We start from the raw sequence: 260,774 nt of genomic DNA on the forward strand, positions 1-260,774 counted from the left end.
GAACTAAAAAAATTAAAAGGAGGGAAACACGGGATCCAATAACTTGAGAAAGGAGTCGAAAGAACATATAACCGAAATTATAACGAGCAGAATATCAAAGGCCAGTAGTTAGGGCCGCAGGAAACTATAAATCCATTGCAAAATCTGAGATCTGTAAATCCAATGTCATAGCTTTAGATTTATTGTGGAGATAGAGGGGGGCATGAGTAGTCTAAAGAAACAATTTTACTAGCCTGATGTGGAATATTTTATTTGATTAGTGCTTAAATTGGAACATTAAATAAGGGGTACGGAGAAAAGGTTATGAATGAATTGGATAACTTATTACAGGATGGTGTCTAGTGACTCATCGATGCTATAGTGCAACAGGTAATTAATTAAGTCATTTTATTCAGAAATGATAGTTCTTGGTTAAGAGAAGGGTTAAAATTGGCATCACTTTTGACGGCTTTTGAAATGTATCCATAATTCGAGGAAAGGCCTCTGAGGGATAATAAAGTTTGTAGACAATTTAGCTTGAACAGGCAGTTAAAGAAACCTTATTAATAACAAAACGGTGCAACGTTTTGGCAAATGTATGTCGTCACAAGGTCTGAAGGTGTTCTTTGGTTTGGTTTGTGTTGAATTTCGCGCAAAGCTACACGAGAGCTATCTGCGCTAACCGTCCCTAATTTAGCAGTGTAAGACGAGAGAGAAGGCAGCTAGTCATCACCATCCACCTGCCAACTCTTGGGCTACTCTTTTACCAACGAATAGTGGGATTGACTGTAACTTTATAACGCTCCCACGGCTGAAAGGGCGAGCATATTTGATGTGACGGGGATTCGAACCCGCGACCCTCGGACTACGAATCGAGGGCCTAACCACCTGGCCATGCCAGGCTGAAGGAGTTCGCAAAGAAAATGCTGGTCGAAAGATTATTCTATAATCTATTTGTTACATTGTTTGTTTTTTTGTTTTTTGGAATTTCGCACAAAGCTACTCGAGGGCTATCTGTGCTAGCCGTCCCTAATTTAGCAGTGTAAGACTAGAGGGAAGGCAGCTAGTCATCACCACCTACCGCCAACTCTTGGGCTACTCTTTTACCAACGAATAGTGGGATTGACCGTCACATTATACGCCCCCCACGGCTGAAAGGGCGAGCATGTTTGATGTGACGGGGATTCGAACCCGCGACCCTCGGATTATGAGTCGCACGCCTTACGCGCTTGGCCATGCCAGGCCGCTATTTGTTATAATAATTATTGTTGTAAAAAGGCGGTGAAGCATGACTATAGTTATTATATGTTAATATCAGTATTAGACCTATTATGTTATTTAACAATGCAATCTTTATATAGTCTCTTGAATGTTCAAGAATTAAAGAGCCCTATATTTGTCTGTTTTTGTTTATGACATATAAGAATTTGACGGGGGTTAATATATATATGTTAGCACGTATATTAACGTTTTTATTTCACATTTTGTTTTTCTTACTCCTGAAATTTTAGTGGTCGAAACAGTAAATGCAACTAAGTTCAGCCCCTGATTTATAAAGTATCGATGTTTGTTTTTGGGTATCGGTTTTTATAATATTTAACACTACTTGTTAGAAGCTTTACAGTGATAGTAGGTTTAGTACTGAGACTTGAATACTTAAAGGCCAATGAAGAATTTGAAGTTAATACATCTAAAACAGGTAGAATGTAAAACATTAAAATATGATGAGGCAAGCAAAGTTTGTGTCAATTCTGAGAGTCATGTTGTGTACGTTATTAGTGAGGAAAAACTTTATGCTGTATCAGCAGAAGTTGATGAGGTAAATAAATTTAACTTATTTTTAAGTAATAAATGCTGTTGTAATCTTATCATTTATGGAATTAAATTATATGATAGATTACGTTTACATCTGATGCTTATTCATAAAATATTAAAGGAATAAAAAGGAACGTCTTAGCTCATCAAGAATGTCATTTTCTTTCCAGCTCCGAACTATAACCATCCCTTATTGTATTCATCCAATATTTTCTGCCTTCACCACCCTTGAAGGTAGCTCATTCCAAAAGCCAACCACCCTGTTTAAAATGTAATACTGTCTAAAATCCAAGTAACTCCTCAGCTGCCAAATATTGAATTTATGACCCCCTGTTTTTCACTGTTAAACACAAAAAAGTTTGATGGGTCTATATTATCATTACCCTTACTAATCTTAAACACCTTATTCAAATTCCCTCTAACCCTCCTCCTCCAGAGAAAAGAAGTTTTGGAGATTTAAGTCTCTCCTCGTAGTGACATAGTATGATCCCACCATCTAAGGTGTCCTCCTAGTAGCTCTTGTCTAAACCTTCTCCCACAATTCAATGCCCTTCCTCAGGAAGGGAGCACAAAACTTTACATGTTATTCTGATTGAGGCCTTCTATATAGTGAAACAATAATCCATGTTTTTTATCCAATATTTCTATAAATGGTACTCAAAGTCCTGTCAGCCCTATTGCTACTTACGATATAGTGTTTTGATGATTTAAGTGATATTTCAATCACAACACCAATATCTTTTTCTTCAACCATAGTACTTAATGTTTTCCTATTTAAATTGTGACACTAGTTTGAATTGCAAGAACATGTGCATCACCTTACATTTTGGATAGTTAAACATTTTCTGCCACCTATTGATCTAATGAACGTGTGTGAGGAACAGCATCAGAACATGATTTAAAAATAATTTGGGCTAACAAACTATTAGTACGAGTACTAAAATTAAGTAAAAGTGATTGAGTAACTGCTAAAGCTGTTTGATAAAACAAATACATATGTGTAGCGACACACAAATTAATACTAATAGCTTAAGAAAAATTATAAGAAAATGTGATTCACAGGTTGACATATGAATAACTTTAAAACTACAACTAGGAACTTGCTGTCAAATTACAAGTGTGGGCATGTGAAATGCCAGTAGACAAACAGTACTGGGATACTAGGATAATTACTGTAGATCAAATGAAGAAACTTTTTAGATCAAAGAGTGAGTGAGTGTGTGTGTGTGTATATATATATATTTATATAACTTTTTTAACTAAGCCTGAATATAATCTGTTTTTCAGCTTAAGTTAAAGTTATTTCTAGGTAACTCGTTGAATAGGAAGGTAGCTGGATTGGAAAAAGCAAAGGGATATTATTGTTATAAGTAAAGTTCAGTTAAACTGGATTAATGTCACAAGTGCACAGGGATTGATGTTGAGACTTTTGTTCTATTTAATTTATATAAGATTAAGGAATGAGCAATAAATTAAATTTACTGATGGTATCTAGATCTTTTGTGTTTCTGACTAGGAGGAGGAGGGTACTGCTTTACAAAAGTGTTTGGATAATTTGTTGAGTTAGTGCAAATTAAGGAAAGATGGCTTTCAGTTATAATAAATGCAAGGACATGCATGTTTATCATATGTTGAATTAGAAGTATAATTTTGACTGGGCTAATTGAAGCAGCATTATATTAGAAAAGGATCTTGGTGTTATGGTTGATAATACTTAATCTATGTAGATAATGTACTGTTGCTAGTAATATAGCAATAGGATTTTAGGTTGTATATACATAAATATTGAAAAAAGCATTAAAAATATTATAATTTCAATAAATTGGTTACTGGTTAGGCAACACTTTGGTATTGTGTTCAGCCTTGGTCTTCTTATGCTAGGAAAGGCATTAAATAATTAGAAAGGGTTAATAGGAGGGCTAATAAGATCAGATAATACTTGAAATGGAAAGATTTTTCATAAAAGGACAGGCTAACATCTTTGAAATGTGATGGAGGTGTTTAAGATTAAGGGGATTTCATTGATGAATTTTTTATATATATATATATATAATGAGCATTCATTTTTCAGGATTCAGTTTTGATGGGTCAGTATATATAAATGTGGGCATGGCAGGTACATACTTTATCAATAACAGCTACTTAAAATATTCATATTATATTATCATTTTTAACACTTGCAGATGTTGGTTCTTCAACATTCATGCTTATTTTTCATATAATAACAATTTGTATAACACTGATGAAATAAGGAAATTCTGCCACAGTTAGTAGACTTTCTAGTTTTTTATTTGTCTGCTAGTTTTTTTTTATATTCTGTAATGATACAAGTGTTGTTATATCATGAATTGTGTACTAATACATCGATGATAGAAGGATGGAAAGAAACTGATGTAGTGATAACAGTTGCAGACATAATTAAATTCTAGCATGTTATTTACAAGTCCAGAGCAGTTTCATTGTTTTGTACTTTATTATATCATTAATACTGATGCATAATGAAAGCAAATAAATCAAGTTGGTCTGATACATTTTCTTTGAAATATTATCTGATGGCTTGAGACCATAACAAAAGAACTGTGTGGGGAATGTATCTTCAGTTATGACTTGCTTAATGAAAACTTGCATTTTATTTGTTCAGAAATTAAATCTGGTAGACTTGTATAAAACTGTGAAAGATAAGTAAAAATTTACCATTCTAGCATACAAGGTATTCCTTGCTTGCCAAGCATAGCATTAAAAGCTTAATACTAATGAGCATTGAGCTACACATTAAATCTTGCTTAAGAAATGGAACATCACTGGGTCATTGATTAACAGCATGCTAATTTATGATATGTGTAAACATCATTAATTATGCATCTACAAGAAAGAGAAAACCGATACATTTACAAATGGTTAAATCCTAGAATTTATTTAAAATTAGACAAAAAGGGGCAAATGGTGGACATTGTGTCCTCATTACTGGGTTCGGGAGAAGGGAGCTTTATATTCACATTTGACTACAGTGAGGCTTTCTTCAGAAACACTGCCATCAAGCCATTCACTCTGCAGAAATTCTATTTCTGTTTGAGGTTTTGATTGCATTTTGAGAAGTGAATCCTCAAGTGTGGTCTGCATTATGTACTGGAGCCTTGAGGGCAAGGTTTGCAAGCTTCACCATGTTTGGAAATTTTTTTCTGTTGTACTTGCTGATGACAGGAACCTATATCAAACATTTTGACCGTGTGGTCATCATATCCTTCTGTTCTTCTGGTTTATTTCAGTTGGATCATTTATGGTTTGGGTAGTTACCATCCCATCAATGGTATTTTATTGTGGGGCATAGTATTTGGCTATAAGAGTGTCTGTGTTTTCTCTGCCCCACTTTGATATGTCTTTTGATGATAAGAGATATATTGGTGGTTGAAATAATTCAAAATTTTTACTTCATATTTCCAAACTGCATATTTTCTTTTTTCCAGCCACCATTATATCATGTCATGAGTTTTAACTTCAACTACACATTTACAGTACAGTACACTTTAACTATACCAAAACGTATTATATGGAAATTCATGATAACAGAACTGAAAAAGTGGGGAACCTGCTCATTTTTCTGGAAACGTGTGTATGCATATCTATCTTGAAAGTATGTTTAAAGAAGGTTTACAAAGATTGTACATCTTGTCAGTTTTATTGGCTACCCATACTATATTTATTTAATCATGATTGAAGCAATGATATTTTTTCATTTTAATAGAAAAGTAACTTTGACACATCTGGCATCATTATTAGTTGATTAAACCATTTATATTAGATATGCACTTTAAACTTTGTAATTAGTTTTTATTCACATACTTATCCATTTATTTGAAGTATTCAAATAATCTGTCTGAACTCTACTTGAAAGTAAGTTTTTTTTAGATCTACTTTCCTATGTGCCAAGCTTACTGTTATCAAAGAGTTTGGTTGCCTGATGAGCAAATCAAGCTGCAGAATGTAAATTAAAAATTTATTAAATATAAAGTAGTGTTATTGTGTAGTCACTATTCTGAAGAAAGCATCTTTTTCCGACAAGCAGAGAAAGATATTTCCTGTATAAATTACAATGAAGACATTAAATACAAAATCAGCACTTGTCAAAACTCTGATTTTCATGTGAATTTTATACAGGATGATGCTTATATATATATGTTTAAGAGCATTCTCACATCCTTTATTCAAATTTGTTTTCTTTCTATGCTGTCAGTCTATCTTTGGTCACAATCTTGTAGTGATCATGATGGATAGTAACAGGTATAAGTGTATTATTGTTCTTATCCTTACCTTTTCATGTGTACTTACACCAAAATTTATCCAAACTCTTCTGACATCTCTTACTTGCCATTCTGTTAGACAAATCTGCAGGATCCAGTGTTTTGACAGCTGGAGAAAGAACAATGTCCACTATTGGCTGAGAATTGCACTTTGATAAAATGGGCAAATCACTAGCCTTGAACAATCATGTAATGATTCTGGATGAAGTTTTAACAACTGAAGAAAGTCATGGCAGTGTGTGTTTGAAAGTCATATGTTGCTAAGTGCTAAATGATTAACTTAAAAATTTATTTTTTTAATTCATGAAATATATGTGCTATCAAGATTCACACAGAGTTATGGTGGCGTTTGGAATATTTATGCATCATTGGCACAAAGGAATGGCCTAATAGGAACACTGTTTCAATGGTAGGATACAAGTCATCATTACCTAAGGCTTTAATTTTTTAAACAGGATTGTTTGCTTTTTGGAATGGATTGTCTTCAGATGTTGTGGAAAACTTATTTCCCATTTTATAATTCCATCACTCGTATATATATAATATCTTGGAAGACTGATCATAGTGTTGTACCTAATTAAATATATAGTTGAACATGAATAGACTTTTTGAATAGGGATTGGCTTTATATTTTCCAACCTATTCACTTTTCTTAGCACCTTTATCGACTAAATTTGATGCTTTTAATTCTTAATAGTTTCTAATTTCAGCTTTTTGCTTTGCAATTTTGAAATGTTTATATATTAAAATAAAAATTTTAGCTAAAAATTCATGTTTTTCTTTTTAACTCATCCATTCATTCTAATCAGGACTAAAGTTTGTAAGAAATGTAGTATACTTGAAAGACTTTCAATATTAAGTAGCTACTAACTGAAAACAAATTTATTTATTTGAGATAATATAACACACACACACACTAGAAAAAGTTTTGTAAGAGAAGGCAATAAGAATAGGATCTATTGTATCTGTATTTTGAGTTTGAAAGCTGAATTCTGATGTTTAAATGTTATTTTGCTACATACAGAGGGACAAAGAAAATTGCTTTTTTAATGGAAAGTTATTCTTTTATTATATTGTATCCCAAAAAGTGAACAGGCTTGAAAAAATAAACTTGAAACTGAAATTCAAAATGTGACAACATACGATCAGCATGTACAATAATGGACCTACAAAGAAGTAGCTTACTACAGTAGAATAACAACTGCATTTAATACACTTTAAGTATATTACAATGTAGCACAACATTAAAACAGTAATTTGAAACTTTACTGAACATTAAAGATTATAGTTGCATATATGTAAATTAGGAAGATAATACAATGTAAAAGGAAAAGGAAATTTACACTATTTAGCAGTAAAGTAGTCTGGCCTGGCAGTGGATGCTTCTGGCTGTTTTCTTTCCTTTTGGTTGACAGTTCAAAAACAGGGACAGTGGCAAGTAGCCTTAGATGCTTTACCATAATTATAAAACAGAGAAGTAAATATTAACCCATATGGCTGAAAAGACAACTATGTTTGATGACAATGGGAATTAATATTGAGATTAAGTCACAAAGCATTTTCCCTAAATTGCCAGGCTGTGCTGGTTCACAGATGAACAAACTTGAATTAATAAGAAAATAATGAATAACTGTACTGGCAATATTATGTTTACAGGGAGAGTTTGAATAATCAAACACTGTAATAAATGGAGGCCATCATTTTTATTAGTTAATTATTTTTATGGATGGTGAAATTGATTATTCTAAACCTTGTTAATTGAAAATAAATGATAATGACAATATTTTAATAATTTGGATTATTATCAAACTGGGTATTTAGGTTAGTTGAAAACAATAATTACCAGGAGCACTTATTTTGATTAGTTCATTATATTTGTAACATTAATTGATTTAATCATAACTTTGATTAATTTATTATTTTATGTGACAGTAATTGATATAATTGGTGCTCATTGGAAATTGAATAATTAGGTTAATTGACTATCTCTGTTTTGGAGTATTGCCAAATTGTTAGTCTATTTCTCAAGTTGTGAACTTATGATAATAGACTTGTTTTATTCCATCTCTAGAAGGGAACATTATAGAATTAAAGATAATTTTGGTATAATCTCTGAAAAACCTTGAATTCATCAGTTGAGTGTTTAGTTGTACAGAAAAATTTAATAGTTATTCTGGAATTTGTGCATGGAAATAAAATTCATTATTGGTAGATGAGTGTAGTGATGGCACTAGGGATTTCAACAAGTTGTAGGAAAAGAGAAACATAGTTAGTAGATATTAATATATGAATGATCTTATATTGATGATATACATTTCTTTCCTAAAAGTTTCAGTTTTTAACATCACTGGAACCTGGAGTAATTGTTGCTTTTACATACTTATATGAAAAACAGTCTCTTTGCATTGCTATGGAAAATGGAAATTTATTTCTTGTGGACATATTCACAAAGACAGTAAGTATTTGACATTATTGTATTTTTTTTTCTGCTTCATATTTGCAGTTCTTGTTCTCTTGCATTAATGCTGTGTGACTGAAGTTTTGGTGAGTAACTGTATATAAGTAATAAATTTTTTTTGTTAAAAATCTAGTAACTACGTTTGTTATAAGGGGTAAATTATGTCATATTCATTTAAATATTAAGTCTTAAAAGTAGATTTTGATATATGTTCATTACAAGGGGCTATTTTGGTCTCACCAGAATTGTATTTTGTGATTTTTTTACTTTTCTTGGTGATAAAATATAACAATTGTCAGTTTTGTTTCATAAACATTTGATACCAGTAGAATTTGAAAATCAGTGTTTCATTCACATTGTACTTGTATGACATCTGTTTACTGTACAGATACAGTTGCAGGTAATTAATTAAATCTACTTACATATGCCATACAAGTGTTAGTTGAACAGGCTATAAAATAATTAAGATTGTGGAATAGTTAACAAAGGATATTGAATCAAATTGTGTAAAAATTAATCAGTCATTAGATGCCATAGTATGTTCAGTGAATCTGTTCCTGACATATCTAAAACTTTGAAGAATTTTGTTGTTTATCAGCAACTTTTTAGTGTGACAGCTCATGCATCATAGTTGGCAAGTTGATTGCAAGTTCTCATGCATTGGACATTTAGACATCTATCTATGACTGAGATAGGATAGCAGAATAAAAGCTATGCTTTCTGACATTTATATCAAAAAAACAAATGGCTAGTTCATTTTCAATTGAATGTGATACGCATTGGAAAAGAAATTGTAACCAACCACAAATATAAAAGAGGAATGCGATATGTTCATTTTTTCTTTAATTTTTATGTCAATAAATGTTTGAAGTCAAAAAGTAAACAGCCTTAAACCCAAGTGCTAAATGTTTCTTTTAATCAGAGATGTAGAATACTTTTTAAATTATCTGTAATGTGTTTGTTAAAGCCATTAATATCTTTTCATCAGTTTTCAAAGTTGTTTTTTCTATACTCTGTAGTTTTCAGTAAAATAAATATTCATCTTTAATCATCAGTTAGATAGTTATCTATTTTTCAGTGCCTTTAAGCCATATCATTTGCTGTTTTAAGAATATAGGTACAATGTTTTCACTTAATTGAAAAAGGATATAATATTCATTCTGTATTTAGATGACCATTTTAGCTTATTCATGAAAGATATCCTGAAAACCAAATGGATTTTGAAACTGATTCAAGTCAAACAAGAATTAACTGAGTTTAGAAATGTAAATGTAAATTAATGTACAATGAATAAACTAAACATTCTATCATACACAACATTAATATGATTAGTGTAGATGATAACAATGAAAAAAAAACCTCCTTTAACTAACTTTTCCATAAGTATGCTTCTGTAAAAGCCAGATGCATATTGATGTAGTAACAATTGTAGCTGCAAATGAAAATGTTTTCAAGAAATATGTAATACTATTTTGTATCATCTATTACATTGATAATGGATAATACTTGTAAAAAATATACTGATATAGAAGAAGCACAACATATTGCATGATATTAGTGTTAAATATATCTTTAATTTGCTTTGTATGGTTCATAAATTTGATCTTGTTCACAGTGACGAATTCATTGTTTAAAAGTTGGCTCCTGATTTTTGAAACTTCAAACAAATTTTTGAGACTGTCAGTTATTATTGGCTCCAACTTTTTATAATCTAGAGCAGCCCTTGCTACATTTATTGAAATTTGTGGTTAATATGAATTATCACAAGTAAATATTGTTTATTCTAATGTAATTCAATGAAACTTTTTTGATTACATGGATACAGGTTGAATGTGTTGGTTTTGTGCAAGGTGGGCTGCTTGCAACAAGTTGGAGTCCTGACCAGGAAATTATTCTTTTTTTAACAGGTAATGCTATTAACATTCTGTTGAAGTGTGAGTTATAGTTTGGGTTGTTTGCTGATGAAAATACAACAGTGTTTGCAGTTAATAGATATAGAAAGATATAGATGGACGTATTTTTACCTTTATTTTATAAAATGCGTTTTACTCAATACTAAAATAAACTTATGTTTACTTGATTTTGGAGACTGACTTGCTATAAATTCTGAAGCTCGGCAATTTTTGGAAGTCTTTTTGAAAATAAATTTTTGTTTATTTTGCAGAAATATTTTGCAAGAAATAGTTTTAAGATGAAATGAGAAGTGTTCTGAAGCTCACTTTGGATAAACAGTTGACTTGAAAGATGAAATAATTGAAATAATGAATACTATAATTTTTTAATCTCCTAATTCCTGTATCATACTTAACCTTCTTTCATATAAATAGCTATTTTTTTTCATTGCTAACTTCTGCACAAAGATTGTTTTACATGCCACAAGTCTTGATCCTCCCCCGTGTGCCTCATAATCAGTGTGGTTCACCTGGTTCTTGGATACCAATAACTATGGGACATCTCTCCACCAATAGGAGTGTGATACATCTTCCTGATGCACACTTCTTCCTCTATTCAATTCTACTAAACTGTCACTCTTTGTTTGGAAGTGCTATAGCAATACTTTTTTGTGTGCTTTTTTCACACCTTTTTCTTTGACATTTCATATGAAATGGTGGATTTTTGTTCCTGTTTTACTTCACTCGACTTATGTTCTACTTCAAAAATGTTATTTACATCCAGCACAGTTATCGAGGTTTTAGGCAGCACTACTTGACTGAGAAATTCTCAGCTTTAATACATTAGGTGATTGAACATTATATAACATGATCTTCCTTGGGGTCCCACACATTTGGAATGTGGTCTGCTGACTTTGGACAGATAATCTGTAATGCTGTTATCAAGTTTTGTATAATTTTCTTATTAATATCATTGTTATTTGTAGTTATGTTGTTTCAGTACCATACTTTTGGTTAAATTTGTACCTTGTAAGGTTAGGAATTTTTATATAATGTTTCATAACATCCTTTTTTTTACAATATTAGATTAGGCTTAACTTGTACCTTTGTGAGTTGAAGCTTGCCTGTCATTCATCTTACTGAAAAATCATAAATTAGGGTAATTTTTTTGTGATGGGTCATGGGTGAAAGGCCATGTCATCAAGTTTATTGACTTCCATCCAAAATTTTATTCAACTACTATTTTACAAATTTATTTCAGGAAGTTTGGAATCAAACTCTATATTATAATTCAAATTTTAATACTATTTAATATTAGTTAATTTTATAATTTAAAACTAAATATTAAAAGAACACACCTAAATATAGATTTTAATGAATCATGTGGTATGTTGAATGTAGCACTGTCTAAAATTAGATTTTTGTGATGCCAAAATACTAAGTCTACTGTTTCATACAGATTAGGAAGTCAGATTACTAATATTATCCAGCTAGATTATAAAATAAAGACCTTAATGTTTTTAATTTGCTGAGATATGTCTTATGTAGTGAATCAAACACAATGGGTCCAATTCACCTCTTTCCATTTTTGAAACAGTACACTTTTTTAAAACTTGACATGTAAATAATCAATTAACAGCTTAGAATGTTCCCCTAGCTGTTTTTTTTTTTCCATTTTAATCTGTGAAAATACCACTATATTCTTTTGAAGCAAGATTTCATGGAGGTAGGTTGTCTTTAGTCTGCTGTAATTTTCATATTTTTTAAGACCTAAATACAGCTACTAGTTACTAAGCTTAATAAATTGTAGTGGAATCCTGTGGTATCAGTATAGTTATTTATGATTCTTTGGTTATTCAACTGTATATATACATAAAACCAAAAAAAAAAAAAAGGTTTGATATCTTCCACTTGCAAAATTTTAAAAGGCTTGGCAACCTATGTTCAGCAGCAACCAAGTTCAAAGGTAAGAAGAGATAATTGTTTATTTAACTTCTTTAGTTATTCTTGTATATTTTAAGAAAAATAAGTTTCATAACTTATTTTTAAATAGTAATAATATATAATGTTTCTTAATTGAAATTTATCTGTATTTTACAAAGTACTAGTCCACTAAAGTACAACTAAGTGATATGCATGAATGGAATAATGAGATTCCCACTGTCCATATCTACTATCTAGTGAAACCACATTCAAGCAACAGGCTTTGAGAAATCAGCATGGAAAGAAGACCATGTTGAACTTGTAAAGACTAAAGGTCAATTTCATATTGGATGCTCATGAGTTCCTTTGCATTACATCAGTACAACTTATGTAATGTTTGTTAGGTGCAACTGGAAGGTCTACATAATAAAAAATGTAATAAATATATAGTGTTTTGTGACATAACCTACTTAGACTAAACATTTGTAATTTCATGTTATAATATATAGTCACTTTAACATCAAAGGAAACAATTTATATTTATTTCTTAAATTTTTTATGATGGTTATGAGGTCGGTCAATTGATAGACCCCACAGAGTTAGGGTATGGAAAATAAAATGTAAAGTCTTAATCAGAACAAACATTTGAAATGTGTTTTGGAGGTTTTAGAGATTACACAAATAATACTTGAGAATTTGGGGACAAAGAATACTTTTTTTAATCATAACATGAAGTCACTTTGTACTCAGACTAGTAAGAAACAGACTTGATATTTTAACAAACAAATCTTTTGTAAAAATATTTCATTAAAAAGTTTAATTTTTTGTTTACATAAAATTTTGTAGTCTTTGCTAAAAGTCTACCGAATTTTGTGAAGATATACAAAATTTTTCAAAAGTCATAGTGTAAATACTTAACATGTGCAAATGTGTAGACAAACTTGTTTTTTATACTAAGTCTGTGGCAAAAGGGTTAAATAAGTTGTTTCTTCAACAGATAATATCTTTTAAATTTTTATCATTAATATACCCTTATTTAATTTTAAAATAGTCAGTCTTTTTTATTTTTATAGTTTATTATATTTTATGCAGCACTCTTGCAGAACAGCCTTTTCATATTCTTAATCAGGATATTAAGGTAGTATTACATGACTTGTCTTGACAGTGATTCCAGTGGTACCACGTAACACCTTTTTCTTAATGGGTATTTTTTTGCTTATGGCATGCTTATGTAATAGGTTGGAGTTGTTAGCATGTTTATAGAACCCTTTATCTCACCTGTTAGGTTCTACTAAGGGGAGGAGAGGATCCTGGTGGTTGAGAGGTCTAACCTTAACACACCACTTTGGCCTTGAATTCTCGTAGATGGGCGGCTCAAAATTCCCTCAAACAACTGTCCAATTGCTTTGATGAGCTGTCTCTGTAAGACCTTAGAGAGGATGGTTAATGCTTGTCTTGTTTGGTTCATTGAATCAAATGACCTCCTCTCACCTACCTAGTGTGGGTTCCAATGATAACACTCCACCAACAACCACCTGATTTGACTTGAAACATCAATTAGAGAAGCCTTTCTCAAACAACAACATCTTGTATCAATATTCTTTGACATTGAGAAGGCTTATGATACAACATGGAGGTATGGCATTTTGTGAGACCTCCATATATATGGGTTATGTGGCCATTTGCCCATTTTTATTAAAATTTTTTTAATGGACAGGAAATTCCCGTTCTTTTCTACAGGAACTTGGAGTCCCTCAGGGCTGTTTTCTGAGTGTCACACTTTTCAGTATAAAGATTAATGCCATCACTGAACAACTCCCTCCTACAGTTGCAAATGGGCTTTATGTCGACAACTTCTTTCTCACTAAAACTGTTGGCAGCAAAAGTGCATGCAAGCTCCTTGATGTGTGGTATAAAGATCAGATTATAGTCAAAGATAAGACCCAAGAACTTTGTCTCAGGGACCACAGGCAGCAAACTTCACTGATACTGGTTAAATGTACAAGAGCACTGAACATCCTCTGTGTCCTCTCTTCCACCACTTGGGGAGCATATTGATGTTCTATGCTAAAGATATATCGTGCTCTTATTCGTTTGAAACTCAACTATGGATCACTGGTCTATGGCTATGACAGACCATTTGCTTTAAAGATGCTAGACCCTATTCATCATTAAGGACTTCGGCTCTGCACTGGGGCTTTTTGCATTTCCCCAGTTCAGAGCTTATACATAGTTTCATGAACCTTTTTTGCACCTCTGTTGTTTGCAACTGTCTTTACTGTATGCTTCAAAACTTTGTTTTTTACCAAAGCATCCCACCTGGGGTTGCATTTTCCTTCCTTGGTGGGCCATACTTTTTCAGAATAGATGGTCTGCCATTGCTCCTTTTGGTCTTCAGATCCAGGTGCAGTTGGATGAATTGGGTCTGTCCTTGGATAACATTGCTGTATCCACTGTTCAGTCCATCCCACCATGGCTTCTTACAGTCCCCAGTTGTGACTTATCATTAAGTCATCTGAGAAAAGTAGACACTCCTGATTGGAAATACCATCTGCTATTTGCTGAACATCTTTCGAACCATCCTTCCATTCTTATTTACACATATGGTTTGAAATCAGGATACTGTGTGGGCTCTGCCATGGTTTGTTGTGGTTTGGTGGTTGCACGCAGAATCCCCTCTACAGCTTCTGCATTCACTGCTGAACTGTACGCCATTTCCCCTGGATCACATAGAAGCTAAGCGGTACTCAAACTGCACTATTTATTCTGATTCACTTAGTTCTCTAGTGGCCCTGGAATCGCTTCACGTTGGTTCATAACCTGTTCTCGCAGATATTCAAAACCGACTGGCCCATTTCTCTTTAACATCTACTTCTGTCCAGTTTTTCTGGATACTGGGCCACGTTGGTATTCACAGGAATGAGCTCGCTGACACTGCAGGTATGTATCTGGTCTGGCACTATCACTGCTGTGCTTGTTCCATACATGGACTATGGTCCTGTATTCAAGGCTCATATCTGTGTCAGCTGGCAGTCAACTTGGAGTGAGCAATGCAAAAACAAGCTTTTCCAAATAAAACCCTATATAGGAATTTGGCCATCTTGCTTCCATAAGGATTGGAAAGAGGAAATTTTTCTAACTAGACTACACATTGGTCACAGTTTTTTAAATCATCATTTACTTTTATCTGGAACTGATGCACCAGTGTGTAGTTTGTGTAACACTTAGATCACAATAAGCCACAATTTATTCTCTTGTTGTCGTTAGGTCTCTCAACAGCGGCACCATTTTAAACATGTTTTATCCTAAGGTTTGTCCATAATGTTAGCCAGTGTTATTGGTGATGGTGACACTGTCAACCTTGGTAATGTTTTTAGTTTTTTAAAGGCCATTAATCTTTTTAATGCCATTGAAATTTTTTAATTTATACATTACACCTTTTTTAAAGTGGCTCCCTTCTGAAAATCACAATTCATCTAGTTCAATTTGAAATTGGAAACTGGCTGTAACATTATATAACTCAAAACTGGAAAGGCCAGCTTCAGTTGATTAACGCTGATGTTTGAACTATCCGTAAGTCATCCTGGTGAGTTATTATTACAATTTTGCTACACGTCTTTTAAAACCTTTTTTATTACTTTCTTTTTTGAAAATGGCCATAATATCAAATAACTCAGAACAAGGACTGGAATGGCCAACTTCAGGTGACTAACGGTAGTTTTTGTACTTACCTGTTAGTTTTCCTGGTGAATTAGGATAATTGCAATTATGCTACAGAAAATCCTTCAGAACTTGAATTACTGTAGTTTTTCTTAACGTTATAGACTGGATGTAAAATTGGTTTTATGTTATTTGTGTTTTTTATTAAACTTTGTTTTGTTTTACCTTAATTTCCTTTTATGAATTTTACTAAATTTACCTTTAACTTTTACCGGATGTTTGGCACAGATAGCCTAGCTGCTTTGTGCCATAAAACACTAAATCAACCAACCAACCAACCATATATTCTTAATCAACTAAATCATAAGCCTTAATGGCCAGTTTTGATGTAATTTTCCTCTTCACAAAAGTCCCAGAAACTGAAGCCTTCAAGATAGCTTTAGAACTTTACATCCAAGACCCCAACCCATTGGTACACATCCCCAGAAACCAATTAGCAACCCTTACAGAATTCACTACCACCAAAACTAACTTTATATTGGATAACCAAAACTATCTACAAATAAATAACCTAAGTATGGGGAATCCCACGTCAAGAGTTCTAGGCAACATTTTTATGACACAGAATGAATCTCAAGCACTCTGTTCAGCCTTACACCCACCACTATACTGGTACAGGTATGGTATGTTGATGATAGAACTGCTGGATTCACATTTACAGAACACACATTTATTTTTTTTCGATCATGTTAACTTGACACACCCCAACATTAAGTTCACTTGTGAACAGGAAAAACTAACCAAATAGCATTTTTTAACCTCAAAATCACTAAAACTGATACACAATTCAAAATAGAAATGCACAGAAGAATCATCCATACTGGACTATACTTTCCTTGGGACTCGGCACATGAAATAAAACAAAAACTCGACATATTAAGAAACCAAATAAACACAGACACAAAACTATGCTCACCTGATACAATTAACAATGAAATCAACAAAATAAAACAACACTTTATCAGCATCAACAAATTTCCTAAAAAAAACCATGGAAAAAATTATACACATACACACCTAGACAATCAACAAACAAACAACAATAAATCTCTAGATACAACAAACTACAAAACCATATGTTCCCAACATCAGCAAAAAAATAATCAAAATTTTGAAAAAACTTGTAACAAAATGCAACATTCCAGAAAACACCAAATTTATTCAAAAACCAGGTACGAAACTAAAGTCCACACTATGTAAGAACTATACTGACAAACACAGCACCAACATAATTTATAAAATACAATGCGACAACTGCCATGACTTCTATGTTGGAGAAACAAGCAGAAAAATGGGAACTGGATTCAAAGAACAAAAGAAAACACCACATGTTTTTGAACATTGCATATCAAACACAACCATAGAAAATACCCACCTACTAAGTTGGGAAAGAAATATGAACAAATGCATGATCAAAGAAGCTCTACTTGCACAGGAACTAAAACCAAAATTAAACCAATATAAAGAAACACCTTTATACCTATAGTAATTAATCACCTAACATCCAACTGCAATGCCCCCTACATTCCTGCATCTGTTTATACTCTCATTCTTAAGATGTGTCCATCAACAGTCACATTCAAGCTCTCTCTTTCTTAATGTGAAAATGACCTAGAAAGGTTGAAACGTTGTTCTTTCCTTATCAGTAAAAGTGTAAATACCCATACCAGCCATTCTGAGATACATTTTTATTTTGAGTGGGTTCCTTGTCATCAAGAATACACTTTTTAGTTCATTTTTTCTCTATTTTTTAACTCTTAATTATAAGATTTTGATAATTTTGAGCAGTTCACTTTTGTTTTATTTTTCTAGTTGTTTAAGGTAGGATGATTCTGGAAAACCTTGATAATCAGACATGATCAAATGTTTTTGGCACTGATAAATATAGATGGAGTTATGATTTGAATTTAGAATGAGTTTTGTTTTTGATTTAGATTTCATATGAGCCCCTGGTTTATTATGTTATGCATTATAATTTATCCTGGATGAGTCTGATTTAGTTACTTACATTACATATTGTGATTTCAAGTAGCATGAAATTTTAATTTTAATCTAAAAGTTAATTCATTGTTGATATGTATTAAATTTATGATATTGTGCAAACAGCACTGATACAGTTTTCGTTTTTAACAATAAATATATTTTTATGTAGAAACAATATAATTTGTAATATTTATATACACAAGTTTTACAAACTCACAAACAATACTGAGTCTTCTATCTGGTCTGGAACTGAATATTTTTTCCATGGTCTAAGTTTACAATGAGTAAATTAATTTTATGTTGATACACAAATAAAGTTAATTGGATGGGATAGCTAATTAGCTTTGTTTTTGTTTGGTCTAATGTGGTTTTCAAGCTTACTTTTTACAGAGGACAATAGAAATCTAGTATCCTCATAGAAATACTAACATCCAGAGTTAATTTTCAGAAGTTAGATGGTTCTTAATGTTTGAAATTGTGGTCAAATATCTGTAATTTTCCAATTAATAAGTATTTATCACAGTTATATCTTCTGATGCTTTTAGTAGACTAATTGTAGCTAACCAACAGTATTCTATTACTGTCTCTTCACATGTTGTGATGGCTAGCTTTTATACTCATTAAGCAAGATTCTTGAAAATTTATTTGGCAACAATATTCTAAGATATACTAGTGTTTTGTAAGATGTATATTGTTGATTTTTACTCTTGAGAACCTTCTACAAATTCAGAGAACAGGTGGGACTTGCACAATACACATTTAACAATGTATATTACATTAAGCTGAAACAAATGTAGATATTAAAATAATTGTAGAACAGTAAATCCATTACAGTGTTAAGTACATATACTGTTGTTTGTGAATTAAATATAGAATGTTTGATTGTATTTTTGCATTTACATTAACTTTTTCTCTCCCTTGCAAAAAACAAACAGTATGAATCAGGAAAGTTAATTTACCTCACAGTTAATATTGTTTTGAATTTTCTGTTAGTCTGAAAAACTGTCTTAGTCATTGTTGGGAGAAGTCAGTTTTATTTGACAATACGACTATGCATTAAGAATGTGCAAAATTCTTGGGATTTTGTAATATCAAAATCTTTTGTATTAAGTGAGTAATTCTATCATTATATTGATAGATAAGTTTTTATCATTGTGCTGATACTGGTTTTTTATTTTTTTTGGTCTGTAAAGAATGAAAAAGAACCTGTAAAAGGTTTTACTTATGTTTTGTGTATCTTCAGTATTGTTAATTATTATTTTTAGTTTTTTTTTTAAGACAAAGTATTTTCATATTTTTGTCAGAATAGTTGAGAAAATAAATCTGTTTTCAGCTAAAGGTACTTTGGTTCTGATGACAAAAGATTTTGATCCAGTTCTGGAAAAAAGCCTGCATTCAGTGGAGTTGGGTGAAGGTAGGCGTACCTATGTTTTGTACTTTAGAAACTTCGTTATGATTCAAAATGATTAAAATGCTCTATTTACTAGAGGAAGAGGAACACTCCTAATTTCACAGTTGTTTTTGTCACCATGGTTAAATTTTAAAAATACTATATTTACCAAGGCCCTGTGATTTCACATTTTATTGGGATTTTATTTGTGTCTATTACTACAAAAACAGATTAAAACCAGTACAAAAAACATATAATAATTTACTGATTAAATAGTGTGATTTATGTTTATGGTTAAAACTACAGGAAATATTATTCAATAGATTAATGCTTTGATGAGTGGAATTCATTGTGTCTTGCTGCAGGTTTAAAACAACTCAAAATGTAAGGCCATCTCCGAGTTTAAGAAAACTATATATCTAATCCCCAAATATCTGCTTAGGAAGTACATGCTTTAGTTTATAGAGAGTTAGAGTTCTATGTTCAACCAGCTTTTTCTTCTTTTTAATGTGATGCTGTTTTTTGAGAATGAAAACACTCATTGCTTTGTCACTTTGGTCTCCTCTTTATGTGCCTTCCTCCAATTGTTGGACATGAAGTTTCAGTTGGGGGAGGCTTGTTCTTGTTTTTTATTCTGGCTTCATGCTCTCTCAGGGAACTGTGGTAAGTTTTTCAATAAGTACACTTCACATAAGGTTGATATACTCATGGTAGGCCTATTTCTGATGAGCCTTGTGTGACTTTGCTTTTCTTCAATGACATAAGACTTGTGAATTTCAAGTCATCAGTGCTGAGACTTTGGTAAGTTAGATACTTAGGTGTATTTTGCTATCTCCATTAGTTTAATAATGTGCTAACTATTGATTAATACTTTGGAATATTGGTGTGTTTAATTAGTATGCATGTTTTTAACAAGTACCCTTCCTTCTATATTCTTCACCTGGTATTTTGTGAGTCTTGTCCACTTTATCTGTGTATGTCCTTGTCAGTATTCTTCCATTACTTATGGGTTTTGTGTCCTGTCTTTTCTATTCCTTTCCTTTTCTTATTGGGATTTCAATGCATACCTTAATGCTTTTCCCCATCTCACATTTCAGCCTTTGTCTTAATGTTCCATGTACCTTCCTTCCCTCACAGCCTCCTTTGGTGTGGATTTCTGTATGTGATAAGGGGACCTCCCAGAGAAGGTTCTGTTCTTTCAATTTACCTCCTCTAGGACCTAAACATCCACTCACGTGTTTACCGTGCATAGTGACCCATGATTGGGAGGATAGGATCCTGGTGGGTTAGAGGTCCAACCTTAGTACTCCACTTTGGTCTTGAATTCCTGTAGATGGGTGGCCTTGGGGTGGCTCCCTTTGGGTCAGTTGGCTGGTCCACTTGGGCTGGGGTCAACCAAGACTAATACTGGATGTTCTCAACAGGTGTTGTGGACATCGTATGTGATGCTTGTGTTTGGGTATAGTGCTCTCAAAACCCTGGCGTTGCTGCAGTCTCTCTCATAGGGCTCCATGGTAGGTGGGATCAGTGGGCACCAAAGTATTCTTTTTTTTTCTCTTTTGGATACTCCAAATAAAAACCTAAATAAAATAAGATTTTGAGCAGCAATCTTCAACATCTGTAATGCCTTAACATTATTTTCGTGTACTACATTTTCTTTCAGACGTACCTTTACGGCAGATGTCTCTCCTTTTCATTCAGGGACTAGAGGGACTTGCTGGCTCTCCAGAGTCAGTAAAGAAGCTTTGCTCTGGTGACATATTGGTGGAAACATCCACATCTCAACACAGTAAACTCCTCTTGCATTCAAAGGTGATTGGGGATATACCTATTGAGGTAGTGCCTCAAGCTACTTTGAATTCCTCTTGAGGAGTTATTGTTGAGAGGGATGTGAAGAACATCCCCGAGTCAAAGATTCTCACTGGTTTCTGCAGTGAGCGCTTCACCAAGGGCCACCTGGTTTGACTTGAAACGTCAATCAGAGAATCCTTTCTCAAACGACAACATCTTGTATCAATATTCTTTGATATTGAGAAGGCTTATTACACAACATGGAGGTATGGCATTTTGTGAGACCTCCATATATATGGATTATGAGGCCATTTGCCCATTTTTATTAAAAAAATTTTAATGGATAGGAGATTCTAAGCTTGTGTGGGTTCAAAACTTTCCTGTTATTTTCTACAGGAACTTGGAGTCCTTCAGGGCTGTGTTTTGAGTGTGACTCTTTTCAGTATAAAGATTAATGCCATCACTGACAACTCCCTCTTACTGTTGGAAACAGGTTCTTTGTCAACGACTTTTACATCTCATGTCAGTTGTCGAACATGAGGTATATCGAGTAGGAGCGACTGCCCTTAATCATTTACTGAAGTGGATTACAGCAAAAGGTTCTGAGTTCTTTCTCTCTAAAACCATTTGCATGTACTTTTGCTGTGTTCTCAAGGACAAAGTTCTTGGGGCTTATCTTTGCCATCTGGGGAGCTGATCGATGTTCTGTGCTAAAGATATATTATGCTCTTATTCAATCAAAACTAGACTATGGATCCTGGAACCTGTTCACCATCAAGGACTTTGGCTCTGTGCTGGGGCTTTCCACACTTTTGTAATTCAGAATTTATACACAGATTCTAATGAAATGTCTTTGCAACCCCTGCCATTTGTAACTGTTTTTACTGTATGCTTCAAAACTTCATTCCTTACCAAAACATCCTACCTGGGGTTGTGTTTTCCTTCCTCAGTGGGCCATTCTTTCTCAGAACAGACAATTTGCTATTGCTCCTTTTGGCCTTCATATTTAGGAGCAGTTTGATGAATTGGGGTCTGTCTTTGGATAATGTTGCTGCATCGACTGTAAGAACCATGGCTTATTATAGTCCTCAAATGTGACCTATGTTTAAGAAAAGCAGACCCTCCTGATTGGAATTACTGTCTTATTTGTTGAATATCTTTTGAACCATTTTTCCATTCCTATTTATACATATGGTTCGAAATCAGGTGACTCTGTGGGCTCTGCCATGGTTTGTTGAGGTTCAGTGGTTGTGTGCAGAGCTGCCTCTGCAGCTTCTGTATTCACTGTTGAACTGTATGCCATTTCCCTTGCCCTGGATCACATAGAAGCTAATCAGTACTTAAATTGCACTACTTATACTGACTTGCTTAGTTCTCTACTAGCCCTGGAATTGCTTCATGTTAGTTCTCACAGTGTTCTTGCTGATAATCAAAACCGACTGGCCCATTTCTCTTTAACATCTACCTCTATGCAGTTTTTCTGGATACTAGGCTACATTGGTATTTGCAGGAATGAGCTCACCGACACTGCAGCTAAGTCTATCTGCTCTGGCACTATCACTGCTGTACTTGTCCCATACATGGACTTATGGTCCTGTATTCAAGGCTCGCTCTGTGCCAATTGGCAGTCGACTTGGAGTGAGCAACGTGAAAACAAACTTTTCCAAATAAAACCCTCTATTGGACATAGACCGCCTTGCTTTCGTAAGGACTGGAAAGAAGAATTAGTCACAGTTTTTTAACTCGTCGTTTTCTTTCATCTGGCACTGATGCACCAGTGTGTTGTCTGTGTAATACTCAGGTCACAATGAGCCACATTTTACTGTCGTGCCATCGTTAAGACTCTCAATGATGGCTCTATTTTGAACATGTTTTGTCTACTCTAACATTAGAGAGTTATTGGCAATAGTGACATTGTCCACCTTGGAAATCTTGTTAGTTTTTTAAAGGCTATTAATCTTATTAATGCTATTTAAATTTTTTAATTTATACATTAGACATTTTTTTAATGTGATTCCCTTTTAAAAATCAAAGTACATCTAGTTTGATTTGAAATTGGTAAATGGACATAACGTCAAATAACTCAAAACCAAGACTGGAAATGCCAACTTCATGTGATTAATGCTGTTGTTTGAACTATCTGCTAGTTATTCTGGCAAGTTATAATTTAAATTTTGTGACACCTCTTTTAAAACTTTTATTGCTTTACTTTCTGAATATAGCTATAATTTCAAATAACTCAAAACCAGGACTGGAAAGGCCAACTTTAGGTGACTGAGGGTGGTTTTTGAACTTACCTATTAGTCTTCCTGTAATTTATGATAATTACAATCATGCTACAGAAAGCCCTTTACAACTTGTATTACTGTAGTTTTTCTCTTACCACTGTTGACAAGATGTAAAAATTGGATTTAATGCTATTTCTGTTTTTAATTAAAAATTTAACTTTGTTTTGTTTTTCCTTAATTTCCTTTAATGAATTTTACTAATTTTTACTTTAATTTTAGCTTTCTACTGGATGATTGGTGCAGATAGCCTGGTTGCTCTGTGTTATAAAACTTCAAACCAACCAACCCTCACAGCCTAATTACTTCTCTTTCTGGACTAGTATGACAATGTGGTTAGAGCACTTAACTCATTTGGCTGATGGTTGTGGGTTTGAATCTCCATCCCACCAAGCATGTTCACCCTTTTAACTGTGGGGGCATTATAATTTGATGGTAAATCCCTCTGTTTATTGGTAGAAAAGTAGTCCAAATGTTGGTAGTAGGTGGTGGTGACTACCTACCTTCCCTCTGGTCTCTCATTGCTAAATTGGGGACAGCTGGTGCAGATATCCCTCATTTATCTGTGTGCAAGCTTCAAAACTAAACAAAAAATCTTTTCCTTACTTTTTATTGTTGTCTCTCAGATTTTTATACCATCTATGCTATCCACATCCTTTTGACCATTGATTTTTCCCTCCACAGAGCCTCTGGCAGTTATACACCCATTTCCTACATGTACTTCCATTCCAATCCAGATAGGCTTCATTGTCTGGTTTGTTCTTTCAGGTGTTATGCAGCACATTCTATGTCCCTTTTGGGGTTTGCATTCTTGACTTTTTTTTCTCTGGATCCCTTCAGTTTTATTCAACCTGTTAAATCTCGTTGGTTGGGTCCCTCAACTTAAACTCAGTGTGGCAAATTCAGACTTGTCCTTCACAACACATCCTGATATCAAATTTTTCACATTACTATGTCTTTTACTGCTTGTCTCTACTCTCTTTTGAATGTGAACTACTTCCAATATCTTCGTTGCTCATTACCTGCTAGTTCTGGTTGTTTCTTCCTCTAGCGGATATCATCTTCCTTCCATGGCAATTTTATACATATCCATTTGCCTTTATGTGCTTTCTTTTATTTATGTTTTTTTTTCAGCTTCTCTAATCTTTACGTCTTTACAGCTTCCACCTTGTGGCAGGTGTTGCTTGGTCAGATATGCTTTGTTTCAACCCTGCACTAAATGCAGTAACTATATAATGTTCACAGTTAAGGTATCCCACAGGGCACTTTACTGGTGGTATATGTGTATATACAATACATGGCTTAAAGTATGTGGACACCACTTCTAATTAGTGGGTTCAGCTATTTCAGCCACACCCATTGCTAACAGATGCATAAAACCATGCAATCTCTATAGACAAATATTGTTGATAGAATGGGTCATACTGAAGAGCTCAGTGACTTTCAGTGTGACACTGTCATAGGATGCTACCTTTCCAATGAGTAAGTTTGTCAAGTTTCTGCCCTGCTAGAGCTGACCTGGTCAACTGTAAGTGTTGTTAGTGTGAAGTGGAAATGTCTAGGAGCAACAACAGCTCAGCCACGAAGTGGTAGGCCACATAAGCTTGCAGAACAGGACAGCCGAGTGCTGAATTACATAGTGCATGAAAATTGTCTGTCCATAGTTCTACCACTCACTACTGAGTTCTAAACTGCCTCAGGAAGCAACGTCAGCACAAGAACTGTTCGTCTGGAGCTTCATGAAATGGGTTTCCATGGCTGTACACTGCCATTTCGATCTGGAGCAGTGGAAATGTGTTCTCTGGAGTGATGAATCATGCTTCACTATCTGGCAGTCTGACGGATGAACTGGGTTAAGTGGACACCAGGAGAACAATATCAAGTGTAAAGTTTTGTGGAGGAAGAATAATGGTTTGGGGCTGTTTTTTATGGTTTGGGCTAGGCTCTTTAGTTTCAGAGAAGGAAAATCTTAATACTATAGTATACAGTGATTATCTAGAGAATTATGTGCTTCCAACCTTGTTGCAACAGTTTGGGGAAGGCCCTTTTTTGTTTCAGCATGTCAGTTCCCCTGTGGACAGAGCGAGGCCCATAAAGACATGGTTTGCCGAGGTTGATGTGGAAGAACTTGACTTGCCTGCACAGGGACCTGACCTCAAACCCATTGAACACCTTTACGATGGATTGGAACACCAACTGCAAGCCAGGCCTTCTTGCTCGACATTAGTGCCCAACCTCACTAATGCTCTTGTAGCTAAATAGGAGCAAATCCCTGTAGCCATGTTCCAAACTCTATTGAAAAGCCTTCCCCAAAGAGTGGAGGCTGTTATAGCAACAAAGGGGGGGACCAACTCCATATTAATGCTCATGATTTTGGAATGAGATGTTCAACAAGCACATGTGGATGTTATGGACAGGTGTCTACATACTTTTGGCCATAAGTATCTATGTACATTATTCTCTCTTTGAAATTGACCTAGCTGTCATGATAAAAAACTTGCACCTGACAAGAACTCATTATTCAAAGGATCAGTAATCATATAACAAATAACTAAGTTCAAGCCAGTTGCTATTTCCAGGGGTTGAGCTTAACAGTTTATACTTTATAGGTACTCTGATAGCAGAGCAGACTGTTACACTGTATAATAATAGTTATGATGGATAGTAGTTCAATAAAGATTACTTAAAATTGATTTGTTTGTGATTTATGTAAAGTAATTTATTCACTGATCATATTTATTTCATAAACATTCATGTATCACATTTTTATTCCATACATTTAAAATGTTACAAGCTAACATGAAACTTATTTCATACAAAATTGTCCATTTTTATTTATTTTACACATTTCATGGAGTCACTGTGAGGTTCACTTGTATGGCAGTTATATTAAGAAGCATTTTGTTAGTTTTCAGCACATGATTTTAGTATCAGTTTTTAAGTGATGTGCAGTAAGTATATAGAATTTTACACAAGAGAAACTATAAGAAAATTGGAAACTAGATTCACTGAACATAAAAAAAAAAAAAATCCCATATTTACCACTATGGTAAGTCATGAAATCTATGGTATATCTACACAAAACAATGTAATTTTAAACAAATAACCAAAGGTCAGAAGTTGCATATCTCAATTGAAACAAATAGTCGTACCATAAACAAATATTTCACCTTGAATTTTGGTTCATTTTATCCCAACTCTTGAAGAGGGACCATTCTGTGTGTTTGAAACAATTGGTAAAGAAATAAGAATAAATAACTAAATTATTCCTAGACTGTAGCCAATACTTAATAAAGTAATTTTCTTTGAATAAAAATGCTACATAAAATGTAATATGTTAAATTTAAAGAATTTCAAGTTGATTTAAAATTTTCTAATTTCTGTCTTTTTTTTGTTTTGTTGCTTTTGTCACAGCTTCTTTCAGCTTGAGACATTTATAGCTTTCCTAGATGTCTTGAGGGTATTTTTAGGTTTTAATGTATAAAACTTGCAGCAAAATTTAGACATAGCCTGGGGCTATTTTTAAGATATACGTTAAAATAGTAGGTGATGTGTAGTGAATCCCACACAGGAATTAAACTGAATTACCAAATATTTCTTTTGATTCACTAGACTATTAATAACTTAATATATTTGAAACTGCTATATCAAAGAAGAACTTTCAAAATAACGATGTTAAAATTTAAATTTCTCAGTAATATTATATATAAAGTACAAAGCAACATTTCATTTGATTAATAAATAATTCATGTTATTTTTAACATAGGAAACAATAACAGTGATTCTGTGGTACTTACTATGCATTAGTCTTTCCCTTCAGTATGTAAATTTTCCAAATTTTTGTATTTTATTTCATTTCAGGTTGGATTTAGCAAATCACTAAAATAAATAACTTAAAAATAGGTAGATATACAATACCATGTAAAGTAATTCACAATGAAGCTTAAACCCATTCTAATGGAACAATACCAAATTTAAATGGAAGCTAGTTTTAACATTTGACATGTCCTCATGAACCCAATGTGTAATGTAAACAAAAGCATAGTTGGACAGTTTAAAAGGTGTCTAAGGGTTTAGCACTCCAGACTAGAGCTTTAGACACTGCGAAGTTCCATTGAATGAGAAGAGCAGATTTGTAACTACCTTAAGTTACAACATGGTTTGTCTGAGTTTTGAATTGTACAATTTGGGTTATGTAATGACAATTAGAGCTTATGCTTAAAGGATTGTAGTGAAAAATGCCTAATATATGTGATGGATGATGTCTCAGTATTTGCCCAGGTATTTGAGTTTGCTGTTACAGACTAGTACATGGCTTTACAAGGAATGTGAACAGGATTAAAGTTAAAATTCAAGATGTGTTTGCTCGTGAACAAAATTAAAAGATGTCTCAAGTAACCCTATGAAGATTGTGATGATTCAAAACTACCTCCAACTATGAAAGATACAAGAAGTGTGAAGTTTTCTGATGGTGAAACATGCAACACTGAAATGTCTGTAAAGCAAGAAACACCCTGATGACCTTTAGATTTTTCATTATGCATAGTAAGGATAATTTGCCAATGAGCAGTCTGGGGACCAATTGATACAATACAGAATATGATCCACATCAAGGTGTTGAAGTCTTTGGTAAACTTACTTGTGATATGACTTTGCATTGGTATAGCTGAAATGACTTTTACCTTAACTTGGTATTTTGGATCAAACCATGGAACAAATGGATGTAGTTTTATCTTGCAGATGGGTAATGTCAAATTTATTTTTTGAACTTCTGGATGATGTTGTCATACTCATAAATTTCATTGGTTGATTATTTTTACAGCATTAATTGCAACTTAGATTAACTTATTTCTTTATGTGACATTAATCAGGATAGTAAGTTAATTACTGTAATTTATTACCAATGATATATATATATATCCAGTCTCCATAGGTTTTTTAAAAAGATGCCTTGCAATATAGATGATTTCTAATGAATTTAACAGTAATTGGACTTAAATCCAAACCTCTTATTGAGACATGTGAATAGTAGGTGGCAGACTCCAGTACCATCACTGGAGTTTATTGAGAAGTGTTCCCTAACAGTTCTCTCAGAAAAGGCCAGGAAGAAAAAGAAGAAGAAAAAGAGTACTAGAACAGTTGTTTGGCTGTTAAAGATGATACCATGTTGGTTGAGTTGAAAGTTGTTGCATCTGTGGGCAGTCTGTTAAAAGAATTAATTTTTTTTTGAAAGTATTTATGTAAATTATTTCATCAAAATCCTAATTGGGAGACCCTGGACAAGTGGATAATACATAAGCTTTTCTTCCAAGAAGACTGAGGATTGAATCCTGGCCTTTTTTTTTTTTTATCGGAAACATGCAGAAGTCTGTTATAGAAGTATGACAGAGGATTAGCAGCCAAAACATGGATTATAGAATAGCTAGCAAGTTGTAAAGCTGGAAAGTTAGTAGTGCTTGCTCATCAGTTCATTCACATTGCAATTAATCATCTACATAGTGTTAATCATTTAGTACAGTTCCACCCAGTTATGGTAGTAGTAGGTGCAAGCAAAGAAAAAGAAAGGTTGGTAGCAGGTACTGTCAGTCAGTTTTTTTTTCTTTTGTCAGCAGAGTTCACCATCACCAACACAAAAAAAGTTGCTAGTGGATTATGTTGGAGAATAGTCTTTCTTCTAGTCAGCAGTTCACAAACAACAGCCTTAAACTAACTAAAGGAACAGACCTTTTAAAACATTGTGCCTACAACCTGTGGTGGTGGGAAATGCCAGTGTTATTCATCAAAAATACTAACACTAATTCTAGTATCACGTTAATCAGTACTATTGTAATACCACCAGAAAAGAAACACTGAAAAAGAGGAAAAATAAAAATAGGAGCTTTTGTTACTTGTGATACTTTTATTCAAAGAAATCTTTTCTCCATATTCTTTTGTAACAAATCAGAAAATGCAGATTACTTGTAATTAAGTACTCATTCATTGCTGTAAGGTATGTTAGCAACTTCTTCATGATTGCACCTAGGGCACTTAAATGTTAATGATCTTATGCAATAAACACAGTCTTGTATATTTTTTGGTTTCAACTAAGTTCAAGGGCTACTGAAAAATATTGTAAGTAATAAATAAACACCAGAAGCATTAAAATAGATTTATAGTATATGTGTGTGAGTGTGAGAATTGTCTGAATATGTTACTGGGTTCTAAAGGAACAAAACAAAAAAGAAAAGGAAAATGAAATCTACATGTAGTTGGTGTGAGAGAAAAGGGCAGTTGTATGTAAGACTCCTCTGTGTTTCCTGAAGCCAGACAGTGCTGTTTGTTCTGTTATTGTTTAAGCCTTTTAGTCTGGTCAGAAATGCTGTTTGTCTCCTGAAATACCTTATTATCAAAACCTGCAAGTACCATAGTTCTTGTGCCCTTAAAGTCACTGAAAATAATCCTTTGGTTCATATCATTATTTAAATAAAGAGTTGTATTTATTCATTTTACAAACATGCCTTCATAGGTCTGTAAAGGAAGCTGGATATTGATCAGAAAAGTGATTAAAATTTGAGGTATTGCCTCCTTTTGCCAGAGTTTTTTTTTTTTTTTTTTAATATCTGCAACACTTTAACTTTTCATGATCAGTAGCTCATTTCTTGTAAATAAATATTTTAACATTGGCCACAATTAACTGTTTGTGAAACTACACAATGGAATTCACACAGAGGTCATGTTTGTAATGTATGAAATGTTAATAACACATAAAAAATAACAGTTCATTCTAAAATGTAACAAGGTACTGGATCAGAGCAACTTGTGGTTTTGTAGATTGTTCTCCACTAGGGTTATAAAGTACTGACTTAATATATTGTTGAAGTTTTTAACTGTGCATTGGATTAATATTATGACACTATAAATAGTTAGCCATCAGGATTATAACCTGTTGATCCAGTGCATTGATTGAATCATTGTTGTGGCTCTTTAGGTTATAGCCAAAAGGGCCATAATGTGATAGCAAAACATTAGCAGTGCATTGAATCAGTATGGTTTGGTCCTGTTGACTAACATCTGCAAAACCAAGGTTGCATGGATACATGTAGTTAGCTTTCCGATAATGTTGAACCAGTATATATTATGGCTCTTTGGCTTGCCATAGGCCATGACTTTCAACAGAGGATTTAGAGTATTGCTATTTTAGTAAAACTAATGTTACCTGATTCTATTCTTGGTTTTATTATTTCTTATTCTCTATCGGGTATAAACTTTGTAAAAGAGAGCTATAATGATTAAAACTTTTATATGACAGAATATAATAACAATATTTTAACTTTGTTTGATTTATGTAGGCTTCTTTAAGACTATAATGTCAATATTGATTAATCCAAAATATTTTATTATTTAGCGAAAGTCTCTTCTGTAATGCAAAAAATACTAAAATTTTGGATACATTGTTAGATAGCTAACTTTAAGAATTGATGAGTATCATACCATAATTGCAAAAATGAAACATTACTTCAACCTGTATTGGAGAAGTTAAAAAGTGTTTTTGGCCTACTAATAATTTATTTTCTGAATAGACTTAGATATTTATATTTATTCATTCGTTAATGGTTTTAAAACTTTGCAAGATAAAATTATTACTATCAAAGTTTTAGTTTGTAAAATAAGTTGATACTATTTTGTTTTGTGTTGTTTGGCTTTAAATTTAAACTATTTGAAGAATATTCAGAGTATAAGGTTTTAACTGGGCTAAATATGCTCTTGCCTAATAAAGTGAGTTTCGTTCATTTTTTTTTCTTGGCTACAAAATGTATATCATATATTTATAAATGAAACACTTACGACTACAGCATGTCTTCCTGAATGAAATGTCTAGAAAAGTGTACCTAGTGATTTAGAAGTGAATAAATCTTTCTCTCTAAACTTTCAACAATGCACAAGCTGAACATTTAAGATAGCCAGTATCTCATAAACCACTGTACATGTGCACAGTGTTTGGGTTGTAAAGCAGTCGGCACTGAACATGGTACATTACTGTTTGCATGTTTACTAAGTTAATTTTGAATAATGTTAACATAGAGAAGTGACAATTTTGATACAACATGTAAAAAGTAGGTATTAAAGTTGAAAACTCTGAACTTTGGTAAATGTTATCAAAAATAATTATTAAATACTGGAATGGCCTCTGATAATAGCAATACTATCAGCCTGGTTGTACCTTGACTTTTGGACTTATATAAAGCTAAAAAACATCAATAATATTCACTTGTAGGTACAAATAAGAAAACACTAGAATATCAAAGATCTTTTTTCTCCTTTACTCATTTTTTCTATCAGTCTTGTGACTTCAAAAGTCACTCTTCAGAAAACAGTTTTATTGAGGATATGCAATAAAAACGTGTATGTATATGTTAAAATAATAAACACAATGTTTAATATTGAATTTAGTACAATTGAGAACATAATATTTCATAACTTTTTTTAATTAATTAGATTATTTGTTTTCTGACTATGGTTGCTGTGAATTCTGGTATAATCTCATTCACAGTATTTGAGAGAATGGTAAGAAATATACCAGTTTTTTCTACCTTATAGTAGAATGAAAAATCGTTCTTGATAAGTTTTGTTTTTGAGGAGGACTTTTGACAAACTTGTTGGTAAGCTACCATAAATAATAATCAATTATATATATTACTAATGTTCAGTTTTCATTCAAATTGTGAAAAATATAAGAAGGTTAATTTAAAAATAATTTCATGTGACTTGCTGTCAATCTAAATAATTATTGTTCAGGGTAAAATATGATTAAATAAAAACTTGTTTGAAAATTTATTTAAAAATTTTTGAGTTGTATGGGTGGCCCTGGAGCACATGCTTCAAATGTCATATTGTTAATCCAGCACTGAACAACACCAACAAACATATGTACAGTTATTTTAAACAACCAGCTACAAATAAAGCCAAACTTGTACACCATTCATGAACTGGGATTCTTTCCAACTTGCACTAAATATCACAGGTGGCTTGTAAACCTCATAATTAACAAGTCAAAGATTATTTCAGATTGAGGTCAGTCTTGTAGAGTTGCAAACTGTTCTACTTCTGGTAAGACACCCCTATTTAGAGATAATTTGTGTTACTACCAACTGTTTTCAAAGTGCTCATTTACTTCAGTTAGTAGCTAATTCTTTTTCATAGGGTGTTATTTCAAAGTTGATTAAATGGCATTATAATGACTAATTTGCACATTTATAACTTCAATTTTAATGTTTATTCCTGGCTATGTAATGTTGTATAGCTCTGATTACACTATTTTGCTTTATTGTGCAATATAATTCTAAGTTACTGTAAGTATTTATCTCATGTTTTAAAATTAAGAACAGGAAATAAACCTTTATTTCTTATTAATTTTTAGAAACACTGGGAGAGCTGTAATATAAGGAAGTAATAATATGTATACTGTATGTACTATTGATTTTAATGTTGACATGAAACCATTATACAAATAGTACATTTATAAAAAAATTAGTAATGAAGTTTATGCTATGTACATTTACCTTTGTTAGTTCAACATGTAAGAGTTGGTTGGGGGTCAAAAGGGACTCAGTTCCATGGATCAGAAGGAAAAGAAGCAGCAAAACTTCAAGAAAAGGTTTTTATTCCTCATTTCTATGTGTATTATTTTGTATATAGTGTTATATATTTTAACATTTTCTGAATCTTATAAAAGAGTTTTAAACTACTTGAATATTGCTTCTACTAATTGAAATAAGGTTATTTCAGTACTAATCTAGTAAAGATTGGAAAAATACATTTTAGATGTGAAAAATGTTTTTTTTTTCTTTATATTAGACTATACAGCATAAGCTCACTTGGGATGATGGGCAAACTCGTATCTGTTGGAGAGGGGATGGACAGTTTTTTTGTACTTCTTTTATTGATCCAGAAAGAGGTTTGCTTACAACTTGTTGGTAAAGGATTACATTTAGAGACTTAGTATCACACAAACACCAATGTAACTTTAATAGCTTAAATGAAATATTTATATATCAAAAGAATAATTGTAGGATAAAAACAAGTTGTATTTTTTTCTTTTTTACAACAATTGTATGAGTTATTTTCTTTACGTTTTCACAATATTGTAGGATGGAAAATGTGCACACTTTTTCCACATAAAAATTTCATAGGTACAAACAAATATTCATAGTTTATTTTTTACATTTAATGTGCCAGTCACTATCCAAAAGGTTTCTCTTTCTTCCAATGTTTTAGACCTGTTTATGAAAATTATCCTACAGTTGCATATTCTGCAATGAAAGGATGACATTCAAGATGGTGACTGATAACAAACATACATAAAATCAAATATCTCTTGACATTGGGTTATGCCTCTATATTCTTACCTGATTTTTGATATCTGTTATTAAGTCTTAATTTATACAATTTTATGTACTTTTTTTTTTGTAAGGTTTGACTTGCAACTCTTTATGTTTGAGGTTTTTGTAGAGTAATTTTTAAGGTTGATTGTCTGGAAGGTAGCGGAGGGTAATATAAAATTAAACTTATTACAAATGTTGAGCACATTATATTAAACTCATTTTGGGGTCTTATCACATAGTTAAAGTCCATGCTGTCATGTGTGGTAAAACTATATCTGATGACTGTTCATCTTAATAGTAGCTTTGCAACTTAGTTTCCATTGCAAAATACTTTGTTGTTAGTATGCTTCGTCCAAAGCACAGAACATCTCTTTGCAAGTTTTCCTAATCTATCAAATATATGAAGACAGTGGTTACCAAGTGTTTGTTTTAACAGTCTTATCACATACAAATCCAAAGATGCTGTTTCTGGCAACTTTCTTTCAGAAAAACTTTATTTTATTTCTTATTTTCCATACTATAACTCTGTAAGGGGTTGGTCAATTTGACCAACATCATAACCACGATAAAAAATTAGGAAATAGTTTTAGATTACCCTTTTTTTTTTGTCTAGAATGACTGCATCCTATAATAGGGTAGTGGCAAACAAAAAATTTCACATAGAGAGGGTAGGAGTAAGTTAGGAATGCTAGATATGAGAGGAGGTTTCTATTAGAAATAAATTTTCAGTGTTGGAAAAAGTTAACATTCACTGATCATTCTAGCAGTAAATAACATGAATATTTAGTGACCTAAGTTGGTCTAGAATAAACCAAAGAGCGTGTAGGGCACTTGAGACTCTAGGAGGCAACTCTCAGTCTTTGTGGGCTGGGGTACATTTGTTCCTATCATCTCTGCATACAACATCTACTGCCTCAGGTCTACTAGCTAAATTTATGTTAGGTGCTAATTTTTTGTGGTTCATAGCATTTAATATAAGTGTCAATTTTTTTGTACATTTTCACTGCATTCAGCAGTATTAGAAGCTCATTATTGATCTTGATACACAACAAGTAATGCCTAAGCTATAGCTTGTCTTTCACTTATTTTTGTAAAAGCTATTGATTGGCCACTTGTAAAGTTTATCTATGTATAAGATAATCATTGCATATATTACTTATTGATGCTGCTGCCATAGGTTTTACAGCTACATGCTACTTATAATATAGTAGTATTTTCCATCTCATTGATGTTCCTCAAAACAAATAGTTATTCTTATAGAGATTCTTGGATATCAGTTATTAGAACTTGTTTCCCTTCAAGTACCAACTGTTTTAAGGATTACTTAAGGAAAGAGGTAAGACATCATATCCAAAATACAAATAACAAATATTTAATCACATAAGAACAAGTTACAACATGATAATATACAAGTGCAAAATAATTGCATGAGACCAACAAGGGTTACAGTTAAGACTAGTTAGAGAACTACTCTTGTTTGTCTGTGTGTCCTCCCATATTAAATTTAACTAAACCTTGAATAAAACATTAAATGGAGAATAATATCTTAAGTTACATAAAAGCCACTGTTAATTAAAATATTAATTACTTGTTAAATAAAAAATGCCCACTTATTTAACTTGTTGTTTCATGCCCTCTTAGAAATGAGAACCAGTTGGATTTACTGTAGTTCAAAAACTTTGTTAACTTACAGCAAACATAACCAATGAAAATAAAAGTAAGAACTTTACTCATATTCTGTCAAGTAAAAGTTAGACAAATATTATAATACCCTTTGTGAGAGTTATACTAGTTTTCTTGGAAACTGAAAGATGAAAGATATACTGAATACTATATTTGTTCTGTATGTGACATGCTGAAGATCTCTCACTGAAAGTTAAATGCATGTGAAATTACATATTTAACATCACACTGATGCGAGAGATATAGGAGTTCCTGGGTAAAGTTAAAGAAAACAGAATTTCTATGTGTATCTAAATATGAGCTCCAAAGTATAACCATAAATTTCGGATTGTGAATAATACAAGGAAGACCACAATCTGCACTTTTAGCATGCAGACAAATGTATGGCTGCCTACAGCTTTTATCTGATTCACTGATAATAATAGTGTCAAAAAGAGTAGTTGTAGAAAAAACATAGTGTAGAAATTTTACTTATTGACTAAGTGGGTGGAAAGTATGTTCCTGTAATATTATCTAAACAATCAGCAAGTGAACAAGATTTTACCATTTAGCAGGCCAGTCCATCTGTGTTATGTTGCTGCTGTGGATAAAACTGAATAACAGCTAACAACAATGTCAGTTACACCTTTCTTGTTCTAAAAGCTCATATGCCATTTAATTGTTGAAGGGTTTACATGAATAAAGAACTTATTAACACACAAGTAGTGTCCACAATTGCAAACTAGCACCAGCCTAAATCAGTAATATAACTGTTAGAGCGAGTATAGTATAACTTGATTTGTAGACAGATAACAATTGTTATGTTAATTAATTCATTATATATCACAGTGTAAACAAGAAGACTGAGTTACTAGTAAATGATGAAATATTTGTATATTTGGTGATGATGTTTACCTTTTTTGGGGGCTTGAAAGACTAGTATTAGATAGTTTTACCACATAGCTTCAGAAGAAACGTTTTACATTTTTATATATTTGAACTTTCAAATAATGTTTTTACAGTATTACCTTATGCAAAAATGTTCTTGCATGAAACAGCCAAGTTGTTGGACTTCTTTATTAATTGTTAAAGAAATTTAAACATAATGGTGGGGATATTGAGGCATGAGGCAGAAACAGTGTGCACATAAACTCTTGAAGACCATAATGTTTTACGAGATTATTTTTAGTGTTTTTGTGAAAAATATTATCTGGCTTGTAAACAATTCTTAATGTATGGCAATATTTACTAATATTTTGTCCTGAAATATTGTCATCCACTCTACATTAGTACACCAATTAATATTCTGTATGCTACTTTTTTGTCATCTAATACCTCCCAAAAGGAAGAAAATAATGCATTTTTTTATTTAAGAGTGTGGACATTTTTTGTATTTTTTTGTAAAGGATGTAGGATATTAAAAATATGGAACAGAGAAGCTGCACTTCAGTACGTTGCTGAGGAAGTTGATGGCTTAGAGCATCCACTGGATTGGAGGTAAGGAATGTTGATAAGATTTGGTAAATCATGTGATACAACATGTGTGTAGGACTGCACCAGTTAAGATTTTCTTGACTGACACTGATAGATGATGATTACCAAACTATATCACCCAACACTAATATTTACATGTACTGCAGGTGAGGTACTTTAAACTACTGAAATAAATAAAAATTTCATCTGTAGGTGATTTTTTTTTTCTTTTCAGGTTGACATTGTAACAAAGATTTACAAAGTTTTTCTTGGTGTATTTCTACAGAAAAATATGAGTCATAAAAATGCTTTAAAATATTGCATTATAGTTTATGGAAACACTTGGTAAAATAAATTGCATACATATGTAACTTCACTGTTAGTGTACTATTGTAAAAGCTTGGTATTGTGTTGATCATGTTTGAGATATTGACAACATTAATAAAACTAATGACCATCATGTAACATTACATGGCCATGATGAGAATTGTAATGATTACCACTGGGGCTATTGTATGAAAAAAATTCAAAATTCAAATGGTAAGTGTTAGTATTCCCCACAACAACGAGTAGAAACATTGTTTTGTATTATCAGTTGCAACAACAACGGAAATTACATTTTTCGTTGGTCTCAGGTGTGGGCACCCAATGATGGATTTATCTGCTGGCATGCATTGGGAGGTCAAATTTTACAAAGTCTAACCTTCCTCCTCAGACTTTGCCATGGTAATGAAACTGCTAAGCCTTTGTTCATCTTTTTTCTCCTTTCAAGTTTGCAGATCGTTCCTATTTGTGACCTTGGGATTTTCCTAGGCCTAATTCGATCTTATTGGTGTTTCTGTTTCAGGTGCATTCTTTTATTTCTGTCATCTGTTTCTTTTTTACATTGTTCTCAATTATTACATGTCCCATTCTCCACTTTTTGTTTTCCACTGATATACAGGTTATTACTGTTTCTTTAACCTTGTATTCACTTGGAGAAATGAAGTTGTCATGTTCCAGTGACCTCACCAGTTCATTATTTTTTACCATCAGATAGTCTATACAGGGATGGGGGGAGCAGATTTTGAATCTACTGTTAGTCTTCCACTTAATATTCTATCGTATCTTTCCTCTTTATATTGGCTCTTAGAGGATTTCTACAGATATCATGAGGGATTTTTGCAGATACACTTTAGCCCTTACTTTGTCAACCAACTACACTCATCACCTCTTTTCTGTAGCATCTCTAGTGGGCTAGTTGTTTCAGCTAGGGGTCCTACCTTTGATCCACCCTATCCCTGTGCATTTGGGGGTCTGTTATGATATCATCATCTGTTGCACTCTAACTTCTCCCTTACATTTCCATTCCATAGACCTTTTCGTTCAATGTGCCCTTTTGGTTTAACCACTTTTCACTTGCAAGATTCTGTTACTATTGGAAATGTGATCCTTCTCAGCTGTGTTCGTTTAAGATTCCAGCAGTAAATACTTCACATATGATTGAACCCTATGCAGGATCCTCTTTTGACTCCATGTACCTTCCTCTTTCTCTGAGTGATAATCTGCAGTGGTGGCTGGGCTAAACTAATATGGTAGCAGGCATGCCTGTTCTTCCCCTGGTGTGGTGGACCATTGGTCTACAGTAGATGCTGTCCTACTTATCAAATTTCTCAACCTTTTTGCAGTTTGTGGGATGTTACACCACTTCCTTTCTCTTGCTTCTCACTATTTGGTGATGGTTCATTCAAACAACTCTACAAGAGTGGCTTGTATTGACTACAAAAGGGGTTGAGAGATCCCTGTTTTTGGACTTTGGATCTTCTATACTGTGCTCCTGCACATCACTTTCTTCTTATCACATGTTAGATGCCAGATGCTTTTAGTCCAGTCAAAGATTGTCTTTCACACCCTGAGCCACATCTTTCCCACTGAGTAGTCATTCAATCTTCTTAGCCTGGCATGGCCAGGTGGTTAAGGCACCGAATTCGTAATTCAAAGGTCGTGGGTTTGAATCCCTGTCACACCAAACATGCTTGCCCTTTCAGTTGTTGGGGTATTATAATGTGACGGTCAGACCCACTATTTGTTGGTCCTTGGAATGAAGGTCTGGAACACATTAAGTCACCTTTAGCTACTTCCATTTGCCCATCGTCAACAAAAGTGTTCTGTTCAGAGTTAAGGTCTTCCATGTTGGTTAGCTGTCAGAGGATTTCCTGCTGACTAGCCAACCTTCTGTGGCTTGGCTGGCAAAATTTCTCACCTGTCTTTTTTTACTGTGGATCTGTGGTTTCTTCACTTATGGACATTGCTGGTCTGTTTATTTTGCCATTGATGTTTTATGTATTCCTTATCATCCTACCTATCTTCTCATTTCTCCTCAGCAACATGGCAGCTTGGGAAGGTTACTTCTTTTCCTACTCTCTGTTTCCAGACTGTACCCTTGACCAGACCCTGGTAGATTGCTGTTTCCAGTCTAGGCCCTGTAATGCTCTGTGGGAAGTGTTGCCTGGGCAGGTATTCTTTAACAGCAAAATCCACACAGTATGCCATGTTGACCATCTTCTCTTATCTATGGCTTTGCACAGTCACTGTAAAGATGGGGTTGTCCCACAAGATTGCTGAAAGGTTACCTACTTTGCAGTAGTTGTATCATAAATATGTTCATTTGAGTCTCTACCTGCAATGGACTGCATGGGTAAAGCAGAACAGAATAGTTGCCCATCTGTGCTGTGCCTTAAGAGAAAAAATTGGTATAGACTGCTTTTCAAAATAGGGTATTGTGGTCACCCATTGCACTGTCTCCAGTGACAACAGTCCTCTGGGTTCTACAGCTTATTTTATTTTCTTTCTTCAAGTGTAGCATGGGAGTTCTTACTGCTTTTGAGTTCTGAGTTGCTGGAGTGGTGGGCCATGGAGGCTTCCTCCTGAATGATTTCCACTATACTATTAGATATAATTATTCAGTTAAAAGTAGAGTGGTGGCATTCTTCTGATGTAGATGAGACGTAGCCTTCAGAGGAGTTGATCCGTCCACTTGCTAGTGGACATGACCTACTGACCACAATGCATGAGTTGATCCATCTCCAGACCAGATGATGTGGCCTACTGAAGCATTTGTGCAATCACAGGAGTTGATTAATATCTTTCTGGCTGTTGTGGCTTCCTGACTATATATGCAGTTACAAAAGTTGATTTATTGCCTTCCTGGAAGACATGGCCTCTTGGCATTATACATACTATCACAGGAATTGCTCCATCACCTTTCTGGATGATATAGCTTCCTAATACTATTTATACTATCATAGGAGTTGATCTAATTCCTTCCTTGATGACATGGCTTCTTGATACTCTGTATGATACCATAGGAGCTGATCCATCACCTGTTTGAATGATGTGGCCTCCTTTACTATTTACATGTTTCACAATACCTACAGTACCTATATACATTACTATGGAGTTTATCCATTAGCCAGACTGATTGATATAGCCTCCTACTGTCCAAGATACAGTGAGTTGATTTGCCAATTTAAGGTTGATGTGGCCTCCTATTACACATTCTGTACCATCTGGAATTGATCTGTTAGGCATGCAGTTCACCTCTTTTGACTGGGAGCCCTCATCCTACATTTACAAGAATGTTGGTTCCAAGCATTGAGGTGTAACATTTGAGTGAACAATCAGTGTAAGACCTTGCACAAATTAAATCCATTCTCTTGATGCCAGATGACCAGTTCTGGTTTGCTCTTGGATGTTGATCTTTGTTTTACACCCAGGAATTGGGGCAGATCTTAATCTCCATTTCTAGAGCTGGAGGTGAAGACACCATGATTCTCATGTGGAAGTCAGTACCATGTAGAGGAGGTTTTTGATGTAGTTGACTTGCTGAATATTGTCCGATACACCCTAGCCACTCTACAGTTTTTGCCATTTTGTTTTACAGAATTTTACATACAGGTTAAGAGTATACCTGGCTCAGAAGTGGTGTAGTTCCTCTACTCTGATCTTTAGAGATCTTTTTTTCTTTTGTGGTCAGGGGTATCCTTTGGATTCTTTCAGGGGTGCATTTGTTTTTCCTTGCATTGGTCCCCCCTCCTTTGAGTGTGAGATACTAACTAACATTGTGAGAGGAGGTGTGTACTGTGTTAGAAGTTATAATTTTACTGTACTGAAAATGTATTTCTACTTGGTACATGTTTATCTCACACTCTTCCCACTCTTTCTTCTAACTTTTCTGGTGCTCATATCTGTTAAACTTTGAAGTGAAGGTTCCATAAAGGAGTTTTGAGTTATTCACATGCATCATGTTTGCATATTATGCCACTGTTGGTTAACAGGTGACACATGATATACTATTCCAACAAGGGGAGAGTGCAAGGCTTTTGCATGCATAAAGAAAAATGTTTTCATATAGAGGAAAGCACTGATTGAGAACAGCTAAACTTGTGAGAGATGGGTTTCATATGAAAAGAGATGGTTTTATCTGTTAAATTTTCTTTTTCAGCAGTAAACCAATATTTGTATATAAAATTACATGATTGAAAGTTGATTTTTCACAAAGAAATTGTGTAAAAAATTATTTACATGTAAAGTCATAAGTTTTTACTTTTTTTATTTTGTAGGTCATCTGGTAACCTCATAACTTCTTCACAGACAAAGCTAACCAAACACGACATTGTCTTTTTTGAAAAGAATGGTCTTCGACATGGAGAATTCACTCTTCCATTTCTTCCAGGATCTTTCAAGGTGGGAAGAGAACTTATATATATAAAATACACACACACAAATTCTTTGAAGTAAAATCACTTTAAAAGTCTTGAGATGTAATCCACTGAATTCTTAAAATCATAGATAATTATTTGAAGCTCATGAGGTAATGCTCACAAAAAAAAATTCTGCTTTTTATGTTTAAAATTACAACTATACAGAAAAAAAAGCAAAATATGTTTAATTTTCTGCAAAGATTAACACTGTGACATGTGTCTGAAGTTTAAAAAAGTTAACTGGTAAGAAAATTCTAGAGCAGTATTATTAGTAAATAACACTGACATGATGTAAAATAATTGGGAAGATTGTAACTTATTATAGAAGTGCTCATTTGTTTGAATGAGTTATGGTGAATTTAATTTTAAAAATTTACAGTGATCTAAAACATAATTTACAAGACATTTGAGGTTTCTGTTGTGTCCTACTGGAAAAAAAACAAAATCTACCATGTTCTTAAGTGTTGTTAAACTGCTATGGATGTGGCACTTGAAAATTACAAAGTGCTAATTGTGTAGACTTATGAAACATCTTGAACACTATTCCAAATAGTGCAAAAACCATTAAGATGTAAATCACTTGTTCAAGCTAAAATAGTACTTTAATTAATTTCCTAAAAGAATTTGAATTTGAGATCTTAATGTTGTCCTCAGTTGCCTTTCTATATCTTCATTTGAGCTCATAGCTTCCTGTTCTGTATATTATCTATCCATATAAAACCTTTTTCTTCTCTTGTTGGCTTGTAGACATTGAAAGTTGGATTTATTTTCCACTGATGTCTCTTGCACCTTTTACCATCTGACCCATGTTCACTTTTATCCTGATAGTACCTTCCTGTCAAAAACCTCCTCTGAATGTGAGGGTAATGTTGCTTTCACTTTGACATCTATTACTTTTCTGTGTCTCCACTCATTAGATTAGTCCCCTCAAAATATTTTTGGCTGCTCATCTTTGTTGTCCTTTGGAGGAGATTATTCCAGTTCAGCATTTTCTATGATGATTCATTTCTCCATGCTCTTCAACACATTTTTTCCCAAAGTTTATGGTCAACACATGCATTTTCTCTTGTGATACATTTCTCCAGATTCAACACATTTTTTTCCCACTTCACTAGTGGAGGTTGATAGCCCTTACTATTTAACAACTTTTAGTTGATTAGGTGCTGTACTAAGGAGTCTTCTTCTTGAGTGTATTCAATTCTACTTGAGAATAAGGTGATTGTGTTCTGTCAGTGTAGTTAACATGACTGTCTTCCCATAAAGGATATGATATAAGATTCCCGATGCTGTACAGTTTGACCTGGATTTTTCTATGAGATTTCTAATTGTAGCTCATCCCTCCACTGGGAACCTTCCTTCCTAACACCCCCTCGGTGTGGATTCCTGTACGTGGTGAGGGGACCTCCCAGGGAAGGTTATGTTTTGTCTGGTTACCTTCTCTGGGATCTAAACATCTACCCACGTGTTTGCTGTGCGTGGTGACCCGTTAAGGGGAGGAGAGGATCATGGTGGTTGAGGGGTCCAACCCTAAAACACCACTTTGGCCTTGAATTCCTGTAGATGGGCAGCCTTTGGGTGGCCCCCTTGGGTCAATCGGCTAGAGTCAACCAAGTGCCAGTGTTGGAAGTTCTCAATGGGTGTTGTGGACATTGTGCCTGATATTGGTGTTTGGGTATAGTGCTCATGAAACCCTGGCATTGCTGCATTGTTCTTGCATGACATTGTAGTGTGTTCCCTCATAGGGCTCCATGGTGGGTGGGGTCAGTGGGTACCGAAATTTTTCTTTTTCCCTATGGATCCTCCTTCAAAAATTTTAAATAAAATAGTGAAAAAACAGTCAATAGGTAAACGACCACGTCTTGAAGACTCTGAGCAGCAATCTTCAACATCTGTAACACATGTACCCCATTTTCTTAAATTACATTCTCTTTCAGAAAAACCTTTAGGGCAAATGTCACCCTTTTTTTATTCAGAAGGGACTAGAAGGTCTTTCTGGCTCTCCAAAGTCAGTAAAGAAGCTTCGATCTGGAGACATATTAGTTGAAACATCCACAACCCAACACAGTGAACTCCTCTTGAATTCAATGGCAATTGGGGATATACTTATTGAGGTTACCCCTCATGCTACCTCATGAATTCATCACGAGGAGTTATTGTTGAGAGGGATTTGAAGAACGTCCCTGAGTCAAAGATTCTCGCTGGTCTCTCCACTCAAGGAGTTTCTGTAGTGAAGTGCATGTCCACTTGCAAAGATGGAGTTACACTGCCAACAAATACCCTGGTTTTAACATTAACTTCACCACGTGCACCTGCCACCATCAAGGCAGGTTATCTAATTTACAGGGTACGGCCATACATTTCAAACCCTCTCCAATGTTTTTAGTGTCAGAGGTTTGGCCACTCAAAGACATCATGTTGTGGTTCCCTGACATGTGCTCCTTGTGGTGGCAAGGACCACGATGCCTATGAATGTGACCTAAACCCACATTGCGTCAACTGCAATGGTTCTCACCCTTCCTACTTTTGTTCTTGCCCAAAATGGTTGGAGGAAGAAGAGGTGCAGCGTTTGAGAACGACACATAACATTAGTTATCCTGAGGCTCGGAAATTGCTGCCCACCACACCATCTCGGACATATGCTGCTGCAGTGGGAGTGCAGACAGATCTCTCTGTGCCTTTTAAGAGAATTGTTTTCTAAACATATGGAAAGCCTTTTGACCTCCATGGTTAAAAAGGTTGATAAATCGACTTCCACACACATCTCTGTTCCTCCCATGCATTCCAACAAATCTCAAGATCCACATCCTTCAGTTTCAAATACAGGCATTTCTTCTGATACATTTTTTTTCTCACCCCAAGAGGCAAAACAATAATTCGTTCTCGTCCTCAGTCACTGGAATCCCCTTACAATAACAAAGACCTGCCCAATCTACCAAGGGCATGGAGGTTGATAGACCTCCTCTGACTAAGGACAGTAAGGAAAAAAGACTTGGTCATAAACAGAAAGGTTCTCCAATTACTTCGCCTACCCGTCATTAAAAATGGCCACCTTGATACAATGGCACTGTCGAGGTTTACATTCTAATCTGGATGATATCAAAATACTGATTGCTTCCTACCATCTTGTATGTCTTTCCTTACAAGAAACATTTCTAAAACCTGCTCACCATTTGGCAGTTTTCTCTGTACAGAAATGACAGGCTGTGTGATGGACGAGTGCATGGAGGGGTGGCACTATTGGTTGATCAGCATGTGCCCACCCTATCTTTGTCACTCAACACACCCTTGGAGGCCGTCGCCATACGTGTTTCCTTGGGTCATACCATCACTGTTTGTTCCCTCTACCTGTCCCCTGGTGAGACACATGATCAATCAGACCTTGATGCTCTCATTGAACAGTTGCCGTCTCCCTTTCTACTCCTGGGGGACTTTAATGGACATCATCCCCTCTGGGGAAGTGCTGTTATTGATGGGAGGGGTCGCTCTGTAGAGTGTATGCTCTCTGATCACAACCTTTCTCTTTTGATCTCTCAGTTTGCTCTCCTTCATCATTCTTCTATTTCTCATGAAGGATTGACAATAATCCACTAGGTAGTGATCAATTTCCTATACTTTTGAGAGAGACTGGCCATGGTTGATGTCACCATACCTGCATGCTCCGGTGGAAGCTGGATCAGGCAGACTGGTCCACTTTCACTGCTCTCGCAGAACTTGATCCTGCCATCATGAATCAGCCATCAATAGACGACTGTGTGGCAGTGGTAACTGGCTGTATTATACAAGCAGCTGCTCAGTGTATTCCTAAAACCTCGACTTGTTTTCCATGATATCCTCGTTCGTGGTGGAATCCTGCTTGCCACTTAGCACGGAAGGCTCAAAAACGGACCTGGGATACTTTTTGTAGATATCCCACACCTCTTTTCTTTTGAACTGACTGTCTTTTTGACTATAATTGTCCCTTTACACTGGTGGAACTGAAAATGGCCTTTCATCAGTCTGGCAGTACATCTGTTGGACCTGATGATGTACACTATGACATGCTGTGCCATCTATCTCCTGCTTCTCTTGATGTCCTGATTGTTTTCAACCGGATCTGGCAGGAGAATGATTTCCTGATGCCTGGTGCCAAGCTATTATTTTACCTTTCTCTAAGCCAGGGAAAGATCCCAAGATTCCTTCAAACTACCGTCCAATTGCTGTGTCGAGCTGTCTCTGTGAGACCTTAGAAAGGATGGTTAATGCTTGTTTTGTTTGTTTCCTCGAATCAAACGACCTCCTTTCACCCACCCAGTGTGAGTTCCGATGACAGCACTCCACCACAGACCACCTAATTCTACTTGAAACATCAATCAGAGAAGCCTTTCTCAAACGCCAACATCTTGTATCAATATTCTTTGACATTGAGAAGACTTATGACACAACTTGGAGTTATGGCGTTTTGCGAGATCTCTTTATATATGGGTTACGTGGCCATTTACCCATGTTTGTTAAAAATTTTTTAATGGACAGAAGATTCCAAGTTCGTGTGGGTTCGACACTTTCCCATTCTTTTCTACAGGAACTTGGAGTCTTTCAGGGCTGTGTTTTGAGTGTCACACTTTTCAGTATAAAGATAAATGTCATCACTGAACAACTCCCTCTCAATGTTTCGAATGGGCTTTATGTCGACGACTTTCGCATCTCGTGTCAGTTGTCGAACGTGAGATATATTGAGCGGCAACTATAAACTGCCCTCAATCGACTACTGAAGTGGACTATGGTTAACGGCTTTAATTTCTCTCTCTCTAAAACCGTTTGCATGCCAACGGGGTATTTACCCTGATCCTGAACTTCATATCGGTGAAGTTTCGCTGCCAGTGGTCCCTGAGACCAAGTTCTTGGGGCTTATCTTTGACCGTAAGCTGACCTTTATACCACACTTAAAGCAGGTACGGGTCAAATGCACAAGAGCACTGAACATCTTCCATGTCCTCTCTACTGCCAGTTGGGGGGCAGATCGATGTTCTATGTATATCGTGCTCTTATTCGATCAAAACTTGATTATGGATCAATGGTCTATGACTCTGCCAGACCCTCGGCCTTAAAGATGCTGGACCCCATTCTTCATCGAGGACTTCAACTCTGCACTGGGGCTTTCCGCACCTCTCCAGTTCAAAGCTTATACGTTGAATCTCATGAACCTTCTCTTCACCTTTGCCGTTTGCAACTATCTTTACTATATTCTTGGAAACTTAGTTCCTTACCAAAGCATCCCACCTGGGAATATGTTTTCCTTCCTCAGTGGGTCGTACTTTTTCAGAACAGACAGTCTGCCATTGCTCCTTTTGGCCTATGCATCCAGGCACAATTGGATGAATTGGGTCTGTCCTTGGATAACATTGCAGAATTCACAGGTCAGCCCATCCCACCATGACTTATTACAGCTCCCAAATGTGACCTTTCTTTCAGTCATCTGAAAAAGGCTGATATTCCAGATTGGAAGTATCGTCTTTTATTTAATGAACATATTTCAAACAATCATTCCGTTCCAATTTATACAGATGGTTCCAAATCAGGTAATTCAGTGGGCTCTGCCATGATTTGCTGCGGTTCGGTGATTGCACGCAGAATCCCCTCTACAGCTTCTGTGTTCACTGCTGAACTGTACGCCATATCTCTTGCCCTGGATCATATTGAAGCTGAGCAGTACTCCAACTGTACAATTTATACTGACTCGCTTAGTTCTCTACTGGCCCTGGAATCACTACACGTTGGCTCACACTCTGTTCTCGCTGATATTCAAAACTGACTGGCCCATTTCTCATTAACTGCTACTTCTATCCAGTTTTTCTGGATACCAGGCCATGTTGGTATTTGCGGGAACGGCAGCTAAATATCTGCTCAGGCACTATTACCACTGTGCCTAATCTGTACATGGACTATGGTCCTGTATTCAAGGCTTGGCTCCGTGCCAGGTGGCAGTCCACATGGAGTGAGCAACTCGACCACAAGCTTTTTCAAATAAAACCCTATATTGGGCTTTGGCCATCTAGCTTCCATAAGGTTTGGAAGGAGGAAGTTGTTCTAATTAGACTACGCATTGGTCACAGTTTTTTAACTCATTGTTTTCTTTTATCTGGAACTGTTACACCAGTGTGTAGTTTGTGTAACACTCAAATCACTGTAAGCCACATTTTACTTTCTTGCCATCGTTACGCCTCTCAACGACGGCACTATTTTAAACATGTTTTTTCCAGGGTTTATCTGTAACATTGGACAGTGTTATTGGTGATGGTGACACTGTCCACCTTGATAAAGTTTTTAGTTTTTTAATGGCCATTAATCTTTTTTTTAATCTCATTTAAGTGTTGGATATTTATTCATTACACCTTTTTATTTGTGGTGCCCTTTTCAAAGTTTCAATCTCTCTTGTTCAATTTGAAATTGGAAAATGGCCAGACCATTAAATAACCCGGAACCGGGACTGGAAAGACCAACTTCAGATGACTGACGGTGGTTCTTGTACTTGCCTGTTAGTCTTCCTGGCGGGTTATGATCATTACCATTCTGCTACATGAAGTCCTTTACATCTTTATAGACTGGATGTGAACATTGGGTTTATGCCATTTTATGTTTTTAATTGCTCTTTTGTTTATGCCTTTGTTTCCTTTTACGAATTTTACTACATTTACTTTACTTTTACCTTTTTAATGGACATTTGGCTACTCATTATTACGATTTTGCTATATGTCTTTTAAAACTTCTATTATTTTACATTTTGATAATGGATGCTCTGACACATAACGCGGAACCAGGACTGGAAAGACCAACTTCAGGTGACTGATGGTGGTTCTTGAACTTACATGTTAGTCTTCCTGGTGGGTTATGATCATTACCATTTTGTTAGAGAAAGTACTTTACAACTTCTTTTACTCTGCTTTCTCTCTTACCATTGTAAACTAGGTGTCAACTTTGATTTTATGCTTTTTCTGTTTTTCAATGATGTTTTGTTTTACCTTCATTTCCTTTACTGTATTTTACTACATTTAATTTGTTTTTACCTTTTTACCAGACGTTTGGTGCAAATAGCCAACCTTTTTTGTGCCACAAAACATTAAATCAATCAATCAATTAACCTTCCTAACACTTTCTGGATGTTGTATCCTGAGCAGAGCAAGTGGTGTTGATTGGAATTGGACATTCAACACAAGTTTTGAACTGGAGTTGACCCTCAATGTTGCATTTCCATTTTCCTACTGTTGTCTGAATGTTGTTTCCCAGGAGTATTGGTGTTGGTCATATTGGGTTTGTGGAATGTAAGTACTTTTTCCACTCTAGTTTCTGGGTCTGAGATAAATGGTGGAGAACCTTCTTCCTACCATTGACCAGTTGATCCATTCTAAGTGCTGCTGGATTTGGACTGGAATTGACCTCTCACTTAAGTTCCTATGTCACCTAGCCATTCTACATCAGTGACAGTTTTTTGGTTGTACCTGTCTTGTGACACATTCCTTCATCTTGGGTAAAGAGTACGTTTGGTTCATATGTGATGTGGTCTCCCACGTGTGCGTTTCCTCTTCCTTGAGATGTTGCATTTCTTTAGTTTTTTTCTCAATGCTTTCTGGAGAGGCTAGTGTAAGTAACTGTTACACTGAGTTAATGTGAGGTTTTGTTAGCATATCAGAAAGTAATAGTTTTATACACTGGAAATATAATTTCTATAGGTTCTAATCTCCTCTCACACTTCACATTCATCCTCTCCACTTCCAGTATGCTTTTATTATGCCTAATCTCAAATTGAAGATTGAGTTCTATTGTACAGAAAGAGTCATCTGTGCTAGGAGGGTGTGTTTTACTTGTTTTGATGGAAAGTTGTTGCATTTACATGCAATGATGCAGCTATACTGTATGACAAAAACGTGGAGATGAGTGGGAATATAAAGGCTAACAATAGACAAAAATTTTGTAAATAGAGAAACATTGTTTTGTGAGAGAGGTAAGTATCTTTTGCAGATATTTTTCAATGGAAAATAATAAAAATGCATGAAATCTTTTGAACACTTCTAAATAACCAGTAAGTAAGATGTACAACACCTGAACCAGTAAAGACACCAAAAGAATTTTAAATATGACTGTTGCTATATATGTATGTTGAGAAAAACAACAAATGTCACATTGTTAACATCTGATGTTCATGAGTTTCGTATCCTACAGTGTCTTCATATTCCAAATGGATCTTGTTTTTAAATATACAATGATATCTTCAGGAACTTGTTTTATTGATGTTTTGACTAACTTTTTCCATTGGCCATATGTGTGTGTCATCATATTAGGTATCTCACTAATGGGAAATTTATTTACTGAATAGACTCCTGAAATGTCTGTTTCTATTTTCCTAGATAAACTATGCATCCTTTATAGGGTTGTAATTTATTTCTTTTTCATGTTTATTTTAGTTTTTTCATTATTTTTATCCTGTGGATACATGCTTTGTATAATACATGTTGTGATATTTTTTTTCAGTTCTCATTGTACTAACATTTCTATCATTAATTTTACCATCTAGGCCTTAATAAATTTAGTGTTTATATATCTGACTTTTTAGTTTTTCCATGGGCATCTATTCATATTTTTTAAACAACTTTCCTTTAAAGGCAAACTCTGTTATAAGTCCTGTTGAATATGGAGTTCATTGATTTGGTTTTTTTTTTTGCTTTGGGCCCCTTGATGTGGATTCATGTAGAGAAGGTTCTGTACTTTCAGTTTACCTCCTCTGGGATCTAAACATCCACCTGTGTGTTTGTTGTGTGTGGTGACCCATGAAGGTGAGGAGAGGATCCCAGTGGTTGAGGGGTTCAACTCCAACACACCACTTTGGCCTTGAATTCCTGTAGACGGGCAGTCCTGGGGTGGTCCCCCAAGAACAATCGGCTAGTCCATTTAGGCTGGGGTCAACTGAGTGTCAGCGTAGGATGTTTTGAACAGGTGTAGTGGACATTATGTTTGATACTGGTGTTTGGGTATATTGCTCATGAAACTCTAGGATCGCTGCAGTGACCTTATATGGCACTAAAGTGCGTCCCCTTGTAGGGCTCCATGGTGGGTGGGGTCAGTAGGCACTGAAATATTCTTTTTTTATTATGGATACCCTTCAAATAAATAATAAACAAGCATGACAGCATAGAGAAAAATCCAATTACTGGCAAACGACTGTGCATTGATGACTCTGTACAGTCACATACACAATTTGAATCTGTCCTTCGATTTTTAGTTATACATTCTTTAACTGAAAAACCCTTAGGGCAGATGTCTCCATGAGGTATAGTGAGCGGCAGCTACAGACCACTCTCAATCGTTTACTGAAATGTACCACAGCAAATGTTTCTAGCCCCTCCCTCTCTCTAAAATCATTTGCATGTACTTTTGCTGGTTCAAAATCAGGTTACTGTATGGGCTCTGCCATGGTTTGTTGTGGTTCAGTGGTTCATGCAGAATACCATCTACAGCTTCTGTGTTCACTGCTGAACATGTACACTATTTCTCTTGTTCTGGATCACATAGAAGCTAAGCAGTACTCAAATTGTACTATTTATACTGGCTCACTTAGTTCTGTACTGGCCCTGGAATTGCTTTATGTTAGTTCTCACTGATATTCAAAATGAATGGTCCATTTCTTTTTAACATCTACTTTTATCCAGTTTTTCTGGATATGAGGTCACGTTGGTATTTACGGGAATAAGTTCGCTGACATAACAGCTAAGTCTATCTGCTCTGGCACTATCACTGTTGTGCTTGTTCCATACATTGACTATGTTCCTGTATTCAAGGCTTGGTCTGTGCCTGTTGGCAGCCGACTTGGAGTGAGCATTGTGAAAACAAACATTTCCAAATAAAACTCTCTATTGGACTTAGACCATCTTGTTTCTGTAAGGATCGGAAAGAGGAAGTTGTTCTAACTAGACTATACTACAGTCACAGTTTTTTAATTCATTGTTATCTTTTATCTGTTACTGATGCACCAATGTGTTGTCTGTGTAACACTTAGGTCACAATAAGCTACATTTTACAGTCTTGCTGTCTTTAGACTGTCAACAAGGGCACCATTTTAAACATGTTCTGTCTCAAGATTTATTTGTAACGTAAGACAGTGTTATTGGCAATGATAACAGTGTTCACTGTAGAAATATTTTTATTTTTTTAAAGCCATTAATTTTTTAATATTAATTAATTTTTTTAATTTATACATTAGCCCTTTTTTATGTGATTCCCTTTTGAGAATCATGGTACATCTAGTTCAATTTGAAATTAGAAGATGGCCCTAACATCAAATAACTTGAAACTAGGACTGGAAAGGTCAACTTCAGGTGACTAATGCTGATTTTTTAACTTTCCTGTTTATTTTCCTGGTGAGTTATGATAATTACAGTTGTGCTACAGAACATTCTTTACAACTTGTATTACTGTAGTGTTTCTCTTACTCCTATAGACTGGATGCAAAAATTGGATTTTATGCTATTTATGTTTTTAATTGAAAAATTAAACTTCGTTTTGTTTTATCTTAATTTCTTTTTGTGAATTTTACTAATTTTACTTTAATTTTATCTTTTTACCAGATGTTTGGTGCAGATAGCCTAGTTGCTTTGTGCCATAAAACACAAAACCAACTAATGTGGTCTTTGAAGATTTTCATTGCACTCACACAAAATATTTTATTTCTGTATTTATTTCCTCTGTTTTTGCCACCTTGATCTCATTTCTGAGTCTGTCTGTACATTTTACCTAGATGCATCTTGTGTTTTATATTCTGTTTTCTGCTTTTTATTTACAATATTTTAAGGACCATGTGTGATAACTGTATTTTGTATCCTCTTCTGATGTTTTTTTTTTTTTTATCAGATACAGCATTTGGTGTACTGTGAGACTTTGCTTTGTTTTTCTGTCAGACTTGGTGTTCCCTGTCAACTGTGTTTGTCGGTTTTTAATTTTTGAACATCCATTATTCATCATGTGCTGTCATTTGGTGTATGAAATATTTCTCTTTTTGACAGATACCTTTTGTGGTGATTTTTCCTTTATTCTTTAATTCTTATGATAATTGCCCTTGGATATTGAGTTAATCTATTTTTCTATGTTTTTAGGCTTACTAGGACGTTTTTTTTTCCTTTTCATATGAACTTACTCTGTATTTTTAATGCCAAATTGTGAACTCCTGTTTTTGTATTTGTTTTTTATAATTCTCCTTTACTTGGAACCATTGTTTTTCTTCTTGTAAATTTTATTTATAACTTGAATGATTATTTTGTGTTTTTTTCCTTGATGTTGATTTGTTTGACATGTTAAATTGTTAGATGCAGTAAGTGTTCTGATAATACTAAATTTTTTTGCTTTTCTATCTGGCTAAGGAATTGAAAAGGATTGAATTAAGTTTTTTTATGTACCTGTAAACCTTATTTTCTGAGATCTTTAGATTGTTTAAGGTCTCTGGTGTAAGGTGTTACTATGTATCTGAGGATGGCTGGTATGGGTATTAACACTTTTACTAAAATATAGCAGAGAACAGTGTTTCAACCTCCTTAAAGTTAAGATTAACTACAATACTAAATATGTTCTGAATTTGTGTATGTGTAAACAGTGAATGGTGAATTATTAGCATTATTGTACATGTGAATGTTTGATAAGCTTAGTCTTCAGTGCATACTTAATAACATATAACTAACATTCTGTTGCTTATTTGGATAATTCAAACTAAAGTTGTGTTTTGAGATTTGAAATTGTAGAATAATTATAAGAACTTACAGAAGTAAGAAAGAAAAATAATAGTATGTCAACCACACTATATATGCTATATCCAGTGTCAATGAGACCTTTTATCCAATACCAGAGCTGTTTGGAATAGCTGGGATATGAAAGAAATTGTAATGGTTGGGACGCTTACATAAATACATCAGCAATTAGTATAACAGCATCTGTTTCAATGTGAACCAGCTTAAACTGTTAAACTGTAATTTTTTATCCATTTTTTAGTTATTAAACATTAGAATTAGGTTTATGATTTTTATTATCTTCAAATTATTTATTTAACATCAAGTTGTTTTATCATCAATTTTATTTATTTAATTTTACTATGAACTAACTTGACATGTCATTCAGAAGAACTGGCATATCAACAAGTCTGTCTTTTTGATATCAATAAAGATCGTGTGTCCAGAATGGTAACCGAAAACTCTGATCATTTTTCTCTGTTGTTAATTGCAAAGCTACAGGTATTGAAACCTGGTTTTCAGTTTTTAAAAAAAAGTAATAATATGCAAATTTACACTCATTGTTGTGAAACATGCAAAAGCACAGCATTAAAAAATTATCTCAAATTGCTCTAAGGTTCACTGTGCTCTAACGTCTACCAGTAGTATATTGTATTTGCAATTCATATTTTGGAATATTTTGTTTTTTATGGTTTTGATAGTATATTATTATTAAACATATGAAAATATTTTGCTTTTAAATAGTTATTAAACAAATGTTTCTGAATGTCAAGATTTGTCAAAGTGAAACAACAGGTGTCTGAAAGAGGTTTAGAATGAACAGTTTGCAAATCTGAATTGGACTGAATGTGATCTTCAGTTGCCTTATTAGAACTAGTTGTAGGTATATGTTAAGGTCAGTATTGGAAAATATCAGTATAAACTATTATGACTTACTAACTGACAGTTTTTAATACAGAATTTTTAGGTTGATGTAATAGATTTACATTTAAGGTAGTTTGTTTTCACAAATAGTTTTATCAGCATGTTTTACAGAGAGACTTTATTCTTCATTAACTTCTAAGGGTTTTTTTTATTAGTAACTCCATATGATTTACTTAACTGATAAATTTGTTTGCAATACACCCTTATTTAGCAAATTTTCAGAGCCATTTCATATCTAAAAATTGTTTCATTAACAATAAAGTGCAAGTCGATGGATAAAATTCACTGTTTTTAGGAGCAGTATTTCATCAATAATCCTAAAAGAAATTGTAATATAACTTCATTTAAGCTAACTCATTACTTAATCCTTTATATTTGTGTTAGTAAATTTCCAGAAAACGGTAGTTTTGTGGCATCCTGCTCACAGCTGCTCAGATGCATTCTTGCCTGAAAAAATAGTTGTACATGATACTGTGTTTAAACACTGGTTGGTTTTTTTTAATAAGAACGTATAAAAGATTGAATTTTGTTACAAATTACAGCTATAATAGTTATAATTAATAAGTATACTGAAAATAAAACAATCAATACAAAAAATTTGTTGATTTAAAACAATAAATATTTAAAGATAAATTTGAGAATGTATTTTTGTGATGATTAGGCTCCCATTCACTTTTTCCACTACAGTTTCACACTAAAATGTTTAAGAAAACATGCAAGTAATGGATTACCTTGTTGATCTGTTTGCTGTACAGCTTATTTAAAAATAATATAATGATAAAAAAAACTTTCAGTATTAAATCATATACATTGAATATTTGTTAAAGTTTTAACTTGTGTACTTATTTAAAATTATTAATTGTTTTGAAATGCATATTTACTACTGGCAGGATTTTTCCCTTCATGGTGCTTTCAGATTCATTTGTAATTATTAGGTTACAGGCTTGAGTATGTTATATTAAGATTGTTTTTAAATATGATACAGCAATTTACATAGCTGCTGCAGCAGATACAAAGTCATGATTGGACAACATGTGTCATAACTACATTTTGTCATTGTTTGGTTTTCATAGATATTGTGTTACTATAAAAAATGAACTATTTTGGATCTTGAGAATAGTATATAACTTTCTGATGCAAATTATTCTTACATTTATATCATGAAGATGTGATCAAATGGAGGATTCAGAATATCTTTTGTGTGTAGTGGTATTGGAAAAGAAAGGAATATTTATTAAAAGGAAGCTACTAGGGATTTCTGTTGGATCATTCTGTAGAAATGGATGATGAGAAATTGTAATCTTAATGCACTACATGAATTACAGAAGGCCTTTAAGTGGTTTTGGTGTGTATTGAACATGACACTTATATAATGGAATCTTTTGCAGTAGAAACTATACTTCAGAGTTATTGTTTTAGCATAATGTATTGAACTTACTGTATAATAAGATTTTACATTTTTGTATTTTCAAAAGGAAGAATTGGGAGTTTTATGGGTTTTGGAACATCACTGAAAATTATTATAATTTATAATATATAAATTGTTTATAGCAATTCTGTACTGTTTCCCTTAATAGGCTTAATTTGAAAGTAATTATTTTATTTTTACTTATAGTACTTTGTATTCTTGTATTACTTCTTAATGCCATACATTGAAAAACCATAACCTCTATAAGACTATCAACAGAAACAAAAAGTAGTCAACAATTTAATCCATACTACAGATTAGAAGCACATCAGAACTGTTAATTATAATTATCTTTCTTTTTATATATATAGTATTTCACTATTGAACTTCAAAACATAATATTCAAGATCTTCTTAATTGTTAAAATTATAAGTGTTTGAACTTAGAAAATACTCTTGAATTAGTTTAATTAAGCATGTATTTATAATATTGATGATCGTGGTTTATGGTCAAGTTACTTTAATCTCAGTCATGTAATTACTAAACTTTATTTCTGAGATGATATCACACTCACAAACAGTTTAACTATCTTCCTTGAGTATCTGTCAATAGTTTTGAGGCAGTTTTCCCCCAAATCCATTAACTGTGCTACTGCACGATGACATCATCAGTGACAAAAACCCTTCACCACTAGGAGGGTGATCTGTCACCATATACAGTAATTCCCATAGTGTATTTGCACTTAGAAAAGTTCATTATTTTCTCCAGCACTTAATATGACAGACATGCATCAAATGTTTCCAGTTTGCTGAGAATTGAATTTTTAAAGAAGCTTGTGTTATGTTATACTTTGTTTATCAATAGAAACTTAATATTAAGGGCACCCTTTCAACTGCATCCAAATGCTCTCCATACCAAGGTGCCCTTAATATCAAACATGAGTCACACAGAACATGGATTCTATATTCACCATACTAACTTTCTGCATGTTAAGTCCCCTCCATTTTGTTTTGTGTGTACATGATAAGGGTGGTAGTGAGTTGCTCATTGTCAAGACATGGAGCATTGTCTTCATGATTATTGATCACAAACTTTCAAAGTACTTCTCTTCAGAGTTTGAACTGCTAAACATTTCACATTTATTTTCTGCATTTATTTTACTGTCAAAACTGAAGAAGAAGTCTACTGAAAATAAAACAAATTACTGCTTATGTTATTAGACTGTTTGTGACATCGTAACATGATGCTCTAGAGAGCAACAAAGCATTTGCACAGAAATAAGTCAGCTTGATCCTTGTTCTAAGAATGTGATGTGGAATATATCAATTTGTTTTTCCTGCAGTATTTAAAATGAGAATAATAAGGTTGCACGTTGATTTTATGAAAACGTTTATTACAGTGCATGGTTCGGAGCCAATCCAATAAACCTCACAAGTGTCTGAATATGTGTCATTCTTCTTGGATTTTTGGAATTTATACCATACAGGCAAACAAATAACTGGTCATTTTATTTGGTGCCCATTTAGAGAACAAGACTAAAGACACTAGTATTCCTAGTTCTCTAAAGTCATGATCTTAAGAAGTTCATCACCAGCCCTCTGTTTTCTTTGGTTTCTTGTGTGTGTTGGCTTTGTTCTGCAACTACTGTTCCTCAACCAGGTCTATCTGTCCCTCATCTTTCTCTTACTTCTTCCAGACCTTCATTTTCTACTCATTATTCTTTTACCCAACATCAGGCTCACTGCCCTAATTGCCAGTAACCAGCTAGCTAGTTTGGGACCCTTTGGGGCTGGTTTGTCATGATTTGCAGACCTTTGGACACAGTTTTCTGCCAACAAATGGGTTCTTCAGGTTTTTACCCACTGTCTGTTTCTGCATCCATCCCACTGCATTCTTAAGCAGTTTTATTATTTCATTCTCTATCCAATCCTGACTATCTTCAGTATTTTGAAGAGGCAGAGTTTGATATTTTGGACATGTGCCACTGAGAAAGTTCATGATTCCTTTCTGGGTTTTTACTCTCATCTGTTTGTAGTCCCCAAGAAGATGAGGTATTAGTGCCATTTGAGTGATTTTTGTTTTCACTCATTCAATATTTGGTTTTCCAACATTTTCAGATGAGAAAATTTAATTTCTATTTTTTGTTCATTTTCACCCAGACTGGGGTGGGTGGTATCAGTATTGTTGTTTAGAATGCATTCATCCATGTACCAATTGTCTCATCCTTCATGTGTTTTCTTCACTTTGTCTATCATGGTATATCATCTTTCACTTCTGGGATCTTCTTTTCAACATAACATTGTCCCCCTTCATTTTCAACTGTGTTATAAGGACATTCACTCATTATCTTCATAGAATGGGTCTCCAGTTTCATTTTTACATGAACAGTTGGCTTCTCCTAACTTTTTCTTGGGTATAATCCTCCTACTACACTACACTTCACAAGATTGCATATCTGGGGTATCTCAATGAGATCTCCAAATTATTCATTACACCTACTCAGTATTTTTTACACTTTGGGAATACTTTTCAGCTCTTTTCTCAGCCATGCTAAACCTTTCATTTTCTTGAAACTTCTGTAATGTCTAGTCATGAAGATTTGAGACTCTCCTTTTCATTCTTTATGAGAGGTTTTAAGGATCATGGCTTCACTGCAATGACTTATTCCCTTATACCATGGAAGTGTTCTGCCAACTTCTCTGGCTTGTGCTTACTGGCTTTTAAAAATAAGGTTTCATGATTACCTGTTGCACTTTATTCACTGAAAGAAAGACCTTTCTAGTCTGAAGGACTGATTGGAATCTAGGCACTTTCTCTTCATCTCCCCTATGCAAATTTACTTCTCACTCATTAAATGGAGCATAAGAAACCCTTGACCAATGTATTAATCATGGAGAACCCTCACCGGTTGGACTTAATCTTGGTGGCAATACAAAGAAGTACTGATATAGTGAGAAATGATGGCACTTTCAGAGTATAGCAGGCCCCCCTTCATGTATATTGTCAAGCAGCCTGAATCTGCTTATCAGAGCTGGGGGTGCACACAGGCTATTGACTGTGTCATCTTCTTACAGCTACACTCTGTAGCTGTAGAGTTGAGGTGTGCATATATCGCGTATGGACTAATATTACCCAACTATAGTACCCTTCTTGTACAGCTGGAGTATGTCCTGTGGAGTTTGACACCAGAGTTTGTTTAAGTGAACACACTGTATAAAAAAGTTGCTGATGTGCCCTCTTCCTTCAGCTGAAATTTGCCCTGTAGAGTCTGATGGTAAAGAGTTTAGATGAGAACATAAAGTATGGTCTGAATGCATGCCATCCACACTACATATATTAGGTATCTTTTCCTCTTGTGTGCAAGTTCTTGGATGTTCATGTCCACATTATTTCTATTCCTGTGAAACATGCAATTTCTTTGAAATTTCTTCCATTCCTCTACAGGTGAAGAGTATACCATGGATGAGAAGAGATGCAGTTTTCCATAGGTATGCTCCTATGCAACCTTTGTCAATGGGTGTCATACCCCATAGGCTTCTTTTGGGCACTTTCAGCAGGATGCCAATCTAGGTAAATTTACACCAGTTCTTCCACCATTTTATTCTGGAATTCTAGTACAACTGTGAGTGGAGGTTGGTATCATCTTTGAAATCAACATTTTCATTACATGAACATGTATTTTTGGTAGATACCTCTTCACACTTTCCCATCCATCCTGTACACTTCCTATGCGCTTTTTCTGTAACTTTCTTGCCTTGTCAAAGAATGAAATTTTATGAGTACAAATGTACAGGGGAGTTAGGCATGGGGACTGTTATTAACTTCCTATTAGTGGAGGGGATTTGTAACTGATTATTTCCTCATGCATAAGAGCATTTTGCATAATATCATGTGGGAGTTGCCTCTAGTCTACTACCAAGTGAATCTCTCTAGTAAATGCACAAGGAAGATAGCTAAACTATGTGAAGAGGTATATATTGGAAATATATTATCAGGTAAGGAAATTATGAATTTTTATAAGGCAGTTTTATATCAGTACTTTTGAATACAATAGTGTAGTAAAAATATTTATCTAATTAAGATAAATTCAAATGAGCCAGAATATCAGTCATTGTCATCAAGATAGATTTTTTGTCATTACAATTTAGCAGTGAAAATATTGATTCACTATTTATATACGAACATTGAATTTGTTCTTAAAATGCTAGATAACATAGAATAGTTTTGGTCATTATAGTAATATATAAATATTTAAAATAATGGTATATGTATTGACTATACAAGAACTGAAATGAGATACTCTTCTAATTTCTACCATATGCCACATTGCATTATGTAGACTTACAAGCACTCTGAATGAATAGACAGTTATGTCAGCTTATCAGCAAAGTTCACTTGTTTGAGTGATTAACACATTCCTTGAAATTTGAAGGTATATTAACAATTTTTTTGAGTTTCATAGATTAATTGTAATTATTCCTTGGGGATATATTTCTGGAAGTATAAAGCATTATTTTCTAATATATGTATGTTATGAATCTGCTAGTGGGTTGTTAAAGTTAACACTAAATAAAGCCAATTTAAATTAGGGAGGTTTTTGTAATTTAAACTGATCTTTGTTTATACATTTGTTTAGTTGTGTACTTATTTTCTAGTCAGGTGTTAAAGACCATTATATATGTAAATAACAGTAGTGTATATCAAGGAATGAAACAAATTTTTTAGGATAATTAAGAGTGACTTTTCATGAATGACAATTTTTAAAATAATTACAGTAAATGTTTATATGCCAATAAGTAATATATGTATACAACAGTTTATTTAAATGTGCAAGTAAACATCACTATTGTTGTACTTATAGTGAATGTGTAAACATCTGCGGATTTGTAATTTTTTGAAAATGATTTTTAATTTTATGTTTCCCAGATTAAAGAAGTAATATGGAATTCAGAGTCTACAATATTAGCTATTTGGGGACAACTAATACAAGAGATAAATGGTTACAGGGAGCACAGAAGTAAGATATCTACTATTATGTGTTTTGTGTTGAATGTATTTTAAGTAAGTCAAAAGACTAATATAAAGCAGTGGATTAATATATATTAATAATATTTACAAAATTGTAATGTAAACATTTAATACCAAACTTCATAACAAAACTCTCTCAGAACTAGGTATTATCCATGCAAGATAGATATTGAATTTGTTTCTTTTATTTAGTTCTACTGTGGACAACCAGCAACTATCATTGGTATTTAAAACAAAGTCTCAACTTTAACAATTATCATGTGACAGCAGTCTTATGGGATGTAATAGACCCATGGATGCTTCATGTGACTTGTGCTGGTGGACAATACCTTTGCTACAAATGGACATGGATAGTAAACCACAGCCAGAGCTGCTCATCTGATGATAATGCATGTGTTGCTGTTATTGATGGAGGTAAGTATTAGGCCATCAAGAAGTTGTCACTTTTTTAGATGATAAAAACAACTTGTATATCAAACCAAAACATTTATTGACCAATTTGCAACTGGTCATGGGTCAAAGACCATGTAATTGCATTTGTTCACTGGCATCAAAATTTTATTGAACTACTATTTTATGAATTTATATCAATACATTTGGAATCGCATTGCAGGTTATAATTCAAACTTTACTATTATGTATGAGTTAATTTCTTAATTTCAAAGTAAATATTAAAATGATACACCTAAATATAGATTTTAGTAAGTCACATGGTATGTTGAATGCAGCATTGTTTAAATTTAGATGTTTATGATGTCAAAAGACAAAGTCTGTAGTTTCATGCAAATTAGGAACTGAAATAACTAATATTATCAAGCTGGAATGTAAAATAAGGACCTTGTATCTTTTTACTTTTAGATATGACTTGTGTACTGAATCAAATGCAGTGGCCTCATTCAACTCTTTCTGTTTTTGGATATGGTTCCTTATATATTCATACCTCAACATATGACGTGAATAATCAATTGACAAGCTAGAATTTCCACTGTTAGGTTTCTTAGCCATTTTAATCTGTGAAAAGGTTACCACATTCTTCTGATCCAAGTTTTCAAGGAATTAGGTTGTGTCTTTAGTCTCCTTGAAGTTTCATATTTTTTAAAATAAAAATACATCTTAGTTACTAAGCTTAATAAATTATAGTGGAATTTTGTGGTATCAGTATAGTTATTTATGATTTTTTGGCTATTCAACTGTATGTATAAAATGTAAAAAAAACATTTGATATCCTTCATGTACAAAATTTTAAAAGGGTTAGCAGCCAATGTACAGCAGCAACTGAGCTCAAAGGTCATAGAGAAAAGATAAAACTGTTTGCTTTACTTCTTGATTTATTGTTCTATATTTTAAGAGAAATAACTTTAATAATATATTTTGAAATAGTAATTGTGTATATATATAAAGTAATGAACTAATCATGAACTTGATATAAAAATTATAGCTTCACGTGACGATATTAAGGTCTTTTTATTTGCAGTTACGCGTTTCATGCTTCACTGATCACACTGCATTGTAAAATGGCGAGAAAATACAGAACATTACTATGTTCAATTGATGATGAGAACGTCATCAGAGTCGCATGATTTGTAAAGTTTTCATTCATAAAAATATTCGTTCCACTTGTTCAGAGGAATTTCATTTAATTCTGGCTTATATTTATGTATAAAATGTTTCTCTATATTTTTTTGGTTTGCTCACGGTCTTTTCCAACCTTATATAATGGTATTACATTGAATTTTGGGTGTTTTTCCTTTGCACATTGGTCTAAATGTTTACTCAGTCTGATTTGTCACACTTCTGGGTGATTTATCTGTTGTCTGTGGATAGTCATTCTGTTCTTTAATTGGTTCCCAGTCTGCCCAATATAATCCAATCCACAACCTGCACATTTTATAAAATATATTAGATTTTTTGATGTACAGTCCATCTCTGTGTTGATATGAAAAGTTTCTCCTGAACTTCTGAATTTTAAGTTTTTGCTTTTCTGAATGAGTTTACATGTTTTGCAAGAAAGAGAATAATAAAGGTATGGAAACAAGTTCTTAATTCAAGAGAGCAATCATATTGGAATAGCTTATGATGTAATAAGGAAGCAGAAATTTTTATGAATGGATTAATAGAGAAAATCCATTGATCCTTAGAAAACATAGACTGACTGAAATTCTTACAGAGCAATAAGTTGAAAGGATATTTGCAAAAATCACGCACTAGCACACATAGATCAGAGATAGAGATATTACCATTCCGAGCAAGTAGAAATGAAGCAAAGGTGGCAGCAATGGACAACAAAATGAATAATTTGATCAAAGAGAAAATAGATGAAATTCTTCAAAATTATTGAAGGGATCTGTGGATAAGTGATTTCAAAAGAGAAGAAGAAAGATCTAAAAAATGATGTAATCAAAAAAGTATATTTTTCTATGAGAAGTATGAAGAAAATTACAGAAATCAAATTTTCAAAAAAAAAGGAAATAAGAATCAAACCCCAACAGGGAATAAGAATCCAAGAACTCGGGTACATTCTAACTATAAAAATCCTACATATGCTCAAGTAGTTCACCAAGATAGGCAAAGCAACACACATAAGCAATTTACAAATCCAAGAAACAGGGAAACAACCAAGATACCAAAATCAGCAGAGGCAGTTCACGCCAACATTTCAACGACAGACAAGGTGTAGGTCACTGTCAAGAAGAACAACAAATGAGTAATTAACCCAGGGAAGGAACAATCAAATTCAAAGATATACACACCCAATAAACCAAAACTTAAGAAATCATGCAGAATACAGAAACAATGGATATAAAAGAAGAGTACTACCAGAACGAAATGGATGGTTTTCAGTGGAGTGGAGGAAACTAAATATGAGTAAAGAATCAAGTCATCAGAATAAATTTTTAGACAGGAATTTATGACCCAAAACGCCCCCATAGAAAGCATAGATTTAGAACAAACTGAACAGAAGCCTACAGTCATATACAATTTGACAAAAAAGAAATGTTCGAAAGCACAAATAAATATCCTGAAAAAAGGACTTAAGTTCTCATCAACCTTACAGCAAAATATAAATGAATTACATACTGATGTAGACACTTTTTGTTACAAATTGAAGCTCTATGAATATCTTCACAAAGAAGAAAACAACAAGGAAGATGACATCAATGTGGAAAATGAAGGGAGTCTAGTGAAAAATAAAAGCAATTTTCATCCCCCAAGTGGCTGCAATACACCCTAGACACCTTTATTTTCTTTCTGCAAAAATATCCATTAGAATCTGGTCAAAACATGCAAGTTAAAAATATAAATAAAAAAGAAAAAGAAGCAATTATTGAATTGAAAAACGACCGCAGCATAGTAATAAAAGAAGCCGATAAGGGAAGTGGGGTGGTACTGATGAACAGTGAGTATTATGCAAAAAGATCAATGAAATGTTGCAGGACTTTGAAACCTACACACAATTAGAGGAAAACTGGCAGGAAGGTATGGTAAAGAAGAAACTGGATAATTTCATAGCAAAATATGCAAAATGCTTGACAACAGAAGAGATCAAATATGTGACCAAATTTGATTTTTCTATTAGCAAATTTTATGGTCTCCCTAAACTGCACAAAAGTAAGGTCGTAAAAAATGCAATATCTAAACAACAAAATGAATACATTGAAGCACAGGACCCAATAGATCTAACTTTTAGACCAATTGTTGCAGGTTCAAACTGCCCAACAAGTCACCTCAGCCATTTTCTCGACATTATTTTAAAACCATTAATACATAAGGTGAGAAGCTATATCACAGACAGTCTAGAATTTCTAACTAAACTCCCAACTACTCTTGAAAATGATGCACTCTTTGATACCTTTGATGTATGTAGCTTATACAATAACATTCCCCATGACCTAGGAAAAATAGCAATACAGTATTAGATTGAAACCTATGCAGAAGACCTGGAAAGTAGATTTGATCATAAGTTTATATTAGATGGCATAATGTTTATTATGCAACACAACACCTTTCAGTTTGACAATGATTACTTTCTCCAAATGAAAGGGACGGCCATGGGAACCAAGGTGGCCCCGATGTATGCCACCCTTATGATGCGGTACATCGAAGAATTCCTTTTGTATCCAAAAATAGCAGAAAGGTATGGAACAGAGGGCTTGATCTATATTCAAGACAGGATTTCTGGATGACTATCTCATCATCTGGAAGCAAGACCTGGGGGATATTTCAGACTTCTACCAGTTATTAAACAACATCAATGATCATATCAAATTTACAATGGAGACCAGTCAACATGCAATACCCTTTCTGGACATTAAAATATACAAAGAAGGCCACAAATTGCAAACAGATATTTATCACAAGGATATGGACTCATTTCAATATTTGAACTTTACATCTTGTCATCCAAGGCACACAAAGACTAACATTCCTTTCAACATGGCCTGGCACATATGTACTATAGTCTCAGACCCCAAAATAAGAGAACAAAGATTGCAAGAATCATCATTTCGCCTTCAATGAAGAAACTACTCAATAACCTTAATTGAGACGGGAATAGATTGGGCCAAAAATATACCAGCGGAAACCCTGAGGACTGTCAAACAAAGAAAAAATGATGACAAAAAAATTACATTTGTACAAGACACAATCCAAATAATCCAGATATTTACAAGATAATCTAAGCATCAAAGGAAATACTCCACGAATCAGTAAAAGAAAGTCTACAAAATCTGGCTAATGCAACTTGGGTGAAAAGCCAGAGACAAGCCCCTAATTTGAAAAGAAATCTTACAATTTCAGAGTTTAAGCAGTCAACCAAGGAAAATGGGGCCAAATGATGTGGTCATCTATGTTGCAAAATGTGAACACATGTTCTGTAATTTCTCGCCATTTTATAATGCAGTGTAATCAGTGAAGCATGAAATGGGTAACTGCAAATAAACGACCTTAATACTGTCATGTGAAGCTATAATTTATATATATATATATATATAATGAATAATAATCGAAAAGTGACTCTATATTACAAAATACCAGTCCACTGTGACATACCCAAGACAGGGAAGACTAAAGGTTAGTTTTATATTATTGGATATATAACATAAGAGCGTGTGCAAGTGCATGTTATGTAATGTTAGTTAAGCATGACTAGAAGGTCAGTATAATAATAAATATATAGCATTATGAAACTTAAGCTACTTAGACTAAATACTAGTATTTTTGTGTTATAATATGTTTTCATTCTAACACAAGAAAGAAACAACATAATTTATATTTCTTTTTTAAGTTGTTTATAATGGTTACAGGGTTGGTTAAGTGACAGACACCACCTAGTTAGGGTATGTAAAATAACATAAAATATACATTCTTACTGAAAACAAACATTTGAAACATATTTAGGATGATTTTGAGATTACAAAAATAATTAGATTTTTAGGATGAAGAATAGTTTTTAATCATAACATGAAATCACTTTGTACTCAGACTACTAATGAAACAGATACAATATTTTCACAAACAAATCTTTAGTTAAAATACATTAAAAATTTGATTTTTTGTACATGAAATACTTGTAATCTTTATTAAAAGTTTACTGAATTTTGTGAAGTTACACATGCAGTATCAAAAGTTATAGTGCACATACTTAATGTGTGTAAATGTGAAGACAAACTCGTATATTATACTCAGTCAGTTGTGAAAGGGTTAAGTAAAATAATCTCCATTTTTATCATTTATGCTTACACATCTTACAGTCTGGTTGTTAATACTATTATTAAAGAAATCACTTTGCTTTGAAGCATAAAACATGTTGATATTCTCTTTAACACCTTCCACATTTGTACAAGTTTTTTCATTAAGAAGGTTTTGCAGAGAAAAAGATAGTAATCTGGTGATACCAGACTTAAAAATATTTTGTTGCATCAAATGTGCCACATGTGAAGGTGCATTGTTGCAGAAAAGAAGATCGTCTTTCCGATTGATGAGTGAAGGACTTGATTTAAACATTTTAGTTGCTGAATGTAGATCTCTGCTTTGACAGTTTGTTGTGGATTAAGGAATTTGAAATGAATTATCCCTCTGATGTCCCACCAAATGCAAAGCATCAATTTTTGTAAATGGAGTCCAGGTTTTGGTGTCGGGGTTGGTTTTGGTCTAGGATTGAGCTGTTGTTTTTGGTATTTAATATTGGCATAGAGAATTCATTTTTCATCACTGGTGACAATTCTGTCACCAATAGTTCACACACATTATGCACCAGAAGAGTTGAACCAACATCCACATGTTGTCAACAATGACCATTGGAGAGTTCATAAGGCACCTAAGCACCTTCTTTATGGTGTTTTCCCATACTACTTAGATAAAATGTTTCATAAAAGGCATGCAATTTCAGGGGATTTTTATGAGAGTGTTGCTTTGGGCTATTTTCAACAAGTGTCTTCAGAGCATCAATATAAATTCCAACTTGTCAGCCCCTGCCATCACAGTTTTTAAGGATTAAGTCACCTGAATGAAATTTACTGAACCATTGTTCATACTTATGAACATTTTAGACATTTCCATAAACTTCTTTAACATTTTTTGTGGTGACAGAGGCATTATTTCCCATCTTGTATTTAAACAGCATTACATGCTAAATTTGTCTCTTGTAGTGTGCCATTACTGAGGGATTAGAGTGATACTAAACTTTAAACATCCCATAGGCTATGCTAATGTAGTATTTAGGTGGTCTATTTAATTACTATAAGTGTTGCATGTTTTTTGAGGGTGGTTAATGAAAGTGTTCCAAAACAACATTAACTTCTTGATTACCTGGTATTAGGATTATTTATATTTCAACAGATCAGTATTTCACTTTGGTTACTAAATATTTAGCCCTACTCACATTTTAAAAATATTGAAACAATGCCTTCATCTTTAAGCTGCACTTCAAAAATGGTATAAGATCTATTTAAGGTTGTTGATGGTAAAATTTCAAGACTGATAGGATGTTTTTAAAGTAAAAACAATACAAATTCACTAAAATGTGCATATATGGAAAAATTTTAAAACAACTCCAATATTTTAGAACAAGAAATATCTTGTTAAAAATATTTTAGTTTTTACTGTTAGAATGCTAAGGTTTATTCAGTGTATAAATCATTGAAATTGTATTTTAAAAATAATTAACATTTTTTTGTATTAAAATATAAGGATTTCCTAGAAAATTTCTAAACTTTGTTAAATGAGTCTAAGTCCTCTTGGTTGTAAAATGTTAAAATTGACTTGGATGTTTCAAGATGTTATAAACATTTTAGAAAATTCTGATGGTAAAATGATAAACTTTATTACAATATGAAAAATAAGACTTAAATTAATTAGAAGCTACTGTGTTCATGGTTTCTACACATATGGAAAACCAGTAAATTTTGTATCTTGTGTTAATGGCAATGGGAAAACATCAGGGGATGCAATTTTCTCAACAAAACAAAACAGGAAAAGCCCTTAATTTGACGTGATCATCTGGTGCTTTTAGGATATTGATGATCAATGAATAAATTATTATTTGCATAATAAAATACTATATATAGGTTTATTCTGTTACACATAATATGATCAATATGCTTTAACATTGTTTTATACCCATCAGTCTTTTTGTTTGCTGTTAATTGTCATGAAGTATAAAGGTAGCCTAAACAAATTAAGTTAAAAATAATCTAGGCTTTCACCTAAATACAGTATAAAGGCTTTGTACCATCTTTTTAAAACTAGGTCATGGAGGATTATTTTACTAGAACCTAAATGTCTTTACAAATAAGTTATTTTAATCCTATAGATTTCAGTGCATTAATAAAATGCTTCCCAGGTCAGTAGTCATTACAGAAACACATAATACTGGGGTTTTATTATGTTATTGATGTACTTATGCAGAAAAGGTTTGAAATATATCAAAATGAAAATGAACATTTTGTTATGCCTGTTTGTTCAAAGATTGAAAATATCTATATAGTTGTAGTGAGTTTTTCTATTTAATTCATATAATGTTTATATTTATTCATATCATTATCAAAAATAACTATAGTAATTATAAGAAATAATAATTTATCAGTAATTTTGTTTCAATTCATTATAAAATAAAATATGCATTGCTAAAATTTCTCTGTAACACTTAACATTTTGATGTGCAGTAAAATTTGGGCAGGGTCATAGCAAGGCAGTTTTTTCAATAGATTGGCAAAAATTTACTAATTACATTAAGTTGCTATATAGTCAGGTTTGTGGAGTTAAAGAAAAGAAAGGAGGAGAGGACTTGTACCATGTGCTGGTGTTATGATGTGGTTGATTGAGTAGATTATTGTTATGGAGGAACTTTGTAACAACATTGAGGCTTCTTTGTGATGGATTTACTATTGTATATTTAATTTAATATCAGTGGTTGTTTGAGTTAAATCTATATTGCAAAATTTCCACATATTCAATAAATTTGAAGAAGATTCTTGAGTGTAAAAATTGACAGTGTACTTACTATTTGAGTATGTAAATACTAGTAATTGTCATTATTGCTGGGTTAGCTGAAATTTCTAGAAATTTACCTGATGCTTACAAACCGACACAATGTGCCAAAATTTTTGATTTGCTGTAGGTGGTATACTCTAAACCTCTGAAACTATAACTGTGAGTAATGCTTATTAATAGGGAAACTACAGACATTATATAACTTCAACAGTGAAAAATTTATGCGTAATCAGTGATAAACTAGCTAGCCTGTTGAGTGAAATGTAGATATATCAATTCAGAATTAATTTGCTCAGCATGAACTCTCATTAAGATATCAGAGAAGTTCTTGGTCAGATAGAAGATTGAATATTGTTTGTAAGAGATTCTCACTGGTTTCTCCACCCAAGGAATTACAGTGCCGACCATTGTCCTCATTCTGAAATTTACATCACCACGTCCATATGCCACCATCAAGGCAGGTTATATTAATTGTAGGGTATGGCCATACATTCCAACCCCTCTCTGATGTTTCCAGTGTCAGCAGTTTGGTCACTCGAAGATGTCATGTTGTGGTTCCTTGACGTGTGCTCCTAGTGGTGGCAAGGACCATGATGCCTATGAGAGTGAACAAACCCTCATCGCATCAGTTGAAATGGCTCTCATCCATTCTTCTTTTGTTTTTGCTCTAAATGGTTGCACGAAAAAGAAAAAGAGGTGCAGCATTTGAAAACGATTCATAACTACGTACCCTGAGGCTCGAAAGTTGCTGTCCACCACTTCATCTTGGACATATGCTGCTGCACTTCATTCCACTACTACAGTGGAATGCAGGTGGATCCCTCTGTGCCTCCAGAAGAATTGATCTCAAACCAAATGAGAAGTCTTGTTACAATGGAACTGTTGTAGTTTACATTCTAAGCTGATTGCTTCCTATTGTCTTGTATGCCTTTACTTACAGGGAACATTTCTGAAACCTGCTGATACAGTCACCTTTTAGCAGTTTTCTTTGTACAGAAATGACACACTATGTGATGGACGAGTGCACGGAGGAGGGCACTGTTAGTTGATCAGCATGCGCCCACCCTGTCTTTGCCACTTGACACACCCTTGGAGGCTTTAGCCATCTGTATTTCTTTGGGTCATACAGTATCTGTTTGTTCTCTTTACCTGTTGCGTAGGGAGACCTATGATCAATCAGACCTTGATGCTGTCATTGAACAGTTGCTTTCTCCCTTTCTGTTCCTGGGGGGCTTTAATGGACATCACCCCCTCTGGGGAAGTGCTGATATTAATAGGAAGGGTCACTCTGTAGAGCTTGTGCTCTCTGATCACAACATTTCTCTTTTCAATACTGGTTCTTCTATTTATTTCAGTCCACTAGTCAGTCCTTTACTGCTATTGATATATCAATTTGTTCCCATTCACTATTCTCCCATTTGTCACGGAGGGTTGACAATAATCTATGAGACAATGATAATTTTCCTATAATTTTGAGAGAGACTGGCCGTCATTGATGCCACTCGACCCGTGTGCCCCAGTGGAAGCTGAATCAAGCAAACTGGATCTCCTTCACTGCTCTCGCAGTAAGTCACCAATAGATGACTGTGTGGCAGCAGTAACTGACTATATTATGTAGGCAGATGCTCATTGGATTCCAAAAAATCTTGACACATTTTCCATGATATCCTCATTCATGGTGGAATCCTGCATGCCACATGGCATGGAAGGCTCAAAAATTGGTATGGGATACTTTTCATAGGTATCCCACACTCTCACACTGCATTGCTTTCCAGCAGGCCCGTGCACATGCACAGTGGGTAAGGCGTTGAAGCTATTAAGTTCACAACCAGCATATTTTCTATCACTAGTTCCAAAATCATATGGGAAAAGATTTGAAAGGTCAGTGGGCAATATAATTCTGTTCACCTCTCGATCTTGCTCTCTGATTGCCAGGAAGTAGCTGATACCCGGAGCATTGCCAATATTCCAGATTAAAGCTTTTGCCAGGTATCTAGCACTTCTGTTTCATCCTCCATCTTCTTAGCCATCAAGACTTGGGCAGAGGGATCACCTCTTTTCTTTTGAGCTGATTGTCCCTCTGACTATAATCATCCCTATACATTGGTGGAACTCAAACTGACCCTTCCTCGGTCTGCCAAGACATTGGTCTGACCTGATGATGTACACTATGAAATGCAGAGCTGGCTATCTCCTGCTTCTCTTGCTATTCTTTTGATTGTTTTTAACTGGATCTGGCAGGAAAATATTTTTCCTGATGCCTGGCATCAGGCTATTGTCCTACCTTTCTCTAAGCCTGGGAAGGATCCCCAGATTCCTTCAAACTACCGTCTAATTGCTTTGACGAGCTGTCTCTGTAAGATCTTAGAGAGGATGGTTAATGCTTGTCTTGTTTGGTTTCTCGATTCAAACAAGTCCTCTCACCCACCCAATGTGGGTTACGATGACAGCGCTCCACTGTGGACCACCTAATTCGACTTGAAACGTCAATCAGAGAAGCCTTTCTGAATGACAACAACTTGCTTCAATATTCTTTGACATTGAGAAGGCTTATGATACAACATGAAGGTATGGCATTTTGCGAAACCTCCATTTATATGGGTTACATGGTTATTTGCCCATTTTTATTAAACAATTTTTAATGGACAGGCGATTCCAAGTTCGTATGGGTTTAACACTTTTCAGCTCTTTTCTGTAAGAACTTGGAGTCCCTCAGGGCTGTGTTTTGAGTGCTACACTTTTCAATGGGCTCTATGTCGACAACTTTCACATTTCATGTCAGTTGTCGAACATGAGGTATATTGAGTGGCAACTACGAACTCCTCACAATCGTTTATTGAAGTGGACCACTGCAAATGGCTTTAATGTCTCTCTGTGTAAAACCATTTGCATGCACTTTTTCTGCCAACAGGATATTCACCTTGATACTGCACTCCGTATCGGTAAAGTAGTGCTTCCTGTGGTCCCTGAGACAGTTTTTGAGACTTATCTTTGACTGTAAGCTGACCTTTTATCACATGTTAAGCAGCTATGGATCAAGCGTACAAGAGCACTGACTCTCAACGACAGCACCATTTTAAACATGTTTTGTTTAAAGGTTTATCCGTAACGTTAGTTAATGTTATTGGCAAAGGTGACATTGTCCACCTTAGAAATGTTTTAGTTTTTTAAAGTCCATTAACCTTTTTAATGCTAATTAAGTTTTTTAATTTATACATTAGATGTTTTTCTAATGTGATTCCTTTTTAAGAATCAAAGTCCATCTTGTTCAGTTCGAAATTAGAAAATGGCTGTAACATCAAGTAACTCAAAACCAGGACTGGAAAGGTCAACTTCAGGTGTTTAACGCTTATGTTTGACTACCCATTAGTCATCCTGACGAGTTATAATAATTAAAACTGTGCTAAAAGTCTTAAAACTTGTATTATTTTACTTTCTGTAATTGGTATAACATCAAATAACTCGAAACCAGGAGTGGAAATGCTAAGTTCAGGTGACCAACATTGATTATTGAACTACCTGTTAGTCTTCCTGGCGAGTTATGATAATTACAATTATGCTACAGAAAGTCCTTTACAACTTGTATTACTGTAGTTTTTCTCTTACTGCTGTAGACTAGATGTAAAAATTGGATTTAATGTTATTTATGTTTTTTAATTCAAAAAATAAACTTTGCCTTGTTTATGTTAATTTCCTTTTATGAAGTTTAATAATTTCATTTTACTTTTACAACAACTTTGTAATAATCTTTATTGTAAATTATATGTTTATATCAAGAAAGAAAACTGTATATATCAATATTGTTGGCAAACATCATAAATTTGATACATGTCTATGTAATTTAAATTGAAATTGATTTCAGGCTATTTCAAATTGTAATACACTACATTAAATTGAGGCTCATCTGAGATAAATTATGATACATAACAATAAATTTAGGCTTGTTCAGGATCTGAATCAGAGACAAGTTTTGATCTAAATTAAAATTCTAATCTTATTTATCAAGGATTTTTTGAATCACCATGCCTTGAACAACTAGAAAGATAAAACAAATTAAATTGCTCAAAACTGCCAAAGTTTTAAAATTAGAGGTTAAGAAATGACTAAGAAAAAATGAACTAAAAAGTGTATTATCAAAATACTAGTTGAGGACTTGTTGTCTGTGGAAGCATTAGGGGAATACTCTAGTGATTCCACCAGTCATTTGGGGTTGAGTGATAAAGATAAGTTAGAGATCTAGATAAAACTGAAACATTTTGATCTAGAACAAGTTTGTATAGAAGATAAAAGACAAATTAAACGTTTTGAGGCTCAACAAGCTATTTGAAGCTGAGAAAGAACAAGTTTGTATTAAAGCATTAAGAGAAAGTAAACATTCTCGAGGCTGAAAAAGCCAGTATTGAAGTCGAAAAAAGTAAGTTTGTATTAGTTGAGACAAAGTGTAAACTTTTAACTCGATATATTAAAGTAACACAATTTAATGAAAATGAAGTTTGCAGATATTTTCAACATTTTGAGAAAGTTGCCCAAACTGTTGACTGGCGTACTGAAAAAATAGTCATTATTATTATAGAGTGTTTTGGCTGGTAAAGCACAAGAAGCTTATTCTGCTCTCTCTATAGAAGATTAAAACAGTTATGATAAGGTTAAAGTAGTGATTTTCAAGGCATACAAGTTAATACTAGAGGCTTATGAGCAAAAGTTCAAGGTTATTGCAAGCAAGATAATTAAACTTATACTGAATTTTCCTGTGAAAAACAGGTTTATTTTGATTGATGGTGTAATTATATGCATATTGATAACAGTTTCAACAAACTAAGACAATTATGTTTAATTGAGGATTGTAAATGTGCACATGATGACTACAAAACGTATTTGGATGAAAAGAAAGTTGAAACCTTACAGGAAACAGATGCTCTTTCCGATAATTACACTTTAACACATAAAAACATTTTTCTTAAAAATAAATTCCTGCTACCTCAGCGAAAACATGTATGTGTTCAATCTACTAAAGTTGAGAAAATAAAAAAAAATCAAACTTCTTGAATTTGAAATCTAACAGCAAGATAAATTTTCATCAAAACCATCATTGCCCTTTGCCATTTTTGTAAAAAAAAACTGGCTATATCACATCTGGTTGTTGGTGTTTGTAAAAGAAAAGGAGGTAATACCTAGTGTGTTTACGTTCACATGTGGATATAGTTTCACCAGATCACCCAATGTTGTTGATTTGGGTGCTATTATAAAGGCCGATGTACTTAGGGAGAATTTAGATCTTTTGTGTCTGTTGGTTCTGTATCTTTGACAAATCACACTGCTAGTCCCATACTCATACATATTCTATGTGAAACTGGAGCAACTCAATCATTGCCTTTAGATTTGAGTTCTATCACTGGTGAGTCTGTTATTGCTCAGGGTATTAAGGGTAGCTTTGTTAATGTTTCTCTTCATAACATTTATTCAACATCAGACCTAGTTTCAGGACCAGTTGTGGTTGAGTAAGATATATTCTACCAATTGAGGGTGTATCACTATTGTTGGAAGATGATGTGGCCAAGGGAAAAGTTTTTGCCAAACCTAAAATGGTTAGTGAGCTAAACAGTTTCATATAAGAATCATTATTTTATTGAGGAGAATATGGATGTTTCCCTTGTGTTCTAAGAAATTAAGCCTAAAACTAATGATAGACATGCACTCAGAAGATGATATTATAGATTTATCTCAGACATATTTTTTTGATCCGACAGGGATCTTATGGATAACTGTCCTACTAGCGATTGTTTGAGGAGTGACAGTGATGGAGGAGAGCAATCTGGTTTGTCTGGTGAAGTTCTGTTTGCTAAAAGTAGACTGGTCACTGAACAAGAACAGGATTTGTAGATCTCTTCACTACTTAAATATGTAGTCCTAAACATTAACTGGATAATGTTCCATGTGGGAATTTTTTCAAAAAATGGTGTTCTTGTGAGGAAATGGAGACCATTAGATGTGCCTTCTTTAGAGGCTTAGGCTATAGTTTATATTATAGTTGTCCCCAAAGCATATCATTCTGGAATTTTGAAAGTTGCCCATGAACCCCTCACTGTAGGTCATTTAGGTGTTAACGAGACATGTGACAAAATGATGAGACATTTCTTTTTGTCAAAAATTAGACAAGATGTTTCTCAGTTTTGTAAAATTTGTCATACCTCCCAGTTGTTCTCAAAACCTAACCAGAAATTTTCTGTTGCTTTGAAATCTATCCCATCTTTTAAAGAATCCCTCAGTTATCTGATTGTTAATTGTATTGCACTTTTACCAAAAAGATAACATTTGTGCTGATGCACTTTTACATGCTGTGTAATTTTATGATCATAAAGTTATTTGATTTGATTGTGTTATATATTACCATGATTACTGAAGTTGTATAATTGTTTGACAGTGTATTTTGTCTAATGTTTTGTTTGAAATTTATATATATATCATCTTCGTTAAGAATTGTCTACTGCCAATTTTTAATTCACTAAGGAAGGAGGTGTTATATATTTGGAATTGTGTGTAACTTATATTGTTAAATCTGTGTTGTGAAATTCCCACCTATTCACTAAGTTTTAGAAGATTCTTGACTGCAAGAATCAGGAATGTACTATGAGTGTGCATGTAAATACTAGTGATCATCAGTATTGCTAGGCCAGCTGAAATTTCTAGAAATTCACCTAACATTTATAAACCATTATGATGTACCAGGAGATAGTAAATATTGTTGGTTCGTTTGAAAGCTATAACTTTAAGTAATTATTATTTATTGTGAAACTACAAATATTTGACCAGGAACTTTTATATATTTTGAATATTATAAACCATTTAACTTCAGATAATTAACATTAACCATTAGTATTTTTATGAATACATTATATTACTTCAGCAGTGAAAAACTTGCATGGTCAATGAAGAGTTAGCTAGCTCGCCATTGAGTGAATTGTACCTATATCAATTCAGAATTAATTAGCTTGTCATAAACTCTTGATAAGATACCATGGAAGTTCAGGATCAGATAGAAGACTCAATATTGTTTGCAAGTTTGTGCTACTTTTGTATGCAAATTATTTGTAATGACCTTTATTATAAGTTTTATTGTTTGTTTATTAAAGTATATTTGTATTAAGAAAGAAAAATGTATATTAATCTTGTTGGCAAACATAAAAAATTTAACTTACAATTTAACTCGGTTTCAGGCTATTTGAAATTTTAGTATGCAATATAATAAATTGGAGGTTTGTTCAAAATGCATTATAATATGTAACAGCCTGTAGTGAAAACAATAGAACTGGGGAGAGGCTGGATCCATGAATGATGAGTTTGAGGTTTAAAACTGTAACCAAGTGTGTTTGTTGGGTGAAGGGTAGAATGGAGATCAAGTATATCAAGATGGTTTCATTGCAGGATAGGTAACTTGAGTTCAAGTTAAACTAATGAACAGTAACTTTTCAGGACAGAATGGGTTGTGATTGAATGCCAAATGTTAGCTATGTGGGAAAACCAAAGCACCTGGAGAAAAACACACTTTTGAAAAAAATCAGATTATAAAAATATTAAAATAATGTTTCATTCACTGAAGTAATGGTATGACACATGGAAAGTTTTCTGACAATACAGAACTATTTGTTATCCATGAAGATTTGTAGAAAAATTTGAACTTGCACCTGTGAATAATTGACTCCATCCTATTTACCTTAAACTCTTTAAGTTAATATATCAAATGTCTTGTTCCTTTTCTGTAAATGAATTTATTTGTATGTTAAAAACAGCTTGCTTTATCTGTATGAAACAATATATGAATAATGTTTTGCAATTTTACAAGTTATTGTAATTTATAATTCAATTATTTATAAGAAGCATAGATCAAATGGTCAAAGAATAACATTTTGTTCACAGAAAGGTCTGGGGAAAGTTGGATAATTTCATTCTGCCTAAAGTGTGGGAAGCATGTGATTGCAGAATGTTACTGTTAACTTGGGTGGATAATATTTAGAAACCTTAGAATTAAACCCTTTTGGAGCTGTTAATAATCAAAAGTTAGGATTGACTGAGAAAGTTTGTATAATTAAATTTTCTTGCTTAGAAAATTAATTACCAGTTAAAGAAGTGCAAGAATGTAACTGATGTTGATAAGTAAACAGGACTTAACTTTTGACAGTGTAAAGGAATCATTTATAAGCTGCAGGATTTAATTTATTAAAAACTTACCAAAGAGTAGTTTATGCTAAGAAATTCATATTTTCAAGCAATTAAAAATAACTGCCTGAAATTTGTGTAAATATTGTAACTCATACTGGATATTAATGTAGCAGTAAGTTGAACATTATATTTGACTTTCATATATATGTGTGATATAAAACACATTACATTTTTATTTTTGTTCAGCTCATCTAAAGATGACACCGTTTCATCAAACAGTCATTCCCCCACCAATGTGTGCGTATGAGTTAGAATTTCCAGATACTATATCTCAGGTTGTTTTCCACCCCAAAGTTGCAAGCACCTACGACATGCTTGTAATTTTATCAGATGGAAGAGTAGCTCTGTGTAATAAGAGTTAGTATTCGTTTATTTACATTTTGCTATTAAAGAACCAAAAAAAGATGAGTCTCATGGTACTTGAGTGAAATGTACTTTTCATTTCATTAATACTTGATAATGAACACTGCATTATTTATTTTTTGATAAATTGTCGCATCATTTCAGTAAATGTTTTGAAGTAAAGTATAACTTTACAAAAGTGTTTTTTTATGTAACTTTGTTAAGAATACATTAGAAGTAGCTCATTAAAGTTTATACATACAGATTCCTCTTTAAACTAGGTTTTCTGCTATGCAGGTGATACATAAATGAGAAAAGATATGTAAACTGTAATAAAAGAAAAACTTGTTTTTCATTTAGAAGGTTCTAGAGACTATCAAGATGAAATATGAAAAGTTTTATATGAAATAAATTATGTTCAACATAAAACTCATCTTTAACTGAGTAAAGACCTAAGGACATTCACATAATACTGTGTTATAAATCTGGCCTTTTGTATACAATAGACCTACCTTTTATGAAGGTATATTGGATTAAATTCCAAATTATAATTAACATAATTACTGTATGACTTTACATATGTAGGGGCAGTCAACTAGACTGACTCTGTTAGGAAAAGGTTAATGTTTGACAGATAAAGTTCATCTAGAAGTATATTAATATCTAATATCTAATTCATGTAAAAACTGACATAATATAGAGGACAGTTAAAAGTATGGTTGAATAATGTTGAAACCTTTTATTGATCATTTATATTTTCGTTCTTTTTTCCTAGTTTTTTTAAAATTTAAATTCTTTTTACTAAGAAAACATCTTGCATAGCTCAGAACAACTGGAAGCAATTGTTTTTTTATTTAAAAGCAAAAAAGTAAACAAATACTGATGTTGAAGTAGTAAATCAATAAATGACAAAAAGTCTGCACCATTATGATTTAAAAATCTGCCCAAAAATTCATATGTGCTTATGTTTCAGAGTATAGCTCTGCTACTCAGGAAGACTGTTGTGTAATTGTAAAAAATGCAGGAGGAAATTACTTCAAGAAGCAAGATCTTGTACACTGTGTGACCAGCTTATTCAGGTAAGATCCTTTTTTTTTTCTTCCATGGATGAAGATGTATACTTGGTTGTTGTGTGATATGGATAACTATTCATGTTCTATGTTTTTACCCCTGAAGTTTTTTGTGATTTTTCATGGTGGTTGAAAGCTATCCTATTTTATCCAACATAAGATCAAACTTGTCCCAGAAAGTGAAATCTGGGTTTTGTTTTAATTATGCTATTTGCTGCAGTTGTGATTTGGTATCTTTATTCTTCAGGGTTCATTGGAGTGATATGATCAATATTCCATTGATTCCATTGTGTATACATCATTGGACCTGTGTTGCTGATAATACTGTATTATGTGCTTCTCCTCTTCAGAGTAGAACTGCCTTATTGTCTGTACATATAGGCTCAGAAAAAGCACTGGGAAGGTATGAGCTTAAAATTTACCTAGCTCTATGCTTTGTTACAGAAAGTGTGTACAGCACTGTAACATAAATTACCATTAATTTGTGTTAATAAAACAATATACTCTTTTGCAGATTACTAACTTTTCAAAACCAAAATTTTTTGGAGTTTTAATGTATAATATTCTTATGTATGTTTTTATGTGCTGAAAATGGAAGTTTTCAGACATGCAGTAGAAATGCAGAAGCTTCACCAAAAGTTTTCTTTTTGCTTCATCTCATGTTTTTTGTAAACAATTTACACATTACTTATTTCAAACAGAATGATAAGTGTTGAAGATAATGAGTTTTATATAGTAATTATTAAACATTAACATTTATCTAATGTACAAACTAATGAGATTAAAATCTTTCACAGATATCAGTTTTTTTTCATGATATAGAAATATATTTACCATTGACTAATTGATGTTTTCTTACCCTCAAGATTGATATCGATGTTGAAAGCTCCTTTGGTAAACATCTGTACAAACAGTGATGGTGGCATTGTGGCTTTACAACTTACTGATGGTCTTGTGTTAAAATATAGTCTTGGTAAGTACATTGTTACCTTATGTACATCATAATTAGTATATCTTTTTGTTAAGCTACTATGACTTGCAGTCAAAAAAAATAACATCTGACCTGTAAGAAAGCATTATAATTTTTAAAATTAAATGCTATGCTATTCTAAAGTTCTTAAAATTGACAAGTAAGTTAACAGATCACAATAACTGCAGTTTGATGAGATTTGTATGTTGAATATGAAGAATAGGTCATCGTTGCCCAAGAATGGAGACTGAACACATTTCTCTTAGTAACAAAAACAACAGTCTATTTCATTGTAGATCAGCTTTATTTGTAGATAACTGAGGCTAAGAGCCAACAACTTCACTGGATAAAATGAAGAAAAAGCTGTTAATTGAATTTTAAGTTCTATCAGAACTTTCTATAGTGCCACATTACTGGGCTAGTTCTATTAAGAAGATAAACCAGCATTTTCAGCATGTTTGTCTTAACACATGAAAATCTGACTAGTGAATTATTCAGGAAGTAGTCAGGGAATAAAAGATGAGTCCTGGATTTTAACATTTTAACTTGGGCAGAAAACTATAAAGGAAAGACTAATAAGTTCAAGGTTGGGCACTTACTGTTCATCCAGAATTTACAATAAAGACAAAACTGTTTAGTAAATTTTTGGAACAAAAGATATAAAGAATAAAGATATATTTATATAATAACCTATGGATGGGTGTACTTTGTCTACATATTATGATACTAAACCTAACAGTTGTATTCATTTTAACTTTAAGAGAAATTAATAAAACAGACCAAGTAGTATTTCCCAACTTTTTTGATATAAGAAAATTATTTTTTGCAATATGAAGAAATTATTGTGAATATCTGAGTAAATTTTAAAGATACTGAATTTTAATACTCTGCTTTTACTTGTGTATGGAAAGAAAAATAATCTTAGTCATACTTAAAGGTATGACTTACATGTAACTTGTTTGCTCACTCATTCAAATTGCACTTGCTTGCTGATCCCTGTGTGTGTCTTCCTGTAACTCATCTCTTTGTTTTTATTTCTATTACTTATTTATCCTTTGTACCTTTTACAGAATCTCTCAATTTGTTTTTCATAAAAAAAGATGCTGGATTTTTTCTACCTCCCTATCACAGTTAATTATGATTCAATCAGTATCTGTTTAAATAATCAGTAAAAGCAACTATTATTTTTTTGTATGCTGCTGTTATTATTTTAGATACTGAGGCCATCTCTCCGTGGGCTACAGAACAAGGTGATTTGCAGTTTCCACAACCCTGTAGTACCATGGTAGTTTGTAAAGTAGCAGGAAAGGTAATTTTATGCTATGGTAGTTTGCAAATAGAAAATTTAGTATTGTGTTGTGACATTTTGTTGAGTAGCTGAAAAGTTTTTTTCATACAATAAGAGTTTGTAAAATAGCAGAAAATGTATTATTACTGCATGGCAATTTGGTATGTAGTAGAAATGTTATTTTCATACTCTGGTAGTTTTTAAAATAAGAGGAAATTTAACATTGTAATGTGATACCTAATAATTCTTGATGATGAGAAACCTACTTGAAATAGAAATGTATTTCAGAACTAATGGTATGAGTATTAACACTTTTATTGACAAGGAGAGAACAATGTTTTGACCTTCCTAGATCATTGCCTGGTCAAGAAAAAGAGAGTTTGCAAGTGACCGTTGCCGGACATGTCTTAGGGACAAGAGTATAAATGGGTACGGGATTGTAGAGGGCATTGCAATTAGATGCTAGGTTATTAATTAGTATAGGTATAAAGATGTTCCTTTGTATTGATTCAATTTTGGTTTTAGTTGCTGTATAGGTAGGGCTTCTTTGATTTTGTGTTTGTTTACATTTATTTCCCTACTTAGTAGGTGGGTGTTTTCTATGGTTTTGTTATGTTTATTTGATTTGCAGCATTCAAAAATGGGTGAAGCTGTTTATTTGTGTTCTTTGATTCCAGTTTCCATTTTTCTGCTTGTTTCTCCAATGCAACAACTGCCACGACTTCTATATTGTTTGTTTTTAATTCAAAAATTAAACTTTGTTTTGTTTTACCTTAATTTCCTTTCATGAATTTTAAAAATTTTACTTTAATTTTAACTTTTTACCTGATGTTTGGCACAGATAGCCTAACTATAAAACACTAAATCAACCAACTAACCAACCCTAAGACGTGTCCAGCAACGCTCACTTGCAAACTCTCTTAACCTGAAGATGATGTAGGAAGGTCGAAATGTTGATCTCTCCTTATCAGTGAAAGTGTTAATACTGATTCCAGCCATTCTGAGATGCATTAATACCTAATAAATTAGCAGAAAATGTTGTATTTATACTATGGCAGTTTGTAAAGTAAGTAAGTTGAGATATAGTAAAATATATATGTAAAAACGGCTGGTTTGGGCTGAGAACATTTTTATGTAGAGGAGTGAACAATGTTTTGACCATCTTCGGTTATCGTCAGGCTTACAAAGAACGTGTCCCAAGCAATAATGTTCAACAGAATCAATAAGGATCTGCATTTTGGAAAGAGACTCGCGTTACGTATACATTAGTATTCTCCATGAAATCTGGGTCATTCCATGCCAACTCACCCAGCAGATACAAAATCACTTGGCAGTGTGGAAAAACATTTAGCAACTCTTTCTGATGCAAAATATTTATAAATTCAGATCATAAACATGTTTTAAGATCAGGGATTTAGAATACCCAAGTCAGAGACATTCTTTTACTAAATGACATTGTGAAACAAAAAATGTGGGTCAACTTGAGACATCAAGACCATCCAGAAAGACACCAACATGCAACAAGTGTTTTGTAACAGATAAGAATCTACGAGCACAAAAGTAAGTAAGAGAAGTATTTACGTGTCTCAGATGATAATATTCAACATAATCATTAAGAATTTACATCTGGGAAAGAGACACAGGTTACGTATACATTAGTATTCTCCGTGAAAGTTGGGTCATTCCATGCCAACTCACCCAGAAAAAAGAATTTTTCCCAGTTCATGTCATAAATTTTCTTGAGAAAATTCAATCAAAAACTTCATTTTGGTTTATTCAGCCATGCAAAATTCTAAAGTGTGTGTTTCTCATTATAGAAAAGCCACATCGGGCTATCTGCTGAGTCCACCGACAGGAATCTAACCCTTGATTTTAACGTTGTAAATCCGGCAAAATCATAAAGCTGTATAGCATAGCTGACTAAATGAAAATGAAGTTTTTGCTCACTTTTTTCAAGGTAATCTATGACATGAACTGGGAAGCCCTAGGTGAGTTGGCATGGAATGACCCAACTGTAAAATGAAATCAGCGTTCGTGCTTTTCTGTATAAAGACATACCATTCATGTTGCTTGACTCAACACCTATAGAAACGGGTACTAGAAAACTATTGTTCTCGTACATTACATGGCTTTTGGACATGACAACCTTTTAAGGAACCTTTATCTATAAAAGCTACATTGCAGGACTATTGCCAAGATGCAAGGTTGTCAGATAGAGCATGACCAAATGTGGCAACATACATTATGATGACATGATGAGGCTTCAGAATTATTTTTATTTAATGCTGTTCAACCTCTGTATTAAGCTATATATGCATATATTTTTTGCATGTTGCTTTATGTACACTTAAATTACTTTTTTTTCCTGTTTTTGTTATTGCCATTATTTATACTTAAACTTTCAATTATTGTGTTTAGATCACATCAAACTGTCATGCATTCTATATCTGTATATATTTTACGGTCCTTTTGTCCGTCTATACTTAACTTTTATTTTCAATTGCTACAATGCTCTTCCAATTACTTCATTATATTTTCGGTGTTATTGAAATAATATATTTTTATTTTATTTTAATGCCAATTTCCTTAAACAAACAAAAAATAAAAAACTTGAGCCCTAGGTCTAGATAGAGAATTGGAAGGCCACCAACTTTCTTTCTCGATAAAATTAGTTTTATTGATTTTATTTAGAATTCAGAGGTAAGAGTATTTTCAAACTTATGCGCATATGGACTAAATGGCCAGATCAAAGAACCGTGAAGGTTAGGTTCAGCCGCCCCTTATTTTACAAAACTCTCAGAGGAAAAGGGAACCAGTAAGCATTATGCATAGATACAAGTGTTTTGTTCACCTTTGAGTCAAAAACATGAGTGACCATCCTTCAGGCCCAGCATAACTAGGTGGTTAGGGTGCTTGATTCGTAATGTGAGGGTCACAAATCCGAGTCACGCTCTATTTCCCGTGGCAGCATTATAAAGTGACGGTAAATCTAGTTACGTTTTGGTAAAAGAGTAATCCAAGAGTTGTTGGGGAGTGGTGATGACTAGCTGCCTTCCCTCTAGTCTTACACTGCTAATTTAGTGATGACTAACACAGATAGACCTTGTGTAGCTTTGCGCGAAATTCAAAACAGACTGGTCTTTCTTATAACGCAAAACCATTTTGGTACAAATTTTTAATTTTCTGGTCTATTACCCTGTACAATAACCATGAGGCAACGCCTGGTCATTCACAATGAAATAAATATCACATATACACACACTTTCCATTGTGATATTTATTTACACTTATGTTCGACAGGTAGCTGTAAGTATTCTGTAATAATATATAGACTCAAGGAAACTAACCAGAGAATAAATTATAAATTAAACGGAAAAAGGTAACAGAAAACAGAATACCACAGAAAAAAAATTGTTTACTCACAAATAATTGCTGGGCTGTTTAACATGTTTCACAGTTTATGAGCTCGTTATGTAGAGCGGATGGAAAAAGCAAATCTGCTCAAGACGAAAACAGGTATTAAAATCATTATTTATTACACTTTTGAATTGGAAAGAAAGTTTCTTTGTATGATATAGCACAATCTTTGTGAAATTAGTACAACTTGATTCAAAAGTCAAACAAGTATAATCCCCATTGAAAAATTGTTGTGATGTGTAACTTTCTTTACAATGACGTCTTATACTGCTAAATTAGGGATGGCTAGCGTAGATATCACTCATGCAGCTTTGCGCGAAATTTGAAAACAAACAAACAAACTTAGGGCATATAGAAACAAACCATGTAACTCCAGTTTCTTCACTAAGAGTATTTTACCAATGTCTTTCATCACTATCCCATGAACTGCTTTTTTGGTGATGTTGGTTTATTTCGTCAAGTGTTTTATCTCTTGGAGTTTTTTCAACATATCATGTCTGTCTGGAGTGAGGATTGGTAGTTTGAATTCTTGCACAACTGAGGTCATGCCTGGAACATCCCGTGCTAACTCCTTTGAGAGACTTCAAGCCTGCATCCTCCTTATTTGGTATTGTAACCGGCTAGTGTTCATGTTTTTGTTATAACATTTATTTCAACCTGCTATTTGCTTCTTCAAAGCATTAAATGTGAATATACTTAGTATTTGTATTCCACAAATGCTTCACACATAAAAATGAAACAAAACAATTTCCACTTAACATGGCAAATACATAAAGCCTACCTAAAATTCACTAATATTGTGGCAAGCAGAACCAAAACCATAAACTGAACACAGTTCAAAACAGACAAAAGAAAATTCAGAATTAAAAGTAAAAATTGTGAAATACGATCATAATGAAACTGAAAACGGTAAAAATATCAAACAAACCGAACTAAAAAGAATTAAATGACAACTAAAAATAGTTTGTAAATTGAATGAAATATTTATGAGATACACACATTTTGTATGGAATATTGTTGAATTTTTGTAGTACTCCTCAGCAGAAGTCTGATAGCAAGCTGTTTTGACAGTCCAAAACCCTAGAAAGTCAGTTTTGCTTGTGAAAATTACATTGGCACCACTAGTTTGTTTTTACTGCATCATCAACTGATGTTCTGTGTAAATAATATCTTGTGGTCAACAGTGTTGCCACTATCATTCTAACTGTGCAAACTCTAGCATATCTTTGGGGCAGGAAGTCAGTGTTACCAATTTTAGGTGGCAGAGTTCCAGTTGTTATGGCCCCCACAATAGCAGCTAGAATGTCCACTGATAAACTGTAAATGCTTCTGAGATTATAGAAAAAATATTCTAGTGTTGGCTGTCTTGTAGACATCTTTGAGGTGTCACACCATGTCATTTCAATGTGAAATAGAGCCACTGGATTCTTTTGTCGAATATTAGATGGGTTGGTTCATCTTCTTTGTCTCAGGATAGGCACAGCGATGGTCGGCCTCTTGTAATGAAACAAATTTGATGGAGTTACAAACAGCTCCTCAATCTACGTAGCTACAGCGTTTAGTCAGGGCTCCCAGAATTAATAAGTGGTCAGGCAAACTGTGTAGGTTTGGTGTAAAATCGAATACTATGGAGGTCAGACTTAAATGACCTTTTGCTATGTTCATTGCCAAGATAATACAACAACCAAAGATTTATATTAAAGATTTTGCACTTTAAACTTCTATCTCAGCCTATGATGGATCGAAGGCTCAACAAATAGTGTAAAATTAAGTTACCCAATCAATCAGGTCACAATTCAACTTTTTCTAGAAAAAAAAATTACCTTTTGAGATGTAGCCATAACGAACAGTATTAGCGATAAATGCATTACCTCACCCCTAACTGCAAGAATGCAGAGACCATTGTGTAACTTTGTGCTAAACAACAGCACCTACTGCATTGTATGGTACAATGCCCATACATTTTACAAATACCCTCAGACCATGCGGGCCTCTGGCAGCGGGATTTTCTGTCTGTGAGTACATAGACATAGACACAAGCTTTTCCAAAGTTGCCTGGTTGTAAAAGTGGTGTTACTCTGTTCATATATTTATGTTGGAATTTACCACTTAATAGACTTTCATTTATTCTTAATCCATACTCCTTATTAGCTTTTGATAAGATATTGAAGTTTCATTTATTTATCTATCGATTCACTGCATATTTCTTAACACTCGGCTGTAACGTAGATATGAAAGTTGCATCATTTCATGTACACGTTTTTAATATTTTAGTGGTGGAACCCATATAATCTCAATTACATTTAGGACATCTATACTGATATATCACATTTGATGTTGATAAATGGATATTCGATCTTCATATTTAAAACCCTCTTTTTATTCTACACACTGGCTCAAATACACAGCTGAATTCTGTTCCTTAACTTATTTCTAATCTTTATCATTTATTTTATGGTATGTGGTAAAACAAATGTAACATATTGTTTCGTTATTTTCCATGTGAATGTTATTGGAATCATCCCCTATTAGTTAAATTGCCCTAGATAACTTGATTTATAATATTTTTTGGAAAAGCATTTTTATTAGGAATTTTTTAATATTTTTTATCTCTTCATGAAAAAGTATCATATTTACTGATTGATTCATACACTCGGTGAACCAACATTTATACCATATTTTTCTTAAAAGTTTCAAGACTAGAATATAATTTATTTTCATGGAAATTTTCACATTCAGATTTTCTACCATTGCTATAAAAAATAAAATCTAAGAAAGGAAGTTTATGATTATGCTGGTGTTCAATAGCAAATTTAATACTGAGATGTTTATTACATACATACATAAAAATATGTAAAAACGGCTGGTTTGGGTTGAGAAAATTTTTATGTAGATGAGCGAACAACGTTTCAGCCTTCTTCGGTCATCGTAAGGTTCACAAAGAAAGAAAGAGGTAATTGACTGATAGCTGACTTCAAGTTTGAAGGGGATTGTGTAAGTGAGTGTAGGAATGTAGAGCGTGCTTAGATGTGTGATTATATTTATTAATGTAGGTATAAAGGTATTCCTTTGTATTGGTTTATTCTGAGCTTGAGTTGTTATATAAGTAAGGCTTCTTTAATTTTGCATTTGTTTATGTTTGTTTCTTTATTTAGTATTTGTGTGTTTTCTATGGTTATTTTGTGTTTATTTGATTTGCAGTGTTAGAAAATGTGTGAAGGTGACCTTTTGTGTTCTTTGAATCTGGTTTCCATTTTTCTACTTGTTTCTCCAATATAGAAGTTGTGGCAGTTATCACATTGTATTTTATAAATAATGTTGATATGGTGTTTGTCAGTGTAGTTTTTATATAGTATAGACCTTAATTTTGTGCCTGGTTTTTGAATAAATTTGGTATTAACTGGAATGTCATATTTTCTAACTAGTTTCTACCAAATGTTGGTTATTTTTCTGCTGATGTCGGGAATATATGGTATGCAGCAATTTTCTGGTTTCATGACTTTTCCTTCACTCATAAGTTGAGCTTTTCTTGTTTTGTGCTGTTCTCTATTTGCAGACTTTTATAATGCATTCCACAAGCCTTCAACCCTTCTTCTGTCATAATCCAAAGTTCTAAAATGTCTTTCATGTATATCACTATGTGTGACCTTCCCACGATTATTTTGACACTTTTATGCGACTCTCTATATGCCACCACTAAACAATAACTTCTTATTTGGCAGTGCTTTAGTGCAGATATCTTTCTTTAGAACAATTATTACCCCAGTAGTGGTTTAACTTTCTTTCACTTTGTTCACATTAATGTTGTTCAAATCAACTTTGTTCTACTTCATTTCACCTCCTTTTGAGTGTTTAATTTACCCATGTTTGTCATATATTTTTGGTGGTTGCATGTTACGCGTGAATTCTAAAGTTGCTGTTCCAATTTGTATGCATGTCACTTATCTGTTCTGGCATTTTCTCATCTGAGAAGTTCACAGTCCTTGTTTATGAGGAGAAGAAGCATTATATGGAATACATGTTGTCCCCTGTTTGTGCCTTTATTCTTCCTGTACTTTTTGAACCTAACTATACATCTGACCCCACCCTCCACCCGAGTTTACCATGCATTCCCACACCTTCTCAAGAGCTCTAGCCATCATAGGTTTACCTAATGCTCATATCTCATGGATGTGTTTTTTCTATTTCTTGCTAATGTTTGCCTTTTTTACTTTTCAGGTGGGCTCCTACATTTTAGACCACAGTTGTGGGTTCAGTTTAAATATTTGGGGGACATGTCCCAAAAAATCTTTGTTCATCCTACTTATGCTCCATTTTCAAGTATTGACTTTCTTTGTCCTCCCTAAGACTTTTCATAAGAATTCTATGAGGTTTTAGTGTTCTCATATTCCTGGCTGTTCATTGAGCTTTGGATCATTTGTCTTCTCTTGCTATGGGTCTTTTTTCTTTAATCCATACATATTAATTTATTTTGATGATGTGTCATGCCATGGGTGCTTTCCCTTACTTGATCAATTGCTTTTTCTCCTACAGATCTTGTGTGGTCTTTGCATACTGCCATTTTTAGTGGGTCTGTCTGCATATGAGTGCACACCTTATGAATGCTTTTACCACTGTACTCAATCCAATATTATCTTGGTCCATCATTTCCCTTTTTTGCAATCTTGACACTCAATGCTTTCAGCTATGATTGATCTCGTTTGTTTCTTTATTTTCACCCTCCCATCCATTCCCTTCTTTGGGTGTTCTCCTTCATCCATGTTACTTCTTGCATGGCCATTTTGGTGGCTCCTTTTTAGCCCACTGAACCTTTGTTTTGTCAATTCCTCTAACTATAGGTGATTCCTCCCCTTCCTTTTTCCTTCCATATCAACCTGCTTATCAAACTGGTCACTGCCATTTCATTTTACACCGTCTGTCACCTATCTCCATTCCTTTCAGCTCTGTCAGTTACCAAGGCATCCATTCTGGGATATCATCTTGGTCTTTCCTGCTGCGATCTTACCTCTGTATACAGCTATATCTGTGCAATTCCTGTTTCATGTCTCTTTGATTGTGTGTTTCTTCCTCCACCCAGCCTTTGATCATCAGTAGGATGGATAATTTTGCTGTCAGTGTTACCAGATTTTTGCATCACCACATCTCCCTTATCCTTTATCTGGATTGTACTTTCCTTTCTACAGCATCTGTAGCTCATGATGTTCAGGTCTCTTTTCTCATATTTGCCAATCCTTGATTTCTTATTTCTTCTCTTCTCTTGATCCATATGCACTTTTCTGTCTGTTTGTGTCCACAATTGTTATATTGCTTTCTTCTGGGGTCCTTGTTCCCACCTGTTTCTTCTTTGCAACCTTCTTGTTCTTGTGATCTTTTCCCAGTTAACCAAACCACTTGGGTTGATATTTGATCCAGGTGGCTTATTCTCTAACACCAACTATTCTTCTTCCTTGTCTCTCATCTTTGTTGGCCATTGGAAGAGATTCTAGTGTAGGGTATGTGGAGGATTTTGCATATATTCATCTCCCTCTACCTACATAATATTGCTGTTTATGATTCCTTGGGATATTGCCTAATGACTATGGCTCTTTTTCTTATGGATATCACATTTGATGAGTTCTTATTAATGCTTTCTTTTTTTCAGAGGTTTCTGTTTCATTTTGAATCCTACTCTGTGACAAGTGATGCTGTTCTGTCTGTACTTTGAATGGGTTTCACTTAGATAGCTATAATAATTTGCAGACATATTTCCATCAAATCTGCACTGTAGGTAATGTTGATTCCTATATTTCCATGGCTCTGTACACTCACTCTGGAGATGGAGTGTTTCAGAAGATCCCTTGAGTGTAAATTTCTTGTAATACTTGCATTATAATATGCCTGTCCTGGACTGTACCACACTTGGACAGCATGAGTAAAGCAGAAGAGGATTGCTTCCCATCCCTCAATTAAATAAATTGGTGTGGGCTACTTTTAAAAATAGAGGTTTATGATCACACATTGCACTGTCTTGGGTGTTGAAGTTCCTGTGAACCCAGTGCAGTATGGATGTCCTTACTAGTTCCAAGCTTCTGGGGTGGTTAAACATGGAGGCAACCTGCTGGATGAGTTTCATAATGATACCTATAACCATTCAGTTTGTAGTTGGTGGTGTTGTTTTACTGGTGTAGAGGGAGTTACAAGATATTCTGGAGGGGGAGATTTTCCTGTAGTTGAGACACCCAAATGCAGTTTACCCCTCCAGTTGGGTGTATTTCTCCTACCCTTGTGTTGATGTTGGTACCCAGAGAATGAGGTTTTGGATACTGAATGAACTTGTCACATAGGTCCTTACACAGGATTATGTTGCCTATCTTCCCCTCTGTTTATTCTTCTGTATAGTGAGTTGCAGAAGGTTTTTGAAGTATGTTTCTCTTTCTCTCTTGGGTTTTCCCTTTTCATGAGGTTGTTGATGACCTTGGGTGGTTTTGGATTGTTGATGGTTCTGAGGTTCAAGTGCATGCAACAGACTTTCTTCATATTCTGGATGACATACTCTCAGGTTCCTGACATTAAACTGCCCTATGTATTCCTGGAGTCTTTTGAAATGTTTCTTATGAACTCTAGGATTTAAGGTGAAGATGGTATATGTCCCTGTCCCACCCTTGTGAGGATCTTGGTACCCAGCAAGTGAAGTTTTGGATGTTGTTGACTTACCCTGTGTGTTCCTTGAGTCTTCAGATAGGTTTCCTCTGGACTGTAGGACTTGAGGTGAAGACGGTCTAGGTTTTTATCTTTTTCTCATGAAGATGTTGATACCAAACAAGGTTTTGGATGTAATTGACTTTTCAAGTGAATTCTGTTTCACTCTACACCGTGGGGCACATAATCTCTTACCAACATTCTATTGTGGGATTGAATGATTCTACTTTTATATCTTTTTGTTTCACCATCCTGTCCCAAGTGGATCTACCCTTTTCTTATTCCACCATGTCTAGTCATTTTGACTTTATTGTTTGTCATGGCAAAGAGATACCTGGTCAATGTGGTGTATTGACCTTCCTCAGATTTTTTCATCTGTTCTTAATTTAAGGGGTGTTTTTCAGATGCTTCTAGAGGACACACCTGTGCTTCACTTGCATCAGTCCTTCCTTCAATTCAAGCCAGTCTTGTTAGTGGTAGGCAATTACCATATTGGAAGTTATAATTTTCCTAAATTAAAATGTACTGCTGGTAGGTTTTTTTCACCTTTCATACTTCCCACACACTTATGGTGCTTGTATCTTGAGCTAAACTTTGAAGTGAGAGTTTGGTGGTGGTGTATAGAGAGAGTTGTGTCATGTGACAGTAGTACTGTACTATTGGTGGAGAGGTGATACATAGTGATTTACATGAGAGACATGTTGGAACTTTAGATTCCAACAGAGGAAGGGTTGAAGGCATGTGGCATGTGTTCAAAAAGGTATGCAAATAAAGGCTAGCACAAAATGAGAAAAGCCAATCTTGGGAGAAGAGGGTAGTACATTTTTATATAGAAAAACTCTTACTTTCAAATGTATGTTTGTTTTGTAAAAAATGGTTTATCATGACAAAATTTTACAAATTTTCCAGAGTAAAAATGATAAAAATAAATATTTATTAACTGAAAGTTAGGTTTTATTTAGTAAGCTTAGCATTTCATACTATTCATTTGAGTATTTACACTGTGAAAATGAAAAGTCATAGTGATATTTTAATGACATCAAACAAATCCAGAAAGGGTTATAATAACTTAGTGGTTGTTTAAATAAAAGTAATTTACTTGAAGCTTCTTTATCATTATTCTCTGAACTAAGTTTTCAAATGAGCAATCTTACTGTTATTAGGAGGATCTGTTCATCTATTGCTAAGATCTTAAATTAATTAGATTGGACAACATCACCACTTTCCTACAGGGCATTTTCAAGAACATTAGACTTAGTAAGATTAACATGTTCTTGTACTGATGTTATCAATTTTTTTTAGTGGAACAGATGTAGACTTATATTTGTAAGAATGGCTGGTATGGATAGAGAAAGCTCTATGTAGAGGAGCAAACAATGCTTTGACCTTCTTTGGTCATTGTGAACCTGATGATGACTGAAGAAGGTAAAAACATTGTTCACTCCTCTACATAGAGCTTTCTCTACCAATACCATTTTTACATATATATTTTTCTGTTCAAGTGGGTTTTCTCATTATCACAGTTGTAGACTTGCTAACAGCATAAACAATTAAATTTATAAATAAAAACTGATGACAGTAGAGCAGAAATTAAGTTCTTAAATCTCAAGAAAGACTAAGTGAAATAAGATCTTACTGTTTGGCCTGTTATATTTTTAACACTGTATTTTTTATTTAGTTCCTGAGGAAATTTCAAAAATTAGGAGAGTTCATGGTTAATTGTACTTCAACCACATGCTGTCATATTCATTGCCAATGATGTTTTGCTTAATCCATAGCTTACTGGGCCAGCTGGGTCATAACAAACACAATACCATATATAATAGTGAAATTTGATTTATAACCTCTAATTTGATCCAAATTTATTGAAATAAGTTCATAAAATAGTAGTTTAGTAAAATTTTAAATGCAAGTTAACAAACTTTATGACATGGCCTTTGATCCATCCTGATAGGGTTAATAAACTTATCAAATTATTAACCCTTGCACAAATGTCATAAAAATGTTTTTAAATTATTTTTGTCACTTATAAATAGTTCCATAGAATTGGAGCTATTTATACACATTCACCAACAATTTCCAAATGGCTTTTGCATTGTTTTAAAATTATCCATGTCATTTAAAGAGTAGCCTCATAACATTGGAGGTAATGATGCTAATGCACCAATAATTTCCAAGCATCTTTTTTATTATATCTAAAACATTTAGTATGTGTAAAATTTCAAAACACAAGCACTTTCAAAAGGTCACCAGAGGCAAACCAAGGATTATAGGATTTTGCATTTTTGTATTAAATTCTTTTTTTGAAACTGTTTTCATAGCATCATGAAATATGTAGTATGCGTACTCTAAATTTGAAAAATACTGTTTTTGACCTCGTGGAAAATTATATGATGAAAAATAATAATAATATTTACCATAGGTTGATAACTCAAAATGATGAATTGCATGAATATACATTTATTTGGAACAGTATTTACACAGATGTGTATAGTAGTACTTTTTGTAAACTGTTGCATTTCAGGTTGCATCTACGAATACCTGGTTCCCACAAGAGTTTAGTGCATACTACATAAATTCTACAATAGCTTGCACAAACCATTTTTTTCCAGAAACGTTGAATGCTAGTCTAAACATGCTATAATATTATTGCATAGGTCATTAGTTAGGCCACATTTGGAGTACTGTGTTTAGTTTAAACATTGACTTGTTCAACAGGGTTAAGAGGAAGTCTACTGCAAGGGTACCTGGGAAGGAAAAATTGTAATACAAGGATAGGTTAAGATCTCTAAACTTATTATTTTCTCTTTAAAAAAAGTGAGAGTGGATCTGATTTAGGTATTTAAGATTGATAGAGTTCATGCACCATCTTTCTTTGTATTTAATAATGAGAATAATAAGATAAGAGGTAACAAGTATACTTTTTGGTAGGACAGGCATCATTTTCAGCTAAGACAGCTTTACTTTTCTGACAGAGTGGCTGGTCTTTGGAATGTATTGCATTCAGATGTGATAGAAACAATTCATTTAAGAAAGTTTAAGGGAATGCTTGATAAATACATAAATTATAAGGGCTGCTTTTGATTATTTGTAGTATTTAATTTAATTTAGTGGATAAGATATCACAAGTGGATCATAAGGTTCCTTTTTGCTCTTTAATACTTCTTTCTGTTGTTTTATTGACAGAGGCATTTATGATGTTAAAAAATAATATACAATCAAAAACCATATGAATTATAAAATTATGAAAGTTAATTATCAAAGAATTTTTTTAGAAGTTCACCTCCAAAGAAGAAATTTGTACTGAAAGAAGCAGGTGCTTGTATTACTTTGGTACTGAAAGTAATTTTTCATTTTACCTGATGTAGGACCGAGTGCTGGGTCTAACCGAGAGGTTTCATTTCTACTGTGACAATGTGCAACTTTCCAGCAACTGCACTTCATTTTGTTGCAATAGAGATTTCTTATTTATAACCACACATGACCATACTCTGAGAAGTCTGAGTCTTGGCTATGAACTACCTCGTATGTACATCTCAGTTTTAGTTGAATATTTGTAAGAGTTAAGAATATGTTGATAGTATTCCTCAGTTATAGTTCCTAAACTGTTATAAATCTTCTGTGTTGCAAGTATGATTAAATTTGAAACCTCTGTGCCATAAGTTTTGTATTCTATATTGTCTAAGGATTTTTGAAAGTGTTCATGAATACTGTATGTGTAACAATATGATAACAAAAAATACTTTAGTAATATTAAAGATTTATGAAAGAATTATACAAAAATTTATGTTGAAGACATACATTTTAAAAAGAAAAACAAAATAAGTATTGTAAGTTTTATGTATATTAATTATGTGTTTTTCTTTTTAACAGAAATCATGGAAGGTAGTTTAGTACATGACAGTAGAGAGAATATTCGGTATATAGAGAGAGGATCAAGAATTGTTGTGACAGTATCATGTGATACAAAAGTCATATTACAAATGCCACGTGGAAACATTGAGTCCATCCATCCTCGTAGTCTTGTTTTAGCTAAAATTCTTAGTCTCCTAGACAAGTAAGTATGGGTTGCTATAATAAAGATAACATAAATACACGAATAAGAAACTAGTTATCAAAGTATCTTACCTATGTCAACCAGCAGTTCCAGATGTAGGCTGCTAACTTCACATTTAAATGTGCATTATTATTTTGTTGTTTGACATTATTGTACACGTGTATACACACTCATTTATGTAAACGTTAGACCCATTTATCTTTTTTCCAAACATTCAAAATTTTAAATGTTTTATTGCAAACAAGATTGAATTAATACAGTCTTTGTTTGCAACTTTATATATTTCTTAGAGCAAAAAGCTAATTAAATTTAGTTTTAGAAATAAAATTAACATTAGTGATTTTTCTATCTTCAGCCTTTGTTTTGGACAAGCTTTGGAAATGATGAGAAAACATAGAATCAATACTAATCTCCTGTATGATCACAACCCACAAGTAAGTGTGTATTGTATCAAGCTATGAGTGAATAAAAAGAAAATTTATACAAAAGTTTCTCAGTTCTTTTATAACCTTAACTTTTGAAGACTATATTTCTAAGTTGTTTTTTGTTAAAGCAATAAAATATTGTAATCTATAGTTACATAGAAGTAAATCTAAAGTAACAATCATGACTTGCATGGAACATATCAGAAATGAAATACTTTTCTTCAACCTAATAGTTGGCATTTATCAAACACTGTTTCAGGTTTTTCTGGAGAATACAAGGATGTTTGTGGAACAAATTAATGACATTTCCAGGATAAACTTGTTTCTTATGGATTTAAAGTTAGTATCTATCATCAGGTCAAATGTTTTTCATATTTGTATGTCACAGTTATACTGCATCACTTGTTTTATATATTGTAACTCTCTCAATATGGGCTCAGTTGATTTTAACAGCTATATGATGTCTTTGTACTTTTTTAAAGTTGTTTTACAATTACTACTTCTGACCTTCAATATAGTTTGTATATTTTCACAAAATTTGACAGTCTTTCAGATAATATAAGCCTTTCACATGCAAAAAAGTGTATTATTTAGTTAGGTATTTTAAATAAAATAAATATTTGTTCACAAATATATTGAATATTTGTTCTGAATAGTTTGTGTGCAATGCAATTTTCATGTTAAAGTAAAAAATACTTTTTCTGATTTTTTCTGATATCAGAAATCCTGAATTTCCTTTGTGTAATCCCTGAAACCTCTTAAAATGCATTTCAAACGTCTTCTTCAGTAAAACTTTATAGTTTATCAGTTGTTATTCTCTATCCTATGTGAAAATGGAATCTGTCAATTAGAATGAACTTTTAATTACACAAAAAAAAATTATCCTTCTTTTTCATTTTAGAATGACTTCAGATTTTGACATGAAACTATATTAATTTATCCTAAGTATCTTGAAGCTCATACTAGTGGACATCTACTTATAATTGAATTTTATTGCCCTTTGAACCATGTCTAACCACTGTCCATGCCATTATAAGTTGTAAATCACTTGGAGCATGTGTAGTTCACATTATGTTATTGAATTACCTTATCCATGAGCTATTATTAGGTGCTTCCATGTGTGCCTTGTAAAATATTTTTATTATATTATCACTTATTTTACTTAATCTAGTCTTAAATAACCTAAAAAGATCCCTCTTTTTACATTTGTTACTTTTATTATTATAAATAAAGAACAAACATGACAAACAAGAAATAAAATACTTAACCAAACTTCTTTTTTTCTTGCTCTTGATTGCCAAAGAGAGTTAACACTAATTTTTTATACTTATCATAGTACTGCACTTAATACATTTTATTTAATTAGATAATGCACCAAACAATATAGACTGATAATATTCAAAAAGTAGACAGATTGTCTTACCTTATAAAATGTTTCTGGCTTTCTAACTTCAACAAGTCATCATAAATTCATCTTTGATAGTTGTTAACATGTGCACAGGAATGATGATTGTACTCTTGGTGAAATTGACATTGAACTTTTCAGAACAAGATATATGCAATACATTATTTTATAGTTGAAAACTTTGATTATTTAATATATTTAATTCTTACATCTAATTAGATATTACCTGTTAAATAATTAACAGGTAATAGATGTAAGAGAGAACTATCAATGAATTATGAAAGGATGTGATAGGTGGGTGTGGCAAGTGGAGTTATGATTTTTTTATTCGATAGCTCTGTAACCAAACAGAAGTGAAAACTATAATAGATATAGCTTGTCGGAACAATGAGAATTTTATACAGAGCAATTTACATTGAATTTAATACTTATTAGAGGGGTGGTCAATAAAATAGAGAAGAGAAAGTGCCACATGTGTCACATTAGGGAAATTCAGGATTTTTTTAAATATTGCCTTGTAGAATTAAGAAATTAAAACTTGTATACTATTAAGATATAGATTTTATGCTATACTAATTGGTATAACATAAACAAAAAGTAGTTTAATAACATTTTGAATCTAAGACACCGTAAATTTCTTTCATGCACATTTAAGGATACTCGTGGCAATAGGGTTAAATATGAAGTGACTAATAATATTTTTTATATTAATTGCAAAATCTGTAGCATGGAAATATATCAGGCTATTTCTGTTGTTAGCACATTTGGTTTTACATTGAATTTACTTTGATTAAAACAATAGTTATAAATTTTTTATAGAGAGGATAATGTTGCCAAAACAATGTATAGTAGTGCCTACTATCACAAGGAGCAAGTCAATTACATTCCATCTAGTGGAAACAAAGTGGACATTGTATGCGATGCTGTAAGATTAGCATTATCGAAAGCAGAAAGTGATTGGTAGGAGTTGATTTCTGTGTGTTTTTTGAAGATCATGTTAATGTGTGAGTAAATACTGTGTGGATAAGCAAATAATTGCATTGATATAACAGAATGTTATATCCTAAGGTGTTCTAAAATGTCAGTAAACAAATCTACAGTTATTAAAGAATATTGGATGTAGCATATTGTGAAATTACTAAATAAACATAATGTTATAAACAAATATGCAGGTTCTATAAGTATTTAGAAGACCAGTAAATAAAGGGAATAGGTACGAAATAATTTACGTATAATTTAATTTAAAGATATGAAGTTAAAAGATGTATAATTATATATTCAGGCCTATGTATATTAAAATGCTTTATTTATTAGAGACAAACTAAAAGTTTGGCAATTCCAACTGCAGATGTAAATAAATGAAAATAATTAAACAGTGTTCCATTTTAAGAGTTATTGCATGATCAGCAGAAACAATGAGTACAGACAAGACTTTTTCAGCACCACTTGGTTCACTTATTTTAAAAAACAGAAAACTGGAGAAAATCTAATGAAAGCAACAAAACTGTATTTATAATACAGTCTGTCTGTAGTTGTAGTTGAACAATTAGAAAATTGGCACTGTAGTAAGTTTCTGTTCCATGTAACATGTACAAGGTATTAGTAATACATAGAGTCAGTTAGGACAAAATTTACTTTTATAAAATAATAGAATAAGTTCCTTGAGGCCCAACATGGCCAGGTGGGTTAAGGCATTTTACTCGTAATTTGAGGGTCGCTGATTTGAATCCTGCTCACACCAAACATGCTCGTCCTTTCAGCTGTGGGGGCATTATAATGTGATGGTCAATCCCACTATTTGTTGGTAAAATAGTAGCCCAACAGTTGGCAGTGGGTGGTGATGACTAGCTGCCTTTCCTTTGGTCTTACACTGCTAAATTAGGGACAGCTAGCTCAGATAGCTCTCGAGTAGTTTTGTGAGAAAATCAAAACAAACAAACAAGTTCCTTGATAGGACAAGGTACAGAAAGTATTGTCTTGGGTCAAATTTATTAAATAATCCCATGTATATTTAGTATGTTCCAAAGCAGATCTTAAAAAAAAAAGTTTCTTAGATAAGAAATATATACTACAAGAGAATAAAGGAGTAATGTATGTAGCATTGAATGCAAGACAGCAAGAAAAACAGAAGGTTTTAATTTAGCATTATTTTTAGATATTAATATTGTGCAATTTATTTATATCCTTTTTCTGCAAGATTTTGGTCACTTAATGTAGTTTTATGACTGGTATTCATTGCTTGTTTTTTTCACTATGAAAACACAGTATTAAATACGAGACATTACATATTGAAATTACTTAAAAACTGTATAGCTCTGAACATGGGCTTGGTCAATTTAACCAAACACATTACCTCTTTGTACTAATTTGAAGTAGCCTTTAGAGATTAAATACTTTTAACTGTCAGTATAGTATATATGTATATCTTCACAAAATTGAGCAGTTTTTCAGTTAACATTAAAAGTCGTTCACATCCAGAAACTCGTATTTTTAGTGAAATATATTTGATAAACTAAAACAAAATTTATTCATGAATATATTGTGTATTTGTTTTGAATGGTGCACGTGAGAAGTAATTTTCATATCAAGATTCAAATTACCTTTCCTCATCTTTAAAACCTTCTGAATACATTCCAGACTTTTTTTTTCAATAAAATTTTATATTTTGTATGCTATTTTTTCTATCCTATCTATATGTGGAATTGGTTAAATTGTCCAATCTTGTAACAGTCAATAAAAAATCTAAATAAATCTTAATTATCCCCCCTTTTTTTTTTTCTCCAGAATGTTCTTGTAACAGAAAATTACATTTGTTTATCCTAAGTAGCTTTAAGCATGTAACAATATACATCTATTTATAATTAAATATTATTGTTTTATTGTCCTTTTGATTGTACTTTGAACCATCTCTAACAACTAACTGCACCATTATAAGTTGTAGATCACTCAGGAAATATGCAGCTTACGTTGCACTGCTTAATTATATTAGTTACAAGTTAGTAGAAACTGCTTGCTGGCATGCCTTGTGAAACATTTTTTTTTGTATTATTACTTACTTTACCTCAGGGGTTCCCAACCGGTGGGTCGCGACCCCCCAAGGGGTTGCGAAGCCTTGGCAGGGGGGTCACAAAGCCTTTGCAGGGGAGTCGCTTAGCCTTGTTAGAAGTAGCTTGGGATAACATTAATTTTATTTCATCAATTACATTTTCATGCTGTTACATTTTTTTTGTTTCGGTGCAAAGCAAAACGGGTGCTATGTTAGTTCAATGTCATTAGGTGATATTATGGGTGTATGTATGCGTGCCTGTGAGTGAATGTGCCTGTGTGAATGTGTATGTGTCTGCAACTGTATGTATGTGTGTACTAGTGAGTAGCGAGTATGTGAGTGCACACGCATGTACGTATGCTTGTGTGTCTGTTTAGCTGTGATTAAGTGTGTATGTGTGCTCGCTGTCGACACGTGAGTCACATGTTCGTTGCTGATTGGTGGATGATGAATCGCGCGACTGGCCACGCTTCCTTCCCTCCCAATACTTACCCCATCATTACTCTACCTGCACCCCCCACAAGTAGTCAGTGTAAGATCTACAGTTGCCAAAGTGTTCATTATTCAACATTTTTTATTTTATTTTAACAAGGAGATAAGTAAGCAGTAGAGGCGAGTTGTGTCCATGGCTAAACGGCGCAGATACTCAGAATGCTACCTCAGCATTGGCTTCACCACTGTGCTCGCCAAAGACGGCATCGAGAAACCACAGTGTGTTTTGTGCCATGCTGTCCTGAGTGCAGAGTCAATGAAACCATCAAAACTTGAGCGTCATCTCGAGAGGAAACATCCAGAACACGCAAAGAAGGGTTTGGATTTCTTCAAACGGCATGAACGGTGTCTTAAAAGCCAAGGAATCGATAGAAGTGGGTCGTTTCAGCAGCAGAGTGCAGCCGTAGTGGAAGCTTCATATGAGATTGCATTCGAAATTGCTAAACAAAAAAAGCCTCACACAATTGGAGAAACACTTCTTAAACCCTGCATGATGAAAGCAGTAAATCTTATTCTTGGAGAAGCCAGTGCAAAGAAGATGCAGCAAGTATCCCTGTCAAATAAGACTATACAGAGGCGCCTTTCTAAAATGTCTATGGATGTGAAGGAACGGGTTTTGACTGAAATCAAGGGTTCCCCTTTGTTCTCCTTTCAGCTCGATGAGTCAACAGATGTAAGTCCATGTTCTCAGTTGCTTGTCTTCGTGAGATACATTAATTCAGGTGACATAAAGACGAATTCTTATTCTGCAGTGCACTTGAAACCACAACAAAAGCTGATGATGTCATGGAAAAAGTTTCAACTTTTTTTCAAGACGAAGATCTTCAATGGGAAAACGTGTGTGGGGTTTGTACGGATGGATCAAAATCAGGATTCCAGTCGAGAGTGAAGAAGCTAGCACCTCAAGCAAAGGGCATCCACTGTATGATTCACCGATATGCTCTCGCCAGTAAGACTCTCCCTGCCTCTCTGCAGGAAGTGCTTGTAATCAAAATTGTAAATTATGTGAAGACTCAAGCACTCAACACTCGCCTATTCAAAGAACTATGCAAAGACATGAATGCTGACCATGAAGTCCTCTTCTACACAGCAGTACGTTGGATGTCGAAAGGAAACGTTATTAATCGTGTCTTTGAATTGAAATATGAAATAAAGCTATTCCTGGAGACTCAAGAAAGAAAAGATCTTGTAGCTCACTTCGAAGATGAAGCATGGAATAAAAGGGTTGCGTACCTCGCTGACATTTTTGACCAGCTGAACTAGCTCAATTTGAAGCCTCAAGGAAGGGAAACACGTGTTCTCCTTTTTCAAGATAGTCTTCGGGCCTTTGTTTTTAAACTGCAGAACTGGCGTCAGAAAACCACTCTTGGAAACATCACTATGTTTGAAAAACTTTGTGGAGTGATGGATGAGTCTCAGATCCAACTGGATCAGTTCCTCAAGAATGAGATTACCGAACATCTTCAGTCTCTAGAAAAGGAAGTCAAGCGTTACTTCCCTGAGCTATCACAGGAACAGGAGGCCCTGGTAAGGAACCCATTTTGCACTGAACTTGATGTATCCAGCATCCCAGATGATATCCAAGATGAATTTTTGGATCTAAGGAATGACTCTTCAGCTTGTGATCTCTTCAAGGTGAAATCCGTGATTCAGTTTTGGTGCGCTATGCATCAGTCATACTCCAAAGTCAGCATGATAGGTTTACGTGTCCTTGTTCCATTTGCTTCTACCTACTTGTGTGAGGCAGGATTTTCCACTCTTGTCAGTATAAAAACAAAGAATAGGAACAGATTGGATGTTGGAGATGACATGAGACTGGCTCTAACAAACGCTTGGCCACGAATTTCAAAGCTTGTTGCTGAAATGCAACATCAGGCATCTCACTGGCTGGGTTGGATAGGTGTTCAAACCTATGTTAATATTATTTTAATAAATATATGTTCTTTTTGTGAATTCAGGTTGGACCAATGTGATTTAATTTGCTAATAAATAATTACAGAATTTTTAAATATTTGTTTTTAGATGTTTCTTTCCCTCTTCTTCACAGAAAATAAAATAAAAATTAAGCTGCTGATAGTAAGCCCTAAGTAGGGGGTCACATGGGTTTCAAACTTATAGGTAAGGGGTCGTGAATGCCAAAAGGTTGGGAACCTCTGCTTTACCTAGTTTAACTTAAAAGAGCCATACTTTTACCTCTTAGTTACTTTTATACTAAGAAATAGAGAATAAATATAAAAAATAAAAAGTATTTTTTTCACTGTTGATTGTTGTGGACACTTAAACCTACTTTTTTATACTAATGGGAGTAATGCACTAAATAATTTTTATTTAATTAAATAATACACCAAAGAACATAGAATGATAATATGCAAAACGTAGACTGTTTCTCATAACTATTACAATTTTCTTGCTTTGTAACTATGTGACAAGAGCTATTACAAATTCATTTAAGCTAGTCGTTAATTTTCCCCTGGAAATGAAGCTTGTACTTTGAGTGATAGTGACACTTGTATGTTCAGAACACGATGTTATACAATACATCATTTGATACATGCAAACCTTGACTTTCTACGGGTTATAGGTAATAGATAATTAAACACAAGAGAAAACTGTTAACAAATTCTGAAAGAGAGGATATGACAGGTGGGTGTGGCAGGAGTTGTATGATTTTCTATTCGATAGCTTTGTAACCAAATATTATTGAAGGTTATAAAAACTATGATTTGTCTGAGCAATGATGATTTTATAGTGAGTAATTTATATTAAATTTAGTGCTTATTAGAGGGGTGGTTGATAAAATAAAGATGAAAAAAAAGGTGTCACAATTATCACACTAGAGGAAATTTAGGATTTTTTACATTTCCTTGTAGAATTAAGAACTTAAAAATTATATACTACTAAGATATGGATTATTAGTTAAGATTTTATTCTGTACTAACTAGTATACCACAAATAAAAAGTAGTTTGCAACAAATTTGAATGTCAGACACTAAAACTTTCTGTCATGAGCAGCAATGAGTATGTGTGATGAAAGGGTTAATAATTTAATAAACTGTTGAAGTTTTTGTAACAAACAAGTTTTATAAATTCTTAGGGATTCTTGTCAGATAACTAACACCTTTACACGAATGTTTGCATTTGTCTTTGGAACAAAGCTTAGGGAATATATATGGTGATTGTTTTGAGAAATCTTACGCATGAATGTGTGGAGACCCAAGAGTTCAATACAGATAGCTTGTGGCAATACAGAGGCCTGCATTATACATGTATAATGTTTTAGCTATCCTATGGATATTGTCTGTCTAACATATACAGTCACAGGTGGGTGTGGCAGGAGTTGTATGATTTTCTATTCGATAGCTTTGTAACCAAATATTATTGAAGGTTATAAAAACTATGATTTGTCTGAGCAATGATGATTTTATAGTGAGTAATTTATATTAAATTTAGTGCTTATTAGAGGGGTGGTTGATAAAATAAAGATGAAAAAAAAGGTGTCACAATTATCACACTAGAGGAAATTTAGGATTTTTTACATTTCCTTGTAGAATTAAGAACTTAAAAATTATATACTACTAAGATATGGATTATTAGTTAAGATTTTATTCTGTACTAACTAGTATACCACAAATAAAAAGTAGTTTGCAACAAATTTGAATGTCAGACACTAAAACTTTCTGTCATGAGCAGCAATGAGTATGTGTGATGAAAGGGTTAATAATTTAATAAACTGTTGAAGTTTTTGTAACAAACAAGTTTTATAAATTCTTAGGGATTCTTGTCAGATAACTAACACCTTTACACGAATGTTTGCATTTGTCTTTGGAACAAAGCTTAGGGAATATATATGGTGATTGTTTTGAGAAATCTTACGCATGAATGTGTGGAGACCCAAGAGTTCAATACAGATAGCTTGTGGCAATACAGAGGCCTGCATTATACATGTATAATGTTTTAGCTATCCTATGGATATTGTCTGTCTAACATATACAGTCACACCATTGTAATGCAGGGCTCTTGTGTAATATTTTTGTGTGACCTGAAGTTTAGAGAGTATAATCTAGTGTTTTCTTCTGTTCTCTGGTATTATCAGTGAATTCAGGGAATAAAAAGCACATTTAGTATGTGCAGACTATGTTCATATGAAGTAAAATTCAAAATATTATCATTAACACTCAGACAAATCCAACCAAATGTTCAATTCATTATGAAGAGCAGTTTTACAGATCTTTCTAATGTGATACAGTGTTAACCTCTGGATTATAAGTAGCTGTGATTACATGTGTGCGAAACTGTAAAAATGCAATTAAGGTTTTGTATGGAAAACAAACGTGTGTTGTTTTCAACACTTCTTTGTGATTAACTTATATGCCATATATTTTAATAAAAATAATCCTCCAATTTGTGTACTAGAAAAACAACTATAACATTTTAAATGCATTGATGAAACTCAGTAGCATCAGATCTATAGTTATTTCATCAGAAGAGATTACAAAAACCTCTAATTTAGTAAGTTGTATTATTATGCAATAGTAAATCATGTTGTATAAAAGTTTTTAAAGTATTTTATATTTAATATATTGCACTTTAATAGTATCATATTCATTCTGAAACTTTTTTCAAAGCAATATAACCATCCATACTTCCTATGGTCAGTAATTAAATTTGTTAATGCAATCAGCATTACTGAATAAGCTCTCCATCTGGTATATTTATATAGAAAAATAACTAGTAGTATCATCTAGTAGAAGATCTGTGACAATCTTAATCAGTGTGGGATTGCTGTTTGTGAATTGGAGCCCATGTAATAACACAAGTGTTTTATTGGTATAAAAAAGTGTATTAACAGGACGGTACATGTCACAGGATATGTAACATGTTACAGTGTGAATATACTCATATTCACATAAAATGTAAACTTTATTGTGTCTGCTGCTCTATATCCTTGTATATACTTGAGTGTGTGCATGTGCATGTATATAGACAGGATATAAGTACATATAGGCATAAAAGTAAACATTGGTACTTATACTGGCAAAAAGAACTAACAAGAATAATAACAAAATATTATTCTACTGCCAAAGATCTTCTCTGCTTATCTTTAATTTTATACATAACTACCTCTTGCTTTAGTGTCTGCAGTTATTGTGCAAGTATATCATTACACTATAGTTTTGTAAAGCATACTTTTTGTTGTTGTGTGTAATTGTTTTATTTTAAATACACGTTTAACTAAATTTTTTCCTCATTTTATTTAGGTACTGTACACGTGAGAAATCAGAAGATAATTTGAAGGATGGCAAGCAAAAAAAATTAAAGTTTGTATAGTATTTCAAATTTGCTGCCCTTGTATATTAAAAAAATATTTAAAATGTTAAATCAGTTGTGTATGGAGTCCTTTTTAATGAAACTATATTTGGGTGATTTTAAAATGATATATATCAAAAATGGTTTGTTTTTTAAGAAGCAAACTTTTTTTTCTGTTACAGATACTTATTAGGAATTTTAACTGCACATGTCAAGAAAAAGCAACCTGAACTTGAAGATGCTTTGATAAAAATAAAAAAACTTAAAGGTAGATATAGAATACAAGTAAAATCAACAAAACTAAAGAAGTTTACACTTTTAATTATTTGACTTATCATTGTGTAATTTTGTTTTTGATAAAGAAAAAAAGATTGAACATAATTAAAAAAACATGACTTGCATACAATTAACTTTACAGCAGTCTATGTACACTCTTAATATACACGATAGTAAAATCAACAAAACTAAAGAAGTTTACACTTTTAATTATTTGACTTATCATTGTGTAATTTTGTTTTTGATAAAGAAAAAAAGATTGAACATAATTAAAAAAACATGACTTGCATACAGTTAACTTTACAGCAGTCTATGTACACTCTTAATATACACGATAGTTTTATTAAAAAAACCAAGAAATTTAAAACTGCTTATATTATATCTTGATAAACAAAACAAGCATAGCATGCTATGTAATAAACTGATAGAAAAGTTAATTTCATCTTGCCACTTTTTCTCATTAATTGTAAGTTGAAAGACGTTCATATTTCCACAGACTGTTTTTTGTCTTAGTGTATCCTGCTTCTAATTAAATCATGGCAATATGATTCTGTAATGAGGGTCTAATGATCATATTTTAGTGTAAGAATCTGGTAACGAGGTTTTATTTTGTAAAAGGTTCCAGTGATGACATCTTTTTTATGAGGGTCTAGCAATGAAATCTTGTACCAGGGATCTGGTGATGAGCTTGTTGTGAGGGTCTTGTGATGTGATCTTATTGTAAAGATTGTTGATGAGATCTTGTGTGATAGTCTGGCTAACACAAAACTGACATTTAAAATATGAAATTGCATATATGAATAGTTTCAGAAAATTGTTTTTTATTTCTCATAATCTAACCCAATTTATGAATTCTGGTATTGAGACAAAGGCTTCTTAAACAGTGATTTGTAAGAGACAACAGACTGATCTTATAAGCTATTTTTTACACAATTTTTATTTGTAAAACAACATATAGATTACATGATTTTCTTCATAAAAGCAAGAAATACTACTTTCTGCTGCTTTAGTGTTTAAACCATAATTTTTGTACTTTTAATCTGTTGTTCATTAAACACTAAGAATGCAAGCCAAAGAAAAAAAGTTTTTAGTAGTGTATTTAATTGTAGTTGGAGATTTAGTTTTATATGTTGTAGTTAATTTTCTGCCTTTATTTCATGTTGTACTTTCTATGTGAAGTTCTTTGTACATCATAATTTAATGCAGATCACGTAAGAAAATGAATTTTGTGTGCTGAATAATAAAATGTGTGTGTGTCATACTTTTACTGATATTACATATTGCAAGCAGTTTACCTTTAGATTAATTTTAAATGATGTGTTTAGATAAAAATACTAGTTATAGTATATTATGGTTTTAGGTACTATTTAAGCTAAGAAAAGAATAAATTTAACCATTCTTCACTGATATTGTACTTTAGTGCATTAGAGTAATTTATTCATTTGTAACAATGAATAAATTACATTATAGTTGATACTTTATAAAGAAATTATATTCATTTAACCTTTGTTATGCTCTGTTTACTTTGATATTTAAGTATATTTCAAAAGATCCAAAAGATTGACTGCTTTTAAATAGTTAACTGTTCTTTTCCTGAAGAAGAATAGTCAAATATTCATAAGTGTTTGAGCTAGCTTCTGGGTATTTTAAACTCTGTATGAGTTTTTTTTTGTATCCTTTTGCTGTTTCATCATATTTTTATATTTAGTCATTTTATTTTAACTTTTATAATATTAAATGTGCATGATTGATCAAAAACATTTAATAAACTTGCAAACCTTACTTCCAGACTCAACTTCAAACTGTGATATTACTCCTCTTGTTTCTGCTGATGAAGCATTAAAGTACTTATTATATATGGTGAATGTAAATGAACTGTTTGATGTTGCTCTTGGTACATACAGCTTTGATATGGTTCTAATGGTGGCTGAAAAAACCCAGAAGGTAAGATGAAATTAGAACGTCTTTGTACACAAACATAAAACATGAGTAGAGTACAGCTATACTACCAATATTATGTTAAAAGATAATAGTTTCAGTAGTATAGAATAACATTTACTATTGTAAGGTGGCAGTGAACTCTCATCAAAATGAATTTAAAAAGTGATTTAGAAATAATAATGTTAATTAAAAGTTATATAGAAAATGTCTCTAAAAGGGAAGTTCAGCAACCTAACATTATACATAACTTATGTAATTGCTTGCTATTATTTATTAAAATCACATTAACATCTTCTTTTATTACACACAAGAATGTCTGTTTTTGGAAGGGTTGCTGTTTAAGCGGCTTATTTCACAAATGTTTATTGCATAAAATGTGCAGGACACCTTTTCACATCTATATCATTATACAAATATTTTTGCTCAAGGTGGCAACTGCCAAATATCCCCTAGTCATAAGGTCAAGAGTGACACAATGCAACAATCCCATAAACAATAGAAAAGGTCCTTAACCAGTCAAACTACAGTAGGAAACATATTGGAAACGTCTCTAAAAGGGAAGTTCAGCAACCTAACATTATACATAATTTATGTAATTGCTTGCTATTATTTATTAAAATCACATTAACATCTTCTTTTATTACACACAAGAATGTCTGTTTTTGGAAAGGTTGCTGTTTCAGCGGCTTATTTCACAAATGTTTATTGCATAAAATGTGCAGGACACCTTTTCACATCTATATCATTATACAAATATTTTTGCTCAAGGTGGCAACTGCCAAATATCCCCTAGTCATAAGGTCAAGAGTGACACAATGCAACAATCCCATAAACAATAGAAAAGGTCCTTAACCAGTCAAACTACAGAAGGAAACATATTGGGTTAAAATTTTGTACTTGATCTTAAATGTATTTAGTATTTTCAAAGATTATAACTTAGAGGGTTTTATATGTAAGAAAAAAGTATATTAAAGTATTGCTCATTATTGTAAATATCAGTTATTGATATACTGCAGATGTTAAACATCATTGATATTGCAAACTGTTCTTTATTTATAGGAGATATTAAAAAGTGATCATATATATTTGAATTAGAATGCACGGCTTAGAAGTTTTTGCAAAGTAAGTCTTAATTTTCCTTAACCGCAGTGAAATTATATATTTATAATGAACCAAATTTTGTTTAAAATTGACTTGAAGATTATAGTAATGAAAAAGTTGTGCAGTTCTTATTTTTTATATTCCATATTTTACTTTTCTTGTTCATTAAAGCCATCAACAGGAAAAAGTTTATCAAGTGAAATTTATGTATTATAATTTATTCTGGATGAGCCTCGAATTTATTGTTATTTATTGTAATTTATCTTGGATGAGTCTTTGATTTATTATGTTATGCACATTATGTATTATGATCTCAAATAATTTAAATTTGAATTTAGAAGTTAATTAAATTTCAATATCAAATTTATGATATTTGTTAACAAGATTGATACATGCAACTTTTTTCTTAACACAAATATATTTTAATATACAAACAACAATACAGTTTGTAATAATGGTTATTACAAATGATGATTTATATACAAAAAAAAAAGTTTACAAACTCACGAACAATGTTCAGTCTTCTTTCTGGTCTGGGACTAAATATTTTATTGATGGTCCAAGTTCAAAATGGGCAAATTAATTCTGAGTTGATATCATTACACTCTTCTTAAGCTAGCTAGCTGTCTATTTTTGGCTGGCCTCCTGCCACTTACAAGCTGACTTTTTACTGATAAAAATATTCGATGTTCTTGTAGAAACACTAACATCTGAAGTTAATTCACTTAAGTTAAATAGTTTATAATCTTCAAAATCTGTAAACACGCCTGATCAAATATCTGTTGTTTTCAGATTAATAAGTGTTTATCTTAGTTACAGCTTCTAGAGTTTATAGTATACTAACTAACAAACTGGAAACAATATAATTTTAAAGCTGTCTTTCCATGTATTGCAATAGCTAGCTGTTATATTCATTAAGGGAGATTCTCAAAAATTCTCTTGGCAACAATAGTTGAAGCTACATTGGTGCTTTCATACAACATATATTGTTGATTCTTACACTCAAGAACCTTTTACAAACTTGGAGAACAGGTGGGACTTGTATAATGCACACATAACAATATACATTAAACTTAAACAAACATAGATATTAAAATGAAAATCTATTATAAATTAATGTAAAGGTGTGCATTTAACTCTTGAGTGCATAGCATGGATCACAAAGCTTATGGTGAAATGTGTTTAGTTAGAATATATTTTTTCATTTCCTCAGTTGGAACATTTCACTGAATGTAACATTGTTAACTTTGAAATACATTGAACTTGAACAATGTGTTGCACATTTGTCAGATGTTAAAAATAATTATTGTAAATGTGAATGATATATTTATCATAGGTGCTCTGTAAAAATGTAAAATATAGAAATAGTATCAAGAGCATGTTGAAGGTATGTCAAATACATCATCATCTTCAAAATGTGGAAGATGTTCACTGTGCCCTGTTTGAAGAACTGAAAAACTGGCAAACTTGTCCAAAGTACTATTTATCTATCTGCTTTGGACATTAAAAATAATGTAAACAACTGTATATTATAACTGCAGTAAATAGCTGTAAAGTTTGTAATAAAATTTGCTATTGACTTTACCTGGTGTCTTGTATTTTTCATATGCTGTTTTACATTATTTTTCTTCTATTTTTCAAACTGAAGTGTTCTAATACATCCCTGAATTGCTTTTTGCCAGCCAAAGATATGTTTTATAATGAATTTTTTATTTAATTTTTGTTTTAATCTTCCTCTTCCTAATTGGATCACTTGTAACCCATGTTATGCATTAAATAACATATATAAAATTGATTTAAGGGTTAAAAAATTAATGAAGGTCAACTTATTTTCAGTTGTTTTCATTTCTGCTATTTATTAGAATAAATAGTTTAATTTACTATTTTGTTATAGGATCCAAAAGAATACTTACCATTTTTAAATGAGCTGCAACAACTGGACCCTACTTATCAAAAGTATAAAATTGACTTACATCTTCATCGATTTAAAAAATCACTCCATCATATCTGTAAATGTGGTAAGTAAGTGAATGTGATGTCAGTATTGTATTAAGTACCATATGTAGTGTTTTAAATTTCTTGTATTTTAACAACATTTATAACATACTGTATAAAGAAATCTGTTAAGTGTGTGTACAAGTTGTGTGATGTGTTTTGCAGAGCTCAGCAAATAAATAGATAGTTACCTGTGAGTAATTAATTGATTAATATCACAAAAGTAAGAAACTAATCAAAATTAGAGCTTTTAAATATTTAATGTTTTTGATTATTCCAAATATTCAAGCAATCAAAATATTGTTATTATGTTTATTTGTTTTTAAGCACAAAGCTGTATGATAGAGAAGTGATTTGAAAGTCTTGGGTTTTATTCCCATTGCCACTAAATTTACTTGTCTTTGTTATTGAAAAGCTACTAATGTCATCTGCCATTGTTATTAATTTTGAACTGCTGAATAGAGGGAAGGAAACTGGCTAGTATCACCCATATTTAGTGCTCTGGCTACTTTAAGCATTAAAGTGTAAATTTACTGTTTTTTTTCTATCCACTGTGTTATTTTTCTAATTTATAAATACATAACTATATTCTTTAACCCTATCACGATGGGCATATTCTATTTTATGACATTTTGACAACCTAGTTTATGTTATACCAATTAGTATAGCACAAAATCTTAGCTAATAATAAAAATTTTAATAGTATATAAGTTTTAAGATCTTTGTTTTATCAGACTACATTTTTCAAAAATCTTGAATATCCCTTGGTGTTACACTTTCAGTAGGCAGCTCCTCTTCTCTATTTTATCAACAATCCCTTCAATAAATACAGATTTCAATGTAAAGTACTCAGTATAAAATTAACATCACTTGGACAAACCAGTCTTTATTTGTATTTGGTTAGAGAGCAGTCATATAGAAAATCAGAAATCTGCTTCTGCATGTACCTGTCGCATCTTTTCTTTCAGGTTTTGTTAATAGTTTTCTCGTGCGTACAATTCTGTATTATCTACAACCCATAGATATCCAAGGTTTTCATCTGTCAAATAACATTTTGCATAATGTTTTTTGAACAGAGAATTGCTAATTTCACTGTTAGTAGGAGCTTTGTTCCCATGGGAAAGATAATGATTAGCTTGGATGATTTTTTAACAGTTCTTATCACATAGTTTGAAAGCCAGAATAATTTTGATCATTAGGGGAAATTGTATACCTTTTTGTATGTTATTGGTCTGTGTTACTTGTTGCATTATTCAATTAAATAAAAATTATTTAATGCATTACTATCATTATCATAAAAATGTAGGGTTAAGTGTCATCAACATTCAAAAGTGAGAAAAGCAAAGATTTGGTAAGTACTTTATTTCTTGTTTTTCATGTTTATTTGATATTTATTGTTATAAATTAACTAAAATGTAATATTAGGGATTTCTTTGAGTTAGTTTAGGGTAGTTAAAAATAAATCATAATAAAAATTTTTCATGAGACAATAAAGGAATAAAGTTTAATTATAAATATATGTACACTCTTATGAGTTTAAAACTATTTAGTATAAATGAATGTAGTTTTGTGCTACAAGTTGAAGCCATTTTAGAAAGAAAAAGTAATTTAGATTAGAAAATTGTTTTAATGGTTGTGTAGAGAAAATATCAGATGGAACAGAGTTTTACTGAAAATGAACATCTGAAATATATTTAGGAGGTTTTAGAGTTTACACAAATCAAGTCAGGTTTTTGAGATGATGTAAAGTGTTTTTCATTTTAACATGAAAATTACTATGTACAGGATTTCAAAACAAATACTGAATAAATTGATGAACAAATCATTTTTAGTTTTTTTAAAATACTTCACAAATAAATATGATTTTTGTAGGTTAAGAACATACAATGTTTGCTGAGAGACTGTTAATTTTGAAGATACATTCTTTGTTAGAAGTCAGTATCCATTATTTGACAATGACTAAGAAAGTCACTAAGGGGACATTTTGAGCTTCCAGTTTGGTTTTTCACATGTCAGTAAGTGCATGTAAGGGAGTATTGCCAAAAATTGAAAGAAATGAGTGTGGGCCACTGTGTTTGATTTACTAAATGTTGTGATGTTTTTTTACTCTAGGCTGTCAATATTGAGTTCCTTCCCTTTGGTGTGGATTCCTGTTCATGGTGAGGGGACCTCCCAGGGAAGGTTTTGTTCTTTCAGTTTACCTCCTTTGGGATCTAAACATCCACCCACGTAGTTGCCATGCGTGGCGACCTGTGAAGGGGAGGAGAGGATCCTGATGGTTGAGGGGTCCAACCCTAACACACCACTTTGGCCTTGAATTCTTGTAGACAGGCAGCCTTTTGGTAGCCCCCGTTGGGTCAGTTGGCTGGTCAACTTGGGCTAGAGTCAACCAAGTACCAGTGTTGGAAGTTTTCAACAGGTGTTGTGGACATTGTGCTGATGCACCTGCTAGGTGGGTAAGATGTCAAAGCCAGAATGAATCTTCGATCACGTTCACAACTACTATATCTTCTATCACCAGTTCCGAGGTCATATGGGACAGGATTTGAAAGGTCAGTGGGCACTACAATTCTGTCCCCTTCTTCATCTTGCTCTCTGATGGCCAAGAGGTGGCTGATGTCCAGAGCATCGCCGATACTCTAGGTGAAAGCTTTTGCCGGGCATTTAGCACTTCTGCTTGTTCCTCCACCTTCTTGGCTATCAAGACTCGGGCAGAGCATTCACCTCTTTCCTTTCGAACTGTCTTTTTGACTATAATTGTCCCTTTACACTGGTGGAACTGAAAATGGCCCTTCATTGGTCTGGCAGTACATCTGTTGGACCTGATGATCTACACTATGACATGCTGCACTGTCTCTCTCCTGCTTCTCTTGATATTCTTCTACTTGTTTGTAACTGGATCTGGCAGGAGAATGTTTTTCTTGATTCCTGGTGCCAAGCTATTATCTTACCCTTCTCTAAACCTGGGAAAGATCCCAAGATTCCCTCACACTACCGTCCAATTGCTTTGACGAGCTGTCTCTGTAAGACCTTAGAGAGGATGGTTAATGCTCGTCTTGTTTGGTTCCTCGAATCAAACAACCTCCTCTTGCCCACTCAGTGTAGGTTCCGACGACAGCATTCCACTACAGACCACCTAATTTGACTTGAAACATCAATCAGAGAAGCCTTTCTCAAATAAACATCCTTTTTCAATATTTTCTGACATTGAGAAGGATTATGACACAACATGGAGGTATGGCATTTCGTGAGACCCATTTTTTAATGGACAGGAGATTCCAAGTTTTTGTGGGTTTGACACTTTCCTGTTCTTTTGTACAGGAACTTGTGGTTCCTCAGGGCTGTGTTTTGAGTGTCACAGTTTTCAGTATAAAGATAAATGCCATCACTGAACAACTCCCTCTCACTGTTGCAAACGGGCTCTATGTTGACGACTTTCCCATCTCGTGTCGGTCGTCAAACATGAGATATATTGAGTGGCAACTACAAACTGCCCTCAATCATGTACTGAAGTGGGAGCGAACAGCTTTAAGTTTTCTCTCTCTAAAACCGTTTGCATGCACTTTTGCTGCCAACGGGGTATCCACCCTGATCCTGAACTCCGTATTGGTGAAGTTTCGCTGTCAGTGGTCCCTGAAACCAAGTTCTTGGGGCTTATCTTTGACCGTAAGCTGACCTTTGTACCACACTTAAAGCAGCTAGGGGTCAAATGCACAGGAGCGCTGAACATCCTCCGTGTCCTCTCTACTGCCAGTTGGGGAGTGAATTGATGTTCTATGTTAAAGATATATCGTGCTCTTATTTGTTCAAGACTCGACTATGGATCAATGGTCTGTGGCTCTGCCAGACCCTTGGCCTTAATGATGCTGGACCCCATTCATCATCAAGAACTTCAACTCTGCACTGGGGCTTTCCGCACCTCCCCAGTTCAGAGCTTATATGTGGAATCTCACAAACCTTTTCTGCACCTTCGCCATTTGCAACTGTCTTTACTTCGAAACTTCGCTTCTTACCAAAGCATCCCACTTGGGTATGTGTTTTCCTTCCTCAGTGGGCCTTACTTTTTCAAAACAGATGATCTGATGTTGCTCCTTTTGGCCTTCACATCCAGGTGCAATTGGATGAATTGGGTCTGTCCTTGGAAAACATTGCAAATCCACTGGTCAGCCCATCCCCCCATAGCTTATTACAGCCCCCAAATGTGCCCTTTTTTAATTATATTGACCTCCGGTCATGTCTAACATTACATAACTTGCATTGTCATGGTGCACATGCTCTTGTTACATATTCAGAAATGTAAAACTTACCTTTAGTTTTGCCTGTGTTTTAGTGGTCTAATATTTTGTAATATACAGTCACATTTCAATTATTATACACTATATATATAGGTTATTAGTATTTTGAAATAAATTATTAAAGTTATTCTTCTGAAAATATAGAACGAGGAACCAAGAAGTAAAGCAAACAGTTATATCTTCATGCGATGATCTTTGTACTCAGTTGCTGCTGGACATAGATTTCTAAGCCTTTTAAAATTTTGCATGTGGAGGATACCAAACAAACTTTTTTTAGAATTTACATGTATGTAGATATGTATATATAGTTGAATAACCAAAAAATCATAAATAACTATACTGATACCATAAAATTCCACTATAATTTATTAAGCTTACTAACTAAGTAAGATGTATTCATTTTAAAAAAATGTGAAACTTCAAGCAGATTAAAGACACAAACTACCTACTTGAAAACTTTGTTTGACAGGACGTGGTAGCATTTTCACACATTAAAATGGCTGAAAAAACCAATAGGGTAAATACTAACCTGTCAATTGGTTATTCACATTGAGGATGTGTATATATCCAAAAATAGAAAGAGGTGAATAAGGCCACCGCACTTGATTCAGTACATAAGCCATATCTCAATGAAGTAAAAAGATACAAGATTCTTATTTTATATTTTAGCTAGATAATATTGGTAATTTGAGTTTCTGATTTGTTCAAAACTATAGACTTTGTATTTTGACATCACAAACATCTAATTTTAGACAGTGCTACATTCACCATACCACATGTATTCATGTGTTCTTTTAATACTTTTAATTTAGAAAGTTAACTTGTATATAATATTAAAGTTTAAATTATAATCTACAGTTTGATTTCAAACTTATTGTCATAAGTTCAAGAAATAGTAATTCAATAAAAGTTTGAATGCAAGTCAACAAACGTCATGACATAGATTTTGAGAAAGCTAAAATAAAGACCTTTATTTCACTCTTCATTCCATTTTAAACCCTTTTACATTTAATTATCCTAGTTGTTGTTTAAATATGTAATTACATTTTATCCTTGAACTTTTTTCACAACTTAATTTTCTCCTGTTTCACTGTTGTTTTAAGCTAGCTATTCACTTAAAATCACTAAACATTTTTAATGGTATGTTTTATAACAATTGAAATTCATAATAGATCTGTTGATTGAATTCAGAAGTAACCAAGGTCATGAAGTTTCAAACCACTGTCATGTATCGTTTCACATCATCATCAGTGGTTTAACATTGTTTCAGAATACTACATTTCCATTACGTTTTACTAAATACATTAGAATTGTTCTTCTCACATAAACTGATCATGTTTGTTTTCCATTCTAATGATTTAAATTAACGACGGGTCAAACAGATACAAGAGTTGGATGTTCTCAACAGGTGTTGTGGACATTGTGTCTGATGCTGGTGTTGGGTATAGTGCTCACAAAACCCTTACAGATGTTGCTACAAAGTCCATGTTTAGCACTGTAATGTGTTCCGTCATAGGGCTCCATGGTGTATGGAGTCAGTGGACACCGAAATATTCCTTTTTATGGATCCACCAAAAAAAAACTTAAATAAAATAGTGAAAAAACAGTCCATAGGTAAATGATCACGTCTTGAAGATTTTGAGCAGCGATCTTCAACATCTGTAACACCTGTACCTCATTTTCTTATATTTCATTCTCTTCCAGACAAACCTTTAGAGCAAATGTCTCTCTTTTTTATTTAGAAGAGACATGAGGGACTTGCTGGCTCTCCAAAGTCCATCAAAAAGCTTCACATTTCATACAATGAACTCCTTTTGCATTCAAAGGTGATTGGGGATATACCTATTGAGGTTACATCTCATGCTACTTTGAATTCATCACGAGGAGCTGTTGTTGAGAGATTTTGGAAGAATATCCCAGAGTCAGAGATTCTCACTGGTTTCTTCACCCAAGGAGTTTCTGCAGTGAGGCATATCATCACTCGCAAAGATGGAATTACAATGCCAATCAGTATCCTTATTCTGACATCTACATCACCATGTCCACTTGTTACCATCAAGGCAAGTTATCTTAATTGCAGGGTAAAGCCATACATTCCAAACCTCCAGGTGAAACCTTTTGCCAGATATCTAGCATTTTTGCTTCTTCCTCCACCTTCTTAGTCATCAAGACTTGGGCAGAGTGATCACTTCTTTCCTTTTGAGCCAATTGTCTCTATGACTACAATCGTCCCTTTAAACTGGTGAAACTCAAACTGGCCCTTTATTGGTCTGGCAGTACATTGGTTGGACCTGATGATGTACACTATGAAATTCTGCACTTGCTATTTCCTGCTGCTCTTGCTATTATTCTCATTGTTTTTAACCAGATGTGGCAGGAGAATCTTTTTCCTGATGCATGGTACCAGGCTATTGTCCTACATTTCTCTAAGCCTGGGAAGGATCCTAAGATTCCTTCAAACTACCATCCAATTGCTTTGACAAGCTGTCTGTGTAAGAGGATGGTTGATGCTTGTCTTGTTTGGTGCCTTGAATCAAACAGTCTCCTGTTGCCCACCCAGTGTGGGTTCCAACAGTAGTGCTCCACCGTGGACCACCTGATTCAACATGAAATGTCAATCAGAGAACCTTTTCTCAACCAACATCTTAACATTGAGAAGGCTTATGATATAACATGGAGGTATGGCATTTTGCGAGACCTCCTTGTATATGGGTTGCATGGCCATTTGCCCATTTTTGTTTAAAATATTTTAATGGACAGGAGATTCCAAGTTCGTGTGGGCTCGACACTTTCCCGTTTTGTTCTACAGGAACTTGGAGTCCCTCAGGGCTGTGTTCTGAGTGTCACACTTTTCAGTATAAAAATTAATGCCATCACTGAACAACTCCCTCTCACTGTTACAAATGGGCTCTATGTCGACAGCTTTCACATCTCATGTCATTCGTCGAACATGAGATATATTGAGAGGCAGCTACAGACTGCCTTTAATTGTTTACTGAAGTGAACCACAGCAAATGGGTTTAACTTCTCTTTCTCTAAAACCGTTTGCATGTACTTTTGCCTCCAGTCGGGTATTCATCCTGATCCTGAACTTCATATTGGTGAAGTTGTGTTGCCTGTGGCCCCTGAGATAAAGTTCTTGGGGCTTATCTTTGACCATAAGCTGACCTTTATACCACCGATCAAGCAGCTATGTGTAAAACATAGAAGAGCGCTAAACATCCTCCGTGTCCTCTCTTCCACCACTTGGAGAGCAGATCATTGTTCTATGCTAAAGATATATAGTGCAGTTATTCGATCGAAATTTGACTATGGATCACTGGTCTATGGCTCTGCCAGGACCTTGGCCTTAAACATGCTGACCACATTCATCATCAAGGACTTCAGCTCTGCACTTCCCCAGTTCAGAGCTTATACATAGAGTCTCATCAACCTTCTTTGCACCTCCATCATTTGCAACTGTCTTTACTGTATGCTTTGAAACTGTTCCTTACCAAAGCATCCCACCTGGGGTTGTGTTTTCCTTCCTAGATGGGCCATACTTTTTCAGAACAGACAATGTGCCATTGCTCATTTTGGTTTTCGTGTTCAGGCGCAGTTGGATGAATTGTGTCTGTCCTTGGATAACATTGCTGTATTCACTGGTCAGCCCATCCTACCATAGCTTATTACAGTCCCCAAATATATGTGACCTATCTTTAAGTCATCTGAGAGAAGCAGATCCTCCTGATTAGAAATACTGTTTGTTATTTGTTGAACATCTTTTGAACCATCCTTCCATTCCTATTTATACAGATGACTCGAAATCAGATGACTCTGGGCTCTGCCGTGGTTTGTTGTGGTTCGGTGGTTGCGCACTGAATCCCCTCTACAGCTTCTGTGTTTACTGCTGAACTGTACGCCATATCTCTTCTCTTACCCTGGATCATATTGAAGCTGAGCAGTACTCCGACTGCACTATTTATACTGACTTCCTTAGTTCTCTGCTGGCCTTGGAATCCCTTCACGTAGACTGACACCCTGTTCTCACTGATATTCAAAACTGACTAGCCCATTTCTCATTAACATCTACTTTTATCCAGCTTTTCTGGATACCAGGCCACGTTGGTATTCGCGGGAATGTGCTTGCAGACATGGCAGCTAAATCTATCTGCTCTGGCACTATCACCACTGTGCCTATTCCGTACATGGACTATGGTCCTGTATTCAAGGCTTGGCTCCGTGCCAGCTGGAAGTCCACTTGGAGTGAGCAACGTGACATCAAGCTTTTTCAAATTAAACCCTATATTGGACTTTGGCTGTTTAGCTTCTGTAAGGTTCAGAAGGAGGAAGTTGTTCTAACTAGACTACGCATTGGTCACAGTTTTTTAACTCATCGTTTTCTTTTATCTGGAACTGTTACACCAGTGTGTAGTTTGTGTAACACTCAAATCACTGTAAGCCACATTTTACGTTCCTGCCATCGTTACGACTCTCAACGACTGCACTATTTTAAACATGTTCTGTCCCAGGGTTTGTCTGTGACATTGGACAGTGTTAATGGTGATGGTGACACTGTTCACCTTGATAAAGTTTTTAGTTTTTTAATGGCCATTAATCTTTTTAACCTCATTTAAATGTTTGTTATTTATTCATTACACCTTTTTAATTGTGGTTCCCTTTTCAATCTCAATCTCTCTAGTTCAATTTGACATTGTAAAATGGCCAGAACATTAAATAACTCGACACCAGGACTGGAAAGGCCAACTTCAGGTGACTAACGCTGCTGTTTGAACTATCCGCTTGAACTACCCATTAGTCGTCCTGGCGAGTTGTTATTACACTTTTGCTGCATGTCATTTAACACTTTTATTACTTTAACTTTTAGTACTGGCCATAATGACACATAACCCGGAACCAGGACTGGAAAGAGCAACTTCAGGTGACTGACGGTGATTCTTGTATTTACCTGTTAGTCTTCCTGGCGGGTTATGATCATTACCTTTCTGCTACAGGAAGTCCTTTACAACTTTGTAGACTGGATGTCAACATTGGTTTTATGCCATTTTATGTTTTGTTTATACCTTTGTTTCCTTTTACAAATTTTACTACATTTACTTTACTTTTACCTTTTTACAGGACATTTGGCAATTTTTATTACGATTTTGCTCTATGCCTTTTAATACTTTTCTTATTTTACCTTTTGATAATGGCTGTTATGACAACATAACCTGGAACCAGGACTGGAAAGGCCAACTTCAGGTGACTGACGGTTTTTGTACTTACCTGTTAGTCTTCCTGGCGGGTTATGATCATTACCATTTTGCTAGAGAAAGTCCTTTACAACTTCTCTTACTCTGCTTTCTTTCTTAACATTGTAGACTAGGTGTCTACATTGGTTTTATACGTTTTCTGTTTTTCAGTGCTGTTTTGTTTTACCTTCATTTCCTTTTATGTATTTTACTACATTTAATTTATTTTTACCTTTTTACCAGACATTTGGCACAGATAGCCAACCTTTTTTGTGCCATAAAACATTAAATCAATCAATCAATCAACCTTCCTAACACTTTCTGGATGTTGTTTCCTGAGCAGAGCAACTGGTGTTGATTGGAATTGGACATTAACAGAAGATCAGTGTTGGATTGCTCCATATTTGAAAAACAAACAATGGTCATTAGTGGATGCTGTTAGCATTTCATTCTCAAAATAGGAAATTACCATAAACCTTGTGACAAGATATTTTCTTTGACAAACAGATGTTCTTTGATATGCACAAATGGTGATACTTAGAAAAGGTCTATCATATTATATTGAGTGGAAATCAAGAATTACATTAGGAAAAAATTAGTGTACTGATTGTAGGGGCATGTTATACCAATCAATTAATTTGAATGTAAGCAGGTAATAAACCTAACAATTTGTTAATCAGCAAGTACCAATAATCTGTCAGCTATATTGTTTTCTCTTAGTAATGTGATATGAAGGTTGTGTATTGCAACAACAGTGGCTGCTAAGTGTGTGTGTGTGTTATAACACAGATATTTCATACTTTAGTCCACCATATATTTATGCACAAATAATTCAGGATTTTTTTTTTAATGAAATCTCCCTTATAATTGATACTTGGTTTATTCTGTAAGTATGATATTTATAGTTATCTAACATTCATGGGTCTTGGTGTAGATTGTAAAACTGATGTTTCAAGGTATTTGTAAGTTCTAAATTATTGCTTTGTTAAAATTGAAGTATAAAATGAATTAGAAATATATTTAAATATATTTCTCTTCAGGCTGGATATGGACTAGTGGTTATTTTGGTATTCTTATAACTGATTAGTAGGTTATTTTCCCTTATGTTGGTATTCTGCTAATTGATTATTAAGTCAGCCGTCCTTTTGCAAGTAACATGTCAGTTGATCACTAAGTTAAGATACTTTGTGGGTATTCTGCCAGGTGATCAATAGGCCCATAGGCTTTGTTTTTGTATCCTGTCAACTTTTAGTATCAGTAGTTCATAGATATTGTTTTAGTATCATGCCACTTGATCAGTAGATCCAGAAACCCTATGTTAGTACCCTATCAGCAAGTCCCTGTTTCTTATTACTTCAAATTAGTTCAAACTGAATGATTATGAAATATAATAAATATGTAATACTAGAGTCCCAAAAAACGTTAATGTTTGAAATGTGATGAAAATAATAGAATCATTCATTTGCATGAAAAACAAACATGAAACTATTATTTTTTTGTATTTAAATAACATTTTCAAACATTTAAACCCTTAATTTCTGTTTAAGCAGACCCAGATTAATTATAATACTTGGGTATATAAAATATTCAAATCTGTTATAATCTGTTAGAATATTAGCAGTGGATTAAGGTTTTCATTGAGACAGAACAAAATGTCAACGTATTATACTAGGAAGTTATTCATCATATTTGTCTTTCATTTGACCACAAGGTGTCTCTTCTGTGCTATTTCCTGTTTTAAAGAATAGAAAACAAATGTAGAACATTTATGTTAATATCATACATCAGTCCTTTTCCTTCTGTTTCTTTCAACTACATAGCAGAAGGGTGTTTTAAGAGCAATAATTACTATCATTGTAAGTTTGACCACAATGGAATATCTGTTGAAAGAAATTTATCAATGGAAAAAAATGCTAAATAGTTTTAAAGAAAGAAAGCTAGAAGTGAAAAGAAGAAAGCTTCTTTTGTTTCTTTTTTAAAATGAAAGTTGGTGTTGTCATGGATTTTGGAGATGATAATTCTGATGGATGTTTATAAAGTTAATCCTGAAGCTCTTTCATTGTTTTCTTTGCTAAAATATTTTGTGAAAGTCACATTCTGTACTTTGTTTTTAACCTCTTCTATTCAGAATACTTCATGTTATCTTTTGTGCTGAAATATTTAAATTTTTAATCAAGTACCACTGAAAATAGCAGTATATCCTTGCCCAAATAGGATAATTTTGTTTTGAAAGTTGTATGAAAGTAAGTTTCAGTTCTTTGCTGGTTTTGGGCAATGTAAATCCAAATGTAAACAATACAAAAACTAAAGTTAAAAAAAACCCTGTGAGATCATATGAGTACTGTATTACCATATTTTAGGGAATTTAGCTTGGTTAACTTGTACATTCATAGTTAAAAATTACTTTGCTATAGTTTCTCACAAAAAGTACTTTCACTGCAGTTTCACAAGCTCATCTACACATTTGCACACATTAAGTATTTGTACTATAACTTTTGATACAGCATGTGTACCTTCACAAAATGTAAGACGTTTATTAAATATTACAAGTATTTTGTTTACAAAAAATCAAATTTTTAATGAAATATTTTTACTAAATACATGTTTAGTCTAAATAGCTTAAATCTCATAACATATATATTTATTATTTTTTATTATATTGACCTTCCAGTCATGTCTAACATTACATTGTTTTCATTAAGACTTTATATTTTATGTTATTTTCTATACTCTAAAGATGTGGAATTTTTCACTTGACCAACCTTGCAACTATCATAAAAAAATTAGGAAATAAATATATTATGCTTTTTTTTGTGCTAGAATGACTGCATATTAGAACATGAAAGTACATGTTTAGTCTAAGTAGCTTAAATCTCATAACATATATATTTATTATTTTTTATTATATTGACCTCCTGATTAGAAATACTGTTTGTTATTTGTTGAACATCTTTTGAACCATCCTTCCATTCCTATTTATACAGATGATTCGAAATCAGATGACTCTGGGCTCTGCCATGGTTTGTTGTGGTTTGGTGGTTGTTGCATGCAGAATCCCCTCTACAGCTTCTGTGTTCACTGCTGAACTGCATGCCATTTCTCTTGCTCAGGATCACATAGAAGCTAAGCAGTACTCAAACTGCACTATTTATACTGACTTACTTAGTTCTCTAGTGGCCCTGGAATCGCTTCACGTTAGACCCTGTTCTCGCCCATATTCAAAACTGACTGGCCCATTTCTCTTTAACATCTACTTCTATTCAGTTTTCCTTATACTGGGCCATGTTGGTATTTGCGTGAATGAGCTCGCTGACACCACAGCTAAATCTAATTGTTCTGGCACTGTCACCACTGTGCCTGTTCCATACATGGACTATGGTTTTGTATTCAAGGCTCAGCTCCATGCCAGTTTGCAGTCAACTTGGAGTGAGTAACATGAAAACAAGCTTTTCCAAATTAAACTTTATATTGGACTTTGGCTGCTTTGCTTCCATAGGGATCAGAAAGAGGAAGTTGTTCTAACTAGACAACGCATTGGTCACAGTTTTTTAACTCATTGTTTTTCTTTTATGTGGAACTGATGCACCAATGTGTTGTCTGTGTAATATTTAGGTCACAATAAACCTCATTTTATTGTCTTGCTATCATTATGACTCTCAACGAGGGCACCATTTTAAACATGTTATGTCTCAAAGTTTGTTCATAACGTTAGACAGTGTTATTGGTGATGGTGACACTGTCCAACTTGGTAATGTTTTTAGTTTTTTAAAGGCCATTAATCTTTTTAATGCTATTTAAGTTTTTTAATTTATACATTAGACCTTTTTTAATGTGATTCCCTTTTAAGAATCACAGTCCATCTAGTTTGATTTTAAATTAGAAAATGGCCATAACATCAAATAAATCAAAACCAGGACTAGAAAGGCCAACACAGGTGACTAATGCTGCTGTTTGAAATACCCGTTAGTTATCCTGGTGAGTTATAATTAAAATTTTGCTGGAAGTCTTTTTAAACTTTTATTACTTTCCTTTCTGAAAATGGCCTTAACGTCAAATAACTTGGAACCAGGACTGAAAAGGCCAACTTCAGATGACTGACAGTGGTTTTTGAACTTACCTGTTAGTCTTCCTGGCAAGTTATGATAATTACAGTTATGCTACAGAAAGTTTTTACAATTTCTATTACTGTACTTTTTCTCTTATTGTTGTAGACTAGATGTAAACATTAGTTCTTGTGTTATTTATGTTTTTTTTTTAAACTTTGGTTTGTTTTACCTTTATTTCCTTTTATGAATTTTACTAAATTTACTTTAATTTTAACTTTTTACCTGATGTTTGGCACAGATAGCCTAGCTGCTTTGTGCCATAAAATACCAAATCAACCAACCAATAAAAAGTGTAAAAAAATAAGTGTTTTATATATGATTTATACAATTTTTGTTTTTGTGTAGAAGGCCATTTTGATGAGTGTTTGAATTTAATCAAAGACCAAAGGCTGTATAAAGATGCTCTTCATATTTTTAGTGAAGGATCTTCAGAGTGGAAGGTTAGTTAATTTTTAACGTTTGGAAAATATATGTACATTTATGTTATTATGCAAAACAAAGGGCAACATTTTGAAGCCTTGTACTTGTGGCACTACATTTTATTAATGAACTAGTTTTATCATATAAAAATATAAAAAAAACACAATAAAGATACATCTTTTAGCACCTGTAATATTTTTAGGGTATTTGGACAGCTTATGGTGATTATTTAGTTAAGAAAAAATACTATGAAGAAGCTGGTCTTGTGTACTTTCGGAGTGAGCAGTACCAAAAAGCTGTGACAGCATTTCAAGACAGCCAGAATTGGGAACTAGCATTATGTGCTGCAACTAAAGCTGAAATTAGTGAGAATCAAGTGGTACAGCTTGCACTATCATTAGCAGGTAAAGATATAGTTAACTCATGTTCTCTAGTAAACTAAGAAATTTTAATCTTTTCTCAGGAACATAAAAGTATTATTAACTTTTAAGCAATACAAGATCACCTTGTTTGGTCTTATGGTTATCAGAAAATGAAGTATTGTTAACTTGTATGAAAGTTTTTAAGAAGTGTATTATTAACATGTTGATCATGAATTATAAGTAATTACAGCTTGTAGGAAAGAGAAAATAACATATTTGAGTGAAAGTTTAGATGGTGTAGATGCCTCAGATGTGTTTACATGAACAGGAACTATTTGTGACAGTTTCTGGACAATATTATGATCCCTATGAAATAAATAGTTAGTGTGTAAACACTCAACAATAGAATACTAATTGCTGGGTAAATAACGAATAATGTACTATCCAACATATGTCTAGAAAGCAAAGTATTTTTAACTTCTGATCATTGCCAAATGGACTAGTGTATATTTCTTATTAGAAAACAAATACCAGTTTGCACAGCAAATCTTAATTCTTTTAAAGTTTTTAATTGTAAATATAATTAATTTATACAATTTAGTGTTTTTAATATATTTTTCTTGAGTGTAGATACATTGTGGTATTTAACTTTGAAATGTTATGTGAATTTAAATAGTATTAATATTTTATTAATAGAGAAACTGAAAACGAATAAGCACTTTTTTGAGGCAGCTGTACTGCTTGACCAGTATGTGATGGTAAGTTAAAAACTGGTTTGAAGAGTACTTTGCATGTTACATTTGATGGATTTCAGAATAAATATGAGGCTTATTTTATAGCTTTCCTTACGGGTTTTGTATGTCATTAGCATATTTAGATTGACAGCAATGTTTTTTAAACATGTGAGTTATAAACTTTCTTAATTTCTATTAAAAACTTGGAAAGGACGATATTAAAAATTATGAAATGTAAATAATTTAAAATTTTATTAAAGGCATTAGACATTACCCATATCTTTTGCATCTTTGAGTGAGTCACAGGCCCACCATCACTATGAAGGAGAAGCAATGAAACTCTATTCCACTATTTATACATCTTTTTTATGTTGTTATATTGCAGAATTATACCAGAATTATAAATCATTATACCACAAATTTATTTCTATTTAAAAAAAAATATTTTATCAATAAATTTTCAATCTCTGGACCAGATTTTTTATTAAAGTCAACTTCAAATTCTTAAAAATTTGTAACAACTTTAATATATTTAGTTTGTATTTATTATTACAAAATTTAATCAACATAACATTGTTCCAAATAACACTTTGAGAAAGAATGTCATTTGCTATATGTTCAGCTTGAAGGCTATTCATTACTTTTCTATAGCTGATTTCACTCCAATAATTTTAAATTTTACATACTTGACTAATATAAATTAGACCACAAGAGATTTTATAAATGTCATATTTAGCTGTTAAGGTGAATTTACTTTTAAGATTAGTTCTAAAATGACAAAGTTTGACCTAAAGTGAACATATTTGGAGACACTGTTTTAACATATGGCACACAAATACTTTTTTTTATCAATATTATTAATAACAAACTTTAATACACTGTGAAATTTTAAATTTCATCACTTCTATGTGGAAATGTTGATTACATGTATTGGATGGCAACATGGCAATTACACATTGATTTTAACAAATGTACTTTCAGTAAATCCTGCAATACAACTTATATTAGAAATAGAGTATGAAAATATCTTAAATTTTCAGATATTTTAAGTGAGAGAGAAAAATGTAGAAGTTACTTTAATTAAAAAAAATCATTTTTCGTTGCTGTGCTACTATATAAAGGATTGTGTAAATATTTGTTTGTATAGAAAAAGTACCATGAGGATTATATTTTGTGAAACATGTCAATGACAGAAGAATTAATGTAGCATTATTGATAAAATGTATATGTTTTGTAGTAAATTAAAAAATATCACTGCATACTGAAGTTATAATTACTAATATTAATAGAAAGAATATTTCTCTCTCATATATTCAGACTTTTTGTATACATATAATGTTTTTGAGAAACTTAATAATTATCATGTAGCATTTTCACCTCAAGTCAAGCTTAATCATTTAACTGCTCTGAAAGATAAAATCACAATGGTAAGTTTGGTATTTATAAAATCCTTTAAAAGTTAGTCTAATTTGTCTCGACTAAACATGGAGATATTTAAAATTTAGATTTAGTGGCATAAAGCATGCATAAAATAGATAAAATTAATATATAATTTTTAGCTGCAAATATTGCAAAAATGTTCTTTTTTAAAGCATGTAGATATAGAAATGTTTTTTTTATTACATTGATTGGAAAATGGTAAATAATTACACATTGTAATAAGATATACACACTAAATATAAGAAAATCATTATAAATTTTAAGAATTTAAAATAACTTTAAATAGAGAGGCTAGAAACATATATGCAAAAACGGCTCGTTTGGGTTGAGAAAATATTTTACATAGAAGAGAGAACAACGTTTCGACCTTCTTTGCTCTTCTATGTAAAATATTTTCTCAACCCAAATGAGCCGTTTTTGCATATATACTTCTCTACAAGTGGGTTTTCTTGACATCACTGAGAGAGGCTAGAAATTTATTTCTGGAAATTGTTTTAAAACAAATAGATGGCAGTACCTTTGATCCACATTTGTGAATTATTCAAGGAAGGGAATGTGTATAAATATTGGAATAGTGTTTCATTTCTGTCTTCCTCCTTGTAATGGTAGGTCTATGAACCAACAAGACATGTTGAAGTCTAAGGGAGGTTTGGTGTATTCAGTGAAGCTCTTTTTCTGGGTGATTTTGACATTGTCGTAATAAGTATTTCAATAACTATTTTACATAAGGCTTTTTCCAACTTGCTTTTTAAAAGTATTAGTTGTTTTGGTTTAATCAACTGGAGAGAGAGTACCTTTTTTATATTTAATAACTGTGAATGTTGGAAGAAGCATTCAGAAAGTTCTATATAATTACAGCTTTTTTGTATAGTTTTCACTTTGTCTTATACTTTCTCATATGTTCATGTACCTGCAGCACTCTGTAGTACTTACTAAATATTGTTAGAATTATTTTGTAGCTGAGGTTTTTGTTTTAGTTTTAAAAATTTTGCTAAAATAGTTTAATAAAAATACTGTAGAAAGATGATATGAATTTGTGATTTGGTAAGTTTTTTTATGATAAATTTCAATTAACATTTTTATTTATTTATTTATTTTGTTATTACAGAACTTTAGTTAAACTTGTTTATTGTTCAGGACTCCGAGGGTGCTATAGCAACTTTAATTGAAGGTCATAAGTGGAAGGAGGCCATGAGAATGGTAAGTTGTGTAAACAGTTCTATTTTCATTTAGTCTGAAGTTTATTTGTTTTGCTTTTTAAGTTTCAGCAACAGAGATTAAAAACAAATATAAGTAAATATTTTTGCACAGGATTACAAAACATTTTTGGTTCAAATTTTTAATTTTATTGATGAAAATATTTTTTACAGATTCATGCATGTGTATAATAAGGAATAATACATAGGATTGTATTGATATTACACAGTTTTTCTTGTTATGTAATTGTTCTGCCCATCATAATTCATCACATTTTAGTGATGAGTAAAACTAAAGATGCATGGTTGTATTTGTGTCTCTCTCTATACATTGCTATTTTTTACTAGCTTTGTTGTTAGTTACAATGCTTAGTGAACTTAAATTTTCTTATCAAGTACAACATTTTTTAAATTATTCATGACTTGTTAATTGCTCTAGTGAAGTTATATTAGTGGTATATAAAGCCAATCATAATGTTAATAAATTTATGTTATAAACTAGTTAATTTTTACAGATACACAAGTATAAACGTCTAGATCTTATGGAGACACATCTTAGGCCTAACATTTTGACCGAGAGCTCTGTTGTTCAAGAAATGATTCAGGAGGTGACAGAAAAGATTATAACTTATACCCAACGCTTGAAATGTGTTCGTAAAACAAAAAGACTGAAAAAAACTGAAGTTTTGTGTGAGTTTAATTATCATTTGTTATATAAATGTCCATAAAATCTTGAATAGCATATTTTTAACTGTTTTTGTTTTTAAAAGAATTCAATAAAAGATGGGTAGGGATGGAAGAACAAATACTTATTATGTTAACATTACATTGCTCTTTTGTGTTATGTAAGAGCTCTGCCTAGCAAAGTATGGGCTCATAACAGCCCATTATGTGTCTTTGCACTTAACAACAACCAACATAACATAATTTATCACTTGCTATTAATAAGTGAAATTTCATGTTTTTTATTTGTACATTGCTTCTGTATTTCTATTTTCATATCATAAATCATCATATAGTGTTGATGGGTGAGTTGAAATATTCATGAACTTTAATATTATTTTATTTATGGGTTTAAGATGTCCTTCACATTAGTGTTTATGATGATAATATTCACTGTAGAACTTATTATTAAAATATGAGGAACTTAATTAGGTAAAATAAAAATAAACTGGACCATATTTTGGTATTATACAACTTTTTCTGTGTTGTAATTCATTATACCATATTGTGTTGAGGAGAGGAAGGAATTGTGTGTTTTAAGGTAATATAATCTGGCCTAGTAAAGTAATTATGTGGTTTACAATAGAGCTTTTTGTGTTTTTACCAGTAGAAAATACCTGAATGTTTATAATTCTTTACTACAGTTTCTGACAGTTGTTTTCATCTGTAACCTCATGAAAAAAGTGTCAGTGTCAAGTAGTTTTTAATTAGGGTCACTAATAAAAAAAATTGAAAAGTACTAATAATAAACTACCTTGTAAAGAGGCTGAAAACTATGTCTTCTTTTTAACACAGTAAAATATGTCCCAGTGGGTTAAAACCTTCTTATGTTAGTATTATCAGAGAATAATATATGGAAAATGTTGCTTGTTTATAATGTTCTGTTTTGCAGGTGATGAAACCTTCTCAAACGATACAGACTTGTACTCAGATATCAGCAGTGTTAGTGGACTGTCCAGCAAACTACCCTCTTTCGCTTGTAAACGAGCTTCTTCATTATCGGGGTAAAGATAGAACCAGTTAAAATTTGTAGGAAATTAAAACTTGAAGATTAAGATAGATCAACATGATCATTAAGGTATAGGTATTTCTAGTTATAAGTTGTATTTTATGAGTGAAACAGATGATAAATATAACTAATATATATTAATGATTATGTTGATTTTACTAAATTTTTATTATCATTCTCATTTTATGTGTTAGGTGTACCAGATAACTTGGTACATTTATTTATGGCTATCTTGCTGTTAGATTTGGTACTTAGGTTTTGTTCACCTTTTGGTGGCAGTGTTTTAAATATGAAATATGTTTATCATGAACTACAAAAGTGGTTCAAATAGGGATTGCAGTGAATTTCATAGAACCTTAATATAGCTTTTGGAAAAAAACACTTTAATTAAACGGTAAACATCACTTTAAAATTTTCACTATTGACTGCCAAGACTGTGTGCATATAAAAATGCACAAAGAGGTATGTATGTTAGACTTGCAAAGAAAAAAAGTCCACACAAAATGGTCCATTTGTGCTTATTATTATTATTCTCTTGTAAGCTTACAATAACAACAGCTTGGTATATTTCATCCAAACCTTTTATAGAATACTAAATAAGGTACTGGGTACTGCAAAGTTCATAGGATTATTGAAAAGCTGGTTTGTTTTTCTTCTGTGTTTTACCTAAGCTAAAACAACTTCATAATTATAGTTTAAATGATGTTACCATTACTCCTTTCTTACAAATATCTGGTATTTCTTTAAAAAGCTTGTATAAAGGGTGAAGCAGGAATTATCAGCCAATAAATGAATGTAATGTACATACTCAGTGCTTTGTACACTGTACAGTTGGTATCTTTAGGAAGCTAATTCCTGTGTTATTTATGAAGTAAATGAGTAAAAAAGAAAAGAATCAGTACACATAATACTAGATTTTGTTACACACATTTGTAACATAATTATACTACTTTAAAAGATATAAAATTTTATTTAAAGCTGTGTTTAGATTATATGTTTTATTTATGTTTTTCGTACTGATAAAATCTTGTACGCTCTTAGTAGGGATTATTTTGTTAGTCTGGCATATATTTATCCATTGCTATACATTATATATGTAGAGTTTAGATACATAGAAACTATAAATGCTCACTATATTCTCAAACAAATCTTTACAACAATCTCCAGCTGCAGCTTAACATTTTACATGTCAAACTAATGCAGTCAAATAACCAATAGCTATAGTAAATTGTCATGAAATGTATCAACTAGCTATGTTTATTATTACAATGTATAATGTTAGATATTTATTTTTACACTGTCATCTACAGTTAGGGGGATTCATTACAACCAGTCTTCCTTTTGGGGTGTCCCTTTGTAACTCAGCAGTACGTTTTAAAGTTTATAATGCTAAAAACTAGTTTTGATACCTGTGATGAGTATGAATTTAATAGCCCATTGTGTAGCTTTGTGCTTAACATCCAGTAATGACAGCAATTGTTTTTAAATAGCACAAGACCTGAACAAGTTTTTATCAACTATCTTTTATGTTCATAAGCTCTTGCTTTGAGGTGGCATTTAGTCTTCTGAATAGAGGAAGTCTTACAGTGACTACAGGTGTATATAAATAAGAACAATTAATAATGAGGGACTGGTTATTTGTCCTTATTAGAGAAAAGGGCTTTCAAATGAAAAGAAGTTTCAAGCTTATTTTTAGGGCAACTTGAAGAAAATTACTTTTATATGTTGGCTTCTGGTTACAAGGTGTTTAGCAAGATATACACAAGTAAAAATGGGTATTCAGAAGCAGTGGGTGCTTTGGTATTAGAAGATAAATTAAAAATTAGGAATTTAAAAATCTGCAAATAGGAATTGTTAAAAAAAAAAGAGCAAACAAGGCAGGAGATACTCTAGACATTCTTTATTTAAATTATAAATTTCCATTAGATGTAATTCCAGATAATATGGAGCCAAAATACTAAATAACAAACTACATATAAGTGAGTACTTCATCATTGGCTTTAACTCTTATCAAGCTAGCTAGAGTGATGGTGGAGAATGTTATTTTAATAAGCTTAACACATTTATGACATTTTGGTATAGACTTTTTAAACACACATAAATAGGTGTATGTTTACTCAACTTATACCAAGCAAATTAGTACTTGTTATATGCTGTCTAGCCAACTTTCACTCCAATAGTAGCCTGTTTATTTATATGTTATTTCTGCCATTAGTTTGCAATAACCAGTAATGAATTACAGTGTGACTGTGTTGGTCAAGGTTAAATCAATGTTATGCTCATTAAAACAACTTTGAACAATGTGAGTGCAGTTTTAAAATTACTGTCATAGAAGATGCTTTGCCCATTAGGGTGGAAATGCAACATTGTGAGTTGGACATGAGTTTAAAAAAAATATTCAGGTACTCTTTAGAAATTATTTACCTTTATTAAGAATTCAAATTACCACATGACTGTCACATGAACATTCCTTACATAATTGCATACCATCTAGGAGCTTTCATTTCATGTACAACACAAGTACAATCAAGTTCATTAAGTGGTTTATTTCACGTTCCCACCATATTATCAGTACAGAAAAGTAAAATGTCTCATTAGACTATCACACATTAAATACATTCATTATATAAATTTAGAGAAAAAGTAACACTGAAGCTGTGCTATCTACTTGCATCTAAAGTAATTTGTTTTTGAACATGTTAGATTCCATACAACAGTTTTATTGTAATGCCGTTTACTTGTTACTGTTAAAGAAAGTGAATTCCTGACCATTTTTAAAGAAATAGATTAATTTAGGAACAATCAGATGTATACTGCACTTTGATAAAATCCTATAAGATAGTAATTTTTTTTGTAATGACAGATTTACTTACAGTACATAAAATATCAAATAATTCACAAATCACCTGAACAAATAATATTCAAGAATACTATTCACAGTGTAAATAGAGAAGCATAACTCCTATTCTTATACCTATAACTTGTATACCATAGACTTTTATTCAAAACCAAGATAAGGATATCTCAGTTATAAACAAAACCACCCCAGTTGTATAAAAATAACCATCATATACTATTTAGTTGCAGAATGAACAAGATATATAATATTAAGAAAATGAAAAAGTACACCACTATAATCCTCATTAACAATGGATACCTGGAACACTTAAAAAAGATGAACACCAACAATAAACAGGAAGGTAATTGCAGCCATATTTTCATATGTTGGTGGTCTCTTTGAAAACATACAGATGGTATGTAAACAACACGAAGTGAGAATATTATTTAGAAGCCACCATATAATACAGTCATGGTAAGTAGAAACCAGATTACATGAGGGCACAATAAAAAATAAAACTCGCCATTTATATCCTCAGTGAATGAGAATTGAATTCCAGTACACTAAAGAAACAAAAAAATATAAAAAGTTAGAATTCAGGAGTATAATAGACATACAGGACTATGATACTCAGTTTTCAGTTATAATACTAAAATAATAGAATGTGAACCACATGAAAAAGTTAACCTTCTAAATCCATTTATAATGGCCTAAAATGAAAATACTGGTACAATTAGGGTTCAACAACAAGAACACAGTTTTTCACAATAGCAACACTTAGAGATAAGTTCAATACTAAACAAATGCCTGGCCAGAACTTCACACCAATATTAACAAGTAATTTATAATAGGTATTAATAAATTAATAATAATGGAATCGGCAAGAAAAACCTAATTAAAAAAAAATAGTAATTACAATATTCAAACAGTACTTTCAATGTCATTAGCAATATCAAGTAACAGACTTTAGTAACTATCTCTCTTAGTGAAGCTTCTGGCAGGTCAGAGGAGGTCACATGAATACAACCTCGTGATCGTAAGTTTTACTCTTCTGCTGTATTAATGTAATCTGTTTGTTACCACGAGGGAAGCTGGTGTGAGTTTCATCTTGGACACATATATTTACTTAAATTGTTATATAGAATGTGAGTTATCATTTTGATGCAACTAAAATTCATAGATAAACTGTATGATAAATGGAAATAATGAATCATAAACACAATCATACTAATTAAAAAAACGAATTGCTATCTCACACACTGGGTCATGGTTCAAAGGTCATGTCATTGCATTTGTTGACTTGCAATAAAAAGTTTATTGAACACTATTTTATACATTTATGTTAACAAGTTTGGTATCAAATTGTAAATTATAATTCAAATCTTAGTTTTATGTATTAGTTAATTTTTTAATTTAAAGCTAAATATTAAAGAATACCTCAAAATATTGATTTTTGTATATCACATGGTATGTTGAATGGAGCATTGGTTCACATTGTATTTGTGGGGTTCAACTATAAAGTTTGTAATTTTGTACAAATTAGGAACTGAAATTACCAATGCTGACAAGCTAGAATATGGAATAAAGCCTTGTATCTCTTCCATTTGTTGAGATACGGTTCATGTACTGAATTAAAAACAGCAGCCTCACTCTCTTCTTTCCATTTTTGGAGGCAGTCTCTTATATACATTTACTTTAATGTGTAACATGTGAATAACCAGTCGAAAGCTTAAACTGTCTTCTTATTGGGTTTTCTTATCCATTTTTAAAGTGCTAGGAAGCCACCTTGTTCTTTTAAACCAAGATTTTAAACATTGTGCCTTTAGTCTGTGTGAAATTACATATTTTTTAGACCAAATACAGCTTAGTTACTAAGCTTAATAAATTACATAGTGGGAGTCTGTAGTATCCATATAATTATTTATGATTTTTTTCATCATTTCAAATGTATATGTATAAAACTGTAAAAAAATTGTTTCACATCCTCCATATGCAAAATTTGAAAAGACTTAGCAATATACAGTGAGCAGCAAATGAGCTCAAAGTTCATAACTATAAGTGATCCATATTTTTATAATTTCGTACTGTTTTGTGTTTTAAAAAATAACTCAAATTTAAGAATGTGTTTTAAATAGTAATAATGTATATATATATATAATGTATTAAAACTGAAATATGACTGTATTTTACAAAATACAGTTGTATAAATCTTTGTAAAGGCCAGTTTTATATTCTTGGATATGGTAACAAGAGTGCATATGTTCTGTGTTAGTGAAACTTCTGTAGTTTTAACCAGAAATGAGTTGGAGGTCAACATAATAAATATACATATAAATGTTTAACATCTCGAGATTTAGGCCATTTAAACTAACTATTTGTGTTTTTATGTTGTAATCTGTAGTCATCTTAGAACTAAAAAAACATTACTTGTATTTATTTTCTTTTTTTTTTATGGTAGCATGAAGTGTAAAATTGCCACATCTCTTATAGTTAAGGTAGAGAAAATAACACAAAATATAAAGTTTTAGTGAAAACAAATGATTGAAATGTACTTGGGTGGTGTTTTAGAGATTACACAAAAAAATATTTGAGATTTTTGAGATCAAAGACATTTTTTAATGATAACATGAAAAATCACTTCACACTCAGACTAGTAACAAAATAGACTCTGTTTTTGTAAACAAGACCACACTAAAAATTATTTATTAAAAGGTCAGTGTTTTTGTGTACTACAGACTTGCAACCTTTACTAAGTCTACCAAATTTTGTGAATTTACACTTAGAACATCAAATGTTATAAATACTTAACTTGTATATATTATACCAAGCTCATTGCAAAAGGGTTATTTGATAAGACATACATAGTCAACTGAGCATAAAAGTCAACTAACCCTAATATGTTATTTTAAAACATTCAAATAGTTGATTTAAGCTTTAGCTGGGGAGACCCCCTTAAGTAGTTAATGCACTAGACTTTCACCAAGATGATTCAAGGTCAAATCTCAGTTACCACAAACAAAGAAAACTCCTTGAATCATCTTGGTGAAACATGTTATAAAAAATAATTAGTGAGTAGTATCTACTTAGATGGTTGAATAGGCTAAAGCATAACAATGGTTACTGTTAAATGTATTCTCTTTTGATTGCAACTGTTGATATATTTTGACAGAATTGCTTTAAATATAAGATCAAATAAAAATTAACATTGATTATGCTAGATGGACACTTATTCTGTAATTAAAAGTGCAGTACATGTGGAAAAATATAGTTAAGCATCAAAATGGTTGTGGATTTATGATTTTATTGTTTAAAAGGTTCCTAATAATATGAATCATTAAGAACATTTAAGCAAAGTATCATCAGCATTGCAATTGATCCCACTATTTACATTTAGGATCATTATGTATTTTACCTATGGAAAACAAGTGATTTTGCTCAACCCAGTTTTTGGTGGTTTTTTTTTTATGTTGAGTTCTGTAATAAGTAAATACATAGAGTTACTCAAAAAGAAGCAAAAATAACTAATTTTAAAGTGGCTAGAATTGGCTATAGTCATAAAGTGTCCTTTCAAATATAAGTATGTTATTAAAAATAATACTAGCTGGAAATTTAAAAAAAAGTGTCTTTGATCTTCAGAAATTTTTTTTATTGTGTCTCAAATTTTACATGGTAACATCACTTTGGACTTAGGTAACATTATACCACCTACAACAGTGATAATGTAGGTTATTATACAGCTTGTATTATGGACACCCTAACAGTGATGTTGGTGTGACTTAAACTATAAATTAACAACAATGATCTTAAAGCTTTGTCTTTTAAACAATATTAATGTTTTTTGAAATAGTATTACTGAAGTCTGTGACAAAAGTATCATGGGGAAATACCAAACATAGGTGGTTGTAGGAACTCTAGTTTATTTTTGTCAATATTTATCATAAGTACTACCTACTGTGCAGTATGCTGTACAAGCAGGGGTGTAGATTTTTTACATCTGATGGGGGGGATGATTTTTGCAACCACTTATGTGGACTGTTCAATTTGCAAATTGGTAATTTCTGATTATGTGAACATGAAAGCTGTAAACATGCAGTCACAGAGTAATCTTGTTGCCACGATACTTGCATGTATTCTTAGGCCTACTGACTGATACTTACGAACTATCGCTTAGATCAAAAATCTTAGAAGCACGTCTATATTAAAGATGTACATTTTGGCTACTGAAAAAGCCTACATCTAGGCCTGATTATGTAATTCGATTGGTATGAACACGAGAATCAAAAGAAGAAACACACAATTTGTAGGCCTGTGATGCAATAAAACAATTCAACAGACCAAACTGTAGGGGGTAATGATTGTATGCAGCACACCCCCCACTTAAAATGAAGGGGGGGATGTATACCCAATCTCCCCCAGGATCTATGCCCCTGTGGACAAGAAAAAGATAATGAAGAAAACCATGAAACATGATATGGTATTTATGAAAGTAGGATAAAATTGAGAGAAGTTATGAGTTCAGTTTCTTTACATTATATATACACTCTGGTAATGCTTTACTGATCCTAGTTGACAATTGACTGAGCCAGGGTGAGAATACTTTCCATTCTTTAAAATTCCCATATACATGCACCAAGGGCATGTCATAAGGGTTCTGCTTGAATGAACATATTAATCATATTTAGTGTCTGAAATAACTGTCATGTGCCCCATGCATTGTCTTAAGTATATAAAAAGAAGCTAGCAATGAGATAGCACTCCACAAATAAACCTTGATAAAAACAGTGTTTGACACCGTATATGAAGTTTTGTTGTCATGGCACAGCCTAAAATTGTATAAAATTATCAGTAGAGCAAAGAGTTCACATAAAAGCTTTATGTAGTGTTGGTTGGACACTAGTAAATTACTGCAGGCTTTACATTCGTCCCAAACACTGTCAAATACATCCTAGGTTGTGAGACTGAAACAGGAAAATTTGGAAACAGGATAGAAAGAGGTAGAACACCTAAACTAAATGATACTGATGTTAAGTATCTTTGTTATGTAGCCTATGAGATGCATGGAAGACTGTTTTGTTGTACTGTATATGAAGATTAATAAAATTTTGATGTTTCACTTGTGATTTTACCTTCCATTGTTCTTTTAAAATAGCCAGAAGTCTAATTTTTTTACTTTTTCCTAACACTTTTGCACAGTACTGTATGTACTTCCATAATACTTTATCGTTCTTAGTCTTTCATGAATGAAGAAATTAATGGCGTTTAAAAAAAAGGTGAAAGAAGTTCTAATCTTAGAAGGTTGAATCTGCTTTGGTTATTTGTTTATTTAAGCTGTTGTAGAGATAATGTTTTAATCTGCTTGCTACCATGGGTGTTTATATAGTGAGTTTGATTTGCAAGAAATAAAAAATGATTAATGCAATTGCAATGAGAACAAATCAAAATTATTTAAAAATGAATTAAAATTTAATTGATTGCAGACAAAAGAAGAATTTGCATGTTAATTTGATTAAGTTATATTAAAACAATTTCAGTATGCAAATCATTAAATCAAGTGACAAATTCAGCCAATAGAAAGTTTAGGTGAAACGGCGTATGCATCAGATATATCTTTTGACATGTTTGGCATCTCATAGGTGATGTAGTGTACCCTAAAACGTATTATTTTTGGGATAGGTATATAAATGCCGTTTTCAATGCAAAATTTTTGTTCTCTCAAATTATGAAGATGTTTTGATTAAGGATTTAGAATTTTAATGATGGGAACATTCCTTTTACTTAATGTTATATTGAAAAATAAAGGAATATTGATTATCTTGGAGCATCAGGACCATCCTGAAAGAGACCTGTAGCGAGTCATGTCAAATGCTAGCCATGGAAAGCAGAGTATGAAGTTTTATAATAGGTGGGAGTTTGCAAATACAGTGGTCAGTGGCAAAAACTGTCCATATTCCCCATGCAGCAGTACCGAACATAATCAAAATGTTGCTGTGTGCCATACATTTCATACAAAGACATACCTGTTAAGTTGTTAGATACAGCATTTGTGGATTTCTGTGTGATTGAGCTGTTGAAAAGAGTGCTGGAAAATCACCACCTTCATGTGCAAAATGGCTTCTGGAAAGTATGTGGGAAGGAATTGTGTGCTTTTGACATGACAGCTTACAATAGGGTTTCTGCAATGAAAACTAGAATGCAGAACTATTGTGAAGATCCACACTTGTCAGTTAGAGCACAGATTGAAATGAGAACATGTTTTCTAACTTTGTTCAAAATTACTTTAATATATTAAACCTCTGTGCTTATTTTTTCATTTCCCATGATCATACATGCTCCATTGGTTTTCTGATGATATGAAAATATAATAATTTATACATCCTGATGATAAACTGACAGGTATTAACTACATGTAATAAAGTGTTTATTCTTTATGATTGTTCCTCACCAAAGTGATAATTTAAAATTTAACTTCCATTGACCAGAAATTGGCTTGTTTTAGCAAATCAAGAGTACTTATATTAAACAATCTCAAATAAGTGAATGAAACTTATTACATCTTCCAAAAGGAATTGCATTTCTCTGCCTAAAACATCTGATAAACAACTTTAATGATTTTTTTGTTTTATAAAAAGGAATGTGGACCACATTAATCTTAACTTACCTCTATTAAAATCTTTTGCTCATTATAGATCTTTAATGACACGATGTACTTCAAGAAAAAAGAAAGAAAATCGAAAGAAGTATACATTAAAGGAAGGGAGCCAAAATGAAGACTTAGCTCTTATAGCTGCTCTTAGTGATCTTTTCCATTCTTCAGACAGAATGAAAGGTATAATAGCTTTGTAAAATGATAGGTATTAACTTACTAAACTTTCCACACTGTGTTGATAAGTTGGCAGGCACAGTCTGAAATCTATATTAACTCATCAACTTGTATTAATTCTGTTGAATGTGTACAACGTGATATTTATAGTTACCAAACTTATAAATTATCTTCATACATTTGCATATAAAATCTGATATCTGTGTTAATTTTCTTAACCCTTTTGGTAATTAATGTACTTGTAAGGTTATAAATTTTGTTGAAATTATTCAGTTAAATACTTGAAGTTTGCATATGGTATTGTGAAGTGATTAAGCTAGTTTTAATCACAAGTAATTGCTCTTTTGACACATTATCTTGGAATAACTGACATAGGGAGTGTTTTACTTTAAAATTATGCAATATTGGCAGGTTTGATTTAATTTTAGTGATTAGCTTTTTAATAAGGTTTATGCTTGCACTACTGTAATGTAAAATTCTATATTTAGGTTTGTAGTTATTTTTACTTATAAATCAAAATTTATACTTATTGTAATCCAGATGAAGTTGGATCTCTTCTGAAAACTTTAGTAATGATGGGCTATGACCAAGAAGCAGTCACTCTTCAGCACAGTTTTGCTGACCTTCTTGAACTTATAGAAATCTCCACTTCTGATGTCTGGCCTACTTATGAACACGATACAGAAGTGGTATGTTGAACTGTTCATGTTTTTGGTAGATTTTACATCATACAAGTATTTAACAACTTAAAAGATTGTCTCTAATCTAAAGCATAGAAAATATTTAATAATAAATTTGGTAATTATAAAAGTAAGAAAAAGCTGCTTCAAGTTTTATATCCATAGTTGAGAAATCTTACTTACTGTAAAAGCTTGTTACTTGTAATATAACAGACTAGATTTATTATTTTAATTTGTGGATTGATATCTTTAGCAGATATTTGGCCCACAGTCCACAGCAAACACTTTAGCAATGGCTCTTCAGGAAAAAAATCAAGATATGCCACATATAATATCTGGTGAGTGTGTATTCTGTTTACAAATTAGAATTTTTAAATTCATTTTTAAGTACACATAGTTATATTATGTGTAGTTTTGATGACTTAGTAATTGTTTGTAGCTGTTTCGAAGTTGATATATTTTTCTGAATTTAAAATGATTACTTAAGATCCTGATGAGAGCTTCTATACATCGTTAAGATTTTATGTAATTATGTGTTCAAATTCCCAATAAATATTGACAGTGTCAATTTTGCAAATATCAATATGATGACTGTAAAAGGAATTTAATAAGCAATAATTTATACAATATTAATTATCTTAAAAATTTTATTAAATTTACCAGATAATGTGTTCTTACAAGTTATTCCATTCATGGGTATACATAAATCATGAATTAATGAACCATTGTTTAAAAAAATTAATAGGAAGTAGGAACATTGAAATATTTTTAATTGACTGAAAAACAGTTTAAACCTGGTATTGTATTGATCAACTGTTTTCTTTTTTCTTTTTTTTCTCAAACTCAAACCATAGTTACACTGGAGGTAAAATAAAAGTCCATTGTAATTTCAAGTATACTGTAGGCTACAGGTGTAAATCAAATCATTATTTATTGTATTTTTGTGTGTGATCACATTAACCCCTTCCATTACAGATTAGGTGAAATCCACCAAGCACATAAACACAAAAGTAATTGTACTATGATTTTTGATAATGTAGACATATCTTTATAAAATTTTGCAAGTTATCAATAAACATTACTAGGCTTTTGAACACAAAATATAAAGTTTTTAAATTAAGTATTAAGATTTTTTAAAAAAATTTCCTCGTAAATTTTTTATTAGAATGTTGACCATACAACATGCAAAGTAATTTTAATATTAAAATTAAAAAACTTTTATGTGTAATAAAATTTTCAAATCTTTATAACTTTCAGATAATTATCAAATATTTTTTAAAAAATTGTATTTTATCCATTACTTTTACTTCTGTGTATCTGTGCAGGTTGGTACCTGGCTAACATTATAGAAGTTGCAATGATTCAATAAAGATGTACTCGTGTTACTATGTCCAAGAATATAAAATTGGTCTTTGAAAAGTGATCTGAATTAGCTATGTTTTAGTGGACTAATATTTTGTAAAATAGTCTTATTTCATTTTAAGTACATGATTACTATTTGAAATAAGTTCTTAAATTTCAGCTATTTTTTAAAACACAAAGCAGTAAATAAAGATTTATAGAAAACAATGAACTCTTCTAGATATGAACTTTGACCTCGTTTATTGCTTGCTGTAGTTTGCTAAACCTTTCAAATTTTGTACGTGGAGGATGTGAAACAAAATACTTTTTCTTGGTTTTATGCATACAGTTTTATATACCAAAAAAACATAACTAGCTATGCAGATACCATATAATTCTATTATAATTTATCAAGCTTAGTAACTATGTTAAAAAACATGATATTTGGAGCTCATTAAAGTTTCCTTACCTTTTCAACTCTTAAAAGTTGAAAGAAGAAATTTGGTCTTAATTAATTCAATTTTATTGAGAAAACTATTATGGGGACATTTTGGGCTTTTGATTGGTTATTCACATGTTGTTGACAGAAGTAAGTGTACATAAGCATGTCTTTTGAAAAATGGAAAGAGGTGGGTGGGGGCCACTGTTTGTCTAGTACAAGTAATGATAGCGAAGCAAGTGAGAAAGAAAGGAGGTCATTATTTGATATTCCAGCTTGTAAATATTGGCAACTTGGGTTCCTGATTCATAAGAAACTATAGACTTTGAATTTGGGCATCACAAACATCTAATTTGAACAAATGCTTTATTCAACATACCATAAAACAGACACAAGTCAGTATTTAGGATTTTGTTTTTAATATTTACTTTTAAATTAAGAGATCAATTATGGATCATACTAAAATATGAATAATAATCTACAATTTTATACCATACTTATTGACAAACATTCGAAAAATTATAATTCAGTAAAATTTTGAATGCGAGTCAACAAATGTGATGTAACGTGGCCTTTGACCCATGACCCATAGTGATAGCATTAAGTGTTTATAATATTGTCAAACAAAAACTACATTGAGGCAAAATATGTGTTTGATAGTAATATGTAGTAATTACTTATTACAGTAGGTATATATCTTCCTTTGAATTTGTTCTTAATTTGGAAACCCCTCAGATTTATTCTTTTGCAACTTCCACTTTAGAAGTCTTTCTTCAATTAACCTCAGTCATCCAGTTTTCAAAACAAGATATCACATCTTCATCTTCATACATTCAATTTGTTTTGTCCAGTCTCTTGCATGACATATGATTTTCCCTCAGAATAGCTCATTTTCTCTCTCGCTCTTATCAGCCTTCTACTTTTTCTTTCTGTCAATGTATCATTCTCTTTAGCCAGCTTGTCTTACTATTCCACATCTTCTTCCTTTCTTTATACTTGTCTTTTCATCAAGGGCTGTCTGTTTCACTCAGTGAAGATTACTGTGGTGCATTGTTCATAACCTTTCCCATCTTACCAGGCAGTAATCCCCTTCTTTTGTTACTCCTCTATCATCCTGTTCTTCTCCCCTACTAGAACCTTCAGGCTCTTGCACTCTTTTGAGCCGTTGACTTCCTATTCCTTGTATCATTTGTCTCTCAAAATTATTTTATATGTCTTTTTGCTTTTGATCATTATTATTCAGATATTTATGCTTTGGATGTCTACTGTATTCTCTATCCTAGGGACTAATTGATGCTGTTTCCATATCACTTGTTTCTTTCAAAGACTTTGTTTGCCATGATGAATGATTTTTCCCATGTCTTTTCCTTCAATTACATCATGGTACTGTTGTTCTGATTCCAGTTGTCTTTTACCTCCTGTGTGGAATGCTTATTATTTTCTTGCTTGGATTGCTCCTTTTTGTGGAAACAGTTTGTCTATTTTTACCATAACAGACCTCTTTTTGGGACTTGTTCCATTCCACTTTAACTGATTAGATTTTTTAATTCATCATCTAGCATGTTCCTTTTGATGGAGATCTTACAGGCTAGTTTGGAGACTACACATTATTCTCCCACTTTTCGTATCATCAGGTAGTTATCTGTGCTTTTGCTTTTGGCTTTTTTGCCTCTCTACACTTTTCATTCTCTTGTCTACTCAGAGGCTGTAGCTTCTAAGTGGGATGAGGTTTGCCTGTTGTGTTTTTCAATCATTTCTATATCTGTCACATGTTTCATAACACCTATATGTGTACCATGTTTTCTTCACATTTCATTAAGAACAAAAATGACCTGGAGGAGACAAGACTCACCAGATTAAATGTTACATGAGAAATTACACCTTACATTCCTTATTATCAATGCCATCAGAGGTAATACCCAAACTAAATATTGAACAGATGATAATGAAATGATTTAAATCCATCCACGTTTTTCAGTGTTCTTTGTTGAGATGGGGTTTTCTACAAGACTGTTTTGGCAATAGATCTGTATAACAGACACAACCATTTCTGCAAAAGGACAACACCAGGTGTACTCCTGCCTTTATACCAGGCTTGTGCTTGCTGCCTTGAGTCATAATAACTCATTGCACTGCCTCTCAGCAGGGACTGTGTTTCACCTCTCACCCCATTCTGTAATTGAACTACAATGGCTTCCCCCACATTTTCAATGTGAAGTTCTATCTCTTAGTGATGCAGAGTAGTAAGTGATGTTTCTGAAGTTAACATTTTCTTTACTTTAAAATGCATTTCAAGTATATTCTTATCACTTCACCGCTGTCCAACCCATCCTTCTCTCTTCTAGTGATTTTCTTTGTATTGTCAAGAATGAGTTTATGATCACATGCCACTGCTCATAGGAATTATTGTGCATGGTTATAATGTTGCTCTACTATTGCTGAAGAGCTACAGCATTATGATAATTACATCATAGAATGGTGAAATACACATGAATAAATTTAGGGATGAGAGTTAAGCTTATTAAATGTCCAGGAAATTTTACTGCAGGTAGAAAATTGTTAACTGTTTCCTGTAGCTGGTGAAGACATTTGTTTTTGTCTTCAGTAACTGTAGAGTATTTTTTTAAATTAATAACTTTTCTAATGGCTATACAAATTTTCATAGATGGTTAAAGTGGTATATTTTTATTTCTTGGTAACTTTTTATTTATCATTAGCCTGTCTTAGTTTTTCAGTTATAATATTACAAAAAATGGTAGAATCTCTACTATCAACTGTCTATTAAAAACTGGCAACTCCTAAAAACAATCAGTATTTTCAGAGTATTTTGAAGTGGAAAGCAGAGTATGTGAATGCATCAGAAGGAAATGATAATTTGGCATGCAAGCTCATTTGTTATTTATAACAGAAAATTGACAGTGTCATGTGTAGGTATTTAAATGATTCAGAGTAATCAGTGTACCAGTTAGAGGTTTCTAATCATTCAAGAAGTTATTGTTTGCCACAAAATTGGGTGTCAAACAAGAGGATTTTAGTCCTCTCTGTCGAAAAAGCTTGTGTCCATTATTGATAATTGGAAATTGAAACAATGCATTATAGATTTCTTCAGGATAAAAGGGACAGGATTATTTTTACATTGTGCCACACCAATTGCTTATTGCTAAAGGTGAATCAACTGCAGGTAAAAAAGTTAGCTTTATGTTATTTAAAATGTCTGCTGATAATTAGTCATTGCAAAAAAACCATACTGCTTCAGAAACCTGGTTATTATGAAGCTTACAGTCACTTGATACTTTAAGAAAAAAGGCATGGATGACCAGTGATCTGTTTGCACAGTGAATCAAGGCTTACAAGAAGTTTTTTTGTTTATCAGCAGTGCTTCCTTACATATATGGAATGCTTATTTCTTATTTTTCTTCTCATCAGTGATAGAGGTCTTGCGACCTTCAACCAGAAAGAGAATGAAATAATGAAGTGTCATTATTACCAATATTTCCTGCACTCCATCTTAGTCAAATATAGTAAGGCCAATGATGTTGATCAGCCAAAGCTGTCTCTATTTTGAATGCTTGTTGTTGGGTTAGTGAAGAGATGAGAGGGAGGTCAAAGCTTCTACAAGAAGTGTTTTTCAGTGAGATGTCCCCCCCTTTTTTTATCCAAGGCTTCATATGATGATACTGAAGGTGAAATTCCATTGATATGTCTTTGAAGTTGCTTAGAAACCAATTAAAAGTTAATGAGCTGTCTGCCACAGTGTATGCTACCTCATTGGATGTCAGTACTAAAGAAGACGAATGCTATGATTTGATTGACAAGATTGTTTCAGTACCAAGTATTTGTAATCATAATCTGTAAAGTTAGATTTTTTCATCTGTTTTCTTGCTAAACTTATACAACTGTGCCGAGGTTCTTTGTTTTTAAAATACAAAGTTTCAAATTTTTCAAAGAAATGGAATAGTACCCATTTATTTATCAATGATAGTTATAAGTACTTGTTAAATGTGTTTAAAAATAGTATTAATTGGCATATTTGATTTTTTACTCTTTGCTATCAGATCCTGATTTAAGGAATCCTCCTCCAACCATAAAGAGTGAAACATGGAAGCTTACGTTACTACAGTAAAGACATTTATCATTATCATTAATAAAGTTGCCTGATTAATTCAAATGTTGATGGTCTTGATCTTGTAAACATTTTTAGTATGCATGTATGCACAATAAAATATTTTTTATTTCCTGAAGTTTTGTTAGAAAATCTGTTTTTTCTTCCTCATACATTTATTTTATTAACATTTTGTTTTCTGTAAGATATTTGACTTTGCAGTTTATATTAATATTTTACAAAGTGTTGTTTTACAAGAAATAATATGAGCATGTGACTGTGCAAAGGGTATTTCAATTTTTCATTTCAACTAAAATTTTGAATTTGGCAGTTTTCAATGGCAAATTGATTATGGTACAGTGTAAGTTTCAAATGTTCCATAGGCAGATTTCTATCAATATACAACATCCACCAAATAGCTGCATAGTACAAGCTTCTAAAATCAGGACTTTCAGGTTTACTATCACATTCTGTTGAATAGTGTTGATACATGTTTTAAGAACTTTCTACATTAAAACTAAAGTATTATTTTATACCTGTTAAAAGAAAATGTTAGTCTTGGTACCTAGACTCATCTGGGATTTTCATGAGAATTTATGAAAACTAACCTCTTACTTGGTTATGATAATTGTGTGTGATGAATATATCTTTCTCCTCTGTTTCATTGCCTAATTTCTAAGAGGTGTGAGAAATAAAATGCATTCAGCATTGAGTTCCTTCATTGTAGCATTTACAGATGGCATTAGCTATCTTGTGAGTGTTAGATAGCATCAACTAGAGAGCTCCATAAATATTAATTTAAGAAACTGGGATTGTAGATAATGCAGTGTCAAGAAAAAGCCCTCCACCCCAGTGGCACAGTGTCTGTTGACCCATGCTGCTAGCAGAGCACAAGATAGCCCAGTGTGTAGCTTTATGCTTAATTCCAAACAAACAAGAAAATAGCAAACAAATTTGTAGTGAATTAGTTTAAACTAACCATAGTTCTGTGTGTGATTTAGATGATTATTCATGAGATAAAGAGTTGATGGATTCTTCTGATAGCAATATTAGTTTTGATAACATTTCTGATGAAGATAGTGAGACTGATACCACACCTCTGGATGTACTTTGGGTTAATCAAGGTAAAGAGTGCCAACATTCTTCTTTTGTTGCAAATGATGGAATTAAGATGTGGTAGATTTACTGTTATATGTATATTTTAATATTAGCGTTTGTATAAGTTAAACTAATATTTAGAAATCTACATGACTTATACTGTTAAACCTGTATTGCAAAATTCCTACCTGTACACTAAAGTTGTAGAATATTCTTGAGTGCAAGAATCAATGCATGGGTATGTGTAAACAATAATGTATCATCCATATTGTTAAGCAGGCTGAAATTTCTGAAAACTCTCCTCATGCCTATAAATTTAAGCAGTGTGACATTAGATATTATTTGTTTGCCAGAATTGGTGTACTATAAATATGAGAAGTTATACCTGTGATTAACATTTATTAATTGGGAATTCCATATATTGGACCAGAAATGTTTATAAATTTTGAACATTGTAAACTTCAGGAGACTGACACTGGACATTAGTATTTTTAAGAAGATATTATATAACTTTAGTAATGAAAACTCAACATCTGTTGAAGTTTCTACATTTGGATGATAATGAAACATTTGATGAGAACTCACAAAATAGAAGGTTCTTCAAGATAAAGTCTGTTTTGGACCACTTTAGGAATAAATTTCAGTCTCTTTGAATACTGCAAAAGAATATTTATATGAATAAATCATTTCTTGGCTGGAAGGGTTGTTTTGGCTGGACAAGTTACATTCCTTCCAAATGAAAGTGATTTAGAATAAAAATCTTTGAACTCTGTGAAAGTACTTCAGGCTATATGTGGAATTTCCACAAACCCAATACATCAAGGATTGTTTTGAAATTGATAACCTCCATTTTAGACAAAGGATACACTTTGCACATGGATAACAATAAAGCAAATTATCCTCAAACAGGAGAAAAAGATATGATACTTCTTAGTACATTGCACAATGACAAGGTGGAAACTGTTGAGACATGGACAGACAACACTGCAGTTGTTCTTGATTATTACATGGAAATGGGAAGCCAAGACATGACTGATAACTACCTTAAAGAAAATGTAATGGCATGAAACGTTTATAGAAATACTATAAATGTTTTGCAATCTCATGGATATTTGGGCTGTCATTTCCTGTTATCTGCACAAAAAGTTATAAGGAAAGAAAACCAGATTGATATTGCTTACCAAACTGGACAAGAGATTTGTTGAAGAATATGCTATAGCAAGGCCTGTAACTACCTTAGGGCAGATTTTAAAATAATTTAACTCTTGTGGGCTCACAGAGAGGCACTTTTTTGAAGTCATCTCACAGACAACAAAACATAAACCCACCAAATGGGTTATAAGAGAGGCTAAAGAAAAGAAACAACTTAATGGTACCTTGAATGCAATACTGCTTTTTATCCTGCATTCTACTTACATATAACATGCACAAAAAAATGACTATTAGAATGTTAGTGGCCATAGACTAAGACACATCATCTAAATATATGTAAATGGATGTTTTTAACATTGTTTGTTTTAATGCAGGGATACTATGCAGTTACATATATATATATATGTAAGGGAATATTATGAAGTGACTGGGTAGAGTAAAACCATCATTCAAAATGTGTGAAAAATTGATAAACCTTAGAAAAATTTGTAGATTATAAGATGTTTTTTTTCTATTAATATGTACCATTTTTTATTATAATGCTTATTTGAATAGATAAGATAAAAGAATAATTACTTACAGAGAATGTGCAAATATTAATTACATATTTGGGTGTAGAATTGTGCTATCAAAACAAAACATTTAAGAGGCTAAAATGATACATTAATTTTATTAAAGATATGATTCTCTAATTTAACTTTAAACCTCAATTATTCCACAGGTTGATGTGCTCTGTCTGTGTATTTCACTTCAGTGTTCACAGAGGACTGGAGCTTTTACTCAAAATTTAAAACAGATTTTGTAGAGTGGTTTTATTTCAGAGTGAATGATAGTTTGATTAATGTAATTTATAACTTTTGGTTAAACTATACAAAATAATAAAACATTTAATAACCAATGAAGATTAACACAGAAGGCCTGATAATGTTAACTAGTGTTCTTTAACAAAATAAATAAATTAGATAATTGGATAAGTTTTAACATGTATAACATTAGCCTGGCATTAATTGAATATGAGTTTATAAAATGAATAAACATGAAATATTCAACAACAGTTTTAGTTCTAATATACTACTATGAGCTATATAATTTTAATGTAATTGGTTGTTAAGATGTTGCATGACATTAAGATAAAAAACTTCAATGAAGTTGGTCTAGAATGTTCTAAAATTTTTTACTTCAAATTTTCTAGCAAATTTGAAAAGTAGATTGTAAATACAAGAGATGGAGAAGTATTGTATAGAATTGTTTCTGGTCAGTAGAGTGAATCAGGCAGAGAGTTCATGATGTAAAAAAAACATATACATTCAGAAGTCTTGATAGAAATGAATAAAAACCTTATAACCCAAGTGCTTTTGAAAAATGGATTTTTCTGCTTCAGGAGAAACAGGGAATGTGCTCAGGTTATAGGGTTTTTATTCATTTCTGTTAGGCAAAGAGTGGTTTTGTGTCAGCTAGTGATGAATTAGTCAGTATTTGTTTTCAGTCAATAGATGGATCAGGTATGAAGTTGTGTGAAGAAATTGTATTTTTTAGTGTAGTACAATTAGCTTGTCTATAGACATGTTCGACAAGTTGTAGAAATGTTAAAGGAAGAAATAAAGTAATGTGTTATTTTTACATAGACTGAATATTCAATTATTTTTCACCAGATAAGTTAAAAGAATGTACCAACAAAAGAAAATGTTATTACAATATATTATAAAATAAGTAAAAGGTAAAGTGAGCAGTTTTTATTTTGTTTATTATCATTCTCATAGCCATACTGATGGTAAAATGATTCAAAGAAAAAAAAAATTCAACAAATATATTTTGTCAAATGGCTTTAATTAGTCTGAATGAGTGTAATGTGATTTAAATGTCTTTGAGTGAAATAATAATAATTACTATTATTTGGTTATGCTGTATATCCATTTTTTATTACTTTGTAAGAGGGTTGTTCAAGGCTGTTGTAGATCTTGGCATTAGAAGTCTGTTGCTTATCATCTCATGATTTTTATACATCTCACCTGAATCAAATATTTTCGATTAATAGCTTTCATACATTTTGTTGCAGTCATTAGTGTAATTTAATAACAGTACACAAAACAGTTTCAGCACAGATATATAAAGAACAATGGTGATGCCAAGGCTGCATTGCTAATAATTCTAACAACTATAAAAGTGTTTGCTTCAAAGATGAAATAACTTTACTATAAGAATTTTGTAAACTTAAAATTTTGTATTTAATGTAAAAAAATATTTGAGATATTGAGAAGCAGGATGACCTATTTAGTGAGTAATAATTTTTTGGTGATACCTGACATAACACTGGATTTGTTGTTTTTATGAGTTGCATCTCATTACAAAATAGGAGTTTTCAACTGTTGGAAGGCCTTCATCAAATCCAGCCTATTAAACTTCAAATCCAGTGTTATTTACGCTGACTAATGTTTTGTATAATGTATGTAAATTATAACATTTCTATACTGTGCAAATAAGAAGAAAGTTTTACAGTTCTTTACAGAAAGTAGTTTCAGTTCTCCACTTTTTTGTGTTCATTATCATGGATAGTATAATATGTGTATGATGTTTGGTCTTTCTGTACCAGGGTCTAATTACAGAAACTGTTGTTGCAGAATACAAATACCATGCACCTTACTTAAAGCCTGTGCTTCATCTCTACAAAAATATAAACATTTTCCATAGTTATCGTCTGGAACATGTTAAATCCAGTCAATGTCATTTCTTAAATTCAGCACAAAATGAAGGATTTTGTATCATTAAAGGTGTGACAAAAAATAATAATTAGCTCAAAAGTAAAATGGAACTTTAGCTCTAACCAAAACAGAGACACTCATTCAAATGTGACTAATTGAACCTAAACAGAAGCAAGGATTAATTAATACAGGATGAAGTATACCTAAATATTTGTGTGGCACTTCCTGTGTTTGGTGACTTAAAACAGCTACGTAAGAAAGTAGAAACAAAGGCATGTTTTTAAATAAAGAATCCATTACTCTGGTAAACAGGTAACTATTAATTCACTAAACCAATCTTTAGAATGTCATAAGAGGATCTGATAAGTATCAAATGCATTAGAGAATATTAATATTACAGGAAAAAATTTCAGTAGTTACTGATGATGATTAGCCAGCTTTAACACCAGTACATTTGTTAGCAGCATTGGCAAGTGTGGGAGTAACTCTGAGCTAGGGGTGCATCCATCATGGTTACCAAGGCATTTAAGATCACTAGTTGAGGATTGTGCAATTTACAATCACTGCAGTGGTAGCATTCAGTAACTTGATAATTGAAGTGCCATTGTATTGATAGGACCAGATGAGCTAATGGTACTGAGTTTCATTGTTGCTGTTCTGTGTGTGTGTTTTACATATATATTAAGCTCATGTAAAATGTTGTACAGTATCTCTGCATCTTTCAGTATGCATCATTTTAAGTTGTTTTATATAGTACATCTCATATATTTACATATTTCCTGCGACTGTCTTTCTTCTTTATTTTAATGTAGTTTGGTTAAAAAGTATAGAGCATTTTAATTTTAAATTTGCTTTGAAGGATTTTGGTGTGTTTTAAGTATTTAGAATTCTGTTTGTATTGATTCACTGTAAAGATATTTGTTGGATATTTATCTGCATTAGTGTTGAATAGCAAATATTTTGATGTTAATGGGATTCTTTAATAAGTGATCATATATGTGAAACTACTACTTTATTTTATGTTCATTATTAATGGGTTTATATTTCAACATGATATTATAGATTAACACTGAATTTTGGTTTTTTAGTGTGTTAATGTAATTATAGTCTTTGTTAAAGAGTTTAACATAATTTAATTTGTTACAGTTTCTTTTGTCCTGATATTCTTTCTTTAAGGTATTATTTATGAATTTTGACATATTTCTATGGTTAAGAGTTTATTTTTATACTATGTGTAAGCCCAACATTAAATTATTTTTGTATTATATTGGATATTAAAGGCTATTTTTATCATGAAGAACATTTCTTTAAGAGTTTTTTTGTAGTATTGTGTTTTATATTGCATGGTCTGTCAGTGGTTTCTAAGGTGAAAAAAGAATTAATACAATGCTCCACATTCACAAATTTAAAGTTAACTGTTTTAAAGTTAAAATTATCTGTTAGCTTAAGGACATTCCTTACATTTACCCCTTGGTGTGGGTTCCTGTATGTGGAAGGTTCTGTTCTTTCAGCTTACCTCCTCTGGGATCTAAACATCCACCCACGTGTTTGCTGTGCATGGTGACCTGTGAAAGGGAGGAGAGGATCCTGGTGGTTGAGGGGCCCAACCCTAACACACCAATTTGGCCTTGATTTCCTTTAGATGGGGTGGCCCCCTTTGGGTCAATAGGCTGGTCCACTTGGGCTAGGGCCAACCAAGTACCAGTGTTAGATGTTCTCAACAGGTGTTGTGGATATTGTATCTGATGCTGGTGTTTGGGTACAGTGCTCACACAACACTAGTGTTGCTGCAGTGTCCTTGCTTGACATTGTAGTACGCCCCCTCGTAGGGTCTCATGGTGGGTGGGGTCGCTGGGCACTGAAATATTCCTTTTTTATGGATCCACCAAAAAATAAAATAAAATAGTGAAAAACAATCCATAGGTAAACAACCATGTCTTGAAAATTCTGAGCAGCAATCTTCAACATCTGTAACACCTGTACCTCATTTTTTTTATACTGCATTCTCTTCCAGACAAACCTTTAGGGCAAATGTCTCCATTTTTTATTTAGAAGAGACTAGAGAAACTTGCTGGCTCTCCAAAGTCAGTCAAAATGCTTCACTCTGGTGATATATTGGTGGAAACATCCACATTTCAAACACAGTGAACTCCTTTTGCATTCAAAGGTGATTGGGGATATACCTATTGAGGTTACACCTCATGCTACTTTGAATTCATCATGAGGAGTTATTGTTGAGAGGGATTTAAAGAACATCCCCGAGTTGGAGATTCTCGCTGGTTTCTTCACCCAAGGAGTTTCTGCAGTGAGGCATATTTTCACTCGCAAAGATGGAATTATAATGTTAACCAATATCCTCATTCTAACATCTACATCACCATGTCCACTTGTCACCATCAAGGCAGGTTATCTTAATTGCAGGGTAAAGCCATACATTTCAAACCCTCTCCCATGTTCCCAGTGTCAGCGGTTCAGTCACTTGAAGACGTCATGTTGTGGTTCGTTGACGTGTGCTCGTTGTGGTGGCAAGGACCACGATGCCTATAAGTGTGAAACGGACTCTCATTATATCAATTGCAATGGCTATTACCCATTCTACTTTTGTTTTCGCCCTAAATGGTTGCAAGAAAAAGAGGTGCAGCATTTGAAAACGATTCATAAGTACTTACCCTGAGGCTCGAAAGTTGCTGTCCACCACTTCATCTCGGATGTATGCTGCTGCACTTCATTCCACTACTACAGTGGCAGTGCAGGTGGATCTCTGTGCTTCCAAAAGAATATTTCTCCAAACAGGTAAAAAGGTTTTTAATCTCCATGGTTTAAAAAAAGTTTATTAATCAACTTCAACACCCATCACTGTCCGTTATATACATTGCAGCAAATCCTAAGATTCACTTCTTTTGGTTCCAGGTACAGGCGTTTTTTCAGGTACATCTTGTTCTCCCACCACAAGATACAAAATGATCATTTATTCATGTCCTCAGTTGCTGGAATCCTCTTCTAACAGCAAAGGCCTGACCAATCGACCCAGGGCAAGATCCATGGAGGTCGATAGATCTTCCTCAAATAAAGACAGTAAAGAAAAAAGACATGGTCATAAGTAGAAGGGTTCTCCACCCAATTTGCCTACACATAAATAACAATGGCTACCTAGATACACTGGGACTGTTGAGGTTTACGTTCTAATGTGGATGACATGAAAACACTGATTGTCTCCTACCATCCTTTATATCTTTTTTTACAGGAAACATTTCTGAAACCTGCCAATACAGTCACCTTTCGGCAGTTTTCTTTGTACAGGAATGACAGGCTGTGTGATGGACGAGTGCATGGAGGGGTGGTACTGTTAGTTGACCAGCTTTTACCCACTCGACACACTCTTGGAGGCTGTAGCCATCCCTGTTTTCTTGGGTCGTACCATCACTGTTGTTTCTCCCTACATGCCACCTGGAGAGACGTATGATGCTCTCATTGAAGTTGTCGTCTCCCTTTTTAATCCTGGGGACTAGTGGACATCATCTACCCTGGAGAAGTGCTAATATTGATAGGAGGGCTCACTCCATAGAGTGTATGCTCTCTGATCACAACCTTTGTCCATTCAATACTGGTTCTTCTGCTTATTTTCATGCACCTAGACAGTACTGCTACTGATCTCTCAGTTTGCTCTCTTTTACTATTCTCCCTCTTTCATTGCTCTCACAGAACATGATCCTGCTATCGTCTGTAAGCCATCAATAGAAGACAGTGTGGCAGCAGTAACTGACTGTATTATTCAGACAGCTGCTTAGTGTATTCCTAAAACCTCTATATGATTTCCACGATATCCTCGTTTGTGGCGGAATTCTGCCTGCCACATGGCATGGAAGGCTCAAAAACAGGCCTGGGATACTTTTCGTAGGTATCCCACACTTTCGCATCCCATTGCTTTCCAACAGTCCCGTGTACATGCTAAGTAAATAAGACATCAAAACTGGAAGGACTCTTGGATTAAGTTCACAACCAGCATGTCTTCTATCACCAGTTCCAAAATCCTATGGGAGAAAATTTGAAAAGTCAGTGGGCCATATAATTCTGTCCCCTCTCTGATGGCCAAAAAGAAGCTGATACCCAGAGCATCACCAACACTCTAGGTGGAAGCTTTTGCCAGGTATCTAGCACTTTTGCTTCATATTCCACCTCCTTAGCTTTCAATACTCGGGCAGAGTGTTCACCTCTTTCCTCTCGAGCTGATTGTCTCTGTGACTATGATCATCCCTTTTCATTGGTTGAAAACAAACTGTCCCTTCATCAGTCTGGCAGTACATTGGTCGGACCTGATGGTGTAACTATGAAATGCTGTGCCAGTTATCTCCAGCTTCTCTAGCTATTCTGATTGTTTTAACTTGATCTGACAGGAGAATGTTTTTCCTGATACCTTGTATCAGGCTATTGCCCTACATTTCTTTAAGTCTGGGAAGGATCCTAAGATTCCTTCATACTACCGTCCAATTGCTTTGACGAGTTGTCTTTGTAAGACCTTAGAGAAAATGGTTAATGCTCGAATCAAACAATCCCCTCTCGCCCACCCAGTGTGGGTTCCGACGACAGTACCCCACCATGGACCACTTGATTCGACTTGAAACATCAATCAGAGAAGCCTTTCTCAAACGACAACATCTTGTATCAATATTCTTTGACATTGAGAAGGCTTATGATACAAAATGGAGGTATGGCATTTTGCGAGACCTCCATTTATATGGGTTACATGGCCATTTGTCCGTTTTCATTAAAACGTTTTTAATGGACAGGTGATTCCAAGTTCGAGTGAGTTCGACACTTTCCCGATCTTTTCTTGGAGTCCTTCAGGGCTGCGTTTTGAGTGTCATACTTCTCAGTATAAAGATGAACGCCATCACTGAACAACTCCTTACTATTGCAAATGGGCTCTATGTCTACAACTTTCACACCTCATGTCAGTTGTTGAACATGAAGTTTATTGAGCAACAGCTGGAGACTGCCCTCAATTGTTTACTGAAATGGACCACAGCAAGCGGTTTTAACTTCTCTCTCTCTCTAAAACTGTTTGCATGTACTTTTGCTGCCAACAGGGTATTCATCCCGATCCTGAATTCCGTATCAGTGAAGTTTTGCTACCTGTGGTCCCTGAAACAAATTTCTTGGGGCTTATCTTTGACCATAAGCTAACCTTTATACCACACATCAAGCAGCAATGGGTCAAATGTACAAGAGCACTGAACATCCTCTGTGTCTTTCCACCACTTGAGGAGCAGATCGATGTTCTATGCCAGGACCTTGGCCTTGCAGATGCTGGACCCTGTTCATCATCAGGGACTTCATTTCTGCACTGGGGCTTTCTGCACCACCCCAGTTCAGAGCTTATACACAGAATCTCATGAACCTCCTCTGCCGTTTGCAAATATCTTTGTAGGATCTGCTATCGTTTGTTGTGGTTCGGTGGTTGTGTGCAGAATCTCCTCTGCACCTTCTGTCCTAGATCACATAGAAGCTAAGCAGTACTCGAATTGCTCTATTTATATTTCAAAAATAAAACCCTCTATTGGACATAGGCTATCTTGTTTTAGTAAGGATTGGAAAGAGGAAGTTGTTCTTAGTCATAGTTTTTCAACTAATCGTTTTCTTTTATTTGGGACTGATACACCAATGTGTTGTCTGTGTAGCACTTAAGCCACAATAAGCAACATTTTACTGTCTTTACGACTCTCAACGACGGCACCATTTTAAACGTTTTGTCCCAAGGATTATTCGTAACGTTAGGCAGTGTTATTGGTGATGATGACACCATAGAAATGTTTTCGCTTTTTAAAGGCAATTAATCTTTTTTAAGCTATTTAAGTTTTTAATTTGTACATTAGACCTTTTTAATGTGATTCCCTTTTAAGAAACAAAGTACATCTAGTCGATTTGAAAGTAGAAAATGGCCATAATGTCAAATAATTCGAAACCAGGATTGGAAAGGCCAACTTCAGTTGTCTAATGCTACTGTTTGAACTACCCTTTCGTCATCCTGGCGAATTATAATAATTAAAATTTTGCTACAAGTCTTTTAAAACTTGTATTACTTTACTTTCTGAAAATGGTCATAATGGCAAATAACTCAAAACCAGGAAAGGCCAACTTCAGGTGACTAATGCTAATTTTTGAACTTACCCAATGGTCATCTGGACGAGTTATGATAATTACAGTTGTGCTACAGAAAGTTCTTTACAACTTACATCACTGTAATTTTTCTCTTACCGCTGTAGACTAGATGTAAAAATTGGATTTAATGCTGTTATGTTTTGAATTTAAAAATTAAACTTTTTATTTTATCTTAATTTCCTTTTATGAATTTTACTAATTTTACTTTAATTTTAACTTTTTATAGAATGTTTGGCGTAGACAGCCTAGTTGCTTTGCGCCATAAAACACCAAACCAACCAACCAATCCTTACATTTGATCAGTCTAGTTTGAAATATCTTGAGAAATTATCCAGTTAAGATGTTCATCCACTGTAAGTAAAAGCAAGCATATGCACTGTTTAATGTTCTAATAACGATTGCAAATATTATTTTACACTTTTTTATTTAATTTTTCATTGACTTGGATTATGTGAAATTTAGTGTTTCTTTATAACTGATATCTTAAGTGAATCTCACATGGATCTATCTGATATGGCTCTGAAACTAATCCAATTTTATCTGGATGTACTACAGAGTTTATTTCATTTCAACGGTTTAGGAAAAAATGAAAAACAAGCTCCATGACTTGTTTGCTTTGAATCTTCAGTTAGCAGGCCCTAAGTGATTACTCTGTGGTAAATCAGCCAGTCAGGGAGGAAGATAAAATGTTGGTTCTGTGACCAAAGTATATTGTTGCATAGTTTTATGCTCTTTTTGAATGACTGAACAACCAGATTGACAACACTCGAAAGAGTTGTCCTAAATCTGGACATGTACTGAGATGCCTTTTCACAGGATGAAGGGCATACATCCTGGAGAAGGAGGAGTCAGAAGCTGAAACAGTTAATTACGAGAAGGAAGAGCAGTGAAGCCTTTTCTTTGATCTGAAACTTTTGTCATTGCTGCATAGAATTCTGGGTACTATCGTGTGGCAGCTACAAGTGTAGGATGGAGAATAAAAGCCACCTTAACACTCAGAAATCCCAATAAAGTTCTCTTCTGTAGTAGTTGAAGTCAGACACTTAGGAGTCACAATGGTAGCAGACAGATTAGCATTTGATCTCTGTATGCCCTTAGCTATTTACCAACAGTAAGTCAGAACTCTGTTTCTGCTTGGAACCGTTTGTGGAAAAATGGGGTGAAGTAGTATTGGTGAATGAGGTTCAACAACATGAGACCGTAAGCACTTGTTGACAAAATTGGTGCTAAGTCTAGTAATGGAGAGTCTCTGTATAGTGATATACCATGTCAAGCTGAAATCCAGACATAAGATGCTGTTGATGGATGAGTTTCACCAACTTAAGCTACTTTGACAACAGGTGAAACTATGGGCACTCTTATCTGAAGACATGATTAATTTACATCCAGCTGCCAAGGCAGTTACAAGCAAAGTGCAATTTTTGATGAATTCCTTCAATGTGAGCTGTATTGCCAGCCAGTAACGTAGCAATTACTCACAGCTAATTAGGATGAAGGGTGATTAAGGAAATACTATAAATAAGGAAGGTGAATTGTCAAAGCAATCGTAGATCACAGAGTGATCAAAGGCCAAGAAAAACTGGTGAATGAGGTGTGTCAGGCAAATCACTTTCTGTACTCTCCCATAATATTTGTACCATAGCAGATGTAGCCAGTGCCTTAATCCACACCTTGCTTCAGGAAGGAGAATCCAATAATCTGCTATAGGTTTGGACTGAACATAAATATTCATAAATTTCCCACACCTTACCAGACAAAATAGACATATCCCTTCATCATGACTAACCATTTAATACCATTTTTATTAACTTCAAAGATGTGAGAATCAATCTATGGTGTAGCAAATTGTTATCCAATCTTTGCAGGAGACAATTATCCATACCCTATATAACCCAAATCCTGTATGTCATCAGAGTGTTAGTCAGACTTGTGCTAATGGACAACAATGATTCTACTTTACAAGTTTAAATTATAATGTTCCATGCTGGTGTGCAGTAGAGATAACAAATACCTAGATAGAGGGTAAACCCATCAAATCATTTTTATTCTACCTTCTAGAGAAATGTCCTGTAAATTGCTGCTCATGTCCCAGAAACAGAGAAGTAATTGATGTTTACTGGTTATCTTTGATTATTTCACTAAGTGAGTCAAAGCTTATCCATTGGTTTAAACTTTAACAGTTGTTCATTTGATGTGTTGGCGAAACAGTGGATAACACATTTTAGTACCACGGGAGAGATTCAGATAGATCACAGAACTAATTTTAAAAGCTATTAATTGTGCAAGTGTTGTGAGTGTGATGAAGATACAAATTTTATCTTATCACCCAAGTCAGATGATTTGGTGGAATGTGTTTTATAGGCTAGTAAGTATATACTTAAAAAATTTGTCAATCGTGGCCAATTGAGATGAACACTTATTACGTGTCATGATGAAATATTGCACTATAAAACGGTGGATGAATTGTTGAATACCTCAAATGTTAATATTTTGTAAATGTGATGCAGCTCACCTCCTAGATCTCTGGTACAATAGGGTCCACAAACCTACGTGGAATTGTTGGAAACACTACTGGTGCACACAAAGAGCAAAGAAAGGCAGTCATATGATAAAGAAAATGATATACCTGCTTTGAAATATATATGTAAAAACGGCTCGTTTGGGTTGAGAAAATATTTTACGTAGAGGAGCGAACAACGTTTCGACCTTCTTCGGTCATCGTCACATTCACAAAGAAAGAAAGAAGGAGGTAACTGACCGGAAGCTGACCACATGTTTGAAAGGTGTTGTGTAACTGAGTGTCGGAATATAGAGGGCGGTGTTAGATGTTTGAATATATAATTTTATATATTATTATTTTTAATATAGATATAAAGGTGTTCCTTTGTATTGGTTTATTTTGGGTATAAGTTGTTGTATAAGTAAGGCTTCTTTAATTTTGCGTTTGTTTATATTTGTTTCTTTATTTAGTATTTGAGTGTTTTCTATGGTTATGTTGTGTTTATTTGACTTGCAGTGTTCGAAAACGTGTGAAGGTTACTTTTTATGTTTTCTGAATCTGGTTTCCATTTTTCTACTTGTTTCTCCAATATATAAGTCGTGGCAGTTATCACATTGTATTTTGTAAATAATGTTGGTGTGGTGTTTGTCAGTGTAGTTTTACATAGTATATACCTAAGTTTTGTGCCTGGTTTTTGAATAAATTTGGTATTAACTGGAATGTCATATTTTGTTACTAGTTTTTGCCAAATGTTGGTTATTTTTCTGCTGATGTCGAGAATGTATGGTATGCTGCAGTATATGGTTTCGTGATTTTTTGATTCGTGAGATATATTTACTTTTGTTGGTTAATTTTGCTTTCTATCTAGGTGTGTGCGTCCCGCGTCGTGCAGTAGTGGGATCGCGCCTGTGAATAGGCAGTATGGAGTAGCCCATCCGACATAGTCGGACTCAATTCCCTTTATAACAGACCCCCGCTTGTACAGCGGTATGTCTTTGGATTTACAACGCTACAATCAGGGGTTCGATTCCCCCCGGTGGGCTGAGCAGATAGCCCGATGTGGCTTTGCTATAAGAAAACACAAACACAGGTGTGTGCGTATAATGTTTTCTACGGTTTGTGGCGGAAACTTATTGATGTTGATGAAGTATTGTTTTATTTTGTCTAATTCATCGTTAATTTTATCTGGTGAGCATAAAAATATTGGCTAGAACTGGTGATACTGGGTTGCCCATGCTTAGGCCATTTGTTCATATATAGTTGTGGTTGTTGAACATGAAGTTTGTCTTTATCGTGGTGAATTCTATGAGGGTTGCCAATTGGTTGCTGGGAATGTCTACAAATGGGTTAGGGTCTCGGATATAGAGTTCTAAGGCTATCTTATAGGCTTCAGTGGTTGGGACTTCTGTAAAGAGGATATAACATCGAAACTGGCCATTAAGGCTTTATGATTAAGTTGATTTAGATTATACTTGAAATTAAAAGAGTCTTTGATGAATGAGCTGGCTGATGTTACAACCCCTTTCAAACATGTGGTCAGCTTCCGGTCAGTTATCTCTTTCTTTCTTTGTGAACCTGACGATGACCGAAGAAGGTCGAAACGTTGTTCGCTCCTCTGTGTAAAATATTTTCTCAACCCAAACAAGCCGTTTTTACATATATATTTCTCTACAAGTGGGTTTTCTCGACATCACTGATTACATCTGCTTTGATTGGTTCACATCTAGCACTCAGATAAGTTTATTCTTTGATATATGCTATCTAACATTCTTGGGGAACATACAAGCATGACTAGGATGTGGATAAGCTAAGACCTTATGGATGAATTTTTTATGCTTTGCATTGGCGAGGAATCAGAGCTCGAGTCAAATGATGAAGAGGAGGAAGATGAAAGTACTTATCTTCCTGTATTCAGTGGGTCAGATGAAGAAGTAACAGTAAGTTCCAGTGGTAGGGTGATATGACAAAGAAGACTTCCTAATCATTGGTAATAACAGCTAAATATATGGTTAGGACAATTACTGATTTATAGACCTGTACCTTACAAGCTGCTGACTGTTCTTCACCTTTTATAATTTTTCACGCTATTATTATAGATGAACACGTGTTTGGTCTAAAAACCAACGACTGAAGTTGGTTTTCATTCATTACTTTGTGAGCTGTATTAAAATAGTACGAGATACAATGTATGCACTTTATATGCAAAAACGGATCGTTTGGGTTGAGAAAATATTTTACATAGAAGAGCGAACAACGTTTCGACCTTCTTCGGTCATCGTCAGGTTCACTGACGAGCCGTTTTTGCATATAAATTTCTCAACAAGTGGGTTTTTCGACATCACTGATAATGTGTGCACTGAGTTGTATAGCTACCCTAGGCTGTGGGAAGTGTGGATGCTGGGGTTCCAGCCGCACAGCCACATCACAAGGGAGAAAAACACTGGCAGTGTGTCCTGCTATTCTTGTTAAATCATTACTATTTTAAAATTATTATTATTTCCATTATTAACATCACTAGAACATTTTGCTAACTTTGGTTTTTAACCATTTGCAAACTGTTGAGTAAATATTCAACCAATTAGTAGTATCGCCTGGGTACAGGAATTAGGACCAAGCATTGCAGAACAGGGATAGGCATTTCCTGTTTATTCAACCTTATAACAGTATATCGAAAAGTGTTTTTAACAATACTTGATATTTTATGAATTACTTTATCGGTCATAATAATAGACCATAGCAGTCTTTTTGACCGAACGGATATCCCCCCCCCCGAAAAAAAAAACCCTAAATTATCACTTTTTCTTTTTGAAATGGCGGTAGACTGTTACAGAAAATTTACCACAATTTATCACAAAAACTTATGACTCGAAATACTTTACAAATATTTTAAATTAATTTTATCGGTTAATTGATATTTGAACCATGTCTTAAATCTAATCGTGCTAGGAACTGTGTTTCACAAAGTACACGATTAACGCAATTTACGGTAATATTGAATTAAGTAACGCACGAGCCATTTGCGAGCCTGATTCGTGGAGACATTTTTTAATACTATAAATAAACGTTTCACTTTACTTCTTTAGTAGTGTTCACTAAAACACATACCAAAATTGAGAGTAAAAAGCTTCACATCCAGTTTATGTTTGTATTTTAGTAAGTGTTCTTGAAAAAGCTGTAAAGTCAAACATTGTGTGTCTACCTAAATATAGAAACTACATTTTGGTATTATTTTATTCTAGTATTAATGTTTTATACATATCACTATATTTTATAAAAAGTGAATAATGAGAATTTGTCCTATTTTATAACCTAATAATACCCAACAAGTTTATCATTTTTTACCGTTTTTATTAATTTTATAAGTATAAATAAAAATTACATTAAAAACAAGATATTTAATACTTACCTTTCGCCTCTTTATTTTTGCTATGAGCCCTTCTTTTTTTTTATTATGGTACTAACAGATCGTTCCCCGCTAGTACAGCAGTAAGCTTTCGAATTTAAAACACTAAAATCAGGAGTTCAATCCTCTTCGGTAGACGTTTCTTGCGAAATAGAGAACGTTGTACTCAAACAATGCGATACAAGATCCTGAAGGGTAAGTGAAAAGAAAGATCAAGTGCGAGTAATATTCTAGTGTAGGGCCGGACTAGCTCACCGACTTCCTGGAAATTTCAGTGATGTTTAAAATGGCAAACATGGGGTTTGATAACGATAACTTGCGAGAAAAGGCTTCTATGTTTCTCTTTCACATTTAGTATTTACTTTCACTTTCTAATTAAATGTCTTTACAAATGGTCGAAATTATTTGAAAAGTTTGAAAAAGTATTTCTTTCAGCTGATTAACTACTCTCTGTTTCTTCTTTTTTATAAAAAAGATGTCTAAATCACAAACGATAAAATAGAAAACATAGAGTAAACGAAATAGAAATAAACAACAGTAACAATTTATTATTAAAAATGAATTTGAGTTGACTTAAGCTTATTATACTGTTTTTCTTTATTTCAGATTTGTCCGAAGAAGATTGATCATAGTTAGGATAAGAAATTTCCTCAATGTTAATCAAATAGGAGACATGTATTACTGAAAAATATTAGAGTTGATTCGCTAGATGGAAACGAGGTATTTTTGTTTTTAAATTTTGAGCAAGGCTACTTTGAGGGCTTTGTGTGCTAACCGTCCATAATTTAGCGGCCCGGCATGGCCAGGTGATTAAGGCACTCGACTGGTAATCCGATTGTCGCGGGTTCGAATCCCCGTTACATCAAACATGTTCGCTCTGTCAGTTATGGGGGCGTTATAATGTGACGGTCAATCCTACTATTCGTGGCTAAAAGAGTAGCTCAAGAATTGGCGGTGGGTGTGAACCTGACGATGACCGAAGAAGGTCGAAACGTTGTTCGCTCTTCTATGTAAAGTGTTTTCTCAGCCCAAACGAGCCGTTTTTGCATATAAATTAGGGACGGTTAGCGCAGATAGCCCTCGTGCAGCTTTGCGTGAAATTCACACCAAACCAAACCCTAATTTAGCAGTGCCAGACTAGAGAGGGAAGGCAGCGAAGAAACACTTTTTTGGTCAACTCTTAGGCTATTCTTTTGTCACCGAATATTGGAATTGGTCATCACTTATAATCATGAAAAATTGAGCATGTTCGATGAAGGGAATTCAAACATACGACCAGCATGGATTAACTCGTGAAATTCTGCACTTCATTGTGATTAACTTGAAAGGTGCTGTAAACTTAAGAAGGACGAAGCATTAAAAAGAAAACAAAAAACGAACAGAAATTCAACAAATAATTATTAAATAATTTGTGCAGCTTTGTGTTTAACTGCAAACAAACAATTGAGTTGAATGTTTTAAAGATTTAGTGCATGAACTTTCTGATTTCCATTTTATTATTTCTCCTTCATTTATAATTATTTTAAAATTAAGTTTAATGTTATATTGATATCGATTCTAATTAAAGCATGATTTAAATTTGTTGCGAAAAAATATTTTTACTTCAAATACAGTCTATTTGTAAATCTGTAAATAATTAGTTACTTAAATATTGTATTTGTTTCAAGAAAGTCAAAACAAGGGAATCTCTAGCTTTTTTTTCTTCAAAGTATCACGTGAAAAGTATGTTTTTTTCATTATTATACTAAACTAATTGTCCCCCAGTAGCATAATACAACAAAAATTAATGATTTACATTATATATATGTGTATTATCATTTTGAATATTGTCATCAAAACAGACGAAACAGTATGTATAAAATTAAAATGTATTTTTTATGTTTTCATTTTAAAATTATTCTGAGCTACAACATATCAAATAAATCATTCACAACTAAAGAGGGCAACACAATGCATAAAATATGCACATCCTCCTGTGCTGTTAATTTTACGTGATTAAAATAGGAAATATAAGCGTTGTATTTAATCAGCCCTGGATCAACAATTAAGCAAAACAAGCACGTGCTTAGGGCACTACAGAGTTTTTGCCCACACTTTGTCATGTCCTTAATTTTTTCACTGCCACACTCAAGCGGCCCGGCATGGCCAAGCGTGTTAAGGCATGCGACTCGTAATCTGAGGGTCGCGGGTTTGCATCCCCGTCGCGCCAAACATGCTCGCCCTTTCAGCCGTGGTGGCGTTATTATGTGACGGTCAATCCCACTATTCGTTGGTAAAAAAGTAACCCAAGAGTTGCCGGTAGGTAGTGATGACTAGCTGCTTTCCCTCTAGTCTTACACTGCTAAATTAGGGAAGGCTAGCACATATAGCCCTCGAATAGCTTTGTGCGAAATTCAAAAAACAAACAATACAAGCCACACTCAACTTCAGTCGATTTTTTTTTTTGTAATTGTCCTTATCTGTCATGTTCGACTTTATTCTGCATTGTTAAAAAAACGTTTTCTTTGGCTCTGTGAGTGATTAAAGTTTCGAGAAACTATTAAACTATGTACCTGAAGTAAGAAGTCATTGATTTGTGAAAGATTACTGTATAGAGCAATACAAAATGTAAATGAAACTTCAGGTAAAAGATAATCGTATGTTATGATGTCTGACTTTGAAGATGAAATATTTTTCTCAGTCATTCCTTCTGTTGTGGCTATTTATAAGAAATTATAGGCAGTGAAACTATTTTGTTTCACCTTTTACTGCTTTATTCAACCACATCGACAGAAAAATAACAGTATAATACCACAGAAACATAAGCCAAACGAAATGGTGACAAATGTATACAGAGACCTTTTGTTTTTTTAATTTCGCGCAAAGCTACTCACCATGTACAGAGACGTGGTTAGTTTTTTTGTTTTTTTCGGCTTCTGTTTCATACGTCATATTTGGGTTATTGTTTCGTTTATTTTAGTTTCTTTTGCGTTAGTATTGCATTATTCATGTGTGTTTTGTGATATTTTTATAAGTGTGTTTCTCACTAAAGCAATCCTGAGTCGTAAATATTTTTGGCTTCAAACAACTTGCTGCCAAAAAACCTTCTTTGTGTGTGAGTACATGTTCTGAAATTTATCATACCAAGAAAAAATTTAGAAAGGAATGCCACTGTAGCAATGCTACCGTTCATAGATTACATTTAGCCTATAAGAATATTTGGGCATGTATGTATTCCCTTGTGATTATGTAATAATATAAACAGATCTGAAGCTGAGATTTATCCCCATTCACAAATAGCCAACAAAATTTTGTCAAATATACCATTTTTAGACCCAATTCAATCCAATTCAATTTATCATGGTAGTCGTTCAGGTTTTTAAATCTCTAAGGGAAACCCAAGAGGCAAACCTGGGGCGCTCAGAAACTTTTGTTTCTCTTCAGCCTCGCACTTGTTGAGATGATGGATAATATATGAGAGGAAGAACTTTATAAGCAAAATAAGATTCCAAGATGAAAGTACTAATAGTAATTACCTTGGCTGTTATTTAATGGGCGCCATAGAGCGCCCCGGACCAAGCTGAGAAGAAGTTGTGACGAGCCGGACAAAGAGAGGAAGATCGAGCCTTTTTGTAGTTGTAGACATGAAGACGCAAGTAAGGAGATGCAGAAAGAATACGCCTTAACAGTTGTAATGCTTGGGTTAGGATTCGCGTGAGAGTAGTTTCTATAGTAAACAAAGAATTCAATTAAAACTGGATAACTTGAAAAAACGGGCCTTTTTTCAGAGCTAGGGTAAAGAAATACCCAAAAGTTTGCTGTGGAGGGGAAAGGGAGTACTCTGAGAAAATCCACTTTCATGGCCAGGGCGCCAAGTAATCTACCCAGACCGCACCCTATGATAGCTGATAAAGGAAGTAGGGTTAATGATACAAATAGCAATATGACAATAAGGACATAATGCGCAAACATACAAAACTAGGAACCGAAGAGGAAAACCAGTGTGAGCCAAATGCCATCAAGGCCTTGAATGCTTCTTCTCTTGCTTTTTCTAAACTTGGCGCAAATATAGAGGGCCTTAGTGGAGGAGGGGTGGGTCCTCTGGTTGTTATTATACTGTCAGGGTTGATTTATGTCTTCTTGGAAATCTAGTTCGAGTCAGCTGAGATTTGGTGAAAAGTTTGTTATAACTGCAGTATCAGTACTCATAACCTGTATGGTTTGAGTCTGACTTGAAGTTGTCATAAGTGGGGTATTCAGTGGTGTCTGCCTGGCTTTGTTGTTTTTTGTCCCTTTGGTTCAGTCGTTGCTGTAGGTTCATGTCGTCGTTAGTTTGAGAAAAGTTGTCTCTCTTCTTGGTGAGTGAATGGGTATTATTGGCTACATAGGCTGGCAGCTTCGAAGGGGAGTTATATGAATCACGTCGATTGTTTTCCTTGTCTGATTGTTGATTAAGCGATGAATCTGTAAGTTGTAAGTAAGACATCAGTTTGTTGTCTAGGGGTTTAGGTGTCCAGGCTTTAGTCGGGCGGCTCGGCACTGTAATGAAATATATGGTAGTAGCATCTGTTATGTAAAACGTAGTCGGCACTATGCTTCGAATTAGTAACTATCTTGATGAATTTGGTAGGTTGGTTGGAAAATTTAGAGAACATTCTATGGGCAGCGTATATCTCAATCTGGCTTTGGCTTTGTAGGGTATGTTTGATTTCTGTGAGGTGAATGGATCTATCGACTCCTTTGAGGAAAACAGGGAGCAAGCTGATGGGGCTCTTGGTGGGTGAACAACTTACTTTCATTTCAGTATTCCACGGCTTACATAAGTATTATGAGTCTGCTAGTGTAGAAGGCTGGAGGAGAATTCCGCCTCGGTGTGGTATTCGAGTTTTTGAAGGGTCGATGGTAGCACCAAGCTTAGCCTGGGCGATAAATGTGGCAATTTGTAACGGCGTGAGATGCGGCGGTAGGGCGTCGACTATTACAGACGGGACCGGTGGCGAGACTGGCGCGGTAATCCAAGCAATGAAGACATGTTAGCAGAGGAATATAACAGCTCTCCGTTTCACCAAATCAGTAAAAAACGATGAAAGTAGTGGTATTTCAATGGCGACTACCACCCACTCGCCACCCAAAAACAGAAATTACATTTATATACTCCTTACTTCTTCCTTGGTCCTATCCTGACGTCATAATGTTCAGACCCAGCTCAGCCCTCTGGTAATATTTTTTTATGAGACGAACAAACAATCCGAGAGAGAAACGCAGAGACAACGACCACACACATTTAGGTGTAATTCAACTATTTTGCGACTATAAATCCAGGTCAGTATGTGTTCTATTACATTTCTGAAAATCTGGGAAAACAACTGACTGATCGGAGCGACTTTTTAGGTTAGATTGCGTAAGTTTGCTTGTTTTGTTTTGAATTTCGCAAAAACGTTTGTTTGTTTTTGAATTTCGCACAAAGCTACTCGAGGGCTATCTGTGCTAGCCGTCCCTAATTTAGCAGTGTAAGACTAGAGGAAAGGCAGCTAGTCATCACCACCCACCGCCAACTCTTGGGCTACTCTTTTACCAACGAATAGTGGGATTGACCGTAACATTATAACGTCCCCACGGTCGAAAGGGCGAGCATGTTTGGCGCGACGGGGATGCGAACCCGCGACCCTCGGATTAGGAATCGAACGCCTTAATCCACCTGGCCATGCCGGGCCGTGATTGCGTAAGACTTCGACGTGTACGACAACATGATTCTTAACGTTGTTATATATACACTATACTTCTAGTAGAAGTACAGTACCATGGCACCGTGGTCATTCAGAGATACTGTAAAGAACTAACAAATCAACAAAATCAATTTAGGAATGTCTGAAAAAGTGCATGAATTGAACAAGTTCATGTGAGCAAGGTTAGTACTGAGGCCTAACGTTTGTGTTGATATCTGCGAAATGAGTGACAATAACGTTAGGCCTAAATACTGTAACTAGTTTAGTGTAAGTACACTGGAAACGCTACTGTTGCGTGGAATACTGAAATAGATTATTTCCAATTTAAGGCTGTCGTTTTGAATTTGACTTCGTATTCACGCATGCAGATAACGTTTCAGATATATACCTTTTTTGTTGATGTATGGTTTGTTGGCTCATCTAAAGTCCCAGGTCAAAATTGAGCTTAAAGTGGAGGTTACAACTCTTTCTTTAGATAGTTGATTAAAATTAAGATACTCTAGCTTAGACCTAACCCAGTATTTAGTAGTTCAATGTGCAGTACAGTTTATAATTGATTATATGTTATGTATGTATACCAGTACAGAATGATCACTGTGTATATAGGCTACTACAGTATATGTTGTTGATCACAAATTGTTTTGGAATACTCTTTGGCCCATAATGGATTTGCATATTACCATTGACATTGCTTCTTGCATACAGCTACCATAGCAACAATCTTAATGAAACTACTGCTTTGCCCACTGCAAGGTCAGAACATCATGATGACGCTGAGGTGTCACAGTCTGGCTCAACTGGCACAAGTCTCACAACTGATCTCACTTTGCCTGTAAATTCTCTTGATATATCTAGTGTTAATGTTGATGCAGGTTGTTTGACAGTCTGAAGTCGAAATAATTGCTGAAAATGAAAATTTACTGGACTATGGTAAAATGTTTGAAATTATGCTTCAGTCTACAAAAGATGAAGAAACGAAAGCGAAAGATCCAGGGTTGTGGCTCGATTTCTCAGCTGATGACGTGGTTTATTGAATTGCCTGTGGACCCATTGACTATCAACACCTCAATGGGCCATTTGGCAAATCTTACCGGACTTTCAATAGTGACAAACCAACGAGATACTGTTCGCAAAATCTTTTCTTTGAGGTAAAAGACAATGGTTAGCAATATAAGAGAGAGTGGTTATTGTATTCACCATCAACAGAGTCAATTTACTACTTTGTCTGTAAACTTTTTGCTCTAAATTTCCCTCGCGTTTTGTTGAAAAAAAAAAGGGTTCAGTGACTGGCGAAATACTATTGTAATTGATCATCATGAAAGAAGCACTACTCAGCGATACTCAATGCTAACATACTTAACTCGCAGACAAGGTTTAGGCTTGCGATAAGGTTGGAAAAACAAATTAAAGAAGAATGCAATTACTGGGAATCTTGTTTTGTTTTTGAATTTCGCGCAAAGCTACACGAGCGCTATCTGCGCTAGCCGTCCCTAATTTAGTAGTGTAAGACTAGAGGGAAGGCAGCTAGTCATCACCACCCACCACCAACTCTTGGGCTACTCTTTTACCAACGAATAGTGGGATTGACCGTCACATTATAACGCCCCCACGGCTGAAAGAGCGATCATGTTTGGTGTGACTGGGATTCGAACCCGCGATGCTCGGATTACGAGTCGCACCCCTTAACCGACCTGGCCATGCCGGGCCTTACTGTGAATTTATCTTGTACTGTTATTACGTTATTCGTACGTTAGCTGAACGTGGCCTGGCTTTTCGAGGAACAGATTAAAAATATGGTTCACTGCAGAATGGGAATTTTTTAGGGCTGCTTGAGCTCTGTCAGTTTTATTTATTTTTAGAAGGGCACATTTCGAAATATAAAAATTCTGGAAAAGGAAATATTTCTTACTTGTCCAAAACCGCCTGTGAAGAACTTATTGAACTAATGGCTCAGAAGGTTCACGCGTTCATTGTCGATGAAGTAAATTCTTGTAAATTTAGCTTGTCAGTTGACGCAAAATCTATCACATATAGATCAGTTAAGTGTTGTATTTCGATACTTAATAGATGGGCAGCTTATTGAACGCTTTTAAACCTTTTCAGTGAAGGAATTGCAAACCAGGTATTGCGGTACTTACATGAAATTTGCAAACTTGATTTTTCAAAATGTAGGGGTCAGTCTTACAACAATGGTGCTAACATGTCTGGGCGTGATAAGAAAATGCGGCAAAATATTTTAGAAGGAAATAAGTTTGCCATATATGTGCCCTGTGCAGCCTATTTATTAAATCTGGTAGGCTGAAGTGCTGTTGACTGCTGTCAAGTGGCAGTTAATTTTTTCTCTACAATGCATTTGCTCTGTACATTATTTTTAGCTTCAACCAGCCGATGGAAAATTCTTAAAGCTTGTTTTGGAAATGAAAGTGTATTAAAATTCCTCTCTGATACCACATGGGAGGCACGTGCTATGGCAACAACAGCAATATTGAAGTCTTTCTTTAAGATTTTTGAAGCTTTAGAATGCCTAGTTGAAGACTAGTCACAAAAGGGAGACACTAAAAGAGAAACAAACAATATTGCAAATACGGTGCAAGAGCTAGAATTTTTTTTTTTAATTTTGATCATGTGGGATGAGATTTTGCAAAGTTTCATAAAGCGAGTCGAGTTCTGCAAAATGGGGATGTGAACTTAAAAACGTGCAGATCTGTACGGGTCATTAGCTGACCAACTACGCACTTTAAGGGATGACTTTGAAAGATTTGAAGCAGTTGCGAAGGAAATACTACCAGATGTTGATTACAATGCAGCTAAAACTCGCAAACTTGTCAGAAAGAATGACGGAGATGCACAAGAAGTAGATCTGAATGCCAGAGATAAATTTCGTATCACCACCTTCACAATTGTTGACAAACTAGAAACCCAGATGAGAAGAAGAGGACAGGTGTAAAATGAAATAGCAAACGCTTTCCTAAGTGATGTACCACATTATGTCACTTCATCTGCTGAAACTAAAAGGTACTCTCAGTGTTCCCTAAAGCTAATTGATACTTACCCAGAGGATTTGGACACTAATCTCTCTGCCAAACTTCAGCAGTTTCACTCATATGTGCGCCATAAGTTCAGTGCAACAAAAACTGTAAAAACCAGATTCAGTCATGCTGAACTTCCATAAAGTAATGTTAGAGAACAAAATTGAGTGTGTGTTTCCAAACGTAAACATTGCATTGCGTATATTTTTAACATTAATGGTCACAAATTGCACAGCTGAGCGTTCATTTTCTCAGCTCAAGCATATTAAAAATCCCAACAGAACAACTATGCGACAAGACAGGCTGGATGCCTTGTCTCTCTCTGCTAAGTATAGAAGCAGATTTGTTGCGCCAAATTAATTTTGAGGCCTTGATCAAAGACTTTGCACTTAAAAAATCTAGAAGAAAACTTTTTAAAATTTAAATAAATATTAAGTTACAAGTAAATAATATGATTAGAAAGTTTTAAGCTCAAAGTGAGAATTTAATAAAAGTGTTTTGAGTAAATTTTTCATTTTTGTTGACATTAAAGTGTAAGTTTGTTAACATCAAAGTGTGAATTGTTAACTAACAGTGAAAACAATATAGAGTAAAAACGATTCTTTTAAATTATTATTAATCAAAAAAGTGATTTCCCTCATCATTTCTAAATAAAACGCCTCAGTCATTGTTTGATTTTGATCCATGCCCAATCTCTTAAATAAAAAAAATAAAAAAGTTTTTATTTAATATAGTTATGGGGTCTGGTTTGGAAGAAAACTGAAGAAGGGTTATAAATTTTCAAACTTTTATTTCACTTTCAGCACTTATTGAATTTTAACGTCTTGTCAGTTAAGCAATTGAGGGGTCGAGGGGAGCACCATTGTTGGGCTGTGCTTAGGGCATCAGCTGCCCTTAATCCGGCCCTGTATTTAATACGGATTTCTCTTTTTGTATTTTGCTATAATTAACTAATATAACTGAAAAGTAACTTTACTAAGCTTATAATAAATCGTTCTTTCAGAATTAGGTTGTATTTTCACTTATTGTTTTTATTACTTTATATAGATAAAAGCCTTGATTTGGTTTTTGTAATTAAGCATAAAGCCACACAATGGGCCATCTGTGCTCTGCCTATCAAGGGTATCAAAACTCGGTTACTAGCGTTATAATTCCTGTTTTGCCGCTGTGCCATTAGAGAGCTCTAGATTCGGATAGTAAGAAAATGTTAAACCACTAACGTCATTAACTATGTGCACATTTAATGAAAATATTTTGTGTGAAACTTTAATAGAAATGTAAATCATTTTAAAACGCTGAAATTATACTGAAGCTATTTAGTGCTTTTCAAACAAAATGATAATTTGTATTAAGCTAAATCAGCTAGAAAAGCGACACGAGTACACATATTAGGTCATTCCATAAGTTATGTCCAGATATTTAATATAGAAAGTGCAACATCATTTCTGTCTCTGTAGAAAGCTTTAATGACTGAAATATGTAATATTTAATAATGTTGTAAGTCCGCAGACATATCGCTGAGCCACTTGGGGGCGTTTAATACAGAAAGGAAGCGTATAAAAACGTTCAAACAAATAAAAAACTAACCCAACTCCACTTTTTCAGATCATTACTCAAATAAACCCTTATGAAGATGGATGTGTCTGAGGAGCACATTAGGCATATAATGCTTTATGACTTTAAAAAAGGCAATAGTGCAGCAGAAACTATACGAAACATTCAAGGTGTTTATGATGCAGAGTCTCTCAATGAAAGAAAATGTCAAAGGTGATTTCAGAAGTTTAGATCAGGTGACTACAGCTTAAGTGCTGCGCCACGTTTAGATCGCCCTATTGAGTTTAATGATGACTTGCTGCTTGCTACACTTGATGAAGCTTGTGCTGTAATAGTTGAAGAACTAGCACGGAAGGTTAATTCAACCCATTTAAGAATTCATCGTCATCTGCAACAGCTTAGAAAGGTGTCAAAACTCGGAAAATGGGTCTCCCATGATTTGATAGAGCAAGAGTGGACATTTGCACTTCTCTGCACTCTCGTGAACGTAACTAACCTTTTTGACAGGTTAGTGACTGGAGATGAAAAATGCATATTTTATAAGAATGTTAAGCGCCGCAGACAATGGCTCAATGCGGGTAAACTGACTGAAGCACAGCCCAAAATGGATCTCCACCCTATGAAAGTCTTGTTAAGCGTTTGGTGGGATATTGTTGGTGTAATCCACTTTGAGTTGCTGCCACCTAATGTGACGATTACATTAGAATTCTATTGCCAACTGTTAGACTGTGAAAAACTTTCACATCCTCCTTATTCTCCAGACCTTACCCCATTTGATTATCATCTATTCCGAAGTTTGTAGAACTATTTTGATGGAAAAGAGCTTGGAACACATGGAGATGTTAAAACTACCCCTCTACATTCTATTCCTCCAAACCCCAATAATTTTATAGAAGTGGCATTCAGAAGCTTGTGAATCGTTGGCAGAAAGTGCTTAATAATAATGGAACATACATTATTGATTAAATAACATTAAAAGCGTTTGAAATCCTTTCTCTTTTTCTGAACTTAAAATCAAACATTACATAAGGGATGACGTGATAAATAAGTTGTTTAAACAACGTATCAGTTTACGTGTTGCATATCTCAAGCAGCTGGAGAATGATATAAGTAATCATATTATACCGTATAAATACGTTTCAGTCAAGTTACGAGATGTTAGAAAATTATGCAATTTATCTTCTCCTCTCATATTACAAGAATATAAAATATGAGATGTGTATATTTATTTATATGTTGACAATAGTAATTATAGTGTAGGGAAGGTATCTTCCAGTCATGAGGAAGGGTAGTTTCTTTGGTGTTAAAACTGTTCCGAGAGGGGATTTCTGTTTTGTGATTTTTTGTAGAATTAAGAAAGTGTTACGTATTATAATTTATCTCGGATGAGTCTCCGATTTATTGTGCTACGTGTGTTAACGCATTACGATTTCAAATAGCCGACAATTTTAATTTAAAAGTTAATTGTTAATATGTATCAAATTTATGGTATTTGCCAACAAGACTGATACATACAATTTTCTTTATTAACACAAATATATTTTAATATACAAAATAAAAAATAATACATTTTTATAATAACGGTTAAAATATGAAAATCCTGTTTTTAACTAAGTATTTCATAATGAAGTGACTAAAAGAAGGCTCATTTTACAAATATGCATACTAAAATATATAATTTAACTTAGGTTTTTAATGTACAGCAAACAAGCATAGGAATATGTGAAAACGTAATAATTGCACAATAAAATACAGGCATGTTGTGTTGCTATGAGTAGAATAGTCAATATATGTTTCATGTGAATATTGCTTTTAATAAAGTACAGTCCTCTAAATATACCTGGCCAGGTGGGTTAAGACGTGCGACTCTTACTCTGAGGGTCGCGGCTTCGCATCCCCGTCGCACCAAACATGCTCGCCTTTTCAGCTGTGGGGGTGTTATAATGTGACTGTCAATCTCACTATTTGTTAGTAAAAGGGTAGCCCAAGCGTTGGCGGTGGGTGGTGATGACTAGCTGCCTTCCCTGCTGTCTTACACTGCTAAATTAGGGACGGCTAGTGCAGATAGCCCTTGAGTAGCTTTGCGAAAATTCAAAACAAACAAACAAACTTACGCAATCTGACCTAAAATGTCGCTCCGATCAGTCAATTGTTTTCTCAGATTTTCAGAAATGTAATAGAACGCATACTGATCTGAATTTATAGTCGCAAGATAGTAGAATTACACCCAAATGTTTGTGGTCGTTGTCTCTGTGTTTTTCTCTCGAATTGTTTGTTCGTCTCATAAAAAATTCAAAAACAAACAAACTAAATACACCAAAATATATTTAAATATTAATAACTGTTTGAAACAGAATTTGCTGAGAAAGTTTAACTTGTACTTATTAAAACCTTAACATAAAATTATGACATTTTCTGAGAGATTGTAAACAAACATTATCTAGCTACTATCGTCATTGTTTTCTACATGTTATTACTAGAAATACTGACTTTGTTGATATGACATCATTACGCTGAAGTTTCACAACACTCTACTGCCGATATAAAACACTGAATCTGAGATTTCATGACACTATTATTGGTATAAAAACATTCAAGGTAAGGTTTCATGACACTCTATTATTAGTTTGAAAACACTCAAGGTAACGTTACATGATACCCCATTGTTAATATGAAACACTCAAGTCTAGTTTTTCGACACCCTACTGTTGATATGAAACGTTCAAACCTTTGTTTAATGACACCATATTATTGATATAAAACACTCAAGTCGAGGTTTCATGACACTCTATTTTTGATATGAAATAGCCAAGCCGTATTTTTACGATGATCTATTGCTGATATGAAATACTTAAGTGAAAATTTCACGACACTTTTGTTGAGATGAAACACTCAAGGCGAGATTCACTGTATTTTATTACTGGTGTGAAACACTCAGGGCACTCTATTATTGATATGAAACAATCAAGGAGGGATTTTACGACACTTTATTATTAATATAAAACAGCATAGATGAAGTTTCACGATACTATTGTTGATACAAGGTACTCAAGGGGAGGTTTCACGACTCCGATGAGCCTTTGGTTAGGGTACGTGACTCACAATTTTAAGGCCATGGGTTCCAATCCTCGTCCCAGTAAATATGCTCGCCTCTTGGCGTTATAATGCGACCATCAATCCTAATATTCGATGGTAAAAGTGTATCCCAAGAGGTGGCGGTGCAGTGGGTGGTGATGACTAACTTAACTGTGGACACAGGATTAATTGATATGATAGCCAACTTTATACATTGTAATTATAATAAACTTAGCTTGCTGACACGGTTTATGATGATTTACTGTATGGACCATTTTATTGCATTAGTTTGATATGTAAAATGTTAAGCTGCAGTTATAGATTGTCATGAAGATTTGTTTAAGAATATAGTGAGGATTTATAGTTCCTTGTAACTAAATTCTCACTATATATAATGCATAGCTATGGACAAATGTATGCCTAGACTAATACACAACCCCCACTAAGCTCGTATAAAATTTTACCAGTAGAAAAGCAGCCTTTTCAAATAAAACACACACACACACAAATATATGTATATGTGTCTAAACATAGTTTCAAATGGCCCTTCGTGTCTTTTAAAGTAAATATTCTACGAGTGTGTGTAACAAAATTGAAAATTATGTGTATAGGCTTTTAACTCCTTCACTTCATACACGATCTAGAGGGCTAGCACCTAAAGACAACGATTGTATAGTGTACAAAGCATTGAGTATTTACATGTTACAATCATCTAATGTTCTCCTATTAGTGGCTGCTAATTCTTTTTTCACCCTGTATATAAGTTTTTAAAAGGAACAGCAGATATCTTTATAAAAGTTTACTTCAAAAGGTAATGATAACACCATTTGCACTATAATTATGATGTTTCTTTAGCTCATGTAAAACATATAACAAACAAATCGGTTTTTAAATACCATTACGACTTTTAAAGTATTTTATTTAGTATTCTACAAAAGGTTTTGGGTGCAATGTACCAAACCATTTTTGTTGTAAGCTTGCAAGAGAATAATAATAATGGGAATTACAAAGGGTTATTTTGAACGGATTTTCTGTTTCGTGTAAATCTAACATGCAAATTTTTATGTGGATTTTGATGCGTGTACAGCCTCAGCAGTAAATAATAAAGGTTTCAAAGTCTTGCTTTATCTGTATCTTTATTGTTTAAGATGCCTTTTGCTTGAACGTTTTATTAGGGTTTTGTGCAGTTTCTTGCGATCCCTATTATGAACCACTATGTTGCTCATGACTAAAGAGCTTACTGATTAGGAAGTTCTGAGTGCTTTTTTTCTAAACTGTGTTGAGGATAACAACTGTATTTGGAAGAATGTAGTGAAAAATGATTGAGCTCAGATACTAGATTACGTTTGTAAGTGAGAGTGACAGAACTATTGAACTGGATGAAGAGCACAATGAAAGTGCTATATAAATGCATTTTTCATTTTATAATACAGTTGTCTTAATTTTTTTTCAGTGAATGAAAATGTTACTAATTTAGAAAATTCACTGAATTTATTTGCCTCATTGTTGCTAAGTGTTTAACAACAGTGCAGGATCATTTCGTTGTTGTTTCTCTCAATTAGAATATTTTTTGTTGTTGTATAAAGCAAGGTGAATTAAATAATCGTTGTTTTATACCAGATAATATGACAAAATACAGGGGCGTATTTAGTTTCCTGTCTTCACTGGGCTTGTGGACCGGATATTGTTTTAACCGCTGGAATTTGGCCGCCCTAGGCCTGGGCTTAGTGGCTTGCGCGGAAATATGCCACTGACCAAGATAGAAAATGTGCACTTTGGTATTAAATATAAATACATTTTGAAATATATTTTATTTTACTAAGAAAAGCCTTTTGTTAAGATCCAAAGGCATAAACTAATAAACCTTTTAAGAAATTTCATGTTTCTACTTCTACCAGTTTTTTTTATCACAGCATACGCTGAGTGTTAAATATTTAGGTTATGTGACAAAAGATAAAATATCTAATAAGATAAATATATATATATATATATATTGTAAAATCCTGTTAGATACTGAAGTCTTTGCAGTTTTAATTTTGAATTGCTTTTACTAGGTAATTAAATAATACAATATCTAATATATTTTTCAAATATGGAAACTTAAGAAAAATATATTTTGCGTATTTTCTCTAGGTATTTATATTGCTTATTTTTACAGAGAGAGCTACGCAAAATTATTAATCAGGTACTGAGTCAACGGCCATGATTAAGCAACGATTTATGTTCTGCGTAATGTTATCCTCTTTCTTAGTGATACTTGTTCTTACTTTTCATCATGATCGTCTTCAGAAATTATTCATTTCTGCTAAGTTTCATCAAAGGTTAACTTACACTAACGGTCATCTATCTCATTGACACCCTTGGATTACATATCCCAAAGTACAATATTTTTTATTCAACCGTTACATAGATATTTACAATTGTCTCTGAAAACATAACATTTGAGAAAAAAAAGGTTTTTTATTCAAGTTGAATCTAATGCTCACTTTCAAATAAATGAGACTATTTTTAATAAATATTTCAACCTGCTATAGATCAAATGCAAGTGATTTTGGACTACTAACAAATACTTAGGATAATCCAAAACCATTAGTGAAGAATTTTTCATTGTACAAAGCGATCACAGCAAAATAAGCTACAAAAGGAGTAAATATCTTTCAAATCTAAAAACAAGAACAAAAAAGTTGACAGAAAATGCCAAAAAAAGCAAATTGTTTACAATCACAAATGTTTTACATGTATTTTTATTGGTATTGGAGCGATTTTTAAACTAATGTTTTAAGACATTTCAAGAAAATCTAATAATTATCTTCACGAGACTTTAAAAATCGATATTTGTGCTATCTAGGATATCTGTGCTCTGTCCGCTTATAGTATCGAAACCCAGTTTATGAAGTTGAAGTTCACAAACATACTGCTGTGCCTCTGAGAGGCTAAAATTAATAAAGATCTTGTCCCCACGCTAGTACAGCAGTATGTTTCCGGATTTACAATGCTAAAATCAGGGGTTCGATTCCCCTCGGTGGGCTGAGCAGATAGCCCGATGTGGCTTTGCTATAAGAAAAACACAAAACACACACACAATAAAGATCTTTCCTTACACTAGCGTTGAAGACAATACATTGCCTAATGTTACATCCCTTCTTATTCGTAAATTTGTTGAAGTGAAATAAATAGAAATATGCCTTTCGACACCTTGGATAGATACGCGGCGAGAGTCTACAGAAGCACACTCGCAGAAGACGTTCCGTTCATAGTGATATTTAGTTATCTAAAAAATGGGCTCAAAGATCCTCCAGTTGATAACTACTTACGACCTTTTGCTCTTGCTTAAGATGCCATGAAGAATAGCAGAATACACTGTGTTCTAGAAAAGCTAGTAATGAAAGTAGTGTTCTGTTACGACAGACAATTTCTTTATACTATGTCGGACAGAAAATGTTGTATGTTTGTTTTTCTTGTACGTTTTACACACGATGTTTTGAATAATGTTGGCTATGGTGGCAAACCAACATTTGAATTCGTAAAACATTTATACATTTACACACCAAGGATGTAAATAACATCCTCAATGAATAACACGTTGACTTTCTTCTTTAGTGACCATGGTATACATAAATTATAAGTTATACGTAGAACACATTGGAAAGTCACAACCGCGGTAGTTTCACTTATATTACAAATATTAAAAATTTATATATATACGGAAATAAGATGCAATTCAAAATGCTTTTTGGCATACAGCAAGCGCTTCATGCATTGCATTAAACAGATAAATAGTTGTCGTTAAGCATGAAGCTACACAAAGGGCTGTCTGTGCTCTGCTCACCACGGGTATCGAAAACCGGTTTCTAGCGTGTCGAGTCCAAAAACATACCGCTGTACCACTGAGGGACATTAAACAGATAGCATAATTAATATATTCGACGAAATATCTGTTGAATTAACAGAAATGGCGGCACCGCTTTATTCGACTTCACTGGTGCACGCGAAACGTACGTGAACTAGAAAACACATATTCCATTGTTATCAGAGTAGCAAAAGACTTAGTTGACGCAGTTGTTAACCAATGACTGTAAATGTACAAAAACATAGGCTTATATAAAGGAAGTAAAATTTACTTAGCATCGACTATTTATAATCCATATTAATCCATATCAGAACTCACTTTAATTGAACGCTATTTTTAATTGAGGAATGTTACACACCTTCCTTCAGATAATTTTTGCATGATGTAGTACTTTCTTATAGACTGTCTGGGTATTGCATCAGTCGTTTTTTGACCTTAAATAGAGGTCCTTACTGATAGTTTTGAAGCTTATTTATTAGAACGTGTGTGTGATGTTAGCTTGGTCAAAGGTTGTGAGGTAACTCCACGGAAAAAAAAGCAGTCACTGGTTTCTTGATCAAAGGGGAAGTAGTTTCTGCAAGGCAAATTGCTAAAATATTTAAAATTAATCAGTCTACTAAAAAGACATATTAGGTTTTATTTAATTTCTTAAGGTGAAGAACTATCTTCATAGGAAGAGGATTAAGACACTACAAAACAACACCCCGTATCTCAACCTTATCGAAAACAAATGCTGGAAAGTAATGAATAATAAAGTACAAGACTGTTTGTTTGTTTATGGTTAAGCACAAAGATGCACAATGTCTGCCACTGGTATAAAAACCCGGTTTATAAAGTTCCAAGTCTGCAGAAATACCGCTGGGCTACTGGGAAGCAAACGTGCAAGAGATGAAACCGAGAATCACCTTGGAAGTACAGAAAGCCCTATTTCACGCAGGGCACCATGAACTCATTTTTGCGTAGTCTCAGCACCAGATTTTTGTGGACCCTGAGCAATGGACGTTTAATGTATTCCCACGCCCTCAGCTCACCCACACATAACATCCAATTTTATATCTCTTCCCTCAACTATAAAAATAATTTGAAAGCTTTCTTATAATTTTTATTGAAATAAAATTATAAAAATGAAATATAACAACACGTGTATTTAACTAAGAAGATACATATGCTTTAGTGTGAATGTCTTTGTTAAGCTTTTAAATCATAAATACAATAAATTATATATTAGGCTTATCTTATAGTTATAAACACCACATTCTTTATTCAGTCCTTTATGTTCTATGAGCTATAGATATTGCAATATTGCTGAAATAATATTAAACATTTTTCTTCTTGAAATAACTCTTAAAAAAGTAAAATTTTAATTAGCTATCTTGGTTTTGTTGGTCTGGATCCTTGATTGTTACCTTATTCATGTACTGGCCAAACTCTTACTCCTTAGAGGGTGAGTTTTTCCAGGATTATTTTAGTCTACTTACAATACAAAGTAATATTAAAAAAAACTGACAAAGAAAATTTGAAAAATGAAAATCACGTCTTATTTTCTGAAGGCTGTATGCTAAAACAGATTATCTGTCCTGTGAGGTATGAGAGTAGGTCATAATCCCTATGCCACACCAACGACCTAAATGCTTCTCTTCAATCTTGTTGATACATTATATCAAACACTGACTCCTCTACTTCCCTAATGAATAGGTTTCCAATTCAACATCTGTTTAGTGTATATGAGAGAAACTATATCATTTGGAAGATCGAAGAAAGCACATCTTAATAATACTCACCTAAACTATCATTCACAAAATCTGCATTAGTGTCATTACTAGTTAGTGAAATGTAAAGACTCTAGAGAATAAGCTAAAAGTAAAGACAGAAGTCAAAATAAACCTTTACACAGCTGTTATGGCACAAATATAATCAATTATTTATTTCATAAAAAAGCAGTATTAGGCTTACTGTAGTTATGAATATTATATTCTCTTCTCAATCATTTACGCAATCCATACTAAATCTATAAAAATACTGTTTGTTACGTATTATAATTTATCTTGGACGAGTTTCCGATTTATTATGTTACGTATGTTAGCGTATTACGATTTCATATAGCCGGAAATTTTAATCGTAATTCAGAAGTTAATTGAATTTCGATATATATCAAATTTCGACATTTACCAACAATACTGATACACAGAATTTTCTTTCTTAACACAAATATATTTTAATATACAAACAACAATACAATTTATAATAACGGTTATTGCAAATAATGGTTTATATATAAACATTTTACAAATAATACTGAGTCTTCTATTTTTCTGGGGCTGAATATTTAATCAATGGCTCACGAAGAGAGAATTAATCCTATTTTGATACACATGTAAGTTTCACTTCATGGGGATGCTAGCTAGCTGCTTCACAGACACACGTGAGTTTTTCATTGCTGAGTATATCTAATGTCCTCGTTAAAATATTAACGTCCGAAGTTAATTCACTGAAGTTCAATGGTTTGTAATGTTTGAAATCTATAAACGTTCTTCAGTTTTCTGATTAATACGTGTTTATTACAATTATAGCTTTCGAGGTTTACAGAATTCTGACTGTAGCGAACCAACAATAATATACTCTCTCTCCATGTGTTGCGATTTATAATCTTTAAGGCGAGGTTCTAGAAAATTCAGTTTTTACGTACACACACATTGTACATTGTTGATTCTTACACTCGAGAGTCTTCTACAGATTTAGAGAACAGGCGACACTTACGCAATACATATTTAACAATACAAGGTACACGCACTTCTAAATGTATATTTAAGTAAAAAAGTTAACATAAACGTTAAAATAAATACATAACGTTTATGTTAACATGTTTCACAAGTAGACTGTTCACGTTAAACACTGTTATTTTTTTTTAAGTCGTTGAGGACCTGAGAGGATTAGGTACATTTTCGACCTCTTCCTCCTCCTGAACTAATGACTTAAAAACCGTCAAATGCTACTGACAGTATTCTAACACATAACACTGATTTAATTTCTTCGCCTTTTTTAGGGCCGTGTCATTAAATATAATACTAGTAGTAGCATTTAATGTAATATTAAATTTTTTTCTTTATTTCGTCGCAAACAGTTGGTACCGTAATATTTGGATTCATTTGGATGTGGAAGGTCACAAACAGTTCCGAAATCAAATTACACTTGTTCGAAAAAAGACATTCGCCAGCGCATATTTATACATTAAACACCCTTTTTAAATACCACGATGTTATTAAACTCTTGACCCCCAGTGGCACAGCGGCATGTCTACAGACTAGCATTGCTAGAAACCGGGTTTCAATACCCATGGCGGGCAAAGTACAAATAGCCTATTGCATACCTTCATGCTAAATTCCAATCAATTTAACTCTTGGTAAAGTAATTTTAAAGTCGCACGGCATGGCCAAGTGGTTAAGGTACTCGACTCTTAATCAAAGGGCTGGGTGTTCGAATCACCGTGACCCCAAATACGCTGGACTTTTCAACCGTGGGGACGTTATAATGTTATGGTCAATCCCACTATTCGTTGGTAAAAGAGTAGCTTAAGAGTTGGCGGTGGGTGGTGATGACTAGCTGCCTTCCCTCTAGTCTTACACTGCTAAATTAGGGACGTCTAGCACAAATAGCCCTTATATAGCGTTGCGCGAAATTCAAAACAAACAAACTTATTTCTGACGTAGAAATTTAATGGTGAGAGGCACTTAGACCTATCAACGTCATGTATGATATAGCGATCTATTTCTCTTAGCATATCACTTTTGTATAATTTTTTATTAAAGTAGCAGAACGAGCAATTTATCAATCTGTCTTATATTGGAAATAGATTCACATAATTCTGTAGAAATGACAAATTCGTGGTTTTTAATACTCTGAAAGCTTTGGTGAGTATTGAATTTTGTATTATTTTCTATTTCTTAAGATTTGTTTTTGCTACTGATCACAGTTTTAACTTAGACAACTCAAATATGATTGGTAACTAAGTCAAATGGAGATACTGATACGAAAAATAATGAAATGTAATACATAACACAGTTACTTGTTTAGAGGCGTATGCAATAAATACTTTTATATTTCGTGCTTGGTACTACTAACTCAAATGTTATTGCGTAGTGATGGAAATATAAGTTTAAATCAATAACATTATGTAACAAAATTTTTACTTTTTCTTGTCCCAATTGCTTATGCCTAAAGTAAATGGAAAACACATATTTTTCTCTTCAAACTTTGCTTTTGTGACCTGGTAGCATATAACGAAAATATGACGGGAGACTACATTTGGGAGCTGATACATGAAAATGATTTACATCACAGTCGCAAATCTCGAAAAACTACGTACTTCTAAACATTTTTGTATAACTTTAGTATAAATACATGTATTGATTCATATGTTAGCTTATTCAGACCTTATGTAAACGAAAATGTGCAAGTTTTCCCATTTTTACATAGAAAATAGGTTAATTTCTAAGTTTCAATATCCAGGTCGCAAGAGCAAAGTTTGAAGGGAATAATGGCCATTTTCTGTACTTTTACAACACAAGCAATTAAGAAACGACACATACTATCCAGGAACAAAATTTGTGTTACACAGTGTAATATTTAGCAGAAACAAACTGAAATGATCTCTCATCCATTGTTATAACTATATGAAATTCAACTAATCGCGATTTTACAGTTTGTTCAGATATTATTATTCTTCATGTGTCAAATCTGCGGCAGACATCGACGACCATGGCATGCCAGACTTCTCTGTTGTCAATCCTCCTTATCAACTCGATGTTGCTCATTGAGTTCTTGGAGACATAGTTATTGAGGCTGTCGATATATTTAGTTCTTTGACACCCTCTGCTTTTCCTCCCTTCTATTTTTCCACATAGCATCTGTTTCTCTATCCCATTCTTCCTACAGATGTGTCCTAGAAATTCCATTTGTCTCTTTCTTATAGTTTTCATGAGTGACCTTTTGTATCCTGCCAATTCCATGACTTCCACATTTGTTTTTCTTTCAGTCCATGATATTTTTAGCATCCTTCTAAGGAACCACATTTCAGCAGCTTCTAATCTCTTCTCTGTATCTATGTTCAGATGTTATTAACCAGTTTACGTGGCACTTATTACAACATATTTTGTCAGTGGTTTCTATCGCTGGGTTGTTTTTATGATTTTGTAAAATGGTGCAAAGTCCAGCTCACTTGACGAAAAGAAAAGTATTTTATTTCTTCAGCTGTAGGTTTTACAATTTACACTGCTTCACGAGTCAATGAAAACAAAGCGATAGGCCTAAGTCACAAGTAAAACAAGACAGTCACTAATTCAAAACTGGCTAACTAATTAACCTGAAGATGACCTAGGAAACTCGAAACGTTATTCTCTGCTTATCAGTATAAGTGTTAATACCCATACCAGCCGTTCTGAGATACATTTTTATTTCAACTGGGTTTCTCGTCATCAAGAAGAACTCGGGAAAACTTTAGGCTTCTCATGTCGTTGCTATGCATGCCAAGACTCTCTCTGGCAAACAACTAAAAATGTCAAAATCATAGTACTAAAATCACACTTTACAACAAAATGTACACTTCAAAATATGAAAGGGTGTTTTTAAGTTGTATTCAAATGAACATCCCTTTACTAATTACCTGAAACAGTATATCGACGTTTAAAAATACCATGAGATGTGTCTAACATAGCATATAGCAAACACACAAAACTGTCTACTGGAAATGATTAAGAAGTTAAATATTTTGTTAAAGGTGAAAAGTAAACATGAGAAACCTCTTGAAAGTTCAGTGATAACAATATTAAGACTAAAAAAGTGAAGTTACAGCTTATTATAAATGACTTGATACCATGCTATATAAACAATTGTTACATTGTTAGTATTAACTGTAAAAAGTAAGAACGTAAACTAACTGAAGGTAAAACCAACGGTGGTCAGCACACTAAAATGATTTACTATTATTCTAAACAATAACTAAATAAATTAATGTTTAGATGTGAAAGATTTTAAAAACTTTTAAACTTTACACCCTGAGATAATCAGAATTAAATCAAATAGTGTTAATAACATTCACGAAATTATAACGAAATTTATTTGGCTCTTGTAAATATTTGAAATTCAAGAAATAATATTTTATTTTTACGGATCGTTAATTTTATTGTTCGCTATAGTTGGTTTCAGGTAATGTCGCAATGAATACCTTATTGTAGTGGAGCTTGCGATACATACATCCAAAACTTGGATCTCGGAAATTACCATACTAATCATCAGCGATCAAAACTGGGTAATATGTTTATAACTAGGCAGTGTTTTTGCAGCTGAGCAATAAACAAAACAATTGAAATGTCTACAAATATTTATATATGTTTTAGATTTAACCAGCAAAAATTACAAAAAAAAAGAAATAAGTTTCACAATTAACCAATAAAAATGAAAAGAAAAGGAGTAAGTTTCAGATATAAAACAATCGAAAATCAAACTTAAAGAAATCTGATTTTCTTTAGTGAAAATGTCATGAGGTTGCAACACAAAAGCAAAGCATTTTCATTAATAATTGCATCTATAAAGAAATACTTCATTAAACACTGCTCTATGATGTAATGTGATGATAGTTCATGGGTGGTGAACATTATTGAATGTGAAGTATAAGTACATTGTTGTATAACTGTCAGACAATTCCTAAAAAGTCCGCAGGCCCAATAGCCTTTCGAGGATGGGTATTTCTGATATTTAAGCATAAGAGCTCGTACTCTTATCAAAAACCTAGACCTGGCATGATTTGGTGAATAAGACGTTTGACTCGCAATTTGAGGATCAAACCAGGTGCTCAACAGTCGAACATGCCAATTCTTCGAGTCATGAAAACATTACTAACGTAACGGGGCCCGGCATGTCCAGGTGGGTTAAGGCGTTCGACTCGTAATCTGAGGGTAGCGGGCTCGAATCGTCGTCGCACCAAACATGCTCGCCATTTCAGCCGTGGGGGTGTTATAATGTGACTGTCAATCCCACTATTCGTTGGTAAAAGAGTAGCCCAAGAGTTGGCGATGGGTGGTGATGACTAGCTGCCTTCCCTCTAGTCTTATACTGCTAAATTAGGGACGAATAGCGCGGATAGCCCTTGAGTAGCGTTGTGCGAAATTAAAAAAGAACAAAAACGTAACGGTCAACCTAACTATTCGATGGTAAAGTGAAGTCCAAGGATTGAAGGTGAGTACTGTCAACTAGTTGCCTTCTCTAAGGTTGGCAGTTCCAAATTAGGGACAGCGGCAGATATATTTAGTAGTTTTACGATAAACAAACAAATAAACCCCCAAGCCAAATGTGTATTACTACAAGCTATGTAATATGAATATTCAGAATACGTATTTGGATATACATGTTTTCATTCTTCTTTGTTAAGAAAGACGCTAAAGAACAAACCAAAACAATAAAAACAATATATTAACAAATTACTATTAATTCCAAACATTACATTTTGACTCCTAACAAAATGAGTGTCTATACGTAGTTTTATAACTTTTTGAAAGACTTATGTGGTTCCCACGTGGGTCAACAGTAAGTTTTCAGACTTACAACGCTAAAACGTGTGGTTCGATTCCTCTCGGTGAAGAAAGTGCAGATCACATTATGTGGCTTTACGCTGAAACAACACAACAATCTATGTGGTTATACTTTTTTTTAAAATTGAATTTGATAAATTCCAGTTGTCATTACAGAAACCCCACATGGACCAGTGATGAACTAGAGAGCTTATAACACTGAACCTGTAGGTTCGAGTCTTGTTTTGTGCTTCACAACAAACCAATAACTATATGAGCATTGTTATTAACCTTTACTGCCTGGTGTGAAAAAGAGTTAAATAACAGTTCCATGTATTACAGAGACGGTTGGCATGGATATTAAAAACTTTAATTAAAATAAAGTACAGAACCACATTTCGACCTTCTTAGGTCATCTTCAGGTTCACAAAGAGAGTTTGCAAGTGACCATTGCTGGGCACATGTCTTAGAGATGAGAGTGTAAACGGGAACGAGATTGTAGAGGGCGTTGCAGTTAGATGTTAGGCTAATTAATATAGGTATAAATGTGTTCTTTTATAGTATTTGGCCCGCCAGAGTCAGGTGGGTTAAGGCGTTCGACTTGTAATCTGAGGGTAGCGGGCTCGAATCCCCGTTGCACTAAACATGCTCGCCCTTTCAGCAGTAGGGACGTTATAATGTGACGGTCAATCCCACTATTCGTTGGTAAAAGAGTAGCTCAAGGGTTGGCGGTGGGTGATGACTAGTCTTACACTGCTAAATTAGGGACGGCAAGCGCAGATAGCCTTCGTATAGCTTTGCGCGAAATTCCAAAAAAACAAACAAATAATTATACTAGTTTAATTTTGGTTTGAATTCTTGTGTAAATAGAGCTTCTTTGATTTTGTGTTTGCTTGTATTTGTTTCTTTCCGGGTGTTTTCTATGGCTATGTTGTGATTATTTAATCTGCAGTGTTCTTTAAATCTGGTTTCCATTTTCGGCTTTTTCCCCGACATAGAAGTTGGTCCATTGTATTTTATAATTAATGTTGGTGTTAAGTTTGTCATTGTATTTTTTATATAGTAAGGATTTTAGTTTTATACCTGGTTTTTGAATAAATTTGGTGTTTACTAGAATGTTGTGTTTTGTTGAAAGTTTTTTCTTCTTCCAAATGCTGATATCGGGAATATATGGTATGCAACAAGTCTCCAAGACATGTGCCTAGTTTGAAAGTATGTTTGTTAATCTGAAGACGACCCAAGAACTTTATTTTAGTTAAAGTTTTTAATACCTACACCAGTTGCCTCTGCAATAAATTTTACTTCAAGTGGGTTTCTCGTCATCACGAACAATTCTATGTGTTTGTATTCTGTTAATGCATTTTTCAAAATAAGTACATTTATAAAGCAGGATTGTTAGTCAGTTTTCACGTTTATTTCAAGATAATTTTAAGAGAAGATCTTATTTGAATTAATTTTTTTTCCTTTCGGAAGGTATTCTGAAGCAACATATTTCTTGTCATTTGTACAGCTAGCAAGGGACTTATATCTTAAAGACCGATAATGCAGAGGGAATGTTTCACCTAAAACAGATGTAGAAATTCTGCCCACTATGTTTATATATATATGAAGCTCAATATCGTCAATGTCACATAATTACTGATTGTCCAATAATTTTAAGTATAAATTCCTTCTGAGTATTTCAACCCCAAAATAATACTTTAAAGCTAGTAACAATAATATATTTCTGAATAACTGATTAGTAACGTCATTTCTCGAAATATTACAGAAAGTTTAATTTTAATTCACATCAAATATTTCGTCAGTTAATTCATGCTGGTTTGCAAAAGAACTGTATACTATATCAATGTAACTGTTGGTGTAACTGTAATTTGTGAAAGAAAAGCTATACTTCAATGATACTTTTCAAAACTTAATAAAATAATTATTTAAGAATAGTGTTTGCACGATTTTAAACACTAAGACTCGTAATCCGAGCATCGCGGGTTTGAATCCCCGTCACACCAAACATCATCGCCCTTTCACCCGTGGGGGCGTTATAATGTCACGGTCAATCCCACTATTCGTTGGTAAAAAAAGTGTAGCCCAACAGTTGGTGGTGGGTGGTGATGACAAGCTGCCTTCACTTTAGTCTTACACTGCTAAATTAGGGATGGCTAGCACAGATAGCCCTCGAGTAGCTTTGCGCGAAATTAAAAAAAACAAAAACAAACAAACACAAAAGACTTATAAATGAGGCATTGGTAGGCGGCGTGGACACAAAAGAATTGTTAATAATACAACAATTCCTTATTGAACCTCAAATTAGTCGAAATGAGATTTTATTTCATCTCTTCCTATATCGCGAACAGTTATTTGAATTAGGTGGTCTGTAAGTAAATTTTCAAGCCGTCTTCGAAATAAATTATTAAGAATTAGGGATGGAGAATGTTTGTTTATTTATTTTTTAATTGAAGATATGAAACTGATATTTTACATTATATATTTTCAGTTAGTTTAACACTTAATAAAACAGTCTAATTTCTTTTTTGGAAAAAAATTAATAAAAGAATAATAATTAATGTTTACTTCTCTGGATGCCATTGTGGCACTTGCGCTCTATCCTAAACGTGTCAACTAACATTAACCCACGTGGTGGTACAGGTAAGCCTAACCTAAAACACATCATTTTTTCCTTTGACGACAGCCCAGGTAGCGCCTCAAACCGTTGTAGAGATTACAGTGATTGGCTGCGAGGTTATAATTCCACCTAAAGACTACTAGAAGGATAACCGAAGCTGAGGTAATATCTGCGACTCAGATTTATGGTGTTTAAGAAGAGTGTTGTATGGTTATCCAGTAGAGTAAAGGAGTAGCCAGTTACGTATGGAGGAACATAGAGTGTCTTCTTCCTCCAGTCTCAAACTATATCACTGAGATATTTATCCAGATCAGCCTAGATTTTTTTTCTCCTGAATTTAGCCACCGTCATCTTAGAACAATTCAGAACGTTTTATTATTTCGACATTTTTATCTATCTCAAGAAGTTTATGTGACGTAAATGCTCAACTAGAGAAGTTAACTGAAATTCGCGACCCTGTAGAAAACTTTAACACTGTTTACAACCTCTGTGCAGCGTTGCACTAGTCTCTTCAACTGCTGTCTGACCACTGTTGTAGTTACTAAGAGTGTAAGTTTTTGTTTTTCTTAAATTTCGGTGATTCTCAAATAAATACTAATCTAATAAAATATTTATATTAAGATGTATTTAATAAAATGTGATGTGGGTTCTGTTCAAATTTTACAAAATACTGCCTTGTTGGCTACCTAACCTATGATTGGTGAAATATTTAAAATACATTTTTATAAGTTAGACCGTCTGCTGTATTCTATAAAAGTGTTCATTAATTCTAGTTTTGTGATCGGACTTCTTCTTGCCATCTCAAGTTGTATAGTTTGTAGGGTTTTGTTAGTGGTTGTTACATTATTGAGGGAAATCTAAGAAGTATTCGAAACTGATTCAGATTAGAAAAACATCATCGTGTACTAAATGTCATAAATGTTTGTTAGACCAGAAATCACAGACTATTTGAGTTATTAATTGAGGTTGAAATAGTCTTATAAAGTTTATTTCAGATATGACTCTTCATAAAATACAGCTATCTGTAAGTCAAAGTCTGTTTAACGTCCAACTTGTCAACTTGGTTAATGAAACAGAGTTCTCTAATGAAGGTCATAATTTCGGATTTCTAAATGTTGTAAGACAAGAACAGGAAAAAGAAAAAATGAGAGGAAGCACTATGGTAGAAATGTCATATAAAAATCATATTACAAAATATATTTAGCACTTAATATATACATATATTTATTGGCATCACTTTTCTTATCAGATGCATGAGAGCCACAAGAGACGGAATGATTATAAAACTTTTTGCCTTATACGACAATTGATTATCACTAGAATATCGTGTTAAAAAGTACGTGAAAATTCCAGCAAATACAATAGAATGCGAAACAAAAAATTAAAGCCGAAAGCTTAAAAATAAAATAACTTAATTAAAACTGTGATGTTAATTTAATCTTGTAGTCGAGTAAAAATAACAGCTGGATGTTAACACTTGTTTTATATGAATGAAATTATTGTTGTTGTAAATTCGGAATTTTAAAATTTATCCGCAATTGAGGAGGAGAATGAAAATTTCGAACATTTTATTTGTGGTTGCTGTACGCTCCATCTTGAAGAGAATTCGATCGAAAGTGTCGTTGTTATTATCTCAGGATACACCTGTAAAGGGTTATCTCTTGTCTGCTCACTGTGGGGAATCGAACCGAGGATTTTGTGTTGTAATCCGTAGACTTACCACTGAACCACCAGGGGATTCACGACATTATTACACTAAATTTATTGTTTTAAATGTAAAAAAAAAAAAAACATGTTTGTCGCTGATATAGCTTCATAGGGTTCATGATCCGTGTCTAGTTGTTGCTAAAAAAGTTCTTCTTGCTTTGAGCTATAACAGCTGTATAAGTACGATGGTGAAATCCCAGTATTCGTTAAGACGACAGTAGCCCAAGAATGGTGGAATGTACTGTTTACTGACTGCCTTCCCTCTAATCTTTTTGCTTCAATTAGACAGAGTTGGTTATGCATAGATAGCCATTATGTAGGTTTGGGTAAAAACTTCTAAAACAAAAAAATGTACAGTTATGTATCTAACATTAATATATACCTTATGGACACTAATATTATGTATCTGACTTTACGGAATTTGGTTTTATGTACCTAACATTAATCTGTATACGAACATTACTGTTATGTATCCGATGTTAATCTGTACTTTAAGAACATTAATGTTAAGTACCTGATATTAATCTGTACGTTATGGACACTTGTGTTATGTGCCTGATATTACTCTGTATATTGTGGACACAAATACCCGTGACTCATTTCTTGTAAGCAAAACTTAGCTGAAAATAAGTGAAAAACAGTAATAATTGTATATAATATATAAGCATCTATTAATATTAGTATATATACTGTTAAATAATGTTATATTTAACTCATAAGTTACATACGATATTAAACTTTTTTACGTGTGTATATTATTTCTGAAAATACCTGAAATTACTAAAAAAGGGAGGTTTGGTTGAACCTCCATATTAAGAAGTAAGAATGAGCATGATAGCTGGTTGGACTTGTGGAACCAGTTCAGTGGGAAGAGGGAACTTTCTGGAATGGATGGTTTATACTTGAGTAGGAAAGGGTCTGGCATGTTTGCAAGGGCTGTTAACTCAGCTGTAAGGAAAGTTTTAAATTAGGACTAGGTAGTGATGAGAGCTGAGATAAACTAAATGAAACAAACCAAGATGTAAAGTTTAATTAGTGAAACACTATAAAAGTAGTTATAAGAATAAGCTTAATCGTTACTGTTGTAATGCAAGAAGTAAAAGAAATAAAGTAGATGACTTTAAGGCACTGGTAGGAACAGAAGATTTTGATATAATAAAAATAACTGAAACCTGGTTAAATGTAAATGATTTTTACGACAAATATTTCTTAAATACATGGTAACAGGCTATTTAATACGGATAGAGTATGAAATAAAGGGGGAGAAATGGCTGTATACGTAAAATGTGAGTTACATTCTGTTGAAACTGAGAATATTAAGAATAATAACAAGGAGATTGAATTCATTTAGGCTTCTGTTAGTGGATATCAAGACCTTTTAGTAGGAATGTGTTACAGATCACCAAATGAAACTAATAAAATCAGCGAGATTAAAATTTCAGCTGCTAATAAAGTCATAATTAGGGGTTATTTTAATTTCAGACTACTAAATAGAAAATGCTAGAGTCAAACCATGAAGGAGAAAACAATTCCTGGAAACTGTTCAAGATGGATAGTTTCACCAGTTGGTTAAGAAACCTACTAGAAATAATGCTATTTTAGACTTATTGTTAACTTCTAATATAGAAATGGTTGAGAGGGTGGAAAAAAGAGGAACACTTATGTAAAAGTGATCATGACTGTATTAGAGCACAGATAGCCCTCGAGTAGCCTTGTGCGAAATTCCAAAAACAAACAAACAAACTGTATTAGATTTGAAGCTTTGCTGTACATGGAAATCATGAATAATATTTTGTTTCCAAATTTTAATAAAGCAAAGTTTGAAGGGATGCAAGAATAATTATTTGTTGTCAATTAGGCAGCTGAGTTATTTGGAGACACTAAGCAAATGTGGAAAATGTTTAAAGTCAAATTTTTCAATATTTAAAACAAATTTATTCTTTACAAAAATAAAAGGGTATTTGCAAGTAAAAAAACCAGGTTGGCTCATAAAGGGTGTAAGAGATAATATTAAAGGTTTAAGAAATTTAAATTGACTCTTATTATAGAAGATTATAAAGATTAAGAAAATTGGTCGAACAGGTTGAAAATAAATATATATTATATAAACCTATAATATTTTCTTTCTGTGACGATGAGAAAACCCACTTGTAGAGAAAAATATATATGTAAAAAACGACTGGTATGGATAGAGAAAGCTCTATGTAGAGGAGCGAACAACGTTTCGACATTCTTCGTTCATCGTCAGGTTCACAAAGAAAGAAAGAGGTAAGTGACCGATAGCTGACCACATATTTTAAGGTGGTTGTGTAATTCAGTGTAGGAATGTAGAGGGCTGCTTAGATGTTGGATTATATTTATTAATATAGGTATAAAGGTGTTCCTTTGTATTGGTTTATTTTGGGCTTGAGTTGTTGTATAAGTAAGGCTTCTTTAATTTTGCGTTTGTTTCTTTATCTAGTATTTGGGTGTTTTCTATGGTTATGTTGTGTTTATTTGATTTGCAGTGTTCGAAAACGTGTGAAGGTGACTTTTTATGTTCTTTGAATCTGGTTTCCATTTTTCTATTTATTTCTCCAATATAGAAGTCGTAGCAGTTATCACATTGTATTTTATAACTAATGTTGATGTGGTGTTTGCCAGTGTAGTTTTTACATAGTATAGACCTTAGTTTTGTGCCTGGTTTTTTAATAAATTTGGTATTAACTGGAATATCATATTTTGTTACTAGTTTTTGCCAAATGTTGGTTATTTTTCTGCTGATGTTGGGAATATATGGTATGCAGCAGTATATGGTTTTGTGATTTTTTTAAATCATGGGGTATATTTACTTTTGTTAGTTGTTAGTGCCATTATTTAAATACATTAAAACATTGTCTTTGTTACCTATATGATACTATTGAATAAGCGCTAAGCCTGAAGGCTTATAATGCTAAAAATGGGTTTCGATACCCGTGGTAGATACAGTACAGATAGCAAATGATATTATTGCTTTACAATTGATTATATCTACAACGCAGTTATTCTTAGTTCAGGGGTGAAATTCTCAAAAAAAAAAAGTCGAGGTACTCATTTGGGTGAAGTGGACCTCTTTTTGAAAAAGAAAGCGAAATCTGCGTGTAAACATTAAAACGAAAAAGCAACTCATGTAAGTCTCGGTACTAGTACTGCCTTAAAATATAAGACCCGGTACTCAGTATTGGCACAATTTTGCGCTTGACATATTTCCAAGCACGTTAACCAAAATACCATTTGGTAAATATAAAACATTTCTTTGATACTAGTGCATATTACACATACATATATATATATAATACCAAAATTTGAAATTTTATCTATCTATCTATCTATCTATCTATATAATATAATAACAAAATTTGAAATTTTATCTATCTAACTATCTATCTGTATAATATAATACCAAATTTGAAATTTTATGAATACGAGAGGGAGTCGATATATGCACGTAAATTAACTAGCTGTAGTAATATAGAAAGTTTCAACGGTATTAAAGTATTGAAACAAGAAAGTGAAAACTACAAACACTGAGTTACTTAAAACAATAATAATAAATAAATATCCATTCTTCGGCAGACCACTATGTCTATTTTAAATTTTAAGTGACTCAATTTTTATAGTTTTAATATAGTTTGTGATAGTTGTTTGTCTCCTTTTCATTAGCTATATCTATGTTAGCAATGGATTAGAATGATAAAAGTTCGTCGATTTTTCTGTTCGTTTGTCTAGAAACGTTACTTGCTCACTTAGCTGAAGATTTGTTGAAATAGTGGAATTTTGATTTATTCCAAAAACACATATATAACTATTTAGGCGGCTTTATAAGCGCAATTCGCTTAAGTTTTCTCTAGTCAATATACCGTGAAATAGTCATTGGTAATAGTAAGACATTTCAAAGGTGGTTTTAAACTGGCGAGCTTCATGGCCGCCATTTTGTTTCAAGACGATTCATACTATTATTAAGTATATCGTACTAAATGATAAGCATCAGGTAATCCCTTAAGTAATGTCCAATTTTAGGTTCAGAAAAAGAGAAAGGATTTCAAATGCTTTTAATGCTATTTAATTAATATTGTATGTTTCATTATTATTAATTACTTCCTGCCAACGAATGCTACTTTTATAAAATTCTTGGGGTTGAAGGAAAAGAAAGTAGAGAGGGTAGGTTTGACATCTTCATATGTTCCAAGCTCTTTTCCATCAAGATAGCTCTACAAACTTCGGAATAGATGATAATCAAATGGGGCAAGGTGTGGAGAATAAGGAGGATGTGGAAGTTTTTCCCAGTCTAGCTCTTCAGTCTTTGCAGATGTGATTCTTCCTGTATGGGGCCGTGCATTATCCTGGTGTAACATAACATCTTTACGACTGATCAAAGCAAGCCTCTTTTCTTTTAGTGCAATTTTCAAGAGCTCTAACTTTTGACAACAGAAGTCTGATGTAATCGTAACATTGAGTGGCGGCAACTCAAAGTGGATCACACCAACAATATTCCACCAAACGCTTAACAAGACTTTCATAGGGTGGAGGACTGTGCTTTAGCCAAATCAAATTTTCATCTCCAGTCGCTAATCTGTTCAAAAAAGGTAAGCTACGTTCACGAGAGTGCAGAGAAGTGCAAATGTCCACTCTTGCTCTAAGTTTGGCTTCTGTCAAATCATGGGGGACCCATTTTCTAAGTTTTGACACCTTCTCAAGTTCTTGCAGATGGGTGAACCGTTGATTGGGTTGACTAAAGCTTCTGTGCTTGTTTTTTAACTGTTACAACACAGTCTTCATCAAGTGCAGCCAGTAACAAGTCATCATTAAACTCAACAGGACGACCTGAACGTGGCGCATTACTTAAGCTGTAGTCACCTGATTTGAACTTTTGAAACCAACTTCGACATTTTCTTTCATTGAGAGACTCCGTACCATAAGAACTTTGAATGTTTCGTGTAGTTTCCGCTGCACTACTGTCTTTTTAAAACTTGTAAAGCATTAAATACCTAATGTGTTCCTCAGACTCATCCATCTTCATAAGGGTTTATTTGAGTAATGATCTGAAAAAGTGGAGTTGGGTTAGTTTTTTATTTGTTTGAACGTTTTTATACGCTTCCTTTCTGTATTAAACGCCCCCAAGTGGCTCAGCGATATGTCTGCGGACTTACAACGCAAAAACCGGGTTTCGATACCAGTGATGGGCAGAGCACAGATAGCCCATTGAATAGCTTTGTGCTTAATTCAAAACAACAACTGTATTAAATTTTTGGACATTATTTACTGGATGACTTGATACATAACACATTTGTTTTGCTTTTACGACAAAACTCTACACAAATTTAACTTTAATAGCGCTAATTTTTAACCATATTCAATTTCCTTACTTAGGAGGGATTAACTTTTAGAGCACTAGTACCATTAACCTCTCGAAATAGTACTTAACCTTTGAAACAACATGTTTGTTGACGTTTATACGCAGACAAAAATGGAGTTCAATGCACAAAAAAAGGAAAAAAAGATTATGTATCTATCTATGAAACTGAGAGAAAAATACTCTTCTGATCGGAAGACAGGTGTTAATTAGATTTATCTATCGGGAAAGTACAAAATCTGTTTTCGTTGGTTGGTCACTCTTTAAACCTTGTTTTAAATTAGTAAGTCTAAACGAAACAGATTATTTGCCAGAAGAAGGTGATTAGTCCATATCTGTATAAAAGTTGTTGTAAAAAAAAACAAAAACTGAAGAGCTTTGCCTTTCATTTATCTGCGTGCTCAATATAGTCAACCGCCTGAGTTTGAACCAAATATGTCTTACGTGAAAAAATTTATTCTTGTTGTTTATTGGTTTACTGTTGTATCTGCACAAATAAAAAACATAAATATTGGTTGTAGTGTCAAAGAAACAAAAATGTTAGTTGTAGTGTTAAAGAACACGTAAATAAATATGACATGCATATTATGATTTGTTAATCAACGTTTCGAAGAGAAACAGCAAAAAAATCTCATATAAAATTTGATTTTGTACAACTGTGCGCCTGTATTTATAGGCATATCCATCTAGCTATTAACCATGTAAGGCGGTATAGCTGTGCGCCTGTTTTTATAGGCATCTTTATCTAGCAATCAAACATGAAAGGTTCTGTAACATGAGCCTGTTTTTATAGGTATATCTATATAGCTATCAACCATATAAGACTGTATAACAGCTCGCCTAATTTTGTAGATATATCTATCAAGCTATCAACCTTGTAAGACTGTATAACTATACGACTGGTTTTATAGATATCAACTATATAAGACTGTATAAGTGTGTGGCTGTTTCTGTAGTCATATGTATCTAGCTATCACTCATGTAAGACTGTACAGCCGTGCGCCTGTTTTTCGGTATATCTATCAAGCTATCAACCATGAAAGATTGTATAACTTTGCGCCTGTTTTAATAGGTATATCTATTTAGCAATCAACCATGTAAGACTATAACTGTGCGCCTGTTTTAATAGGTACATCTGTCTAGCTATGAACCATGTGAGACTGTATAACTGTGCTCTCGTTTTTAAAGATATATCTATCAGGCTATAAACTATATAAGACTGTATAAGTGTTTGGCTGTTTCTATAGTCATATGTGTCTAGCTATCACTCATGTAAGACTGTATAACTGTGCGAGTGTTTTAATACGTATATCTATCTAGCCATTAACCATGTAAGAGTGTTTAACGGTGCGCCTGTTTTAATAGGTATATCTATCTAGTTATCAAGCATTTAAGACTGTATAACTGTGAGCCTTTTTTAAACGAATATCTATCTAGCTATCACCCATATGACAACTCTACAACTGTGCGCCTGTTTTTATAGGTATATCTATCAAGCTATCAACCATGTAAGATTGCATAAGTGGTCGCCTGTTTTAATAGATATATGTATCTAGCTATTAACCATATAAGATTGTATAACTGTGCAGCTGTTTTAATAGGTATATCTGTCTAGCTATCAAATAAAGGCTCTATAAGTGTGTACCTGATTTTTAGGAATATCAATCTAGCTATCAACCATGTAAGACTGTATAACATTGCGCCTGTTTTTATAGTTATATCTATCAAGCTATAAAACATGTAAGACTGCATAAGTGAGCACCTCTTTTAAGAGGTATATCTATCAAGCTATCATCCATGTATGATTGTATAACTATGCGTCTGTTTATAGAGGTATATCTATCTAGATATCAACCACGTAATACTGTTTAACTGTGCACCTGTTTTTATAGGTATTTTTATCTAGATCTTAACGATGTAAGACTGTATAACTGTGGATCTTCATTTATAGATATATCTGTCTAGCTGTGAACCATGTAAGGCTGTGTAACCGTTAGCCTGTTTTATAGGTATATATATCTAGCTATATACCATGTAAGGCTGTATAACTGTGCTCCAGTTTTTACAAGTATATTTATCTAGCAATCACCCATGTAATACTGTTTAACAGTGCGCCTGTTTTTATAGGTATATCTATCAAGCTATAAAATATGTAGGTATATCTATCTAGCTATTAATCAATTAAGATTGTACAAGTGTGCACTTGGTTTAATAGGTATATCTATGTAGGTATTAAACATGTAAGACTGTATAAGAGTGCGACTGTTTTTATAAGTATATCCATCAAGCTATCAACCATATAAGATTGCATAAGTGGGTGCCTATTTTAATAGGTATATCTATCTAGTTATCAAGCATTTAAGACTGTATCTGTCTAGATATCAACAATATAAAACTGTAAAACTGGGCGCATGTTTTCATAGGAATATCTATGTAGCTATCAAGGACGTAGGACTGTATAACAGTGCACCTGCTTTAATAGGCATATCTGCCTAGCTATCAAATATGAAAGACTGTATAATTGTGCGTCTGTTTTTTAGGTATATCTATCGAGCTATCAACCATATAAGATTGTATAACTGTGCGCCTGTTTTTATAGGTATATCTAACTAACTATTAACCATCTAAGAATGTATAAGTGGGCGCCTGTTTTTATAGGAATATCTATCCAGCTATCAACCATATAAGACTATAAATCGTGCGGATTTTTTACAGGTATATCTATGAAGCTATGAAACAAGTAATACTGTATGGCTATAATCCATTTTTATAGGTATATCTGTGTAGTTATCACCAATGTCAGACTGTATAACTGTGCGCCTGTTTTAATAGGTACATCTGTCTAGCTATCAACATTGTGAGACTGTATACTGTAAGCCTGTTTTCATAGGTATATCTAAGAAACCAAAAAATGTGGAAGACTGTATAACTGTGCTCTCGTTTCTAAAGGTATATCTATCAGGTTATAAACTATGTAAGACTGTTTAACTGTGCGCCTGTTTTTATAGGTATATCTATCTAGCTATCATCCATGTAAGACATTTTAACTGTGCGCCATTTTTTATAGGTATATTTCTCTAGCTGTCAATCATGTAAGAATGTATAACCGTGGGCCTGCTTTTATAGGTATATCTGTCTGTATATGAACCATATAAGAGTCTATAACTGTTCGCCTGTTTTTATAGGTATATCCATCAAGCTATCATCCATAAAAGATTGTATAACTGTGCGCCTGTTTTAATAGGTACATATCTCTAGCTATGAAATATGAAAGACTATAACTGTGCGCTGTTTTTATAGGAATTTCTATCCAGCTATCAACCATGTAAGATTGTAAAACTGTGCCCCTTTTTTATAGGTATATCTTTCAAGCTATACACCATATAAGACTGTATAACTGTTCTTCTGTTTTAATAAGTATATCTATTCAGCTATCAGCTATGTAAGAGTGTGTAACTGTGGGCCTGTTTTTATAGGTATATATGTCTAGGGATCAACCATGTACGACTGTATAACTGTGCGCCTGTTTTTATAGGTATATCTATCTAGCTATCATCCATGTAAGACATTTTAACTGTGCGCCATTTTTTATAGGTATATTTCTCTAGCTGTCAATCATGTAAGAATGTATAACCGTGGGCCTGCTTTTATAGGTATATCTGTCTGTATATGAACCATATAAGAGTCTATAACTGTTCGCCTGTTTTTATAGGTATATCCATCAAGCTATCATCCATAAAAGATTGTATAACTGTGCGCCTGTTTTAATAGGTACATATCTCTAGCTATGAAATATGAAAGACTATAACTGTGCGCTGTTTTTATAGGAATTTCTATCCAGCTATCAACCATGTAAGATTGTAAAACTGTGCCCCTTTTTTATAGGTATATCTTTCAAGCTATACACCATATAAGACTGTATAACTGTTCTTCTGTTTTAATAAGTATATCTATTCAGCTATCAGCTATGTAAGAGTGTGTAACTGTGGGCCTGTTTTTATAGGTATATATGTCTAGGGATCAACCATGTACGACTGTATAACTGTGCGCCTGTTTTTATAGGTATATCTATCTAGCTATCATCCATGTAAGACATTTTAACTGTGCGCCATTTTTTATAGGTATATTTCTCTAGCTGTCAATCATGTAAGAATGTATAACCGTGGGCCTGCTTTTATAGGTATATCTGTCTGTATATGAACCATATAAGAGTCTATAACTGTTCGCCTGTTTTTATAGGTATATCAATCAAGCTATCATCCATAAAAGATTGTATAACTGTGCGCCTGTTTTAATAGGTATATATCTCTAGCTATGAAATATGAAAGACTATAACTGTGCGCTGTTTTTATAGGAATTTCTATCTAGCTATCAACCATGTAAGATTGTAAAACTGTGCCCCTTTTTTATAGGTATATCTTTCAAGCTATACACCATATAAGACTGTATAACTGTTCTTCTGTTTTAATAAGTATATCTATTCAGCTATCAGCTATGTAAGTGTATGTAACTGTGGGCCTGTTTTTATAGGTATATATGTCTAGGGATCAACCATGTACGACTGTATAACTGTGCGCCTGTTTTTTTAGGTATATCGATCAAGTTATCCACCTTGTAAGACTGTACTGCTGTCAAGCTATCAAACAAGTAAGACAATATAACTGTGGGCATGTTTTTATAGGTATATGTATCCAGCTATTAACCATGTAAGATTGTATAAGTGTGCGCCTGTTTTAAACATATATCTATTTAGCTATCAACCATGTAAAATTGTATGCGTGCATCTGTTTAAATGTATAAGTAGCTGTATTCTATTTTTTATTTACTTTCATTTAAAAATGTCTATTCTTGTACAGCAGTTATATGAATAAAGTGGAGAATGGCAGTGAAAGAACTACGCTACTGTCACGTGCAAAAAGTAAATATAACAACAATCACTTTTAAAATAAATACAGTAATCAAGATATATGTGATGATATCCCCCTATCCGTTTTCCCATTTCTCTATATAGTAAAGGGGATACAGACTATATTGATACATCTATTTTTTTCTTAATTCCTAAGAGGGTGTTTGTTCATTCACCTGTTTGTGAATCTTTCTGTCAACTTCATAATTTTCTCTTTTCGTCATCGTTTTCTCTTTGATCATTTCTTTAATTTTACGAAAACAATCGTATGTTACTTTTGCATTCGATTATAATTTATAATAAAATATATTTAATTTATTATTATATTGCTAATGTTTTGACCATAAATTTATTTTAAATTTATCCTAGTTACAATTAAAATGTTAATTAAATTTCTAACTATTTCAGTAAATAACCTTAACACTCCAAAAATAGTTTAATTTCGAAATTTAAGTCCAGCAGAGATTAACTTCAAAATACGCTTTAATTATACGTGTTTTATTAGGTTATATTAGTTTTGTAGAGTTCTACTCCTCATTAGTAACCCTGAACACAACCAAAGAGAGATAAGCTGGACCTATATTTGAGTGATAAGCATGAAACATACTATCGGTGTGAATGTGTTTTGTGTCACTGTGAGGGAAACCTATGCACTGGATAGGTGAAGCGTTATTTGGTTAACTTGTATTCATCGTTACTGATAAGGAATGAAATTCTCCTAAGCTAGTATAAACCAATAACACATGTTGATAAAAGTGTAGATTGAACTTGACCTCCCATGAACTTAGACTTCGAGGTTAAACAATTTTTAGAATACTAAGTTTAGTTATTGTATCTGCTATTGTGCAACTATATAATGTGAAGAACTGAAAAGTGGCCAATTACACTTTTTTTTTTCTTTTTACCTATCCAGTTTACAGGTTTGTTTCAGTGAATACAAAGCAATTTCACACCAAAAGTATGTTTTAACTATTTCAAGATAAACTTTCTTTAAAACTCTTCACGTGTACTATTCAAAATACTATACAAAAACGCTGAAAAACCATCAGATAATTTCTAAGAAATCAACTAACATGAACAAGATATTTTCGTTAACGTTAATTTTGTCCCTCCTTCTTTAGCTCAGCGTTAAGCTTCTGTAATATCAATAACAGGGTGTGTTTCTGAGAGTTGATATAAAATATTTTCAGATAAAAACTTCTATAAAGATAGACTTCTGGTAAAAAACAACAAAAGTTGCAGATAAAATATTTAGCCACAGAGTGTATAGGCCTCGATATTTATCTTTTCTATTTAGGGGGCTCCGGGTAGCCTATAACGCTAAAAGTTGAGTTTTGACACTCGCGGTACACAGAGTACATACAGCTAATATTGTGTTTAATGATTAACAAGCACCATTTGATAAGCGAACCACAAAAAATTAAGCTTATTGCTTGTATTCCTTTGAATATATCCTGTAGATGTCCTAATCGTTTATTTTCATAGAAAAGCCGTGGTCAAAACTCTCTTACCATGGGAAGATATCCAAGGTTACGTTAGTGACCCTCTTCCTTATGTCATATTCTAGTAGTTTCTTCAATGTTCCTAAGGTGGTGTCGTTCTAAAGTTTAGAATCTGAACCACACAGGTGATGAAAACTGAGATAAAAGGTTGAAACAAAGTATGAGAGCGGACAAAGGAAGAGGCGTTTTACGATTAGGACGCTAACTGACGTGTAGAATCACGAAAGCAGAAAAATTAGCAACGAAGTGCATCTGCTGGCGCTGTAAAAGCCACACGATGCACAAAAGGAGACTACTTGTCAGTGAAGTATTATCGTTACTATTTTTAAATTATTTACTGAAAACGGATTATAACAGATACATAAACATAAAACATATGGTTGTATTAACTACTTGTTAAGTTTGGTCTATTATAATACTAATAATGTGCAATTCATTTTAAGTAACATAATCTGTTTTTAAAACACATTTTGTGAATGTAGATATCCAAGTTAAATTTTGCAGTTGAGGCGAGATTATGTCAAATAAGCAATAAGATTAATTTAAACATAGCGATTGCAACAAAATTATAGTATAGTTTGAACATACATATATGTAAACATTATTTTACGAACCAATGGAAACTACCTGTCATATTCTTACGAATGTAAACAGTCGCGTGTTTTTTTGTTGTTTTTTTTTATAACAAAGCCACATCAGGCTATCTGCTATGTTTGGCAAGGGGAATAGAACCACTAATTTTAATGCTGTAAATTTGAAGATTTATCGCTGTTCCACCAGGGGATATAAACAGTCGCACGACCAGATCAAGGATAAACAATGAAGTGTTCAAGTTTCGTAGAGTCATATCAAGTATAATCAAATAATTATCCAAGTTTCATAATGTCAGATCAAGGATAAACAAACAATTATGCAAGTTTCTTCAGGTCAGATCAAGGATAAACAAGTAAGTATTCAAGTTTCGTCGCATGCAACTATCACGTGCTGCATATGTAAACGAGAAAAAAATATTTGTTATTTCGAATATGGGTGATTTCCATTTGCTAAAGGTTCTTTTGTGTGTTTTGTTAAGACATTGTATAAGTATCAGAACTAGTCTAGGAATAAAGGAAAAACTTGCATTAAAATTATATAAATAGATAGATGAGTTCATATTAGCAGACCTGCACGGTTCACCTGAAATCAAAGAATTAATCCAAACTTTATGATTAGACTAAGAATACTTGACGGTTTTTGAAGTGCTACTTAGTGGATAATTAGAAAGTTGAAGAAGTTCAGAGACTTCACGAGGGCTTGTGACTGAAACGGATGTCACCAGTTCATTTTAAAGGTATAGAATGTGGAGAGTAGATTCATGTAAACAGAATATATGAATGATTTCCCCCTTTCTTGTGACAAAGAAGTGCACAGAATCGTTTTACTTTGTTCTAGGTACAGCCTCAGGGAAGCTACCGTCCGCAAAATATCCAACATGTAGCTATCTACATAAAGTTACGCACACCGTAACTAAACCACTTACCAAGTAAACGGAAATACGCGGATCGACTCTAATCAATATAGGCCTAGCATTCACAGTTTGATGCCTTCCCCCTTCAAGCATTTTGTAAAAGTAAGGAATCGAGTTCTTGTAGATTCTGAACAGAAAGGTATGCAAAATAATTCAAAACCTCTTGAGAATGAAAACCGTCTACAATTTGGATCTATCTGAATAAATGTTTCAAATATTTTTTTCTTCTTCGTTTTACCTAAAATACTGGTCGACAGACCGATTTACTCTCTTTATAATGTCTGTCAAAAAATAGGATGGCTAATGACGTTCGATAATTAAAATGCAAAACATATACAGAGACTGTTTTGTTTGTTTTTTGGAATTTCGCACAAAGCTACTCGAGGGCTATCTGCGCTAGTCGTCCCTAATTTAGTAGTGTAAGACGAGAGGGAAGGCAGCTAGTCATCACCAGAGACCGCCAACTCTTGGGCTACTCTTTTACCAACGAAAAGTGGGATTGACCGTAACATTATACGCCCCCACGGCTGGGAGGGCGAGCATGTTTAGCGCGACGCGGGCACGAACCCGCGACCCTCGGATTACGAGTCGCACGCCTTACGCGCTTGGCCATGCCAGGCCAATATACAGAGACCAAAGTAGGAAGTTTGATAAAGTGTATAGACACAGTTTGTGGTAATGGACTATAAGAAGAACTCTTTTTTTTTGTTATTTTACTATTTATATTATGTTCCTTAATCGTGTCGTCAGTTTTAAACATCAAGTCACTAGACAGTGATTATGAATATAAAAAAATAGGCATTATTTTAAAAAATGAGCAAATATTTGTTTCAAATTAAGCACAAAGCTACGCAATAGGTTTTCTGTGTACTGCCCATCACGGATATGAAAACCCGGTTTCTAACTTTGTATGGTCGTAGGTATACTGCAGTACCACTGGGGGGCTTTTCGATCAGAAGAGTACTTACACTGAAAATAAATTATTTAAGCTCCAAAAACGAAAATAAAAAGAATAAAATCGAGACAATGTGGTAATCTGTTGAGATAATACAGGCCTACGAATTTAAATGTCATTAAAGCTATTTTGGTTTTAATAATGATTTTTTTTTTTAAATTCAGCATATTTTGAAAATAATATTCCTTTTATATCACGCAAGGATTTCTTACAAATTGAGAAGACGAAAAACCCTAACTTAGATCAAATTACTTTTCGTTTACTACAATGAACATTTTTTACTATTATGTTTGTTAACAAAATACAAACAAAATGAAGAAAAGGTAAGAACATTGATATCAAATGTCCCATTCATCTTGATTGTTTTTGTGAAATCTACGTCTTTTAATATCAAATCTAAGTATTGTGGTCTTTATTTTATGTATTGCATCTATAGCATTTCATTTCAATGACCAGCACTAACCAGCCATCATGAAGATGCTTCCTCTCTTCCCTGATGCTTCCTCTCCATTTCCCTTATATCTTGATGGAAACTTCCCCTTGTTCTTTGCTGATAGCACCGAGAGTTTCAATATGTGAGTTTAAAATAAATTTTCAAGCTCGTATTACAACTCAACTCTTTGGATTTAGCAAGCATGTTATTGATAGTATTTTCGTAATTTCGGCCCTTATTGTTTCCTAAAAAATTCTAAATAACATCTTTAAAGACAATTCATGCTTCTTTTTCAACTTTCCTCGTTATCCTTTTGAACTGTTCATCCGAAGTCAATTACCTAATCTGAGGTCCAACAAAAATCCCTTCTTTACGTTTCGCTCCTGAAAGAGCTGGGAATTACCCACACAAATATATGAACATTTCTCAACCCAAACGAGCCGTTTTTACATATATAGAAAACAGAAGTGTATCTGCAAAGAAAATAGAATTTTGTTTCAGAAACAAGCATCTCGACGCGGTTCAACTGCCGCACTTTAGCGTGTTTCTCATTGGTTGGCAGTTACAGGCACTTGTCACAAAAACTACAAACTGCTCCGTGATTTCTCTAATAATTCCCAAACCTTCCGTGACCCCCCGAGAAACTCCAAACGATCCTCAGGGGGTCACGACCCCCAGGTTAAGAACCACTGCTATAGACAGTAGTTGTCAACATTTTAAGCATAACAATCTGTGACCTGATTTCAATGGAAACTATTCTCTTGTGTAAAATTACATATGTTGTTTTGTGAAACATCTGTACGGGACGAAAAAAACATGGGCATCATTTTCAGATTCCGTGCACAGTAATTACTGTAGAACATATAAAAATTTCAAGACAAAAACAACCATCGTAGGCCTGTGTAATGAATTCATTTTGACAACTAACTGTAATGTTTATTAGACTGATGGAAATGCATATAAATAACTATCTTTAAGGTAGCGTTTCCAAATTTTTCAACTCTTGGTGCACTTTTAATGTCTCAAGCTTTTTGCAGTATATGGAAATAAGTCCGTATGGCAGGCCTAGTGGCATCTCCACCCGACTAAGATAGATAGAAATCACTGTTATATTGCGTAATAATAAGAAAATAAATCAAATTTTAAAATCCTCAAATTGATAATTACTTAATTTTAAAACTTCCCTGTCACACTTGAGACCCTTCCGAGGCACACAGTTTGAGAAGCAGTGCTCTAAAGAATTAATTATTATAATAAGGAAGTGATGTCATTGCACTAGTCCTAAAGTTAACTAAGGCTGTATACAATAGACTGGAGTCAAGGTGAACAGCAATCACACTTTCATTAACTCCCAGCGGACAGTGCTTTCTTTTTCCAAAGGTTTTATCTTTAAACAGTCAATGAACTCCTCATTTAATGTAGCATTTGTGACAGCTTTTATATAACAACATTTACTAGGGCTATCTGTTTTCCGCGTTGTGAACTTGACCAAAAACAATACATTAGTTATGAATTTCATCAAATTTGCTGTGGTAGATAGGAATTCTTTAAGGGATTTGATAGCATATTGTTCTCAGCCACAGGTTCCATGGAAGGTTTATTTCTATGAAACATTAACGTTTCGCTTGTGTGGTAAATTATAAATTTGATGCGCGGTAGAGGATATATATTCAGTACATGAAGTATGTACTCGTAAAGACTATTTAAAACCCCACGTATGGGCTTAACTTTCTATTCAGGCCTCAGCGACATCTTTTCAAGAAGTTTCTTTTTATCAAATTACGAGCTGCGATGAAAAAAATAGATTGTCATTTCTAGTACTTCTACTCATATTCATTCAGAAATTCATGCAAAAGTTGTCAATCATTCCTAGTAAGAGGATTTTCAAAATAGAAGTCCCATTGTAACATAATGTCAGATAGTTACAGGAATAATAATACTAAATAGTCAATGCTTTGTTTTAAACAAATTAATTTTGCACATCACGGCCTATATCTTCAAAACAGAGATTTGGAAAAGTCAAGACATTCCCAGTATTTGCTGATGTGTACTTCTTAACTCCATTGCCAAATTGATGAACATATTTAGCACAAGAAGCTTCACAGGTAGTATGACGGTATTCCGTTTAGAAATGTATTATTTCTTTGTTGTTAAAATGTTTAGTGTTTTTTCTTTATTTCGGAAAGTGATGATATTTACATAAAATATGTGACCCTTTTATCAAACTGGATCGGCACTAATTGAATGTTCAAGTCTCCTTTAAGTCTTTCTTCGATCCTTTTGAAGATGTTAATACCCAAATAGTGGTTTGCTCAATTGTTGTCAATTCAGACAAATTTTATGAAAAATAAAATGCAAATAATTTTAAAAAGTAAATCTTTCAGGTGCTTAGAAGTTTGTTTGTTTTGTAAAAACGTAGAAACAATTTAGATTCAAGTGATAAGTAATGAATCTATAATTACCTATTAATTACGAAGTGCAAACACTTAACAGGTTGTTATAGTGCATAGAATACTAATAGAATCTAATGATGTACTACAAAAAACATTAAGTTACTTCTCACCATCCGAAATGACACATATATTTCTACCATGTATTTGTTTCTGGATTTCTGCTGGCTTAATAAGCTAAAGTACGTTGTATAAACATAACAGGTTGAAAAATGAAGTTTATTGTTTGCGATGTTCATATATAATTACTAGATTTAATTCAGTATGTGCTAGTTAAAAATACATGCCTTCTGAATATGACAATATAGGCTATATATTTTTGATATACCTAAAAATTATTACAAGCTTTTCAGATGTGTCCCTTGTTATAATATCACCATCTCCTGGTTTATTCAAAGCGTAATAAATATGGCTGTACTGATTCTGGTTGAAAAATAAATAACTTAATTTAAAACTACAAAGCTTTTGAACATATTTTATAAGTAATAACTTTCAAACGATAAAGACAGAAGTAAGTACACATTAGTCTAAACATCGTTAGGTTTAATTCTACTTCCCAAGATCTGGACATTAATTTCTTCGAGTGTAATTTCTCTGCAAATTCATGTTCTATACGACATTGTTGCCGATTCAACTTGTCTTGTCTGCTTCATGCTTGATGTCATGTTTTAATTACTTTGCAATAGCTTTTCTTTCTATTATCAATATCAGTGGAAAATGTCAGCATAATTCTTAGTGATGAAGGTATTGAGGAATAAAGTATACTAATCTTTTCTTTGAGTATGCATTTCAGTACTTTACACAGAGTCACTTTAAACATTTATCCCTAATAATTTGTCACATGGTTCTGTTGCAATGGCGTCAGTTTTCTCGCTCTTTGGTAATCTTGTTTGGAGATCCAAACACTGTTGAACTTAATATTTTGAGCTCATGTTCAACAGTCCAATAATGCGGTATAGGTTAATGTGACTGTGAAAACTAAGTGTGTGTTTTGCAGATATGAATCCAGCAACTGTATCGTCAACATATCTGCTCCAGTATAGTGGTGGGTATAAGGTTGAATTGATCGCTTGAGATTTAATCTGTGTCATAAGGATGTTGTCTAGAATTGGTGACAAGGGATTGCACATACTTAGGCCATTTATTTGTAGGTAGTTTTGGTTATTGAACATAAAGTTATATTTGTGGTAGTAAATTTTATAAGGAAGGGTTGTTTGGGATTGTATTAATGGGTTAGGGTCTTAGATATAAAGTTCTAAGGCTATCTTGCAGGCTTCAGTGATTGGGACTTCGGTGAAGAGGAAGATTACATCAAAACTGGTCATTAAGGCTTTATGATTTAGCTGATTAAGAATAGATTAAAAGTTAAAAATATTTGAAAAACGACCCGGCTGATGCTACATATTTAGAAAGTGCCCACGCTATGTATTTACTGACTTTGAAGTTAAATGATTCTTAGGTCAACATTATGGGTCGTAGTGGACAACTAGTTTGTGAGGTTTGGGGGTGCCATATAGTTGTGGTGCGTGTGAGTCGGTCCTGAGAATGGTAAGAATAAAGGTTTTCTGATATTATGTTGGTTTTTTCATTGTAGTAATATTTTGTTTAATTGGTTTTCATGTGTTTTTATTGGATTTGTGTATATTAGTTGAAATTTATATATACAAACGCAAAATTAAAGAAGCCATACTTATACAACAACTATACCAAAATTAAACCAATATAAAGGAACACCTTTATACCTATACTAATTAATAACCTAACATGTAACTGCAATGCCACCTAGGCCCGACATGGCCAGGTGGTTAGGGTGCTCGACTTGTAATCAACGTGCTCACCTTTTCAGTTGTGGGTGCATTATAATATGACGGTCAATCTCACTTCTCGTTGGTAAAAGAGTAGCCCAAAAGTTAGCAGTGGGTGGTGATGACTAACTGCCTTCCCTCTAGTCTTACACAGCTAAATTAGGAACGACTAGCTCAGATAGCCCTCGTTTAGCTTTGCACGAAATTAAAAAAAAACAAAGCAACGACACCTACAATACCGCACTGGTTTACACTCTCGTCTCTAGCGCATGCGCACAGCAACAGCCATTTGTAATCTATTTCTTTGTTAACATGAAGATGACTTAAGAAGGTCGAAACGCTGTTCTCTACTTTATTTTAATAAAAGTTTTAATACTCACACCAGCTGTCTTGAGACACAAATAGGGTAATTATCATGCAAGCATGAGAAAGGTGATACTACGAAGGTAAAGCGACGTCATGATATGGATTCAGTTTTTTTCATGTATAATAACTTGTTGTGAATTTTCGTCCTTTGCCATATTTGGAAAATTCAAGTTATTGCAGCTGTATTGGACCAACAGTTGTCCCACCTTAGACTCAATATTTAGTTGGATCTTCCAGATCTTTCTACCTGTTTTTTTCCCTCTTGGTATGGTATTTGTTTTGAGATGCTACCTATGATTTCGTCGTTCTTCGAGAAAGAAATTGTAATACTGAGTTTTCAATAGTTACTTGCTTCATTCAAACAGTAGCCTTTTCACTTTCTTTTCATGATACAAAGACTTGAAAAGAGCACCTTTTATTTGCCTTTTCCGATGTTGAGCACAAGAAATATGGTACTTTTAATCTACTACGTTTTATTACTTTTGGGCCTGGCATCACTTAGTGGTTAAAGCGCTCGACTCGTAATATGCGTGTTCAAATCTCTTCACTGAATATGCTCGCCCCCTTTTAGCTGTGGTGTCATGATAAGTCACAGTCAATCTTATTCGTTAGTAAAGAATAGTCCACCAGTTGACGGTTGGGGATGTCGACTAGCTCCCTTCTCTCTAATCTATAATTTCTAAATTAAAGACATTTAATACAGACAGCCCTCTAGTATGTTTAAAAAATACTTCAATAAAACAAACATACATTTAATTTATTGATAGCATATACTTTTGATAGAAAAAATTTCCAAAATATGTTTGATCTCTTTTAATGTAGGGTAATATTTTATTTACAGTTTCTTTGTTTCGAATAACCTATGATCGCTAATTATAGTTTCTAAAGAGATAGGTCTTGCATACATTTTCCTATAATGGACAGATACTGTACTTGAAGAATTGAATATTAGCTCGAATGTCATGATAGTTAATTTCATTTGTTCAAGAGCCAGTTTTGAGTTAAATATTCTCATATTGTTAGTCGCAGATTTTCAAGAACTGATTTTGGAATGAGTGCACAAGTTCACTGAAGAATAAACTGGTTAGGTGCATTTGATAATAGAAGTACAATCAAGTACAATAAAATTGAAATAAATAGGTAAGTACTGTACAGAATTAAATATTAATCAAGTAAGCATGCCCTTGATTTTTTAACCGGTTAGAATATTAATAACAAAAGTTTACAAGTTACAAGTACTCAATAGAGTACAAATTGGTACAAATTGTAATTCTTAATGAAAATGATTACGCTTCTGAAGTTGAAGAAATTTTGAAAGAAGGTCCTTATGAGAATGTTCAAGTTAATTCTATAAATAAACTTCATGCAATAGCTAAAGAAAAAATCAAGTTTTATAAGTCTAACACTTTATGAAAAGGAAATTTTAATTCCAAGTAACTTTATTTTACCTAGATTATATGCCTTACCTAGAGTTCACAAAATAGGTAACAATTCCAGACCTATTGTATCCAATATTATGAGTTCAACTTATAATGTAGCAAAATGTATGTCTAAACAATTCTCATTTTTAAGGGATAAAAACAAATACATCGTTAAGAATTTGTTTGAATTTGTAGAAAGAATTGAGCATAAAATTTTAGATGAAAAGATACCTTGATGTCGTTTGACGTTGTGTTAATGCTCACTAAAGTACCTGTGCAAAACAAAAAAAAATGAAAGAAAATAATAACTCCGTTTTAGAAATAATGGATTTGATTAACCTGGGAGAATTATGTGTTGAAAACTCTTTTTCCCAAGTTGATAACGAAGTTTATAAACAGAACGATGTTTTAGCTATGTGTTCTTTTTCATCTTCATTATTATGTGATTTATTTATGGATAGTTTTGAAAGTAAGGCGCTAGAAAGAGCAGATAAAAACCTGAGGTATGGTTAAGATATGTCGATGACATATTATTGATGTGTCGACATGGTATAGATGACTAGTTAATTTTGCTAAGATTTAGTTATGAAATTGAGACAAATGGTTGTTTACCTTTTTTTGGGTGTTTTACTGAGTAAAAATGAGGATAAGTTGGAAACTATCATTTATCGCAAACCTTTTCCTGTAATCATTCCGCCACATAAGAAAAACTTGTCTCATTAAATCTAAAAAAAACTACTGTTTTTTTACTCTTATATGGACAGGATACTAAAATTATGTTGTGAAGAGGATTATATAAATAATGAGTTATTATTAATTAAGCACATAACTCTATAAAGAGGTTTTAATCCCGCTGTTGACAGAGCTATTAAGAAACAGAGAAATGGGGATAAAGTTATTAAAGTAAAAGCATTAGCTAAAAAAAGTAAAACAAAAAGAATGTTTGGTACTATCATTTAGGATAAAATTTAAAGACTGTGTTTGTCTTGTTCATGCAAAATATCTACCTGTTATTTGATCTCTGAAAGCATGTCCCTGTTGGATATATAAAATTGTTCAGTTTAAGTGTTATAATGTGGTGATTTAATGTTTAATTTTCGTAACAAGAATGTTAAAAAGTTAAATTTTTTAAAAGCAATAATTACGATAAATTTCGTTACATAACTCTGCATGTGTCGTACTTTGTGTATGTAGTTTAATTGTTGTACTAAGCTTTTGTAATATTGATGATGTAATCTTAATCGAAACTTTTAAGTGTTTCTCAATACATTTAAAATGTATTTCTAGATTTTTCTGTCGCATATAATAAATACGTACAGAAATAGAAGTTAGAAAGTGAAAGGAAAGAAAGTTAATACAAGTACAAGTGAAAAAGTGAAGTTGACTTTAGATTGCACGATTGTCAGTTTAGAGGTAACAGATGGTTTCTGAAGTGAAAGTTTCAGTTTGCATTGTACATAAATAAAGAAGAATTTGTCAAAGCGTACTCTAAAGTAACCGAACAATTTAAAACTCAGGATACAACTTGGTAACCAACAGTTAGTGGGAATTTTGAAGTGAGTTTCGAAGCTTTTATTGTAATAACAGAGATAATTTGTATTGTCAATTCAGTTCTAAAGTAACTGAAGCAGTCTGTGTAGGCTTTTACAAAGAAAACAAAATATCTCTAGGCTCAACTGTGGTATATATTTGTGTGTGTGTTTTCTTATAGCAAAGCCACATCTGGCTATCTGCTGACCCCACCGAGGAGAATCGAACCCTTGATTTTAGCTTTGTAAATCCGTAGACTTACCGCTGTATTAGCGAGGGGGAGAACTGTGATAATAAATAGTGTAATTAATTTTTGTAGATATGTAAAGAATCTGACTCTATAAAAATCTCACAATTCTAGCAATGTATCAACCGTCCTTGAAATGTGGAGTGGAGCTACATTTTGCAATTATGCTATTTTACTCAAAATTCCTCTTCTCTGAATAGGAATTATAAAATGTTAAGTTCTATCAGTAGTCGATCTATTGTTCAGTTTTGTTTTATAAGTTTTCCAAAAGTCGCACTGCTAAATAGTCACTTTTGTTTCATACTTACTTCCACGTCGATGTTACCTTATTGTTGCTGCTGTATTATTATCATAGTTGTAGTAATGTTCTACAAGAACAATTCTAATTGCTATAGATAAACTGCTTGAAGATAGGTTTAATGGCAGAATAAATTCTGACTTATTTGATTGTTTGATAATGTTGTTACACAGTCACAAATATATCTATGGTTTCTGATAGCGGATATATTTTTAATATTAAACTTCATTCCTAACAAACATTATTGCTATCTAATGATTAGTTTTCGACCTATGGAAGTAGAATAAACCAACGATCTTTATAATAACGATGTACTCACTGTGCTGAACAGGAAAGATATCCCAAGCCACACAGGTTGAGCTTTAACTAAAATAAAATGTGATATATAGGTATAGTAATTGAAGAGGTGACAATTAAATATAATACAATATGATGGTAAATTATACTTTTCTAGTAGTTATTTATTTAATTGAATCTCCTGTAATGATTAGTTACTTACAATGTTGAAAGAGCTGTTCTTGATCATTTTTTCAGTTAAATCACCTGTCGTGGTTAGTTGGCGTTATAAGAATTTGGATATTGAATCTAATGAATGATGATAGATAGTTTTATTTTATATAGACCAGCTAGAGATAACGTATTTATTCTGAAGACAGCTGGTATGGGTATTAAAGGTTTAATTAAAAGCAAGTACAGAGCAACGTTTCGACCTTCTTAGGTCATCTTCAGGTTAACAAAGAAATATGGATTCCTGCTAGTTACAAATTCTCAAGCGCTAGTTCTTGGATATAATATATTGTAATAATAGTTAATAACTGCAGTTTTATTTTTCAAAAACAAAACAAAATACATTCTTTGTAATAGTACATTACATTTGCTCAAAAATGAGTACTTGTGTCAAATATTCTAGCAGGTTTAGTTACAGTTTTCTGAGAGCTGGTTGTTGGGTCAGGCCAAAGCAGATGCATAGGTTCACTGAAGATTAAATTGATGCAGAGGTTCGTTATTGGGTAAGCAGGTGCAAATATTTAATGAAATATAAGTTGAAAACACAGAAGCACAAGTAAGTAGGTATATACCATTTTATTAATCACAAACTGCACTTTTATCAATATATTTTTTTAATGTAGCTGACTCTTTGAATCTTCTGTGATAGTTATAGTTTTTCAAAGGTTAGCTATTAGATACATTATTCTGGAAGTTGGTTACGGTCCTTGAATAACTGGATACTTTAATGCCCTATCATAGTTGGTTGCAGCTATTCAAGAGTTGACTATTTGAATACCCTACAATAGTTGGTAGTTGGCTATTTAAATAATCTACAATAGTTGGTTGCAACTGTTCGAGAGTTAATTATTCTCATGTCCTATGATGATTTGTTGCAGCTTTACAAGAGATGGTTATTTGAATGTCATATAATGGTTGGTTGCAGCTATTAAAGAGCTTATTATGTGAATGTCCTATGATGATTATTTGCAGTTCTCCAAGAGCTAACGACTCGAATTTCCTGTGATGGTTTGCAGCTTTTCAGAGCTAGCTGTTTGAATATCCTGTGATGATTAGATGCGTTCTTTTTAAAGAGAAGTGCGAAATATAAATCTGCAAAGTTTTTAAGAAGAAAAGGTCGAGAATACATGTGTTTAAATTAGATGAGTACATAAACAGAAATGTATATATATATATATATATTACACTTATGTTCTTAACTTTTGTTAATTGATATTTTGCATTATCTCATTTAGGGTTAGTCAAAGTTTGAGGTCTTGTAAATGATGACTAGAGTGCATCTTCTATTAAATTACACTTTACAGTATGGTTTATCTTATATTCTGCATTAGTCTTTTCCTATAGTATTAATAGAAAATGAATGCAAGATCGGTCAACTTGCATTTCATCTGGCAAATGGAATACACCCATCAACCTACACGATACATGAAATTAAATAATGCACAAAATTATAATATAGTAGTTAGATAATTGATTGAATCGTTATACAGATTATTATGTAGTAAGAAAAGAGTATAAATAACCTGATAATAAAATAAGCTTGTAAGAACTTTACATAACCCAAGGACATTTGGCCGAAATGTTGACCAAATTGTTTATTTCTAACTCAACCGTCTTGTATTTTTAGATTTTGACCACGACTGAGTTTTATTCTTTTGTTAATTCTGTACACCCTTAAACAGATGAATGTAAGAAACCTTGGTCAAGTTAAACCCAGAAAATATGGATTATGAAATCTGTCAGCTTATATTAATTGTAAATATTAAATGCGGTACATCTCATGCCAGTTTACACTGAATAGTGTGCCTTTTATGATAAAGTGAGCACATTATTAGTTAACTTACGTGCTTGATGTTGAATGGATTAAATTACTTGCCATTTGATACTGTACACTTTGGAAAAAAATGGCCAAATTTTACTTGGATAAAAATAGAGCATTGTCGATTATTTTGTACTATAAAAATTAAGTAGATTGCAACTCTATTCAGCTGATGCTATAGGTAATAAATTACTTTTCTGTGTGGTGTATGGAGGAAGCCATTGGAATTGGTGAATATTTTCATCAACTGCAAGTGTTTTCGAGGAAGGTCACTGAATTAACTATAATTATAACATTTCACAATAAAATTAATTGACAATATGGACAAGTAACTTGTGAGACTTGACAGATTAACAGTAAACAAGTTTGTCTCTACTTTCATACAAGTTACCTTACACATGAACTACCTAAAAAGTTTGATTTATGTAGGGCGCTATTTGTTTTCTTTATGAAAAAATTAAAAACAAATCCTAAGTAAGACACAGGTTTTTGAAAAGCCTATGCCTTTTCGAAATCTTATGGAGTGGTAACACTTTTTGTTATCATAGATTGAAAAGAGCCAATTCAAAGAAACACATTACATATATTCAATACAATGGTAATGTACGCTTTCAGGAAAAGCTTTTCATAGCTTCGTGTGCGCAAAATGGAACAATTATGTCAGTGATACACACACGGGTCCCTCGTGAATGTTCCCGCTTTTCAGCTGCACACAACTTCTTTCATCTTCCGCTTGGATAAGTGAACAAGGGTCAGGATGTAAAGCCTCTTACACTGATCGCTTCAATGCGCCCTCTGTGACTTTCTACAACGCCCGTCCATTCATACGAAACCAATGTTACCTTTCAGAAAGAAGCGTTTTGGAACAGCAGAACAGATATCGGAGAGAGTATTTTTGAGATTCTGTCGAGTTTGGGCTGAAATCTATTTCTTTGGTTTATTTTAAAGGTACCTTATGAAGTGTAGAACATTTATGTAGAGCCAGTTAGTCGTTTCTGTTTAAAGGTTTGTGTTTGCCGTTTTTCTTGATGCAAAGTGTATGTTTATCTAATAAGTCTCACTCTACAGCTAAACCCCATAAAAGCAATCATGTGCAGAATTCAATTCACATTTACACGGCGATTCAGTAAAATAAAGGGTTACATGAATTTCACTATACTAAGTCAGCGTATATGATAGAAGATGTTTGAATAGAGATAACTGAGTTTAGTATATAAAAATATATGGAACGTACAGAAAAATAAATTTAAAAGAATTCACTAAGAGATAAAAGAATTGTTTGAACTTAGCCGGTGATATCTGTAATTCATATAAAACCATATAAAGAAACATCTTCAATCTGGATTAACGTCATTTTTATACTACCGAGTGCCATAGTTGTTTTTATGACACAAAATAAGAGTGTTTTACATTTAATCGGCACACTCTAGCGTGCTGGACTGTGTTCGTGGGTCGCGTTCCGTTACTGGTAAACAAGAAACAATGCTCCACACTTTCGGGCTGTGGGTGCATTACAGCAATAATAACGATTAAATCCAACTATTTAGTCTGACGAGAGTAGCCCAAGAGCTAGTGGAAGATGATGTCTTTTTTCTAGTCTATCTCTTCAATATTAGATTGGCTAGCGCAGACAGTCTTCGCCTATGGTCTGGTGGTCAAAGCACTCGAATCACAACACGCAGGCTGCGGGCGGATTCGAATCACACAACCGATTATACTCGCCCCTTTTAGCCATAAGGTCATTATACTGTCGTAGTCAGTACCGCTATTTATATTAGTAAAAAGTAACCCAAGAGTGGATGGTGTTGACTAGCTGCCCTCCCTCAACAAATACAAAATACTTTCACATAGCTTTGTATGAAATCCAACAAATAAATTTTCAGTTAGTGATCTCACAAACTGTTGATTGCAAAACGTCTATTTTGATTTGCAATAACGCTAAATACTGTGCTGATTTAGTGATAAGAGTATCGCTAAAATCACAGGAAACGATGATATTAATGGTAGGATGTTACATCACATTTTGTGGAAATATACTCTATAGATTGTGTATTAACCTACGAGGTCTGTTCAAGAAATACGCGGACTGACGTCATAAAACAAAATGTACTTTATTTAGAAGTTACAGGTCTGGGGCCCCTTCAAAGTACTCTCCTCCCCAACGCACACACTTATCCTAACGGTGTTTCCACTTGTTGAAACAGTCCTGGTACGCTTCTTTTGTAATGTCCTCCAGCTCCTTCGTCGCATTTGCCTTAATCTCGGGAATCATCTCAAATCTTCTTCCTTTCAAGGGTCTTTTGAGTTTGGGGAACAAAAAAAAAATCGCAAGGAGCAAGGTCAGGTGAGTAGAGGGGTGGGGAAGAACAATGATCGAGTGTTTGGCCAAAAACTCACGAGTTCTGAGGGCTGAATTTCGCAGCAACGCGGTGCATCTTCAATTTTTCGGTCAAAATCTCGTAACAAGATCCAACTGATATCCCACACTCTTCAGCAAGCTCCCTGACAGTCAGACGTCGATTTGCCCGCACCAGGGTGTTGATTTTGTCGACGTGTGGGTCGTCAGTTGACGTGGACGGACGTCCAGGACGCTCATCATCTTCAATGGACTGTCGACCATTCTTGAAACGTTCATGCCACTTGAAACATGCCGTACGCTTCATAGCAACATCACCGTAAGCCGTGTTAAGCATAGCAAAAGTTTCAGTCGCAGATTTTCCAAGTTTAACACAAAATTTCACAGCAAGTCGTTGCTCCTTTAGGTCATTCATTCTGAAATCCGCCAAACGAAAAAATCGCACTTCACTTAAAACCGCGTAGCTAATACATAAATAAAGATATCTGCAATCGGAAAATGGCGTCGTAATCAGCTGATCTGTGCGAACCTAGCGACACCAAGCGGATTCCCGTGGAACCAAGTGGAGCCGCGCAATTCAAACAGTCCGCGTATTTTTTGAACAACCCTCGTACATATTCATTACTGCTGAGATATTAACGTTTAAAATGGAGACTTCTATTTCTCGATAATATACCAGTGAAATAACACTATTTTATGAAAACTATAACTATAGCAGGCTTTTAGATGTTTAGAGGAAAAAACGTTTATAATTCACAATGAAACTTTCTTTAGTCGTCGACTGCCATTAGCTACAAATCTATATTTCTTTAGTTCACATCATCATCAGGAATTCTTGTTCAGCGGAATGATCGAGTGACATCTGCCCCGATGGAGTGACCAAGTGACATCTACTGTCTTGAGAGAGCGGCCAAGTAACATTTACACATGTATCAAGGAATAAAGATTATCATTACAGAAAATCAGAGAAGGAAGTTTTAAATTAATTCTTTACATATAAAGTGAAGACGTTGTACCATAATGAAATAATGGTATTAACTATTCTGTTATCTTTGCCTCCCAGTGGCACAGCGATATGTCTGCAGACTTACAACGTTAAAAACCTAGTTTAGATACTTTGTGGTAGGCAAAGCACAGATGACTTATTGTGTAGGTTTGTGCGCAACTTTAAAGAGACAAACAAACGTCATCTTTATTTAACGGATAATATTTGCTTTCATGGTTCAATGGTAAGTCTGAAGACTTATAACCCTGAAAAACAAGTTTCGATATTCGTGGTAGGCACAGTACAAAAAGGCTGTTGTATAACTTTGTGCTTAATAACAAACAAACAGAGAATATTTAACGTATATCACGTAACATCTTTCCTGAGTTTGATTATTCAACAGTTTAACTTCATTTCAGTGGCACAATGATATGACTGCGGACTCACATCGCTGAAAAAAGACCGGGTTTCGGTACCCGTGATGGGCAGAACACAGATAGCCCATTGTGTAGTTTTGAGCTTAATTCTAAACAAAATTCCATAACAAAACATGGCTCATTTCTTAGGTACGTTTTGCAAAAGGAGAGTTGAAAGTCTTGCTAAACAAAAACAACTGTTATTGCAAACTTCGTCTGATCTATAGATTTCTTGGACGCTCACTTGAAATTTCATATATGCTAGCTTTACTTAAAATATATACTTTATCGTTTGTAGTTGGGATTATCATTTTCATTTTATCAATGGGCTTAAAATAAGGAATAAAATCACGTTTACTAAAAACACGATGATCATTCATATATTTCATTCAAAGAAGCTTCAAACAAAACATTTAATAAATTAGGAAAATAAGAAACATAACATAAAAAGCATTGTTCTTATTAGCTATGTTTTATCCTTTACGGCTCAAAAGGCATATAGTGGATTTAGATTAATTTATTCGAGTGTAAGTACTTCAGAATATATTGCTAAATAAGTTATGTAATGAAGATAAGTACGTTGTAAAATATTCTGGTGATTTCGTTAATAACGATAAGAGTATACAAATTAACCATGCTCATATACAACATTATTTTATGTTTTCTCATTGTTTACCAAAGTTCCAGTGTAAGAAGTTATTAAATGTTTACAAGATTATTGAAAATTTCAGAGTTAGTTATAGGATTTGTGCATATTCTTAATTTAAATTGAATCTGTGTTAAAAATTTAGTTCTTTTTAAATTAATGATAAGTATTATCAACAAAAGACTGGTTTGGCTATGGTTTCACCCTTTCTTTTCTGTTTTGTGAATTGTACATTGACAATTTTGAATGCATTGCTTTGGATAATGCCAGTTTGAAAAGTTATAATCGGTGTAAGTTTGTGGATGATACAGTCTAGGTGTTGAAATGCAGTGATACTATTGTTTGTTTGCGAAAGCTCTGGCAAAGCTAATTAAGGGCTATCTGCACCAGATGGTCCTAATCTGGAAAAGACAGACTAGAACGATGGCGCTAGTTAAAACCATTTAACAACTTGTGAACTACTCTAATCGAATTATGGGATTTGATTGTTTCTTGTACAACACATTTATGGCCCTAAAACTGTGAGCACATTTTTTGTTTTGTTTTCCACGGTATCGAGGCGTGAACCCCAGAACTTTGAGTACATAGCACGGTACGCTAACCATTGGGGCCAAGCTGATACTAAGTTAAAGAAAATTTATCACTTTTTTCAGATGTCTTTGCAAAAAGAAACACAAATGAACTTACTTCGACGACAGAAAAAAAACATACTTTTTATCCATACTGCCACACAAAAATTGTTATCTAGAATTCTTAATAAGTACTGTTTTTATTATCTATAAAGGCCATAAAAGCAAAAAACTATTTCTTTTGAAGTTTTTGAGATTCAGCACTATTTTTTTGTTTCTTTTCCAGAACCTAGGATGGAAGGTGGCGGCTGGGACATCATTAATATGAAGGAAGAGGACTTTGAGCATCTAGCAGTGTGCGTGGTTCCTGATAACCCGTGTGATGAAGATTGTTCTAACAAATCTCAAACAAGTCTTCCTAGAAACCTAACTATCAAACGCTCTCAGACAGTTACTAATGTAAGTGTTTGTTAGCTCGATTACACAAAATAAACATTTATAATAATGTGAATACACACACCCAATCAATTTAGAAAACTTCTATAATACGAGTAAGTGGATGTCTGAAAATGTTTTTTTTGTGTTCAGCTCAATCTCAGGGTAACGGTTGATAGTGAACTACTGAATTTTCTTACGATACACACGAGCAACTGAAAGAAATAATTATGAAGTTATTATTTTTGATGATATATAAATGAAAATTCTGTAAATTGCTGAAAATTAATTCTTTGAAGAAGAGTATTATAAAGTATGTTTTATTTATTACTGTTTTAACAATTTTCAACCGATAGCGTGAGCAAGAAAAGTATCATGTTTTATACGTATAGTTAACAAGCTTAAATAGCCGACAGCTAATGGGGAATGCTTAAATTCAGTTAAAACAATGTAAGTTTAACAGCAATTTTGTATTTTAAAATAATAACTTGAACATAGACTTTATCTTAAAATTTCAAAACTATAACAAAGCTTCTTCATAAACAACATTTGCAGTTTGCTTACCTTTTACTTTTTGTGATCCTAACTTTTACTTTTCAGGTGATCCAAACCAAAATCTCACTGACCAGGAGAAAAAACATAATTATTTGAGAAACAATTTAGCAACATTCATACTTTGAATCCTTTTAAAATATTCAACATAGTCTAAAGCATTAACTTGCCAAGATCGAGTTTGACTCAATAGGTTGAGAATACTTAACCAACAGGCTATAAAAAAAATAGGGTTAAACTCAATTTTGACCCCTTGGAACATTTCCATAGTTCATACTATTTACATACAAATTTTGGTTGTGATTGGCCGAATAGGCTTGGAGGAGTTTGAGTACAAGCAAACACATATTTCGCCTCTCTCTCTATATAAATATATATTTAGATGAAAAACATATATATTTTGGCTGTCAATATTTTGGGAACAAATCACTCGCTGCAAAAACAAAATGCGAACTTAGTTCCTTCAAGGTGGAAGCTGTATTGGCCATGATTTGAGAACTAATAAGCACAGACTGTGAGTCCGGGTATTCATATTTTGCGCTTCGTTGTCTAAAAACAAAACAAGGATCAATCAGACAAAAAGTAGCATAAGAGCAGTGGGTGCTATTAATTAGTTTCCTTCCGTACAGTGTATCAGTTCAAAAGTAGAAATGACTATGTAAAGATAGTCCTTGTGCAGTTTAGTGCGAAAATTTTAAAACACTAACAAATAAACGTAAAGTCAATGTAATAAACAGAATTTGCATACAATTGGAAAGGCTAAAACTAAGTTAATATTGTAATTTAAATTATGAAGTTAATTAAATGTCGAGATGTATAAAATTTATGATATTTGCAAACAAAATTGATACATATAGTTTTCTTTCTTAATATAAATATATTTTAATATATAAACAGCAATACAGTTTATAATAATGGTTATTACAAATAGTTTTTGCAAACTTAGAAACAATATTGAGCCTTTTATATGATCCGTAATTTCCTTGAAATCCTATCGAGGGTTCACGATGAATGAATTAATTTCGAACTGATATTGGTACAATTTATTTAACGGGAAGCTAGCTTGCTCTTTACTGATTACAAGACAAATTTTTCGCCAATGAAGGTATCTAATATTATCGTAGAAATATACTGCACAATAATTTTTTTGAAAAGTTTTGCTTCCTTAAACGTTTTTGCTGACTGTGACAGGTATGGACAAATATAGTTTTGGTTTTGCTTCATCAAGTAAGAACCCTGAGAAATAGACAGTTAACTGTTTACCGGCAATAACGTATTTAATTGCGTTTATGTTTCTAATACGTTATTACATGTAAGTTCAACATAATTAAAAGTGTTTTGCTCCTGATTTTCGCTTGTATTCAGTAGTCAGCAAGCATTGACGGATTACAGTTGCCCTGATATCGTTTTTCCATTGTAGCAATGTCCTGGTGAAACCTTTCACCGTGTTCGTCACTGACAGCACCGAGATTTGCGGGGAAGAAGTCCAAGTGTGAGTGGCGGAACTGAATCTTGAGTGACATGTTGCACTTCATTGTTTTGTATGCTTTGAGAAGTTTGTCTACCAGCTGAATGTAATGTGGGGCTTTGTAATTACAAAGAAAATTGTCAACAACGTCTTTGAAAGCTTTCCAGGCAATCTTTTCCGGCCCAACTAACAAATCTTCGAACCGTTTGTCACTCATAACATGTCTGATCTGAGGGCCAACAAAAATGCCCTTTTTGATCTTGGCCTCAGTTATTCTTAGGAACATCTGTTTTAAATAACGAAAACCTTCACCTTCTTTGTTCATTTCTTTCACGAAATTCTTCATAAGTCCCAATTTTATGTGAAGAGGAGGCAAAAAAATCTTTGACGAGTCGACAAGCGGTTTATGCGCCACATTTTTCTGTTCTGGAACTAACTTTTTACGGAGTGGGCAGCTCTGTCTAGAATAATGTGGCTCTTTGGCACGACTGTCCCATTCACAGATGAAACAATAGTACTTTGTATAGACGAGCTGCAGTCCCAGTAACAGAGCAACGACCTTCAGATCTACACAGATATTCCAGTTGTACTTGCTGTACTGGATGTTCTTCAGCAACATTTCCATGTTCTCGTAGGTTTCTTTCATGTATGCTGCACAGCCAACAAGTATTGATGGGTGAACGTTGTCATTGTGTAACAGAACAGCTTTGAGGCTTAACATTGATGAATTAATAAAGAGACGCCAATCTTGCGGGTCATGGTCACAACCCAAAGCAGAGAACAGTCCTTCGATGTCGACACAGAAACAGAGACTGTCAACTTGTGTAAAGAATTTGGTTATATCATCTTGACGACTTCGAAAAACAGAATTTTTTGTACCTGGTGACAGCAAACACCATTCCTGCAGTCTCGAACCCAGCAATTCGGCTTTTGCTTTTGACAGGCCCAAATCTCTGACCAGATCGTTTAATTCTGACTGTGTTATGAGATGTGGATCGCCTGAGGAGCACGGTTCAAAATCCAGATCAATGTCACTGCCAGTTTCCTGTATTGCAGTTTCTTCATCTGGTTTGTCTAAGGTCCATTCCTCTGGTGGTTTCGGAACTGGAAGACTGTCGTCATGTGGCACGGGTCTCATTGCTGAAGGCAGGTTAGGGTATTCAATTGACTTCTTGTTTTTGGCAGAGAAACCAGACACATTAGTCAAACAGAAGTAACAGTCCGTCACGTGGTATTTCTGTTCTCGCCATATCATCGGAACACAAACGTCATTGTTTCTCGAGTGCCTCTGAGCCACTCTTTTAGAGTGACAACACATGTCGCACAACAAATGTGAGGCGCCCATTCCTGGTCTTGATCACCAATTTTACAGCCGAAATACAGATGATATGCGTTCTTTACAAGAGCAGTCATTGAGCGTCTCTGATGAACAAGAGTATACTCGCCACAAATATAGCAGAATGTATTGCGGCTGTTACGACATTGACGAGACATATTGACCAGACTGCACAAAACATTGTTTAAAGGTCTCTTACAGAAACGAAAATTTTTGGACACAAATATAAGAAAAACATGACAAAACTGAAGATTTCGATGGAACGGTACGTGATTGGCAAATGTGGATGTGATTTTCGTGATCAGCAGCCAAAAGTCTATAAGGAACACCCAACAATGTTCAAGAAGCAAAAACTTTGTTGTGCAGTGATATTAACGCCCGATGTTAACCTGCTGAAATTAAGAGTTTGTAATGTTCGATATGTATAAACGTTCCTTATCAAACATCTGTAATTCGCGATTAATAAGAGTTAATCACAGTTATAATTTCTGAGGTTTAGAGTATACTGACTGTAGGAAACCAGTAATATGTACAGTTTCTTAGAACGCCTGGCATGGCTGCGCGCGTAAGGCGTGCGACTCGTAATCCGAAGTTCGCGGGTTCGCGCCCGCGTCGCGCTAAACATGCTCGCCCTCCCAGCCGTGGGGGCGTTATATATAATGTGACGGTTAATCCCACTATTCATTGGTAAAAGAGTAGCCCAAGAGCTGACGGTTGGTGGTGATGACTAGCTGCCTTCCCTCTACTCTTACATGCTAAATTAGGGACGGCTAGCACAGATAGCCCTCGAATAGCTTTGTGCGAAATTCAAAAACAAACAAACTGCCTCTTAGTGTGTTGCGTTGGTTTCGTATTATAAGCGTGAGGTGAGTTTCTAGAAATTTTAGCTTGCATAACAATACTGACAATACGCTGGTGCTTTTGTACACATATATATTGTTTATTCTTACACTAGAGAATATTCAACAATTTTAATAAATAGGCAGGAATTTTGTAATACACATTTAACACTATTATAAGTTACATGTATTTCTAAGTAAAAATTTAATTTACACAATCGTCGATAATAAATATAAATCGTAAAACCGTCACAAATTACTCTTTCTGTCGAATTACTTAACAATATAACTGATAGGAAAAACAGGATTCAAAGTAAAAAAAACAACAACACACACTTAAAAGGACAGTAATCTATTTTTTATGTTATGATACTAAAACTATTTTATTTATTACTTTATTTCTACTGTGTATTCTCCCCACTTTCTGAGTAAGTAAATTAAAGTCACACCTGAACAAACAACAAGAAAAACATTATATAAAGCTCTGTTTATTTTGAGAAGAATAAAATCAAACTGTTATCTATATTAATGAATACACTTATTTAGAAAAATAAAATATTTGTTTAATTTTCATCCAAAGTTAAAACTTTGATATAAAACTATAACAGTTTTGAAAGCTTATACGTTTTTTTGATTAGTCAGTTAATTTGTAATTCCTTTCCTAAATCATATTTGGTTATTTCATATAATGATTTGTCTCCCACTGAGGCAGCGGTAAGTCCACAAACTTAAAACGCTAACATCCTGAATTCGATTCTCCACAGCTGACACACCAGAAAGTTTATCGTGGCTTTGCTATAAAACAAACAAACAAATCATATACTGTTCCACGCTGCAATATGAAATCACTTCAAACTGTTTGTTTCTATGTGTGATTGTAGGTATGAGTATTTTTGTACCAGCTAAAGAGCAAGTGATAGTGTGGTATCTCCAGGAACGTTTGCGCAGTAGAAGAGTTACACCCGCAAAATAACACGAGGATAGCGGATCTTATACGTTGATGCTGGTTTTCCTACGGATGTGAAACATGGGCTACAAAGAATGAGACAGAACACAGATTCAGACATGACACAAATATTTAATGAGAACCTTTATAAATTACAATGTAAACAACAATGCACTGTCATACAGTACGCGACAATACTAAAGCAATACAGGTTATGGTAACAGTGTATTTATATATGTGGCGACTCACTCATGGGTGAATTAAAACATTTATATAATTACAAGTGAAAGCAAAATGCTGCCCGCATAAACGAAAATGAAAGCTAACCTTACAGTTAGAAGAATAACCGAGGAATGATTGGAAATTAAAACTACATAAGAATACATCATTCTGTTGTCAGCAATTTATTTAAGAATCCGTGATGACGAGAAAACCCACTTGTAGGGAAAAATATATATGTAAAAATGGCTGGTATGGATTGAGATAAATTATATGTAGAGGAGCGAACAACGTTTCGACCTTCTACCGTCATTGTCAGGTTCAGGAAGGAAGAAAGAGGTAACTGACCGATAGCTGACCACATATTTGAACCTGACGCCCTCTACATTTCCACACTCAATTACACAACCCCCTTCAAACATGTGGTAAACTATAGGTCAGTTACCTTTTTCTTTGTCAACCTGACGATGACCAAAGAAGGTCGAAACGTTGTTCGCTCCTCTACATAGAATTTTCTCAATCCATACCAGCCGTTTTTACGTATATAATTTATTTAAGAGTTTTTATTGAAAAGTCAAAGTTATGGAAACACTATGAAAACTGTTTAATTTCAAATAACATTAGCTCTATTATTCCATTTAAAGATATGTATAAGTCTCTTTAAGCTTTACATAATGAAAGTCCGTGCAAATTTTTATAAAATCTGCTGAAAATATCTTGAAACTCTGCTCCCTGTGGCTTCAAATACTGTTTTAAATAAGGCAAGAAACTTTAGAATTTTTTACAGAAGAAAACAGCAATTAATGCCAATTAGATCAGTTAGTCAAAAGTCGAAAAGCAATAGGCTGATCCATTTGCGTCTACTGCATGAGAATCAGAGAAGAAAACACTCAATCTACACTTGATTCTGTTAGTCCCTGGAAAAAGTTGAAGCGAGAAACTTGATTGATTAATACTATGTTCCAACAAGGGAACTATCGAAAAGTAGAATAATTTGTTAGACTTTACATTTAAATTATATAAACGTATTTTAAAGTTTAGCTAATTGTTTTTTGTGTAGATGAGTATTTAACCAGCCTAACTTTTGTGGAGGTATCCTTTGAGGCCTCGAAGGCCAGTAGTGCCATAGCTCCAAATAGTGGCGTTAGAGTGCAAATGATTTCAAAATGTGCTACTAGAGGAGTAGTTTCAAAGTGTGTTGATAGGAGCACTTAATTTTAAAATGAGTTGCTAAAAGAAGATAGTTCCAAAATATGTCACTAGGACAGTGGATTCATCACCATATGTTACTTTTAAATTACAATCTATCAAGAAGTTCATTTTTTATATTAGCATTAAATATTTCAACATTAGATTTATATCCAACACATTACAAAATAACAAAACTGCTATTATATTTCTAAAGTTCTTAACACAATATTAATTTCTGCATTATTATTATGCTTAACTTTCTATCTTATAATTTTATTTCAATATAAATAATATACAAAGCAGTTTGGATACTGAAAATTAATATTTTATGTATTACAATTTATCTATGTCAAGGATATTCATACACTAGTTCAACTTATAATGAAGGCCTATTTTCTATATTGATCCCAAAACATATAAACTTCAGGTATTTGTACTCTGCAACGCTAATATCAAAGCACTAATTTATCTTACAATCTATGTAGTCTTGAAATCGGCTGTATCATTATCCATACAATACTCAATTCTAGGTATTTTTGCCTGAATCATGGTAGTGTAAAAATGATCTATTACTTTTGAGGCCCACCAGTGGCACAGTGGTATGTCTGCGGACTCACACACTAAAAACCGAGTTCCGATACCCGTGGTGGGCAGAGGCTAGGAGAAGAGTAAAATTGCTTAAAATTGTCCTCTGTACAGTTTTTGCTTCATTTATGGGTACTTCCAGCTGGTATAAACTAATTGTAGCGCAATATGTTCAAATGATAATAGGCAGTAAGCACATATTCTATTTATTATGCTATATATGACTTTGAATTGTGAATACGAAAGATTAATATTTCACTTATTACAGTTTAACTATTTGTATTTTAACTTCATAATTATGCATTTATTCATTTAATTTGCAATCTCTTTAAGAAACTGCTTTCCATATTAGCATATGTGATTTATATTCTAGTTATATATGACATACAAACATATAGCGGATAAACTATATTTACATATTTTATATTACATACAAACACATTAAGTAAAGTTGTATGTACAAATGAAAATGAATAGTTGTATGAAATTTGAAATGACAAACAGTGTTCTAATAAATACATTACTTTGCTTCATCATGTTTCCTTGAGTTATGAGAATAGACAACCATAACTGATAACAAAAGATTAAAAAATTATGTGTTCAAGCATTTCCACAACACAAGAAGACCTTCACACCCGAGAATCTATGACTATTAAAGCAATACATGGTGTTAACCTAACAAATTAGAATTGTAGATTGGTACTTAGGGCAGATGTTCTGCACCTCATGCTGACTGGCTACCTCAAGTAAGAGGGGAGAAGCAATAACGTTCACAAGTGACACCAGAGAGCATTTTGCTAATTAGGGGTAGGTTACTAAGTCTATATTATTAATTTTGGTATTACTTAAAAAAAACATTCCAAGTACAATAGTTCAGTAAAGGCTGTTACACAATTGGCTAAGGTATGCCTTGACAAATATAAGATATTTCAGATATAAGAGCCAGCCCAAAACTTGAGAGTCAAGTCCAACACAGAAAAGAGTACATTTTGAGTCAGGTTAGGGTACAGGACATATAGTTTTACACCAAGAAACAAAAGGTTCGTTATTAAACCATATTAAAAAAACAACACATATTAAAGTTAAACTTCAATATATTCAGTTATGAAAATAATAGACTAATTAACTATAACTTAAGAGGATTACTTACAATGAATGAAAGTAAAATAAAAATAATAAATGTGATATTGATAGGCTAAGCAAATTGTTTCAGAATAGGTCTAATTTACTTATCACTACAAATACTGTACAATGATAAGTAGAGGAATTTAGAGTTGCCTAAGTTTACTTCACTACTGTTTATACTGGAAAATGGAAACTATATTTATTTACTTTTACAGCAACGAGTATATGCTAATGATAACATTATATCAACAAACATTTAATAGCACCGCCTGAACTAACTACCTTTGGTCCAGTCTGACTCTCAACACCCACACGGATTGATTAAACTGAGAGAAAGAAGAAAGATAAAATGGCGTAAAATTCGTAACATGTTTGAAACTGCAACACTTTGTTCCTGAAAAAAAAAAGAAAAACTGTTGAATCTGACATTAAAATCCCAGAAACAAAGTTTGATTTCAGACTCAGAGAATCCGAAAATAGTTTTGGAATTACAAGAGTCCAGAACTGTTCCAAATTTAAATTCTGTTTAGCACATCTCTGTACACGAATTAAATGAAAAAAAATACTAAGTGCCAAGATGAAATTTTTAGTCACAATGGCGACTTGATATCCGGAATTTGTGGAGGTCTGGACTAAAGACTTGCACAATTTGTCTAATGTTTCAGAGAGACCAGGTAAATAGAGAAAATATAAAAAAATTAAATGTTATTTAACTATTAAAATGCTTATGATCTCTCCTAATGATTACAATTGTGAAATATATAGAGGCCCTTCACGTCTTAAGAATATTTTCCTCTGGTTTCATATTAACTATTTTGATATTATCACATCAATGAAGGCTTTCATCGGAGTAAGGTTTTACTGGTTTGATGGTTACAAAGGATTTGAACATTCATTACTATAACAAATTTTACATTAGCTCTTCAATGATGCTCTTTAAATCTTCAAATCCTTTGTCCAGACACTAAATAAAGAATGAAAAACAAAGAATATCATCAAATGATATTTTGTTACACATGCACATTTGGTTTTGAAAGTAAAAGATGTATTATATCTCTAAAAGGCCTGGCATGGCCAAGCGCGTAAGGCGTGCGACTCGTAATCCGAGGGTCGCGGGTTCGCGCCCGCGTCGCGCCAAACATGCTCGTCTCCCAGCCGTGGGGACGTTATAATATTTCGGTCAATCCCACTATTCGTTGGTAAAAGAGTAGCTCAAGAGTTGGCGGTGGCTGGTGATGGCTAGTTGCCTTTCCTCTTGTCTTACACTGCTAAATTAGGAACGGCTCGGTGCAGTGGGCTAACAACCTACTCACTTAAATACTTGTTGAAGAATCCACAAGCGATTGCGGCCCTATGTTCCTAGATGGAATCTAATGGTGATAACTAATATCTCTAAAAGATGAGATGTACATGTAATAATATATTACTATCGTTACAAATTCTTAAATTAGTGAAAATATTTTGAAAGTCAATGATGTATTATTTTTCTCGCTGTTGTTTGTGCCATTTTGAGAATTTATTTCTTATAAAAGCTGACATGATGCTGAGCGAATAGTAGTTGACGTCCAGTATGGATCCTTTGTACCTCTTTTTTGATCTTCTGTTAAATAAATGTGGAAAGTATCTTCTTTGCAATTCTTGTAAACTTAAATTTTTAGGAATGATGATAAAATAATTGGGGTGAATTGGCTATCAATAATTCTAAGACTTGTTTTGGAATTTCGCACAAAGCTACTCGAGGGCTATCTGTGCTGGCCGTCCCTAATTTAGCAGTGTAAGACTAGAGGGAAAGCAGGTAGTCATCACCACCCACCGCCAACTCTTGGGCTACTCTTTTACCAACGAATAGTGGGATTGACCGTAACATTATACACCCCCACGGCTGGGAGGGCGAGCATGTTTATGCGCGACGCGGGCGCGAACCCGCGACGCTCGGATTACGAGTCGCACGCCTTACGCGCTTGGCCATGCCAGGCCAATTCTAAGACTCATACGTTTGTGATCATAATATTTTTACCATTTACAAAAATGTCTGATTTTATCACTTAGTGGGTCAAATAATTTAAAATAAAGTGGCATTCAAGCCCTTATATGTTATGTGCAAAGATTCTTGGAAAAAAAAAAAAAAAAACGTTACAAAGCTAAAAACACGAATTATAATCTTTAAAAATATTTTCCTTGCTGTTAAAATCACGAATCACCAATAGTTCGCCTAATAAGCTCTAATATCTTAGTCAGTCCCGAAATTATAAGACAAAGAAGATGATTTTTATGATGCCTCTATTCTGGATAAAACATAAATAATTAGACAGTGTGATAAAGTTTATATCATACACATCTTATTTTACCATATTGATGAAAACGTAACTTTCATGTCAATAATTACAAAATAAGTTTTATATTGATAAAAATTTTACTTGATGATATTGTTCGTTTTATACTCTTTTTCTGTGTCTGTTGTAACTAGTTATTTATTTGTATCTCAGAACGGCTGATATGGGTATTAACATTTTTATTAATAAAACAGAGAACAACGTTTCGAACTTCTTAGGTCATATTCATGTTAACAAAGACAGAGATTGCAACTGACCGTTGCCGGGTACATGTCTAAGGACGAGAGTGTAAACGGGTTCGAGATTGTAGGGGCGTTGCAGTTAGATATTATGTTATTAATTAGTATAGGTATAAAGATGTTCCTTTATATTGGTTTAATTTTGATTTTAGTTGTTCTATAAGTAGGGCTTCTTTGATTTTGCGTTTATTTATATTTGTTTCCCTATTTAGTATCTGGGTGTTTTCTATAATTATTTGCGTTTATTTGATTTGCAATATTGAAAGACGTGTGAAGGTGTTCTGAGAATCTGGTTTCCATTTTTTTGCTTGTTTCTCCAATATAGAAGTCGTGGCAGTTATCACATTGTATTTTATAAAAGGTGTTGTGTTTGTCAGTGTAGTTTATACATAGTATGAACTTTAATTTTGTACCTGGTTTTTGAATACATTTGGTTTTTTCTGGAATGTTTTGTTGTGTTATAAGTTTTTTCCAAATGTTGGTTATTTTGTCGCTGATGTCGTGAATATATGATATGCAGCAGTTTAAGGTTTTGTAGTGTATCGTGGGGTTTATTATTGTTTGTTTGTTGTTGATCTGGGATGTGCGTATACTTTTTTCCACTGTTTTTGGATGAAATTTGTTGATGTTGATGAAGTGTTTTATTTTGTTGATTTAATCGTTAATTTTATTGGGTGAGCATAGTTTTGTGGCTGTATTTATTTGGTTTCTTAATATTTTGAGTTTTTTGTTTTGTTTCATGTGTTGAGTCCCAGGGAATGTATATTCCAGTATGGATGATTTTTCTGTGAATTTCTCTTTTTGAATTGTGTATCGGTTATTGTGATTTTGAGGTTAAGAAATGCTGTTTGATTATGTTTTTCCTGTTCACAGGAAATAGGTTAACTCTGTACACCCCGACATTAAGTTCACCAATATAAAGGAACATCTTTATACCTACACTAATTAATAACGTAACATCTAACTGCAACGCCCTCTACAATCCCGAACCCGTTTAAACTCTCGTTCTTAAGACATGCACCCGGCAACGGTCAGTTGCAATCTCTCTCTTTGTTAATATGAAGATGACCTGAGAAGGTTGTTCTCTGCTTTATTAATAAAAGTGTTAACACCCATACCAGACGTCCTGAGATACATTTTTACTTCAAGTGGGTTTTTGTCATCAGGAATGACAACTTGAACCTCTCTCGCGAATACAAAACTGTCGTCATTTTGGAAGATGAGTTTAACACAATGAAGAAATATTACGTTGATTTACAGTGTTTCCTCATAATTCACGAATTTTTTTCCTCGACTTGAAGTCTGTGAAACGTTTTATGACTGAGACGTCAACGCTACCAGAATATTACAACCTGTAATAGATGAGGAATGCGTTAAATACAGCGACTTTACATTTTGTCCTTGGACCAGAAAATACTCGGTTGGACATTTAAATATATTTAATACTGTTGTTTCTGATTTAAAGTCGTATCATGTATTTATCAAATGCAAAATAAAACATTATCCAGGCTTGGCATGGTAAGGTGGGTTAAGGCGTTCGAGTTGTAATCTGAGGGTTGCGAGTTCGAATCCCCGTCGCACCAAACATGCTCACCCTTTCAGCCGTGGGAGCGTTATAATGCGACGATTAGTCCCACTATTTGTTGGTAAAAGAGTACCCCAAGAGTTGGCGGTGGGCAGTGATGACTAGCTACCTTCCCTCTTGTCACACTGCTAAATTAGGAACGGCTAGCGCAGATAGCCCTCGCGTAGCTTTGTGCGAAATTTAAGAAGCAAACAAACAAATATCATTAAATACTCCTTTGAAGAAATCATAGAAAATTAACTTTTCTTTTATGTAAAATTTGTGCATAAGAAATACCACTGCCTTCTATGTCAACACTTAGGATGGGTGAAGGGGAAATTAAGAAAGCTCTTGAATGCTAATAACATATAATCTATACTTACAACGTGTATTATTATATTTGTAATTATTCTAGCCTTTTCAGAGGATATATAGATACCCTTTTAAAACTTAAGCAGGATAATTCCGAATGCCTGCACAGTATAACATGATCGAGTCAAAACAAGCCTATTTTCAAATTTATGCTGCTATAAAGTGTTCAACAAAACCCAATACTAATCCAGGAAGAAGATCTGTTCCTAATCTAGGCCTAAACTCACTTTTTCGGTCCATTGAAAACAAAGTCGACTGACGTATTTGTTATCTGCAAACGACTGTTGCAGTATTACCCTTATCAACAGCGAAGTTACTGCTTACTACTGGAATCATAGACATAAATATCTTCTTACATCACCATTCAAGGTCCCCTGAAGTTGTTTAGTTTTCGTCTAAATATTTTAGTCGTTTTAATAACTCAAATCAATTTTAAATAGGTACTTCGTGAACACAGAATGCAACCAGCTACTAAGGACGTTTCAATCTTTGACATTTACAGACTGTGATGAGAAGATGTCCACGTCATCCGATACGAAGAATAAAGTATTAATCCGGTTCTTTGTCAAAAATTTATAAACGTGCAAGAACTGCTGCAGGCCCGGCATGGCCAGGTGGTTAAGGCGCTCGACTCGTAATCCGAGCATCGCGGGTTCGAATCCCAGTCACACCAAACATCATCGCTCTCTCACCCGTGGGGGCGTTATAATGTCACGGTCAATCCCACTATTCGTTGGTAAAAAGTGTAGCACAACAGTTGGTGGTGGGTGGTGATGACTAGCTGCCTTCGCTTTAGTCTTACACTGCTAAATTAGGGACGGCTAGCACAGATAGCCCTCGTGTAGCTTTGTGCGAAATTCAAACAAATTAAACCACTGATGCAATCGTTTTCACTGTATAACATAGAATCATATTGTTCCTTTACCTTCTCTCTTCAGAACTTTATATAATGAATTTGGCAAAAATCTGGATGCATGTACATTTTTTAGAAAATAAACAGCTCCGACGTAGTGTCTTAATAGTATCTATCTATTTGTATGCAAAGGTTTTCTTCAGATATGACAGTGTCCTAATTCGTCGTTTTTTAATCCTTTGTCATCAGTGATTTTCGTACAACTTAAGAAAACACCATGAAACAAAATAATAAGATATTTAGTTAAACACTTTGTATTACATATTCAATAGAAGTATTCATATTCGTATGGATACACAACTCAGTGTTTTTATGACATATAACTAGATTTTAAATCCTCTATGTTAATATGAAAAATAGTCCTTTAAATATATTGTAAGTTAAACGAAAACATATATGAAATGACGTAGGTTATACAGATATAGAAATTGTAAAATAGAAAAAAAAATTAGTATTTATGTGTTCAAAATGCTTTGTTTCTTATTGATATTAATTATATTAATTATGAAGTAAAATATAATGCTGATACATAAATTAATATCGTGTTAAGAAATATAGAGAATCAAATAAGAGTTCTTATTTATTTCATAATGCATAAAATATGTATCTAGTGTTGAAATGTTTTATGTCAAAATAAAAAATATAGACCTCTATGTAGACAGTAAGTTAAAACTAGTATATTGTTTTGGGACAAAGGATACACTTTTATCTTCTCTACCCTTCATGTTCTTAGTTGTCGGTATCCTTTCGACAGACTTCGGCTGATTAACTACTTACATGTTTTTGTTTTTGCTCATTCAAATATTTTTATATTATTACCGGCAGGTTCTTGGCGTTTGGAGTATAGATTGTATTCCTAAAGGAACACGGTTTGGACCTCTGGTGGGTGAAGTACACTACAAAGATGATGTTCCGACAAATGCTGACAGAAGATATCTTTGGAGGGTACTCTTTCCTTTTTTAAATCTATTTGATCGTGAAATATGAATATAACAGGAATATATCTAAACGATAAGCTGAACCTCACTACTAGCCAAACATCATTAAACCCCTACAGAGTGTTGTATTTCTTGTTATATATATCTTCAAGTGTACAGAATTATTTGTTTGATAATTCACAAGTCTTCATAAAATAAAAAAGATCATTAACTGAGCTGAGTGAAAGGTATTACAACCTACGCATTATAGTTTTTAACTGTTTATCTATCTGATCACCGTCGAGTGATGTTAACATTATTTTCAATGAATACGTGCACGTATTTATAAATGTTTCTTCTAACCAGTATTTTTTAAAACCATATAGATATTTTCCAATTGTTATTGTCATTGTATTACATATTATGTATTAATTTCTTGATATACCATAACTCTATTTCTCCTTTTCCTTTATACTAACTTTTCTGTTTGATATATAAAGCGTTAGTCTACATTAAATTTGTTTATTTTGGTAAACTAGCATTTTTCTCAAACTGTTAGGTTTATAACGCCTCTTCATCCTTCTTTTACATCGATGGATATAATGTCAGCAAGGCTAACTGGATGCGCTACGTAAATCCAGCTTATTCCAGTGAGAGTCAAAACCTTGTAGCCTGTCAGGTCAGACAACAGATATACTTCTACTCTATAAAGCAAATTGCTCCAAACCAGGAACTCTTGGTGTGGTACAGTAAAGAGTTCGCAGGTAGACTAAACTATCCTTCAACGAGGGAACTAATGTTCAAAACAATTCGTAAGTTGTTTCTCTCTTTAATTTATTATATTTAAATTTATCTGTGCATTTTGTGTTTCTTTGTTTTACTTGCCATTCTGTTTAACATTTGTGTTCATATTCATTTTGGCTGCATTCAGTACTGTTAACTTTGAGTTTTCTACATGTCTACACAATTAAAAAAACTGCAATGGAAAAGTTAAAGTCAGAAAGGATTACAGAGCACGTGACATTAAAACAATGCTGAATAAACAAATGAGTAAGTCACGTGACTATCATAGTGGATACAAAATCATTCTGCAGCAGTATGCGTTACAATTGCATTACAATTACATGTTAACGTTGGTTGTCATCGAAAATTGAATGCTTTGAGGAAAAACATTTAGTAACTCTTTCTGACGCAAAATATTTATAAATTCAGATCATAAACATGTTTTAAGATCAGGGATTCAGAATACCCAAGTCAGAGACATTCTTTTACTAAATGGCATTGTGAAACAAAAAATGTGGATCAACTTGAGACATCAAGACCATCCAGAAAGACACCAACATACAACAAGTGTTTTGTAACAGATAAGAAACTACGAGCACAAAAGAAAGTAAGAGAAGTATTTACGTGTCCTAGGTAATAATAATTAACATAATCGATAAGGATCTACATCTGGGAAAGAGACGCAGATTACGTATACATTAGTATTCTCCATGAAAGTTGGGTCATTCCATGCCAACTCACCCAGAAAAAAGAATTTTTCCCAATTCATGTCATAAATTTTCTTGAGAAAAATCAATCAAAAACTTCATTTTGGTTTATTCAGCCATGCAAAATTCTAAAGTGTGTGTTTCTCATTATAGAAAAGCCACATCGGGCTATCTGCTGAGTCCACCGACAGGAATCTAACTCTTGATTTTAACGTTGTTAATCCGGCAAAATCATAAAGCTGTATAGCATAGCTGACTAAATGAAAATGAAGTTTTTGCTTACTTTTTTCAAGGAAATCTATGACATGAACTGGGAAGCCCTAGGTGAGTTGGCATGGAATGACCCAGCTGTAAAATGAAATCAACGTTCGTGCTTTTCTGTATAAAGACACACCATTCATGTTGCTTGACTCAGCACCTATAGAAACGGGTACTAGAAAACTATCGTTCTCGTACATTACATGACTTTTGGACAGCCCACAAGAGGAAAGTGTGTTTTGGACATGACAACCTTAATAAGCTTTTATTATTTATAAAAGCTACATACAAGGACTATTGCCAAGATGCAAGGTTGTCAGATAGAGCATGACCAAATGTGGCAACATACATTATGATGACATGATGAGGCTTCAGAATTGTTTTTATTTAATGCTGTCAACCTCTGTATTAAGTTATATATGCATATATTTTTTGCATGTTGCTTTATGTACACTTAAATTAATTTTATTTCCTGTTTTTGTTATTGCCATTATTTATACTTAAACTTTTAATTATTGTGTTTAGATCACATCAAACTGTCATGCATTCTATATCTGTATATATTTTACGGTCCTTTTGTCCGTCTATACTTAACTTTTATTTTCAATTGCTGCAATGCTCTTCCAGTTACTTCATTATATGGGCTTGGCATGGCCAAGCGCGTAAGGCGTGCGACTCGTAATCCGAGGGTCGCGGGTTCGCGCGCGCATCGCGCCAAACATGCTTGCTCTCCCAGCCGTGGGGGCGTTATTATGTGACGGTCAATCCCACTATTCGTTGGTACAAGAGTAGCCCAAGAGTTGGCGGTGGGTGGTGATGACTAGCTGCCTTCCCTCTAGTCTTACACTACTAATTTAGTGATGACTAACACAGATAGACCTTGTGTAGCTTTGCGCGAAATTCAAAACAGACTGGTCTTTCTTATAACGCAAAACCATTTTGGTACGAATTTTTAATTTTCTGGTCTATTACCCTGTACAATAACCATGAGGCAACGCCTGGTCATTCACAATGAAATAAATATCACATATACACACACTTTCCATTGTGATATTTATTTACACTTATGTCCGACAGGTAGCTGTAAGTATTCTGTAATAATCTATAGACTTAGGAAACTAACCAGAGAATAAATTATAAATTAAACGGAAAAAGGTAACAGAAAACAGAATACCACAGAAAAAAAATTGTTTACTCACAAATAATTGCTGGGCTGTTTAACATGTTTCACAGTTTATGAGCTCGTTATGTAGAGCGGATGGAAAAAGCAAATCTGCTCAAGACGAAAACAGGTATAAAAATCATTATATATTACACTTTTGAATTGGAAAGAAAGTTTCTTAGTATGATGTAGCACAATCTTTGTGAAATTAGTACAACTTGATTCAAAAGTCAAACAAGTCAATAATCCCCATTGAAAAATTGTTGTGATGTGTAACTTTCTTTACAATGACGTCTTATACTGCTAAATTAGGGATGGCTAGCGCAGATATCACTCGTATAGCTTTGCGCGAAATTTGAAAACAAACAAACAAACTTAGGGCATATAGAAACAAACCATGTAACTCCAGTTTCTTCACTAAGAGTATTTCACCAATGTCTTTCATCACTATCCCGTGAACTGCTTTTTTTGGTGATGTTGGTTCATTTCGTCGAGCGTTTTATCTAACTCTTGGAGTTTTCTCAACATATCATGTCTGTCTGGAGCGAGGATTGGTAGTTTGAATTCTTGCACAACTGAGGTCATGACTGGAACATCCCGTGCTAACTCCTTTGAGAGACTTCAAGCCTGCATCCTCCTTATTTGGTATTGTAACCCGCTAGTGTTCATGTTTTTGTTATAACATTTATTTCAACCTGCTATTTGCTTCTTCAAAGCATTAAATATGAATATACTTAGTATTTGTATTCCACAAATGCTTCACACATAAAAATGAAACAAAACAATCTCCACTTAACATGGCAAATACATAAAGCCTACCTAAAATTCACTAATATTGTGGCAAGCAGAACCAAAACCATAAACTGAACACAGTTCAAAACAGACAAAAGAAAATTCAGAATTCAAAGTAAAAATTGTGAAATACGATCATAATGAAACTGAAAACGGTAAAAATATCAAACAAACCGAACTAAAAAGAATTAAATGACAACTAAAAATAGTTTGTAAATTGAATGAAATATTTATGAGATACACACATTTTGTATGGAATATTGTTGAATTTTTGTAGTACTCCTCAGCAGAAGTCTGATAGCAAGCTGTTTTGACAGTCCAAAACCCTAGAAAGTCAGTTTTGCTTGTGAAAATTACATTGGCACCACTAGTTTGTTTTTACTGCATCATCAATTAATGTTCTGTTTAAATAATATTTTGTGGTCAACGGTGTTGCCACTATCATTCTAACTGTGAAACTCCAGCATGTCTTTGGGGCAGGAAGTCAGTGTTACCAATTTTAGGTGGCAGAGTTCCAGTTGTTATGGCCCCCACAACAGCAGCTAGAATGTTCACTGATAAACTGTAAATGCTTCTGAGATTATAGAAAAAAATATTCTAGTGTTGGCTGTCTTGTAGACATCTTTGAGGTGTCACACCATGTCATTTCAATGTGAAATAGCGCCACTGGATTCTTTTGTCGAATATTAAATGGGTTGGTTCATCTACTTCGTCTCAGGATAGGCACAGCGATGGTCGGCCTCTTGTAATGAAACAAATTTGATGGAGTTACAAACAGCTCCTCAATCTACGTAGCTACAGCGTTTTGAGTCAGAGCTCCCAGAATTAATAAATGGTCAGGCAAACTGTGTAGGTTTGGTGTAAAATCGAATGCTATGGAGGTCAGACTTAAATGACCTTTGATATGTTCATTGTCAAGATAGTACAATAACCAAAGATTTATATTAAGGATTTTGCACTTTAAACTTCTATCTCAGCCTACGATGGATCGAAGGCTCAACAAGTAGTGCAAAATTAAGTTACCCAATCAATCAGGCCACAGAAAAAACATAAAACCTTTTAAGATGTAGCCACAACAAACAGTATTAGCGATAAATGCATTACCTCACCCCTAACTGCAAGAATGCGCATTTCTCAGCATTAATGAATGTCTAATCCATATAGCTTATTGTAGACAGAACGTGGAGTCTATTGTGTAACTTTGCGCTAAACAACAGCATCTACTGCATTTTTGCAAATACCCTCAGACAATGCTGGCCTCTGGCAGCGGGATTTTCTGTCTGTGAGTACATAGACATAGACACAAGCTCTTCCAAAGTTGCCTGGTTGTAAAAGCGGTGTTACTAATTCCATTGGGGAAGCTCGCAGATGCTAGTAATAAAGGAATTACTCTCTTCATATATTTTGGTTGGAGTATACCAGTTAATAGACTGTCCTTTATTCTTAACCCATACTCGTTATTAGCCTTTAATAAGATATTGAAGTTTCATTTATTTATCTATCAATTCATTGCATATTTCTTAACACTCGGTTGTAACGTAGATATCAAAGTTGCATCATTTTGTATACACGTTTTTAACATTTTAATTCTTTTGAATTTCGCGCAAAGCTACTCGAGGGCTCTCTGCGCTAGTCGTCCCTAATTTAGCAGTGTAAGACTAGAGGGAAGGCAGCTAGTCATCACCACCCATCGCCAACTCTTGGGCTACTCTTTTACCAACGAATAGTGGGATTGATCGTTACATTATAACGCCCCCACAGCTGAAAGAGGAAGCAACCCTCAGATTTCGAGTCGAGTGCATTAACTACCGTTACTAGTTAGTTATTGTTCACATAAGAAAAATAATATGTAAAGTCACTAGAGATTCATTACCGTTTCACACTCGCGTAACTAACAGAAATAAAAAATTATAACATTACGACTAGATGTTGTTAGCAAAAAATTAATGTATAACAACTACCTTGTTCAGAAACAATATCACAATAAAATATTTAATGGCGTCTTCTACGTTTGGAAATAGCTCAGTTGTATAAATCAGATGTATTTTTAATCAAAAGCTGCTATAAATCAATAATTACATAATATTTTTTTTTATTCTGAAAGAATATATAATTGTGATTTCAGTCGAAGATTAAATCACAATATTCTAGTTATCACAGCTGTTAAATTATTCTTTACTAGCACCAACGATATTAACCAAACAGAAGATGTGATAGTGTTGTGGCACTCGTCGAAACATAGGTCTAGAGATAAATCAGGATTCTGCAATATTCTTATAATAAAAATATTTATGTTGAATATATATTATTGTATAACTTCCACAACTTACAAAAAAATTGAATCATAAATTGAAACTTGAAGTTTATTAGTATATTTATTCATCTCAGATCATCAGTTACAACTTGACAAGGAGCAGTATTACATTTTTCAATCCCATAAGCCAATACTGACAGAAGACTGCACGCGTAGTGATGAGAGTTACCAAAGTAAAAGTGGCCATGATGATATTTCCACTAAAAAAGAAGATAGTAGTGATAGCGACAGTGACAACAATTTTGTGTTAGATTTTAGTTTTAAGAAAAAAAAGACGGAGCGAGAGATAGAAACTCTTGGAGGAAAAATAGTACCATATCCAAATGAGAAGAACAAATTTAAGAAAGTAAAAATCAAAATTCCTAGGGCATTTCTCTACCGAAACAACAGCTATTCTGTGAAAAAAGAATTGGAAAATGAAATAAAAGAAACAACGTTTTTAAAATCAAACCTTTGTAATCTTAATATTCATGATTATCCAACTATTGATGATGACACCAAAATGGGAGAGTTTTCTGCTTTCACAAGTTATGAAAGAAGAGATTTACAAGATAAAAAAACTAACCCTACACCCTTCGGCATATTAGAAAATTGTCAAGTTCAGAAGTATTCTGATGAAGATGTAGCAACAGCATCATTTTTCCACGCTGATCCTTTATGTCATCAATCTGCGAAAGATCCTGTTAAAGTGGTTGTGACAAATGATTTTATAACTAAACCAGATACTAACATTGTCAGAAACTATATACATAAAAAATGTTGTCAAATCAGACGTTACAGCAGTAATAACCCCGAAATGCATAATTTTGACTTCACTAATAGGACTAATCAAATGGTATCTTCAACCTATAACCTCTGTGCTCTCTCTGGATCCCCTCTACTTGCTCATATACCAAATTTTTTATATATGAACAATATCACCCATATGGTTTTTCCAGCCTATTTTAACTTGCATACCTACTCTTTCTCAGATGTGATACGTTCCACATTACGTAACTCCATAAGCGAATTTTACCATAAACTTGCTGACTTTCCACCTCACCAGTTAGGTGTACTTTCAGATAAGCACTTTTCTTTATATCCCAAAGTATCTTTAAATGGATCTTATTTTCCAACATCTACAAGCAACGACAGCTATTCTGCTTATAGTATAACCCGTGGTTTCCGTTCATTGCCATACCCATTGAAGAAAAAAGACGGAAAGATGCAATACGAATGTAATGTTTGTTATAAGATATTTGGACAGCTGTCCAATCTCAAGGTTCACCTTCGGACCCACTCCGGTGAACGTCCATTCACATGTTCTGTCTGTGGTAAGAGTTTCACTCAGTTAGCTCATCTTCAGAAACATCATTTGGTCCACACTGGAGAAAAGCCACATCAGTGTAATGTTTGCAAGAAGCGATTTAGCAGTACTAGCAACTTAAAAACCCACTTGAGGTTGCACAACGGCCAGAAGCCGTATGCATGTGACTTATGCCCAGCAAAGTTCACGCAGTTTGTACATCTTAAGCTCCACAAGCGACTTCACACTAATGAGAGGCCATACACTTGTACAACGTGTCATAAAAAGTATATAAGTGCTTCCGGACTCAGAACGCATTGGAAAACCACATCATGTTGTTCAAATCCTGTACAAGAAAGCATTCGATAATTGAAGAAGAACAAAAGTTTTGATTATTCTTTAAGCGATAGTGATATCAGCAAACAACCGCTTTCCCTAAGTAAATGTTCATCCAACAGTTATTGGACTAAGTTGTCAAATAACCCAAATTACTGAAGCAAATACAAGGGAATCAGATAAGGCAGAAGAGGTTTTTTCTCTATCGCGTTTAAACGAATGCTCTGATGTTCAGCAAGGACCACAATTCAAGTCTGCCTTCAGCGACCAGTTGTTGTCTGCAGCTGATGATCTTTCACAAAAATTTATATTTGACCTAGCCACACACCTTTCTTAGAGTAACAAGTAATTAGCTCAAACATATTGCTGATTCACGTTTGTTATTCCTTGCTTACTTATATGTTCTGGTGGCTATTTTTGTGTTGTAAGACTGTATTTTGTACAGAGGTTTTGACTCCTAACGTATTTACTGTTGTGCAAGTAGATTTTTTAGTAAAATAATTTTTCTTCTTTGTCAATATTTTGTTTTTGCAATGTAAGATGTTCTTGTAGCATAGTGAAGCTGACATAAATTGTCAATATGTTGATGGAGTTAGACTGATTATTGGTGTCGTAAAAATGTAAAAGGGATGATATTATTATTTAATACTTCGTAGAAAATTAATTTTATCAATTTAATTATAAAAAACCTACATTGTTAGTCTAGTCCTTTAAGGAGTTTCAACAATTAGAAGAGTGTATGATAACAATATTTCAACCACGTTGTATTTGACATACAATACATGGCCAAAGGTATGTGGACACACCTTCTAATTAGTGGGTTTGGTTATTTCAGCCACACCTATTGCTAACAGGTGCATAAAATCAAGCATATAGTCATGCAATCTCTATAGACTGCCCCGACAACTGTAAGTGGTGTTATTGTGAAGTGGAAAAGTCTAGGATCAACAACAGCTCATCCACGAAGCGGTAGGCCACACAAGCTTACAGAACGGAATTGCCGAGTCCTGAAGCGCGTAGCGCGTAAACGTCGTATGTCCACAGTTCCAACACTCACTACCGAGTTCCAAACTTCCTCTGGAAGCAACGTCAGCACAAGAACTGTTCGTCGGAAGCTTTATGAAATAGGATTCCAAACCCGAGCAGCTGCATACAAACCTAAGATCACTAGGCACAATGTCAATCGTCGGCTGGAGTGGTGTAAAGCACAACGCCATTGAACTCTGGAGCAGTGTAAACGCGTTCTCTGAAGCGATGAATCATGCTTCACTATCTGGCAGTCTGACGGACGAATCTGGGTTTGGCGAATGCCAAGAGAACGCTACCTGCCTGAATGCATAGTACCAACTGTAAAGTTTTTGTGGAGGAGGAATAATGGTCTGGGGCTGTTTTCATGGTTTGGGCTAGGCTCTTTAGTTTCAGTGAAGGGATATCTTAATGCTACAGCATAAAATGACATTCTAGAGAATTGTGTACTTCCAACTTTGTAGCAACAGTTTGGGGGAAGGCCCTTTTTTGTTTCAGCATGACAATGCCTCCATGTACAAAGTAAGGTCCATAAACACTTGGTTTGCTGAGGTTGGTGTGGAAGAACGTAACTAATCTGTAGAGAGCCCTGCCCTCAATCCCATCGAACACCTTTGGAATGAATTAGAACGCCGACTCTGAGCCTGGTCTTCACGCCTGACATCAGTGTCCGACCTCACTAATGCTCTTGTGGCTGAATAGGAGCAAATCTCCGCAGCCATGTTCTAAAATATAGTGAAAAGCCTTTCCGGAAGAGTGGAGTAAAGGGGGGACCAACTTTATATTAATGTTCCTGGTTTTGGAATGAGATGTTCAACAGGTACATAAGGGTGTTGTGGTCGGGTATCCACATGTAGTGGCCATGTAGTGTATCTATCGCCGACAATGCAAGGCGTTCAATCCAAAACTCTTCTGTCCGGATGGAATACAGGTTTCCATTTTGTTTGTTATTCAGTAAATGGAGTATTTGAAAAGGTAACTTTTAAAAGCTTTTATCTGAGAAAAACGATCAACTAAGCCAACTGTGAGTTTACAGGCTTACAGTTTTAAAATTCGGAGCTTAATTATCTACAAAATACAAACACAAGTAGAAATATATTAAACCTCCAAAGGATTTTATTTAAACTTATGCTAAATGGTGAACATTTAAATAAATTTGATGCCTTTAATAAGTCTATATTTTTCAGTTTGATTTAATATACGAGACTACTTCATCTTACTCATTGCAGTTAAACAGGTTATTGTTTCAAATGATTATGAACTTAGAGATTGTGCGAAAGAATGTGGCAAATTTATACATTATCTGACATTGATATTTCTTACACTTTTTATCGCAGTGTCTATCATCAAACAAATAGTTATGAAAAATATAAAGTTAAATATTTTTATTTGATTATGCGTGTAATTGTTTCTGATATAAGTCTCTACTCTGAGACACGTGCCTATCGTTATCATTTACACTCGACCTCTGATTTCTTCGTTGTATTAGGAACATACTCTTGACAAAAGTATTGCTGAGAAATTATACTACGAACAATGTACAGTTAAAGAAGTTAGATATAACGCATTAGATTTTTATCACTGTTAACAGTGATTGTTAATATTATAAAGACATGTTTTTCAGATTATTCAAAGGAAGATTTTGATGAGCATTTGAAAAATATATTTATAAAAAATATGTCTTTACACTATATGCATCAAGATCCCCAAAATACATTTGAGCTAAAATAATATGCATAGTCGTTGAAAACTAGTAAAGAACGGATGCACAAATTTATTGTTTCGAACATTGTAAACGTACGTATAGCAAAACGCTTTTCATAATTTACAAATAAACATGAAAAAATAAAATAAAATTAATTTTTATTAATATTATAAGTACGGTAGTACACATTGTAAGAATGGGCCAAAAGTGCAATACAAGTTAAAATTTCAAACACACTGTAAACAGCATGCAAACAAAAATTTGTAAGTACTTTATACTGTTGAGTAGTAAACAAACCAACTGCAAAGTAAAAAGCCATCAAAACACTCGAAAAAGTGGGTAGAGTAAAAATAAAAGTTTCATAAAATCACAAATTTGTCAGTCTGACTATCTAACTCGCTAACTAACTTATGTAAATCTTAATGCAAAAGGCTGAATTATGCTACCACGGCTAAAAGCGTTTTTCTTAGTTTAACTTATAACCTCAGTAATAACTAATAACATAACAATTCTGCAACACCACTGATGAGCTAACAATACACTAGCAGCCATGTCATATTATTATGAGCACGTTTTGTGAGTTGCCAAGTAACTACCTGCTTTTATATCATGCGGATGCGCGAATGCTTATGCACATGTTCTAGATGATCAGTCTGTAGCTGTATCAGCTAGATGAAACAAACATGAACTACATAGGTTCTTTAGAACTGGGTTCTAACTATGATCTAATCTTAAAATTCGAAATTTTCATTTCTACACATCTCACTTGAGGTTTTTATGTTGGACAAAGCAGTTCTATCAGAATAATCGGTGCCTGAAACACGAGTCTCTTGCATGAGGAAGAACTCTACCATTGTTGAAGTCTGACACAGCTCTGCTTGAGTGCTCTGGACTGAGAAGAACAATGATAAGTTGTATAATTTATCTTTGCATTGTTTTCAAACTAATTGTGACCTACTGACATCTAAGGTTGTTTTTTAACAGTACAACTGTTAAAATATGCCTTTCAAGGAAACATATTAAGAGAAAAGGGAAGAATGTTATATTGATAACCTTGAAAAGTCTTTGTCCCAGTAAATAATCGAGATAACGTTAGAAACAGTAATACTGAATATGCCAAACAGGTCTTAGCCATTAATCCAGACAGATCAAAGAAAGGAGAGGCTTTCTCTCTGGCCAGATGGAAAGAAGAAAAACTATAGCAATGCTATCAGTAAAAGCCAAAAGATGTCGAGAGATTACTCTAAAACAAGCTACGAGAAAAATAGGTCAGTCACTCTTAAGACATAGTACTAAGAAGGCTAAGACAATATAAAATAAATTAATCAAGAGATTAGGAAATAGGGATGGGAGCACCAAAACATGAGGAAACAAGGTAGGAATAGACAGGATAACATTACAACAATTGGTGACTTTTTTTTTTCTAACATGAAAGTGGATAAGATCATCATTCTCACCATTCCTTTCTCGTGTTTTACTCTGGACTATGATCCAATTATATACTTGATTGTAGTTTTATCAGTAGCCAGTTCTTTCTAAATACTCAATAAAGTTTAAAATTCCAAAATCAGCAGTTTTGATACCAATCTTTTAACTCACTATTTGCCATTCAGATAGCTACAATGTGTTCCATGAGCAAAGTTTGACTATTGGAGCTTCCTGTCTCACTTGTGAAATTAAACACTAAACAACAGCAGAATAGGGTCACTTAATTTGATTGCATACACGTTTATGCGCTTGTTGCTGAAACAGAGTATAAAACAGAAAAACTTTTCATTTATTTTGAATAATTACCAAGTCACAAACACATACGAAGCAGATTTAAAAAAACACTAAGTTTTTTAATGCTATCCTGTCCATACGTATCTCATTTCGTTACTTTTTGGTGCTCATTTTCCTACTTTCTAATTTTCTATTAAAACATTTCCTACACTTGTTATTTAAACAGTCACTAGAAAAAAAACACTCAAACCAGATCTTACCTTTTGAAACGTTTCGCTTAACAAGATAAACAAAAGAATGCAATCTTAAAGCAAAATTAATTCAAAAACAAATAACGCTGAAAAACTTAATATATATAACACAAATTTGTTAGAACAAAGGTTTAAAAACAAAACTGTAATAAAATTTGTAATGACACGTGTTTTATTCTTTTATTGTTCCTTTTAAAACTTATGCAAACAGGTATAATAATAGCACCCTGCTCACAAACACGATCTAATAGTTTTCAAGTGCGGTGTAGCTATAAACAAACGTTAAAGTGTATACAAATTGTTAATTACTTCTAACTTTTACCAACCCTTGAGTCTTGATTTCTAGATATTGTAATTACACATCATAGATAAACCAGTATTATTCAATTAAAAATACTTTAGTCAGTGATTTAACAATTATGTTTTTACTTCTAGCAAATTTAAATCACGCGATTTATCATTTGTTCTGTTAATGTTGTACGTGCTTGCATTTTTTAATCTATGATAAGTACGATTATTGTTAAGAACGAAGTAAAGTAATGAAGCACTAAGAAAAGGATAGCAAATTTATATTAATATATAAATAATGCTAATATATTGTGCATTTTCAGAACATACTTCACTTTTAATAAGGATTCATGTTAACTTTATAAAAATAAAACCTTCCCTTGGAGATAATAACATTGTTATATATATACGTTTAGAATTTGTATTAGAAAGCTTGCATTACGAAATAAAAAATAAGAGTATGTTTTCTTTGATGTTGTAAAGGCTTTGCACAGTTGTCTTTCATGGTTGTTTGATACATGTAATACTTATGTATGTACGTATATAGATATTTTTCTGTGTGTGAAGAAATAATAAATATGATAACTGTAGTTAATCAATCATTATTTTCCACTATATTCAAAACCATTGTTTACGAAAAATTTAAGCAATCGAAATTTGAAAAATTGACTGTTCTCAAAGATTTATAGTCTACTTGTATTCGATTTTTAAGCTTCTTTCTACAGTTTTATCATCATGTGAACATGGTTAGACGGAATGTTCGCAAGAGAGCTGTTTTAATGTGTATCTGCAAAAAAAATAGAAAAAAAAGAAGCGAGTAATATTCCCGCAAAATTTTAAAACCATTCCCAATATGTAAAATTTAATGTTTGAAAAGTTCTAAGCATTCATTTAAATATTCATTTCAATCGTTTACTTTAATAAGGTTATAGGACATCACGCTATAGTATGTTTTCATGCGCAATTAAACTTTAGTTTTTTTTCAAATTAAACAGTTTGTTTTATTCAGTATATATAAATTTGTCTATTTAACATTCTATATATTTGTGGTTTTGAACATTCAAAGCTTGTGAAGCGTTGTAAAGCAATATATATAATATTTGTGAAAAAAATTTACGTTGTACTGCAAATATTTCTTGACACGTTTATTCTCATTTGCCCATTAGAAATTATCAATTATGAATCAGATCTGTACAAAAATGAGGTTTTATATCTAACTTTTGTCTCTTGTAGCCTATACGTTTTATTAACAAACATTTTATGCATATAATGTACTGCTCATAATGTTATTTCAAATGACACCATATCAAATATATTTTTAGTATGTCGCAAGTTCTTGCCGTTTTTGTATACCTCCCTATCTGATTCGATATTTATTACAAATACCAATTTACAGTTTAGCACTATATTATGCTATACATTAAACAGTTAAAAATAATTAGTGTATGTAAAACATAATATTTATATCAATCATACAAGTTTTGTGAAAGGTTTTGGGAGATGGTTCTTGATTTCAACGTATGTATTCAGTTATGATTATTGAATTAAACATAACTTGAGATGTGCTCTTTCTTTATTGTGAATTACTCACAAGCCTGTTGTTCGGCCACTATTTCTCCAATGTAGTTAAATTTTATCTTTAAAATGAAATAAAGTAAATACAAATGCTTAATACAAATTTTATAAATTCTAGGTTATCGCACTTTATAAAGAATCAGGTGGTTTAGATATAAATTAAGAGATGGTAGCACGTGCCCTATGTTTTGGTCCACTTATTTTGCTTTAGCTTTTATCTGTATGAATTTTTCTAAAGTATGATCAACTTTTGTACAACAGAACAAAATTTGTTGCTGTGAAAGATTATCAAATGAACTTACACAGACTTCATCTATTTCAAAATACACTCAAAGGAAATTATGACTAAAATGTTATAGACTATTTAACCAAAGCAAACTTCACATTTGTCGATTAGCTTGATATATTTTTAATCAATCATGTTTTCAAACACATTCGTTTCGAATATTTTTACTTGCAGAACTGTTTTTACTACTAATCGATACCCGCCGCTTTTTCAGCTTTTTCTCCCCGTTTCATCACCTTATTCTCTAATATTATAATAAAGAATTATTACTGGAATAAATATATTAAGTTTGCAATTTTTTTTACAATAAATCAAAATAATTAATAATATTTACTATGATATATAATTTTTAATTAAGTTAGTTTATACATTTGAACAATGACCAGCTATTCTTTAAAAATGTTGGAAATTTCCAGTCTATAATTAATAATAATAATCTGTCCTTAATTGTAAAGAAACAACAGTCTCGTCTTTCTCACGTACTGAAAACAAATTACGTTTACCTAAAGCAGAAATTTAAACTGTAACTTTGCACTTCACACAACATACTAATTGAGCTAAATGTTCTATTACCACACCCTTCAGACAATAGTAGTAGAAAGCCAAAAATTGTTTAAGTATTTTGCATATATAGTTCCTTTCTGACAACAATGTCTCGATCGCTTACTCTATCTATGTGAATTAGACACTGCATCAAAAATAGAAAATTACTACAGGGTGTCCATAAATTATCTGACTCATTTAAAATTAATAGCTTCAAAAATATTATAGATAAAATATTCTGGTTTTATTTAACTTTAAGAACAACATTTATCTCATCTTAGTATACTTCCACATAAGCACCGTTTGTTGTCTCTTGCGCACAGTTAACTGTTGTTTCAGATTCACTTGAGTCCAGTTCTCTTTTATAATAACACGCTACCAGTTGCTGGAAAATTTTCAAACTGAGCTGTTATGCTATTCTTGGTCGGTGGGTATTTTTCATAAATGCGTCGGTGCACTGACACGATTGATTTGGATTCAGAAAATCAAACTTCATATTATGTCTTTTCTTGGGGTGTTGCCATTTTTTTCATCTTTTTCTGTTTTATAACAATGCTGCTACAACAGAAAGGAATTGCAAACTTCATGACTTGTTCGACAACTTAAATATAACCGAAATGTTCTATCTATAACATATTTTTTTAATTTATTAATTTCAAAATGGGTCAAATAATTTATGGACACCCTGTATAAAATAAGGTTCCTTATAATTAAGTAGTAAAGTATCGACAACCTTTGTATCATTGAAAATTGTGACGAACTATTTTATTAATAGTTTGTTTTGCGTTTGTTTACTGATTAATTATATTACTAGTTACAAATTTTACATTACGATTTATTTTTAGAACAGGTACAATGTTTTGATTATTTCAAAGTACCTAAGATTTAAATAACATTAAAAAAGTTTTAGTATTTGAAGCAACATTCAACAATTTAACAATGTACTTGAATTCTAGAATTGATAGTTGTTAGTTATATATTTACATATCAGTTTGTATGAATTGATAGATTTCTTATTTGTAATTAAACAGAATAGACACTCAATGGCGAATACATATATAAAACTATGGAAGATGTTATACAGAATATTAGGAGTGTGTGGAGAAATAGTTTGAATTTTGCACAAAGCTACTCGAGGGCTATCTGTGCTAGCCGTCCCTAATTTAGCAGTGTAAGACTAGAGGGAAGGCAGGTAGTCATCATCTCCCCCCCGTCAATACTGAAACTGTTACCAACGAATAGTGGGATTGACCGTCACATTATACACCCCCACGGCTGGAAGGGCGAGCATGTTCAGCGCAACGCGGGCGCGAACCCGCGACCCTCAGATTACGGGTCGCACGCCTTACGCGCTTGGCCATGCCAGGCCAGGAGAAATAGTGATCAAAGACATATAAAGACGTGTCTGGGTATTTGCTAATTGTGGGATTGTCTGATTTTCCTTCTGCTAATGTCAGGTTACTTTGTTTACTGTTAAAACTTATGTACTTGAGAACGATCGATAAAAGCTGATGGTAAATTTAAGCTATCCCAAGCAGAATAAAGATAGAGCCGGAAGCAATACAATAATTTGTTCTATGTATTATTGAAAACAATGAGCCACGGGCAGTACTGCGTAATACTCTGAGTTGTTGATTCCCAGATATATGTCAGAAAGGAATGGAGCTGCCTAGATGTATGTGCCAGACTATGCAGAAAGCTACAATCTCAAAGCAAACCCTTATATCAAATCCGACACCCGTCTACTAGCAGGCTATATTTTAGCTTTTCTGCATTAGTAAGGCAAAACAATTAAACATATAAGGTCTTTTTTGACATTAAGAGGAACTGAAACTATTTATGTATTTGAAATGCTTAGTGTCTGTCAAATATCTTAAAGGATATGCTACGCCCAGACCTGTGTTACCAAAACCTTGTAGTGTCTTTGTACTGAAAACAAAAGTATCATGAGGGTAATTTACCTAATACTTGAATAATTAGGAATTATATTGCTCAAATAATTTATAGAATATAAAGTTTTTGGTATGTGCGCTTGTAAAGTTCTTAGTTTTCATAATGGTAATAAGATTTACAGTCATGTGAAAAAGTTAGGACACCCTATGAAAGCCTGTGTATTTTTGTAACATTTTTGGATATATAGATATTTAATTTCAATTTTAACAATACCGAGAGATTATAGGAATATAACTAAACAATTAAAACTAAAGAAAAGACGTTTCAAGATCTTCTGTACATGTAATTCTACGAAAATGCATATTCTAACTGAGGAAAAAGTTAGGACACCCTACCCCCTAATAGCTAGTGTTACCCCTTTGACTGAAATAACTGCAGTTAGACGCATCTTGTAGCCATCTACCAGTCTCTGTCATCGGTCTGAAGAACGTTTGCCTCAATGCAGAATTCTTTCAGTTGTGAGATGTTTGAGGGGGTTCTTGCATGTACAGCCCGTTTCAAGTCACCCCACAGCATCTCAATGAGATTAACATCTGAGCTTTGACTCGGCCATTCCAGGACTCTTCATTTCTTAGTTTTCAGCCAGTCTTTGGTGGATTTAGTGGTATTTTTTGGGTCATTGTCGTGTTGCAGGGTCCAGGTCCTTTTCAGCTTTACTTTTCTTACAGATGGTCTCACATGATCCTCAAGCACCCTCTGATACACGGTAGAATTCATGTTGGATTCTATGATTGTGAGCTGCCCAGGTCCTGATGCAGCAAAGTAGCCCCAAATCATGACACTTCCACCTCCATGCTTTACACTTGGTATGAGGTTCTTTTCCTGGAATGCTGTATTTGGTTTACGCCAAACATGTCCTTTGTTCTGGTGCTCAAATTATTCAATTCTGGATTCATCTGTCCAAAGAACATTATTCCAGAAGTCCTGGTCTTTCTCTACATTCTCTCTGGCAAATTTCAGTCTGGCCTTGATGTTTCTCTTAGAGAGCAAAGGTTTCCTCTTTGCATACCTCCCATGCAAGTTAAACTTGTGCAGTCTCTTTCTTATTGTAGAAGCATGCACCTTCACATCAACAGTAGCCAGAGCCTGCTGTAGGTCCCGTGATGACATGATAGGGTGTTTGGAGACCTCTTGTAGCATCTTGCGGTCTGCTCTCGGGGTGAACTTGCCTGGACAACCAGACCTGGGCATGTTGGCAGTTGTTTTGAAAGCCCTCCACTTGTTGACTATTTTCCGGACAGTGGAATGGCTGATTTCAAAATATTTAGGGATCTTTATAATTCCCTTACCAGACTCTTAAGCTGCTACAAATTTCTTCCTGAAGGCCCCAGACAGCTCTTTTGCTCTCATCATGGTGCTCACTCTTACTTCAACAGTCAGGAGCACACCAAACTAAATGACTGAGGTTTAAATAGGGCAAGCCTCATTCAAAATGCTGAGTATGATCTCCTAATCATGTGCACCTGGTGTGATACACCCGTGTGTGAGTTGAGCCATTTTAAGTGGGAATAAATGTGGGGATGTCCTAACTTTTTCCTCAGAATATGCATTTTTGTAGAATTACATTTACAGAAGATCTTGAAAAGTCTTTTCTTCAGTTTTAATTGTTTAGTTATATTCCTATAATCTCTCAGTATTGTTAAAATTGAGATTAAATATCTATATATCCAAAAATGTTACAAAAATACACAGGCTTTCATAGGGTGTCCTAACTTTTCACATGACTGTATTTCATTTCTTGTTTACTCCTACGTTTGTCACTTTGTGTGTAAAATGATTTATTTAAATTAACTTGAACATTATGAAACAGATTAAGCAATTTGTCATGTTGGGTATTATGTTCTCATTAAAAATATGAATTTCTGTACTTCATAACTAGGACTAACATTTTACAAAGTTTTATTTTAAGAAGCAATCAATAACTTTTTTATTTTGCACAAATATAATAATTTCTGTCTTAAACCCAGTTTTATAAATTTTTACATTTATAGGTACATTGAAGTTAATTGCTGAATTTCAAAACATTGAATTACTTATTTTAGAAATTTGCAGTGGTGTATGGAGAAAAAATTAATTATTTTCTGCCAATTTGATTTTCATAATGAACTCTGTAACAAACTTTGTTCTCTGTAATGCATGTTCAGTTACCCAAACATAATAAATTTTTATTATCGGGTACGTAATTAAAAATCCTTTACAGGAATATTGTAGAGAAGAATAAAAACCAATAAAAAATTGATATTTTTATTTTTATTATACATGTACATTTGACTCCCATACACAAAATGAATCCATCGTACGTCATCCAAGCTTATATTACGTTTACGTTTATTTTAATGACATACTCAACCTTATCTTATTTAATCAGACAAAATATGATTTATTCGTAGTTTAACCTTTAACTTTTTATTTGAGACTTCATTAAACAAAGTATAAATGATCCCTTGAAACTTCAATTTCAACAGATTTTCTAAAAAGAAATTGTTACTTTGAAAAAATTACAACAAATTATTTTATAAAATTTTTGTATATTTTATCAAAATATAAGCATGCTTTAAAGCCTATCAAAAATGTCATGAAATATTTTTGCATTATTATTATTGCGGTGGTGCTTACGGTACTTTCATGTTACTATTCAGAAGATTAAGAATAAATGGATATTGTATCCAAATGTTGTAAAATATAACTGGCCTGTAAATATGATGGTTTGCATCTTATTGCCAGTATTTCTTCCGCAAAAAGGAAGAACATTTTCTCCGAACGTTGGGGCCTTACATGTGCGCTGTTCAATTACCGTTCCTCAGTAATTGATGGTAGTCAACTGTTGACTAGTTGCTTTTCAAGTTGTCTCGGTTCAAAATCAGGGATGATTAATGTGGTCAGCAGTTATGTAGCTTTGCACAAACAGAAAACAAAAGTCTCTCTGCAGCTGAACAACCAAAAGGTAGGATCACTGGTATCTGGAAGCATCTGTGCTTTATACGCATAGACAATAATGTAGGATACAAATGCCTATTAGATACCTTCTTATTTTACTGTAGAATTTTTCCAAACTTCTCGTATTCCGAATCTATGCACTTTTTTGCATAACACATAGTTCTGAAAACCATTAAATTGCTTTTGTGCTACCTGCCTTTCTCCCATTTTGTTCTCTAGAGATAATACGTCTTTGGGCGGGGGTAGAGGATGGTATTGCTGTAATGCCATTCATTGTGTATAAACGTTCTGTAATTAATTGAATATAATACGTAATCTAGTCTTCGTGAAAGAAGCGTCAAAACTGCCTTACTGCCATAAATGACATGCACGTAGACGTTTGGAATACTGCAATCAAAGTAATCCTTCATGACAAGAATGGTAGAGTATCAATATAATTTCTAATTGCGCAGTTTATGTTTGTGATTTAATACAGCTATGATGCAATGGGGTGCGTGTAATTTGTCATAAAATATTTTCTTCCTGTGCCTATGAAAAAGTGCTCGAAAAGGATGAGGCCATTTTGATTTCTAAATGTCACTAGACAAATACGCCTAACAACTCGTGATAAAAAATAAATCTTGTTTAGAAGAAGATGATACTTATGGTGATGTCTTTTACAGCGACGACGAAACATTGGAGAATTTGCAACAGCTATTTAAGGACAGTGATCCGGACTCAGCATTTGAAGTTTTTATCAAAAACTATTTGTAATTTTAAATGTTTACAGGTATTGATAACTAGCTCAGCATTTCCAAACATTTCTAAGTGTTTGGGTAATTTAAAAAAAATAATAAAACTTAGTTTCTTGATCATTTTATTTCATAAATCATGTTTAAAGATATTAAAAAGGGGATGCATTTCTCATTTATGTCTAAGAAACAGAGAATGAATACAACATTTTTAGTCAGTATGCATTATAGTTTACAATGGATGTAGAAAGATGGTCTACACCAGGGGTGTGCAACATTTTTCGTCGGTGGGCCATATAACCAACTTCATCAATCAAGCGGGGCCACTTAGAAACCAAGATTATTCGTGTACATGCACAATAACTTAAAAAAAATTCTCAAAATGCAAGCAATAATATTTTATATTTTTGCATGAGTGATCATTTTAGTGCGACACTTGAAATTTAGAGTCCTTGCAGAGCTTGTCAATATCAACTTTGACAGAAGTGGTTGCCACTCTTATCTGACTGGTCAAATGTTCATCAGTCAGCTGACTTCTACATTTGGTTTTGATGAGCTTCATTTTGGAGAAAAATTGCTCACAGCAGTAGGTGCTACCAAAATGGGAGGCAATTCTTTGTGCATGACGGGACAAATTGGGAAACTTTTCACATACACAGAGTTTGTAAAAGTCTAGCAAACTGTTTTCAGAGAATTTCCTTTTAGTGTCCATGTCAGCCTGCAGTTCAATGAGTTCCATTTGGCAATCATCAGGACTGTCTTCCACTGCCAAATCAAAAGGTTGAGCGAACAATTTCAATCTAATTTCAGTTTGTCTGAAATCTGGAAATCTGTTTGCAAACTCATCACGCAGCTTTTGTACACTGGTTCCATATTTTGTGCAATCCAGATTAGGAAATTCCAGTTTCCTGGTTGCAAGACATGTAAAATGGGTCAATATGGCTCTTCTCAACTGAACCTGGAAAAGTTCCAATTTCTTCTCAAAAGCACAAATATGCTCAAACAACTTATTCACAAGTTGACTTTTCCCTTGTAGTTTTAAGTTTAAATCAGACAGATGCTGTGTAATGTCTGTGAGGAATGCTAAGTCATTCAGTCAGTTCTCATTGCTCAAGAAGTCCACATTCTGACGTTTGCTCTCCATGAAGAACTTAATCTCCTCTCGCAGATTCCAGAATCTCTTCAAAGTAGCAGCTCTACTAAGCCAACGTACAGCAGAGAAGTACAAAACATCTGAATACTCACTGTCCAGCTCATCTAAAAAAGTTTTAAATTGTCGATGATTTAATTCTCGTGTTCGAATATAATTTACGCATTGGACGACATTTTTCATGACTTCTGCAAAATCCAGAACTTTGGTGCACAAGCTCTCTTGGTGAATAATGCAATGGCTTACAACTACGTCTTGTGCTCCAATTGCAGTTAGAAATTTCTTGGTGAATCCATTTGTCCTACCTGTCATGGAAGGAGCACCATCTGTTGTAACACCACATAATTTATAAGGATTCAGTTCAAACTTTTCTACAACCTTAAGCACTTGTTCACAAATATCCTGTCCTGTGGTTGTGGAGGAAAGGCTTGCCATATCTAAAACTCTTCGAAAACATCAAAGCCTGCAGTAACAGCTCTGATGAAAATGACAAGTTGGGATGTGTCATTGATATCAGTGCTTTCATCCAAAGCCAGACTGAAAGCTTCACACGAATTCAATCTCTCTTTCAAAGTTTCTTTGATGTCCTCTGAAAGATCTTTTGTCC

The 260,774-nt window shown here is 33.5% G+C and overlaps 2 protein-coding genes across 6 annotated transcripts; both read left to right on the forward strand.

Moving 5' to 3' along the window:
• Positions 1 to 1,374: 1,374 nt before the first annotated feature.
• Positions 1,375 to 147,266, forward strand: Elp1 (elongator complex protein 1). Of its 5 annotated transcripts, none has more exons than XM_076517610.1 (34): positions 1,375 to 1,798; positions 8,422 to 8,547; positions 10,376 to 10,457; positions 19,402 to 19,482; positions 33,083 to 33,168; positions 33,369 to 33,468; positions 36,964 to 37,054; positions 41,632 to 41,755; positions 60,772 to 60,862; positions 61,066 to 61,287; positions 77,767 to 77,937; positions 78,896 to 79,001; positions 79,240 to 79,395; positions 79,859 to 79,965; positions 81,177 to 81,271; positions 94,714 to 94,870; positions 95,219 to 95,402; positions 95,758 to 95,836; positions 96,087 to 96,166; positions 98,052 to 98,192; positions 106,029 to 106,088; positions 106,260 to 106,345; positions 108,143 to 108,297; positions 111,290 to 111,413; positions 125,368 to 125,462; positions 125,645 to 125,846; positions 126,501 to 126,562; positions 129,116 to 129,178; positions 129,690 to 129,864; positions 130,790 to 130,901; positions 140,432 to 140,571; positions 141,106 to 141,254; positions 141,499 to 141,583; positions 147,081 to 147,266. In XM_076517610.1, the coding sequence occupies exons 1-34, from the start codon at positions 1,646 to 1,648 to the stop codon at positions 147,146 to 147,148; spliced, it is 4,008 nt and encodes a 1,335-aa protein (XP_076373725.1). In that variant the 5' UTR covers positions 1,375 to 1,645; the 3' UTR covers positions 147,149 to 147,266. The 5 variants fall into 5 exon arrangements, 4 of the variants coding, with proteins under 4 accessions (XP_076373725.1, XP_076373726.1, XP_076373727.1 ...); XM_076517611.1 differs by having other exon boundaries at positions 141,502 to 141,583; XM_076517612.1 differs by lacking the exon at positions 19,402 to 19,482 and having other exon boundaries at positions 1,381 to 1,798.
• Positions 147,267 to 223,623: 76,357 nt separating this feature from the next.
• LOC143223868 (PR domain zinc finger protein 1-like) lies at positions 223,624 to 246,373 on the forward strand. The gene is made up of 4 exons (XM_076452344.1): positions 223,624 to 223,788; positions 238,272 to 238,391; positions 238,923 to 239,175; positions 244,454 to 246,373. Exons 1-4 carry the CDS (start codon positions 223,624 to 223,626, stop codon positions 246,031 to 246,033), a joined length of 2,118 nt encoding a protein of 705 aa, XP_076308459.1. The 3' UTR covers positions 246,034 to 246,373.
• Positions 246,374 to 260,774: the final 14,401 nt, after the last annotated feature.

Source organism: Tachypleus tridentatus, chromosome 8 (genome assembly GCF_004210375.1).
Source record: "Tachypleus tridentatus isolate NWPU-2018 chromosome 8, ASM421037v1, whole genome shotgun sequence".
Taxonomy (NCBI): domain Eukaryota; kingdom Metazoa; phylum Arthropoda; class Merostomata; order Xiphosura; family Limulidae; genus Tachypleus; species Tachypleus tridentatus.

Bases quoted from the DNA above. Each gene is read 5' to 3' on its own strand.
- LOC143223868 (XM_076452344.1), top strand. From the start codon at position 223,624: ATGGAAGGTGGCGGCTGGGACATCATTAATATGAAGGAAGAGGACTTT. The intron at 223,789-238,271 runs GTAAGTGTTTGT...TATTACCGGCAG, and splicing joins GCTCTCAGACAGTTACTAAT to GTTCTTGGCGTTTGGAGTAT. The intron at 238,392-238,922 runs GTACTCTTTCCT...TCAAACTGTTAG, and splicing joins ACAGAAGATATCTTTGGAGG to GTTTATAACGCCTCTTCATC.
- Elp1 (XM_076517610.1), top strand. From the start codon at position 1,646: ATGAAGAATTTGAAGTTAATACATCTAAAACAGGTAGAATGTAAAACA. The intron at 1,799-8,421 runs GTAAATAAATTT...CTTTCCTAAAAG, and splicing joins TATCAGCAGAAGTTGATGAG to TTTCAGTTTTTAACATCACT. The intron at 79,002-79,239 runs GTAAGATCCTTT...TTTATTCTTCAG, and splicing joins TGTGTGACCAGCTTATTCAG to GGTTCATTGGAGTGATATGA.